Source organism: Amblyomma maculatum, unplaced genomic scaffold, assembly GCF_055883805.1.
Source record: "Amblyomma maculatum isolate TAMU_Amacu unplaced genomic scaffold, ASM5588380v1 scaffold_28, whole genome shotgun sequence".
Classification (NCBI taxonomy): domain Eukaryota; kingdom Metazoa; phylum Arthropoda; class Arachnida; order Ixodida; family Ixodidae; genus Amblyomma; species Amblyomma maculatum.
In genome coordinates, this window is record NW_028146753.1 from 1,112,448 (window position 1) to 1,321,295 (window position 208,848).

General features: G+C 47.0%; 1 protein-coding gene and 1 non-coding gene across 2 annotated transcripts; one reads left to right on the plus strand and one right to left on the minus strand.

The window, feature by feature from the left end:
* Positions 1-15,704: 15,704 nt before the first annotated feature.
* On the minus strand, positions 15,705-202,446 carry LOC146170903 (uncharacterized). Its single transcript, XM_084586715.1, has 8 exons — positions 202,315-202,446; positions 149,672-149,817; positions 148,666-148,683; positions 121,100-121,123; positions 80,803-80,879; positions 50,671-50,763; positions 41,856-41,942; positions 15,705-15,914 (listed from the first exon to the last, which is right to left on the minus strand). Exons 1-8 carry the CDS (start codon positions 202,435-202,437, stop codon positions 15,745-15,747), a joined length of 738 nt encoding a protein of 245 aa, XP_084442841.1. The 5' UTR covers positions 202,438-202,446; the 3' UTR covers positions 15,705-15,744.
* TRNAM-CAU (transfer RNA methionine (anticodon CAU)) lies at positions 186,840-186,912 on the plus strand. Its single transcript has one exon. It is a non-coding gene; the product is annotated as a tRNA-Met (tRNA).
* Positions 202,447-208,848: the final 6,402 nt, after the last annotated feature.

Genomic DNA, 208,848 nt, shown 5'->3' on the forward strand with positions numbered 1-208,848 from the left:
GCATATATGGCATCGTCATGACCTTATATAGACAGACCAGGGCTATATGCCTGGCGTCAACAGGACTTCATATAACCTCATCGGGGCCATAATTATTTATGCGCCATAGTTATTGTATATTAGCAAAATATGGCCTTTGTCTACCTTCTGCAAATATCCAATATTGGCATCATGTGGTCGAGCTTCAATTTTTCTACACTCAGCATGGCCTGCATGCTTAGTGTTAATTGTATTCAATTTAGAAAATAGCTACGACTCCTAATATTTAAATATACTGCAGATTTCGCTGCACTATAATTATTACACCATGTGTTCCCTAATTCAGGAGGGCGCTGGGTTAAAGCTACATGCTCCTCTTTCCGCCTACTAACTCGCATTTTAATTTAAAATGCGGCCGCCGTCCGGTGCACAAAAGCATGGTCGGTTAAGTTGAGCGATTCAAAATATCAAGAAAATGATGGCAGTTCAGTATACGGCCCCCTCCGCTCTGTCAGACGGTGACTCACCCTCAGCGACAGCTGGCGGTTGCTTCGTCGAGGGCCGCAGTGGCTAGACAGTGACTCCTTCTCTCCTGCGTTCCCCTCTTCCCTCTCAGACAGCGGCGACCCCTGCGTCGCTGGCTCGCATTTCATCTCTCCCGCTCGCTGCCACGCTCTATACCGCGTAGGCCGCGAGCTCTCCATTTTGTGTGTGCTTGATTCTTTCCCCTCCCTCTTTCAACTCAGTGCGCCTAAGCACTTGGTATCTCGTTCCTTTTCGATGGCAGACATCGGAGTTCGGTGCGGCTGGCGGGCGTGCTGCATGTTGTGTATTCTGGTGTGTGTGTGTGTGTGTGTGTGTGTGCCAGCGCCTGTTCGCTATTAGCTGTGTGCATGTAACAAAAATGCGACAGCAAACCTACCAGAGCTTCAGTCTGACCTTCGGCACAGAGGAAATTACTGTGTCCTACTGCGGGTGGAAGCTAACTCCCCAGCCTTGGCAGCGAACCTGATGGTTGTTTGAACTTTTCGGGTCTTCTGCCCTGGGTGGCCCGGCCAAATCTTCACCATTGTGTCGGATCGCACCCTCATCGTGCCGCCTCATGTTCACGCCCGATCCCCAAAATCGTGAGCGTCAGACTTCATGTCGGAAACTAGCACTTGCCAGCCTCAGGATATTGTTCACTTTATTATTTTGATGGAAAATTAATTTTCCAATCAGTAAATTGGATGATAATTGCCAGTATGTGATATTTTTTCGTACATTTCGTTTCTAATTTGTCTTTCGCTCCAGCAATTTTGACAAACTTCAGTGGGTGGATAGGGTCCTTTATTGTTTATTATTATTATTATTTGCACTACCTAAGTAGCTTCATGCTTGATTTGGTTTAAGAGCAGAGCTGTCGCTGTCATGATAAATGCCATCGGACATGCTTTTTTTTGTTTTCTCTCCTAATTTGAAAAGCAACCACGAGTTAGGCGCGTTCGCTCATTTTGCACTGCAGTCTTTGCTTAAGGTAACACCAGTACTCCTGATAGCCTATATGTGCTTTGCTAAGGTTTAGATATTATCAGCAGTCCCAGCAGTGTGTGCTTTATCGCCCTACGGTTTAGCGGTACCTTTTTCGGGTGTCGACAAACCTCTAAATTTCATTTTAATTGTCTAGTTCGATTAATAGCCGTTTATTTTATTTAGCTTCGCAAGTAAACCAGCTCAAACTAAAAGCATTTACTGGTTAAAGCTCTGTGTGTAAAAGAGGAGAATAAAAATGTAATATCTATATAATTTAATAGGTTAATGTATTACTTTAGCTTCTCGTGTAGACATTATTCTGTTCAGATATCTCATTAGTTTGTTATAGTATCGCGCGTAAATGAGTAGAATCTCAATATTTACTAACGGATGAGCATGTCTTTGACCCTCGGTATACACACGTAATTCAGGACCGTCTTTGAGCGATTCCATATAGGCAGGGAAAAAAGAAAACCTGTGGTTTCAAAGCTATTTTCCTGTAAGGTTTGAAATAAAAGGAGAAATTCAGGTTTCCCTTGGCGAACTTGATTGAGCGTGCAGGACGTTTAGCTGGAATACTAAAATTGTCTTGTGTGTGTTGTAATAAAGTGTTATGTTGATATGCGGATATATAGATCTATAGTTCAAAACCTACATGCGATGCGGACTAGATCTTTAAATCAGGAATTGGGTAGATAAGGCATATCTGACCAGACAGATATACCTTATCTGGTACTCGAAATCAGGAATTGGGCAGATGAGGCATATACAACCAGATATGCCTTACCTGGTACTCTAAATCAGGAATTGAGCAGATATGCGTTATCTGGCCCATATCTGTCCTATTATACCATATCTGCGCAATTCCTGATCTGCCTGATCTGGATTTTTCTTTATATATATAAGATATGGCATTTCCGTAAGGGTACGTTAGAGAGATTTATTTTAGCGGGCTTTGCGACGTTTGCGTGATTAGCGAAATATCGGGTCGGAAATGCGCATGCGCTGAAAGCTAACAGCAAAATAGCGCTTGCGCTTGCACGCAGTTTTGAGAAGTTAGCGCGCGTCTTTTTCGCATTTTGCTTGAAAACATGGCGGCATCCTTGGATCGGGCAGCCGCCCGCTTTAGACGAACAAGGAGTTGTTGCAGTCCCGGTTGGAACTTTTATGGGCAACTACTGGTACTGTCGTTTTCCGCTTTCACTAACCTTGCTTTGACGCCGATGTGCATGGTGTAAGGAAGCTTTATTGTTAAAATTCGGTCCGGAATCTGTGGCTTCTAGGCCTAACAAGGTCGCCTACGACGATGCAACCGCTCTGAACGAGGCGAAATGTTTAAAGTCTAGTTTTGGTGGTTATTATATCTTACTACTAATTTTTACTGATATATATATATTTAAAACTTACGAGGTGGCTGTGAAGCTTGCAATGCGCCTGTTAAATGTTCAGTCTCACTTCTAAAAGGCATACAAGGGGTGTTCTTGTAGCATACATCCATCAATCCTTAGAGTAGAAGAGAGCAGACGACAAGCGCCATAATCAAAATATTCAACGCCAGAGTAGGAGCACAGTGTAGCGGAAAATGCATGTGCCTTTCACTGCTCAATGCAACGTCGCACTTCTGCGAGAAGTGCGGAACCTGTTTCTGCTTCGAGCATCCGAATACCTGCTGCTTAACAATCGTGGCCGGCGCATAGCTACTTTTCACGTGGTATTAGCTTTGATTCGAAGCGTAAGCGACAATAAAAAAAATAATGAATTGTGTGAGTACTCACTGTTCCGAATTTCTCCGTCAGCATACTGTGATTGTTGCTTGCGTCAGTAGCTGTGATTGTTGACATCGCTAAACACGTGCAGAAACTACCAACAATGTAGCTTGTAGTTTGAACCATGACGTTGGGCATCATTGATGAATGAAGACTGAAGATAAGCTCGAAATCGCACCGGCGGTTGGAATACGAAAGCCGTCTTAGTGCAATAGAAAGCGCCTGTCGGCCAGGCACATTAGCGCCTTGGGCGCTGGTGAAAGTGTCTGGCACAGAAAGCCAGTTGTACAGTTGCTCAAAATCTTCATTTCGAGTGGGAACGGCAATCTGAACAGCCCAGAGTGCACAGCAGATACACCCGCTGACCATTCTTCAAGCGGTAGCGGCATATAGTCGGCTCACTTCTGCTTTGCAGCCAGATTTCCAACCTGTCGGCTTCGAGCGAACTCACGAGCTCGCGCTGACTTACGCGCTTTATAGATACAGTTCTTCGCTCTCCACCCATGTCAACACCGACAGATATTGTGAATCATCCAAGACGCTCGACGGTATAGTTTAAAACGCCTGAAAAATGTGCAGTTCAGTAGCTCAACGCTGGAAGGGCATGTTGTCTATGCTTTGGAAGCAGACGGTGTGAAACGTTTAGAAGCAGAAGAACGTCTGTATGCAGCACCTGTAGAAGCAGACGTTGGTTTGCCTCCAAACGTTTCGCACGTCTGCTTCCAAAGCAGAAGGCGCGCCCTTTCAGGTTCGTCTGCTTCTAAACGTTTCGCTTTGCTCGCGGCTTCAAAGTCGATTGTCTCGGCTCCCTGCTGCTCAACCTACGCCTTGTTTTATTTCAGTGAACATTTTTCTTACCAGGTGGCGCTGGCAAGTACCCCGCATATATCCTCAGTCGCTGATACCTCACGTTTGTGTACAGTTTGCTAAACACTATACTGAAACTAGATCTGAGGGTGTCTTCTGCGGCACTCTAACTTTATTTCCGTTAGAAACGTTACTTAGGCTAAATTAAAGCTCTCTGTTATCGTGGGTAGACTGTGATAAATTAGTTTTGAATGTATAATGAACGTTTGAGTCCGCCAGCACCTGTTATAAGATGGGCTGATACGAAGAAGTGGAGGTTTCCGAACGCCTGAAGCTAGCGCTCTTCCACATTTCTGGATTTTTTGTTATTGTGAGCTATTAGTGATCTCGTCATCCTTCGGGATGGCGTGCGCACGACCCCTGCGCCCACCCGCCACCGTCGAACAGGCTGCGGCGTACTCGACGGGTCACCTCAACACTGCGGACGTGGAGCTTCCGGACTCGGCAGATGACTCCACAGTGACTGAGATGGATTCTGAAAGCAGCTACACGCCTGTACAGTCGCGCCGCCTGAAGAGGCAGCTGCGCCGAACATCAACAACGAGTGAGTCACAAAAGAAGATTGCTGACAAGCAAGGCATCTTTTCCATGGCCTTCGCACCAACAACGGCAACGGCAAATCTGAATGTTATAAACAGACAGCACTTCATCCAGGTTTTCGACCAGCTGGTTCCCGGTGAAGTTTGCGATTTCAGAATTAATCCCTGAAAGAATGTCCTCACCTTGGATGTCAAGTCCCAGGCTACAGTGGACAAGCTGAAAGGAATTGGTGCGCTTGGCAACATGCCGGTACGTTCCTTTCTTGCACATGGTTAAACGACTACTGCAGGTGTAATCACTGACGTTAACCCCGAGATAAGAGAAAGCGATCCCTGCGCGCTGATCGAATCTACGGCTCGCATTGTGGATGTTCATCGTTTCGGCCGCTCAAAGTGCGTTAAAATAGTCTTTGAAACTGAATCCCTCCCATCCCACATTAAAGTTGGCTATGTGAGACATCCAGTTCGAATGTATGTTCCAAGACCTGTTCAATGCCACAAATGCAACAAGATCGGACATGTGAGTGTCGTATGTCAAAACGAGGTATCCTGCCGTCGATGCAGCGGTACGCACCCACATGACACATGCCAGACGGAGACAGTCAAGTGTGCGAACTGCTAAGGTTCCCATGAAGCGACGGGTAAGGACTGTTCTAAAATTCGGAACAAAAGACGTATACTTAAGAAGATGGTGCGATACAATTCGACTCATCAAGAAACGGCTGCGTCTATTCGTCGTCGCAAGCACCCTTCCCGACGCCGACACAAGGAATCGGAAGGCGAACCTAGCCTGAATAAGACAACTTTAGAGTTAACGTCAGCTCAGGTGCCACAACAGACTGGGCGCAATCCCGTCAAGAATACTCTGGCTGCAATGTCACTGACAATGTCACAGGCCAAAGATCAGGCAGAATCTGTTGTATTACCTGCCGCCTCTGATGCTTAGTGGCCTGCTCTACCATTAAAGGCTATCGCCAGGCCTCATCCCAGTTTGGTTGCCACACGTGCTGAAAATTCCAACAGCGCCGGCAGCCAACAGGTGAAAGAAATGCTGTAACAGCTTGTTCGTTCAATGTGGGTGCTGCTCTCTAGCATCAACAAGCAAGCAGCAAAGTTTGCTGTTCAGTTTCTGGACGCATTTTAGCCGCTCTTGGCGGCATTGCAATAATTCACAATGGCTCAACAAACTAACGCCAGCTTTGTGACGATGCACTTGCGCCGCATTGTAGTGATGTAATGGAATGCCTGAGGCCTGCGTGGTCGGCTGAGTGACTTCAGACAGCGGGTACAGAAGTACCGCTTTCCTGTGATAGTGATCTGTGAGCCCAACATGCCGGCTAATTTCCGCTTGCTGGATACGTTCTGCTATGGTCTCGAGAAGCTGACGAAACAAGCAAAGTGCTGGTGTCTATACGCCAAGACATTGCGCACGTTCGCCACGCTCTATAACCCCACAACACGAATTACTACATTTGTTTGACATTAACCCTGAAAGGGCGATTATTTCCTGTTATTGGAGCTTATATTCCACCGAGGGATGGCTTGGACAAGTCATACCTATTTTAATCATCCAGTGTTGTGCAGCTCCTCGTATTATTGTGGGGGACTTTAATGCTCACCACCCTCAGTGGGGTAGTGCTATAATGAGCAATCGAGGAAGAGACCTGGCAGACTTTATGCATACGCAAGATCTCGTCAATATAAACGACGGCTAACCGACGTTTCTACGCGGAACAACCTACAGCAGCTGCTTAGATGTTGCGTTTGTTTCCAGAAGCCTCCTTCCCTATGTTTCGTGGTGTGATGATGTGGAATCACATGGGAGGGATCACATACCAACGTACGTATTCATCAAGTGGTTCGCACCTGCCACTACGCCTGGTGTGCAATACACAGACTGGCCCGCCTTAAGGGCATCGGTGGATACTTCCAGCATGGACCTCCTGTCGCCATCACAAATAGAAAACCTCATTACTTCCTCTTTTAATGAGAACACTCGTTCTGTTTGTGTGCCCGCGTCAGTGTTCAGCATCGACGTGCAATTCTAGCGGCTTCGCGCGATCCGTCGGCGGGCTGGAATGAAGTACAGAGGAACGAAATCTGCGCAAGATGTCGCACTTTTTTGCCGAGCTAAACGAAAGGGTTTGCGCCACCTGGAGAGGTTAGGACTACAACGTTGGAGACAGTTCTGCTCATCACTAGATCCCCGTAAGCCCCTGTCTCGTATCTGGCATGTTGCGAGAAGCTTGCGCACACCTCCTCAAGAAAGGCACCCTTTTCGTGCCCTAGCCCTTTATCAGCGCCGCAATGCAGTGGACGTAGCTGAAGATTTTTGTAAAATGGTTGTGGGCACAAACCAGGCACAGTTATCAATTTCAGAGGTTTATGCGCCACCTTCGCCGAATGATCAATAATACCATGTGCCCGTTACAATAGCTGGATTAGACGCCGCTCGTGCTTCTTGTCGGCATTCATCTGCACCTGGTGCTGACGGGATTACTTATTCAACCTTAGCAAACCTAGGCAAGGATGGAAGAACTACACTGCTGAATTATTTCAATAATATATGGGCTTCTACTACTGTTACTGAACACTGGAAGATTAGCCGCCTGGTTGCACTTTTGAAGCCTGGAAAGCCCCCTCTCGAACTTACCTCATACTGGCCAGGTGCCCTAGCAAGCTGTGTTGGAAAAGTTATGGAGCGAATGGTGCTGGCAAGACCTGAATGGTTTCTAGAGAGCAATGATCTTTATCCGAATATGATGACTGGATTTTACCGGGGACGCTCTTCCATTGACAGCGTCATCGACCTTGTGGCGACCGTAGAACCCGAAAAGCGTCACCGTCGACTAGTAGCTGCTGTCTTTTAGATATAAAGGGAGCTTACGACAACGTCCTCCATGATGCTATTTTTGATGGACTTGACGATGTGGTAGTTGGTGGCCGGCTGTACTTGTGGATTATGAGCTATCTCAATGGCCGCCCTGTTTACATGACTACGCCTGAAGGAGATACTACCCGCATTCTGGTCGGTCGTGGAGTTCCACAGGGAGGAGTCCTCAGCTCAACTTTATTTAACGTGGCGCTACTTGGAATGGTGAGTGAACTGCCAACTAACATCCACATAAGTGCATATGCTGACGACATCTGCATCTGGGCCTCTGGTTCGACGCACCCACAACTACGTGCGAGATTACAACGAGCTGTGTCCTCGACATCGATGTACCTACGGCGTCAAGGTTTATTTTTAGCGGCAGAAAAGTGTGCAGTGATCACATTTACGGGAAAATGTGTCAGCCGCCACCAGATTACTCTTCATGGAGTCGCAACACCATGCGTCTCCAGGCACAGATTCTTGGGAGTAATTAATGACCACCGACTATTTTGGTCGAAACATATTACTGTGGTGAAGAAAAAGCTAATTAATTTTTGCCATGTACTTCACTTCATAGCTAGCATCAAATGGGTTCCAAGTGAGCACTCCTTAATACGACTTTACGAGACTGTTTGTTGGCTACATCCGATACAGTCTCCCAGTACTCTCTAGTATGAGCATTTCCTGCTTGGGGACTTTAGAGACCGTGCAAGCGCAGGCACTGAAAATATGCATTGGACTGCCCAGATGCACCTCTAACAAAGGCACAATTGAAGAGGCACATGCTCGCCCAATATCCATATACTTGTCGCACGAACCACTTCGTGTATATTTGCGAGCACTTACAAGACACCGTTTTCACCCACTGAGCAAAATTCTGAATGAGCGGCCGGACTGCAGTTTTGCAAGGGCGCACTCCGCTGCCAGCAGTCACAAGAGCCGACAGGATATACCCTCCCATATCGTCCCGCCTAACTAGCATGGACGATGGATAAACCTTCGCTGTACCTTCGTGTTCCCGGAATACTAAAGAAATCAATGGTGCCAATTATTGGACTCACACAACTCACTCTGGCGCACATCTGGTCAGAATATCCTATTTATATTCACGTATACACCGATGGAGCTGTGTCAGCAAGGACATCCGCTGCAGCTGTGGTCATACCAACTCAGAAAACGACTCTACATTTTCTTTTGGGACATACCTCTACATCAACCGCTGCTGAACTTGTAGCCATTCGGGAATCTATTCGCTACATATGTGGGGAACCACCTCAAAAATGGTGTATATACACGGACGCAAAGGCAGCATTGCAAATTTTGGAAACATTCTTACGCCCCACTGCCTACCAGTCCCTGGCACTAAACATTATGGAGCTCCTAACATCTGCCCAACTGCAAGGCCACATGATAATGCTTCAATAGATCCCTTCCCACTGCGGGCTCCATGGGAATGAACAAGCCGATGATGAAGCGAAAACCGCACTCATCAATGGCCTCCAAACAGACGTGCCTTTTTCAAGAGCGGATACAACTTGCCTTCTTACGAATTGTATGAAGAATGCTACAGCAGCTTACTGGGCCCAGCCAGACGCCAGACAGATTCGTCTAAAAAGGCTACATCGAACATTGAAATTTTATGTTCCGCGTGATACTCCGCGCCATCAGGCATGTTTGCTGATAGACTTCGTTTAAATGTGGCTTTCACGCGCAAGTACTTACATTTAATTGGACACGTGGACTCGCCGGAATGCTCAACTTGTGGCATCCCAGAGACTGTGGACCATATATTATTGGTGTGCCCAGCATATGCGTGCGAAAGAAGTGTGCTAGCCGCTTCCTTGAATCGTTTGGACAAGAGGCCTCTGTCGGAAGAACTGCTGTTGGGCGCTTGGCAGGACAAGGGGAAGGGTGTCCAGGCAGTGCGCACTCTTTGCCGTTTTTTATGCGCCAGCAAACTTGAATCGCGCTGGTAAAGCAAACCACTGTGCCTGTAAATATGTATTTCATATGCCTTCTCCCACATCGTCACCCATCACGATCTTCTTTCTTCTCTCCTTCCCCTTCACCAGTACAGAGTAGCAGGCCAGATTTGAATTATTCCTGCCAACCTCTCTGCCTTTTCCTTTCAATAAATCCATCTAGCTATATTTGTTATAAGATGCTCAGTTAAATTATTCTGTGAAACAAATCTCTTGAGCGACATATATCTACAGAAAGAAATGCGTCACTCGACACACATCCCGTGACAGAGATGCGTTGCGCCACATACATCCCGCGACAGAAATTTGTCTCGATGCATCCCTCGCAGAAATCTGTCGCAAGACAGAACCCGTGACAGATATTTTTGCCGTGCGACACGACCCACGAAAGGCATTTTTGTCACATGACCAAGAACAAGGAGAATCTTTGTCGCACGACACAACTCACTACAGACACCATTTTCACCCGACAAAAGACAAGAGAGAAACCTTTCATGCGACAGAATCCACTACAGGTATTTTATCGCGCGACGAAGCCCGAGACAAAGGTCTGTGTCACTCGACGCAATGCACGACTGAGATGCTTGTCGCGCGACACAAATATGCGTCGCGGGACATATTCACGAAAGAAAATTATTTCGCGTATTGTGATCGGGAACAATTCTATTGTTTTCTGCAGTGCGTAATTCAACGAGGACAGAACGCGCAGGTACAAGTAGCACAGAGCGCTTGTGTATTCTTCTCTTCCTGCCCGGACTTTCGGAAATGCGGTTTTGTGCCTAAAATCAGAGGTACAGTCGACATTGAAATAAATCATAGATCCGTTGGACGATTACCACTAGGTGCCCACGGCAAAATCACAAATGAGGCGGTAGAGGGAGATATGGGCTGGGTATCGTACGAAGTACGGGAAGCTCAGAGTAAAATATTATATGAGGAACTTGTGAGGAAACTGGACAGTAACAGATGGGCAGCTAAAGTATTTAAATACCTGTACGGAAAAACGTTGACTCACAATGGAGGAAAATAACTAGGAAACTAACTAGTTAGTATGCTAGTCACAAGGACGGAGAAATAAAGAGCATTAAGCAACAGGTGAAAAACACAGAAGGTAAAAATTGCATAAATTCGATGGAAAAGAAACAGAGTCTGGAATTATAACTAAAGTGGAAAATGCCGATCAGGAAGGAAGATTTATTTGATAACTCAAGAGGCAGTGGCCTACTTTTTGAAGCTAGATCAGGGTGCCTTAGAACACGTAGATACAAAAAGAAGTTTAACAATGGAAATGACGCATGTGCTGCATGTAGTACCTCCAGTGAAACAATTGAAAATTATACTCGAATGTAATGGTATCCATCCGGAAGTTGATGCAGGCGCAGTCACTCTTCCTGAAGCTGTGGGGTTTAGAGATACCAGTGGCCGGGTAAATAAACGGGCGGTGAAAAATAGCAAAAAACGACTGGATGATTTGTGGCTTAGAAGTCGAGATGTGACATAATGTTAGTAATGTAGAAACAAAAATTTAATAAATAGAATGATGGTTTAGTTAACCAATCTAAATCAATAGTTAAGATATAGGTAGAAAAGGAGCATGATAGCTTCTGCTACCACCCCGTTTCAAAGGGGACCCTCCTACATTCCATCCATCCATCCCTTCCTCCAGGCTAAGTCCTCGTCCAGTTACGCGCTGCAAGGAAGGAAGGAAAAGCAACTATCTCGACAGCTTGTAATATTCATTTCATGGATGCCCGTAAACTATCATTCCTGAGATAGCACATATTACAGGCAAAAATGCCATTCTTATTGCCTCGGCGCACTGGTGCAGGGGTTAGGGCGCTCGAGGATGCGGGATGGCATCCCAGCTGAAGCTGCCGCTTTTCAAAGGAGGCGATAAGCAAGACACTTGTGTGCTGCACGATATCATTGCACGTTGAGGAACCGAGGTGGTCGCGGAATCAGAAACCCTCTTCCACGACATCTCTCATACACAGACTCACTTTTGGACATTTAGACCGACAAATGAAACCAACCAATTTTGATTTATTTATTCATTGTGCAATGGGGGGTAGGGGTGGTATCCCATACCTCATTGGCAAATCATTGTTGTGACAAAACTGGAGCCGATAAATTGTGGTTTTCCTGATACGAAGTCGTTGAACTTGCTCATTAGTTTTCAATTAGACCGGTTTCGGACTATGGTTATTAAACAATACTACGTGCCACGACTCACAAGGTTGATTATCGTGTCCTGAACATTGGTAAAACATGGCGAGATGAAATTGTGTCTTTTCAGAGAAGCATGAATATGTGAGTTTGTACATTCACGCATTAAGGTAAGTGCATTAAGTTGTCATATATGTCAACGGCGGGAAATAAACATATTTCTAAACTATGCAACTGAACAGCCCGAAGAGCAGGTTTTCCTTTCGTACGGGCAAGTGTTGGACTCTAGTGAGGCAGTGACAAGCGCATGTCCTCCGACACGCTGTGAATGAAATGAACTGTAAAGCTGTTTATGTGCACATGTGTTTAATACATTTTTGTCAGTCATATTCCAGTGAGTGTTACTGAGAGACCTTCGTTATGCATAAATCAGGCCCGAGGCTATTGATACAGGTCCTCTAGTGCGTAGTCCGAACACGCGTGGATGCGCTCATGAACGCATCCTCAATTCTTCTTCAGAAGCTCATACTGACGTTACGTAAGGCAACGACTTTATTTAAAGTTTTAATACCTGTATATAAATAGAATGTGATATATATGAGAGCGTGTGAATGCTGTTGATTTTGTACGTATCAGCTTCATCCCCCTTTTTAACACTCGGCAACGACGGTGATATACGGTGACTCACTTGTCCGGGAGGTGCTCGTCTTCTATCGAAGTTTCGACTCGCGGCTCGGCGGGAGGAAAAGGGAAAGCTTCAACGAGCAAAGCTAAGTGTATATTAGCGCCAGTCTTGGCGCACTCTATTTATTGAGGTCGCGTCGCTGGTGCTATTGGTTGTTTAGGTTTGCGGGGTTTAACGTCCCAAAGCGACTCAGGCTATGAGAGACGCCCTAGCGGAGGACTCCAGAAATTTCGACCAGCTGGGGTTCTGTATTGTCTTGCTTTTCGCCCCTATCGAAAAGTGGCCGCCGAGGCCGGGATTCGATCCCGCGTCCTTGAGAACAGTAGTCGTGCGCGGTAACCACTGCGCTACGCCGGCGGGGTATCGTTTGTAGGAGCCAGCCAGTGTTTGAGCTAGTATCGCAGCGAGTTCACAAGTGCTACTGCTTGGTTCGCGGAATTTACCCGCTGCTGGAAAGCCCACAGATCTGCGATGGAGAGGCGCTCGTTATACATGGCAGCCACATCGTCGCTTTCTAGGTGTCAGTCCGCGCCAGTGTCCGGTGAATAATTTGGTGTTTGACTCCTCATGCATTTTACAGAGTTGTAAACTGTCTATGTTTTTGAATGCCTCTTTAGTTACATACTTAGCATCGCCTTTCTTTGTACCTCTCGTCTGTGCATTTTAAGTGTTTGTATGATTTTCCCTGTATCGTCTCTTGCTGAGTATAAAGTTGGTTTTGTTTGTTACTTTTGACTCCGACCCTTACCCTGGCTTGGACCTACGCAAGCTGCTCACCAAACGACCCCGCCTTTTTGTCACTACAAGACAGTTCACTTCCGGCTGAGCTTGCCACGCAAGTCGAGGAAAATTTCAGAAGCGGTTCCTGTAGAGGTATTTCCCAAAAGGAAATGTAGAGTCGTTTTCTGAGCGGGTATGACGACAGCTGAAGCTAATGCATGTAGTTAAACATAACCGTCGGTGTATACATGTATATAATTCGGATTTTCTGATCAGACTAGAAAATGTCTTATGCCACACCTCCTACTTTTCTCTGACACTAAGCATTATGAAGCTCCTAGCAGCTGCCTGACTGCAAGGCCACAGGATAATCTTTGGATAGATCACTGCCCACTGCGGGCTCCATGGAAATTAATTGGCCGATGTTGAATCAAATGGTGCCCTTAGTAATGGCCTCCAACAAGCTGTGCATTTTTCAAGAGCGCATATGACGTCTCTTCGTACGACCTCTGTGAAGATGCTACGGTAGCTTACTGGGCCCAACCAGACGCGAAATAGATTCGTTTAAAAAGGTTAGATCCAACATAGACAGTTTGTGTCCCCCTAAAATACCACGACATCATGCATGCTTGCATGCTTGCAAAATAAACTTCGTTTTAACGTCGTTTTCACGCGGGTACTTACATTTAATTAGAGAGCTGGACTCTCCGGAAGATTCAACTTGTGCCATCCCCAAGACTGTGGCATAAAGATTATTGATGTACCCACTGTATGCGCGTGAAAATAATGTGCTAGCTGATTCCTTTAAGCGTTTGGTCACGAGGACGCTGTCGGAAGAACTGCTGCTGGGCGTTTAGCAGGAAAAGAGGAAGGCTGCACATGCAGTGCAGCTCTTCTTTTGTGCGCCACCGGACTTTATTCGCACATGTAAAGCAAGACGTCGTGGCTGTATATATTTTCATATGCCTTCTCCAACATTGTCGCAAATCATGATTCTCTTCTTGTTTCCTTCCCCAGTGCATAGCATCAGGTTAGATTTTATTTATTCCGGCCATACCTAAATGCGTTTCTTTCAATAGTCTGTCTATCCGTTCCTCATTACGGCCTGTTCAAAGCAATCAGGATGTCACTCGTTAATATTATAGGTTATTAACGATGCGCTACTAATGATGTGTACACTCTCGCAGGCGTTCACATTAGCGCACGAGATATTTACTACAACGCATTTGCTGTAATTCTCATCGATTGATCGTAGGAGCCACGTACCTGAGCAGAGGAGCTGTAGTACAACGAACGTGTAGCCTCAGCCATAGCGCCGAAGTTGACGCCGTTCAGGACATAGGCCCCACTATAACAACCTATGAAAGCACGCTAGTATGTTGTCCTCGACCAAACACACTCTCATCGCAAGTTTATTATTTCTTTTACCGTCATGCATGCAAGGACATGCTACGAGAGCAGATACAAAACCGATGGAATGCGATGTCGCCTCCCAGCGACTGCGTGAATGCGTGAAGTGAGCACGAACACAAAGCAGCTGCCCCCCCCAGAGAGCACATGACAGCAAAGGTCGAGGAGAGTTTTCAGTTCACATAATGGGGGGGGGGGGGGGGGGCATGTAACATCCAACCGCGATGTTAGTCCGCGGACCCCACAGCGAAGTTTTAGTGCATGTTTCAGCGTCTAGCCGCTATCTCCCGCAGACAGATGGCGCTCTTTTAACATGAGGCTACGCTTACTGTGATAAAAAAGCAATTTCGCATTCTTAATATTTCAATATAAAATGCGCAATAAAGCACGTTTTTCAAGAAAATAGCCGATTACACACGCTCCTGTCCTATTGTACATATCAACGACTGAAGTTGCAGAACGAAAATTTATCGCTTTGTGGGGACCCAATGTTTTGATCTAGAAAATAGTTTTCCTTCGAAAAAAAAAGCATAATCCTTGCTTTCCTGATACGACACTCAACCGCTTTTGCTCATCGGCAGTATTACTCATTTCTTACTTAAATGCATATCGCATAGACCTTAGCAAAAAATACCTCAATAAAGAGTCTCTCAATTCGGATGCTTCGCTTTGAAATGTTGAGCGCTACAACGTCAGCAACAGACAGAAGAACGCCAGTCCTTCCATGCATGCATCATTCGACTTACTGCGAGTAGTATTAGTAGCTCGTGATCGAGGCGTACTACTCGGGGTACTTCAGAGTATATGTCTTTCATCATGTAAATAAAATAGTGTAAATATATAAGCAGCGGGCTTAAACCACCCAGAAAGTTACGGAATTAAGCGTGTCTTTGATAACATTCAGGTATGCTTTCTTCCGGGTTTTTTGTGCCTTTATGCTTAAAGGTAAAAGAGAGGTTTGAAATTCGTACGCCATTCTCACTCAACCCTTTTCACGAGTAGGGTTTCCAGCTTCCGTCAGTACATATTAGAATATTACAAGAGTGGTTTGCAACAAATTTCTTTGCCAGCAAAACTGATTATTCATCTCGACACTACACACGTTTTGCCAAAAAGAATATAATGAACAAAGCATAATTATTTTCCAAACATTGAACTTCACAGACAAATATTTTACTAGTTACACGAACCAGTGTGGTCTCGTTTTTATTTTGTCATACAAACATTCATAACACTAGTATTCCTACCCATTTTTAGATTTCCTACTAGAGTCCAAACGTGTGCAAATCCCTAAACTTGCTTCCCACTGGTAATAGTCATAGACTATAGGATCACAGAGGGCTAAGATGGCAAACTCGCAGCAAAGTGGTATATTTCCGCTTGGCTCTGTCATCCAGAGGGTGCACTCTTTTTCTGGAATTCAGAGATATGCGTATTGAATGTAAAGCGATCCAGATGAAATTATTCTTAGCGCATGGCTATACGCGCAGAAATTATATGGTTTGAAGTAACCCCGACTGCTTTGCAGCCTTTCCTTAAAGCAAGATGTGGGCAGAGTATTCGTAAAAGACCAAATATTAATTTTATTGCTCTCTTAAACAATTAGAAATATTAGGCTTTGAAATGGGGCAAACATTTTCTAGCTCGCATTATTTGCTAATAAATTTTCACTAATAAAACAAAGGCGTATAATAATAACTTATGCATTAACGTTCCCACCAAACAGGCCTTTGAGAAGCAATATATTTTAATAAGGTCAAGATAGACGGCCAAAAGGAAATTTTTACATATTACTTCATTTCGTTTATACATAAGGCAAATAGTGTGAAATTGAAAAACCACACAGCTTTAGGCAGCATGACATGTTGTCAAAGCTTGTTTATGCAACAAATGCCGCCAAGAAGATTGAAACGAAGGTTTCATTCAAAACAGACTGTGTTAAATTCCAAACCGATTCAGCTCGGATTGTACAAATTACCGATTGAACCAGGCAAGAAAATGATGCAATAATGTTGCAATACTTTCTCCAGCTCTGCAGATATGCATTCATTCCTTTCTGAACCATGTATTCAGGCCAGATACATTTAGAACGTATACAATATTATTGACGAACAAATAATAGAACGCACATACGTAATACACAACTTGTGAAAAGAAAAAATGCCAATGGAGTTCCGCAGTTACAATATTTGTGCTTTCAAATAAGGTTCATATCTTCAGTAGGTTAATGGAAAGAAGTCACCGTATTCACTGCTCAGATGCAGATTATCCATAGCCCTTACACTTGTGTTTAACCGACAAAATGCATGCTGCTTCGGGGTATTCATGCAAAAAGAAATTATTTCTTCATCCTGTCAGGCTTCGCGGCAACATGACAGAGGCAAAAACAAGCCGGGCGTTTGGATACTTGTTTTGTGCCCTCGAAATGAATGCAGCTCTCCGTAACCTGTTTATTTGTATCTCTTCTATGACTTCCGAATAATTAATTAAACTTCAACTTCAATACGATCACAATGGACAACGTTACGCAAGCGAGGCTTGTATACGAGAAAGTTTCGTTTAGGTGCACTGGCTCCATCGTTGTGGTTACTCGGTTAAGTGATGTGAACTATGTGATCGCCACAGTCACAGCACACAATTGCCGCTGCCGTACTACGCTAGTAGCCCATGTGGTTCGTCTTAAGCGCTGAGCGCGTCGTACAACGTGACTTGCTCGAGAACGAGCTGCTTCTGTAGCGGGGAAAATTGTTACGCGCTACGTTCTGACTGAACGAAAAGAAGTGAAAGTTAAGTTGTCAAGATGAGGCAAACTAAGTGCGTGGGACGTTGGCCGGCTGCCTGTTCTGCCTTGAGTCTAACGCCCATCATCAGCGTTCATTTGTGAATAAACGCATCTAATCCGTAACAATATAATCTTTGCACTGCTTCTCTCTGCCTGTGGGGACCATTAAGAATTACAACTTATTCAGACTTCTCCGGCAATACGGATATGTCTACTGTGGTTAAGAAATATCCGATGGTATCTAGGCCTTGTTGGAAACTGTTCTAGTTCACCCAGACAGCCTGCGTTGCACAGATGGAGAGGCCAGAAGACAGTAAGTAATGCGCTACAAAAGACCTGACCAATCGAGTAACGAATAAAAGCTGCTCTGCATTCCGCATAGCTGCGCGGGGAACCGAGACTCTTACGAACGTACTGTTTTGATTGTGGCAGATCAAATAAAATAGGTACTGACCAATGAGATATGCAAGAATGCCCAAAAATATAACAGATGATAAGCTATCATTAATAGGGAAGTTTGTTGAGATATTCAAAGATTATACGGGAAATTCGTCCCTAAAGAAGACGATATTGAAGTTCAAAGCCGCCTTGCACGTAGCAATCATGACACTCGAGCACTAGACGCGGAGAACTTAAGTAGCGCTTCGAAATCGTCTGTGTGTTTCTTTTGCAATAAACGAAATAATAAACTATGCACGGTTCTGCCACACATTTGTGTGATATGAAAACACTCTGAATAGAAACATGTTGCCAGGACTCAAGATCACTATCGCCACTTTCTACTCGCCTTCAATCGATTGGCTAATTTTTATCTATTATTTAAATATTCCTCTTTTTTCCTTCTCTCCCTGTACACTTTGAGGCTTTAAACAACGTGATTAAAAACATATAACGCAAGTGAAAGCTATGACGGTGGAGCAATGGGATCAGCTCCACAGAGAAATAAAGCTAATGCACAATCTTGCACAGACCCAGCATAGAAGCAACGAAGGACTGTCGTTTGGAAGAGCATTCACTGGCGCCGCTGGGGGCATCCCAAACTAAAAAATGCAATGTGATAAGCGCTTAGCAATAGATAGCAATAGGATAGTCTTATACTTGCCCACAAAAAACAATATATATATAATATATATATATATATATATATATCTTTTTTTTTTTGGTTCCGTAGCCAAGGAGCTCTATACAGATATCTACAGTAGCCAAAGTAGTCAGGACCGTAATTGGCGGTAGGGAAAAACAGTCAGACGCTGCACCAGTGACGAAGGATGAGGTCAAGAAATCATTAAAAACTGTGAAAAGGGGGAAATCAGCTAGAGAGGTTCAGATAACTACAGATTTGTTGAAGGACGGGTTGGGGGGAGATTTTGTGCTAGAAAAACTGGCCACCCTGTATACGCAATGCCTGGTGTCATCGATGGTACAAGAACCATGGCAGTATGCAACTATCCTCAATCATAAGAAAGGGGATGTTAAGGACCTTAAAAATTACAGACCAATCAGCTTACTCTCTGTTACGTATAAGGTATTTACTAAGGTAATCGCTAATAAAATCAGGACAAAATTAGACTGAAATCAAGCAAATGATCAAGCAGGTTTTCGGAAACGGTACTCTACTATCGTTCATATCCATACCATCAACCAGGTGATAGAAAAATGCTCGGAATATAACCAACCCTTATAGATAGCATTTATTGATTACGAAAAAGCATTACGAAAAAAGTAGAAACCTCGGCGGTGATGCAGGCATTGCGAAATCAGGGTGCAGACGAGCCAGACGTGAAAGTGCTGGAAGATATATATAGTGGCTGCATAGAAAACATAGTCCTGCATAAAGAAAGTAACAACATTCCCATAAAGAAAGGTGCTAGGCAAGGAAACACGATCTCCCCAGTACTATTCAGAGCTTTCTTACAGGATGTATTCAGAGATTTGAAATAGCAGCAGTTAGGGATAAGGGTAAATGGAGAATACCTCAGTAATCTGCGATTTGCTGATGACATTGCCTTGCTAAGTAACTCGGGCGATCAACTGCAAAATAATGATTGATGACCTAGACAGGGAAAGTAGAAAGGTAGGCTTGAAAATCAATATGCAGAAGACTAAGGTAATGTTCAACAGCCTCGAGAAGGAACGGCAGTTTACGTTAGGTAGCGAAGCACTGGAAGTAGTAGGCGAATATGTCTACTTCGGAGAGGTAGTAACCGCAGATCCGGACCATGAAAAGGAAATAACAAGAAGAATAAGATTGGGATGGAGCGCATTGGGCAAGCACTCGCAGATTATGACTAGCAGCAACCCGTATCGCTCAAGAGGAAAGTATACAACTGTTGCATCTTACCTGTACTCACCTATGGGGCTGAAACAAGGAGGCTAACCAAGAGGGTTCTGCTTACGTTGAGGAAAACGCAAAGGGCTATGGAACGAAAAATGGTAGGGGTAACATTAAGAGATAGAAAGCGCAGATTGGGTCAGAGAACAAGCTCAACTTACTGGCATTCTAGTGGAAATCAAGACGAAGAAATGGGCATGGGCAGGAAATGTAGTGCCAAGAGAGGATAACCGATGGTCGCTTAGGGTGACAAACTGGATTCCAAAGGAAGTAAAGCATAGCAGGGGGCAGCAGAATGTGAGGCGGGCGGATGAGATTAAGACGTTCGCAGGGGTCAAGTGGATGCAGCTAGCACAGAACCGAGTCAATTGCAGAAATATGGGAGAGGCCTTCGCCCTGCAGTGGATATAGTCAGGCTGATGATGATGATGGTATTACTACGGACTTGTCCTTATCAGAGCACGGAGTAGGGATGAAGGAGGAGGAAGAAGTGTGCGCTCCCGTTCGACCTTTGTCTGGCACCTGTGCTGTGCCCCGCTGGCAGTGTGTACCTGGCATACTGAACCGCTAGAACGTCTCGGTCGGGACGCTAAGGGCGCGACATTGTCTTGGAGAAGCCGGGTAACGATCCCGGGCGCCACACACACCACCGATACCAACGTGAGCCTCGTCTGGGTCGTCGCCTTGCGGGCCTCGAACCGCAAACCAGCGCCATGCCATCGCCCAATTACCCGCAAGCAGCCCGTGGTGACGCAGTGATCTAGGCTGAAGACCGACCTGCGGGCGCAGCGAACAGTTCCACGCATCACTATTGGGAGCCCCGGATTTCCGCGGGAGCGGCAGGAGAGGACGTCGACGAATGCTTGACCCAGTACTACCGAATGAGCCGCTACAGTCGTTGGGACGCCGCCGCTCAGCTTGCAAACGTGGTTTTCTTCCTAACACATACCGCTCTTGTTTGGTTCGAAAACCACGAAGGCTCTCTTACCACCTGGGACCGTTTTGTTACCGAATTGCGCCAGTGCTTTGGCGACTTTCTTGCACGAAGGAAGCGGGCTGAACACACGCTTGCGCACAGAGCTCAGCTACCTGCAGAAACATGCACAACTTACATAGAGGAGGTCCTGAAGCTATGTAAAACAGCAAGCCCTGATATCACCCAGGAAGATAAAGTAGGACATCTTCTGAAGGGCAACGCAGATGATGTTTATACTTTTCTAATTGCCAAATGTGACCAGAAAGCCGTCTGTGATGTAATTCGGCACGTTCGCACATTCGAGACATTGAAGACTCGTCGCATAACGCCAAAATTTGCGTGGCTTGCCAACGATCCAGTTGGGGCGAGCTTTGCAGACAGCTTCATGGATTTGTCGCCGACGATCCGGCAAATAATTCGCGAGGAACTGCAGCTTTCCGAGCCCCCTGCACGGTGTCCATCATCCTTTCCCGCTGACGTTGTAGGCTTTCGAGGGCCTCCCTCCTTGCTCCCCTCAATGCCCGTTCTAGATGAGGTTAAGAAGTTCGCAGGGGTCAAGTGGATGTAGCTAGCACAGAACCGCTCTAAATGAAGAAATATGGGAGAGGCCTTCGCCCTGCACTGGGTATAGTCAAGCGGCGGCGGCGGCGGCGGCGGCGGCGGCTCCTGCTGCTGCTGCTGCTGCTGCTGCTGCTGCTGCTGCTGCTGCTGCTGCTGCCGCCACCGCCGCCGCCGCCGCCGCCGCCGCCGCTGCTGCCGCTGCCGCTGCTGCCGCCGCCGCCGCCGCCGCCGCCGCCGCCGCCGCCGCCGCCGCCGCCGCCGCCGCCGCCGCCGCCGCCGCCGCTGCTGCTGCTGCTGCTGCTGCTGCTGCTGCTGCTGCTGCTGCTGCTGCTGCTGCTGCCGCCGCCGCCGCCGCCGCCGCCGCCGCCGCCGCCGCCGCCGCCGCCGCCGCCGCCGCCGCCGCCGCCGCCGCCGCCGCCGCCGCCGCCGCCGCCGCCGCCGCCGCCGCCGCCGCCGCCGCCGCCGCCGCCGCCGCCGCTGCTGCTGCTGCTGCTGCTGCTGCTGCTGCTGCTGCTGCTGCTGCTGCTGCTGCTGCTGCTGCTGCTGCTGCTGCTGCTGCTGCTGCTGCTGCTGCTGCTGCTGCTGCTGCTGCTGCTGCTGCTGCTGCTGCTGCTGCTGCTGCTGCTGCTGCTGCTGCTGCTGCTGCTGCTGCTGCTGCTGCTGCTGCTGCTGCTGCTGCTGCTGCTGCTGCTGCTGCTGCTGCTGCTGCTGCTGCTGCTGCTGCTGCTGCTGCTGCTGCTGCTGCTGCTGCTGCTGCTGCTGCTGCTGCTGCTGCTGCTGCTGCTGCTGCTGCTGCTGCTGCTGCTGCTGCTGCTGCTGCTGCTGCTGCTGCTGCTGCTGCTGCTGCTGCTGCTGCTGCTGCTGCTGCTGCTGCTGCTGCTGCTGCTGCTGCTGCTGCTGCTGCTGCTGCTGCTGCTGCTGCTGCTGCTGCTGCTGCTGCTGCTGCTGCTGCTGCTGCTGCTGCTGCTGCTGCTGCTGCTGCTGCTGCTGCTGCTGCTGCTGCTGCTGCTGCTGCTGCTGCTGCTGCTGCTGCTGCTGCTGCTGCTGCTGCTGCTGCTGCTGCTGCTGCTGCTGCTGCTGCTGCTGCTGCTGCTGCTGCTGCTGCTGCTGCTGCTGCTGCTGCTGCTGCTGCTGCTGCTGCTGCTGCTGCTGCTGCTGCTGCTGCTGCTGCTGCTGCTGCTGCTGCTGCTGCTGCTGCTGCTGCTGCTGCTGCTGCTGCTGCTGCTGCTGCTGCTGCTGCTGCTGCTGCTGCTGCTGCTGCTGCTGCTGCTGCTGCTGCTGCTGCTGCTGCTGCTGCTGCTGCTGCTGCTGCTGCTGCTGCTGCTGCTGCTGCTGCTGCTGCTGCTGCTGCTGCTGCTGCTGCTGCTGCTGCTGCTGCTGCTGCTGCTGCTGCTGCTGCTGCTGCTGCTGCTGCTGCTGCTGCTGCTGCTGCTGCTGCTGCTGCTGCTGCTGCTGCTGCTGCTGCTGCTGCTGCAAATGATGAGCAACATGTTATGGCACCTACAACACATTGCACCGCCTTCTCACAGCCCCTGCCGTTCTGCTCCATTTTAATCCTAAGGCGCCCATCTAAGTGCATGTAGACGCTAGTGGTATCGGCCTCGGCGCTGTGCTTGCTCAGCGCCCCCTCTGGCTTTGGTAAATACGTTGTCGCTTACGCCAGCCGTTCTCTCACAAAACCCGAAGCGAACTACTCTAAGAGAAAACGAGTGCTTGGCCATCATCTGGGCGCGCACAAAGTTTCGCTCTTACCTTTAAGGCCATTCGTTTGATGTAGTCACGGACCATCATAGCCTCTGCTGGTTTTCATAGCTCAACGACCCATCTGGCCGCTTGGCACGGTAGGCGCTTTGCCTACAAGAATATGACATCCGTTTTATTTACTGATCTGGTCGCAAGCATAAATCCGTCGACTCTTGGTCTCGCTCACTGCTGCGAGCCGACCTTGCAAGGTTATCCGTCTTGGACTCCGTTGCGTCTTCGCTCGACATCCGTGACATGCCCGCCCCTAACAAAGAAAGGATCCATGGATCGTATCTTTTATTGACTACCTCTCCAACCATTCGGCGATTAGTCCTTCTCGCGCCTTTCGCTGTCAAGCTTCCCTGTATGAGATTCGGGAAAACCGCCTATACGGGCTCATATACATCTCAAGTGGACGGAAATGGCCCCTCGTGATTGCCCGTCATCTACGGATTCAAATATGTACAACTGTTCAAGCCAATCCGCAGTGTGGTCACGCTTGAATAGTCCGCAGTGTGGTCAGTATTCAAGATGTAAACTCGAATCTTTTTTGCCACTATTGGCGTGATATGTCCAACTCAGTTCTTATGTACGTTTGATCGTGCCTGCCTTGCCAACGTCCCAACCTGCCTGTCACCATTCGGCTGGTGAGTGACATACAGTCTCTCATATGTCCGCCTAGACCATTCGGCCGTATTGGTATTGACCTCTATGGCCCTCTACCGTACATAGCTGATGGCAATCACTGGGTTATAGTCACCGTCGATCATCTGACACATGCCGAAACCGTCGTCCTCCCAGCTGCAACACCCTGAGATATGGCCGGCTTCTTAACGAGGAACTTCATTCTCCGTCATGGTGCTGATCGTGAATTGATAAATAACAGAGGCCGTGCTTTCGTATCTGATGTCGTTCAAGCACTACTTGTTCAGTGCACAATCATCGCCGAACTTGCGCCGCCTACCAACCACGTCCAAAGGCTTTACTGAACCATTTAATTCCACCCTCGGTGACATGCTCGCGAAGTACGTCGGTTCCAACCACACGAACTGGGAGATTGTCCTTCTTTATATCACCTACGCGCACAACACTGCCACGCAATCCAACACGGGTTTCTGTCCGTTCTTTTTGCTTTACGATCAGTGTCCATCTGCTCCTCTTGATACTGTCGTCCCCTACAACCCTAAGGGATGAGAATGTACTACAGTGACCGAAGCTGCACAGCAAGCCAAAGAATGCCGCAAGATTGCAGCGACATTCACGATCAACTCTCTGCCGCCAAAACATTGCCATGACTTGATTTAAAAGAATGCAGCACACTTCAAGCTCAACTCACTCGTGTGGCTATGGGTTCCATTCGGCAGCCTCGGCATTTCAACAAAACTTATCTCTAAGTATCATGGGCCCTACCTGGTCATCGAGTGCACTTCACTGGTGAACTACGTTGTTGAGCCGCTTACGTCATGTTCTGATTTGTGACGCCGTGGCCAGTTCATGTGGAACATTTTAAGCCGTTCTACTACCCCATCGTTTCTTAGTCCCTTCTGTCACCAGGATGGCTCCTTTTTTCCCGGGGAGCAATGTTGAGCAGAAGATGGACTACTCCGATGGATGCTGAAAAGAAGCAGTTTTGGAAGTGCCATCGCACAGATCGCGTTGGTCTTGATCGGCCGCTTTCTCGCCGAACTCGACACCATCCTAGACGTCCTTCTTCTGCATAGGATTTTTCAACTGCACTGTGTGTAATCTAAGCAGCGAACTTCACATGGCTTTGTTTGTATATATTGTCAGGCGTGCGAACAGAAGAGAACAAAGTGCAAAAAGAGGCTCTCCAGGATAGAAGTGGAAGAAGAGGAAGCTCACCATCTGTTGGTCAGCACATCAGGCTAAGGTGCAGAACCATTCTGTAAATAAACCTTAACAGTGTGGTGGAAGGTGCTGAAAGATCACCACGGATACCTCTCTACCTCGTTCGAGCCGACGACTCGCTGGGCTCCCCCCTTTGACACCCACAATGATTCAAGACGGCGATGCACGGCAGCCAGGTCCAGCGGCACCCGCATGGCAGCATTACCCAGTCGGAAAAAACTACAGAAAATTTTCTGATGTTACAACAGAATTTCTGTGCGGTTTTTGACGGAAAACCTGTTGTGACAACAGAACTTTCTGTAGTAACATCAAACATTTCTGTAGTTACAACAGAAAAGTGCTACAGAACTACAGACAACAGAAATATACTGCAGAAAAACTACAGAACTACAGAAAAGTACTACAGAACTAGAGAAAAATCTGATGGTTACAACAGAACTACAGGATATTTTGTCGTATTTTTGACAAAGTTCTGTAGTTTTTTTTCGACTGGGTACCGTGAGCCGCGGACCTTTTCTGGCAAGGCTGGCGAAGACGTGGACGCCTGGCTCACCAATTACCAGCTGGTGAGCAAGTACAATCGCTGGGATGCCACTGTAATGCTGGAAAATGTCGTTTTTTTCTTGGACTCCACAGCCCTGACATGGTTTGAGAACCATGAAGCGTCCTTAACGAGCCGGGAGCGTTTTGAAGAGGAGATTCGAAATTGTATCGGGGATACCACGGCAAAACGGAAATGCGCTGAGCAGACTTTATTCCAGCGAGCCCAAGGGCCTGGTGAAACATGCAGAATGTACATAGAAGAGGTCCTGAAACTCTGCAAAGCGGTGGATCCGAGCATGTCCGAAGAAGACAGAGTCGGCCACCTCTTAAAGGGCATCGCGGTGGACGTATACAACTTTTTAATTACAAAAGAAAACTTGGATTCTCCCACGGGCGTGATCAAGCACTGTCGTACGTTCGAAACTTTAAAGCTGCGTCGCATAACCCCGAAATTCGGCCGTCTGCCTAACGTGACCACTGTTGCAAGCGTGGACTCTTACGAGCATTCACATGAGCCCCCGTATTTGGCCGACATGATTCGCCAAATTGTCCGTGATGAGCTCTCCCGCCATCAAGATGTGAACCGCAGTGCAATCCCCTGTGATAGTTGCTCCCTGCAGGCAGCTCCCATCCAGCGCTCTTCTTGGTGTTCTACCGCTCCTCCTCCGGTCCGTGACCACCGAAACGACTCATATGGCCCTGCTCCCCTAGCTCGTTCCCACTACAGGGCGCCACCTCCTCCGCAACAACCCCAGCGGCTGGACTTTGTTGATCGCTTCGATCCTGTTACCGAGGACTATTATTTGCACCGTGCTCGTGAACCACCCGTCTGTTACCGCTGTGGTATGCTTGGCCACATATCCAGATTCTGCCGCCGCCGGAACGCGGCACCACGCTACCAGCGCCAATGATGGAATCGCCGTTCTACCGTGAGTCCAGAAGTCCGTGACCCGACCTATCCCACTCCTACGGGCTCCTACCGTGACGTACCACCACGCAACGACTCACCAGTTTCTGATCGCAGCCTGACTCCTCCTGCCCGCCGCTCCCGACAATCGCCTTCTCCCCGCCGTTCTTCTCCGCCACCGGGAAACTAGCGTGTGCGGCCGATGGAGGTGCGGTCGCCAGGTCATCGATATTGCCAATTCCTCTACCGGTCGTTATGCTGAAGAACCACTTGGAAGTGTTAGTGAATGATGTTTGTGTTATGGCCTTAGTGGATACGGATGCTGCAGTTTCCGTGATGAGCTTAGATTTTAAGAATCGTCTCGGCCACAAAATTATGTTTGGTTGGGATAGAACTGTCAATTTTTCGAGGTGTAGGCGGAGAATCGTTGGTTCCACTTGGTATTTGTTATGTAAATGTAGCGATGGCTGGACACGAGTTTAGAACTGAATTTACGGTGCTTCCTCGCTCTACGCACGACGTTATTCTAGGAGTTGACTTTTTACAGCAGTGTGGCGCAACTCTCGACTTCAACAGTGGCGAGATATCACTAAGCCCCAGCCTTCAATCGGCCCTCATAGACGACTCGCCGCGGGATTTCCAAGTGTTTTCTGTCTTCGAGGAAACCGTCGTTCCGGCGATGTCCGCCATCTTCGTCCCAGTTGTGTCTTCGGCGCGGTTCCCAATGCCTTCGACGCTCTGGTGGAAACCGCTTCCCTTTCCGGTGCTAAAAAGAGTGTGTTGGTGCCCCGCAGCGTTGTTCGAGTGAACGAGGGCCGTGCCACGCTTTGGACTGTCAACCATACCAATGAACCTGCCGTATTGGCGCGTGGTTTGAAACTCGCCGACTTCGAAGAACGCGTTTCTATGCATATCGCCGCGTTCAGTGACGGCGTTACTCGTTCAACTAGACGTCCAGATCATGCTGATTCCCAGTTTCAGGCCATGATAAATCAATCGCTACCCACCAACGATCGCCGAATATTGATGGAGGTTCTTATGAAACATGCGGACGTGTTCGACTTTGCTCGAGATCAGCCATCACCGATTCCGCCTTCCCGCACCCATCACATGATCGACACTGGATGTGCATACCCGATTAGACAGACACCATACCGTGTTTCACCTTCAGAACGTAAGATAATTGACGAACAGGTCCGTGATATGATGCAAAGAGGAATCATTCAGGAATCATCTAGCCCATGGGCCGCCCCTGTGATTCTCGTGAAAAAGAAAGATGGCACCTGGCGATTTTGTGTCGACTATCGCCGCCTCAATACTGTCACCAAGAAGGATGTTTACCCGCTCCCGCGTGTTGATGATGCCATTGACTGCCTCCATTCAGCTTCCTACTTTTCATCTGTTGATTTACGGTCCGGATATTGGCAGATACCGATGCATCCGAAAGACAAGAAGACGGCATTCGTGACTCCCGATGGGTTGTATGAATTTAACGTGATGCCCTTCGGCCTATGCGACGCTCCGGCTACGTTTGAAAGATTTATGGACACTCTTTTGCGTGGACTGAAGTGGCAAATTTGCATGTGTTACCTAGATGACGTAGTGATCTTCGGGAGGACCTTCGCCGAGCATAACAGCCGTTTAGCTGTGGTCCTTAAGTGCATGGAGGAGGCGGGTCTTGTGCTGAACTCTAAGAAGTTCCGCTTCGGTGAACGACAGATCGTTGTGCTTGGGCATTTGGTTGACAAAGACGGTGTTAGGCCTGACCCACAGAAGATTGAAGCTGTCAGTTGCGTCAAAGAGCCCAAGTCTGTGAAAGAACTCAGGAGCATCCTGGGACTTCGCTCTTATTTTCGACGCTTCATGCCTAAGTTTGCTGACGTAGCCTACCCCCTCACATGCCTCTTGCAGAAAGATATTCCTTTCAAATGGACTCTTGAATGTGATTCTGCGTTTCGCCCGCTCAAGTTTCTTATTACCTCGCGGCCCATACTGCGTCATTTCAGCCCGACAGCTCCCACTGAACTCCACACTGACGCAAGTGGCATCGGCGTGGGTGCTGTGCTCATACAACGGCATGACGGAAACCAACACATTGTCGCTTACGCAAGTCGCACCCTTAGCACGTCTGAACACAACTATACCGTGACGGAGCGAGAGTGCCTTGCCGTCGTTTTTGGCGTACAGCGGTTTCGCTCGCACCTTTATGGACGTTCCTTTACAGTCATCACCGATCATCATTCGCTTTGCTGGCTGGTGGATCTACGCGACCCCTGCAGTCTGTTGGCCCGCTGGGCATTACGCCTTCAGGAGTTCAACATTACAGTGTCGTACAAAAGTGGCCGCCAACACGCTGACGCTGACTGCCTCTCGCGGCTGCCTCTCGCAACTACCCTCTGCGATGACACCTTTGACGACTATCTTGTAGCCGTTTCCGTACAATTTCCAGATCTTGCCACTTTCCAGAGAGAACAACGAAAAGATCCAGACTTGGTATCACTTTTTGAAAAAGCTCGTGATCCGGCATCTTCGAACCCTTTCTGCATTCGCGATGGTTTGCTGTATCGAAAAAATTACTCGTCTGGCGATGCACGCTTTCTGCTAGTCGTTCCGGCAAGCCTCTACTCCTCTGTTCTACACTCTATGCACGATGACGTTACAGGTGGGCACTTGGGGTTTGCCAGGACTTACGCGCATTAGGGAACGTTTCTACCGGCCAAATATGCATCGAACGACTCAGCGTTACGTGAACTCCTGCGTGCAGTGCCAGCGGTTAAAGCTCCCCACCACTTCTCCGCCGGGCCACTTACATCCGGTGACACCACCGACCACACCATATGAGCAAGTGGGTGTTGACCTCATAGGCCCGTTTCCCCGCTCGTCCAAAGGCAATCGCTGGGTCATCGTGTGCGTTGATCATCTCACGCGTTACTGTGAAACTGCCGCCATCCCTACCGCCACCGCCGCTGACGTCTCGTTCTTTCTTCTTCACGCTGTCGTCCACCGTCATGGACCTCCTCGTGTAATTATCAGTGACCGAGGCCGCCAGTTTACGGCAGATGTTGTGGAACAGCTTCTGCGCTATTGTACCTGCCAGTTGCGTCACTCTACGCCGTACCATCCCCAGAGAAATGGCCTCGTCGAACGTACAAACCGGACACTGACAAACATGCTTGCGATGTATGTTGAGTCGCGGCACAAGAACTGGGATGACGTGCTTCCTTTCATTACTTACGCCTATAACACCTCAAAGCATGAGACAACTTCTTATAGTCCATTTTTCCTCCTCTACGCCCGTCCGCCTCGACATACTCTTGACACCATTTTGCCGTTCTCTCTCGACACCGAACCGTCTGTTTCGAGCACCCTCTGCCGCGCTGAAGAGGCTCGTCGGGTCGCCCGATTACGCACTCTGGCCTCGCAGGACCGCACTAAGCAGCGCTACGATCGTGGGCATCAGAATGTCTCCTACCTTCCCGGCGACTTAGTATGGCTTTGGACACCTCTTCGCAAGCGTGGTTTGTCCCAGAAGCTGTTGTCGCACTACACAGGCCCATTTATTGTGCTCAAACGCATAAATGAGTTGAACTGCGTCGTGTCTCGCCAATGTTCTCAAGGTCGCCCCTCTCGGAAAACACAGGTGGTTCATGTTGCAAGAATGAAGCGCTGCCACTCTCGCTCGGGACTTTGACTGACAGCCCAGGGGCTTCGTCTGCGAAGGGGCCCAGTCGAAAAAAACTAGAGAAAATTTTCTGATGTTACGACAGAATTTCTGTGCGGTTTGTGACGGGAAACCTGTTGTGACAACAGAACGTTCTGTAGTAACGTCAGAAATTTCTGTAGTTACAACAGAAAAGTGCCACAGAACTACAGACAACAGAAATATACTACAGAAAAACTACAGAACTACAGGAAAGTACTACAGAACTACAGAAAAGTTTGATGGTTACGACAGAACTTCAGGATATTTTGTCGTGTTTTTGACAAAGTTCTGTAGTTTTTTCGACTGGGGGGAAATGTCAGGCATGCGAACAGAAGAGAACAAAGTGCAAAAAGAGTCTCTCCGGGATAGAAGTGGAAGAAGAGGAAGCTCACCATCTCTTGGTCAGCACTTCAGGCTAAGGTGGAGAACCATTCTGTAAATAAACCTTAACAATATTCATGTTTATTACCAGTACTTGTTGAAGAAATATGAAGTATGACAAAATTTTGTTACTAATTATTTGTGTAAAAATAGTGGCACGATAACATTTCAGTGACTAAGCGAGTAACAATGTGAAGAATGTGATAGACGCTTCCTTCGGGCAGCCGTGAAGCGGAAGCGAGTTTAGAGGTTTTGTCGTACTAATAAAGCTGAAACCTATGTGGCCACATCATCTTCTGATCCTTGATGTTCACGGTATGTCTGAGAATTGTGCGTATGGCCGTTGTTTCGAGGCTGAAAAACTCACGAGGAAGTAGCTCTCGCTTCAAGTACATGCTGGCTGAATTTGATACCTCTGTTTTTGCATTAAACGTGATATTATTTATTTGAATTAGCCTCAAAATTTGCTCAAGTAACGGCCTTCTATACTGAGGTGATTTGAAGTTTGAAGTGTATTTCATACATACATACAAAACATGGATACAGCAAGCGTTGTACAGACGGAGGTCTCGTAGTACAAGAATGTCGGGGGGACTTCCCAGAACAAAGCAAGTGAGGTAGAAATGTAAACAAAATGGGAAGCAGTGTAACAAGTAATTAGTATAGAAGTGCAACCTATAAAACAACGTTTAGAATGTACACCAATAAGAATGAAGAAGATAAATATACAGATCACAAACTTCAGTGCATAGAACAACACAAAATAGCACATTCAAAAGTGAACTATAATGGTTGAAAAAAATTAACTATGTAACATGTTTACAAAATATTGTTTGATGCGAAAATGGAATGAGTGAACAGTATGCGATGCTTTAATTTCTGGAGGCAAAGAATTCTAGTAGGATATGCCGGCAAACAAGGTAGGACATTTTCCATAATTATTCCTGACTTTTGACAAAATAACATTATTGCGCTGTTTAAACCTGGTAGGATTAGTATTTACAAGCTGGTTGGTAATGCCATCAATATGAGCATGATGATTTATTAGTTTAAACATAATCATGGACACTTTTAGGCTGAATAAGTGTTGAAGTGGAAGTATGTTCAAATTGTGGTACAGTGGCAGGGAGTGTGATTGGAATGAACTGAATGACAGAAGCCTGATGGCTTGATTCTGCAGGCGTCGAAATCTTGTAATATGCGTGTAATATGTATTTTCCTAGCATGACAAACAGTAGTTAAGGTGACTATGGGTTTAGGCATAAAATAGGGAACGTATTATGTGAGGTTCAAAATATTCACGGGTTTTTATTATGATGTGAATGCCGAATGAAACTTTATGCGTGAGCGATTGAACATGATGATGGAACTTTAAGTGCTTGTCGAAAATTACGCCTGGAATCTTGGAAGTGTGAGATGGGCAGCGCATGGTTATCAATTGTTATTCTAGGAAGGAGATTTATGAAATCAAACGAGTGAAATAGCACGAAAGTTGTTTTTTGAGGATTTATTTGTAACTTACTATTCACGTGGTAATGTTATTGTATGGTAGTCACCGAAATTTCGTTTTTAAGGGCATAACGGCACAGCTTTGATCGCTAATCATTCTCAGCTTTCCGCCCGCGTACCGTCATTTCACTGCAGGCTTATTCAGGTATTTTATTGTCCGTCTAATAATCAAACATAATCCTGAGTACACAGTCTTAGAACGCCGCATCATATGAAAGAGAATGCCTTATTCATGCCTTATTCAAACCGTCTGAACGTGTCTGTATAGATTGTTAATCACAGCATAAAGTAAATTCTGCTTTGCAGGACTGGCGTACAACAGATATTCGCAGCTCATGAAACTATTACATCGCAGAGCGGCCTGTTAACTTCCCGCAAGTCGAAATCCATTTTTAACCGGACCATTTTACCTGCCGAGTACCATCTGTCAGACCTGTCCGTGATTTTCTTTCCTGCAAACATGCGACACCGACAACACTGATGCTGGATAATCTGGAAAACAGGGCCTTTAACGCTATTGCCTGAAGACTGCGGCCCGTTTGGTGTCTGCTGTAATGGGCGTTATACATTATGTATTATAATAATGGCTCCCGATTCTCGGCTATATTATGGATCCTACTTTGGATACGTGGCAGCTGCTTAACGGCTAATAATTAAACATTTATTTTGCTAATTCATTTTACTGCTCATACGCCTTAGCGCACGCTCATAAGCTACCATCGGATGAAGTCATCCCGAACCCAACACAGATGTAAAGGCCTGCCTTAATCAAGCGACACTAACGCGCCTACTTGGCAAGTGGAACAATGACTCAAAGAGCCTTGAGGGCAGGATGCTCACCTCGAATGTTTTAAGCCAGTTTTCTGCGACTGCCAGGTAGGCACCGAAATTTGTTGCTGTAAAGTCACCAAACCTGATGACCAGACAGCGTACATTCTTCTGACCAAAAAGCACCTACAATCTGCAAAAGGGTTCACTATACATTGTAACTAGCGCTAAAGATAATGATAGAAGAGATATGGACACCACGAACAGTAGACAGCAACTTGGTTTGGGTCCAGACACTGAATTCCATATATAGGCAATCATGGGAAAAAAGCGCACCCTAAGCTTATATGCAACGGCACCTTCCGGTTCAACAATTCTATTTCTGTGTATGACAAACATAAGGATCGCTTGCTTACTCACGACCGTCGATCGTTCCATGTCAATGAGAATTTGGTGGTATATCAGAGCTCAAACGATTAAAGATGTGAAGCAGCCAAAGAAAGCTGAGCTACAAGATCATGAGCGCGCTAGCTGCGTGGCACTGCGATATGTCACCAGCTGACACACCCCCTAGAGAAGGTGACGCACAAAGGAAATGTCCGAGATATGCTTACTGCACGAAATAAATTAGGCACACTGTGCAAGGCAGTTTATGGTGTCTCAAAAATCAAATGTTGCCCAATAAAATATCAAATGCCCTATCTGGCTTGCAAGACCAATGTGTACAATAGAAATTCCTGGTTATGCGGGAATTGCTATATTGGCCAAACTGGCCGATTTATCAATATTCAGCCGAAAAAGCACAGGCTGGCTCTCGAGGCACGATCAGGCTCGGGATACTTGGCGGCACATTGTAAACGTAAGGATGATTGTGCTCCGACATGCAATCAGACACGGGTCGTTTTTTCATGTTGAGTGCAAAGGAACGTGAAATACTGGAAGAATTTCTAATTGAAATTAAACGATGGTCGTGCGTAAGAAGCCATTACTATCTTCGTCATCCAATGAAATACAATTCTTCAGCAGGAAGGTACCGTTGCACATGAACATTAGGTTGTGATTGTTTTTACATGGTTTGCCTATATTTATTTATTTATTTATTTATTTATTCAGGGTACCCCTAAAGGCCCTCCAAAGGAGGGTATTACATAGGGGGGGGGGGATACAATTGTAAAAAAACACGATGCAATTGGCAACAATTACAATAAGAACCGTTATATAACAACAAAAGAGGAAAGAAAAACAACAACAAATATTCTACACATTTCCGTCACAGCGAAGTAACTCTTGGAATTTTTTTATGTTAGTTTCTGTAGCGATGTGCGATGGCAAGTTATTCCATTCAATGATAGTGCGAGGTATGAATGAATTAGTATAAGATGATAAATGACACTTTGCGCGTTTAACTTTGAAGGCATGATCAAATCGTGGAAAAATGACATCAGGTGACTGAAACAAATCGCTGCGCAGTATTGGATGGTGATAAAGCTTATGGAAAAGTGTTAACCGAGCGTGTTTACGACGACATGATAAGTCTTCCAGTTCAGCACGTTGTTTTAATGTTGTGACGCTAGTGAAAGTTGAGTAGTCTGAAAAAATAAAACGCACAGCACGGTTCTGCAAGGATTCGATGTTGGTGATAACATAGGCTTGGTCAGGGTCCCAAATAGCCGCAGCATATTCAATTTTAAGGCGTATTAGCGTGATATAAGCAAGTTTTTTAACATGAATAGGATCGTGTTTGAGAGTACGTTTAAGACAGCATGGTGTCTGGAATAAATCCAAGTTGATATCTACAATTTGTGGTATCCTTCTCTCACCTGTCCTTGTATTTAGCACTAGTTACCATGTACATTGAGATCACCAACTAGTCCAGTTGTCAGCTTTAACTGCAACAGGAATATCCGTCACTTTTATACCTCATTACCCGCGCGAACTCCGACACCGTGTTAAAAAGTACCTTGAACACCAAGATGTGAAAATAAATTGTCACCATTGTTTCAAACACTTGACTAGTTGTCTATATGGAGGCGAACCGAAGAGGCGACGGTGCGCTGTGCGATGTCAGCTCACGTTAAAGATCCCCAGGCACCTAGGCTCCCCTTTCTCTCTTTCTACTTTCCGTCCTTCCTTTACAGCGCAGTCTATGTGTCCGCGGAAACAGATGTGACAGATTTTGCGCCTTTCCTTTCCTTCAACATTCATCTTTCGAGGCTCGGGCCCACATCTAAGTACCCCCATCCCGAAGAACATGCACTCCGATTACTACCGCAGACGTCGGCAAGCGTGGGCCAAGGTCCTCGTCGAGCAACACATCCAAGACCCGTACGCCCAGTACTTGGACGCAGCGGAATACAAGCAAGAAAGAATCGCGGCAGCGACCGTTGCTGCGGCTACTGCATAAAGACAATTGCAGCGAGCGTGCTGTTTCCGGACGCCACAGACGCCGAGGTGGTTTCTATCACTATGGCGATCCCCGAGGCCGAGTGTCGCGCTGTTGTAAGGTCGTAAACTGTGCATATAGCTCGGGTTTTCTTTTTTGTGTGTGTTTGTATGTGTCCTCCCGTTTCAATGAGCCGTCCCGCGAAGCGCGCGGGCGGAGTGGTGACCGTACCCGGGGGGGGGGGGGGGGGGACCTTTTTCTTGTTTTTAGTTACGGTGTGAAGTGTGCCTGCGTACGCGCGTTGTCTGTTTTGGTACTTTTCTTGGAAGGGTGGTGGTCTTGCGCATTGAAGCGCATTCAGCCGCTCTGTATTTGGCCGGTTAGTTAGTGCGCGAGACTCAGCGCCGTCGGCAGGCCCCTTCAGTTGCCAGGAGGGTGCTTGTACGTATTTTTTTTGTGGGTTTGTCGTAAATCTCGTGCATATCCTCGACAGCTGCATGCATGTAGCGGAACGGCTGGGGTGGTATGCTTCGGTGAACTCGATCGCGGCTACAGATTCCGCGGAACTGAATGAACGGGGGAGTAGGGCACGAATGCTTTCTCGGAGGAGAGACTGCGCGACAACCAAGAATTACGCAGGGTAGCCCGGAAGTTGCGGCCCGAGCGAGGAAAAAGACGGACGTTCTCCCGTACGCTCGCTTGGGACGACGGACTGTCCTAAGCCGGAGGGCGACCGAACTCAGTGTCTCTTCTGTTTCTCTTATGACTGTGCTGCACATGTTCATCTAATCACCCTACTATTTTAATTAAACCAGCTTGTTAATTTATTTCGGCTCATTGCGATTCTTTCGGCGAAGCAAGGAGACGGGAACACCAACAAAAAAAAAAACAACGAAGAGAATTCAAGGACCAAAGAAGAGAAGTTTACTACCGTGTTCAGCGATTCGAGGAATGTTGTACAAAACTTTGCAAGGGGCGAGAGTTCGCGCCGGCGGCCGCCAAAATAGGTGACATCTAGCTCCAAGACAGCGGCAGCATCATACGCTTAAAGTGGGTACCGGCGCATGCGGGCGAGCGTGCATCACCACCGATTTATGAGACGGCCGATTCGATGGCGCGAGCGCTTATTTTCCGCTTCCCCGCGAGTGACCCAAGAATCGAGTGTCCAGTTACGAGGACGCTATTGTGTTACCGCCTAGGTCGATAGACTATGCCGACCCCTCACCTAGCACTCATTCGGGAGGAGGCCGCCATCCTAAGGCACATACAGACCGGGTCACTCCTCGCCCCGACAGTACTACGCGTCTTTTCTCCAGATATCTACGTGAGTCATGTGTGCAGTGTATATGAATCGAGTCCGGCGGGTCAACGGCACACTATGTGGGACTGTGCCAGATTACCGGCCGAAGTTGCTTCCAGGTCATACATGCCCGAACTTGAAAGTGCTGTGCAAAGTACCGACAATGACAGTCAACGATGGGCCGTCCACCTGCCTGCCTGCCTGCCTGCCTGCCTGCCCTGCCCTGCCCGGCCCTGCCCAGCCCTGCCCGTCCCTGCCCTGCCCTGCCCTGCCCTGCCCTGCCTGCCTGCCTGCCTGCGTGCCTGCCTGCCTGCCTGCCTGCCTGCCTGCCTGCCTGCCCACCCATCCACCCACCCAAATCTCATTTTTGAAGCAAAGTTATGGGCACATTATTAAATTTTAATCAGGAAAACCGTCCAAAACAATAATCAAAAACTCTGCGCAATACAAATATCGATGTGAAAATCAAGCTGATATGTACCATCGCGAGAATAGTCTTGAGAGTTGAGCACAAATAAGGCATTAGGTGCAGGAATTTAAACTGTTTACTTTAGCAGGACACGGAGTTACAATTTCGGGCGCAATCACACAGAATTCTTTTCTGACATTTTAAAACTTCCAGAGGTACACGTTCGTCAGGAAAATAACGAAAGATTGGTCGCAACAAAATCTTAGCACCTTTCTATCAAGATTTTTCGGACTTTATGGATAAGCGATGCATTCGTAATGATTCACCAACACTACGCCTCATTATACTTCAGAGGTCCTTGCTTCGTGTTGTGCCCACGCGGTCGATTTGGAAAACATGCTGATTTCCATACCTCTTTATTTCTTGCGTTGTTCTGTTGGTTCTTGCAAGAAATAGAAGGCTGTAACTCATTTTCTTAACCCTAGCAGTGTGGCTTTGTAGAATTGTATTACACGCATTAAATTCTGAGTTCACTAAAGTGTTGTAGACGCAGACTTAATATAATTTGTGCAACGGAAGTACATTTGTATTAGGTTTTGAAAACACAAGTATAGGCTGCTAGTTTCTCGGCAAAAGATTCAGCGAGATCGAGCTTGCGGCGTAGATAAAGGTAGAATTTATAAATGCCTAGATCCCTTCTCGAAGCGAAGAACCACTACCGGCTGACACGGATTCCATGCAAGCAAGTTTTAGTTTTTGTCAACATAGGAAGTCATCCAGCTTCACACGCGCATTGCTTCGTCAGGAGGGAATGCTCAGTTTAATTATTACCTCAACTTATATATGATATCACGGTTATTATGTTAATCACCATGAGCCCGACACGAACTTTTGGTACGCAAATGTACACGCTTTAAAATGGGGAAACAGGCCAATTTTACGCGATTGAAGTACTCATAGCATGTGCGAATGTGGCGCATGAGAAGATGAAAATATTGTTAAGTTTTGAACTATCCTTGAACCAAGTAAAATCGAGCGTCAGTCTTCGGCGGCCGCCGCATTCACTGCTGCCTCTTCGATCTTGGGTACATTCCGCGCTTGGCATGCTTCTCGGCAACGGGACAATCTAGCTTCCCGCTGTTCAGGACTCTCCGCTACCTGCCTGGCAATGCTGCGGTCCCTGCCTTTAGCGAGACTGCCTTTACGCCACGCCGCCTCTTTGTTACGCCGCTTGGTGGACTCGTCCGAACATGCACTCATAGCCTCGCTCGCAATCGCACAGATGTAATGGTCCAATTGCCTATGTTAAATATGTTAAATGAAGGAGCGCACAAGTGAAACTTACTGAAGGCAGCGATGTTCACTTTCGAACGCAAGAGTGTTTTGCAGTTGTAAATTGATAAAAGCGACGGCGTTTTCTCTACACCGAAAAACTGAGTTGCAGTTTCACACGAAACGTGATCTGCTTTCGGCGCTATACATGGAGTCACTTTTGGTGTTACAAACAGTGCAGCCCTCAATGGTTGTCGTATTATTGATCGAGAAGTGGAACTCAGTAGACTGCGTATTGCTGCTCTCACAAGCCAAGCATAGATGAATGTTTTTGTTAAACGTTTTAGAAAGACTCTGGTTTAATGTCATGTGCTGATGTTAATATTTCAATAGTTGTGGTCTGTGGTTTCATATATGGGGATTGACACCTACTAAATATGTTGGTGCGGAATGGACATATAAGCCACCCAAATACTTTGGTTGGCATCGGTGTCTATTTGAACTATTGTGAGCAAATTCTTTAGCACTATGCCGTAACATTTGTCTCCATCACCTCTCCTGTTTTGGCAGGATCACAGCCCGCAATCAGTTTCCAGTATTAAAACTATTATATTTTCGAAGTAACTCACTCAGTCAAATAGGTCTAACGTTCCCACAGAGTGCCAATGACTTCTGAGTGGTATTCGTCTCTTGCATCAATGAGAAATGATAAATTTATACGGCCTGCAAGCGCAAGTGACCTTACGCTAGTCCACCTTTATGTTTATCAGATAATGTAGCCTTGCAAGTTTTTCCGTATCATTACCTAGCTGATTTTAGGGGAGTTTTGACAAGCAAATGTAGTTATCGCTTACCACATCTCATTGAATGTTTAAATAAAATAAAGGGGTGTACATATTTTACAATTTCATTACAAATTTTTTGTATTTCTCCGGAATTTCTATTTTCAGTTAAAGAAAGCCTTATTTTGTGAACTGAGCATATGTAGGGCATGTGATCCTGACTGCCTCCGCAAGCTCGTGGTATATCAGCATGAATATACTTCATCTATTCTTGCTCATCTTTACTTTATCTATTTTTCATCAGGCCATTATTAAATATAAGTGAATAAAGGTGACAAAGTGCCTTCATCTTTTAGAAAGCTTACAAAATTCAAATTTTGATCAACAAACCTTTCTCCATACTCCAAATATGTTCCAATCGACTTGAGAACATATTGGGCAGAAAATCAGTTTTTAAGCTTAGCTTGGTAACTCGGCATCAGCAGCCTTCCTCAAGTAAACGCCGAATAAATCGGACTCCATATGCAAAAACTATAATGCTGAAAATATTAGCACGTTATTATCAGAGATCCATTTGTGTTCAAAGCTTTATATATTTGATATGAAACATTTATTTTATAAATTTACTTAGAAAATTCGGCGTACGGCGCGCCTCTAGAATCTTATTTTTGGGACTAAAAGAAAGTTGTGGATGCCTTTATATCTAACGTCCTGTATTTTAAATGTAGGTGTCCCTCACGAAAACATATCCGCTTCTGTAACGGATTGATACCTACACAGCATTCTATATGTGTGCTGATGTTAAAGCTTCTTTATTTTTGTCCAAATCTCCGGATGATTTTACTTTCATGCAAGCGGCGGATTTAGATATTGGATCACCGTGTACTCAGAAACAGTTTAATGAGAAAGGCAAAAAAAGCAAAAGTAGAGTTATTTCAAAGACATCAAAGCATAATTGCCGGTCTACCTGATGACATAGTACTTGACACCTTTACAATTGAAGTTGTACCTTCAATAGAATGTAGGGGGTGCACTTTGGACACGGTGTGTTCTCGCTTTCTTATGCGAATTTAATCACCGGTAAACTTTCACTGGCTTTTGTTGTTCGGCATACAACTGTGTACCTGTCTGATTGTGTAAATGTGCTTATTTATAAAGCATTTTACCAGTAACCTAATAATTACTAGGCAACAATAGGCATAAATATTGTTTAAAAAATATTGTTAGGGTGCTGTTTTTTTTTTTCAGACTATAGGTATTCCAGTCACATGAAATAAAAGACACAATTTTCATGTCTTTATTTTTTTTCATTGCTCTTAGATATGAAACGTTACTGCCATAATAAACTGCCGCTTCATGTAAACATACTCCAGAGATGTAAAAATCGGCTTCTATGCTCTCCCGCTACTAAGTAAACGCACAGCGCCTTAGAAAACTCGAGCTCCATGGTATTGGTATATTTCTAACCAATGTTGTGATTGTAGTGAGGCAGTATTGTGCCACCGCTTTTCGAGTTTGCTATGTAGTATCATGCGGCGTAACATAAATATTTCTGTAAAGTTGCCTGGGGCTCATATCTGTCGACGAAAATGCAAATAATTTCTTCTTTTTCTTGTTATTTTTATGAATTTCTTCAATAGTATTTTAAATTGGTTCAATGAATTTGATGTTTTTCTATATGTTTGTTTTATAAGATTTTCTTCCGTCTTTCTGCTTCTATAGCAAACGAAAAGCCCCACCGAGCCTCGGGACTGCGCCGGCTGGGAGAGGAGATAATTACTGCTTGTCGTGGAAAGGGAACCAGAGATGGATGCGTCATCAAGACTTCTACGCATATTCTTGTGAGGCGACGACAGAGAGCTTACGCATCTGATTATATCGTGAACGGTGGTCTCTCGCCGCATCAGCCGATAAATACCGGCGGATAGCGTACCCGGAGTGTGCAGCAAGGATGTTAGTACCATCGTGCACGGCATCTGTCTTCTGGTGGCAAACAGACAAGCGACCTTACGTTCCCGCCGCCTCACGCGGCAGACGTCGTAATATGGCTTTGTTCGAAGAATGCAGCGCGCGCGGGAGATCAGGCCGCCATTCCCACCACGTGCAAATGTTCGCCGTCGAGGTCGCACCCCATTTCACCAGCGAATGAGTCAAAACCCAGTCGAAAAAAACTACAGAGCTGTGTCAAAAATACGACTAAATATCCTGTAGTTCTGTCGTAACCATCAGATTTCTCTGTAGTTCTGCAGTACTTTTCTGTAGTTCTGTAGTTTTTCTGTAGTATATTTCTGTTGTCTGTTGTTTTGTAGCATTTTTTGTTGTAACTACAAAAATTTCTGATGTTACTACAGAATGTTCTGTTGTCACAACAGGTTTCGTGTCTAAAACCGGTTTCGTGTCTAAAACATTAGAAAATTATCTGTAGTTTTTACCGATTGGGAAGCCATTCTTAAATAGCTTCCTCCCTCCAAGAAAAACCTTGTTCCTGTTAATAGCTGGCCCAGCATGCTCTGTATTAGTTTTAATTGCAATAAATAGATTACAAGAGTTCCGGCTCAGTCAATCCGGTCATTGTATCTATGCAGGTCGCTAGCGAAGACGAACATCCGCTATGTGGCGGCGGGGCAAAGACTGCCCCCTCACATTGCTACAATGGCCACCCAATGTGCAGCAAACTATTGGGACAACGAATGGCAGTCAGTTCGCCGTGTGGAGTGCCTGCCGGACTTGAAAAGGTATGCCATTAGCACAAGAACAGCTCACGATCTGTGATTGAGGAGCATTGAGAATTGCATTGTTTTTGAATTTTATGTCTTCGACTTCAGTGCCTTGGGATACACGTAATATAAGTTTTGTTGTTTAGTTGGCACCATTACCTGAGAAACATTGTGGCTAAGTACGTTTAAGAAATTACACTTAAGAACAATTCTACAACTACAAGTGATAAAAAATGTTTTAAACTGATCCAAATCCTAGCATGTCCTGCTTCTTTGTAATTCATTAACAAAGTGTTTAATCCTCGAGATAGGGTACAAAACCGGACCTGCGTGTTAATATCTTTGTGTTAAGAAACAAGATTAAAAGGTCGTGTTCTGAATGATAAGCAATACTGAGAAAGTATAAACTTGACTTACCATTCACTGCTGAATACCCGAGGACAATGCAGTTGTGAGTCGCATATAGAACAGGGATCTTCTGGTTGGGGCCATTGTAGAGGCGACCTAAAATTCATATCACAGGAAACAATTAAATGCAGTGTTTCATATGCTTATATATAAGAATCGATGTTTTATGACAATGTAGAAATACTATAGCTGAAATTTTGACTTTAATGAGGAGGCTCCGTCTTCTAGGAAACGAGTCTGGGAGAAATGGTCTCGCGCGATGATTCACAAATACACAGTTGATTTAAAAACACCGGTTTATTCCTGTAAACAAAAAACACTTTGGAGCGATAAAGCGTTGGAAGACACTGTAGACCGAAGCATACATGCGAGGCTTGAGGCGGCGCTATGCCATGATTGCTAAATGAAGGGAGATTGTGCTTTTACATGGCGCGGCCCGGCAAAACAAACTAGGACCAGAATAGGGGGTGTAGCACGGCAAACGCGCTCCTGGAGCCACCACAGCCATTGATTCGCTTCCGGTAACAATTCACGCAAACAGCCTAACCTTTCTTCGGAGGCACAGTTGCCGTCTTTATCCTGGTAGGGCTCTATGCCACCCTCCTTCTTCACCCAGGATGCATCGTGCCGCTTGCTGATAGCATGACAGTGCTCTCGCCACGCTGCCTCGGAATCCTTGTTCTTGGCTTTCAGCCGTCCTTATCAAGGCACACTCTCAAGCCGAGCACATGTTATGCCCAGCGATAAAGTATGCACAAACGTGCTTGCGCTACCGCGGCGCGCACAGCGACAGTGTGGAACGAGCGCGCATAGTACAAATGACCAAGAGGGGCGCAGGAGCCCCACAAAATGAACGTAAGCCTATAGTTTCAATTCCAAGTAATAAAAGAAAAGCTGGTAACAGTCCCATTTGTTTTCCAGCAACCCATCCAGGCTAGCAAATTGGAAACTTGTACTACTTCTTATCGGATAAAGAGAGGCATTCAACTATATGATGGTGGTTATTGGGGAAAGTCAAATAATTTGTTTGAGTGGCTCCCCAATATTTTATATTTTTCAAAGAGAACGGCGGAACAGACACCAAAAAAGGAACAGATAAATAAACGGTATTATGTTCGGGTTCCTCTGCTGCTAGGTCCTCTTTAGTCTTGATTTCAGTGATTTTCATGAAGACAATAATATTTTAGAGTGATTCATATTAGAACATTGGCTCTATTTAATTTCGCATCACCATCTGAAGCTATTTTTGGAATTTCCGCGAACCATTGTAAACTGCTGGTGTGTCGCTAGCGGCGCAAAAAATGCGGCGTTATCTCTCTGACTCCACTGTTCAGAACAATTTTTGTTAGTTTTGATGTTCAGAACAAGTTTTTTGTTCGCACTGTGTCTCCGAGTTGGGGCCTTTTCAGTTTCTTTGTAGCGCAATATGCGTAAAGATTTCTCAATAACTTTTGCATCCAATCACGTTTGCTTCTGCAGGGTTCTCAGCGGCTGTAGTTTTATTAGGCCTGTTATATACCTAGTTTTTTTTAATGTATTTAGCTATGGTAACTGAAACAGTGACATACATAATACTTCATGAAGTCGCCGATGTTCACTGCACAGGAGGACAGCGGTTTGCAGTTGAAACTTGATGACAACGGCAATTTTACTGCAGAGCTGGAGACGAAACAACATGCGGCGCACAGGTACGTGGTAACAACTGTGGCGGAATGATGTGAAATTCGGAAATTAACAGAGTACAGCTAACGCTTAAAAATTAGCACTGCTTCTGCTTGACAAAACCTTGCTATGCAGAGTAGGAGCTCTGTTCAGCAGTCTTATACGTGTTTGTTTTACTTGCTTTAAACTCTATTGCAAATCTATGGTTCCGCGAGGTGAGCGAGCACCACCTGCTCTGCTCACCGCAGCCACAGCGTGAGACGCGGTGCGGCGAGTTACGTGGTAAGACCCGACACCATGGACACACCTCCACTTCGCTGCTCGAAGGCCAAATGTGCGACCCCAGATGACCTACATGTTTGGTTTAAAAGCGTATAGGTATTGAAGCGTAGAGGCTATGCCTTTAATAAATACCTAAGAATGCAGCAATTGTTTTAGAATTCGCCTGACACACTTCTGCGCGAAACAATGCCTGCCAAGATGTGTGTATATACCTCACGACATTGATTCATTGAAACCAAAGCAACCTCTTTTTAACAATAAAGTGCCCTTCATACCCTGAAGGACGTTTTGGCTCTCCAGTCTGTGGTCTAACCATGCGCTGCGAAAAAGAGAGAGAGGGAGAGAAAATAGAATAGAAAGGCAGTGCGTGTAACCGGACAATGCTCAGTGGTATACTGTAAACATGGGGGAACCAAAAAGGAAAATGAAAGAAAGAGCGCCAATGAAAGGAGTCCGGCACATATCAGAGATCTAAAGTGAAAGGAGCGCTTTCACTGATTTCCTTTGCGATGAAAGAGACCTCCAAGGGCCCACAATCTTAGGTGCGCAAAAATAAAACATAAGCTACTGGAATGCACTGCAAAGTGAAATCGCACCTCACTCGAATCCAAGTGCAAGGCTCCTGCCCTCCGTTGTAGCTGCGCCTTTGACCAGCCCCCACAACAAAAAGGACTAAAATATTTCTGAAAATGCCGCTTCAAGCGATAGGAGATGGTTGCAGTCCCCTCAGTAATTTCTCAATCTTTTAGCTTCGCAGGTTGCCGTAAAAGAAAGTGCAATAATGCGAAAACAAGTTTTGGATCAGGCTTCGCCTTTGAAAGCAGAATTTTGCCTACTACTATTATCTTCCATTGAAGAACTTTGAGCTTGATGTTTACGTGTCAACTTGGGTACTGAGAAGGTCGTTGCTATTTCTCTGTATATATGTTTCTATTACATAACCAAAGCGTAGGGAAAGTTTCAATGCCGTGTGAGTGGGTGATGAAATGCTTTTAAAATTTAACAAAATGCGTCTAGTGCTTTCTGTCCCCCTGAGACGTCCAATTCCCAGATCTCCAGCGCCTTCGGCGAGCCAGAGCAGCAAGGGTAACGGTTTTCTGGAAAGGGCGCTCATTCCTACACTGGGATTTGCACCAATGGAACACATCTTCTTCTTTCGGAGAGTCCGCTGTGAATCTTCAATAGTCTCTAAGGTAAAAGAGGCGATGGCGATTGAAGAATAAATAAACTCACTAAATTTTGGAATAGAACGTATTCGTTTAGCCATTTTCGCCTTCGCAATATCACACAGGAAATTAGCGTGTCTGGAGAGAGCATCTGGTACAGCACATACCGCAGACACGAAGGACCATGTTTGTCTAATGTGTTCAGAATTATGTAGCTAAAGTAATCAGACCGGCAGATTCCAGACTACGTCAGCTCAGTGGAACATTCCACGATAACATGACTGGTATGGGGACTTTTTTGATAGCGTGCGCTCTTTACCCGATAAGGAAATTTACGAGATGCTATAACAGCTGGAGAGTGACAACGAACGTCTGCGGCACAACAGTTTCTAATTTAATATTTTTTAATTGGTTCACAGGAAGGAAAAGGCGCAGTATCTGTCCCACTTGCTCTGTGGACACCTGAACCGCGCCGTAAGGGAGGGAAGAAGGTGGGAGTGAAAGTGGAAAGAGAGAAAAGGGAGTTTTCACAAACCGATATTTCCAAGCGCCACTACCGAAAAGAGGAAACGGGAACCATTGTTCATATTACACCACCAAAGTCACTAGTCAAAACTAGTTAAGCAAAAGGGCTATGAGTCGAAATCACGAGAGGCTATGACAGACCCGTCACAAAGTAAACGGTTTGAAACAAACATGAGTGATGCGTGAAACTAAGATGCAAATTTATTTGTCAGGCTGCCCACAGCTTCCGATTTAACGCTATATACATTGATCAGAACTTTTGATTCATGTGGTTTGATTTACGGGGCAAAACCGGCCCCTGGAGAAAAGTATCGAGAAACTTTGAGGCACTTTTACCCGTCGACTGCGAGTTTTTCATGGGTCCTCATGACAGTGAGTGTTTGCTTGACTAAGAGGCAGAACTCAAGTGCTTGAAAGCCAGTGTAAGCTCAAGCCCTTCGTTAAATAATATTTGCGCCAGACTGCAAGCACTGATTCCGTTTTCGCCGGGAATAGATGGGCTGCACAAAACACATAGCCATCTTTATTTTTGTGCCAATAGCAGGAGCCTACTAATTAGTGGACTACTAAAGAATTACACAAGGAAAACAATGTTTCCGAAAAAAAAAATGAACAACCGCGTTCATAATTTCATGCTTGGTTTTACAGTCATTTTCTCCTCTTGTTACGATTCTTATTAGTTGAAGCTAGCATTGGACGGTTCACGATATAGGGGCAAGAACTCAGTACATGGATACAGCCCTAAAGAAGAGTTGCGCGCGCACACTGTCTAGGCGCGTAGCTTATATTGGGAACTTTCAAGCAACTTCAGATAGCTCGGAGCAGATTGAGACTTAAAATAAATCATGGTAAGGATCTCCATAACAAAGGAAAAATGACCCCGCTTTACGGCAAGCCGTGATGTGCGAAAGTTGTACTTAGACCTATACAGCGTGCCAACTTTTGAAACTACGAACGTAGATGACTCGAAAACGTTCAATTCATGACAGCTCAAAACGAAAAGAAGCAGAAATTGGAGACAGAAAATACTAAAAAAGGAAAACAAACTCCGTTGTTTTAAGTATTTGTTAAGCATACAGAGAAGGCATACATAAAGGAATCGGCGATGAAACATGTAAACTAGTTCCCGAGTTTGCTGTAGGGAAAAAGCAATGGCAAAAACAAAAAACACGTGAACACAATTCTATACCCGTACGTAACTGAACATGGAAGAGCAAAATAATTCATTCGATAGAAAACAGCACAATGTCATTATCACACATTGTACCGCTGACTACGAAGAGCTCTTCTCATTAGAACCGCCTGTGCACGAACTCGCGCCTGTAGTTCCACTTCCACAGTCGCTTTCAATTAATAGCAATTTTTTGTTAGGTTCGCCGATTTGGCCCCACCTGGTGCCTTTTTCCTCGCACCCGCGAGCCCATCTCAGGAACTTGAGCTGTCAAACCAATCTGGACGTACGATCCATCGCGATCTCACAATAACGTCGCTGAGTGCGTAGTTGCGGTTGAGGATCGACTCAACGCTTGTGAACGCGCAGTCATAGCTAGCCATCTGACATGCAGTGTTCTTACCGTTATTGCGATCCGCCTTCCCATTGGCATATCCCTAATCTCACTCAATCGTTTTGCCTAGTCATCGAGATCTACCGGAATCTTCTATTCATACGCAGACAAAGGAAATGCCATACCAGTGCAAATTTCCGGTTGTTATGCGATCTCGCATATGTATAATCATCATCATCATCATTACCAGCCTGACTATACCCACTGCAGGGCGAAGGCCTCTCTCATATGTCTCCACTTAACCCAGTTCTGTGCGAGCTGTTAGAACGGATGCTTGGGCGAGTTGGTATGCCATTTTCTGAAGAACAGCGCGACTTGGACAAGGACGGAAGGAAGACAACACGGACAGGCGCTGACTTGCAACTGAAGTTTATTGGAGCCTTATATATATTACCACGTTCCGAGGAATAAACTTCAGTTGCAAGTCGGCGCCTGTCAGTGTTGTCTTCCTTCCGCCTTGTCCAAGTCGCGCTGTTCTTCAGAAAATGTGCTAGCTGCATCCACTTGACCCCTGCGAACTTCTTAACCTCATCCGCCCACCTAATTTTCTCCCGCCCCCTGCTACGCTTTCCTTCCCTTGGAATCTAGTTTGTTACCCTAAGCGACCATCGGTTATCCTCTCTTCGCAATACATGTCCGGCCCATGCCCATTTCTTCTAAATTTCCAATAGAATGTCGGCAACTTGAGTTATTTCTCTTACCCACTCTCCACGCTTCCTATCTCTTAATGTTACCCCTACCATTTTTCGTTCCATAGCCCTCTGGGTTGTCCTCAACTTAAGTAGAACTCTCTTGGTTAGCCTCCACGTTTCAGCCCCATAGGTGAGTACAGGTAAGATGCAATTGTGGCATACTTTCCTCTTGAGCGATACCGGTAAGCTGCTATTCATAATCCGGAAGCCAAATGCGCTCCATCCCAATCTTATTCTTCTTGTTATTTCCTTTTCGTGGTCCGGATCTGCGGTTACTATCTGTCCTAAGTAGACATATTCGCTTACTACTTCCAGTATTCGCTACCTAATGTAAACTGCTGCTCCTTCCCGAGGCTGTTAAACACAACCTTAGTCTTCTGCATATTGACTTTCAAACCTACCTTTCTACTTTTCTTGTCTAGGTCATCAATCATTATTTGCAGTTCATCCCCCCAGTTGCTTAGAAGGCAATGTCATCAGCAAATCGCAGAATACTGAGGTATTCTCCATCTAGGCTTATCCCAAACTGCTCCCATTCCAAGTCTCTGAATACTTCCTCTAAGCAAGCTGTGAATAGTTCTGGGAAGATTGTGTATAATGGAGCGGCTTTATTCCTGATCTCACTGCTGGCTTCCTTGCCTAGAATACTGGTTTTACATCCCTCATCAGAGGCCTCACTTGCATAATATATTGTCGAAACGTTTATCATAAACCAGCAGGAAGTCTACAACTCACTAGCAGCAATGCCAGCTATACTAGAGGTACTAACGCCAACCACACTACAAGTGGCTTCACAGAGCTATTTGGCATGATTTGTCGGCGGGCCTCTGTCTCTTAAATATGACTTGTGACCATCTAGACACAAAATAAGCCTTCTTACAAACCATTTGTCACAAAATCGGCACACATTTTTATTAAGCCGGCGCTGCGCGAGGCCCGCGCTGCGTCGTATGGAAGGTTCGAGAAAAACCCCCTTAATGTTACCCCAACCATTTTTCGCTCCATAGCCCTCTGCGTTGTCCTCAACTTCAGTAGAACCCTGCTGGGTAGCCTCCACGTTCAGCCCCATAGGTGAGTACAGATAAGATGCAGCTGTCGTATACTTTCCTCTTGAGCGATACCGGTTGCAGCTAATCATAATCTTCGAGTGCTAGCCAAACGCGCTCCATCACAATCTTATTTTTCTTGTTATTTCCTTTTCATGGTCCTGATCTGCTGTTACTACCTATCCGAAGTAGACATATCCGCCTACTACTTCCAGCAATTCGCTACCTAACGTAAACTGTTGTTCCTTCCTGAGGCTGTTCAACAATACTTTAGGCTTCTGCATATTGATTTTCAAGCCACCCTTTCTACCTTTCCGGTCTAGGTCATCAATCATTACTTACAGTTGTTCCCCCGAGTTACTTAACAAGGCAATTTCATCAGCAAATCGCAGAGAACTGAGGTATTCTCCATCTACATTTATCCCTAACTGCTCCCATTCCAAGTCTCTGAACACTTTCTATAATCAAGCTGTGAATAGTACTGGGGAGATCGTGTCTCCTTGCCTTTCTTTATGGGAATTTTGTTACTTTCTTTTTGCAGAACTATTGTTGCAGTGCAGCCACTATATATATCTTCCAGCCCTTTCACGCACGGTTCGTCTACCGCCTGATTTCGCAATGCCTGCATGGCCGCTAAGGATTCTACTGTGTCAAATGCTTTTTCGTAATCAATGACTGCTATGTATAAGGGCTGGTTATATTCCGAGCATTTTTTTATCACCTGGTTGGTGGTATGGATACGATCGAGAGTAGAGTACCGTTTCCGAAAACCTGCTTGATCATTTGCTTGATTGCAGTCTAAGGTTGTCCTGATTCTATTAGCGATTACATTAGTAAATACCTTATACGTAACAGAGCTGATCGGTCTGTAAATTGTAAGGTCCTTAGCGTCCCCTTTCTTATGAATGAGGATAATGCTTGCTTTCTTCCTTGGTTCCGGTACCGTCGATGACACCAGGCACTGCGTATACAGGGTGGCCAGTTTTTCTAGCACAATATCCTCCCCTTCCTTCAACAAATCTGCGGTTATCTTATCCTCTCCAACTGACCTCCCCCTCTTCACAGTTTCTAATGCTTTCTTGACCTCGTCCTTCATCACTAGTGGAACGTCTGAGTGTTTTTCCTTACCACCAATCTCAATGCGGTCCTGACTGCCTTGGCTATTGTAGAGATCTGTATAGAAATCCTCGGCTACTTTGACTATCTTGTCCATATTCGTGATGACGTTGCCCGCCTTGGCTCTTAGAGCATACATCTGGTTTTTGCCTATGCCAAATTTCTTCTTTAAGGCTTTAAGGCTTCCCCCGTTCTTTACAGCGTGCTCAATTTTCTCCATGTTATACTTCCTTATATCAGCCACCTTGAGCTTATTGATTAGCTTTGATATATGGGCCAATTCTATCTGGTCTGTTGGATTGGAAGCTTTCATGCTCTGGCGTTTCTTAATCAAATCGTTCGTCTCCTTAGACAGCTTACCGGTATCGTCTCTAACTATCCTACCGTCTAGTTCTACAGCGCACTCAGTGATAATACCTCTGAAGTTATTGTTCATCGCTTCTAATTCATTGGTCTATCTCTAAGCACGTCGATACCATCAAGCGGCATCTTCACGTGATTGCTCATCAATGACGCTTGTACATCTAATTTCATTTTCTGAATGGTTTATGGAATGTTTGATTACAGTGTGAAATGCTTTTCAAATACACAATCATAAACAACTGCAATTAAGAGTTTTGTACGAATTCAGCCAATAATCATATTGTTTGCTCAAGTCTACTATCGCATGATATTCAGCAGGCCTCCATGGTCACTAAGGGAAAGCATGTATGAACGTTCCTAAAGATAAACACATCAGAATGAAGACAAGTAACAACTCATGTACGTACCAGCCCAATCAAAGCTTCGGGGCGCAAGTTCTGGTTTGGTAGGATTTTTTGTCTTACCCTTGCCCTTTTTTTTCTTATCCGAAGGGAATGTGTCTGTAATGATACAGAAAACAGCGTAATTTGTTATGCGAAAAATATATTGACACTTGAGAAAAGAATAAGAAAAGGTACAGGTGGGAATTGGTTGCGGCCAGAGTATTTTCGCCTAATCAAACCATTGTTGGCGTCGGAAATCATGAAGGCATCTTGTGCAGCTGAAGATGTATGATACTCTTTTTCGAAACTAGTGGACAAAAATGTTGCGCGAGTACTTTGGACACTCTCAGCATAAACTAGAATGGAAAGATATTGTTAAGGTTTATTTACAAAGTGGTCCTGCCACTTAGCCTGATCTGCTAACCAAGATATAGTGAGCTTCCTCTTCTTTCACTTCTATTCCAGAGAGCCTCTTTTTGCACTTCCTTGTTCTCTTCTGTTCGCATACTTGACATTTCTTTCTTCGCAGACGAAGACCCTGGGCTGTCAGTCAGAGTCCCGAGCGAGAGTGGCAGCGCTTCAATCTTGCGACAATAACTACCTGTGTTTTCCGAGAGGGGCGACCTTGTGAACATTGGCGAGACACGACGTAGTTCAACTCATTAATGCGTGTGAGCACAATAAATGGGCCTGTGTAGTGCGACAGGAGCTTCTGGGACAAACCACGCTTGCGGAGAGGTGTCCAGAGCCACACTAAGTCGCCGGGAAGGTAGGAGACATCCTGATGCCGACGATCGTAGCGCTGCGTAGAGCGGTCCTGAGCGGCCAGAGTGCGTAATCGGGCGACCCGACGAGCCTCTTCAGCGCGGCAGAGGGTGCTCGAAACAGACGATTCGGTGTCGAGAGAGAACGGCAAAATGGTGTCAAGAGTATGTCGAGGCGGACGGGCGTAGAGGAGGAAAAATGGACTATAAGAAGTTGTCTCATGCTTTGAGGTGTTATAGGCGTAAGTAATGAAAGGAAGCACGTCATCCCAGTTCTTGTGCCGCGACTCAACATACATCGGAAGCATGTTCGTCAGTGTCCGGTTTGTACGTTCGATGAGGCCATTTGTCTGGAGATGGTACGGCGTAAAGTGACGCAACTGGCAAGTACAATAGCGCAGAAGCTGCTCCACAACATCTGTCGTAAACTGGCGGCCTCGGTCACTGATAATTACACGAGGAAGCCCATGACGGAGGACGACAGTGTAAAAGGAAAGAACGAGACGTCAGCGGCGGTGGCGGAAGGGATGGCGGCAGTTTCACAGTAACGCGCGAGATGATCAATGCACACGATGACCCAGCGATTGCCTTTGGACGAGCGGGGAAAGGGGGCCCTAAAATCAACACCCACTTACTCATATGGTGTGGTTGGTGGTGTCATCGGATGTAAGTGACCAGGCGGAGGAGTCGTGGGGAGCTTGAACCGCTGGCACTGCACGCAGGCGTTCACGTAACGCTGAGTCGTTCGACGCATGTTTGGCCAGTAGAAACATTTAATGCGCGTAAGAGTCCTGGCAAACCCCAAGTGCCCAGCTGTAACGTCATCGTGCATAGAGCGTAGAACAGAGGAGTAGAGGCTAGCCGGAACGACTAGCAGAAAGCGTGCATCGCCAGACGAGTAATTTTTTCGATACAGCAAACCATCGCGAATGCAGAAAGGGTTCGAAGATGCCGGATCACGAGCTTTTTCAAAAAGTGATACCAAGTCTGGATCTTTTCGTTGTTCTCTCTGGAAAGTGGCAAGATCTGGAAATTGTACGGAAACGGCTACAAGATAGTCGTCAAAGGTGTCATCGCAGAGGGTAGTTGCGAGAGGCAGCCGCGAGAGGCAGTCAGCGTCAGCGTGTTGGCGGCCACTTTTGTACGACACTGTAATGTTGAACTCCTGAAGGCGTAATGCCCAGCGGGCCAACAGACTGCAGGGGTCGCGTAGATCCACCAGCCAGCAAAGCGAATGATGATCGGTGATGACTGTAAAGGAACGTCCATAAAGGTGCGAGCGAAACCGCTGTACGCCAAAAACGACGGCAAGGCACACTCGCTCCGTCACGGTATAGTTGCGTTCAGACTTGCTAAGGGTGCGACTTGCGTAAGCGACAAGGTGTTGGTTTCCGTCATGCCGTTGTATGAGCAGAGCACCCACGTCGATGCCACTTGCGTCAGTGTGGAGTTCAGTGGGAGCTGTCGGGCTGAAATGACGCGGTATGGGCCGCGAGGTAAGAAGAAACTTTAGCTGGCGAAACGCAGAATCACATTCAAGAGTCCATTTGAAAGGAATATCTTTCTGCAAGAGGCATGTGAGGGGGTAGGCTACGTCAGCAAACTTAGGCATGAAGCGTCGAAAATAAGAGCAAAGTCCCAGGAAGCTCCTGAGTTCTTTCACAGACTTGGGCTCTTTGACGCAGCTGACAGCTTCAATCTTCTGTGGGTCAGGCCTAACACCGTCTTTGTCAACCAAATGCCCAAGCACAACGATATGGCGTTCACCGAAGCGGCACTTAGAGTTCAGCACGAGACCCGCTTTCTCCATGCAGATAAGGACCACAGCTAAACGGCTGTTGTGCTCGGCGAAGGTCCTCCCGAAAATAACTACGTCATCTAGGTACCACATGCAAATTTGCCACTTCAATCCACGCCAAAGAGCGTTCATAAATCTTTCAAAGGTAGCCGGAGCGTTGCATAGGCCGAAAGGCATCACGGTAAATTCATATAACCCATCGGGAGTAACGAATGCCGTCTTCTCCTTGTCTTTCGGATGCATCGGTATCTGCCAGTATCCGGACCGTAAATCAACACATGAAAAGTAGGAAGCCGAATAGAGGCAGTCAATGGCATCATCAACACGCGGGAGCGGGTAAACATCCTTCTTGGTGACAGTATTGAGGCGGCGATAGTCGACACAAAATCGCCAGGTGCCATCTTTCTTTTTCACGAGAATCACAGGGGCGGCCCATGGGTTTAATAATTCCTGAATGATTCCTCTTTGCATCATATCACGGACCTGTTCGTCAATTATCTTACGTACTGAAGGTGAAACACGGTATGGTGTCTGTCTAATCGGGTGTGCAGATCCAGTGTCGATCATGTGATGGGTGCGGGAAGACGGAATCGGTGGTGGCTGATCTCGAGCAAAGTCGAACACGTCCGCATGTTTCATAAGAACCTCCATCAATATTCGGCGGTCGTTGGTGGGTAGCGATTCATTTATCTTAGACTGAAACTGGGAATCAGCATGAACGGGACGTCTAGTTGAACGAGCAACGCCGTCACTGAACGCGGCGATGTGCATAGAAAGGCGTTCTTCAAAGTTGGCGAGTTTCAAACCACGCGGCAATACGGCAGGTTATTTGGTATGGTTGGCAGTCGAAAGCGTGGCACTGCCCTCGTTCACTCGAACAACGCTGCGGGGCACCAACACACTCTTTTTGGCACCGGAAAGGGAAGCGGGTTCCACCAGAACGTCGAAGGCATTAGAAACTGCACCCGAAGACACAACTGGGACGAAGATGGCGGACATCGCCGGAACGACGGTATCCTCGAAGACAGAAAACACTTGGACCACCCACGGCGATTCTTCTATGAGGGCCGCTCAAAGGCTGGGGCTTATTGATATCTCGCCACTGTTGAAGTCGAGAGTTGCGCCACACTGCTGTAAAAAGTCAACTCTTAGAATAACGTCGTGCGTAGAGCGAGGGAGCACCGTAAATTCAGTTCTAAACTCGTGTCCAGCCATCGCTACATTTACATAACAAATACGAAGCGGAAGCAATGATTCTCCCCCTACACGTCTAAATATGACAGTTCTATCCCAGCCAAACATAATTTTTTGGCAGAGACGGTTCTTAATATCTAAGCTCATTACGGAAACTAGCACCCGTATCCACTGAGGCCATAACACAAACACCATCCACTATCACTTCCAAGCGCTTCTTCAGCATAACGACCGGTAGAGGAATTGGCAATATCGATGACCTGGCGACCGCACCTCCATCGGCCGCACACTCTAGTTTCCCGGCGGCGGAGAAGAACGCCGGGAAGAAGGCGACGGGAGCGGCGGGCAGGAGGAGTCAGGCTGCGATCAGAAACTGGTGAGTCGTTGCGTGGTGGTACGTAGCGGTAGGAGCCCGAAGGAGGGGGATAGGTCGGGTCGCGGACTTCTGGACTCACGGTAGAACGGCGATTCCACGGGTTCCGGCGGCGACAGAATCTGGATATGTGGGCAAGCATACCACAGCGGTAACAGACGGGTGGTTCACGAGCACTGTCCAAATAATAGTCCTCGGTAACAGGATCGAAGCGATCAGCAAAGTCCAGCCGCTAGGGTTGTTGCGGAGGAGGTGGCGCCCTGTAGTGGGTACGAGCTGGGGGAGCAGGGCCATATGAGTCGTTTCAGTGGTCACGGACGGGAGGAGGAGCGGTAGAACGCCAAGAAGAGCGCTGGATGGGAGCTGCCTGCAGGGAGCAGCTATCACAGGGGATAGCACTGCGGTTCACATCTTGATTGCGGGAGAGCTCATCACGGACAATTTGGCGAATGATGTCGGCCAAATGCATAGGCTCATGTGAATTCTCGTGAGAATCTACGCTTGCAACAGTGGTCACGTTAGGCAGACGGCCGAATTTCGGGGTTATGCGACGTAGCTTTAAAGTTTCGAACGTACGACAGTGCTTGATCACGGCCGTGGGAGAATATAAGTTTCTTTTGTAATTAAAAAGTTATATACGTCGCCGCGATGCCCTTTAAGAGGTGGCCAACTCTTTCTTCATCAGACATGCTCGGATTCACCGCTTTGCAGAGTTTTAGGACCTCTTCTATGTACATTGTGCATGTTTCACCAGGCCCTTGGGCTCGCTAGAATAAAGTCTGCTCAGCGCATTTCCTTTTCGCCGTGGTATATCCCCGAAAAAAATTCGAATCTCCTCTTCAAACCGATTCCCAGCTCGTTAAGGATGCTGCATGGTTCTCAAACCATGTCAGGGCTGTTGAGTCCAAAAAAAAAGCAACATTTGCTAGCATTACAGTGGTATCCCAGCGATTGTACTTGCTCACCCGTTGGTAATTGGTGAGCCAGTCGTCCACATCTTCGCCAGCCTTGCCAGAAAAGGTCCGCGGCTCACGGTAATGTTACCATGCGGGTGCCGCTGGACCTGGCTGCCGTGCATCGCCGTCTTGGATCATTGTGGGTGTCAAAGGGGGGAGCCCAGCGAGTCGTCGGCTCGAACGAGGTAGAAAGGAATCCGTGGTGATCTTTGCAGCACCTTCCACCACACTGTTAAGGTTTATTTACAAAGTGGTTCTGCCCCTTAGCCTGATGTTGTTGTTGTCGTCCAAATAACTTATGCCACATACCCACAGAGGGGGATCGGCCAAGAATTGGGTAGCAAAGAATTTTTTATTATCATTATTATTTTTATCATTTTTTATTTTTTAAGTTTTATGCTAGCCTGATGTGCTACCCAAGACACAGTGAGCTCCCTCTTCTTTCACTTCTATTCTGGAGAGCCTCGTTTTGCACTTCCTTGTTCTCTTCTGTTCGCATGCCTGACAATATCTTTTTCTGCAACAAACAGTTGTTACAGCTCTGCGTATCGGTGCGCTATAGTTATGCTCATAATTAGAGGTAATGCCATATTACCCCGAAAGCTTATCCACAATCCAACCGCGCCGTGTTTTCATAATATTTTTTCGGGGCGGCAAGCTGATGAAGAAAGGAAACAAGACATGACTGGTGGTTGTTGTTGTTGTTATGAACTTTATTTTTCCACCGATGTAGGAGGCCCCCTACTCCCCTCCCCCGGCACGCAGGCCTATGGGACGGAGGCCGGGGCCTCCGCGACTAAAGACAGGCGAAGTGATGATGGTAGATGACGTTTAATGAAAAATGGCGGACCTAGCGCGAGCACGCCTGCCCGCGCCAGTGCTTGCTTCTTCTTCGACGTCCGTAACGCTACTCCGGGGCACCGAGCGATCGTCCTGATCGACTGGGCGAAGAAGTCAAAGTTTATAATATGCATGACATGACGATGATCTTGTGTGGATCGGTGAAGACAGAAGAAAAAGAAGGTAACGGCTTGCCGCTATGATGACAGATTAATCCTGGCCCAGGAAGCTTTCGCTGCAGTGGTAGCAAGGATTTACGGATGGGTCCCAGGCACGCATCAAACGACACAGGCGGGGGCGTTTTCATGTGTAGTGTTATATAGGGTCAGTGGATTCGTATGATCGGCGTATCGGGTCATTAGAATCCTTTGGTCAGGTCTTCCATGTGTTGTGTCTTGTGATGTGTCCTTGCTTGCTCGTGGCGTCTCGGATCGCTGAGGGTCGGAACGTCGGGCTACTTGTCTTTCTTCGTGTATTGTGGTCATGGCGGGGGACTGGGCGGGGGTGGATAGCGGCGATGTCGCGTCTGGATCATCCTGGCCCAAGCTCCAGGCCAGGATGATGAGTGATGATGACAATACCCCGAACTTCCACCAAAATGTTACGGGGCGACAAGCCGATGAAGAAAGGAAACTGGACATGACTGATGGTGATGATAGATGACGTTTAATGAAAGATGGCGGACCTAGCGCGAGCGCGTCTGCCGCGCCAGTGCTGGCTTCTTCTTCCACGCCCATAACAATATATTTCAGATCACCAGATCATTCTACCTGCATGATTTTATTTTAACACATTTTAAATTGATATTCACGATACCAGAAGGCAATCAATGAATATAAAAGTACCGAAAAGCACACCACGAAAGAAATAGTGACAGGTACACAAGTTCTTTAAACACAGGCCGCTGTGATGATCTCGTTCAGCCAGAAGGCGCCACAAACACGCACATTTTGAGTCGTTGTATTCATAAACACTCTCTTTAGTACCTACAATCGGTGCAAGGGTGTTTTGGCAGCACTGATAGCACTTTGCAATGGCATTAATGGTCCTACTGCTCTAGGCGCATGATGTAAAGTGTAGACATATGCGAGACTGGAAGCATATTCTGGAAAGATAGGAATAATCTCGTACTTCACACTTGTGATCAGAGTTGTACTCTATACCGTTATTAATAGCACAACGGAAACTATTCCCAAGCCCAATATGGCTAAATAGCGTCGAGAGCCCACAAGACACAGGTACGAAGGTGGCGTCGAGGTGGCGGCCGTTATAGTGAAAAGCTGAAAGAATTGAGAGGCTTAAATGCGTGAGAATGTGGTTGGGCTGGAGTGGCCCGCAGGTCAATGCATTCCTGGCAATATTGTAAGCAATACTAAGGAAGCAATTGATGCTCGCGACAATGAAAGAAGTAAAATGTGGAGTAGCCACCAGCGGCGTGGCTCGATGGGCAGTATACAACTGTAACCTATGCAAGGACTATTCCTTTACAACGGCGGCGAGACAAAACTTACACATTGAGCATATCTCTGAGTGTGCGGTTGAGGCGCTCGAGGCGGCTTTCCATTTGCATATGGTATGATGTGTCCAAAGAGTTTTTAGTTGCACGGGAGCCAAAGCCATCCAAACCAATTGAAGGAAAGGGAACTCACATACAGAGATCAGTTTGTTTTGAAGCGCAATTATGGAGAACAGAGTCACGAAAAAGCATAAACGTTTACCTCCTGCTAAACCGAATGTGAGTATTTTCTCTGAGATATGACACGAGACTAATTTCAGTGTGCAAGTACAAGTACAAGAAAAATGTATTGACTTGTTTTATGTTGTAACGATTATGAAGCGAACCGTGAGGTATGGAAAATATCCCAGCCGGTAAAATTTAGCCGCCCCTCTTTGTTGTTTGTGGCCGCCCCCCAAATATGGCTCTGCCACTCGGGCCAGTCCTATTCGAGTTGGCACCACCCTAAGAAACTCGTTTGTATGCAGGCTTCCTAGTTCGAATGCGTGGGCTGATGATATGATATGAACATACATGCTGAAGATTCACAGATGGTCGTTAATTATCCTGAGCCCTCGTCTACGGCAGCTCTCCTTCTTCGTTCACTGCCTCCTTCCTCCCTTACGAAGCGGTTCAAGGTTGCACCAGGTGCGTTACGCACTTCCCTTATATTATCCGAAAAACGGCTTTTTTTTGAGGCACCGTAACTACCCCCTCAACTACGCTCCATTGCATTACGAACGCGGAGTGCATAACTGCCCTGGTACATGCTCCTGCTCGCAGCAGCTAGTGCACTATGCATCGTACGTGACTAGCAAAATCTGGATCTCTAAGATGTCGAATTCGATAGCATCACGAATTGGAGTACTATAGGAGAGCTACCACTGTAAACTTCAGAAATGTTGGAAACCTTGGATGTGGGCGCACGACCTATAATCGCGCAGAGTGTAGGATAACACTGACTGCATTCTATCATATCAAGATGCGGACTCAGGAAGATGTCCGAAAGGATCAAATTCAACACGATAAGACTGATCTAATACTGTGCGGATTGGTTAAAAGAGCTTATGTAATGGAGGAGTAGGCCACTTTCGCCGCTGACAGACACTGCAGGCCCAATATAATATTGGCTTAAGTAGCAGTGGAAGACTGGCTATGAGTGGTCAACGGACGCGACTGCACGCAGGCCAAGTGACAATATAATGCGATAAAGGAATATAATTTAATTTCTGGAAGACAATGCACGAATAGTTTGAACTACAATTAGGAGAATAAATACGGCGGGAGGAAATTTTAGACAGTATACAGCCCCATCAACGAGCTAAAGCGGGTCCGTGTGGGCCGCTTTCCTGAGGTTAGGCGATGAGTGATGGTGGAGAGGTCGCCGTCCCGACGCTGTTCTTCGCAAGCAGTGGTAAAAGGAGAGGTCAGTAGCGCATTGGCGCTTAGAAATATAAAAGGTGGAAAAAATGCTAATCAAGTAGACAATCGGCATTATTCTGTGACTACCTATACTTGTAGACCTGCTTTGTCGCTTTCTTGGCGGCGACATGCGTAACGACCAATACAAAAACTGGGTTATTTCAGAAAAGTGAATAAAGACATTGCATGACGGTTAGTGAAAACATCAGTGGCTTGACACGCCGCTATTGCCAAAACATGAAAAATAAAAGACACCACACTAGGGCTAAGCGCACTCATTCTTTGAAGTTGCAATACTCAGAAAGGGAACGGGCGTTTGGCTTGCGAGTGGTTCGGGGTCGGCACTGGGGAAGATCAGCAACTATGCCATCGTCACTGACGTCAGGATGTGGATTAGTAGTGACTGTTACGTCTACATGGGCCAAGGCTTTTGCATGGGTGCGTTTTTTACAAGGTGAGCAAATCTTTTAATGTGGATCCTAGGAAAAAAAATACATTTAAAGAAATTTGTGAGCGTCTGACGAATGTCAGCATATATTTTAAAGCATCGACCAATTTGCGCCGAAACAAAAAAAATCCTCCCTCATATGTTGTCATATGTCGTATTCCGAAATTGGCGTCATTGACAATTGCTTAACTTTTGCGATTTTCCTTTTTAGGGGTCATGCAACATATTACTGGTTTGTCCTCTGACGTTAAAGTTTTCATGTTAAAGTTAAAGTTAAAGTCGTCATGTTGAAATGGTAATACAGGTCACAAACCGACACCATTCGCCACATCATCTGCTTTGCCGGCTGCGATAAGCTGCCAATACACTGCACTGTTTTGATCCTTGCGTACAGAGGAGCATGAATACGAATTGCCAGCATGAATCTCAATTTACTTCTTGCCTACACATACATCTTCTGCGCGACAGCCACCGCCGTCTGATGGCAGCACTGTGCCCGCTGCCGTAAACACTGTGATGGATTTATTGAAAGTAAAACAGAGACGTTGGCCGGAATAATTCAAATCTGGCCTGCTACCCAGCACTGGAGAAGGGGAGAAATAAGAATATGATGGGCGACGATGTGGGAGAAGGCATATGAAATATATATACAGGCACAGTAGCTTGCCTAACAAAGCGCGAATCAAGCCCGCTGGCGCACAAAAAACGGCAAAGAGCACGCACTGCCTGGACACCCTTTCCCTTGTTATGCCAAGCACCAAGCAGCAGTTCCTCCTACAAAGACCTCTTATCCAAACGCTTCAAGGAAGCGGCTAGCACACTTCTTTCGCCCGCATACACTGGGCGCACCAATAATATATGGTCCACAGTCTCCGGAATGCCACAAGTTGAACATTCTGGCGAGTCCACCTGTCCAATTAAATACAAGTACTTGCGCGTGCAAGCCACGTTTAAACGGAATCTATGTAGCAAGCATGCCTGACGACGCAGAATATCACGCGGAACATAAAATTTCAATGTTCGATCGGGCCCTTTTAGACGAACGTGTCGGGCCTCTGGTTGGGCACAGTAAGAAGCTGTGGCATTCTTCGTACAACTCGTAAGAAGGCATGTCGTATCTGCTCTTGAAAAAGGCACAGCTGTTTCGAGACCATTGCTGAGTGCGCTTTTCGCTTCAACATCTTCTTGTTCATTCCATTGAGCCCGCAGTGGGCAGGGATCCATTGAAACGCTATCTTGTGACCTTGGTGGTGAGCAGATGTGAGGAGCTCAGTAATGTTTAGTGTCAGGTACTGGTAGGCAGTGTGGCGTAAGAAGCTTTCAAAAATTTGCAACATTCAGTCTTTCAGTCCGGTAATATACACCAATTTTGAGGTGATTCTTAACATATGTAGCGAATAGATTACCGAATGGCTACAAGTTCAGCAGCGGTTGATGTTGAAGTATGCCCCAAAATGAAATGTAGAGTCGTTTTCTGAGCTTTTATGACCACAGCTGCTGCGGATGCCTGTGCTGACACAGATCCATCGGTGCACACCTGAATATAATTAAGATATTCTGATCAGATGTGCGCCAGAGTAAGTTGTTTGAGTCCACTAAATGGCACCATTGATTTATTTAGTATTCCGGGAACACGAAGGTGCACCAAAGGTTTGTCCATCATCAGTGGTGGTTGGGCGGGATGATATGGGAGGGCATATCCTGACGGTACTTGCGACGGATGGCAGCGGAGTGCACTTGTAAAACAACAATGCGGCCGTACAACCAGAATCTTGCTGAGTGGGTGAAAACGGTGTCTAGTAAGTGCTTGTAAATATACACGAAGTGGTTAGTGTGAGAAGTATATGGATATCGGACGAGCATGTGCCTATTCAATTGTTAGAGATGCAGCTTTGTTAGAGGTGCATCTGGGCAGTCCAAGGCTTATTTTCAGTGCCTGCGCTTGCATGCTCTCTAAAGTCCGCAAGCAGGAGAGTATACCGGGAGAGTGTACTGGATGTAGCCAAAAGTCTCGTAAAGCCGTATTAAGGAGCGCTCAGCTGATTCCCATTTGATGCCAGCTATGAAACGAGGTACATGGCAAAAATTAATTAGCCTTGTCTTCACCATGGCAGTATGTTGCGACCAAGACAGCCGGTGGTCAATGATTACCCCCAAGAATCTGTGCTGGGATACGTACGGTATTACGACTCCATGAAGAGTAATCGGGTAGCTGCTGACACATTTTCCAGTAAATGCAATCGCTGCACACTTTTCTGCCGCTCTACGTAAACCTTGACGCCGTAGGTATATCGATGTCGATGACACAGCTCATTTCAATCGCACACGTAGTTGTGGACGCGTCGAACCAGAAGCCCAGATGCAGATATCGTCAGCATATGCACTGATGTGAATCTTAGTTGGCAATTCACTCACCAGGCCAATTAGCGGAACGTTAAATAAAGTTAAGCTGAGGACTCCTCCCTGTGGAACTCCACGACCGACCTGATACCGGGTAGTATCTCCTTCAGGCATAGTCATGTAAACAGACCGGCCACTGAGATAGCTCAAAATCCACAAGTGCAGCTGGCCACCAACTCCCACGTCGCCAAGTCCATCAAGAATAGCATCATGGCGGACGTTGTCATAAGTCCACTTTATATCTAAAAAGAGAGCAGCTACTAGTTGACGGTGACGCCTTTCGTGTTATACAGTCGCCACAAAGTCGATGACGCTGTCGATGGAAGAGCGTCCCCGGCGAAATCCAGTCATCATATTCGGATAAAGATTATTGCTCTCTATACACCACTCAAGTCTTGCCAGCACCATTCGCTCCATAACCTTTCCAACACAGCTTGCCAGGACAACTGACCGGTATGAGGTAAGTTCGAGAGGAGGCTTTCCAGGCTTCAAAATAGCAACCAGGTGGATAATCTTCCAGTGTTCAGGAACAAAAATAGAAGCCCATATATCATTGAAATAATTAGTAGTGCAGTTCTACCATCCTTGCCTAAGTTTTATAATGTTGAATAATTAATCCCTTCAGGACCAGGTGCAGATGAATTCCGACAAGAAGCACGAGCAGCGTCTAATTAAGCTATTGAAAAATGCAAGTCGTATTGATTATTCGGCGAAGATGGCGATAAAACCTCTGCAATTGGTAACTGTGGCTGATTTGTGCCCGCAACCATTGGGTGCTCATGCTTCTCGGAACATGCCAGATACGGGACAGGGGCTTACGGTGATGCAGTAATGAGCAGAATGGTCTCCAACGTTGTCGTCCTAAGTTCTCCAGGTGGCGCCAAGGTTGTCCTTTAGCTCGGCGAGAAAGTGCGAGATCTTGCGCGGATTTCGTTCTTCTGTACTTTCTTTCAGCCCATCGACGGACCGCGCGAGGCCGCTCCAATTCCACGTCGATGCTAGACATCGACTCTAGCACACAAACATATCGAGTGTTCTCACTAAGAGAGGAAGTAATGAGGCCCTCTATTTGAGATGGTGACTGGAGGTCGACGCTTCTAGTCTCCACCAATGCCCTAATGGCGGGCCAGTCTGTGTATTGCACACGGGTGAAGTGGCAGGTGCGAACCCGTTGATGCATACGTACGTTGATATGTGATCACTCCCATGCATTTCCACATGACTACGCCAAGACACAGAGGGATGGAGACTTCTGGAAACAAACGCCACATCCAAGCAGCTGCTGTAGGTTGTTCCGCGTAGAAACGTCGGTGAGCCGTCGTTTATATTGACGAGATCTGGCGTATGTATAACATCTGCCAGGTCTCTTCATCGATTGCTCATGATGGCACTACCCCACTGAGGGTGGTGAGCATCAAATTCAACCGCAATAATATGAGGAGCTTCACAACACTGGACTGTTGTAAATAGATATGACTTGTCAAAGCCATCCCTTGGTGGAATATAAGCGCCAATTACAGAACATACTCGTCCTTTCAGAGTTAATGCCAAAGAGATGTAGTGACTCGTGTTGTGGGGTTGTAGAGCATGGCGGACGTGTGCAATGTCTTGACGTACACACACCAGCACTTTGCCTGTTTTGTCTGCTTCGCAAAGCCATAGCAGAACATATCCAGAAAGGCTGAAAGCAGCCGGCATGTTGGGCTCCCAGATCACAATAACAGGAAAGCGGTACTTCCGTACCCGCTGTCGGAAGTCACTCAGACGACCACCCTGGCCTCGGGCATTCCATTGCACCACTACACTGCGGCGCAAGTGCATCGTCACAGAGGCGGCGTTAATTTGTTGAGCCATTGTGAATTATTGCAATACCGCCAAGAGCGGCGCAAATACGTCCAAACACTGAACAGCAAACTTTGATGTTTGCGTGTTGATGCTAGAGCAGTACCCGCATTGAACAAACAAGGTGTTTCAGCATTTCTTTCACCTGCTGATTGTCGGGGTTGTCGGAATTTTCAGCATGTGCTGCAACCAAACTGGGATGAGGCCTGGCGGTGGCCTTTGATGGTATAGCAGGCCACTCAACATCTGAGGCGGCAGGTAATACAACAGCTTCTGTCCGAGCCTTTACCTTTTACATTGCCTGTGGCATTACAGGCGGAGTATTTTAGCGGGATTAGGCTCAATCTCTTGTTGCACCTGAGCTTTCGTAAACTGTAAAATTGACTTATCCAGGCTAAGCTCTCCTTCTGGTTCATTGTGTCGGCGTCGGGAACGTTGCTTGCGCTGACGAATAGACGCAGCCGCTTCTTGATAAGTCGGATTATCTCGCACCATCTTGTTTAGTATAAGTCTTTCGTTCCGAATTTTAGGACAGTCCTTAGCCGTCGCCTAATGGGCACTCGAGCAGTTAGCGCACTTGGCAGTCTCCGTCTGGCATGTGTCATTAGGGTGCGTACCGCCGCATCGACGGCAGGATACCTTGTTTCGACACACGGCAATCACATGTCCGATCTTGTATCATTTATGCCACTGAATAGGTCTTGGAACATACATCCGAACTGGATGTCTCAAATAGCCTATTTTAACGTGAGATGGGAGGGATTAAGTTTCAAAGACTAATTTACAGCACTTCGAGCGGCAAAAAAGAGGAACATCCACAATACGTGCCGTAGATTTGATCAGCGCGCAGAGATCGCTTTCACTGATCTCGGGGTTAACGACCGTGATTAAACCTGCTGTAGTCTTTTTACTATGTGCAAGAAAGGAAAGGACCAGCATGTTGCCAAGCGCACCAATTCCTTTCAGGTTGTCCAATGTAGCCTGGGATTGGACATCCACCGTAAGGACTTTCTTCCAGGGATAAATTCGGAGCTCGTCAACTTCACCAGGAACCAGGTGGTCGAAAAACTGAGTCAGGTGCTGTCTGTTTATAACATTCAGATTTGCCGTTGCCGTTGTTGGTACGAAGGCCATGGAAAAGAAGCCTTGCTTGTCAGCAATCTTCTTTTGTGACTCACTCGTTGTTGATGTTCGGCGCATCTGCCTTTTCAGGCGGCGTGACTGTACAGTCGTGTAGATGCAGTCAGAATCCATCTCAGTCAATGTGGAGTCATCCGCCGAGTCTGGAAGCTCCACGTCCGCGACGTTGAGATGATCCGTCGAGTATACCGCAGGCTGTTCAACTGTGGCGGGTGGTCGTAGGGGTCGTGCGCCCACCATCCCGAAGGATGAAGAGAACACAAATAGCTCACAGCGGTAAAAATCCTGAAAATTGGAAGCGCGCTAGCTTCAGACATTCGGAAACCTCCACTTCTTCTTCCTCCCCGGTAATCACTGTGGTGCCTGCCGGCTGTAAAGGCCGTGCTTGTGCAAGAAGTCTGCGCTGGCAATACGAATATTTTGAGCTGTGTAAAATACGCACCGTAAAATTTCTTTTTCCCGTATAATTAGGTGTGCCTCCGAAAACTAAATAAATAGTCAGCTTGCAACTACAGCCGCTACGACATCCGTCTATCTCTACTCCACTCTATAGTGCACTATTATTACGCTAGGGTGCGCTAGTATTCTAGCTGATAAAGTGTAACCGAAAGTATTGTTTTCACTACGAAACAGCTGAGTTGAAAGTAAGAAAAAATATTTATTGATGAAGTCATTTACTGCAACGCGCTACTCATTAATTACAAAGTCCTGTCCAATGTGGCGTCTATGCGTAGCAATGTAGGCCTAGGGAAAATTAGGCAGACGGATGGATCAATAAGGGCGTCCTATTTGAAACGAGGTGGGGATAGTCACCACCATACTGTGCATTTTCGTTAACGCTGCTTCATTAAGACACCTCTTCTACTGCAGCGACTTCGAATTTAGATGAAAGACGCACACAGGAAAATGGCAGGAAAAAAGACGCCTCTTTATTTCAGGGTCTTGGCTAGTTAGTCTTTCTTTATGCAATGCAGCAACTAGCCCAAGAATGTTTTTTGCTAGATTCTATTTAGACCCGAAAAATTTTCAAATACCATTGTTTAATTCTTATTTAGTACCCTTGCATCCTCTCCCTGCTACTTATCCACTACTACCAAACATTTTTTGCAAACCTCTACCACCGGTGCATTCACGTATTCTATGTTTCTTCTAAACTGCTGGGACTAGGCTAGAGCGACTGTGTCCGCACAGACCTCGCCTTGATGCTGCCACGCTCCTGTCGTCACCATCATCATCATCATCAGCAGCAGCAGCAGCCTGACTATACCCACTGCAAGGCGAAGGCCTCTCCCATATTTCTCCACTTAACCCGGTTCTCTGCTAGCTGCATCCACTTGACTACTGCGAACTTCTTAATCTCATCCGCCCACCTAACTTTCTGCCGCCCCCTGCAACGCTTTCCTTCCCTTGGAATCCAGTTTGTTACCCTAAGCGGCCATCGGGTATTCTCTCTGCGCACTGCATGTCCTGCCCATGCACATTTCTTCTTCTTAATTTCCACTAGGATGTCGGTAACCTGAGTTATTTCTCTGACCCGCTCTGCCCGCTTCCTATCTCTTAATGTTACCCCTACCATATTTCGTTCCATAGCCCTCTGGGTTGTCCTCAGCTTAAGTAGAATTCTCTTGGTTAGCCTCCACGTTTCAGCCCCATAGGTGAGTACAGGTAAGATGAAACTGTTATATACTTTCCTCTTTAGCGGTACCGGTAAGCTGCTAGTCATAATCTTCGAGTGCTTGCCAAATGCGCTCCATCCCAATTTTATTCTTCTTGTTATTTCCTTTTCATGGTCCGGATCTGTGGTTACTACCTGTCCTAAGTAGACATATTCGCCTACTACTTCCAGTACTTCGCTACCTAATGTAAACTGCTGTTCCTTTCCGAGGCTGTTGAACATTACCTTAGTCTTCTGCGTATTGATTTTCAAGCCTACCTTTCTACTTTTCTTGTCTAGATCACCAATCATTATTTGCAGTTCATCCCCCGAGTTGCTTAGCAAGGCAATGTCATCAGCAAATCGCCGATTACTGAGGTATTCTCTATCTATCCTTATCCCTAAGTGCTCCCATTCCAAGTCTATGAATACTTCCTCTAAGCAAGCTGTGAATAGTACTGGGAAGATTATATCTCCTTGCCTAACACCTTTTTTTATAGAAATTTTGTTACTTTTTTTATGCAGAACTATAGTTGCTGTGCAGCCACTATATATATCTTCCAGCACTTTCACGTACGGCTCGTCTACCCCCTGATTTCGCAACACCTGCATCACCGCCGTGGTTTCAACCGAGTCAAATGCTTTTTCGTAATCAATGAATGCTATGTATAAGGGCTGGTTATATTCCGAGCATTTTTCTATCACCTGATTGATGGTATGGATATGATCAATAGTAGAATGATGGTATGGATATGATCGACGCTCCTGTACGAAACGCTAAATTTTTTTTCGAAATGCACCACATATAGCGCATGTTTAATCTCTTGAATAAACTTTCTTTCCTATGTTCGCGTTTTAAGGCATCCAGATCTAGCTCCAAAGAGAAGGCCGCTGCCCCTTCAGCTCTTTTCCACTGAATGTTTTTTTATTTCCTAACATCCGTTTCTTTACCTGCCGTTAAATGTTCTTTATCTCCGTCCTGTTTTCCCACATACTTACTAATTAGTTCCCTTCCTAATTAGTTCATTTTCCTAAGGCGGCTTTAATAATGTATTTTTCTTTGAATTTCTCGTATGTCGAGAGACGCCCAGCTTATGCCTCTTTGTAGTTCGTAATTTATTCTAGCCTCGAGCTCCAAGTGCTAATTTTGTCACAGAACTTCGATTTTTTTCTACTACCGGAGTCTACCCTAAAGCGCAAAACCGCGTTCCGGAAGGTAAGTTCTGGTATTATTATTATTTTCTAAATACCATTTAGTAGATTATATCTTGTGTACCCAATGATTATCTGTGCTTCATTATTGCGGCAAGCTTTCGCCACTTTGCCCTGGAGGTCTTTTCATGTTTTTCTATGTACACCTCTCCTTCCTGTAGTGTCCCATAACCGTACGGAGGGAACGAACAGGCGCCGACAGAGAGTGTGAGCGTGTGAGCTCCAGAGAAGAGAGGGAAAAAAGTGCTGATGATGATAGCATTGGTGTATTAAAGCAGAATCGACACATGTGCGGGATACAACACTTCCTATATCCATACCTGGATGCCCCGAAATAGACCCACATCTTTGTTAAGCCAGCTAGCGCCAAAGCACGCGCGCTACGTCACGTAGACGCTTCGACATCATTACAGTAGACTCTCCATTACACGCGTGGAAAATGTGTAACTTTGCGCGTACATAGCAATACTCTCTCCTAATCCCGTAAAGGCAGTGGTGAAACAATTGAGGGGAAACCACTAGCATATTTAAGGCTTTCCTGCAGCATCTGAACAATGACAGCAGTTTTCTCGTTCGCAGGTAGAAGTGATATTTGGGCTGGGAAAGGTATTTGTGTGGGCGCGCCTGTTGGCAAATTGTAACAGCTAGACGCGGCGGGCTCAATGCACTTACTACGTCGCGTCGTTTCCGGAAGCTAGCTGCTGTTGAAGTGAATCATTAACGCTACTTCTTGGCTCTATAGGTCAACCCTCTATTCGGCGAGGCCACGAATCTGCCCGGGAGCGGCGCCAGTCAACGGGACAACCACAGCATGACTCCCAGGACGCCGGTGTGTCACAGCGCCCGGTGAAATATTTGATGTTTATTTGTACTTACTCTGTCGTGTATTATATATTGACGCCAGGCAGCTGTATTGTATCACAGTGTTTTTATAGGAAGCCTTCTTTTTGTGAGCCTCAAGTCTGTGTGTTATAAGTATTAGGGTTATTTTCAGTTTATCGTCTCTTGCTGTCTGAAATCTCTTGAACGCGACATCTTTACGGGCCCGTATCTCAAAGAAATAGGCAGTGTCTTCGTTGTGGTTGTAATACGAAAACCAGAACCAAATAAAGGGACAATAAATGTTTCGCTACAAACTGCGGAGTCGAACACTTTTTCTTCGTAGTATGAAGCGAGCACGCATACACTCCTTCACAGAATCGTACTGCTTCTGTGCAAATAATAGACTGGTTTCTTTATGACTATCAGGTTATAATTAGCCGCGTCAATAGAATGAAACTAATGACCCAATTAAAGGATAAGCGAGTAGCAAAAACACTTTCCGCCTACCTGCGATGCTGTACTAACTGGAAAATTCCTTGGATCGTATGGCTCTGCCGCAACAGATGACCCAAATTCAATGCATTATATATTTTTTCATAATCCTAATGCATTGAAGTTTAAGGATAGCAAAAAGGGACCGATAACGCTATATCATTGAACTCTTAACGACAGAGATGAAGCTTTCCGCAAGCTCGCTTTGTTAATTCTGACTCCGACCCTCTTTGCTTTGAACAGGCGAAAATTGTGCACGAACGGTCACTCCCTTTGGTCACTACATGGAGGTAGTTTTTGGCTGAACGTGTAAAAAAATGGAGAGCATTTCCCCTGAGACCGGAAAAGCCACCGTTACACAATATAAAGCTGTCCGGAGTGTGCGCACCGGCACACCCAGTGCCATCCTTTAGGGTGGGTGACCAGTGCGGCCGCGCAGGTTCCAGTATAACGGCGGTGCAGATCTGCACTGAGAGTTCACCCTCTCCATCTCCTCCCCACCCAGCCCCCTCTTTTTCTTTTGCCCTTCACAAGAGCCATTAGCCGTGTGCTCTAATGAGTGATGGAAGGAACATGTTTGCCCAGAACGCTCAAAAAGGTGGCCGTGAATAGGAAATGGGCGTTCTAGAAACCGCGTGGGGTGGCCACGGGACGTTGCATGCTTTCCGCCTTCGTTTGTGGCACAATGCAGCGTCTGCGTGGACGCCGTCGTCATTGAGCCGCTAAAGTGCCCTGTAGCTCTACGAGCTAGGAGGGAAAGGCGCACCGCCGACCAAAACAACCACCGACTTCGGAACTCATTCTGGATTTTGTCTACAATGTCTTGTGGGGCCAGGCTATTGGCTGATAAAACGAATTTTATGCAAGCTGCCTTTGGCTAGAAATATCTAGCTGCATTAAACACAGATATGGCGCCGGCCACTGGCTCAACATTTATCTATTTGTGGCCCTGGTGCGCTGCTGTTTCAACCGTATCTTGTTGCATAATCTTAAAGGCCTAGCAGGAAAGATCGGTTTTTTGAAAATGACGCCGCTGATATCGCCAACTGCATCTTCCGATCACATGACGGCTTTCCGCAAAAACAAACAGAAAACTTGTAGTAAAGTATAGAACAAAATTTATTGTTGATTTTTAAACTTTTAAAAACAGCTACACAGATAAAGCTGGAAAGCAGATGAGCAAGGAGGTTTTGTTTTCCTCTACTTGGAAACCATAAAGGAATGCTGGCCCAGAGCTATCAGTATTGCATGTAAAAACGGCCTTTGTCATTTATAAGGTTTCATTGCTCTTTCTTGACACTCCGCTTAGATCTCTGTTCATATGGCACAAAAGCAGCGCAAATGATGGGACAGAAAGCAAAACAACAGACCAGCCGTAATCGGCCCTTTGCACCATTTCACCTATATATTCCCATGTAATGTTCTGCCTCTGTGCGGACAGGCAAGCATATGTAGAATGTGCACATGGAGTCTCGGAAACAATTCCTCAAACTGTTAACAAACGAGCAGCCGAACGATGATTTTCAACTCTGGTCTGACGTACACAACACATCACCTGTACTGAGATTTTCCCCGACTTAAGTCCGTTTCACATGATGCAATTCTTGCCGCAGTAGAGTGCGGTTTCAGCCGCACAGCGACAGTAATGTTCGCCGCTCTCGTCGCAGAGCCACTGCGAAGGGCTTCCAACGAGTCTGTCGCATTGCCGCACGGCCGGTGCTACCGCTGCGACGGGGCCAGCAGTCAGCCAATAGGATTCCGAGGCATACGTCACAGGAAACGATGGAGAGGAAGCCGTCGAAGTCGATGAAATAGTTCAAAAATAGTCTTTTGCCCACATGTAGGTTACATATAAATAAAAAGATATCGTACAATAAAATAGATCAAGTTTGATATTTACTTTTTGAAAATAATTTCTTCGCAGTCATCGACCGCTCGCGCTGCACCAACATAAATCGCAGGGCGCTGTCAAGCATGTGAAACGGGCTGCTGCGATTGCGTCGCAACGACATAAGGTAAGATGGAGTCCAAAGTCAGACTCCGCCCGCACCACTAATGTATCGCGGGAGTGCGACCGGGCCGAATTTTTTCGTGCGCGTCGCACCATGTGAAACGGGCTCTGCGTGAGGGGGTTGTCGCACTTAACTTATTCGCCCCCAGTGTTCCCACTTACAGCAGCCGAAATTGGAAGAGGAGTTCTGGCTGGATGCCATCGGTTCATTGCCATGGGAAGCAAAGCCGAGTGCACTCTTTTCTGATTTGTGTTTTGTTTAGCTTAATTTTTTCACTCAAAGGATATGATCATGTGATGAGTCAAACTCCTGAAACTCGGAAGCGTTCAGCATTGAGGATGGAAACTCCCACGAGGAGGAAACGCGCTCCCAGTCGAGAACAAGTAGTAGATTTCCTTGCCTTCATTCCAGTTTCTTTAACACATACATGGTGTATGTGTGTGCGGCGTAAGACACAAAAGCAGACCTATGCCAGCTTCTTCCGCAGCCTCAGACGAGAAGCGAACATTCTACTTGTTCCTATATAATGGCGCCTGCATATCAGTTCACCAGGTTCATGATTACCTCTCAGATATTTGTAACAGTTTTCGAATGCTAAATACAAAGTAGAAAGATTTTCAAAGATCTGTTACCTGCTCACCCATTTTATGATACGTGAATAGTTCTTCCTGAATGGAAGGCTTCAGCCATAAAAACACAGGTCACGTTAATGAACTGACAAAATAAATGTGTTTTACAATTAGGCGTCTCCAAGATAAAAAAATGAATTGCGAAAGGGTAAATATAAAGAAACGATCAGTTTGACGGCCGAGGGCGGTGGAAGGGGGGGGGGGGGGGCGTTTTTCAGGAGTTCACACAGGGCGCTGAATGAGGTAATGGGACTTGCGGTCAACGGTAATAAAACACATCTATTAATGGTTCACAACCAAGACATTATTACTCCACCAGCGTCGGTATCTCACTTCCTGGCTTTTTGTAACTGGAATCGTTGAATACCATCAGACTCTACCTACTTGCGCTGAAAGAAAAACCGACTACATTTACCTTGTATCCGCATACATTAACAAATGCCTGTAACAATTTGTGGCTATCGACTATAGAACAACATCGTCCGCATATGTTATTCCTGCATCCCTTTATTCTTCGTCCGTTCCATCTGGCTTGTAGACAAACACGTCTCTTACGGACAAAGAAGACGCTCGCGATGCCGCAAAAGATTGGAATGAAAAGTAGGCTCAGCGCAATCGGAATACTAGGTAACAAATGTTTCAAAGTAATTTTTTAATAACACGCCGTAACTATGTATCCCTTTCTTGGCGTATGGCAATTATGATCATCGTAGAAGATTGTGAAATATCAAATTCTATTTCACAAGCGAAATATATTTAAACCGCTCGAAACGTATGGCGTGGTAGTTGTGAGTGCGATCCGTAGAACCACATGCAACACAATTTACCGCAATATTTTCCTCGTTTCGCAGGGCACCAGACGAGGCGGCCGGTCATTAAACGTTAGCGATGAGTTTTAGACAAATGTGAGACAAGGTAGGGTACGTCGATCCATAGGCGACCTTTTTTAAAACGCTATTTAAAATGTGCGTTGTGACACCATAAATGCCGCCGACAGGCTTGTTAAGTGCTGGGTGATTCTGCGAATTCGCAAGCTTCTGTTGTTACCTGATATGCAGCCATATGAATGAATTTACTTGCTACTAGCGGTCGTTAAAGGTGTGCAGTCTAGGGAAACTGTACTCAAAATGCACATCTTAAACGTCACGAGATGGGAATGAAAAGCACGGCCTACCGTCACAGACAGCGACGCAGACGACTCCCTGTTCGAGCGTGGACGATGCTGGCGGCCGAGAACGCAACTTCTGTGAGCAGACGGGAATATGTTTCTGCTACTGCACGCGGCTCACTTATCGTGCTTTGTGAGATCTCCCTTCAGCTTAATTGTCTGTATCAATTCAGCGGCACTATTTACTAAGGAATGTAGACTATGCTTACGCTTGTCGGGAAATATGAGAAGCTGTCCCGACTGCAAGGAGCACCGAGTGGATAAAATTCTTTTTCAGGGGTATATCGCTGTTTACAGTGAAAATTTATCAAGGCAAGGAATAATTGATTTACTTAAATATTGCATACTAAAGTTTGCCACATCTTCTTCTCAACACATCATTTATTTGATAATCATCAGCCGTGGTCTCTGGTCTTGTCCGCAATCGAAAATGAATTTAGGTAACTGATTCCTTATATGTATTCCTATGAGCCGTGCTCTTGTCTTGTACCCAAACATGTTTCCTGTTCTTTTTAATATTTCTCCTTTTTACTGGTCTTTCATAGATTCAGAATGCTTTCTGCGATGTTCATAGTTATCCTGGACAAAATTAAAATATCAGACGCGCTCTGTAAAATCAGAAACTGCTTTGAAATCATTTGCTTCAATGCATTCCTTTGTGCAGTAAGCCTTCTTTTCACCTACAGTCGGCCCCGCCTGGCAAAGCAGCGACACCGCATCATGCTTACGTCGTAGATCAGTGCTAGTCTGAGCGAGCAATTAAAACCTATATTGATGTTTTGCAGACCCTACTGTATCTTTATATCAATATTGAAAAACTGCGGATATGGCACACATCCTTGTTTGAGTCCTTCGCATACCTCGAGGGTAGATATACATTTTACCCCGTCCCATGCAATCTCAATTTATCACCTGAACATATTTCGGTTATTAAATTTATTCTCTTAGAATTGGTAGCAGTTCTCTATTATGTTGTGGTAGGCACCGCTTATGTCCATGAAACCCAAAACAGCTGTTCTGACCCCGCCTATATGCAGAATGTAGAGGTAATCGTTAAAGTGCGATGCAGGGACCACAGGTTGGTAAGGTCTTGAATAAGTCTAAATTGGAAGAGGGAAGAAAGCTGATTATTACGAATGAAGTCGACCAACGAATTCGCGATGAGAGGGAGGACAGAAGGGTTTAGTATCTTGCTACAGTACAGATCTTCCGCTCTATCCAAGGATGACGACCTTAGCCTACAAGCAATGTACAAGCAATGTACAAAGAAATTACAAGCCACAATGACCATCTCATTCTTTCCGAATCCCTCAACAGGGTATCCGAGTGGTGCTCCCTCTGGAAAATGTCTATTAATGTTAAAAAATTAGTAGCCATGACAATTACAAGAAAAAAGCAATCCTCTCTCTTCTCCTACAGCGTTAATGGTACACCACTTTTAAAGGTTGATGAATATAAATACTTGGGAATAACACTGACATCAAATATTAATTGGGAGGCACACATAAATAATATTACGACTACAGCCCTACAAAAATTATTGTATTTGATGAGACGCCTAAAGACCACACCAATGAATATTAAGCTTCTGGCCTATAAAACATTTGTCAGACCAATTTTAGAATACGCTAACACAATTTGGTTTCCTTATACATCAACTTACATACCTAAACTCGAACGCGTGCAAAGAAAAGCAGCAAGGTTTATTCCCAGCAAATACAGGCGTACAGACTCACCCTCCCTTCTCTTAGCTCGTTCAGATTTAAACACATTATCGACTAAAGCAAAACAAGCCCGAATAAAATTTCTTTATCAACTACTACACGGCCAGTACAAAATTGATACAACTACGTACATATCGCATTCACTGTCTAGAATAACACGGCACCACCACGAGCATGCGCTAACGAAATACTCTTTTTCTAACGACGCATTCAGGTACTCTTTCTTTCCTCGCGCGATAAGAGAATGGAATCAGCTTAGCTCATCTCTACAAAACACCAATTCATTGCCCCTGGTTCGTAACCCAACTAGAGTTAATCACAAGAGACCATTATTGCTTCTTACTTTTATTACCGGTTGCCTTTACACGTTACTAACAATTCGTAGGATTAATATGGGGTACACCGACTATTGGTATCTTTTTATTTTGTTTGTTTGTTTTTTTATGAAATGCTGCCATACTGTTGCGAGTATTGTTCGGTTGTTTTTCCCAAAAATTCTATACCTTGTTGTCCGCATTTATTCGAACTGTTTAGAATTCTTTCATTTCTTTTATATTGTATGCTTGTAACATAACGTGTTTTGCCCGTCTGCTAGGCTCTCGATTGAGAGCGGCAGAATTGTTAAATAAATAAATAAATATTATTTCAGAGATATCATTCTCTGAGTTCGCTGCGGAAGTAGGCGGTAAGATAGTTAGAGAGGATACCGTTAAGCTGTCTGAGGAGACAAAATATTTTAATAAGAAATGCTAAAGTATGAAACCTTCCTATCCAACAGACCAAACAGAACTGGAAAAGATACCAAATCTAATAAATTAGCGCAAATTGGCCGATATAAGGAAATATAGCATAGAAAAAATTGAGCATGCTGTACAGAACGGGGAAAGCCTTAAAGCGATGGAGAAGAATTTGGGCAAAGGAAAAAATTAGATGTATGCGCTTACGAACAACGCGGCCAATGTCATCACGAATATGAACAGGACAGTCAAAGTTGTAGAGGAGTTCTATACTGATCTCTACAGTAGTCAAAGTAGTCAAGACACAATAGACAGACGGTAGTGAAAAGCAGTTAGATGTTCCACCTGTGATGAAGGACGAGGCTTAGAAAGCATTACAAACTATGAAAAGGGGGAAAGCAGCTGGACAGAATCAGGTAACTACAGATTTGTTGAAGGACGGGGGATATTGTGCTAGAAAACCTGGTTACCCTTTATACGCACTGCCTTGTGTCAATGACGGTCCCAGAACCATGGAAGAGTGCATACTTTGTCCTTTGGCAACCAAGCAAAAGATCAAGCAGGTTTTCGGAAAGGGATACTCTACTATCGATCATGTGGATACCATCAACCAGGCAATAGAAAAATGCTTGATATATAACTAGCCCTTATACACAGCATTCATGTAATACAAAAAGCATTTGACTGTAGAAACCACGGTAGTCATGCCGGCATTGCAATAGCAGTGTGTAAACAAGAGGTACTGAAATTCACGCTGAAATTGCTGAAATATATATATCATGTCTTCACAGCAACCATAGTTCTGCATAAGGAATGTAACCGAATTCCTATTTCCAGTGCTTTGACAGCTTGCTTAGAGGAATTGTGTTCAGAGACTAGGAATGGTTGCGGTTAGGTATATAGATAGATGAAGCATACCTCAGTAATCTGCGATTTGCAGATGAGATTCCCTTCATAAGTAACGGAAGAAATGAACTACAAAGAATGATAGCCTAGACAGGAAAAGCAGAAACTTAGGCTTGAAAATCTATATGCAGAAGTCTCAGGTATTGTTCAACAGCCCCGGAATGCAACAGCAATTTAAGTGTCAAAGCACTGAAAGTAGCAGGCAAATATATCTTCTTAGGACAGGTAGTAACCGCAGCTCCGGATAATGGAAGCTAAATAATAAGGAGAATAAGATTAGGATGGAGCGCAATTGGCAAGCACTCGCAAATTATGACTAGCAGCTTACCGTATCGCTCAAGCGGAAACCATACAGCACTTCATCTTACCTCTACTCACCTGTGGTACTGAGACGGGGAGGCTAACGAAGGCGGTTCCACTTAAGCTGAGGACAACGCGATAAGGAATGGAACGAAAAATGGGGGTAACATTAGGAAAATGGGTCACAGAAATAACTCAAGTTACTGACATTCTAGTGGAAATCAAGAAGTGGGCATGGCCACGACATATAGGGCAGCAAACATGTAGGGTAACAATTCAACATCGGCAAGCAGCCGTGACCGGTAGTAAATCTCATGCATTCGCTGCATTGTGCACGGAAACACAATATGCCCTGCTGTCGGCTCATCGTTGCACACCTGCAGAATTTCCTGCCGAAGGTTTTTAAATATAAGATGCTGTGCGGTCATGCTGGGTGCAAAGGTCTGCACCAGTAAGTCATTGCTTAATCTGACCGACAACAAATGACGCGTGAACAAAGCAAGGGTGGAAACGATCTTGCCTTCGCGGTAGTCGATTAGTTAACTCAATTCTGGGTCCATGCACTGCTGTTGCGCAAAGCTGGAGGCGCTTACCGCTCTCAAAAAGGAGTCTTCGTCATCGCCTTTTGGAGGAGCGTCGAATGCAGCGTGGCATAACCAGTGTGCGTCGGAATGCTTTAGACCCGTCTTATAGACTACAGTCACCTCATATTCTTGAAGACGTAGGCTGAATCGGGCGAGCCAGCATAGTGCATGGTGATCGCTTACTACCTTGAAGTCGTCAAGTACAGGTGCGGACGGAAGTTGGATGCATCCCCAATTTATTTAAGGCACCATGAATCCGTATTCGAGTGAATTGCTTCGGCTTTCGAAAGAGACCTGCTAGTTTAAGTCACAACCTTTTGTACACCGGCACGGTTCTAAACAAGGATTGCACCTGGAGCCACGCTGCTTGCGTCGATGTTAATGTCATTTTGGGTGTTTTCGTCAAAGTGTCCGAGGACAGAAGAAGACTTTAGGTGGCGTTTAAGTTGAACAAGGCGTCCATTTCTGACGCTTTTTATTCAAACGGAACGTATGCTTTTCTAAGGTGGTTAAAGATTCGGCGATGCGCGAAACGTTTTTGCAAATCGTCGGTAATACGCGTACAACCCAAGGAATCGACGAACTGCTTTGCTATAACCGGCCGTCGAAACTGTGCCATCGCAGCGGTCTTCTGTGGGTCTAGGCGAATTCCGTACTTGTTTACGATATGACCTAGAAACAAGAGCTCCTCGTAGTCGAAGTGATACTTGGACCCTGACGATGTAAAACTGACACTGTCTGCAGCCTTTTCAGGTGAGCTATAAAGACCAAAGTGAAGACAACGACGTGATCTAAGTAGACAAGGCTAATCAGCCACTTCAGGCCATACACTAAAGCATCTATTACTCGCTGGAAGGCGACTGGGTCGGAACAAACGCCATCGAGCATTACCTTGAACTCGAAGAGGGCGTCATATGTGATGAAATCTGTCTTCTCGTGGCCTCTTTTGTCGACCTAAATTTTTCAGTACCCGCTATTCAAATTCATAGAAGAGAATTACTTAGTGTTAGAGAGACGGCTTATACTGTTATCGATGCCAGGGAGCAGGTAGACATCCGTTTTTGTTAAGTTGTTCAAGCGATGGCAATCGACAAAGAAGCCAAGTGTGCTGTCTTTCTTCTTCAGGAAAGCTACCGGTGCCACCCAGGGGCTCTTCGGTGGCTGCATCACAGGAGTCACCGCAGTTCTTTTCAGACGATATCGCGGATTAAGGTTTATCAGATTATCTCCGCATGTAGGTCAGACGTCAGAGTGACCTGAAGGAAGACTTGAAGCAACTGTTGATTCGGCGAGATCGCGCGGCCGACGGCTTGTCCATGCTCGAAGCCTCTTGAGCGAATTCCGCCATGATTTTTGGTGGCTGTCATTGGAGACCGTCAAAACATTGGTCAGTCATTTTGAATCGGCTCAATGGACGAGATGTTTACACTCTTCAATATAAAACTGCCGAATCATTCGAGTTGAATTCGGGATGGGCGTCGAGCCTGAGCTCTGTTTTTTTGTGCGACATTTGCCAAATCCGTCAAAAACTCCCTCTTAGATGTATCCCAATCCTTCAAAACATTCTCTCGATTGTCGAACCAAATTCGGGCAGAATCTTGATGAGCAACTAGACTTTTCGTAGTCTTGTTTCCTCATTTTAGGCATTCTACGTTGACATGTGTTCAAACATGTCGAGCCAGTCTGCTGCATCGTCATTCCGTCTTCTTTGGAAGCAGGGGTCACAGGGCTAGACGAAGATGTCGATGCTGTAGCTGAGCGATGGTCAATATTTGGGTCTTCTACCGAGATCGAACGAGGTGCGGCAGGACACCGTCTTTAGGATGGAGCTGTTGACGTCGGCGGCTGGCTCGGCGACTGGCAGGCTGGTCCCCCAAGGCGGCAGGAACGACGCTAAGGCCTTCGTTCGAAGGGGTAGGCTGTTAGTGCCTCCACTAGATGTCACGTAGTGTGTGAGAAGTCCAGTAGCCACAAGTGAAGACACTGGCGTTGCACTTAAAAGAAATTATTGGGCTGACTTGCGCCCGGAAAAAACTAAGGCATCGGCGGTTACGATAGCAAACAATCGTGCTCGGCGGTCGGCGAATAAAGAATGTCTGATGCGCATGTCAACGCTCAATTTCAAGATGTCTAAGAAACATCTAGATAAAACTACAAAAAAGGGGACTAACATAACCTGCAACACAGTATAAACACAGGTGAATGGCTGGAATCTTTGCGATACATCTCGACGCATCTTGTGCGACAGAGAAAATGACAAATATTTGTCTTACGGTAACGAGCATTAACAAACGAAAAATACACAAGTGCTCCGCGCGCTAGAATCGCAGTGATATGGCCGCATATCGGCAACTGCCGAAAATATTGAATCAGGAATTGAATAGTTCGTGCATTAGGCCCGATGGCCTAACTGGGCTGTCTGTGCAAATGCAGCACAAGAAATGTAATCTAAAGTACCTAACGACCTCCCAATATACATATGGCAAAGGCGATTTTACCTTTGCCCAAGCAAGCAGTTGTATTGACAGAAGTTACAGCTTCCAGAAGAGCTCAGACAAAATTATATTCTAATGGCGGGAAAGAGAACGTGACTAATTATGCTGGCTACATTCGGCATAAAACATTATCGTTCATTTCTCCGATAAAAAATACGAATGCGAAGGAATCCTAGAGAAATACGTTTTCATATCCGTCAGTGATGAAGAGAAGGGAAAAATTTTAAGAAATTGCAACGAGAAGTACATAAAACATTGCAGAATGGATATGTGAGGTGGGGGCGCGATTTATTCCACCGAGATGCCACTGGTTTGAAGTGTCATGCGTGAGGACAAACACTCATGAGATATGAAATTGTGAGAATTGGCATTGTCATGCCATAAAAGGAGCAGTTTATCTAAAAATTGTTCTGGGGATTGAAAGCAGCAATAAGAGTATTTGTAGGTAATTGTGGCATCTCAAAAATGACTTATATTGAATGAATTGCCTGGCTCTGCCAAATGACAAAACAAAATATAGATCTCCAGATGGTTTATGTATTTCCACAATAACACACGCCTAAGTTCGTTTTATAAGCACATTAGGCAGATAATTGTTTGAGTTAGCACAAAAATAATTAAAACGAGAGAATGAAGATATTTAAACTCGTTCAGTCACAATGAATGCACTATGTTAGCGCAAAATAAATATTGATTATGTAACTGGCATATGCAGGTATTACTTGAGAAATATTTCAAACAGTTCATACCTCCTTTGCTGTATTCCACTGCATAAATATATGTCTTCTCTCCTTCCTGTTTAACAGTCATGGAGACGTTCAGCGTCCTACAATAAAACGTTTAGCGTAACTTATAACACTATGTAACAGGATTTTATTTCTTTTTGAATGTGTTGATTACAGAACGGTACTGCAGCTAGTAAACTCACGAAGCTAGTGTTGATTTTTTCAATTGTGGTATGGCACTATATACACGAAGCAGTTTTTTTGCGCACTCCGGGATTCAGAGTTTTTTTTTATTCATTTATAGAGTGGGAGAGTGATGCCGTGATTTTTCCTTCTTGTTCTCACGAAGTTCTTTCTGGCCGCTTTATAGTACTCTAGGCTGTAATACAGAACACAGAAAAGGCTGGTTTCTTTTAAGTGAAAGTATAAAACATTGCACTGTAGATTTTAAGGAGCCTACATCGTTTTATGTGCAAAATATATCAGGAATGGCTGCACTTATTTATAGACTATTTGAAGTTCCCGTCCCTACAAGTGAAACATGCAGAACAACCTTTTTAACTGCCGAAAAGTTGAAACTCAGTACCTAATCAGCGCTTCTAGATATAGTTCAAATATTTATTGCCTTCTGAAAAGACTTGGTTGTCAGCATACCGCGATCATGATGCACAATCTTCATATATCTACAGTACAATTTTGCAATAATATATTTTTAAGACAATTATTTTTTAAATTCTTCCAAGAACTGCCCTCTTTTGAGTTTGGAAGTACCTATATGACGTAAAAACATGGTAATAAGAAACTGGAAACAGTCACACTAGATCTGAAGGCGATACGAAGTATTTACAGCCAGTTGTTGCTCTGACGAGGGGCAATCGTTTTAGCATATTTGCTTACATTCACATTATAGTGATGGCATTGGCAAACAGTTATCAGCATTTTTTTAATTAAGCTGGATAATACAAGCAAAGACGAGGAGTGAGAAATACAATCAGGCAGTAAAATAACCTTTTTTATATTCTACTCAACATGACTTTCCGGAATGAACTCCTTTAATATTGAAATACTCGTGCATTAATCCTGAAAACCCGCCTGACTGCAGTGATTGGTATATGTGATGGAGCACATTTTCTAGTCGGTAGTGGGACCTTAACAGGTAGCTGCTGAATAATATTTTAAGATGAACAGTTCTACTCGAATATACAGTCTTGTATATCATGAACTGCAACTCGTATCTTGCCAGTGCACTGCGACGAATCATGAAAACTCTTTTAATGGCTTGAACAATTTAAAGTACATAAAATGTACAGAAAGATAAATATATCTCTCTGGCTGCTAGGATCTCATAAGCATATTTAGTAAAAACCTTTTATTCATAACAATAAGATCTCGCTTTCGTATTTGTTCCTCTCAATGAGTTTCCTTTGTGTAACAACCTTTCACCTTGAGAACCGTTTTGCTGTAAGTGGTATATATAGGACAAATTCGTAGATGTGACTACTACAGACAATCTTCATTCCGGGCTTGAAATAACAGCGTGGTATAAGGATGCATAAAGGTCAAAAAGGTGCAACTCCCTCAGCGACAGGGAAGTAATATCCGGTTGACATGAGACTGGACAAGCCTTCTTTTTCTGAAATCTGCAATTGATGTTTTTTGTATCTGTGATTGCAAAGCTACGCACACATCGAGAATTTATATGAGCCTCTACAGTCAGAGTTTATGGCACAACCAAACGTTTTTAGGAACCTCAAGCTTCACTTTCAGAGCAGAGGCAATACCGCTTTCGGCATCTATTCTAACAATTTTCGCCATTTAATTGCACGTAGTGCGTTGGCGAAGTGTTAAAGTCACATGGTAAGCCCATTCTCTACAATGTGTCTTGGGGCTTAATGTCGTTCATATTTTTCAGCAGCGGATATAGATAGGGACGAAATATTTACATCCTTTTGTTCATAATTTATCCTACAGCTAGTGTAGAAAAATAAAAATATTAGGCATTTTGTTACTGTACAGTAACTTCAAACAGATTTTACGCGGCTACATTATAAAATAAACCACCTTCTGTGAATCTAGAATAGCGGCTTGGGCATGTTGTTTTTCCATCCTGAGGTAACAGCAGAAAACGTGGACGGCAGCATAAGACGAGAACATGACACAACGCGCTCTGCGCTCATTGTGTCGTCTTCTGCTCCCGCCCACATCTTCCGCTGTTCCTCATGCTCTACTCATGTCCATTATTTGATACAGTAAATAGCTGCAAATTGCAAAGGGCCGCTATAATGAAGACGTGCTATGCCCTATGAATAAAGATAATGGGAGTGTGCAGCGTCTGCAGCGCTACGACGAAAAACAACCCACCCGTCTCTGATATCCTGTTTTATCATGAATGTCATATTAACAACACGGTGGAGGTATGGGGTGTCACTTCATCAGTGAGCGATCTACCACTCGGACCTCGCCACTGTCTTGACCTTGCGTGTTTGCCACATTTCGTCCATAAGACTTTCCTGGGCATAGACGCCGCGCCTCCCAGGACCACACTAGATTCTTCTAGCCCCATTACTGTAACCCACGATCATTCGCGGGCGCCGCCAGTAAGTACGTGGGGTGCACTCTAGCAATGCATAGCCGATATAAAATGTTTGACGCCACCAATCAACTTACCAACGTAGTGCTCGTGCCCGCAGGCACGACTCTTACGTTGTACGAAAACTGAAAATGCTGATTCACGCTTTAGACACGCTTTGTATAAGACCTAAACTTCGGTTACTCGGCTGCAAAGAAGCATGGCGACCAGCCATTGGCTGACCGGGCACAGCATTCTGGAGATACCTGTACCAAGTACATCGATGCGGTTCTGAGGCTTTGCAATGTCGCTTCTCCCGGCATGCCCAATAAAGATAAGGTGAGCCATATGTTTCATGGCTTCGCAAAATATGTTTACACTTGCCTAAAGCAAAGAGAATGTGACATCTGTCTCGAAGTTGATCGAGCGTGCCGCAGATTGAGAGCCTGAGATGCAGAGAATTACTTCGAAGTTTGCGCTCGAATACTGTTCCTATGGTGGCAGCCCCTGAATTCGCTACCATCCGTGATATTTCCACGCTATTCGCTGTAGTGTACTCGACGAACTTTTGCAAGACTTATGCTTTTTCAAAACCTAACGCACTGCCCCAGTGAGCAACCCTCTGCGTGTCCGCTGCTTCAGCCGTAACAGCTCTCTGTCAATGCAGCTCACTATGAGGATACAGGTTCCCCAGCAGTCTCCACACTTCTGAGCCTACTGTACCTAACGATTTCCCCACGGAACGTATATGCACGCTAATGAGCCGTCGAAAGTAAACTTCGAGGACGGCACAAGTAACGGCTTCAGTACTAGTCCTTAAAGCGGCGATGTCCTCCCGAGGCGCACTCCTGCCTGTCCGCCCTTGCTGTGCTTGCGAAGTGGTAATCCAGGCCATAGTCGCGGTCTTGCCATCGTCACCGCTTGCATTGCTACAGCGCAACAATCCACACAATAGAGGCAGGCTTTTAGCAGCAGCAGTACTGTCCCCACTGGCCACCTTTCCACTCACCTTTGTACGTACCATCCTCAGGGAAGCATGAGGACCTATAGTCATTCATCGTATCGCAGCGTGACTTCTGCTTTACACGCACACTTGACCCCATAGCCACGCTGGCGTTCAGACGGCTAGTCAGCGCGATAGTGGTGAGGTCGCTCGAAGCCTGCTGTGGATTTATAGACCTGCGCCTGTTTTTAGACTAAAATGTTAACGTGTCAGCGGGTGGTGTAGCCACAACAGCTTTTGCGGATACTGATGCACCTGTTTGTGTAATGATTTAATGATTTCAATGATTGTTAGGGCATAAATTGATACCTAAGTTTGCAACTACATCAGCGTTCTGTGAAGTGAGTGGTGAATCGTTAAGCTATTAGGAGTGGGTAGTGTAGGGCAAAGCGGGGTTTACGGAGCTTCCCTCAAGCGCAATCCCCTACGAAACCCGGGTGCCAGGCCGGGAGACGCTTGTACCGGTTTTTACCTAAGGTGTCCGGCGGTGGGTTTCGAACTAACCACCTCTCGCAGCTCAGACAGGCGCCCTAATCCCTAGGTTAACCGATTACCGATAAGGATAACCAATGGTCGCTTAGGGCAAGAAACCGAATTCCAAGGGAAGGAAAATCTAGCAGGGGGTGGGAGAAAGTTAGGTGTGCGGATGAGATGAAGACGTTCGCCTGGGTCAAGGGCTAGCAGTCAAGGCAGCTAGCACAAGACCGGATTAAGTGGAGGAATATGGGAGAGGCCTTCGCCCTTCAGTGGTTATAGTCAGGCTGAGGAAGATGATGATGAGTGTAGGGTTTGGGTGTTTGTAGTCGCACCATCTGCAACTGCTGTGTGTGTTCTTATTCACCCATTTCCTCTCACCGCTGAAACCTTTGAAGCTCTAGTGCAGCCTATTAGTCGTTTTTGAAGAAGTTGGTACCTGTTCTCTGTGCTAAGCAGGAATCCAGGCACTGGTAGCGGGCACTGGTGGCGAGCAAGACCGGAACGGTGGAGGCGTAACTTTTAGACAGCTGTCCGCCAATGCACTTTCTCTTTCTCAGCGATCTGTGGACATAATCGGAACTTCGTCTTTACAATCTGGCCCCCGCGGAAACAAGGAGCCATCTTGGCGACTAATGGAGACGATAGGATAGCGGGATCGTAATAAGGCTTCCAACGGTCGACGTGAACCATCTCACGCCCACGGCGGCGAAGGTGGGTAGAAGCGGCTAGTGGTTCAACTTTGTAATTGACGGGAGGAGTCTGTTGGAGTACTAGATAGGGTCCGTGGTACTGTGCTGGAACTTGCTGGTCAGATCTGGTGGTGTCGATGGGACCCACAGTAATACGTGAGCAACAGGAGAGAATTGATGGACAGAGCGGCTGGTGTCGCTGTGCGCTTACTTCTGGGCTTGATCGCCCGAAGTAAGGGAGCGAGCCAGCTTGCGACATTCTTCAGCGTGCCTGGCAGCCGCTGAAACCGATGTGCACTCTGAGGTATCAGGACGGTAGGGGAGGATGGTGTCGAATGGAGACGAAGGTTCACGTCCATACAGCAGAAAAAATGGCGAGAATCCGGTAGTTGCCTGAACACCGGCACTGTAGGCGTAGGTTATAAATGCGAGAATCGTGTCCCAATCTGTGTTGGAGGCGACTTACTTGGACATAATGTCAACCAGTGTACGATTGAAGCGATCTGTGAGGCTGTTGGTTTGAGGATGGTAGGCTCTGATTATTCTGTGGATGGCCTGACATTCTCGTCGGAGCGCTTCGACAACCTCGGATAAGAAAGATTTGCCTCGACTGCTTATAAGTTCACGGGGGCCTCACGCCGCAGAATAAAGTGATGAAGAAAGGACGCGATATTGGGTTCGGTGGCATCCTGAAGAGCTGGTGTCTCCGCGTAGCGAGTAAGGTGATCGACGGCTACAATGATACAGCGATTCCCTGCAGGTGTGTACGGGAGAGGTCCATACAGATCTATGCCAACACGATCGAATGGTCACTATGAGCACGGAAGATGCTGTAATGGAGCCCGCTGATGGTGAGGAGGAGGCTTGCGAAGCTGGCAATCGATGCACGACTGCACATACTTACTGACGATGGTATACATACTGCGCCAGTAAAAGCGCTCTCGCAACCGTTCATAAGTCTTAAATACTCCCACATGGCCACACTGGGGATCGTTATGGTAAGATGCGCGGATATCGCTACGGCGGTGGCGAGGTACGACGAGTAGCCACTTACGGCCATCTGGCATATAGTTACGTCGATAAGGGATGCGGTCACGAAGGGCGAAATGCTGCGCTTGACGACGAAGGGCGCGAGTAGGCGGCGAAAGTGACGAGTTCGTAAGAAGATCGATTAGAGATGTTATCCACGGATCCTTGCGCTGTTCCGATGATATGTCGTCGATGAACAGAGAAGACAAGGCAGAGCAGGAGGCCGGGGACAATGGAGCATGAGACGACACCGGCGAGCGAGATAGATCGTCTGCGTCGGAGTGCTTGCGCCCTGTACGATGAATGACTCAGATATCAAACTCTTGTAGTCTAAGCAACCAGCGGGAGAGACAGCCGGTGGGGTCTTTTAGTGAAGACAACCAACACAAAGCGTTGTAGTCCGTAACAACATCGAATGGGCGCGCATAAAAGTATGGCCGAAATTTCTGAAGCGCCTAAAGAATGGCCAAGCATTCCTTTTCTGTCACCGAGTAGTTGGTCTCGGCCTTGGTCAAATTTCGACTTGCGTACACCACAACGTATTCATCAACACCAGGTTTTCGTTGAGCAAGAACTGCGCTGAGACTTGCGTAACTGGCATCGGTGTTCACTTCAGTTGGAACAGCCGGGTCAAATCTTGCAATACGGGGGGTGGGATAAGTATTGTGAGCAGTTTTGTAAAAGCAGTATCGTATGCCGGCGACCAGGCAGCAAGGTCTTTGTGAGTGCCGAGAATTCACGTCAGAGGGGCAATGATGGTCGCAAAGGTACGAACAAAACGCCTAAAATAGGAGCACAAGCCTATCAAGCTCCGTAGTTGGTATATGATGTTGGTTTTGGAAACTCGGTGGCGGCGCGGAGTTTAGATGGATCAGGAAGGATGCCATCCTTGGACACTGAGTGCCCTAAAATAATGAGTTGACGAACGGCGATATGGCCCTTTTTTAGATTGAGCTGCAGACCGGCGTCGCTAAGACATTTGCAAGACAGTTCCAACGCTAGTTGGGTGGGTCGCGAAATCGGATAAAAATACGACATCATCTAAGTAGCAGACATGTGTGCCAATTCAAACCGTCCATCATTTGTTCCAAGGTGGCGGGCGCGTTACACAGACCAAACGGCATGACGTTGAACTCGTAGACGCTGTCGAGAGTGACAAAAGCTGTCTTGGGACGATCGTCATCAGCCATTGGAATTTGCCAATAGCCAGAGCGAAAATCTATTGAAGCGAAAAATTCCGCTTCATGAAAAGTGTCCAGCGCGTCATCTATGTGTGGTAGCGGATAGACGTCCTTTCGTGTGACTGCATTAAGGCGGCCGTAGTCCACACAAAAGTGAGAGAGACCAGTCTTTCTTCTTGACTAAAACGACCGGGGACGCTCAACGGCTACTGAAAGGTTGAAGCCCACCTCTACTGAGCATCTCGTCGACTTACTCATCAATAATGCGGCGCTCTGACGCTTAGGCACGATAAGGACGTTAGCGTAATGGGGCGTGCGTACCAGTATAGATGAGGTGGGCAACAGATGATGTACGACCGCAGGATGGCTGCTGGATGTAAAAGGAATCTCGGAATCTGTTCAACAAGTGGCGAGTTTGGCGCACTGATCTGGAGCGAGAGAACTCTCGATGCCTTTGTCGAAGGCAGCCAGAGGCGATAAAAGTGACGAGAAACGAGGTAGGCTAAGGGCACTGACGCTGTCGGAGATTGTGTCGGCACAGATGGAAAGAAGCGGCGGGACGGGAACAAAATGTTCAGATCGAACAGGCTCGGTATACCAAACGCAATCCCCAGGTTGCAACGTGAGTGGATAGAACGAGCCGTTACTAATGGCTAGTTCGGTGCGACCGCTTCGTACACTAAGGATGGCGCAGGGCAGGGGAAGACAGCGTCGCGAGACAAAAAGGGAAGATGGGGTGAAGAGCACTGTACAGTCATGAAGATAGGCACAGTTTATAGGCACAATCGCAGCAGATGAAGGCGGGATTCAGTAGCATCCGCAACGTGGCAATTGGCTTCCCCAAGACGATAGTGGTGGTCTGGGCGGTGCACAGCGGCGTCTACTTCGGCACGAGCGCCATGAATTATGGCACAATTGCGTCACAAGAAGTCCCACCATAAAATAATGTGATGAGAGCAGCCAAGGAAGCATGATCACCCGAAACCTTCACCAAGTCCTAAGCGGGGATCCAGGCACTGGAAGCGGGCACTGGTGGCGAGCAAGACCGGAGCGGTGGTGGCTTAACCTGTAGAAAGATAGTCCGCCAATGCACTTCCTGTGGGAATAATTGGAAATTCTTTACACTTGTTTGATTTCTGGAGTGCAAGGGCGTGCGGTGTTGTGGACAACCAATTTCTCCCGTGAGCGCAGTGTACTACCAGCTGAAAGGACGCTTGCCGCTTGTGGACATAGTATACATTCCTGTGCGGCATTTACCGGAGTCGCTTCGACCGAATCTCTTCCGCCTTTGCAGCAGAATCGACAATTGCTAGCATGATGAACACTCGTCTCATTGGTACTCAACGCCAAGCCCTCGCGGAGATCATGCTGCAATTCTCGTCTGATTTTGAATTCGCCTTGCCATCTGCGCTATCTGTTACAAATTCTGGCTTCTGGACTCTGGCTGATTCTGGGGACTCCGGTTCTTGCCACTCAGTTTGCCAGAAGCCCTACAGAGTATCAGCATATGAGGGCAAGGTTATCAACGGGCAAGCTCAAGAAATGTTTCTGCAAGGGGTCATTCAAGAGTGTGGCAATACCTGGAGGTTCCCGAGATCTTGGTGAGCAAGGAGAGTGCGTTGCGGTTCTGCGTAGGCGCTAAACGTCTGAAAACCATCAGCATGAAATACGTATGTGCGGTATCTCGCACAGATGACGAAATTGGCTGCATTTCAATTGCCTCTCGCTTTCCTTAGGTTAATTTGAGAGGAGGTTACTGCTAAATTGTGTGCGCCCCAATGATCAGGAAAAACGGCCTTTTTGCACCGGAGTGAATAGTTGAAACTCATTGTTGCCCCTTTCGGACATTCATTGCTCTCTAAGGCGCAAAGCGCTATGAAGAAACACGATGTGAGGGTTGAACGCGCGAAGAGCTCCGACGATTGACTTCACTCAAGTCGTTTCTGACATCTTGTTTGATGTAACATCCTTTACAGTATAGGCGAAATAAAGCAGCTTGCCATTAATCGTCACTCAGTTAATAACATAACAAAATATCTTATTATGAGAAAACTGATTTTATAGTACAGAGAACCTTCAATCGCTAGGCTTGACTGTCACAAACTTCAGTTCAGTTCAGTTGAGTCGTTCAGTTGTGTCCGACTCTTCGTGACCCTATAGACCATGTCACGCCACATTTTCCGGTCTCTCACTATCTTCCTAACATCACATAACTTCATCGAGGATGCCATCTAACCATCGCGTTCGCTGCCTACCCCTTATCCGGTGACCCTCAATCTTTCCCAACATCAAATTTTACTCCAGCGACTCCTGTCTTCTCATCAGATGACCAAAGTATCTGAGCCTTAACTTTAGAATTTGACCCTCCAATGAGCAGTCAGGGTTTATGGTGGACAATATCGACTGATTTGATCTTCTGGCAGTTCAAGGAACTCTCAAGAGTCTCCGCCAGCACCACAAATCAAACGCGTCAATTCTTCGGCAGTCAGTCTTCTTCACAGACCAACTCTTGCATCCATACATCACAACTAGAAATACCATAGCAAAAGTTATACGGATCTTGGTTGACAGACTAATATCTCTGCTCTTTACTAGGCGGTCAAGCCTCACCATGGCTCTCTTTCCCAGAAGCAGGCGTCTCCTAATTTCATGGCTGCATTCTCCTTCCGGGGTAATCTTGAAGCCCAAGAAGAGATAATCTGTCACAGCTTCCACTTCTTGTCCCTTGATGCTCCAGGACTTGATAGAGCAAGACGCCATGATCCTTGTCTTTTTAATGTACAGTTTAAGCCCCAACTTCTCACTCTCTTCTTGTACGCAATTCAGAAGTCTCTTGAGTTTCACTTCACTTTCTGTCATTAAAGTAGTATCATCCGCATATCTAAGGTCGTTGATACGTTTTCCAGCAATATTCACTCCAGCTGAAGACTCGTCCAGACCGGCCTTCCTCATGATGCACTCTGCATATAGGTTAAATGGGCAGGGCGACAGTATGCAGCCTTGCCTCACTCCTTTCTCAATCGGACACCAATCAGTAACACCATGCCCAGTTCTGTCTGTGGCCTCTTGCCCTTCATACAGGTTCCTTAGGAGACAGATAAGGTGAATTGGAAGTCCCATCTCTTGGAGAGCTTGCCACAATCTGCTGTGATCTACGCAGTCAAATGCTTTCGCATAATCAATAAAGCAGAAGTAGATGGGTTTCTGGAACTCTCTTGTTTTTTCCGTGATCCAGCGAAGGTTGGCAATTTGGTCTCTAGTTCTCCTGCCCTTGCGAAACCCAGCTTGCACGTCCGGAAGCTCCCGATCCACGTACTGCTGCACCCTACCTTGGAGGATTTTCAACATCACCTTGCTAGCATGCGAAATAAGCGTGATCGTGCGGTAGTTGAAACAATCTTTGGCACTGCCTTTCTTTGGAATGGGGATGTAAACTGATCTCCTCCAATCTGTGGCCACTGCAGGGTTGTCCAAATCTTCTGACATAATCTATGCAGAATGTTAACAGCGTCGTGGTTGAGGTTTTGGAGCAACTCAGCTGGAATACCATCAATTCCGCTAGCTTTGTTCTTAGCAAGGCTGGCTAAGGCCCGTTCAACTTCACTCTTCAGGATGCCCGGCTCGAGATCAGCAATCACAACCGTCTTTTGTTGAGTTTGCACATCCGAGTCCTTCTTGTACAGTTCTTCTGTGTATTCCTGCCACCTGTATTTTTATCTCTGAGGCTTCAGTGGGGTCCTTGCCTCGTTTGTCCTTTATCACGCCCAGCTTAGCACAGAAGCTTCCTTTGATATCTTTGATTGTCTTATACAGAGCTCTTGTGTTCCTTAATTGGCTGTTGTCCTCGACTGCTTGGCACTGTATGTTCAAGAAGGCATTCTTTTCTCTCCTTGCTATTTTCTGAAAATCCGCATTGAGAACCCTGTATCTTTCTCTTTCCCCATAACTTTTGCCATCCTCCTTTCTTCAGCTATTTGCAAAGCCTCTTCAGATAACCAATTTGCTTTCTTGCATTCCTTTTGTTTTGGAACTACCTTAGTAGCAACTTCTTGTATTATATCACGAACATCAGTCCACATCTCTTCAGGCTCTCTGTCTTCTAGATCTAATTCTTGAAATCGATTCCTCACTTCCACCATATTCTGAAGGAATTTGATCCGGATCATACCTGAATGGCCTTCTAGTTTTCTGCGTTTTCCTCAATCGAAGCTTAATTTTGGCAACAAGAAGCTGATGACCGGTGCCGCAATCGGCCCCAGGCCTTGTTTTTACTGCTTGTATAGCGCTTCTCCATCTCTGCCGGCAAAGAATATAATCGATCTGATTCCTGTACAGACCGTCCGGTGAAGTCCATGTATACAGGCGCCTCTTGGGCTGTTGAAAATGAATATTCGCTATGGTCAGGGTGTTTTCTTGACAGAACTCTACTAGCCTCTGTCCAGCTTCATTTGGCTCACCAAGACCAAACTTGCCTGTAATTCCGGATATTTCTTCACTCCCGACCATAGCATTCCAGTCTCCTATGTGAAAAACGACGTGTGATGATGGAGTGCGGTCTAAAAGGCATCAGGTCAGCATAAAATATCTCAACTTCAGCTTCTTCCGCAGTAGTGGTTGGTGCATAGACTTGGATAGCTGTTATATTGAAAGGGTGACCTTGGATCTGAAGTGAAATCATTCGGTCGTTTTTGGGGTTGTACCCTAGCACTGCTTTGCCAATTCTTCGGTTTATTATGAGAGCGACCCCATTCCTTCTAGCAAACTTCAATAATAAGATTAAATTAAAACAAGATTTGAATATGCAATGATTGCAATATGATTTATTTTCTTTTAACAAAACTACGGACCATATCGTGTTTGCTCCAAATTTTACAGAACAGGCTTAGATAAAGCAACATTCGTATGGGGCTGTGTTACTTTCAGCTCTTACTTCAAATTACTTATTACTTATTTATATCTACAGAAAAGCATAAAATTGATGCTTTTGGGTATAGTTGTTTACCCTGTACCCTGAAGCGTCTTTAAATGTTTATTGGTTTATAGGACAAAAAGGGCGCAGCATCTCGACACGTACATCACGCCGTAATAGAAGGAATAAAGGTGAAATGAAAAGCAGAAAGAAACAGGTGCCTTATGGGAGGAGGCCGAATTCATTTCGATCACCTCGACTTTTTCGTGCAACATACTGACCCATTATCGTTTTCCATCCATCGATTTTCGACTGCCGTATACCGAATTTCAAACGCGTGAAGGTTTTTGCAGTGGTTGCGGTCGTGCGTCTGAACCACTGAGGCACCGCGATAATTTAAACGCTTTCATTTGCTTTGGGCTAGAACAATACAGCCAGAAATATCTTACTTCTCTGCGCGACAGCACATACGTGAATTACATACGATCAGTGATCATATGCTGTTACTTTGAATTCCGTCAACCAACTGTCAACTCACTTTTCAATTATTTTTTTTTTACTTTTTTTTTCAATTAGATGAATGTTAAATCGGAAGCGAAATTATATTGACAACAACCAATTAGGATAAGCAAAATACGTTACCATCGCAATTTTATTATGAAATGTTCCCAGTTTTTCTAACTACATGTCTAAATTCTGGTAATGGCGATGGTGACCTAGCCGCCTTTTCCGCCTAAAGTGTTCTATACGCCAGCTATCCCGTTTATATCTCGAAAGTACACAAGCAGACCCCAATGGGCAGTTAATATTGTCACTTTGGCTAACGAGAGCTTAAATTCCTCGGCCATGTCGTAAGCGCTGCCGGCGTGAAGCCCGACCCTGACAAGCTTACTGCTGTTGCGGAATTTCCGGCTCCACGTGACAAGAAAGCTGTTGGCAGATTTCTCGGCTTGTGCAATTATTACCGGCGTTTTATCGATAACTTCGCTGATCTTGCTGAACCGCTGACTCGGCTCACCTGGAAAGACACCCCTCTTGTTTGGAGTCACGAGAAAGAAGCTGCTTTTGCCGAGCGGCGTCTCCGTCCCCAATCGCCGCCTGTTCTAGCCCATATCGACGAGCACGTCTGTAACTACATGACGATTTCTGCTAACTGCTTCCACATTATTGTTTCGTCGTGATGGAAATGATATTTTACTGTAAAATGATCATTTAGGAATGTCTGTAGTTTTATCGGTTTAAAACTTGAAACAGAAGAAACGAAAATACGTTAGTGAACAAAGACCGCACAGAGTCTTCTGAAAAACCTTTCTTTAAAGTGCACATGTTGAATTGTGTATTTTTAGTATGAGTGCCTTATGCAAAATGCTTATTTAATAATCGCATATGCTTGCTGTTACGTTTCACCACCGACAAGTGGGACAGCTGACGCAGCCATCGCATAGCAACATGGCAGAACCGCGAGCGGATCGGCCATTTCGGCGCCGTTCATCGGCCGCCCAACGCTTCCTCCCGCGGGCAAGTCTCGATGTGATCCCGCCACGCGCCTAATGTGTGTGCGTGCGTATGTGTGCAAACGCCGGCCAAGCTTGGAGCTCGAGGGAGAGTGCGTCGCCCTCGCCCGTCTGCAGGAAGTGGAGGAGATGCGGTCGGGCCACCTGCGATTGAGTCATCCCGTCTTGTCCAAACGTGTTGGGCTCTCTGTTCCCTGCGAGGGATCCCCCTTTCCCTGTGAACTTTCAAACCTATAAAGTGCAGCGGCCGACTCCACTGAGACTGAGACTACTTTGACGCGCCGTTGACACGACGCTAGACACCAGCTGTGTGAGAGTGTCTGTATTCTCTCCGGGTCAGCTTCTCTGCCCGTTTCTTCATGATGTTGTAGTAAAGGTTGTTTCGTTAGAAGACGCCTCGTCTTTGCTGGGACCGTTGATGCCGTCCGCCGAGCCACGAAGCCGCCAGGCCAACTCTACCGGGGGGCCGCGCGCCGCATGTAATAACTGGCGTTAGCGGTGGGCAAGCACACGAAGCCCAAACGTAATAACTGCTGGCTGCGGTACGATACTGAGGCGCACACGAGACTCAAACCTAACGACTGCTAGGCAGCGGTGGGACGACCATGCCATAACCGTGGTCTGAGGGACGAGCCAGGCGATACCGTCATCCAACAACTGGTGAACAGCGGAGGAGCGAGGACGAACAAGCCGTGACCGTGGTCGGTGAAACGAGCCAGGCCTGACCGAGGTGCAACATCTGGTGGGAAGAGCGGAGATGTCCCAGGCGTGACCCGTGCAACAAGCAGCTCAGCGGAAAGCCGGGAGCAGTGCAACGAGCCCTGTGTGATGACTGGTTGCCTGCAGCGGAACGACTGCGTTGGATTCTTGGCTGCGAGGTTTGGTGAGTGCGGGACTTTCTTCTACTGAGTTTTGCCAGGCTTTTCTTAAGTAGAGAACAGAGCTGGTAATTGTGTTGTCGTTGTTGCTGGGTTAATTGCAGCAAGGCAATAGTGGGCAGTAGAGAAGGCAACACTCGGAACAGCCATGGATTTGGAGTCGTTGCGCAAACCGAAATTGCTGGAGCTTGCGAAGGAGTTGGGTCTGAATTTGTCATGCAAACTCAGAAAACCAGAAGTGTTAAAGGCTATTCTTGCGTTGAAAGCTGAAGATGACGAGCTTTCGGAATGCATAGAGATCATTGAAGAACGTCACAAGAAAGAGGAACGTGAGCGCCATGAAAGGCTAGAGAAAGAGGAGCGAGACCGTCAATTCGCTATGGAAATGAAACGTCTCGAAATAAACGCGGGACGCGCTGGTAGTGCAAGTTGGGCTCACGGTGCAGGAGAACCGGAATAGTTCAAAATGAGTGACCTGATGCGGCCGTTTAAGCTTGGCGAGGACATTGGTTTGTTCCTGGTTAACTTCGAGGAAACGTGCGAGAAGCAAGGGTTTTCTCGGGAAACGTGGCCACAGCGCTTGCTCACTTTGTTACCTGGTGAGGCGGCAGAGGTAATCGCTCGCTTGAGAAAAGAGGAAGCAGAGCATTACTACAAAGTGAAATCGAGTCTGCTAAAAAGTACAGGCTGTCAGCAGAAGCATTCTGTCAGAATTTTCGAGAGTATGAGAAAAGAAAAAGTGAGTCGTATACAGTGTTTGCCTACAAGCTTATGTCAAACATGTATGAGTGGCTCAAAGAAGAAAACGCGTATAGTAAACACGATAATGTTCTGCAGTGTTTCGGGCTGGAACAGTTTTACAGTCTGTTACCCGAGAACGTGCAATACTGGGTCATGGATAGGCCATATGTTAGTACAGTGGATAGAGCCGCCGATCTAGCTGAAGAGTTTGTGGCGCGACGGGCTCGTGAAGCTAAGGACGGTCAACAGGGGGAATTCGACTCTAAGTTTGAGAGGCCGAAGTTCAAGCCCTTTAAAGCTAAGGAGTATAAACATGGTGCGGATGCGAGTGAAAGCAGTCCTGTCAGCGATAAAGCGACAGTGGTGACCGAAGCCGAACGGAAAAAGAGGTTCGAGGCAAGGCAATCGCGCGTCTGTTATACGTGCCAGAAGCATGGTCATTTTTCGGCAGTGTCCAGAGACAAAACCAAGTTAAATAAGTTAAATTGGTTCACAGGAAGGGAAAGGCGCAGTAACTGTCACACTTGCTCTGTGGACACCCGAACCGCGCCGTAAGGGAAGGGAGGGAGGTGGGAATGAAAGTGGAAAGAGAGAAAGGGGAGCCGTAGTGGAGGGCTACGGAGTAATTTCGACCACCTGGGGATCTTTAACGTGCGCTGACATCGCACAGCACACGGACGCCACTTCGTTTCGCCTCCATCGAAACGCAGCCGCCGAGGTCGGGTTCGAACCCGGGAACTCCGGCACAGTAGTCGGGCGTCTTACCACTGCACCACCCCGGCGGGGGAGACAAAACCAAAGATCGTGTTTTTGTCATTATGCCGAAGTGGCGAGAACATGAAGCTTCTCGAACCGTACACTCGAGACCTCCTCGTGAACGGGCAACAGTGTCGAGTGCTTCGCGATTCTGCGGCTACCCTCTTACGAACAACGAGAGATGTTCACGGGTGAGTGCGCGTGGATCAAACAGGCCGTGGAAGCTCGCAGCGTGCTTTTGCCAACAGCCAAAGTGCTTATTGAGGGACCTTTCCGGGCACTTGAGGCAGAAGCGGCGGTGTCATCTGTGCTTCCTCCTCAGTACCCGTACCTATTGTTAAACAAGTCCGATCACCTCTTGCGCGAAAATGGGCTTGTGTTTGGAGAGGGTAGTGTACAGACCTTGACTAGATCTAGTGCTCGGGAGCTTTCTGCAAAGGCGGTAGTACCGGTGTCACCCGTTAATAATTAGGCGGTATTATTAACGATGCGCCCTTAACGGTACGCACACTCCCAGACACCCTTAGAGCGAGTGGGGGTAGCTGTTCCGGTCGCAAAGGAGATGCCCTCGACCTGCGTGGCAATCTCAGGCGGAAGTCAACTACCTTGTAGTGACAGAAGGGGGTGGTCGTTTGGTGCCCAGCGGTCGCCGGTTCAAGCCAGAGTAAGGGTCGGAACCAGAAGTAACAAACAAAACAGACTCTATACACAGCAAGAAACGATACAGAGAAACACTAAAACACTAAAATTGCACAGACGAGAGGTTCACAGAATAACAAACGCTAAGCATGCAACTACAGAGGTATAAAAAAACATAGAGGCTTTACAACACAGATGAAACACGAGAGAGTTACATAAACAAACACCAAATTGTTCACCGGGCACTGTTGCAGTCCGACGCCTCAGGAGTCACGATGTGGCCACCATACGAGACGAGCGCCACTCCCTTGCTCGTCCGTGGGCTTGCCAGCAGCGGGTGATCCCCGGGAGTCCAGCCGATGCACAAGCGAGCACGTCGCAAAACAGTGACTGACTGACTGACTCAACAAGCGGCGCGGTCTCTTTAAATAGGGCGCGCCGCGTCTGTCTGTTAGCACGTGTTTAAGCCAGCACGCACACAAACTTAGTTTCGCTGGTTATAGCGCTCTCTCCTCCTCCCGTCGAGCCGCACGTCGTCATTGGCCAGGCCCCATAGATGATTCTCGATTTGTCTGGCGTATTCCAGACTGATGAGTCCGCGTCATTGCCGGGTGATGAAAAAGAGGGCGACGGCGACGCGTACAAGGCTACGCGCTCTCTCGCGTGGGGAAGGAGGTTTTTCTCGAGCTTTCCACGCGATGCCGCGCGGGCCACACGCCCTGCCGGCTTGATGAAAATGTGCGACGATTTCGTGACACTGCCCCTCCCTTAAAGAATATTGTCCCACAACATTCACAACAACCACGAACATCGCGCGCACATGCATGCGCTCACAAATTATATGGGGGAAAAATCCACACAGTGCACAAATTTCACAAACTGCAATAACATATTACAAAATTCACACATCAGAAGTCGCACAAGTCTCTCAGGCTCTGATGACAAAAGTTTCACACATCAATTCCATGATGTTCACAAACATAACAAAGGTCTGTTGTCGGATTCATTTAGGAATCGATAACACAACCACACAGTTATTCAAGTGCGAAGCGCACAAACCTAAGGCCTGCTTTCGCCTATATATCAAAAAACGGCTTGTGGCTCTTCCTTGGAACAGGTGAGCTCTTCTCAAACTACCTAGCGCGCCAGTTGTCTTTCTTACGAAGCACTGGCGCTCCTTTCTCACTCGTGTCCTGGCTCTTTTTCTGGTTCTAATGATACTTCTCACCCGTGGTTTTATCTCGCTTCTCCCTTTACTCTTGAGTTCTGCTTCCCGATCGGAAGCTTGGCCAGAACTAACTCTACCTTGCCTAGCGGCGCTTCAAGCAGGCCGTCTCATTCTTTCTCGGTCGGGGCGGCTCTCCATGCGCTTGCGCGTCCAGTCGTTAACTTCTTCCTTGTATGTATTCGTGAGCTTTCTTACTCGACTTCACGTGCCTTGGCAGGTTTGGATTCTTTTCTCTTCATTTTCGCCTTCTTTTTTCGCACTGCTGGCCCAGGCAGGTTTGCTCCGTATTCACGTGAATATTCAGCACATTGTGGCCTTGACGGAGCATCTCGTTGAGAATCATTTTGTTCTCCCTTAATTTTTTACATTTTCTTTCTTTTCTGTACGACCTTCAGTTGTACCTTCTTGAAGCAGAGCTCATTTGCAACTGGAGACTCATTCTCCTCACTTTTGGTTGCATCCTGCTCTTGAATTCCTGGAAGAATGCTGTGTTCAGTTTCAGCTCTATCTGAGCTTTAGGGCTCGCTGTTATTTGAGAGCTCTTCCTCTAGGTCACTCAGGCACTCAGGCATGGTGTAATCTGACATGGAGCCAGAATCCTACCCTTTCTCTTCAGGCGAAGAGTACATGAATGAGCATTCTGGCTCAAAAATTTCCATTGCCGCTTCTGTGAAACCTGTCGTCTCGGAGGGCACAATCTCATTTTCCTGAGAAATTTTAGTTCCAGTAAAGTCTTCTTCTGAAATATCTGTTGCAAGAGCACGTTGTTCCACAACCTCATTCTGGCTGCTGGAGCTAGTTTACAGCACCAGTGTCTGTCAACAAATTGGTCGTTTCACTGTACCTCCTCATATAAGGAAAGCTAACCTCCGGAGGCGCGGTAATACCTTTCAAACTCCAAACCTCAGCCAGCTTCTTCAGAAGAATATCTCTCTCTTTTAGGAATTCTTTTTCTTTTTCTGCCTGTTTCCTGAGCCACTCATTCTCTCTTTCTTCTTCTTGTTTCTTTGCCTCTGCTTGCTTTCTATGCCATTCTCGTTCTTTTTCGGCTTGCTTCCTGAACCATTCTTTATCTCGTTCTTCTCTTTGCCTCTCTTTCTTTCTCAGCCTCTTCTCTTTCCTTCTTAGCCTGTTCTAGCACCTCCCTTTCTTTTCGGTCCACCCATTCTCGCAGTTCAGCTCCATTAAGTCTTTCTCTAGGCCCAACGCAATAATCTCCTTGAGATTCATCTTCAATCTGAACTGCCTAATGCTAACCCATAGCCCTCTCAATGGACCTTACACAACCGCTTCAACGCGGTACCTCTCGCTATTGCTCTGCTGTTACACTGTTTACGACCTCTTCGTAAACTCTTTCAACTCTTTCTCCGTCCTCTGAGCTTGAGTGCACCAAACGCCCTGTCGCGGACGCCAGAATAATGGTCACCCGTTAATAATTAGGTGGTATTATTAACAATGCACCCTTAACGGTGCGCACACTCCCAGACACCCTTAGAGTGAGTGGCGGTAGATGTTCCGGTCGCAAAGGAGATGCCCTCGACCTGCGTGGCAAGCTCAGCCGGAATTCAACTACCTTGTAGTGAAAGAAGGGGGTGGTCGTTTTGTGCCCAGCGGTCGCCGGTTCCAGCCAGAGTAAGGGTCGGAGCCAGAAGTAACAAACAAAACAGACTTTATACACAGCAAGACAATACAGAGGAACACACAAACACTAAAATTGCACAGACAAGAGGTTCACAGAATAACAAGCGCTAAGCATGCAACTACAAAGGTATAAAGTAACATAGAGGCTTTACAACACAGGTGAAACACGAGAGAGTTACATAAACAAACACCAAATTGTTCACCGGGCACTGTTGCAGTCCGACGCCTCAAGTCACGATGTGGCCGCCATACGAGACGAGCGCCGCTCCCTTGCAGGTCCGTGGGCTTGCCAGAGCGGGTGATCCCCGGGAGTCAAGCCGAAGCACAAGCGAACACGTCGCAAAACGCTGACTGACTGATTGACTCAACAAGCGGCGCGGTCTCTTTAAATAGGGCGCGCCGCGTCTGTCTGTTAGCACGTGTCAAAGCCACCGCGCACACACACCTAACTTCGCTGGGTATAGCGCTCTCTCCTCCTGCCGTCGATCGGCGCGTCGTCATTGGCCAGGTCCCATAGAAGATTCTCGATTTTTCTGGCGTATTCCAGGCTGATGAGTCCGCGTCATCGCCGGGTGATGAGAAAGAAGGCGACGGCGACGCGTACAATGCTTCGCGCTCTCTCGCGCAGGGAAGGAGGGTTTTCTCGAGCTTTACACGCGACGCCGCGCGGGCTTCGCCCCGTGCCGGCTTGATGAAAATGTGCGCCGATTTCGTGACAACCGGAGAGATGGTCAAGCAATGAGAAAGGGTCGGAGGCACAGCACGCTGAGATTAAGACCACGTACGCCGTAGACAAAAGTGAGCCTGAAAAGTCAAAGGTACCAGAGTGTGAGACACAGCTTGGGGAAGCGGCCGAGCAACGTGACCAGTGACCGCAGTATCGAGCCGACCGAGCCTTAACAGAAGAGTATCGTGTTACCTTGGTCGAGCCACTAGCTGAGACGGTTAGCACAGGCTTAATCGGCGAGAAGTTTGAAGTGACGCTGTTAAGCGAGGTGAACTGCATGCCGACCCAAGTAGCTGTAGGACATACAGTTCCATCAAATGAGTGTTGGGAACTGGTAGTAACTGAACCGCCTCTCGAGTTAATTGCGGAAGCTTGTGTAGAGCGTGGCGGAGATGGAAACGAGCTAGAAGATGACATTTCGTTTTCCGAAATCAGCTTCGTCGTAGAGCAGGGCACGCAGGAAAGCGAAGTGCCGATCAGGGAAACTGCGCAGCCCGCCAGTTGTGATAAGCCAAGGCAGACCGACGAGGAGTGCGCGTACGCTGTGGAGAGCGAGACTTGCGAAGGCGTCAGCGAGCGACCAGAGCTGAGTCAGAATCGTTCGTTCCCCAATACCACGCTAGGTTGTATTCGCGAAAGAAATCCAGTGTGAACGCGGACGTGGCACACGTGGCCCTCACACAATCCGAAGCGCCCCAGCTGTCGAAGGAGCCTTATCGTGCGCCGGTTTGCGCTGAGCGAGACGACACACTGAGTGGCGAGCCGCCAGATCAAATTCCTAGCAAGGGACTGACAGGAGCGGTTGTTCGAAATTGACTGAAAGTGAGTCCTGCGCTGCTGGCCGCGATGCAGACGCGGCGCCACACTTTGACTCCTTCGACCACTTTGACAACACCGGTGTCCTACTAGCACCGGTTACCGCTAGAACGTTGACCGCTAGCTTGCCACAGCTCGCGCCGAAAGAAAGTAGGACTAGAGTATTCAATTGCTGCCACCGAAAAACGCGGAAAGGCAGGCGCGAGAAAGATTGCTGCCGTCGTAAGGAGAGCAAACTGAAACGATTGCAAAAAGAAAGCGGAAAGCCGGTGTTCCAGTGCTGCCGCTGACAAAAGTGGAAAGGCAGGCGCGAGAAAGAATGGACCAAGTTTAAGCTGTCGCGAAAGGAAAACAAGGGACTATCCCAGCGGCACAAATGCGCCCGTGCCGAGAAAATTCGTGGCTGGTGCGCAACCCGTAAAGGGCCTGTCACACTAGCACGACACGACGCCGACGCAGACTCGACAACGACACCGACGGTCGGCCAACTTGTCTGCCGACTGTGTCTGCGGCAGACCAAGCTTTCACACTAGACCGACGACGACACCAACACGACCGAAAACCAAATGTTTTCCAGTGTGACAGGTTTTGAGACCGGGGACACCGACAAACCCAGTCTGCCGACTGTCGGTGACCGAGTCTTCCCGAGATCGGCCGCCGAGCCAAAACGTTCTCGAAACGCAAAGCCGACTCCGTACAGCACGTCGACGGCGAATACCTTTCAGCACTAATATACGTAAAAAAGTAGAATCAACGCCTAATCCCTGACCAAAACGCGAGCTTGAGCCGCCAAAGTATACTCGGAGCCGCCGAATGCGCGTGGAATATAAACGGCAGCGTTTTCTTTTGGAGGCGAGTGAATTCGGGCCGCATAGATTTGCAGCACGCGTCGGGACCGTGAGCAATCTTTTCGCGTTTTCGAACTGCACAGAATAGTGCAAAATGAACATAGTACGTGACAATTAATTATGATGAAAAGAAGCGATTATTTTCCTGAAGCCAGCAGAGATGCCATCCTGCGATCTTCCTGTGCACTTCGATCATTGTGTTTAGTCATAACGTCTAGCCGCTGCGTCGCTACTTCGCAAGCCAATTTCAACGCTACGTTACGCATCACGCAATAAATGTTTGCTCCATAGTTCAATGCGTTTAAAAAATTGTGTGCGCAAAAAATCGTAGAACTTGCTTTTAAACTTTACAGCAGAACCAAAAGCAGCTGTAGTCCCGCGGCCGGCCCTGTGAAATACGCCTAAGGTTTTACGAAATCTGCCGAAGGTTTTACGCACTACACGGCATTATTGAAACTATCTGCAGTTTACTCTCAGCCAGCTGGGCAGTCATTTAAGCAGTAAACGCTACTACTGCCTTCGCGATTTTCACATAGCAAGAGAGTATATCAGCTAAAACCATATCTCAACTTCTGAAAGCACTGGTTAGGCCTAACTTTTGTGGTGCAGTGGTAAGCGCAGCTAGCTATCGTACAGGAGGTCGTAAGTTCTATCCCGCAGGTAGAGATTTTTTTTCTTTTTTTTCTGCTTTTAATATGCTGTCTCTTATTCGCCGTGGACAGCTTTTATTTTTCGAACACTGCCTTTCTGATCCGGCAACCACAACCGTAAAACACTGGGCAGTATTCAGCCTCCGCCCATAATCATGACTGGCGAGGCGCTTGTTTTGGTGAGGTCGAATTTATGAAATAGAATAAAAAAAGCGTCCCTTAATTTTATGAGAATAAACCAAGTAAAATAAAAACGAGAGTAGGTGTAGAAAGGAGAATATCGCATGGCAGAAAAAAATAAAGGATTAAGAAAACGAATTGTACAGTGACACGAGAAGAGACTGAGAATGGAAGGGCCTAGTCGGTGGGGAGGTTTCGCATGTTGTCTCGCTAGTGTGACATACGAGTTGGGCGACTATCGACCTACAACGTCTTGCGAGCGACGCGGCGCCGACACCGACTGTCGGCCGACTGTTTCCGTCGGCGCAGTGTGACATAGACGCGAGACATCAGGAAGACGCTCTGTTGGCAGACCAAATCGACGCCGTGTCGCGCCAGTGTGACAGGCCCTTAAGGAGAGGGATAGATTGTTCAGAAAAGGGAGTGATTTATGCTCATGTGTTTTTTTGCACAGAAACAGTAAGCTACCGTTGTTCCGTGAAACGGACAGCCGGAGCTTTAGTGAAAAGGGTAGTCTCAATGGTAACGCCGATGGCTTAAGTCGGAGTCCCTAATGCGAGAAGAAGCCTGATTTCACTTCTTGGTGTTTTTCTTCGAGACATAGAATTTTGAACATTTGTATTGTATTATCTTTGTTTTAGAGTGGTGGTTTTGAAAGCGCAATGTTCAAATTTGTGGACGCGTTCCAAGTGCTGCTGAGCTGCCCTTTAATATAGATGGGGGCAAAAGAGGGAAATAGTCTGGCATGACTTAATGAAGATTGTGCCGTGCTTGCTGGCTGAACGGTTGAGTTTTTAGCGTGGTTGTGACGTTGTGGGTTGTCAGAAATCTCTCCTGAAGACAAGCTGCTGAGTGTCTTGGTACCCCGGACTTGCCAAAACCTTCTTCAGGGTGACTGACTCAAGAGAAACAGAGACGGAGGACCCCGGTTAGCCGCAACATCCCGATCCCTCCGGACAGCGGATGCAGTCCCCTGCCCTTGGGGATCTCCCTTCCCCGGCGGGGCAGTCTGTTACGTTTCACCACCCACAAGAGGGACAGCTGACGCGCCACCGCATAGCAACATGGCAGAACCGCGAGTGGATCGGTCATTTCGGCGCCATTCATCGGCCGCCCAACGCTTCCTCCCGCGGGCAAGTCTCGACGTGATCCCGCCATGCGCCAAATGTGTGTGCGTGCGTGTATGTGCAAATGCCGGCCAAGCCCGGAGCTCAAGGGAGAGTGCATCGCTCTGTCCCGTTTGCAGGAGGTGGAGGAGATGCGGTCGCGCCACCTGCGATTGAGTCATCCCGTCTTGGCCAAACGTGTTGGGCTCTCTCTTCCCTGTAAGGGCTCCCCCTTTCTCTGTGAACTGCCAAAACTATAAAAAGCAGCGGCCGACTCCGCTGAGACTGAGACTACTTTGAAGCGCCATTGACACGACGCTAGACACCAGCTGTGTGAGAGCGTCTGTATTCTCTCCGAGTCAGCTTCTCTGCCCGTTTCTTCATGATGTTTTAGTAAAGGTTGTTTCGTTAGAAGACGCCTCGTCTTTGCTGGGACCGTTGATGCCGTCCGCCGAGCCACGGAGCCGCCAGGCCAACGCTACCGAGGGGCCGCGCGCCGCATGTAATAACTGGCGTTAGCGGTGGGCAAGCACGCGAAGCCCAAACGTAATAACTGCTGGCTGCGGTGCGATACTCAGGCGCACGCGAGACCCAAACCTAATACTGCATATTCACAAAACATTATTGTATGGATCCCAACTAGCTTTTAGCTAGAGATCCAGATGCTGTGACATACATGTGCTGTACTATTTGCCTAAAATAAGATCACTCAATCAAATATACTTATCTTATAATCGACGTGCTTTTGCTTAAGAAATAATACCAAACATTTCTTGAAGGTACTATCTCAACCTATACCAAGATCACAATATCTATCACGGTTACACCTCAGCACTTGTTGAAGCCGTTATTGCGCCCCTAAAATTTAAGAACCATTTTTAATATTTTTCAAAAGTACGACTAATAAAGTTTCGCACAATAACTGCACAGAGCTTGCCGTTCGTGGTACGAATTCCCATTATTGAAAACGCTAGTCGAGTATAGCCTGCAACCGGAAATCCCGCAGGTTTTTATTTATAACACAAGCTAAAAATTTAAAAGGGTAATTTGTGTTGGTCACAGCGTCGTTTTTTTAATTTTTCATTTTTTTGTGTTGGTCAGTAATCACTCGCTTAGGGTCTCAAAATTTCAATCACCGTATTTAAATCTGATTGGAGAAATTAAGCTAGTTTTAAAGGCCTATTTCACTCAAGTGCAATCATTTGAAGTTAAAACAACATAAACGTTATCGGTGTTTTATGAATGAAAAGCTGGTTACGTGTTCAGAAATTAAGTATTGAGACACAAAGTGATGCAAGGTACTTGTAATAAAACTTTGTGTTGTAGAATTACGTATTATCACCATGCCAAGTGTTTATAATAGTTAGCGTATTTGTTAATTGTTAACAATTGTTATTGTCTGCGTTCTTTAAGGCAGCATACTTGGTGCATAATATTTCGGGCAGAACAGCCATCCGGATAACACTAATCCCTGTGCTCATTTAAATCGGCTATTTGTTGCAATACATATCTGTAGCTCAATTACACCGACCATAATTTTGCCAAAAATTAATAACGAGAGCACACGGTTACAAACTGGTATGTTTATTGCTCAAGACTACAATATTAGGGACTGATTTAGTTTTTCTATGCTCGGATGTACATGCGGAAGCACGCATGCAGAGGTTGCGACGCTTAGCTTTGCCTTGAGAGCGCCTGTAGTGTTAAGATAAGAAACTATTCACTGTTTTGAATTATATTAGTGATGGGTTTATATTCTTCAAAGCAAACTGTTCAATTGAGAAAAGTCTGAGCGTGAAAATTTCTCAAGAGCATCGTGAAAGACATGCTGCTCAGCATGTCAAGTAACCTACCAAAAATATGATGAACGCTCTTAAAACTATGAAGTGAAACAATGAACCACCGTCGCGACGTTTCTATCTGAAGCTGTGATCATGGAGAAACGGCTACAGCAGCGGTGCAGTCAGTATGCTCGGCCACTGAATTCCATCTCCTCACTACCGCCGACTGACCGCACTCACTACAATCCCAGGGCAGATCTGAGCTCCCTTCGCAACCTCATTCGCACCGTGGTTCGCGAGCAGCGCTCCAGCAACTTCACGGGACATTTGCCCCAGGTCCGGCTTCTCTGGCCAGCGTCATCCGTGAGGAGGTCCAGAACGCACTTACGCCACCGATAAGTACAGTCGTTCAACTGCCGCACCCGGGCCTCACGCAGCCGATGCGTTATGCTAATGTCACAAGTCGCCCAGCCCTGCTTCCTACTCCTTCGGTTTACAATCCATCCGAGGTCGCGGTACACGCTGCGGAACTGCTGCCCCCCTGGGCAGATCATCGCCGGGCGCCCCGAAAGGCTGATATCTGGCACTCCCCAGAAAACCGCCAGCTATGCTACCATTGTGGCGAGACTGGTCACCTCTACCGGCAGTGCCCTTATTGCCAGATGGGCCTGAGAGGATTTGCTCCCAACAGCCCTCCTCCACGACCTGGTCAACGGGCTCAGGACATCGCCGAGTACGTCACCCGCCAGCGTAGTCCGCCACACTCTCCTCGTCATTAGTCGCGATCACCTTCGCCACGCCGCTCTTTGCCCTCTGGGTTATGTTATACCGCTGCACACCGTGGTTCCTCGAGCCCTCGTCGGGAGAACTAGCTCCGGCGACATATGGGGGCGAGGCCGCCGCACACCGATTCGCCGCAAAGCTTCCACCGCCGCACCATTTGATTCGCCTCAAAGTCGAAATCCGAATTCCCGTCCAGGTTTCGCCGCAAAGACCAGATCGCCCCGACGTCGTCTGTATCGCCGACCAGTTATCACCGCCGTGTCGACTGAATCGCCCCGACGCAGACAATACAACTGCCGGCCACCTTCAGCCGCCGCACTGCTCGCTTCACTCCAACCCGCCGTCAGCATTGAACCGCTCCGAGGCCGACCACCGAACTGCCGCCCAGCTTCCGCCGCCGCACCGCTCGCGTGACTCCGAACCGACGTCGACAGGCCCTGGTTAGGGCAGGGTCTCGCTGGACATTCCTGTTATCGTTGACACGAGGGAGGTCAGTGCTTTAGTCGGTACGGGAGCCGATTATTCTATCCTTAGCGGGCGGCTTACAAGGACGCTGAGAAAAGTGATAACGCCATGGAAGAGACCAGACACGTACGGCAGGCGGACATGTGGTTGCACTGCTTGTTATGTGTAGAGCTCGGGTTACAGTGTGAGGCTACACATTTGTCGCAACGTTTCTTGTTCTACGCGAATGATCTCGCGATGTTATTCTTGGCATCGACTTCCTTCGTGAGCACGGTGCCACTATAATCTCCCGAATCACATGGTGACGTTTTCCTCTAAATTAGCCACCGAAAAGTGTGAGTACCTTGGGTCCCACTCCACCCTGCGAAACGCCGAAGATAGCCTCACAGTGCCACCATGCGCCAGAATCCTCGCCAGAGTTACTTGCGACGACCCACATCATGGCCGTCGGGTTGTTGAGCCTGTGTCTGTCGCTCTCCCTCGCCGTGGGAGTTTCTGTGGCAAGCGGTCCTTGTCTCGTTGGTGGCAGAGAGGCGGAGGTGCTCGTCACAAATTTCTCCAATGAACATCGACATCTGTTCCGTGGCACTGCGATCACTTACGTTGACCGTATGCAAGAAGTCTTCAAATGTTTTGCTTCCGAGGAAGGTACGCCTAGCACCGAACCAGATGATGTCGTACACGCCTTCGACATCAATCGTAGCCTTTCCTCCGCTGAAAAGAGGCAACTCCAGGATATATTGCGAGAGTTTCGTGTGTGCTTTACGTCTTCCTCTAAAGTCCAGCAAACGTCGGTCATTAAACAATGGATTATCACGCATGAGCGCACTCGACCTATCCATCAACAGCCCTATCGCGTGTCGCCTCGGAAAAGAGAAGCTATCCAACAGCAAGTCAAAGAGATGCTTGCTGATGGCGTTATTCAACCGTCAAGCAGCCCATGGTCGTCCCCAGTCGTCCTCGTGAAAAAGAAAGGCGGAACAATGCGTTTCTGCGTTGATTAACGGGAGCTTAACAGTATGACAAAGAAGTATGTCTATCCGCTGCCACGGATCGACAGCTCTCTCGACCGACTTCACCGTTTCAAGTACTTCTCTTCGATTGACCTCAGGAGTGGGTATTGGCAAATTGAAGTTGATGAGACTGATCGTGAAAAAATGCCTTAGTGACACCAGATGGGCTATATGAATTCGGCGTCCTCCCATTCGGGCTCTGCTGCGCTCCTGCCACCTTCCAGCGGATGATGGACACTGCTCACAGGTCTGAAGTGGCAGACGTGCCTTGTTTATCTCGACGACGTGATAATCTTATCGCCGTCATTCACAGAACACCTACGCCGCCTGAGAACTGTTCTCGAAGCTGTTGGGTCTGCCAACCTTTCTCTCAAGCCTCAAAAGTGTCACTTCGGGTTCACCGAATTGAACTTCCTTGAGACAGCGCTGACAGCATCCGCCTCACCCCGAGAAACTTGCTTCCGTTGCTGCCTTTCCCGTCCCCGCCCACCAAAAAGCAGTCCGACGGTTTTTGTGGCTGTGCTCCTATTATCGTCGCTTTATCAAAAACTTTGCACAGATGGCCAGTCCTCTGACACTACTGAATCGCGATGACGCATCGTTTTGCTGGGGTGCCGAGCAGCAGATGGCTTTCGACGAGTTACGACGCCGGCTCCAGTCACCCCCGATCCTGGCAAATTTCGACGACGACGCCGGCACGGGGCTACACAGGGATGCGAGAAACGTCGGCCTTGGTGCCGTTCTAGTTCAGTACAGAGACGGGGTTGTCAAAGTAATTGCCTACGCCAGCCGTGCACTTTAATTTGCCGATTCCAACTATTCTACCACCGAAAAAGAATGTTTGGTGGTAGTATGGGCCGCTGCCAAGTTCCGCCCGTACCTTTATGTCCCACCGTTTCGAGTGATCACTGACCGTCGCTCGATGTGTTGGCTGAAATCCTTAAAGGACCCTGGCGGCCGTTCAGCATGTTGGGCATTGCGCTTGCAAGAGTTCGATTCCGAGGTTATTTATAAGTCCGGCCGAAAGCACACCAATGCTGATAGCCTGTCCCACGCTCCCGTCGACCATCCTCCTTCAAATGCAACCGACGGCGATAGCTTCCTCGGAGCAGTCAGTACGTCCGACCTCGTTTCCAGACAGCGTGCCGATGCCGAGCTGCGACTGATTATTGACCATCTCGAAGGTGGGCACCCTACAACGCCCCGGTACCTTTCTCGTGGGCTGTCATCGTTCTGCCTCCGCAACGGGGTGCTTTATAAGAATTACACATCGAGTGCAAAAACATACTTACTAGTGATATCGGCTGATCTAAGGCACGAAATCCTCCTGGCCTGCCACGACGAACCAACTTCCGGTCAGCTTGGCTTTACATGCATCCTAAACTGAGTCCGGCAGAACTTTTAATGGTCACATCATACTCCGAGCGTTAAACGTTTCGTCCAGACTTGTCAACAATTCCAGCGGAGAAAAAAACCCGCGCTCAAGCCATCCGGCATGCTGCAATCTATTGAACTACCCGTCACTCCATTCGAGCAAGTGATCATGGATGTTTTAGCCCCATTTCCTTTATCCTCGAACGGAAATATGTGGATCGTAGTCGCCACAGACTACCTGACACGCTACGGTGAAACAAAGACCCTTACCCGAGGTACTGCTGGGGAAGTTGCTCACTTATTTATGAATGAAATTGTGCTTAGACATGGTGCACCGTCGACAATTATTACTGACCAAGGCAAGACATTTACAGCTCGGCGACTGGGGGACACCTTAACTCTCAGCCATACCGATCATCGCGAGACAACAGCCTATCACTCACAAACAAATGGCCTAACGGAACGATTCAAAAAAGAGTTGGCGGACATGATTTCAATGTACGTTAACGTTGAACATAAAATGTGGGCGAGGTGCTGCCGTATGTAACCTTAGCCTACAATACGGCGCTGCAAGAAACCACGCAGAGTACGCCATTCCGTCTTGAATATGGCAGGAAGGCCCGCACAATGTTCGACGCGATGCTCCCGTGCGGGGATGAAACGGTCGAACCCGATGCCGTCCATTTCGCGGAACAGGCCGAGCAAGCCCGCCAGCTGGCCCGCTTGCACATAAAGTAGCAGCATGCCACCGACGCTAGATACTATAACGCTCGACACAGGGAAGTCCACTTCGGACCAGGGGACCAAGTGTGGGTGTGGACCACCGTGCGCCACAAAGGCATGTGTGAAAAACTGCTACACCGGTATTTCGGACCCTATAAAGTCCCGCGCAGCTTAAACAGTGTTAATTACGACGTTGTTCCAGATGGAAGTGTGACCGTCAGTGTTCGGCGTCAGCTACCTGAAATTGTTCACGTGGTGTGCTTAAGTCCGTACTTTTCACGTGACTGAGCGCTATGTCAACATCGCATTTCGTAACCTTGACGCTGCAAGTGAGACCTTGACTTATTGTACAGTTCACCTCACCCCTATTTTTTTTTTTCTCTTCTCATCTTTACATCGGGACGATGTTTGCCTTTCGCGAAGGGGGGGGGGGGGGGGATAATGCCACGTGCCTAACGCCGCCCAGCCGCTTTGCTTGGTGCCGACAACGACGACGAGATTGTTGGCTCGAGAGGCGCGCTGGTGCTGGACACTGTCATCGTAGCTAGCAGCAAGCCTGACTCTCGCGTCTTACCTTCACGTACTGTGTACCTTCACGGCTCCCCGTGGTTTATGTAGTGACAATATGTATTCAGTTCCGTAGAGCATGCATTCAATTGACACGTCCTGTCTAAGGTTAGGTAATAATTTTTAAAACTTCTTGCAAGTATTGCTATTGTCACGCCTTGCAGTGACTCCTACTCAAGCTTACGCCGGAAAGGAGAAGATAGGAATTTGATTATATTGTTATGAGGTGAACTATGGGGCTGAAACGTGGAGGCTAACCAAGAGAGTTCTACTTAAGTTGAGGACAACCCAGAGGGCTATGGCACGAAAAATGGTAGGGGTAACATTAAGAGATAGAAAGCGTGCAGAGTGGGTCAGAGAAATAACTCAAGTTACCGACATTCTAGTAGAAATTAAGAAGAAGAAATGGACATGGGCAGGACATGTAGTGCGAAGAGAGGATATCCAATGGTCGCTGAGGGTAACAAACTGGATTCCAAGGGAAGGAAAGCGTAGCAGGGGGCGGCAGAAAATTAGGTGGGCGGATGAGATTAAGAAGTTCGCAGGGGTCAAATGGATGCAGCTAGCACAGAACCGGGTGAAGTGGAGAAATATGGTAGAGGCCTTCGCCCTGCAGTGGGTATAATCAGGCTGATGATGATGATGATGATGAACTAAGCTTTCACACAGGACAGGGTCACTCCAGGCGTTAGAAGGCAGACTTTGGTCCAGTTCAGCAAAGCACATCAGATTCTTTCCCCATGTACACCTCTGTCCTTCCATTCCTTCATTTTCTTTCCTCTGTGACAATTCCCCCCCCCCCCCGGCGCCACCTAAGCCCGCTGGGCGAGTTATGCTGTCTCCCGAGAGTGGCATGGCTTTAGGCGAGCGATGTGCGAGAGTTCAGCTTTTGCGGAACAGCGGCTAGTTGAGGTAGCACTTGCAGTTTCATAGGTGACGTAACTAATTCTGGCTATCATCAAATAAGGGTCGTCAAAGTGGGCGAGTAGCTTTGATGCCAAGCGCCGCGCCGGACTGGACGCCAAAGCGAAACCATATCGCCCGGATAGTAGGTAACATGCCGGCGGCGATCATCGTAGCGGTCATTTAAACGCTCTTGTGCTGCAATTGATCGCAAGCAGGCAATCCGACGAGCTTCTTCAGCCAAGCACAGTACCTTGGCGACATCCAGATTTTCCCTACTAGAAAACGGCAGGAATATGTTCAAGGTGTAGCATGGCGGACGAGCATAAAAGAGGTAGAATGGACTGTATCCTGTAGTTTCATGAGTTGCAATACTCAAAGCTTGTGATGTAGGGTAGTATGGTATAACAGTTCTTATGCTTCGCGTCCGCATACATGACAAGCTTGTTGGTCTGTGTCCTGTTGATGCGTTCAGTAAAACCGTTTGTCTGTGGAGGAGCGCCTGTACGTGACTGTGCATTGACGTAGCAGCTCCTCAACAATATCGGCAGTGAATTGGCGGCCTCGCTCACTGATCACTACTCGTGGAAGTCCATGTCACAGAAGGACCGAGTTCAAAACGAACTGTGACGTGATGCAAGGTAGCCGACGGTAGAGCAGCTGTTTCGCAATAGCGAGTAACAGGTTGGCACATTTCACGATCCAGCGATTGCCGTTAGAGGTTTCAGAAACAGTCCCAGAAGTCCAACTCCAACCTGCTTAAACGGAATCTTAGGAAGCGCCACCGGGTGAAGTAGGCCAGGTGCAGTCGGTGTAGGGCGTTTAAAATACTGGCCATGCGTGCAGCAACCACATATTGTTCTATCACGGAACGCATTCTCCGCCAGTAAAACCCTTTTTAACTCGACGGAGCGTGCGATCCGATCCCAGACGTCCGGACGTGGGATCGTCATGCATTACACGCACAATATAGGTGTGCGGAGCCTATGGAGCAACAACCAGGTATTATGGGCCCACATGAGAGTAGCTCGTTTACCAGAAGAGACCATCGCCGATAAACAAAACGGCCTTTAACTCCCTGGTAGCCTGCGTTGCCAAACAAAGGCTCTTCCCATTTTTCACTTCTAAATAATTCAACATAAGGAAAGTCTGGGATGATGGCGGAAATTTGGTGAACGAAATTGTCACTGTCATCCTCTTTTGATGGCAGCGGCATTGGCGAGAGACAATCTGCACCGGCTTGTCGACGCCCACTCTTGTAGACAACACTCAAATTCTTACTCCTGGAGACTGAGGGCCCAGCGCTCGAGGCGACCGCATGGATCTCGAGAATTGACGAACCAGCACAGGGAGTGATATGGCTGAATACAATTGTGAATGGGCACATATACAAGTACGACCGGAACCTCTGCACAGCGAAGATCACAGCAAGACATTGTTGTTCTGTTACGGTATAGTTGCGCTCTAGCTTGCCGAGAGAGCGGCTTGCATATGCAATAACATGCTCCTGATCATCTCTGCGCTCAACCAAAACAGCGCCGGTGCCAACACCAGCATCAGTATGAACTTCAGTTGATTCGGAAGGATCAAAATGCCGGAGAACTGGATGTGAGGTCAGCAGCAACTTCAGCTGGCGGAATGGGTCATCGCACTGACAGTTCATTCAAATGATCCTCCTTTGTGAAGAAGGAATGCCAGCGGGTAGAGGATAGCTGCAAACAGGTGAATAAACAGCCAGAAATAGGAACCCTAAAAACTTGCCGCCTCTTTGACTGTCCGTGGGGCTTGAAACGACTCCACAGCTGCTGTTTTCTGAAGGTCTGGTCTCACGCACTCCTCATGAACGAGATGGCCGAACACCACCGCTAGAAACTCGCCAAAGCGGCACTTCGTAGAAGGGAGGACTACTCCGGTGTTATGCAAACACTCTAATACGTGCGCTAATCGCTTGTTATGCTAATTGAACGTTTTAAAAAAATTACGACGTCATCAAGATAGCACAGACATACGTATAATCCATTTCATGTCACGCAGTACCGTGTCCATAAATCTCTCAAACGTTGCAGATGCATTGCAAAGCGCAAGAAGCATCACAATGAATTCAAAAAGTCCATCCGGCGCTACAAAAGACGCTTTTTTTGTCCGACTGATGCACTAGGACTTGCCACTAACCGGATCACAAATCGACACAGGAAAAATAAGAAGCGCCAGAGAGGAAGTCTAAAGCGCCGTCACTACGAGGAAAGGGTACACATCCTTTTTGGTTATGACATTTAACCGGCGGTAGTCCACGCAAAATCGCCACTTGCCGTCTTTCGTACGGACAAGAATCACGGGAGCAGCCCAAGGACTAGATGATTCCTGAATGGCGTTCTTCTCAAGCATCCCTGTGACTTGCTCGTTGATTACTTTGCGCGCCGAAGGCAACACGCGATAAGGCTTCTGACGTATCGGGTGTGACGAACAGGTATCATATTGTGGTGGGTACGAGACTTGGTAACAGAGGGTGGTCCAAGGAGCTAGGAGAAATCAAAAACAGCTGAATACTGTGGCAGACTGTCCACAAGTGAGCGGCGTTGAGTGGTGCCCAGCGTTTTGATGATCATGTTCAGGATTGCGCGTTCATCGCTGGGCACTCGAACGGGTTCAGCCAGGGCAGCCACGACCAACGCCACAGCTGGAGGCGTACCGGGTTCACATAAAGCAAGTTTTAAACCACTAGGAAAAAGTAACGGTTGAGATGAAGAATTAACTGTCCACAACCACGCGCTTCCGTTGACCACTTATACCAGACAGTGCGGTACTACAAAATTGCACTTTAAACAGGTCGCATGCACTGGTCAAACTAGCGCTTCAAACATTTCACCTTTACCAAGGGCAGCAAACACCGCAACACACTGCCGATCGCAATGGCACGATGTTATCTTGAGATACATAAAGTACTGTTCTGACGTCACGCGTACTTTCAGTGATGCTAGAACCATTCATACGTTTAAAGTGAACTTCACCACTTCCAAAAGAGACCGTCGTTCCACAAAGCTTCAAAACGTCTATATCTATGATGCTGTCATGAATATCATTAGGGATAACAACGAATTGCGCTAGATGAATGGCTGCACCCAATTGAACTTCAAGAATACACACTCTAAGAGGAAGGAGCGCCTTACCACTCACGCTCAAAACCTTGACGCTTCATCAAGCTTGAACATCACTTTACTTCCCAGCAGGAATTTAAATCTCATAATAGCCATAGAAACAGTTGCACCCGTATCGACGAGAGCTAATGCAGACACCTCATTTATGACCACATAAAGTTTGCTTTTTAGCATTGACACTGGAGGAGGGGAGGCAGTTGGAAGCGAAGTTCCAGCGGCCTCATCTCCATCGCTCGTGCTGGTTAGTTTTTTGGACGAGGAGACGACGACAGGCGACGAGGGGACGGAGATCGCCGCGTACGAAACACGCGAGGACGAGTGATGCTCCGACCTGACTCCGGGACGAATTCCCAAGGGAAGTGTGGCCAAGTTCGGTTCAAGGAGATGAGTACGCAGTTAAGGTATATGCGCTCTGGTAACACTTTGCACTAGTAGCACTGCTCGCCCGTATCGATAAGATCGACGCCAGTGGAAGAACCTTGCTTTATGGCCTGTATTCTCGCAGCAGAAGTCCATAGGGTGGCGATCACTGCTCCTTGCCTGGCATTCTGATCGGAACGATCAAAGGTTCATATCTGGAAGCATTGATTGGTGCCGGAATCTATTGAAAACTCATCACGCCATGCGTTCTGGTAGTGAACGGGCGGTGGCCGCTCTTAGTAGCGTTAGTCCTGGTGCGACCTCGGAGCATTGCATGGTCGAGTATAGTTCAGCGTGCGGTGCGCACCAATGCACGCTGCGTTGATGAAAAAAAGGCTCTCCCGAATGCTGCATAGATGTCGACGTGTAATCACAAGGAAGTGCCTAGGAGGGCGACAATTCTTTTTCATTTTTCGCAGAAAGTAGAGCCGAGATTAGTGGCTTCAAAAGTTGTTTCAATGGCAGCGACTGTTTTCAATCTCGTCAAGGGACCGAACTTTGGTGTTATTCGGCGTATCTTCAAGTTTTCTAATGTTCGCCAATGACGTATGACATCGTCGATAGTAATCAGGCTTTCCTAACTGATGAGAAACGTTAAATGTCCTCAGCGAAGCCCTTGATAAAATACCCCACTTTGTCTTCGTCGGACATACGAGCCGAGGCAACCTTGCAGAGCTGCAATACTGCCTCAATATACTGTCTCACCGGGAGTTTGAGCCCGATGAGCCAATGTCTGCTCAGCCCTCGTCTTTTTCTCCGAGGGATCACCAAAGCACTTTACTAGTTCTTCCACAAAAGTAGGCCATGAGGTCGAGGTCTCCTCGTGATTCTTAAGCCTTGTGAGAGCCGTATTCATGAGAGAGAAAACAGCATTCCCCAGTTGGTCATTGTCGTCCAACTTGTTATAGCTGCACACTCGTTGGTAGTGGGATAGCCATTCGTCGACATCATCACAAAATACTCTCGCGAAAGAGCGGGGCCCTCGATAATGTGGCCGGGAACCGCTCGGTGTGGCCTAAGTGGGGCCTTTCCGTCCAGGGACATCTCGTGCACTTCAGGCGAAAGCCTGAAAGGACGTCGATTCCGACTTAGCTCGGGTTGATCCGCTGATAATTACAAAATACCCAGCAACCTCCACCAAGATGTTACAAGGAAAATTAAGCCACCAGAAAGGGCGGGGTCGCGCTGACGTTGGAAGACAGATCCTGGTCCCGTTAAGCACACTACTTGCAGTTCTTTCACAATGCACACCTCTGTTCATCCACTCCTTCGTCTTCACTCTTCCGTGAAAATATAAAAATTTCGAATAAGAAACAGATTTTCAGTTTTGCGAAATCCGAAGAAGCTACAGGAGCACAATGTGTGCGCCGATAATGCATAAACATGTGTATTACCACAAGAGAGTAAAGAAAGCAAATATGAAAGTTGGATAAGAGAACTCTAGGTTACAATAACAGCGAAGCTCTATGTGTATTCCTATGAAGGTACCAATATAATAAAAAACATCATGCCTAGGTAATTTTGGCTCTGCCAGTATGCCTATGTCACTGCCCAATAAGGCAATAAGAAATATTTAGGTAGGAACATATTCATTTAAACGCCGCCACAATACCTCATTGGTTACGACGCAGCTGTTGAACATAAGTATACCCTTTAGCCATCAAGCTGGAGCCACATTTCAATGGGCTCGAAAGCATGCCCCCCTTATCGTCTGTGATGTCAAACAATGGAATGCAGCTGCTTCTGTTAAGATTGAAACAGAAATAAATGTAACCATAGTCATTCTCCTGTCCGATATCTCTTTAAAAATTGAACGCGGATATATATACATATATATATATATATATATATATATATATATATATATATATATATATATATATATATATATATATATATATATATACATACATACATATAACAATATACCTAAAGACAAAGACACGAACGCGCACACACGCACACACACACACACACACATATATATATATATATATATATATATATATATATATATATTCGTGTGTTTGTGATATATATATATATATATATATATATATATATATATATATATATATATTGTAAACAAGACAAAGAACAGAAAACGCTGCGGCATCGCCATCACCATCGCTGGTCTCCGGCGCCCATCTCGCTCTGGAACTTCGCAGCAGAACATTGACTACCCCAATGACCGGAGACCAGCGATGGTGATGGCGATGCCGCAGCGTGTTCTGTTCTTTGTTTTCTTTACAATCTATATATATATATATATATATATATATATATATATATATATATATATAGTATTTTGTATTTTTATCGCAAAGACTTCCAAATATATTGTATATATAATATATCATCATCATCAGCCTGAATATGACCACTGCAGGGTGAAGGCCTCCCCCATATTTCTCCAATTACCCAGTTCTGTGCTAGCTGCATCCCGTTGACCCCTGAGGATTTCTTAACCTCATCCGCCCACATAACTTTCTGCCGCTCCATGCTACAATTTCCTTCCGTTGGAATCCAGTTTATTATCCTAAGCGACCATCGGTTATCCTCTCTTCGAACTACGTGTCCTGCCAATGCCAATTTCTTTTTCTTGATTTCCGCTAGTGTGTCAGTATCTTGAGCTATTTCTCTGACCCACTCTCTGCACTTCCTATCTCTTAATGCTACCCCTACCATTTTTCGTTCCATAGCCCTCTGCGTTGTCCTCAACTTAAGTAGAACCCTCTTGGTTAGCCTCTACGTTTCAGCCCCACATGTGAGTACAGGTAAGATTTAACTGCTGTATACTTTCCTCTTGAGCGATACCGGTAAGCTGCTAGACATAATCTGCGAGTGCTTGCCAAATGCGCTCCATCCCAATCTTATTCTTCTTGTTCTTTCTTTTTCATGATCCGGATCTGCGGTTACCACCTGTCCGAAGTAGACATATTCGCCTACTTCTTCCAGTGCTTCGCTATCTAATGTGAAGTACTGTTCTTTCCCGAAGCTCTTGAACATTGCCTTAGTCTTCTGAATATTGATTTTCAAGCCTACCTTTCTACTTTTGCTGTCTAGGTCACCGATCATTCTTTGCAGTTCATCTTCTCAGTTACTTAGCAAGGCAATGTCATCAGCAAATCGCAGATTACTGAGGTATTCCACATTTACCCTTATCCTTAACTGCTTCCATTCTAAGTCTCTGAATACTTCCTCTAAGCAAGCTGTGAATAGTAGTGAGGAGATCGTGTCTCCTTGCCTAACATCTTTCTTTATGGAAATTTTGTTCCTTTCTTTATGCATAACAGTGGTTGCTGTGCTGCCACTATATATATCTTCCAGCACATTCACGTGCGGCTGGTCTACGCCCTGATTTCGCAATGCCTGCATCACAGCTGAGCTTTCTACTGAGTCAAATGCTTTTTCGTTATCAATGAACTGTATGTATAAGGCCTGGTCATATTCCGAACATTTTTTTATCATCTAATTGATGGTATGAATATGATCGATAGAGTATCGTTTCCGAAAACCTGCTTGATCCTTCGCTTGATTGCAGTCTAAGGTTGTCCTGATTCTATTATCGATTACTATAATAATGCTTCATACATAACAGACAGCAACCTGATTGGTCTGTAATTTTTAAGGCCCTTAGCGTCCCCTTTCATATGAATGAGGATAAAATTTGCGTTTTTCCATGGCTACGGTACAGTTGAGGACACCAGGCGTTGCGTATATAGTGTCGCCAGTTTTTCTAGCACGATATCCCCCCCGTCCTTGAACAAATCTATAGTCATCTGATCCTCTCCAGCTGCTTTCCCCCTTTTTATAGTTTCTATTGCTTTCTTAACCTTGTCCTCGGTCACTGGTGGAATGTTTGTTTTCCATACCGCAAATTTCGTTACGGTCCTGGCTACTTTGGCTACTGTATAGATCAGTGTAGGAATTCTCGTCTAGTTTGACTATCTCGTCCATATTCGTGATGAAGTTGCCCGCTTTGTCCTTCAGCGCATACATTAGATTGTTGCCTCTGCCTAATTTATTCCTCACCGCTTTAAGGCTTCCCCTGTTCTTTACAGCATGCTCAATTGTCTCCATGTTATACTTTCTTATATCGGCCACGTCGCGCTTATTGATTAGCTTTGAAATCTCTGCTCATTCTCTATGCTCTGTTGGATTGGAAGCTTTCATGCTGTGGCGCTTCTTAGATCTCTCGTCTCCTTTCACAGCTTACCGGTATTTTCTTTATCCTATCGCCAACTTCAACAGCGCACTCAGTAATGATGTCTCTAAAATTATTGTTTATTGCTTCCAGGATAATGTCGCCATCCTCGGTCAGAGCTGAATATCTTTTCTGTAGCAAGATCCTGAACTCTTCTGCCCTCCCCCTCACCACTAATTCGTTGATTGACTTCTTTCTCACTAACTTGTTGCGTTCCTTTTTCAGATTTACTCTAATTCGAGACCTCACCATCCCGTGGTCACTGCATCACCCTTTCCCGACTACCTCTTCATATTACACAATGGCGGGAGTTGAACACAGTATGAAGCAAATTTCATTCTTAGCCTCCCCGTTAGGACATTTCCGTGTCTATTTCCGGTTATTTCATTTGCTGAAGAAGGTATTCATGAGTCTTGAGTTATTGCGCTCTGCAAACGCAACTATTGCCTACCCCCTGCTATACCTAGAGCCAATGCCGTAGTCACCTACTGCCTGGTCTCCTGCCTGCTTTTTCTCTACCTTGGCATTGAAGTCGCTCATTAGTAACGCATACTACGTCTTTACTTTTCTCATTGCCGATTCTACATCTTCGTAAAAGCTTTGAACTGCCCGGTCATCATAACTACATGTAGGTGCTTATGCCTGTACAACCTTCAGTTTATACCGCATATTAAGCTTAATTACGATGCCAGCCACCCCCTCATTACTACTATATAATTCATCTATATTGCCCGCTATATACTTATTGACAAGGAATCCTACTCCTAGTTCTCGCCCCTCCGGTAAACCTCGACAACACAGTACATGCCCATCCTTCAGTGCAGTATACGCCTCAAGCGGCCTTCTAACCTCACTAAGCCCTATGACATCCCATTTCATGCCCTCCAGTTCCTCTAAAAGCACCACTAAACTAATTTTACTAGCTAGGGTTCGTGCGGTAAATGTCGCCAGGGTCAGGTTCCAATGGCGGCCTGTCCAGCGGAGCCAGGATTTTAGTACACCCTCCTGCGCCAGAGCTCTTACCGCCGCTGTGGTCAGTTGTTCCGCAACCGCTGGTGACTGAGGGCCAAGATATTGTAGGACTAATCATGGGAAGGTGCGGCAAATTACTGCACCACGGTTGCCAACAACTTTTATGGTGAGGGAGTGCGTTGACAGAGGTGTTCAACCGTCAGCAGGTGGCACAACAGACCTGTTTATGCAATTCCATCGACAGATGATTTATCCGGTGGAGAATTGTGCAGCACCGGGATTCAAACCCGGTCCTCTTGCTTGTGAGGCGGATGTTCTACAGCTACGCCACCACTGCATTTAGGTTTTATTTATTTCGACGATAAAATCATACTCACGCAAATTGAAATTGAAATCCATTCCTGAAAGAGATAAAAAAGGGTATATGGTTTTAAATAGTTTTGATTTATTATGTACATTTGCATACCTAATTCACATGATTGAGGTTGGACCTGGGCGATATATGTCACCTATCTATACAGATATTTGCACTTCACTCTTGACAAAAGTTATCTGTTTCTAAATCTAGTAATTTCAACAATGATGTTACACACACACATATATATATTGCCACCTGGCGGTTTGAGGTAGCGCTTGAAAGACGAAGAAGTTGAAGACTCTTGCGCACTTCAGCTTGCAACGACTGCGGACTCTTGAGCCTGTGTCTCTGTGGTATTGTTTCCCGTGGACCCCTGCCTGCCTTGACAAGTGTGTTTCTGCCCCTGCTGCGTTTCCCATAAATCCCTATCTTCGTGACAGCTTTGGTGGAGCCAACTGGCTAATTGTCCTCTCAATGCCGCACCCCCCCCCCCCCCCCCCCGCGAACCAACGACACTGAGCTTCTGCCTGTGGACACGCCAGTTCATCGCGTCAGCCGGAGGAACCTGGGCCTTCCTTCCGAACACGGGCCCTTAGAGTCCACTTCAACAACAAGCCGCCGGCCAGCCACGCAAAGCACTACTTCGATCATATATGGTACTCCTGCGTACCTTCAAAACTCCCGAGTGCCGAAATCATTTTATGCCACTGCACATGAAGTTGAGGACTGGCTAACTCAGTTCGAACGAGTCGCATTGTGTAATCAGTGGGACGATGACCTAAAGCTACGGAACGCAATTTTCTGTCTGAAAGACCATGCTTTAACATGGTATGAGAATCGAGAAGGCACATTAACATCGTGGCATCAGTTCCGCCGTCTTATAGAGGCTTATGTCAGCTTGGTTAGGCGCGAACGAGCAGACCGTGCTCTACAATCTCGGATACAGATGCCAAACGAGTCCGTCATGATGTATGTTCAGGACATGACGAAACTATTTCGACGTGCGGATCCCAACATGTCTGACGACAGAAAGCTGCGCCACTTGATGCGTGGGGTTAAAGAACAACTTGTAGGTGGTCTTGTGGGTAGCGCACCAACTACAGTTACCTCACTTTTAACAAAGGCGGTCACGATGGAAACGACCCTGCACCAGCGCTCGGCTGTCTACGACAGCCCAATCCTCGCTACGACTGCTGCCGAGCCTCTTACAGCTGCTGTAAGGAATACTGACCACCTCCGAAATCTTATTCGTACAATTGTACGCGAGGAACTGTTGAAGGTTTGTGGCACGTTCCAACCCAGGGGTGATTCTCTCGCATATATAATCCGCGAAGAAATTCAGCAAGTCATGCAGCAAGTCATGCAGCAATCTCTGCATATTTCTGCAGCGCAAAGTACCCTTGTTCCTGACTATCCTCGTCCAACTTACACTGACATTCTCTGACGCCAAGTTCCAGTCCAAGCTGCGTTGTCTACATTACCACCAATCCAGTGCATGCCCGTCCAGCAGCCAACGCAATACATTTCTGTGCAGCAACCAACGCGGTAAGTGCGGCCACCGCGGTCACACATACGACGAACGGACGTCTGGCGAGCCAATGGAAGCCGCCGCCTTTGCTACCACTGTGGGGAACCTGGTCATATTTTCCGGTGGTGCCCTTATCGGGAACCCGGACAGGAGGGCTTTTATGCCAACGCACCTAGACGCATGTTCGGTCGACCACCTCGTGACACTGAAGACAACCTCGCAGAAGAGAACCACCTCCGGATGGCACGCCGACAACCCAGGTCTCCATCCACACGTCGGCCATCCCCTTCAACAACTGGGGACTTCCCGCGAGCACCGCCTGGTCGCTCGCCAAGCCCCCGCCGAAAAAACTGAGTAGAGCGACCTCCGGGGGCGGGGCCGCTAAATGTCAGCACAAAGAAGTCCTCCAATGAGAACAGATATGGATTTTAGAGCAGAAACTACAGCATTTGGTTCACGAGACCGGCTATCGCTGGACGTCCCTGTGTGCATTGATGGTCATTACGTCAGCGCTTTAGTGGATACCGGAGCAGACGTTTCGATTTTGAGTGGGAAACAGGCAGCGCATCTTAGGAAGGTCATGACACCATTGTGTAGCAAGCAGATACGCAAGGCTGGGGGCATGTAATTACTCCTAACGGACAGTGCACGGCTAGAATCCAGATTCGTACATCAACTTTTGTTGTCAGCTGCGTTGTTCTCAGGGAATGTTGATTTGATTCTCGGAGTGGATTTTCTGCGAGAATATGGCGCCAACATCGATCTCAGACAGCGAACGACATCGTTCTCAGGTAGAAAGCGGCTGCCAGCCCCACCCACGGCCAACGTATGTGCGCCATACGAGTTTCAGCCGAGTGTATTTCAGTGGCTTCCCGCTCCAACGTGTTTGTGAGTGTTGTGTGCGACGGGCCGTGTGACGGGCCGATAATTGCTGATGGCAACCCCTCGCTTTTGTTTTTTCATGGCATCTGTGCAGCTGACCTTTCCGCCTGCCAACAACGAGACCTGCTTGCCGTACTGCTGGAGTACGCCCCATGCTTTGCCTCATCATCGAAAGTCCGGCAAACTATCTCCAAGCAGCGCATCTTAACGTTTGACGATGCCCGACCTATTCGACAGCACCCGTACCGTATATCGGCCAAAGAACGTGAGGCAATAAGGACAGAAGTCCAGGAATTGCTTAATGATGATGTTATTCAGCCGTCTAAAATTCTGTGGTCGGCGTCAGTCGTGTTGGTTAAGAAAAAGGATTGCACGCTGCGTTTTTCGTTGATGACAGGAAATTGAATGACATCACAAAAAAGATGTATATCCATTGCGCCGTATCGACGATTCGCTCGACCGACTTCGCAATGCCAAGTTTTTTTCCTCCATCGGTTTAAAAACTGGTTATTGGGAGATAGAAGTTCATGAGCGCGATCGGGAAAAGACTACCTTTGTGACACCCGATGGCTTATATAAATTTAAAGTATTGCTTTTCGGTACGTGTTCAGCGCCAGCGGCGTTCCAGAGAATGATGGACACCGTACTTGCTGGCCCTAAATGGCAAACCTATTTTGGTTTATTTGGACGACGTCATCGTGTTTTCAGAAACGTTCGACCAACACCTTAAACGGCTGCGAACGGTATTGGACGTTCTTCGCTCGGCCGATTTGACACTCAAACCGGAAAAATGTCACTTAATATCAGCAGCTGACATTTCTCGGGCATATGGTTAGCGCTGACGGTGTCCGGGCTGATCCTGACAAAACAGCAGCTGTAGCCAATTTCCCCATTCCTACCACGAAAAAAGCAGTCCGACGTTTCTTGGGCCTGTGCGTGTCCTATCGCCGTTTCATTGCTGATTTGGCCGAGATTGCAAAACCTTTGACGCACCTGACACGTGATGACGTACCGTATGTCTGGTATTCCGAGCAGCAGGAGGCATTCGCGGAGCCGCGCCAACGGCTGCACAACCCCCCCCGTTCGTGCGCACTTCGATGAGGACGCCGCCACCAAAATTCAAACCGACGCCAGCAACGTCGGTCTGGGTGCTGTTCTGGTCCAGCAAGAGCAAGGCGAGGCCAAAGTGATCGCTTATGCCAGCCGCACCCTTTCTCGGGCAGAATCAAACTATTCAACTTCTGAAAAGGAGTGTCTCGCCGTCGTTTGGGCCACAATGAAATATCGACCTTACCTCTACGGCCGTAAATTTAAAGTTGTGGCAGACCATCATGCTTGGTGTTGGGTGGCTAGTCTCCGAGTCCCATCAGGACGTCTTGCAAGCTGGAGTCTTCGTATGCAGGAATTTGATAATTCTATCGTTTATAAATCTGGACGTAAAAACATGAAGATGCTGATACACTGTCTCGATCACCCGTGAAGTTGGCCCATGACAGCACGGACGAAGACGCCCATTTTCTTGGCATTATCAGTTCCTCTGATTTAAAGGCTCGGCAATGGGGTGATCCAGAGCTCAAAACTGTGATCGATCATCTGGAGGGTTTCGATTCTACAGTATCTCGACTATTTGCTAAGAACTTCTCATCCTTCTGCACGCGCGAGAGAATCCTCTACAAGAAAAGCGCCAGCAACAGTGACCGAGCCTATCTTCTGGTCATTTCTGCTGATCTCCGCGATGAAATCCTTCATGCTTGCCATGATGAATCCACCGCTGGACACTTGGGCTTTGTACGCACTCTTACCAGAGTGCGCAAGGCGTACTACTGGCCCAACTTACCTCCAACGTTCATCAATATGTTAGAGGTTGCCGCGAGTGCCAGCGACGCAAGCCACCGCCATTGAAGCCAGCGGGTTTCCGGCAGCCTATTCCCCCTCGCTAGTACCATTCGACCAAATTGGTATGGACTTTCTAGGCCCTTTTCCTCTAGTGTCAACTGGCAATAAGTGCATTATCGTGGCTACAGATTATCTGACATGTTACGCGGAAACTATGGCGGTGCCACGTGCAACATCCTCCGAAGTGGCACAATTTTTTTGACACAGATTGTCCTCCGCCATGGCGCCCCAGTATATGTCATCACTAATCCTAGCTATGCATTTACAGCGCGTCTCCTTGAAGAACTTTTACAACTAAGCCAGACACATCACCGAAAGACTACTGCCTACCATCCTCAGTCTAATGGCCTTACGGAGCGACTAAACAAAACAATAGCGGACATGCTCGCCCTGTACGTAGATGTGCGGCATAAAACATGAGACGAGATATTGCCTTATGTCACATTTGCATAAAACACGGCCGTCCAAGAAACCACTCGATTCACACCGTTTCGCCTAGTATATGGACGTGATGTGCAGCCCATGCTCGACGCTATGCTGCCATATGCGGCTGACGACCAGTTGCTTACCGCTGACGCAGAAAAATTCACCAACTACGCTGAGAAAGCTCGCCAACTCGCCCGTAATCGCATTGCAAAACATCAAGCAACAGATGCACGCCGATAGAGCGACCAACCTAGCTACGTCATGTTCCAGCCTGGTGACAAAGTCTGGGTATGAACACCTGTACGGCGCCCAGGCCTGTTAGAAAAGCTTCTCAGTCGTTACTTTGGACCCTACAGAGTGTTTCTCCGCCTCTCAGAAGTTACGTACGAAGTTATTCCAGACGAAACTGTACGGTGGTCTAGTCGTCAGTGCTCGTCTGAACTAATGGATGTGCTTAGCATGAAGCCGTATTTCACCCGCTGAAAGCTGTATTTATCATCCGGATCAATTTTTTTAAACTTGCGTTTTTTTAGGGGGGAATAATGTCACCTGACGGTTTGAGGTAGCCCTTGAAAGACGAAAAAGTTGGAGACTCTCGCGCGCTTCAGCTGGCTAGGACTGCGGACTCTTGAGCCTATGTCTCTGTCTTACTGTTTCCCGTGAACCCCTGCCTTGACTGTGTGTCTCTTCCCCTGCGGCGTTTCCCATAAATCCCAGTCTTTGTGACAATATATATATATATATATATATATATATATATATATATATATATATATATATATATATATATATATATATATATATATATATATATATATATATATGTGTGAAGGTCAGAAGCCAACAGTCGGCGAAGTCAATGAAAGCATTGGGGATTATGTTTTATGTTTTTTTTTTATTTTTTACTTGGATAATCACAGAAATGAGCAATGCAATCTACTTAGGGGAAAGATACTTAAACACAAAGTAGACGAAAAAACAACGTGCCGATGGGGGGGACCGAACCCAAGACCTCCGAATATCTCGTCCGGTGCTCTTCCAACTGAGCTACATCGGCCGCTGTCCCCCCTGCTACTTTCTCGGGTATTAATGTTGTCTGTATACGAACCTTGGGAGTGTTCACCAGCGCCACCCTCAACCATAGCGGCGGACGTAGAACGTCCTGTGTTACCGCCAGCGTCACTAGAACGTGATCAAAAGCGAAGGCGAAAGCTGTGCTAGAACCCTCTTACGCTACCTATGGCTTCAATACTGCCAGAACCAAGACCCCCGTAAGCTACAAGCATATAAATGAAAGGGAAATGAGGGTGCTCGTTATAATACATGAAGGAAAGAAGTAAACAGTCGGCGAGGCCAAGGAAAGCATTGGGAATTATGTTTTATGTCTCTTTTTTAAATTTTTATTTGGATAATCACAGAATTGAGGAAGATAATGAAACACAAAGTAGAAGAAAAAACAACGTGCCGATGGTGGTGACCGAACCCACGACCACCGAATATCGCGTCCGGGGCTCTTCCAACTGAGCTACATCAGCCGCAGTCCCCCCTGCTACTTTCTCGTGTATCAATGTTGTCTGTATACGACCTTGAGAGTGTTCACCAGCGCCACCGTCAACCATAGCGGCGGACGTGGAACGTCCTGTGTTACCGCCAGCGCCACGTATAACGTGATCAAGAGCCAGGGCGAAAGCTGAGCTAGAACCCTCTTACGCTACCTATGGCTTCAAGACTGCCAGAACCGAGACCCCTCGCTCTTGATCACGTTCTACGTGACGCTGGCGGTAACGCAGGACGTTCCAAGTCCGCCGCTATGGTTGAGGTTGGCGCTGGTGAACACTCTCAAGGTTCGCATACAGACAACATTAATACCTGAGAAAGTAGCAGTGGTATAGCGGCCGATGTAGCTCAGTTGGAAGAGCACCGGACGCGATATTCGGAGGTCGTGGGTTCGGTCCCCACCATCGGCACGTTGTTTTTTCTTCTACTTTGTGTTTAATTATCTTCCCCTAAGCAGAATACATTACTCATTTCTGTGATTATCCAAATAAAAATAAAAAAAAGACATAAAACATAATCCCCAATGCTTTCCTTGGCCTCGCCGACTGTTCGCTTCTTTCCTTCATGTATTATAACGTGCACACTCATTTCTCCTTCATTTATCTGCTTGTTGCTTACGGGGGTCTCGATTCTGGCAGTCTTGAAGCCATAGGTAGCGTAAGAGGGTTCTAGCAGAGCTTTCGTCCTCGCTCTTGATCACGTTCTACGTGACGCTAGCGGTAACACAGGACGTTCCATGTCCGCCGCTATGGCTCAGGGTGGCGCTGGTGAACACTCTCAAGATTCGTATACAGACAACATTAATACCCGAGAAAGTAGCAGGGGGGACAGCGGCCGATGTAGCTCAGTTGGAAGAGCACCGGACGCAATATTCGAGAGGTCGTGGGCTCGCTCCCCACCATCGGCACATTGTTTTTCCTTCTCCTTTGTGTTTAATTATCTTCCCCTCAGCAGAATACATTACTCATTTCTGTGATTATACACATAAAAATTAAAAAAAAGACAGAAAACATTCCCCAATGCCTTCCTTGGCCTTGACGAGTGTTCGCTTTTTCCCTTCATGTATTATAACTAGCACTCTCATTTCCCCCCTATATTGCCACGTAGTGGTGACAAGGCCGTTGACATCAAAAGAAGACACAGGCTTCATGGTACTGACTGTAACACTTTATTGGGCTGACTTGCGCCCGCAAAAGAACTAAGCAACTCGGCGGCGGCGATAGCAACAATCGTCAAAAAACGATCGTCGAAAAAAGAATGCCTGTCACACTCGTCAACGCTCAAATTAAAGGCTGCACAGAACAATCTAGATAACGTCGCAAACAGCTACCAGCACGGGCTGGAACATTGTGTAAAGACACCCGAGTGGCCGGAACCTTCGAGACAGATCTCGGTGCATCTTACGTTACAATGAAACTGATAAAGGTGTGACTCGCGATATCGAGCATTAGCAAACAAATATTGCAGAACTGATACGCGGGCCAGAATCAGAGTGGTAAGCCTGTATGCCGGCGGCTGTTAAAAAACAACAAATACAGTTTTGAAGGTTTCGCGGCATTATATATATATATATATATATATATATATATATATTTAACCCTACAAAATTGAAAAAAAGTAATTCACTACGTGTCCTTCACCCCACCGATAGCCCCTGCTTCATACGGATGGTGTGTTAAAAATAAAGCTGCTACACTTACACGCACAGTGGAGCAAGCGCAAGAAAACCTGCCCGAGCGTCATGATCCGCCACCTAACAACGGCGTGGGTTTTACGAATACGATAGATCTATCTCAAAGTCAGCCACCACAACATGAAGAAATATCTGATGACGCATACGTGGCTGCAGCCAAAAAGAAGCGTGGAAAAGGCTGTTCATCAAAATAGCAGCAGCACTCCGCACAAGGCACTACAATCTACCCTTCTAGTTCTCATCCTAAGGCAGAGAAACGTAACAAGGAGATCAGCGAAAATCAGCAAAGCGGAAGCACTGAACTAGAAATCACATGTCTACTGATGCTGATGCTGCTTGCCGCCATCAAAGCACTTGTCCGCGCTAAAGGTGTGACTCGCGATATCGAGCATTAGCAAACAAATATTGCAGAACTGATACGCGGGCCAGAATCAGAGTGGTAAGCCTGTATGCCGGCGGCTGTTAAAAAACAATAAATACAGTTTTGAAGGTTTCGCGGCATTATATATATATATATATATATATATATATATATATATATATATATATATATATATATATATTTAACCCTACAAAATTGAAAAAAAGTAATTCACTACGTGTCCTTCACCCCACCGATAGCCCCTGCTTCATACGGATGGTGTGTTAAAAATAAAGCTGCTACACTTACACGCACAGTGGAGCAAGCGCAAGAAAACCCGCCCGAGCGTCATGATCCGCCACCTAACAACGACGTGGGTTTTACGAATACGATAGATCTATCTCAAAGCCAGCCACCACAACATGAAGAAATATCTGATGACGCATACGTGGCTGCAGCCAAAAAGAAGCGTGGAAAAGGCTGTTCATCAAAATAGCAGCAGCACTCCGCACAAGGCACTACAATCTACCCTTCTAGTTCTCATCCTAAGGCAGAGAAACGTAACAAGGAGATCAGCGAAAATCAGCAAAGCGGAAGCACTGAACTAGAAATCACATGTCTACTGATGCTGATGCTGCTTGCCGCCATCAAAGCACTTGTCCGCGCTAACCTTCTTCTCGAGGACTACCAGAAGTAGAAGCAGTCCTAGCAATGGAACGTATGCTCTCGGACTCAAACGCTTCGCAGGGGCGTAATATCAAGCACCTGTAATCATAGCCTCGATAGGAAGAGGTTCATCACAGTTGACTATCCAAATCATTTTTCACACTGGCACCATTTTTCAGTGAAACGCCAATGGTTTACGCTCGAAACTCGCTGATTTTCGGCACATTGTGCGAACGTACCACTTCCCTTTCATAGTCATCTCTGAATCGCGCGTGGGGGAAACTTTCAGACTAAATGGATACTATATTTATTATTCACAACGACCAGATAACGTCAGCAGATTGTTGATAGGCTTTTGCAAAGGTATTCCTGCCTCCTTGCTTGAAGTCACGCCTCACAATGATAACGAACATTTGTGCACCATACCAGCAATTGGGAGACTAGAGTATACTCACATTGAAGTATACCTTGAGTCAGGCAGGCCTTTTAATTCTTCAAGGCTTGAAAACTTGATTATAAGGACACCCAGTCCGCATATGATTTGCGGCGACTTCAATGCTCACAACGAACTTTGGGAAAGGTCAGGCGCATGTGCCTGAGGTGCCAAGCTTGCAGAACGTCTGGCAAAACATTCAATCGAACCGCTATATTACGGCAGCTTAACCTATCTCCGAGGCCGGACGACTGCCAGTAACAATGGCGTGACCTTTATAACAAGTTCAGCTGCCCACAACTTTGGCTGTGCACCGATCTGGAAACACGTGGAAGTAATCATTACCAGTCCTCACATCAGCTGTCTGTGCGCTGAGGGCACCAAAAATTTTCTCATCAAATCTACAGACTGGGATGCATACAAAGAGGCTGCAAGCAGAGGAATTACTGTTGCAACTCGAAATGAGGACTAATATTGACAACGGCTCATTGCTTTAGAGAAAGCACACGAATCACATCTAAACATGATAGCTTACCCACTAATGACGAGGCATTTCAAAGGCTCTGCGCTATTCACAGACGAGCTGAAAGGAAAGTTTTGTGAACAAAAAACCTTGAAGAACTTCGCGCCTGTTGCCGGCAACAAGATCACAGTCGACGATACCTGCATTAGCCTAGTCGGCAGAGATGGCGTGACTTTAGTTCTACGCTCAATGTGCGCCCATCAGTAGCCAAAGGTTTTCGGATAGTTCGCGCTATGCGCTCGCCCCTCCAGTTGCTTCATCTTTTCACAGCCCTATCTCTGCATGAACGAAAATCCATTAAAGAGGCCTCAGAAGATTACTGCAGGCTAATATTAACGGGATCAGGGCCTTCCGCATAATCCACGGATGATCGGTCAGACATCCCCCAGGCGGCAGTGCCAGCGATCGACCTACCTTTCACACTGGAAGAACTGTCCTCAGCCATCGCGGAATTAAACTGACGGATGTCTCCGGGCAATGCTGAAATTACCTATGACGCAATCGCAAGGTTACCTGGCAATTACCTCCTTTGACTTCTGGAATATTACAATTCTTCCTGGATGTCTGTTGAGGTCCCCACGGAATGGAAATGGGCGAAAATTTTGCCTGTTTTGAAATCTAAGCAACCAACAAGTTACGCATCCTTCCGACCCATCGCCCTGCTGAGCTGCGCAGTTAAGCTTGTGGAGCGAATTATCTGCAAACGCGTCAGGTGGTTCCTCGAGAGCCGAAAAGAGTATCCTCAAGAAATGAACAGGCTTCGTCAAAATAGATCTGCGACTGATAACGTCATCCAACGTGCCTCATCACTTGAAGACTACCTTCACGCTGGGTACATCCCGACAGCCGTGTTTCTTGATATCAAGGCTGCTTTTGACTCTATGTTTCATCATGCTATTCACGCAGCCTTGGCCAGCCTTGGACAGCCTTGACCATGGTGGAAAGCTGTACAACTGGATCGCGCACTATTTACAATAGCGGCAAACGTTTATGAGCACTCCACATGGTCACTTTCTTCCACGCAGTGAAGAGGTTTGTACCTGAGGGAGCTAGGCACAGCCCTCTCCTGTTAGTATTGCCCTTATACATATAACGAGAAACCTTCCTCGAGGAGCACGCATAACAATTTTTGCAGATGATATTTGCATCTGGAGTGCATCACGTTCGCGTTATACTACGCAACAATGAATTCAGAGAGCATTACTGCACATCTCAATGTACCTGGCTCCCTGTGGACTTCGTCTCTCATCAGAAAAGACTGTGGCTATGGCTTTTACAAGAAATATAATGGCTCGATGTCCGCTCCTTTTGGGTGGACGGTCACTATCGTATGTACGATGCCACCGATTTCTAGGTGCCATGATATACAGTTACCTCTTTTGGGCACCACAGAATAAAATATTACTCGAAAGAATTACTGCAGCGACACAGGTATTCACATTCATGGCGGGAACACAATGGGGCAGCAACGTCCGGTCGATGGTACTGCTTGAAAAGACTTATATTGAAGGAGCATTGATCTAAATGCTTCAAACATTACATCCAACAAGCTAGAAAATTCTTGAAGCCGCGCGGAACAACTGGTTGCGAATGTTCCTTGGCCTCCCAAAGGGATCCTCTACATCAGAAACAGTTACAGAAGCAGGATGTCTCCAGCTAGATTTGATTGCCGCCGAAGAAATTATGCGCACCCGTCTCCGACATGTTCTTCAACGGAAGAACTTTTTAAACCATGTCCACATAACTGAATGTAACTCTGTCTTTGGTCAAGCTGTACAGCTTCTGCCCCTCCCTACTATAACTCAGCCACGAAGTCTACTACCCCTCACCTTTCCCCCATGGACGTCAGCGTCTCTAAAGATGAATATGTATGTTACTGGTGTTGATGCGAAGAGCCGCACGCCGCAGGCAGTACTTCTGCAAGCCGCTCTCGCCTACTTGGCCAAAGAATATACACAGTACACCCGCATATTCACCGATGGTTGAACTATTCAAGGCACTTCTTCCTGTGGCCTTTATGTGCCCTCAACAAACCATGTTCTGTCTTATAGGCTGCAGCGGATGACGTCATCTATGACAGCTGAGCTCCATGTCATCAAAGAAGCTGTTTCCTGTATTTTGTGCCAGACCCCCCGCCGATGGGTTACTTTCACGGATTCCAGAGCACCTCTGCAAATCATGTATAACATGCTGATGAAAACCAATCATCAGGCTGTTTCTCTTGACAGCGGGTTTCTGCATCATTTGGCTACTGCTGCAGGTCCCTGCATAAAATATCAGTGGATACCAGCCCATTGTGGCATTAAAGCAAATAAAAAAGCCGATGAAGCGGCTTGTAAAGGCCGCCAACATCGAAGATACATTCGGACCTAATTCACGAGACCTGATGCATCCCAACTGCCTAAACAATTTGGTACCGATGCCAAGTATCGACTTTGGAGCTTGCCTAGAATTCACTATCAATTTGTTTGCTCGATTGACCCACATCTAAGGTCAAGACTTCGTCCGAAATTTCCTCGCAGCTAGAAACTTTTTACCACCGACACCGCCTGAGTTGTGCATATGCAAATAGCTTGCGATACCGTTTTGGTCAAATGAACAGTCTGCTTTGTGACAAATGTGGTTCGGTTGAAACTGTGCAACATATCCTAATTCAGTGTCCTGCGTGCGCTGACGAGCGTGCGTACTACGAACATAGCATGGAAAAGCTCTCCCCAGTGCCTTTACAAATGAACCTTGTTGTAGGTCCTTAGCCTGCCGTAGGCAACAGAGACTCGCAATGAAGTTTTTATTCATGTATTTTGAAAAACATTGGAGATTTAGACAAACGTTAAGTTCACCTTGAATGCTGTTACCCTTTGGCTATTTTCACGCTCTGAACTCTGTCAGCACATTTATCGAACTATACATTTCCTCATTTCATTTTCTAACTTTACTCCAAGATGCACCTTAGAACACACTTAACGGCCTCATTTCATCTCCTTCATTTATTTTATTCTCCACACGATTATTTTTTTCTTATTTACCTCCCGAATTCCCCTTCCTACACAGAGTAGCATGTCAGCGAAATTTCAACGCCGGCTAAAATCTGTTCTTCATTAAAGGGTCTCTCTGTCTCTCTCTCCTTTATGTCTCACAACGAGCCCTCATTTCCCCCTTAATTTTCTTGTTAATAGCTGGCGAAGGTCTCGGTTCTGGCAGTCATGAAGCCATAAGTATTGCTCAAGAATATTCTCGCAAAGCTTCCATCCTTCCCTCTTCTTCGCGTTCACACGACGCTCGCGGTTCAGAGGTTGTTCTTTGTCCGCCGCTATGAATGAGTGGCGCTGGTGAATACTCACAAAGTTCAGTTACAATCGAAATTAGTACCCAAACGAATAGACTGTTGGGCAGTCGTCAATATAGCTCTCTTGGTAAGAGCACTATACGCGATATTACGAGGTGGTGAGTCCGGTTCCCGCCATCACGAATTGTTTCCTTCTCCTTTGATTTCCTTTTTCTTCGTAAATACGTCACTCATCATCATCATGCGGAGTAAACCCACGGAAAGGCGAAGGCCTCCCACATTACAAAGCAACAAAAACACCCCTACTACTACATACAACACTGACCAGACAACAGCAAGTCATATGGAGACAGCTACATATCAATACATATCAAATTCATACATAAGGAATGAATCCCTTTACCGTATTTGTGGGGAGAAAGACAACTTTCAGCTTAGGATTTGGACGTGCAAAGCACATAAGCCTTCCTAAGCATTCTTGTTTGATCCCTGTAAAGGAGCTTTCCACAAGCTAAGGTCCAGCGATAACCCTGACATTCAGTTCAAAACTGTCGAATGGGCGTCGTCGTCGCCAAAGGTTTCCATGATAAAAAAAGGCCTGGGTAGTTTGTGTTTTTTTTAGCCGTGCAGCAGTGATGTGTGGAATTCGGAAATGCTTTAAACACTCCCCCTAAACAAAACTCCAGGGTTCTAGAAGTCGCAGGTGATAAGTGAATTACAGTTTTTTTATAAGTGAGAAACAATTTCAAAATGAGTAGCAGAATATTTGTTTGGGGAGTATGTGTAAACGAAAGGGTCCCATGATTCTCGTTAAGACCCTCATGAATAGTATTAAATTTGTGAATAAAGTAAGATTCACACTGTTCATGACCTCGATTGTTTTCGAAGCGCCCTTGAAGAATAGTTACATTTAGTGACTCGAACGAGTGACGTTCTAAGTTTATATTGCCGCAATGTTATCTTACTGGCGCCGCCCTGTTGCGAGCTCAGGAGGCTGGCACACACTCGTCTTCTCCGCTCGCGGTGCTCGCCCGCCAGTCGGTTCCGTGCCTGATCTTGCCAGTACTTTTACTTAGTTGTAAGTAAACCTGCTGAACCAGTTTCACTGGCTTCTGTGACATTTTTGGTGGAGGTGCTAGGCAGATCCCATGTACGAAGAGCCTCTGGCTGCCCCCTACGCCCATCTACACACCGTGGACACGACACCTGTGCACAAGGCGAGCCGTCGCTTGAGAGGCTTAGCACCCGAGTGTGGTCCTCTTGTTTCCCCACCGTGAACCACGATGACTACAGCGGCCATTCAGACCACTCAGCTTCCTGTGAGTGCCCAGCAGCTGATCTGCCATACTCCACGTATGCCCACACCGTTTCATGGCGACAAGTTCGAAGACGTTGAGGACTGGCTGACCAGCTACGACCGGGTCGCTGTATTTAATTCGTGGGACGAGGAGCGAAAACTGCAGAATGTTTATTTCGCACTAGAAGACTCCGCCAAGATGTGGTTCGAAAACCATGAGGCTACCATTTCCACCTGGCAGGATTTCCGGCTTCAGCTGCTCGCAACATTCGGCAACGATGCAAGAAAAGAGATGGCCGAACTCGCTCTACAGTCCCGAGCACAGCGGCCTAATGAAAGCGTCGCCATGTTTGTGGAAGAAATGATTCGCCTTTTCAACCGGGCGGATCCCTCCATGTCGGAGGTAAAGAAGGTGCGCTACTTTATGCAAGGCGTCAAGGAGCAGCTGTTCGTTGGCCTTGTACGTGACCCTCCACGTACTGTTGCTGATTTTACGAAAGAAGCAACAAGCATCGAGCGTGCCTTGAATCAGCGATTTGTACATTTGGAATCCTCAGCAAACATTGCTGCCATAGAGTTCCGCTTGCCAATAGCCGGAAACGACAGGGAAGCCCTTCTCGAACTTATCCGAAGCATCGTGCGCGAAGGGCTGCCAAAGCTGCCCTCTCTCGAACAACATCCACGTGTTGGGGGCATCTCGGATATGGTGCGCGAAGAGCTCCGCCAAGCAGTGCCATCAGTACCGTCACCCTAGCCGCCTGCACCACAGATCATGACGTACAGCGACGTGTTGCATACCCCTGCGCCTGAACAATTGGCACCCTGCAACCCTGCTCCTCCCGCATGTCCTCCACCGTAATATCCAGTTTCGACAGGTGTGCCTGAACCTCGCCCACCCGTTCGCAACGCACACGCGTGGCGCACGCCAAACAATCTGCCTATGTGCTTCCACTGCGGCGAAGCCGGTCACGTTCTGCGCCACTGCCCGTACCGTCGGATGGGCTTGCGCGGATTTTCCCCGGATGCCCCTCGGCCGCGCTATGGCGAACGACCTCGGGATATCGACCAATACCTCAGCGACCACGTCCTACCTGCGTCCCTCCAGCGACGCCAGTCCAAGTCACCACCGCCGAGACAGTTTTCAGCTAGCCGCCGTTCTTTCCTCAGGCAGTCCCCAATTCCGCACCGGGAAAACTGAAGACGGCGACCCTCAGGGGTAGGGCCGTCGTCGATGGACATTACGACCAACATCCTCCGCTCCCCGATTCGATCACACATACCGACCTCCGACCCTTCGCTCCGATCAACAATTCGACCACTTTTCGACGATCGCCGAACCTTTCCTCCGACGCCCCCAATCGACGCAACGCACGACCAACGAGTCTGACGACCTCCCGACGATCACAGAAGCTTACCTTGACGCCGTAATTCGACGCAACGAACGACCCGTCAGCCCGGCGATCCCTGACAAGCCGCGCTTTGTCGACGGTGAGCTACATTCCGCCGAAATACTGATCGTCGTTGATAACCACAACACGACTGCCCTTGTAGATACCGGCGCTGATTTTTGCGTCATGAGTCATGGCCTTGCTACCATTCTGCGAAAAGTCCTGACTCCTTGGCACGCAACCCCAGCGGCACGTCGACTGATATTGCGAACTTTTTCATCTTTAATCTAGTCCTTCGTCACGGTGCCCCTGCGATCGTTTTAACTGACAGAGGCACGGCATTTACTTCAGCTCTAACCCAGGAAGGGATGCGGCTCAGTGGCACTTGTCATCGCAGAACAACAGCTTACCACCCTCAGACGAATGGCCTTACTGAGCGACTCAATAAGACCATCGCCAATATGTTTTCTATGTACGTCGACGAAGATCATAAGAACTGGGACCAGATACTACCATATGCAACATTTGCTTATAACACCGCAGTCCAGGAAACGACCCGCTTTACACCGTTTCGTTTGGTGTACAGTCGCGAAGCTGTCACCATGCTGGACGCAATGCTACTGCCACATGTTGCCCACCCATCGATTGCCGGTGCCGACCAATTCGTCCAGCATGCCGAGGCCGCTCGCCAGCTGGCTGGACTGAGAGTCCGGACACAGCAAGTTAAAGATGCTCGACGGTATAACCTTCGTCACAGGGAGGTAATTTACAACCCTGGCGATCAGGTTTGGGTGTGGACACCTGTTCGCCAGCGGGGTCGCTCCGAGAAGCTTCTGCGCCGCTACTTCGGCCCGTACGAACTACAGCGCAAACTCAGCGACGTCAGCTACGAAGTGACCCCGCAAGGAACTGTTCGCTCATCCCGACGGCAAGCACAATCGGAAGTCGTACATGTCGCCAGCATGAAGCCCTTCTACTCCCGTTAGGTCAAGCTACATGTGTTTTTTTTTTCTTCCTTTAACTACTTGATGTAAACGCGCATCCTCGCCGACCAGGGTTATTCTCGACCTCGCCACTCGGCATCGGGACGATGCCTTTCCCACCGGAAGGGGCAATGCCGCAATGTTATCTTACTAGCGCCGCCATGTGGCGAGCTCGGGAGATTGGCACGCGCTCGTCTTCTTCGCTCTCGGTGCTCGCCCGCCAGTCGGTTCCGTGCCTGATCTTGCCGGTACTTTTACTTAGTTGTAAGTAAACCTGCTGAACAAGTTTCACTGGCTTCTGTGACAATATGTTTCGATAATGGAAGATTTGGAAGGGACTTGGTATGGGCACGGTGGTTGTTGAACCGAATGCGGGATGGCGTCTGTTTGTCCTATGTATTGCTGTTAGCATATGCTGCAATCAAGGAGGTAATGTTAGATGAGTCACAATCGAAGTTGCCATTGATTGAATGTTGGAAATCGGATTTAGTATGTTTTGCAAAACTCGTGTACTCATGTTTTTGCACACCTTGCATCGGCCTCTACCACAGGGGCGACAACCATGTGTAGCGGTGCTTTGATCTTTGAAGTGAATCAGGTAGTTACGGAGGTTTTTGATACATCTGTAAATAACGCGGGAAGCGGACTTCAGTATACTAGACAGACGTTGACTTTTTTGGATGATGTTAAATGCTTACGAAGGATTTATGTATATTCGGTGGGTTACTGGTGAATTTTAGGATTAGATTTATTGAGCAAGTGTTTTGGCTGTCTTCCAGATGTCCCTGGAGTAGTTCGTTTCGGTTAAAGCTTGAAGCGCTTCTAATGGCGTCATCAATTAGAGATGGTGGGTAGCCCTTTATTACAAGGACGTTGCGCATCTGTTTACAGTCAACATGAAAGTCTTGGTCATAAGAACATATTCTTCTAAAACGATAAGCCTGAGAGTAGGGAATTCTTGTTTTGCAGTGACGGGGATGGCAACTTTGGAAATGTAGATATTTTTGGAGGTCGGTTGGTTTTCTGTAAACCATTGCGCGAATTGAAAACTATTTTCGACAACAACGTCAACATTAAGAAAGTTGATTTCGGTAGCTGAATAGGAGTGAGTAAACCTGATGTTGGGATGTGCAGAATTGAAGCTATCGACCAAGTAAAGGAGCAGTTCTGTGATTGTCCATATCATGAAAATGTCATCCAAATAACGTTTGTAAACAAACGATTGGACTGGAGAAGAGAAGAGGAATTTTGATTCTAAGTGATGCATGAAGATGTTGGCATAGTTTGGGGCCATCCTTGTAGCCATAGCTGTGCTACGTACTTTCAGATAATACTGAAGGTCGAATTCAAAGCTGTTGTAATTTAAGCCAATTTTGACCACCGTATCAAACGTTATTGGGCTAGGGGAGCGACTGAGTCTACGTTCGTTATAGGATTTAAAAAAAAACATTGTGTTTTGACCATCAAATTAAAATTGTCCGTCCCAGCTTTGTGTTGGCTGCAGAGGGCGTGCGCCCAAACTTCGGTGGAGTATAATTTAAGTCTTGGAACATCTATGGACTCTTCCGCAAAGTTTGTCACCACATTTTGAGTGAGTGGAAAGATCATGCACCATAACAAGGTATCACAGAGAGCCCAGGGAGAGCCACTTTTGCACGCATCATCAGCCAGGGCATGACCTCTGACGAAGAGGAGGAAGCCAGCCGTCCTGACACTGCCACCCAGTCGTCATCTAACCCCCGGACATCGAACAGTCAGGAGCAGTCGACAACAACACAGCCCCGTCTGACAACATATACGTCAACCTTAGCCCCTGACACATCAACCCGGTCATGGAAGCGGAGCAAGCCACCCCTCCGTGCATCAAACCCAACCCAAAGGAAGCAACCAAACCAAAACTCTATCGTGGATAGCACTATTGAACTATATTCCCGCCTGGAAAGTGCCCCCGACTGCAGTGAACATACCCCAAGCACCCATCTGTCGCGCTATGACATTCAAAAATTGGTGTGGTTCTGCCAAACTGTGCGCCAATAATGATATACAGGCCCCGTGAGTACACCGACCTCTCTATTCCCGCATCACCGAAAGCCTTTTGTAGATTCAAATTTTCTCAAATTACGAAAGAATATTGATAAAAGGTTGAGATGTGAACTTCATGTCAAAAGCTTAAAAACATACCTTCAGGCCACGATCGTGCCAAAAGGTCTGCACGTTAGGCTTACAGCATCAATTAACAACCTGTCCAAAAACGATGAAATTTAATGGAGCAGCCCACCACATTCAGCCTCTCTAGAATTACTCAAAATAAAAATTGGGCACTCCGAGAAGGCATCGGTATTGCTGAAAATAGATGAGCGTCGTGTTCGAGATACGTTTTTGATTTCTGCGCTAGAGGCCGACGAACTAGACGTTCTTCAAAAGGAAAAAACATCAGAAATAATGAAATTTTAAGATTACAAAATTTATACGAGACAAAATCTCCCACGCTGAATGGGTAAATTAGATTCAAAATTAGATGAGGCTCACCTTTTCCCCCGCCACTAATATCCCAAATCAAGAACAAGTAACCAGAGAATGTAGTCATTAAATACAGGACAACATTTCTAACTTATCTACAATGCTACTTTCGAAAGACGAAAGATAAATCTTATCTTTTGGTCTAAAATTTTGCCCCTGCACTGGAAAACATAACGAATTTCTAATCTTAAAAGACATTGATGACTTTACAAGAAAACTTGGCCTCAGAGAATATTTCTTCGACAAACCCCACAATCCTGTCCAAAGCACTGACTTTCGCATAACTAACGAAAATTGGACTCCCAACAATGGATGTGATAAACACAGATATTTAAGACGTTCCAAAATGACATCACTGAATCTTTTAAAAACCATCAGTTAGGGCCAGACAATCTTTCTAAAGGAGAACGCATTGGTCTACACAAACTAAGAAGCCACAATTATATCGTCATAAAGCCGGGTGATAAAGGCGGAGGGATTGTTGCCCTTCCCTACTAAAAAATCCTGTATAAAATTCGTACAGGAAATCGTATACAGGTTTACTCTGCAGGATCTGGGATACAGGATTGGGGGCTATTTCAACAAATTCCTGTACTGCCTTGGAAAGTCCGGAATGAAACCGAGCGGAGCACTGATACCGGAATGGCCTGTATGGTTGATGGCCCTCGTTTCCGGAAAGAAAAGCGTCGCTAGGGTGGAAAAAGCATGCAACAATATAAAATAAAACGACTACATTTAAAATAATAAATAAAATAAAAAGAATTTTACTACCGAATGTGGAATCGAACTGGTCCTTACGGTCTTCAGACAGGCACCTTAACCACTACTCTACGGCGGATTATAGCTACAGCGATTGTTATTCAGTATATGTAGCTACTTTTGCTCTTTCGTACTTTTATATTTTCCTTGGCAGTAAAATTTGTGGCCGTAATTCACCGATCGCCCTTTAAACACGCTGAATATATTTGCAGGCTATCACGAGGGTTCACAAATATGCCGTATCTTTATAATGCATCGCTTTATTGAAGGCAAACCTCAAGATATCATAATTTACTAGTGCTGATGTGTTTTTCATCATCTACGGACGCTTCTAAGTTTTCCTACATACAGAGATATCCGGTGTACTAATACTTGTAACACTGGGCGTTTTCGCTTCACGTGCTACTAGCGGAGCATCGATGTCAATGAATACACTTCCGACTGAGCGGTTTCATTATGTAAACATTCGAGAACGCGTCGCCCGGTGTGCGGCTATCTGCGCATCTTTCGATGGTCAGCGATGTTTGTTTATCTTTTCTCGAACAGTTTTTTGTCCTCGCTAGCGAAACGATACGTTCGTGCTTCTACTTTCGTGTTGTAGGCGGCAGACCTTCAGTCGCACATATGAAGACGCGCCGCAAGATCGTACGAGCTGCAGCGACTGTTGTACGCGCAAAAGCGACGCGACGCGCGTATATGCTTGCTAGCGCACACTTCGACAGCTTCGCATTTTCGAGGTATTTGGGAAACGAAGCGTGCCCTTTATATACAGAACAGTTGTATAATGTGTTTGGTATCATGCTTATTTAGTGCGCTGGCGTGTCCGGCATGGTCATTCTGGTTGAGCTTCGTCGATCGGCCTGGCTTCTGTTCAGAAGCGGAATACTTTGCCCGGTATCAGTTCCAGAAATGACGCGTTCGTCCGGTTTCTGGTTAATTGATACTGGCTGAACACTACATAACACCACTACATTTGAAAAAGGAAAGAAAAAAGAAATAGAAACAAAAAGAAAATAGAAAAGGAAAAAACTTAAATGTGATTCGAACTTTAACCACTACACCACGGCAGTTTTTTTTTAAACGGTGATGCTGGTTACATATCTGCTTATGTAGTCGAGATTGCTCTTTTGTAGTTTGTGCATTTTTGTAGGGTGTACAATTTGTGGTCGTAATTGAACGATCGCCCTTTAAACACGCTGCATCTTTTTCCTGGATATCACGAAGGGTTATCCGTGTCCCGCATCTTTACAATGTATCGCTTTCTTGCAGACAAACCTCCGAAAGTCACAATTTACTAGCGCTGATGTGTTTTGTCATCGTCTTCGAACACATGCAATTTTTGCTACATATAGATATATGCGGTGCACCAACACTTGTAATACTGCTTGTTTTAGCTTCACCTGCGGCCAGCGGAGCCGCGACGTCAATGAATTTACTTCTGACCAAGTGTTTTGCATGTGTAAACACTGGAGGAAGCGACTCCCGATGTCCGGCTGACCTGTGCATATTTCGATGGTCAGCGATGTTTCATTTATTCTCGACCGTATTTTATCCGCGCTAATGAAACGCTACGTTCTTGCTTGCACTTTCGCGTTGAAGGTGGCAAATCTTCAGTCGCAGATTATGAAAATGCACCGCAAGATCGTACAGGCTGCAGCGACTGTTGCACACGCAAAAACAAAACGCGATGCATGTGCGTACTTGCTAGCGCACACATCCACGGCTTCATATCTTCCAGGTATGTACGAAACAACGCGTACTCCACATATACAGAAAAGTTTTAACGTATATTATGTATGGTTGCATGCTTATTTAGCGTGAAGGCATGTTCCGACGTGGTCATCCTGGCTGAGCTTTACGATCCGCCCGAATTGTACTGAGAAGCGGAAATACTCTGTCCCGTATCAGTTTCATTCATATCGGATTTGCCCGGTTTCAGTTAAACCGGACATGACCAGTCCTGTATATGAGCTCAATACAACTTGTCCGCTCTATTTCATATCCATATCGGACTGGTATGTCATGTATAAGATGCATATTGCAAATGGTCTGCCCTGTATTAACTCGATACCTGACTGGATCGTCCGGATTGAGATTCATATCGGACATGACCTGTCCGATGTAAACCCGTTTAGGCACCATACAGGACTGGTCCGCCCTTTTACATATCCATACCGGACTGGGATGTCATGTATAAGATGCATACTGGAAATGGTCTGCCCTGCATTAACTCTATACCGGACTGGACCGTCCGGATTGAGCTTCATACCGGACATGACCTGTCCGATATAAATCCATTTAAGCTTCATACAGTACTGGTCACACCGGTATCAAATTACGGGATAATACAGGACCGGTTCAAACCCGTTTGTTGCGATACGGGATTTTTCACTAAGGTTTGCAGAGGTAATTATAAAGCAGAAGGCATTCGGGAAATTTCCGACAACAAATTTTATGATCAGCTTCAACCAGGCCCCGCACAAGAACATTCATTATTTCCTAAACCCTCCTTCAGCTTACTGATCAAAATGAAATCTCCCCAAGGTATGTAAAGAGTTTACAACCACGCATACTTCTCCGCTGCGCTTTTACATGCTACCTAAAATACATAAACCTGGTATCCCAGGATATGCAATTATTTCAGGAATAGGCACCATTACTGAAGCAATTTTAAAGTACATAGATTCACTAATTAGTTACATTCCGGCCACCCATCCATCCCACAATAAAGATACCAACCATTTTCTCCATGAAATAGGGAATATCACACTACCTGCCGGAGTATTTCTTGTAACCATGGCCGTCACATACTGTATCATATATTCCCCACGCCAACGGTGTTGCAGCGCTTGTTGAATCGTATAACGAGCATAAACTCAATCGCTCCTCTAGCCCAATAGCGTTTGAAACATTGGTCAAAATTGTCTTAGATACAACAGCTTCGAATTCTACCTTCAGTATTATCTGCAAGTAAGTGGCACAGCTATGGCTACAAGGATGGCCTCTAACTACGCGAACATCTTCATGCATCACAGAGTCAAAATTCCTCGCCTCCTGTCCAGTCCAACTGCTTTTTACAAACGTTATTTGGATGACATTTTCATAATATCGACAAGCACGGAACGATAGCTTCTCCACTTTGCAATAGCTTCAATTCTGCACATCCCAACATCAAGCTTACTCACTCCTACTCAGCTACCGAAATCAACTTTCTTGATGTTCACATTCTTGTCGAAAATAGTTCAATTCGCGCAACTGTTTATAGAAAACTAGCGGACTGCCATAAAAATATTCGGGTGTGCAGACCCAGTATCGACCATGGCATGGGTGCGGGAAGATGGAATCGGTTGTCGCTGATCTCGAGCAAAGTAACACGACCACATGTTTCCAAAGAACTTCCATCAATATCTGGCGGTGGCTCGTGGGCAGCGATTCGTTGATCATGGACTGGAACTAGGAATCGGTAAGATCAGGTTTTCTAGTTGAACGAGCAACGTCATCACTGAACGCGGCGATGTGCATAGAAAGGCATTCTTCTTCGAGGTCTGCGAGCTTCAAACCACGTGGCAATACGGCAGGTTCGTTGGAATTGTTGACAGTCCAAACCGTGGTACGGCCCCGGTTCACTCGAAGTACGCTGCGGGGCAACAACACGTTCTTTTTTGCGCCAGCAAGCGAAGTAGGTTCCACCAGAGCGTCGAAGGCATTGGAAATCGCTCCAAAGGATACAACTGGGACGAAGATGGGGAACATCGCCGGAGCGACGGTATCTTCCAAGACAGAAAATGCTTGGGGAGTCGGCGGCGATTCTTCTATGAGGGCTGATCTAAGGCTAGGGCTTACTGATATCCCAGCGCTGCTAAAATCGAGAGTTGCGCCACACTGTTGTAAAACGTCAACGCCTAGAATAACTTCACGTGTAGAGCGAGGAAGCACCGTAAATTCTGTTCTAAACATGTTACCAGCAATCACTACATTTACATAAAAAATACCAAGTGGAATCAACGATTCTCCTCTTGCGCCACGAAATATGACAATTCTGTCCCAACCAAATATAATTTTACGACCGAGGCGACTCTTAAAATCTAAGCTCATCACGGAAACTGTAGCACCCGTACCCACTAAGGCCATAACACGAACACCATCCACTAACACTTCCAGGCGGTTGTTTCGCATAACGACAGGTAGAGGAATTGGCAGCATCGATGTCCTGACGACCGCACCTCCATCGGCCGCACACACTAGTTTCCCGGTGGCGGCGAGAGGCGGCGGGGAGATGGCGAACGTCGGGAGCGGCGAGCAGGAGAAGTCAGGCTGCGGTCTGAAGCTGTAGAGTAATTTCGTGGTGGTGCATACCTGTAGGAGCCCGAAGAGGGCAGATAGGTCTGCTCACAGACTTCAGGACTCACATTATATTGACGGTTCGAACATTGGCGCTGATAACGTGGAGATTCTGCCGTCGGCGGCAGAATCTGGATACGTGACCCAGCATACCACATCGATAACATACTGGTGGTTCGCGAGCACGGTCCAAATAATTATCCTCGGAGGCAGGATTGAAACAATCAGCAAAGTCCGGCCGCTGGTGTAGTTGCGGAGGCAGTGACGCGCTGTTGTTGGAAGAAGGGAGTAGAGCAGGGCCGCATGAGTCGTTCCGGGGTCCACGGACAGAATGAGTGTGAGCGGTAGTAGCCCAAAAAGTGGAGCGCTGGACTGGAGTTGCCTGCAAGGAACAGCTGTCACAGGATAATGCATTGCGGCTCACAATATCTTGATGGCGAGAGAGTTCCTCACGGACGATGTGGCGAATCATGTCGGCTAAATTTAGAGGCTCCTGAGAATGCTCGTTAGAATGCACGCTTGCAAACAGTGGTCACATTAGGCAAGCGGCCGAAATTCGGGGTTATACGACGCAGCTTTAAAGTGTCGAATGTGCGACAGTGCTTGATGAAGACCGTGGGAGAGTCCAAGTTATATTTTGTGATCAAATAATATATGCGTCAACAGCGACGCCCTTTAAGAGGCGGCCAACTCTGCCTTCTTCAGATATGCGGGGATCTACCACTCTGCAATGCTTTAGGAGCTCTTCAATGTATGTCGTGCATGTTTCCCCAGGTACTTGCGCGCGCTGGAGTAATGACTGCTCAGCGCATTTTCGTTTTGCCGTGGTATTCCCAAAACAACTGCGAATCTCCTCTTCGAAGCGGTTCCAGCTAGTTAAAGATGCTTTGTGGTTCTCAAACCATGTCAGTGCTGTGGAGTCCAAGAGGAAACCAACATTAACCAGCTTGACTATGGCATCCCAACGATTGTACTTGCTCACCCGCTGGTAATTGGTGAGCCACTCATCCACATCTTCACCAGTCCTGCCAGAAAAGGTCCGCGGCTCACGGTATAGCTGCCATGTGGGTGCCGCTGAGCCTGGCTGCCATACTTCGCCGTCTTGGATCATTGTCACGCTCAAAGAGGGGAGTCCAGGGATTCGTCGGCTCGAACGAGGTAGAGGCGAATCCGTGGTGATTGTTGCAGCACCTCCACCACACTGTCAAGGTTTATTTAGAGAGCACAGCCTGGTGCGCTAACCAACCGATGGTGAGCTTCCTCTTTTTTCACCTCTATTCTGGAGAGCCAATTTTCACTTCCTTGTCTTCCTCTGTGATGCCTGACAATGTCTACATTTCCAATGTTGCCATCCCCGTCACTACAAAACAAGCATTCCCTACTCCCAGGCCCATCGTTTTAAAAGAATGTCTTCTAATGACCCAGACTTTCATGTTAACTCTAATTAGATGCGCAACGTCCTCGTACCTCAGGGCTACCCACTATCTCTAATTGATGACGCCATTGGGAGAGCTTCAAGCCTTAACCGTAACGAACTACTCCAGGGACACCAGGAAGACAACCAGACCAATTACTCAACGGATCTAATCCTTACATTCACCAGTAACCCACGGAATATACATAGAAGTCTTCGTAAACAATTCAACATCGTTCAACAAAGTCAGCGTCTGTCTATTATATTTGAGTCCGCTCCTAGGGTTATTTACAGATGTTCCAAAAACCTCTATAACTACCTAATTCACTCTAGAGATCGAAACACCGCTACACGTGGTTGTCGCCCCTGCGGTAAAGGCCGATGCAAGGTTTGCACACACATGAATACCGCGAGTTTCACAAAAAGTACTAAATCCGATTTCCAAAATTCAATCAATGGCAACTTCGATTGTGACTGAGCTAACATTATTTACCTCCTTGAATGCAGCATATGCTAACAGCAATACATAGGACAAACAGAAACTCCATTCCGCATTCGTTTCAACAACCACCGTGCCCTTACCAAGTCCCTCCAAAATCTTCCATTATCAAAAACATACAAATCAAGAACATCACTCGTTCGACTCACTAAATGTAACTATTCTGCAAGGGGGCTTCAAAAACACTCGAGAACGGGAACAACGTGAATATTATTTTATTCACAAATTTATTACCATTCAAGAGGGTATTAACGAGAAACCTGGGACCCTTTCGTTTATACATACTCCCCAAACCAAATAATCTGCTGATCATTTTGAAATGGCTTGTCTCTTATACCAAATTATTATTCCCTTATCACCTAGGACTTCTAGCCTCCTAGATGTTTGGTTAAAGGTTAATTGAGGAGAGATTTAGAGGTCCTACAGCTGGCTCATGCTACAGTCTCTCAACACCTCTTTTTTTCAGCAGTGAAAGGCGAGCCCAGTGGGAGAGTGCTTAGAGCGTTTCCAAATTCCTCACGTCGCTGCTGCCCAACAACAAAAAAAATCAAAATACCACGCCTTTTTTTTCTCACAATCCAGCTCACCGCTCATTCTATGCAGAAGGCACAAAAGAAAACCAAGGACACCGGCGCTAATCGCACGCATCAATGCGTCTTTTTCAAGCTATGCGCTAACTCTGAGTGCGAAGAGGTCTTACATTCTAAAGCCTTCTCTCTTAAATACCCGCGTCCGCACACGCCACATTCCCTATAACACCTGTTTGACTTTACAGTGACCGGGTAACCCCCCCCCCCCCCCCCCCCCGCTCTGCGTTTCTCCGTTCTCTCTTCTCTATTCTAGTCTCTAGCGTCCCCCAGTCCTCAACACCACCCTCCTAACATCTTTTCTCCCTCCCACCTTTTCTTCTATTTTCTATCTCTTAAGAATCCTCCTTACTACTGTCAACTTTAGTGCTTTGTTTGTTTTGTAGCGGTGAATGCTTAAAAAGGTAGTCCCAAACGATGTAACACAGCTTTAAAAAGGTCGGGCTCCGACCGAAACATAGACAACAAATAAATGTGTCTCTAAGAAATGCCTACTCTCTTTTTATATATATGCATGCTATTTTCAGGAAAAAAAAACATACTCACGCAGATTGACGTTCATTCCTGAAAGAGATAGAAGGTGACATATGGTTTTAAATAGTTTAGATTTGTCATGCAGATTTGAGCGGCAAATACTCTTCACTGAGATTGGCTCCCGGCCATATATGCCACTTATCGACGCAGATGTTTACGGGGCGGCCATGTAAGAACTGATGTGTTTTCCAAATACAAAACTTATGTTGTAATAAGCGAGTAATTAATCACTGACATCCACCCAAACGCAGTCATTCGGCTACAAATGAAAGCTGCACAGCTTGAATCAGACCGACCAGGACTATTCTAGATAAGGACAAATTTTTGTTTAAATCTGAAGTTTCTGAGAAAGCTGTAGAGCTTCTCTTTGTTGCCGTAATGCTGCACTTTGGTAGTTGTCAATAAGTAATTACTCCCTTATTGCATATCTACTACACCTTGTTGGTTTGCCCTTAAATAATCGATTGAAAGTCATGTTATTTCTAATAGTCTAGATACATTTACCATAATGTACCTCAGGCTCTAATTCGTTTTCACATTTAGTACAATATTAATGGCCCATTCTCACCGCTCTAGTAATAAAGAGCACTAGGCTTAGCGATCTGTGTTCCAATTCATCTTTTAGGGATAGGTAGCGGCGTAATCTGCCATACATAGTTTTTTCAGAACATATGGTAAAGTGTTTATTTCTCAACGTGTAATGGGTTAAAAAAATTTAGTTGAGCTCAACTGAACCACATACTGGCATTTGCAACTTAACCAATCAAATCGATATAATGTTTAAAAGAAAAAAATATAAAAAATCGTTCTTTAAAGAGTAATCAACCTCTTGTTCGGTGTGCCTTCAGCTGCGTTTCAAACACAACTAAAAACCTTAACATCGACGCTTGGGCACGAAGAGCGAAGAGATTGTGAAAAATTACGGTTTTCTGAGGATCGGAAGGAAGAGGAGATTTACATTCGCTTGAGAGTAAAGAACCAGGCGCATTTACTTTTCACAATTGTGAATATAACTTACGTGTCTATGTAGTAAAATTCAATGGTTCTGTTATAAATTTCTCCAGGTCCCTTGCCCAAAAAATTTGACTTCATGCATTTGGCGTTGTCTCTGCCCCAATTCTTTGGTGCTTGGCGCAGGAATACTGTGCTCTCATATCCTAGTATCTGAAATACAAAAGGAAAGCATTTGTTAAAATGCTTTTTCAGCAGTTACTTCTCGAATAAATGGTACATGCGTTGTGGATAACTTGCGCGAATAATTTAGACGAGTTTTATGAGTAGCTTAGGCACTGACTGGAATAACGTAGGTCAAAATAAAAAAAAGATTTTGCACAACAAAGCATTTTTTGAGACTTTTGAGAGCAAACATTTTCGGTTTCGAGATTCATTGCTCGCAGGCCGATATGATGTTTTTGTGAAGGAAAATATTTTTTGTGAAGCCACACTTTAAAAGGCAAAACTTCGTCATGAAGATTAAAGAAAAACGTTTTACTAGAAGGAAAGATCGTCATTTTGCGCATCTTTTTCAACACATTATGCCCCATACAATTAGAATAGAGTGAAAAATATAAGTGAGGTGGGAATAGCACAGATATAAATTCTTGGTATAACTTTTTCCGTCATGATCGCATTCAACAGGTTGGGAGTTCATGTTTCGAAGAATACAGGCCCTTGCTGCCTCTCTAACAATTACAATTTCTTGACCATCGGAGCTTGCTGCCTGCTCTCACGACTTGCAATTAACGTTCTGGATGCCTATGCGCACTATTTTGTGCACTAGCATAATATTTTAACATAAAGAGTTGGGCATCGCTGGCAAATTTACCAGCGCCGGCTCTTCGGCGGCGCTTTGCTACCGCGGGTGTAATTTTCGCATGAACACGGAGCTAAATAAAAAACCTTCAAGGAAAAAAGTGCGACCAAGCTTCAATACCGGCAAGAGCAGCAGCAACAACACTATTTTGCTGGTAACTAAATCTAATTTGTATGTAAACATTTCGGGAAGCGATGCGATGACCGACGGCTCAGCTAATTTATACGCAGAACAAGAAGGAGCTCGAAAGCTTGAGAAGCACACAAAATACTTGCACTACAAGCGCTGTATGTTTTTTTTTCTCTCATGGGTCCACCGCTCGGTAAACTACTCTCCTTCTTGCTTTATTTTTTTTTCTGCTGTTTACACTGGGTCGCGGTGCAGGCTACATTCGCTAATGCGTAGGCCCTGTCTGGCGCCTGCGATTGAGCCCGCATTCGAAATTTGGCAGTAATCATAGTGTTAGAGTGCCCTCAAGATCAGTTGTGAAGTTTGACATGCATGGTAGCCCATATTATTCAGTTGTACGAAATCGTTAGTGTGCCATGAGATATCAGAGGCCCGGAGGTCGTGGTCTCTTTCGAGACGCTCGAAATTACCTATCGAAACATGGAAACTCCAAAAAAAATGAACTGTCTTTGTTTGTTTGTTACAAGTGCGCAACGACTTGGCAGCAAAACGCATTTATTTGAACCTTATTTTTTATATGCGCCCCGATGCGCACTAACCGGAACCAGTGCGGCCCCAGCGGACATTCAGCGCTTCTCATCGCGGATGCCAGCGACACACCCAGAATCAAAAAGCTAATCCCAGCGCTTTTATTCTATCATACGAGTGCAACAAGTGTCTTCCTCTCACTGCTCCAGTGAATATCACAGACCTCTAGCGTCCCCAGCAGATCCAGTGCGAAACCAGCGCGAAACCCTTACTGGTTTCAGACTGGAAGACGCTGTTTCTTGCAATAGGGCAGTGACATGTGTATGAGGAAAAGCCACACTGAGTGTATGGGGCACATCAAAGTTGGGGTAACGATATAGCATCCACCGAAGGCGGGATGAACATTAACTCGACCATCATTGTCTTCGCTGACGATGGCAAAATGTCGCAAAATAGGTTCTCTTGACGACCGCATCACTTTTCAGGAATATTGTATCGTATCAGTAATTGGTTCTCTCCATTGCGAATGTTCATAAACCGTGACAAATTTAAATTAATTATATTTAATCGCAAGTTATCTAAATTGTTAGTTTAAATGAACGCTACGTGCCATGGATTCCTGAAATATAACCGCATAGCCTCATCCTTGCTTCCCAGGGAATAACAAGTGATGTTTCTGAAATATATGTCGACAACAGGCTATTCTATGAACCTTTTGTTCAGCCTTGCCAGCGACAATTATAGGTAATTTATTCTTTCTTGCATTGTTTCACCAGTATGTGTAATATTTTCCTATAAATTACCGTTTAGAGTTCGAGGTGGTAAATTTTCAAATCACGCATTAGAAGGTTGCACTTCTCAGTGAGCTGCCCAAACATTCTCTCGAGTAGGTAATGAAAAACACTGCATGTGCAAATAGGATGCGATTTTTAATAACGTTATTCAACCTCCGGAACCAATTTACCGCAATGTTCCTTGGACAATATTACCATTGCTTCACCATCTTTCCCGAGCTCTGGTGCCGGCCCAATATTTAAAATATTAATATTTGGTCGAGACCAATAGAAAGGCGCAGTATCTGTCACAATTGTTTCTGTGGACACCAAAACCGCACCATAAGGAAAGGGAGGAGGGTGGGAGTGAAAGGGGATAGAGAGAACGAGGAGCCGTATTGGAGGGCTACGGAATAATTTCGACCACCTGGGGACCTTTAGACCCGGCCCTACGGGGCTGGGACTGGTACTCCACTGATGGGGCTGTGACAGGTGAGTCACCGCCGCTTGCGGCGGGGGCTAGCCTGCCATAGAATTTTTGTCTGTTGTAGGCCGTCATTGCACCCACCAAAATTTCGGTGGTGGACGACGGCTGTTGTTGCGGCGCGCGTCTCTCTCTCCCTCTTCCTTTTCTTTCTTCTCTATTTTCTCTTCTGTCTGCATGAGTCTAATCACGCGGAAGAATTTTACCTGCTAGTCTTAGCGACTAACGTTATGTGCTGCCGCTGCTCTGCGTTTAGATGGAGGCAAAACGAAGAGGCGTCCGTGTGCTGTGCGATGTCAGCGCACGTTGAAGATCACCAGGTGGTCTAAATTACTCCGAAGCCCTCCACTACGGCTCCTCTTTCTCTCTTTTCACTTTCAGTCCCATTTTCCTCCCTTCCCTTACGGCGCGGTTGCGGTGTCCACAAAAAACAAATGAGACAGTTACCGCGTCTTTCCCTTCCTATAGATAAATAAATCAGGCAGCGGAGGTGGCTCAGCCAACGCTCAGCTACAGAGCCCAAGGAATGTACTCCCCTGATAGCGCTGGAACAGGTGGGCCACCGCCGCTTGCGGCGGGGGCTGGCCTGCCACCGAATTTTTATCTGTTGTAGGCCGTCATTGCACCCGCCACCGCTTCGGTGGTGGATGACGGCTGTTGTTGCTGCGCGCGTCGTTCTCTCCCTCTTCCATTTTCTTTCTTCTCCCTTTTCTCTTCTGCTTGCACGAGGCAGCGGAGGTGGCTCAGCTACGGAGCCAGTAGCAAGCACGTGCATTTTCTTCTCCTTCTTCCAACAGCCACAACAACAACAATAACAAGCGCTGACATCGCACAGCACACGGACGGCTCTTCGTTTCGCCTCCATCAAAACGCAGCCGCCGGGGTGCGTATTTGGGTTTGCTCGGTACGGTGGCTCCGCAAGGGACAAAACGACAGAAGAGACGAAGAAAGCGGGCTGTTCCGACTAGCATCTACCGCCCCCAGGAGCCGAGCAGCCTAGCGATTAGCGGCGCATGCTTTTTCAATGGGCGTCATGTTGGATGCGGCACTAGCTTGAGAAAGCCTATACTACTACTACTTTTACTACTACTACTACTACTGCTACTACTACTACTACTACTACTACTACTACTACTACTACTATTATGATTATCATTATTATTATTATTATTATTAGTAGTAGTAGTAGTAGTATAGAGGAAGACTTCGTTTCACTAAGTTGGCACTGAATTGTCTGTAGGTAACGGCCGAATTAACTGGCTAAATATTATCTTCCCAGTTTAAATTATTAATGATAATAATATTAATTGGTTCACAGGAAGGGAAAGGCGCAGTATCTGTCACACGTGTCTGCGGACACCTGAACTACTCCGTAGCCCTCCGCTACGGCTCCTCTTTCTCTCTTCCTCCCTTGTGTCTGTGGACACCTTCATCCCTTGGTGTCCACAGACACAAGGGAGGAAGAGAGAAAGAGGAGCCGTAGCGGAGGGCTACGGAGTAGTTCAGGTGTCCGCAGACACGTGTGACGGATACTGCACCTTTCCCTTCCTGTGAACCAATCATTATTATTATTATTATTAAAACTGTGTAGATAACATTTAGCCAGTTAATTCGGCCGTTAACTAGACAATTCAGTGCCAACTTCGTGAAACGAGTCTTCCTCTATACTACTACTACTACTACTACTACTACTACTACTACTAATAATAATAATAATAATAATAATAATAATATAATATTAATTAGCAGAGGGGGTCGGCAGCCGGCTCAAACCACAACTTCAAATTTCCTTGCGACTTGGCAGTCAATGCTTACCGTTATTTCAAAATTACAAAAACTAGTCTTACTTTGGCTTTTGAAAACGATTTAAATTTTTCAGTTATTAGTTGATGTTTAGAAAATGTGAGTTAAGTATATGCGTGTGTTTGCATTATGTATGTTTCCAGTGCCGTCTCTCTGCTTGCAGTCGACATGTGACGCGCGGCTGTGTTGTCGGTGTGGCGGCGGGCCAATTCTTTGCTGCTGCCGTATTTTACTCGCACTTGCGTTTGTTGTCGCTATCAACTTCTTTCCTGATCAAAGAGCAGGTCGTTTATTCACAGTGCTGGTACGTGTCGTAATTATCGCCGCAAATGTTTCTGGGTCGTCGCGGAACGCATTCGTAGTCAGCTGGGAGAATGACGACCGCTAAGCCTTTTTCAACTCATATACTCATGGTATATGTTTAAGCAGTGCTTTTTTACACGGTCTCACAGCTGTGACTCTTTATATACAGGGTGTGACACCACAGTTAGAAGTTCATCATTCGGGGCGCTCAATCGACAGGCACTTCGGCGTGACCACGTACTTCGTCAATTTTCTTTGACTGGTGGGGGCAAATTTGGGTATGGCTTATTAGTATTTTTAGTTTATTTTCATGAAATTTATGACATAATCCTAATAATTTATGATTCCATCTGGCTCAATATGTACTCTTTCGGCATTAATTTTCAAGTAGTATTGACAGCATATTAACCCGTAAAAACAAGAGGGCATAAAACAGTTACTAAATATGCCCTTTCAACTGCTATCGCTCTTCATTCTGCTAAATGTTCATTACGAAACTGAATATCCGCATCATAACACAAGTTCAAGCAATTCATAAAGCTGGTTGGAGAGTTTATAGTTCACAGACTAAATTAAAGATTATACAAATATACAACTTCATCATCATCATCAGCCTGATTATACCCACTGCAGGGCGAAGGCCTCTCCCATATTTCTCCACTTAACCCGGTTCTGTGCTAGCTGCATCCACTTGACCACTGCGAACTTCTTAATCTCATCCGCCCACCTAACTTTCTGCCGCCCCCTGCTACGCTTTCCTTCCCTTGGAATCCAGTTTGCTACCCTCAGCGACCATCGGTTATCCTCTCTTCGCACTACATGTCCTGCCCATGTCTATTTCTTCTTCTTAATTTCCACTAGAATGTCGGTAACTTGAGTTATTTCTCTGACCCAATCTGCACGCTTCCTATCTCTTAATGTTACCCCTACCATTTCTCGTTCCATAGCTCTCTGGGTTGTCCTCAACTTAAGTAGAACTCTCTTGGTTAGCCTCCACGTTTCAGCCCCATAGGTGAGTACAGGCAAGACGCAACTGTTGTATACTTTCCTCTTGAGCGATACCGGTAAGCTGCTAGTCATAATCGGCGGGTGCTTGCCAAATGCGCTCCATCCCAATCTTATTCTTCTTGTTATTTCCTTTTCATGGTCTGGATCTGCGGTTACTACCTGTCCTAAGTAGTCATATTCGCCAGCTACTTCCAGTATTTCGCTACCTAATGTAAACTTCTGTTCCTTCCCAAGGCGTTTGAACATTACCTTAGTCATCTGCATATTGATTTTCAAACCTACCTTTCTACTTTTTCTATCTAGGTCATCAATCATTATTTGCAGTTCATCCCCCGAGTTGCTTAGCAAAGCAATGTCATCAGCAAATCGCAGATTACTGAGGTATTCGCCATCTACCCTTATCCCTAACTGCTCCCATTCCAAGTCTCTGAATACTTCCTCTAAACAAGCTGTGAATAGTACTGGGAAATTGTGTCTCCTTGCCTAACACCTTTCTTTATGGGAATTTTGTTACTTTCTTTATGCAGAACTATGGTTGCTGTGCAGCCACTATATATATCTTCCAGCACTGTCACGTACGGCTCGTCTACCCCCTGATTTCGCAATGCCTGCATCACCGTCGAGGTTTCAACTGAGTCAAATGCTTTTTCGTAATCAATTAATGCTATGTATAAGGGCTGGTTATATTCCGAGCATTTTTCTACCACCTGATTGATGGTATGGATATGATCGATAGTAGAGTAGCGTTTCCGAAACCCTGCTTGATCCTTTGCTTCATTGTAGTCTAAGGTTGTACTGATTCTATTAGCGATTACCTTAGTAAATACCTTATACGTAACAGACAGTAAGCTGATTGGTCTGTAATTTTTAAGGTCCTTAGAGTCCCCTTTCTTGTGAATGAGGATAATGTTTGCATTCTTCCATGGTTCCGATACCGTCGATGACACCAGGCACTGCGTATACAGGGTGGCCAGTTTTTCTAGCACTATATCCCCCCCCGTCCTTCAGCAAATCTGTAGTTATCTGATCCTCTCCAGCTGATTTCCCTCTTTTCATAGTTTCTAGTGCTTTCTTGACCTCGTCCTTCGTCACTGGTGGAACATCTGACTGTTTTTCCCTATCGCCAATCTCATTAAGGTCCTGACTACTTTGGCTACTGTAGAGATCTGTATAGAACTCCTCGGCTACTTTGACTATCTTGTCCATATTAGTGATGACGTTGCCCGCCTTGTCCCTTATCGCATACATTTGATTTTTATCTATGCCCAATTTCTTCTTTACCGCTTTAAGGCTTCCCCCGTTCTTTACAGCATGCTCAATTTTCTCCATGTTATACTTCCTTATATCGGCCACTTTGCGCTTATTGATTAGCTTTGATATCTCGGCCAATTCGATCTGGTCTGTTGGATTGGAAGCTTTCATACTCTGGCATTTCTTAATCAAATCTTTCGTCTCCTTAGACAGCTTACCGGTATCCTCTCTAACTATCCTACCGCCTACTTCTGCAGCGCACTCAGCAATGATATCTCTGAAATTATTGTTCCTTGCCTGTAGGGTAATATCGCTATCCTAAGCTAGAGCTGAATACCTATTCTGTAGCGAGATCCGGAACTCTTCTGCCCTCCCCCTCACCGCTAATTCGTTGATGGGTTTCTTTCTTACTAATCTGTTGCGTTCCTTCTTCAGATTTAGGCTAATTCGGGACCTCACGATCCTGTGGTCACTGCGTCGCACTTTCCCGATTACCTCTACATCCTGCACAATGGCGGTGGTTGAACAGATCATGAAGTCGATTTTATTTTTAGTCTCTCCGTTAGGAATTTTCCATGTCCATTTCCGGTTCTTCCGTTTGCTGAAGAAGGTGTTCATGATTCGTAAGTTATTGCGCTCTGCAAACTCAACTAGTAACTCCCCCCTGCTATCTCAGAGCCAATGCCATAGTCACCTACTGCTTTGTCTCCTGCCTGTTTTTTCCCTACCTTGGCATTGAAGTCGCCCATTAGTACAGTATACTGCGTCTTTACTTTTCGCATTGCCGATTCTACATCTTCATAGAAGCTTTCAACTGCCTGGTCATCATAACTACATGTAGGTGCATAGGCCTGTACAACCTTCAGTTTATACCGCTTATTAAGCCTAATTACGATGCCAGAAACCCTCTCATTAATACTTTAGAATTCATCTATATTACCCGCTATATACTTATTGACAAGGAAACCTACTCCTAGAGTAAACCTCAATAACACAGTACATGCCCATCCTTCAGTACAGTGTATGCCTCATTCGGCCTCCTAAACTCACTAAGCCCTATGACATCCCATTTCATGCCCTCTAGTTCCTCTAACAGCACTGCTAAACTAGCTTCACTATCTAGGGTTCTAGCATTAAACGTTGCCAGGGTAAGTTTCAATGGCGGCCTGTCCAGCGGAGCCAGGCTTTTTTAGCACCCCCTGCTGCGTCACAGCTCTGACCGCCGCCGTGGTCAGTTGTTCCGCAGCCGCTGGTGACTGAGGGCCGGGGTTTTATGGAGCTTATCATAGGAGGTTGTGGCCAATTACTGCACCAGGGTGGCCAACTCCTGTTGTGGTGAGGGAGTGCGTTGCCGGAGGTGTTCATCGGCATCAGGTCGCACCCCAAACCTGTTTATGCAATTCCATCGACAAGCGGATTTTTTTTTGTTCCGGTGGAGAATTGCGCGGCACCGGGATTTGAACCCCCGTCCTCTTGCATGCGAGGCGGATGTTCTGCCGCTACGCCACCGCTGCACCGCTTCAGGATACAACTTCAGGGAGGCAATAAAAGTTTTTTTAGGATCCCAACAATTTGCCTCTAGGTTCTTTCCTAGATGAAAGCATTATGTTGGCTAAAGGTGTCCCTCTTGCAAGCTACCAACTTTCACACCCACTGAAGCTGCCATGACAAACGGTATGCTGGCATTGTTTGGAACAACTCGTTACCGGAATTGTTGAGCAAGTCAGAGGTCGATATGAATGTTGTGTTCTAGAACGTCGTTCGAGAAGACAGTTTTGTATGTCTTTAAGATAATTCACAATTTTGTCGTCGCTGTTGCGATTCCCAGATATGCGGCTTCCTGGCTTGCTGAATTACGGAAGCCAGGATTCACTGTAAACTGCCGCTAAGAGTGGCATGTTGTGCGAAAGGTATCCAGACTGGGGATGGCGATTCATGGTAAAAGAGCCAAAACTCAGACCATGTGCAGCGGTTCGCAACAGTGTAAAGGTCGTACAGCACTGACGAAGCGGGGGGACATTTTTACGTCCCAACTGGTGTGGCGGCTAGTGAAGCGTCTGCGTTGATGATTCGTAAAATAGCTGTTCTGCCTTTTTTTAGAATGACGCCGTGGGAGGAAGGGGGGGGGGGGACGAGTTGGTTCATGACTTGAAAACACTATGACGCAAAGACAACGCAAGTAAGAATACGACAACACATGCGTACCACTTGCACGTAAGGTGTCGGTTTCTATCTTATGTTGTCTTTCTGCCGTAATGTTTTCAAATTACCCTGATTCTTTATCGCGATAGAGGCTTTCTCTATGTGTCCATGGTAGTAGCGAATAAAGTTGCACGTGAAGTCCCGAAATCGGCACGTCTACAGATTTCGTTCGTCACAGCCCGCGCCTACAGCGGTGAAGTGTTTTAATTTTTTTAAACTTGAATTCTTGTGGCGGCGTTGGTTGTGCGAACAAGTTGTCTGGTACACTCTCCCGATGGATCACCACATGAGGTCTAGAACATGTTGTCCCTTTAATTGAACCGTCCCTCTTGTTAGGCTTTATCACGAAGAATGACATCCAAGGGGAGCATATACTCAGGTTAACAAACGATAGCAATGACGCTGTTTCAGCCGACAGTTCGGTGGCTGCTGTTTACTTCGCCAGTGTTCCAAAACTGCAGTAGGCAGCCAGTTTACACGTCGACCAAAAACTGGTCTCGTCGATGGAAGCGAGCCCAGCTTTGGACTTCGGAATGCCGCTGGTTGAAATATTTCTTCTGTGCAGCTGTGGGTTCTTTAGCAGCTGGCTTGCTTGGCCGGACCATTACGCAGACGGAAATGTTAATCTGCTTCATGTACAGCGTAATCAAGTGGGTTATTTTTGTTCGCTCTCCGCGACACACTTGCCAGAAATGCTATTAAAATGCGGCATCCGTGAGGGAAGCGCCAGTTTAGGTAAACATTGCTCCCACATGGCCTAATGCTGGACTCGAATATGCTCTCTCGGCAGGAATGTTATGTCTGCTGTGCACTTTAAAGCTAGCGTTTTTGTACAAAATAAAGCTATTTATTTGCACTCAACTCGACGACACATATTTGGTATTCCTTGTCGGCCTGGTCCAAAAGCATTTCATCTTTATACCGATGTCAGTAGCGGTTTCATGGACCAGAGGTGAATTATGAGCTCCTCGAGGTACGGAAAGGAGGAAATCTCATTCCGAATGCCGGTTCTGGTCGTAATTACGTTCTGCCCGAAGGCGCGCATTTGGTCTGCTATCTACTCGCATACAAACACAACACACATCCACCCTTCCTGTGCCCCTGCTTTCTCCGTCTGCGCCCTAGTCCTTTCAAGGCCAGCTGGCGTGACCGGCGACGACATGAAAGAAGGTAGGGCAAGCGATTATGTGACAAAAAATTTGAAACGCAGTCGTAGAAGAGCTACACATTTAAGTATGCACCCAGGGCGGCTTTACCTAAGGCTCATCAGTTGTGAGTATAAAATCAAGACGCTCAAACGCAATCCAGCTGTTTAAGGCAGACTTGTGTCATAGCTTCAATCAAGTCCACGAAAGAAACTATTTGGTCGCCTGAAGTGGGCAGTTCACCGCTGAAGCAACAGCGCAAATATGCAAGACCATTACAGAACAACGAACAATTCCACAAAAGTGGCAGCTCCATGAGGGGAGAAGGATTATAATCGGGGCCTAGCGAGACCGGCACACGCTGCATATAGATTGTGCTAGGCGGGAAAAGGGGCGTACGTTTCTTGTCGTTGTCGGCGCTTGGGCTGAGTAGCTTGTCATGAAATATGTGGGCAAGGCGACAATCATTAGCCCATGTCATTTATACAATGAGAGCACTGTTTGTCGCGTTAGAGCTACCACGAAAGATCCTTTCCTATTATCGAAACTCCTTTGTGTGAGCAGAGAGCTGACAGTTCCTAAAGAGGTTATGACAGCTAGCATTTGATAGTAAACGTATTATTGCATTTCAGACCATGCACGTTACATAAGAATGCCTCAATATTTGAGCTGCTCATTCTATGCATTACATGTCTTTAGAGTGATTTTTTTTTATTAATTCGAAAGCAGCTTTTTGGTCTGGCAACCACAGGCGCTGATGTAACAACGACAAATCATACCCTGGTCGTATGATATTCGCGATGTTGGCTGTACTCTTGCATGCACGCCGTGGACGGCGGTCGCTGAGAGGTTTTTTTTTTTAAACAAAAATTTATTAGCAAATTTTCTTTATTCTTTCAGAACCTTCACATACTATGCGACCATAGTTATCCTTGGAATTGTTTGGGCTCCCGTCTAGAGATTGTCGAGGAGGCCGAAATCGATTGGCTCATGCTGCATTGTTTAAGCATGCAATTAGGAGCATATTGTTCGTAGGTTATTAGAGATATCTTCTTTTAGCAACAAGCGCTCCCGCATACAAAAAGTACATGTTAAACGTTTCCTTCCGCCGTGTGTGGTGCGAAAGGATGGAGGTGTTAGCGTTGTGTTGCTGATTGCTTAGCTTTATATAGCCCCTCATTCTTTCGGTCCAGATACAAAAGGGAAAGCCTAAACAAGAAACATTGACGTGACAGCATATTATTCGACATTAGAGAAGCCGAAAAAACACTTAAACGAAGCGTTACCTCTTGCCTCAGTGTAATATGTTCGTGTTAGTCAAATTATTTCGGCCGCTAAAATATTTCAAAACATGTTTCAGTCTGGCCACGGCCAGCGCATGAACGTATGCGCCGCCGTCACTGCTTAAGTCCCGTCATCGCAAAACCCAACGAGATTCGAGTGCCCTTCACAGCCCGCACCGAACAAGAGCCTTCTAGCAGCAGCCGTCTCCGTCTCTCCTCCCCTGCAGCCAAGCATATGCAATTCCGAGATTAACCTTGAGTTTTCCTGGTTATGTCCAGCAAATGTCTCGTGAGTGTTTTAACCTAAATATACACAGTTTAGTGCGTTGATAAGCTATGAAACCTAACCGCCCAGCGTTATCACTGTTACCGTGTCTTATGCCGAAGAAAACATACCATACTCTATATCGCTTCGTGCACCAAAATCTTCATTAGGAACTTGTGCATGAGGGACGATCATCGTGTCAACCGTCCATAAAAAAAATATGTGTGCTTTGATACTGATGCCTGTATTTCAGACAGTACTCCTTCGCTTATGTTCCTTGTGACGTAACACGAGCGTTTCAAAATCGCATTAGCTCGCGGTAGGAGGAGTTTGCAGACCCCGATGTCTGTCGTGGTTTTTGTAATATCCAATGCACTTTAGGGCCTAGAGCGTTATTAGTGCAATCCCATACATATATATTGCCACGAAACCTTCAAACCAGTATTTGTTGTTTTTTAACAGCCGCCGGCATACAGGCTTATCACTCTGATTCTGGACCGCGTATCAGTTCCGTAATCTTTGTTTGTTAATGCTCGATGTCGCGAGTCACACCTTTATCAGTTTTGTTGTAGCGCAAAGATCTGTCTTGAAGGATCCGGCCACTCGGGTGTCTTTCCACAATGTTCCAGTCCGTGCTGGTAGCTGTTTGCGACGTTATCTAGATTGTTCTGTGCAGCCTTTAAATTGAGCGTTGACGAGTGTGACAGGCATTCTTTGTTCGACGATCGACGAGCACTTTTGTTTCTATCGCCGCCGCCGAGTTGCTTAGTTCTTTTGCGGGCGCAAGTCAGCCCAAATAAAGAGTTTATTTAGTGCAATCATCGACCCTTCATTTGTCACCACTACGTCACCACCTCGTCACCACTACCTCGTCACCACTACGTGACAATATTATCCGGAGATGAATAGAAAGGAAATATATTGTATGCCCCTTATCGTCTCTTTAACAAAATACATCATACCATCAGTCAAACCGGCCCCCAACTATAATGCAATGAACGGCCAGGCGGAGAGGTACGTGGCGGTGCTAAAGCGTACGCACTGGAAAGAATGAGCCGGCTCATTACAGCAATGCGTCACCCAAACACTGCACTAGACACAGCACAAGACAAACTCCTGCGCAGCTCATGCTCTCACGCGAGTTGTTCTTGAGCTACTGCCTTAAACAAGCCAGCAAACAGACTTCCTGCTCTGCCGCCAAACACAAAAGGGGCAATATCCCGGCTGTCGACAAAGGAGCATATAGTTGAGATCACAGGAAGCTCGCTCTTCGAAAGCGCCGTTAGCAAACCCCTACTTTTCTTCGCTGCGCTCTCGCACAGCAGCTTGGCAGACTGTACACTGTCGCCGAAGACTCCCAATATGCAAGCTGCAGCCCAAGTACAGAAGCGGGGAATACGCTTTCCTCTTTTTCCTCCATCTCGCGGAGAGTTGTGCTTTTTTCCCTCCCACCCCCTTCGTACAGCAACCTCGACTGGATTCGAGTATTGTGTTGTGCTGGTGTCCCAGATTACAGCGTTGAAAACAGAATGAAGGTTTTCAGAAGACTTGCATCGCAAACTACTGAGTTTCTGTGGCAGCGCACTTTGTATCTTTTGCCGAAAAAGCATCAAAAATCATCTGTGCAACACTGCAGTGTCGTGAACCCTGACAACGCCAGTATACCTGAGAATATCGCCGATACCCTGAAGAAGGGACCAAAGTACAGCGTTCCACCCAGGATACCTGCGCATGAAATGCTTGCCTTGAACAGGAAGCTTGCATACAAGGCGAGGGAAAATGGTGAGAGGTGCCTTTTGTACGGAGTAGACAGCATCCTCAGGACCGTGCAGAAGAAGGACTTTTCCCCAAAGGACTGTATGCAGCGAGTAGTAAGCTACTTCGAAAAGAACAACCTGCGGCTACTACAGGCTGATAAAGAAGGCGGATTCGTGGTGATGACAGCTTCAACCTACGACAATAAGGCCTCCTTAGCGGTATCAAAGAACTTTGTTCAGGTGAGCAGACAAGCCAGCAGAGTGAAGACAAAAGCGGTAGACATGTGCAAGGACTTGCAGCTCACCAGGTTGGCGAATGGCATTAGCAAATGTAAAAAGGGTCACCTGGAGATATTTTTTTCCGTTAAAACGCACAAACCTGAAATGCCTTTCAGATGTATTGTCAGCGAGCGCGGCTCATGGCAACAGCAAATTAGCCGATTTCTTCTTGTAAACTTAAACAAACTTATTACTAATGACCAGCCTCTTTCTTTCTGTGTCGATTTTTCCTGTGTGCGTCTTCTTGGCCGGTTAGTCTTACTTCATGCAATGCACCAACTAGCCCAACAACGTGTTTTACTCCGCCCCACTTTCCACACCCTCCTCCCCAAAAGTGGCGGGCTTGGTTAGCCTCTGACCAGCTGCAAGATCAGTTGGCCTTGGTGACCCTGGCCGAGGACATTCTTAACGCTTAATGTAATGCGTTAAATAAAGATGTTTCCTCCTCCTCCTCCTTCCTTGAGCAGCGTAATGTGCCGACGCTCTGAGGTGATTCCATCGTGTAAGAATATGGTTAACTTCGGTCCCCTGCGGTCTATTAGTGTGCACAAAAGCCTGAAGACCTTTTCTGCATTTCATCTCTATCAGGAAAACTTTCTACGTGGCCAGAAGTAGAACCTGTGCCGTTGTGCTGCGTGCAGTATAATATACGAACGAGTGCTGGGAAGAAATGAAACCAAGCTCGCATTTGCGACGTATTAGAGGCGAGTGCGTTACACTAATAGTTACTCGACGCGAGAAACACTGCTTAAATTTGATTTCCAAAGTGGAAATTTGGGCAAGTCGTAATAATTCATAAGATAAGAAAGCGCAAAAGCATGACTGCGGTCAATAGGGAGAACACAAAAAACAACATAAATACATGGCGAAAACCTAGCTTTGCATTGCAAAGTCTGCAAGTACTTGCTTTTCCTGGATGAATGCTCAGTCATCGTCCAGGGTACACATAATTTGTGAAATTGTGGAAGCTGCAAAGATTGCTACATTCCAAACTAACTGTGCCAGTACTCCTTCCGTTTCCTCGTCTAAGATAGAGCGGTCCTTCTTGGCTTCAAAAACCCCTGGTCCCCTATTTTTATTGCTTTTTCTTTTCTTCCTTTTCCTCCTTTCTTAGTTTCTGTTAGGTTTGGCGCATGCACTACTTCTGCTCTGGATTCGTTTGCCATGGTTCATTTTGAGTTTCTTCTTCAGTCGGAAATTACCGCGTGTGCTTTGTATTCGCCCCGTTGTTAGCCGCCCTGTTTTTGCGGTTTCTTACGTTATGCTTAAATTTCCCGGTGCTTCGCATGCCATACTAAACGTTTACAAGAACACCAATGGCGTGTCATCTGAATTAGGGAAATACCTGCGCGCAGACGCTAGGGTAAATAGAACTACTCTGAAGAGAAATTAAAGGATTTCAATTTAAAATATTTTCAATTGCCGGCTAAACCACTTGTTGACCTCTTTATTTTTGAGCCACGGAATTCTATATTCAGACTCTTCGAGACCGGCTGATTATGCAGCTGCATAATGTTACAAAGAATAGCGGTATGTCTTCTCTCTTTGATACCACCATGCTTTAGTCAATGAAATGCATGAATGTGCAAACTAGCTGGTAGATGGCCGACCGATATTGACTAATTCACTGCCATGGCATGTCGCACTTGGTGTGTCTAGAGGATGCTTCTTTGAAACGTCGTCTCATCCGTAGAGAAACGGAGGACCCCGAGCGCCATTAGCAGATTCATTTATTTCATCGTGACCTCAACACTTTGAAGCTCGAGTATAAATTAGAGATAAGGGAGTTTGACTGCTATCCAGAGAGCATGGGTTTAGTACCCGCTGCGGTTTCCGTGAAAGGATGCAAATGGTATCCGTGTGCAGGGAAGAGTCCAGTGTGCCCTTGCCACCTTCATTGTATCGTTCATAAATGTCCATGTGCTGCTTTGGCAATTCAAGCAGCAAAATGGCTATTTTTTTCCAACTTCAGCCAATATAGCTGTTTAGTGAACAAGCATATTGATTACCAATAGCATTTTCATTATAATAGCTATATATGTACTCTACTTTTACATAGTGTATTATATTTACATTTAAGATACAGTAGCCTTATGTATTATGAATATTGTCTATAGGGCAGTATTACAGTGCCGGGTACAAAACACTTGCTTGGCTGCTTGCCGCACGGGTCTGCAGACTCGCGTTCAAGTGTTTCTTGAACTTGTCAGTTTAGACAGATGTTTCGTACACACGGGAAAGATACTGATCAGAGCATTTGCCAGCCGCAGCGAATGCTTTGGGTAGATTTGGGCAGATTTAAATGCACATTGGCATTGAACTCGGCGTGTAATGATTTCGATATAAGCTCTTCGAAGTCCTTCGCAAAGATGTGGTCGCTGTCTTATCTTCTCTCGGGGTATGCCGGCGCCACATGTCAAGACGAGCAGTTTGCGACGGAACTTTAAAAGTAGCATTTCATGCGCACAACTACAGGTAGCCTAATTTTACAATTAGGTAAGAAAGACCACAAACCCATAATAGTGTGCGGTCGACTTCTGGACATGGCTGGACCTCTACACTGTGCGGCAGCGACAAACAACGCTAACAAGCACAAAGTACATGGAGAGTGACGACGGTCAGCGGCATTGGCCCACGCCACTACGTGAGCTCGCACAACGATCTCTGTGACTAGTCTCAAACAGCGACACAAAGAGCTAGTTTTAGGAGACTATTCGTGCATGGTGCCTGCAGCAACGTAAAAGCTAAGAGCCTAACGTACGCACCTTGTAATGCAATGTAATGCACAGCGGAAAACACCGACAAAACTGCTTAAAACAGCAAGCCGGTCACGCCGCTTAGTCGCGCGCACAATCTACAAGCAAATTGACACTAGACTCACAGTATAGGCCTTGCCAAAGTTCCACGTTCCTTTTCTTTCACCGCCAATCAACCGTGTAGCACCGTTAAGCCTACCCGACAGGCAACCCGGTTGCATTGCATCATCCGTTAAGGGTACGGCTTGTCGCGCTGGGTGCGAGCTGTCGCGACGGTGACTTATTTCGATTAAGACAACGAAAGTACTTGCTCCTTTACTGATTTCCAGTTTGGCTGATCGACTCCTGCAACGACAACGTATGGCTTCGCTGCACAGCTTGGTTGCTTATGCGAAACCTTCGCGCAACTCTGGCAAAGCCTATATAAGTAACTCGTATTGACACTATGACGCAGCGCCCCCTAACCGCTGTGTTCGGCGCTTGTAGTAGGGCGCTAGCACAAACTGGGCGCTCTCTCCGCCTGCGGCGGGCGATCAGTGTCATCACCTAAATATTTCTACACTGGTCTCGGCAGACGCTCCTCCTTTATAGTTTGCTTTGGAAGGCTCTCGCTAAATTAAAGACATTTTGAAATTCTAACGTCGAAATATCATCTTACTTGAACCTCTAACATATGATGGCCTATCTCTGTGCCTCATTATTCATTCCTCAACCTTTTATGCTTTCGACAAAGAAAAAAGCTCCAAGAATGTTATTCGTCAAATTGATGCATGGACTACTTTATACATAGCATTCCCTGCCCATCTAGATTGGGAAAGGGGCCTGCGACTTCTATACAGGAGAGAAGGTGGACGTACGATAACAGGCCGCCTTCAGATATAGCAAAGTTATTAGTTTGCGGTTTACACTTGTTTGTGTCCATGCACCTACAGCTATTTAAACCAATTGCTTGAGTAGCTTCAAAGTGTCCACCAGCCCGTTCATTAGGTCCACTGTCCCACTTCTCTCCAGGTGCCTCTAGACATCTGAGCACATATAAGAAGACATCTTGGCTCCTCACAGTAGCCAGCTGATTTATATCATTTTGATGCCACTGACGCCAGCGTTTTACGCATTGATATTGTCACGTGGTGGTGACCAGGGTCGATAACACAAATGAAGACACAAGCTTGAAATTAACTCTTTATTGGGCTGACTTACACCCGCAAAAGAACTAAGCAACTCGGCAGCGGCGATAGAAAGAGAAGTTTATTTGGTACCTTGAACGTACATTTGAAACCACAGACGATCATGGGTGCGATGTTTATACAGTCGTCAATAATACAGGCTATTCACTGTGCTCAAACAAAGGGTAATAATAACCGTAGCCAAAGCTGTCCGTACGGCCTCTCTTCCCTTAAAGGAAATAAAACTCAGACGCACATCAAGGTGTGGAAACTATCCCCCAAAAGAAAAAGCCGTTTGACAGGGCGACCGATTACATCCCATAAAGGCGCAATATAAGCTTGAATACTGCGCTTACTCAAGACCTCGGGTACAAGCTTAAGAAAGGGGGGAAGGGGATACGAGGCTCGCAGGCTAGTACAGCAAGGCCGGCATCTTCAGCCTGTTGTCACCTACAACAAAGAAGCGCGTATGCCAACGCCGCAGAAACCGCGCCTCACCATCTCTTTCTAGCTGATCAGACAAGTACTTCCAGATGACGAGGCGCAGATTACGCAGCGCCGGGTACATTGCGCGAGCAGGAGTCCGACGTGCCTCAGCGAGGCAGCGACGCCGCCACAGTACATACATGGTGGCGGCGACAACTAAACGGGGAAAAAGGCCACGCTGGCGTCTTGTACCAGGGCCTACGCGAACTCTAAACATGCGCTGCACGAGGCGCCACATAGTGTGTGCAACAACACATTCAAAGAAAACATGCTGCAACGTTTCTACGCCACCGCAATTGGCGCATCTATCGTTGGGTACCACGCCCCACCTGGCGAGGCGCTGGCGCGTGGGAAGAACCATCCAGCGCCTGTTCCACTCAAAATCTACAACTTCATTGGGCATTCGGCCTGTCGCCAATGCCCGCCATTTGGAGATGGTTGTCATCCGGATTTCATCCGGTGTAAGGCGTGCACACGCGATTTGTTCGCTAATCTGAATGGGTGGCGTGTCTGTAAGGCTCGCATCAGGTAAGGCGGCGTCTAACGCCTCTTTCATTCCCGCGACAGCGCGATAGAAAGAGGACGGCCTCTCTGCTTGGGGGCCTACATGCCTTCCAGGGTTGAAAGCCCGACGTTCCGTGCTTAACCAGTAGAAGAGTAGTGAGCGTCCTGGGTAAGACTCCCTTGTGAGAAGGGAACCCACTAACCTCACTGCCAGCACCCGCGACACAGTAGGGATGCACGGCAATCCAAGGCCTCCCCTGTTTGTCGGCAGTGTTAACAAGTGACGGGCAACCAACGCAGTCCGGCCGTCCCGCACAAAGGCGCCTACAAGAGACGCGAGGCGGCCCGCTGTACGGCGCGGAATTATTGCGACGCGTGCCACATAAAAAGCGAAAGCGCACACACGAGTTTTCACAACCGTGGCTTTTGCCCTTAGTGAGAGGCTGAAAAGTGCTGCTTCCGAAAGAGCGCGTGTTGCTCGCAACACAACCTCTTCCCAAGCACGGGAAGAAACTCCACTTGTTTCGAACAATATCCCCAACACACGGACTGCGGCCACAAAGTTCACCGCCACAGACAGTGGATCTCTGAAAGACCCAAAGCGCAGCGCCTGGCTTTTACTAGGGTTGAGCTGTGCACCTGACAGAAGAGCGTATTGGTCAAAGGTGGATAGGAAGACTCGGAAGCTCTCGCTGCCCCCAACAAAAACACAGATATCATCCGCATACGCGGAAACCACTAGCTTTTCCTGTCCTACCATTGGGAAGCCCCAAATTCGTTGGCGGCGACTACTTTACGCTGAAAAGGATCCAGAACAAGCACGAAAAGGGCCGGTGAGAGCGGGCACCCTTGTCTTACCCCTCGTGTTACCGCAAAACTGCCTGCGATGGTGCCATTGAGGACGAGTTGGCTGGTTAAACCATTATATAGTGATCTTATGAGTCGTACAAATTCAGTCGGTAAGCCAAAGCAACTAAGCACATTAAAGAGATAGCTGTGATCTACGTTATCAAAAGCCTTCGCCTGGTCTAAAGCAACGAATATACCACTGACATTTTTGGCATTTGCGTAAGCGGATACATCTCTCGTTAACGTAAGGGAGGCAAACACCGACCTACCAGGTACCGCGCAGGACTGGTAAGGGCTTACCAGGTCCTCTAAGTAGGCTCGCAGCCTTCTGACAAGTAGAGTGGCAATCAGTTTATAATCAGTGTTCAGGAGGGTAACTGGTCGCCAAGACGCTGGGCTTGATGGTGTCAAGCCGTCCTTTAGGAGCAAGATGATGCGCCCAGCGTTAAACGAGGGTGGTTTCGTGCCATTTGAAAGAAAACCGTTTACAAGCTTAAGAAGCAAACCTCCGATGATGTCGAAAAAGGTGGTGTAAAAACCTGCCACTATCCCATCTGGACCAGGCGCAGTTGACTGATTCATGGCCCCTAAAGCGTCGCGCACCTCCTCCATAATAGCTGGAGATGTAAGTGCCACGCGTGCCTCTTCAGGAACCTGAGGGAGGGGCCCGCAGAAGGAGCTGACAGCTTCTTCATAGCCTTCGCGTTGGTTGACGCCCTGGGAAGAAAACAGGGCAGCAAAATGGCCGCAAAAGATGCGCTGGATATCGGCTTCATCTGAAGAGGGAGTACCATCTTCCAAGATTACTTCATCCACTTGCGGTGGCCGAACTTTAGACTGACCTTGCGAGCGCACGTAACCAATCTCCGCTGTGTCAACAAGGGGAATGCGTGAACCTGCTGCCATACGTGGTGAGCGGGAGCTGTTCTCAAGGATGCGATGATACCGAGTGCGCAGTGTGCCAAGATACTCTCTCATTGCTAAAGTTAACTCGCCGCCATCGCGTACAATCCGCATACGTCTGAGGACGTCATTAAGCGCCGTAGTAACACGGACGCGCCGCGCTTTCCCCGTGAGCACGAGAATGTCTCGCCATCGTGACTTGAGGGTATCCCAGCCTGTGGGAGTCCAGCCAGTCACATCCGCTACCAATGCCCGCAGTTCCGCGCGAATCGTAGTAATGCACTCATCATCATGCAGTATGGATGCGTCCATTCGCCACATTAGTGGGCTGTTGGAGCGTCCAGGCGCCCCCTGTAGAGTGACCATTACTGGGAGATGGTCGCTAATATTTCCGACCGCTGCAGGAAAGGGCAGCACCTCACACTCAAGCAAATTGGCCAGCAGGGTAGAGGGGACGTAAACTCGGTCTAGCCGGCTAGCACTCCGACCCCTAGTTCGCGTTGCCACAAAATTGTCCCCATGTAGTGCGACCCATGTGTCCTGAAGGCACAGGGAGCGGACAAGTTTCCCCAGTTCTTTTGCATGACAATGTGACGCGCCCTGTCCGGGCCCCCTGATGTCGCGCCATGAGTCTAAAACACAGTTAAAGTCTCCAAGCAGGACGTGTGGAACATCATCCAAAAAATGTGGCGCAATGGATTTGAAGAACTCGTTCGTCAAACTACGCGTGACCGGCGCGTAAACGTTGACGAAACGAGTTCTCCGGCCGTCCAAAAAAACGTCCACCGCAATCAAGCGACCGTCGAGACCGAATGTGCAGTGAGCACTCGATCTGAATGCAGGGTTAAGAAAAACGACACCCACGCCGCAAAACCGCGAGTCCGTCAGAGAAAAAAAGGCATCAACATTAAAATAAGAATGAAAGGAAATGACATCTGCAGGTGTACGAAAATTGCATTCCTGCTAGAACAAAGCATCAACTTGATACAAACGTGCAAGGTGTAGCACTTGCCGCTGCTTATCGGGATTACGGAACCCTTGCACATTAAAAGTAAGAAAGCGAAACCTAGCCATCATAACAAATGAGTGAATGAAACCAAAACAGCAAAGAAACGCAGCTGGAGAACAAACAAAACGGCGAAGGACTCACGATATAGTTCTGCAGACCAAGTTTGCGAGTGCACCCTGCGTCGGCGCCATGGAAAGGTATGACGGTGTCCCACAGGTCCCCGCTGAGGTTCCGGCTGTTAGCTCAACGACGACGCGGCAGCGGCGATGCACGGACCATGCGCGGCGAAAACGTCTCGTCAGAGCGAGTGGCTATGGAAAAAAGCACACAGTCACACTCGAACCCACACACACTGCACCGCACGCAGCGTCCATCGTTCACCACCGGCGCCGGCGAAGCCGTAGTCCCGATAAGATAGCAGTGGCTGGGGTGGAGCGCCAAGGTAGCGGCGCTTCGGCCACCGCAAAGCGGGAAAGGATGAGGTTGGCCGTCACGGCCTGTCACCTTGAAGAGTGGCGCCATAGCACTCACGTCTCGGAAAACGAGACATCCATCGGTGCGTCGTTCTCAGCGGTCTTCGGCTTCTTTTTTGGAGCCGAGGGCGTCGTCACGCTTGCTCCACCATCCGATGCCGAGTGCTGGCGCTTTGTTTCGTCAGCGCCATCCAAAAGTAATGTTTTCCGCACACTTGTGCGTTGGGTCTTGGGAGCACTTGCGCCCAACTCGCGCAACGACCCGGGCAGGAGACTAGGTGTTCTGGAAAGCTGAGATTCATGGCTGTAGTCTTCCGACTGGGCATGCACGGTAGCTCCAGGGGAGGGGAAAGCCGCCGACTCCGAACAGGCCTCGGGCAGAGCGCTCTCCTTCGTAATGGGTGCGTTCAGAGCCGCACCCTCGTATGTCGGTGTGGCGGGAAGGTACGACGCGTCTGAGTCAGTCACTGACGAGAAGGACGCACGCGACGACTCGTCGTCGGACGTAACTTCCGAGCTCCTGACGTCGGATTCCGGCGACGGGGCGGCGGTGGACGCCCTGTCCAGTTCGCCCTCAGAATGTGTAGTGGGGGTTTTACTTGACACTACCGAGGGCTCATTGAGGACTGTCACGGCGGCGTTTCCACGTTGGTGCGACATGGTATCAGGCATAGCAGCGGCCGCATACGAGCGAGGCATCACGCAGTCCTTGGTCACGTGGTTACCGCCGCACCGTTTACACGCTGCTTGGCACGCCTCTGTCTCGTGGCCGTACGTGGAGCAGCGGCCACAACATGCTGCGGTGCAGGAAGCACCAAAATGGCCCTCTGCGCCGCACTTGGAGCACACTCGCTTCATCCCACGATACTCCAGCATCGCACGGTGCCCAGCGACAGTGATGAAGTTGGGTGGTGCCCGGAGCATGTCTAGCTTTACCAGCCTCGCTCCGGTACGCACATGACTCTTTCCCTTGAAAACCGGCTCAGTCACAGCGCGTACCTTGCCGTACGGACTTAGAGCGGCGGCGAGGGAGTCGTCGCTCACTGACGGGGGTAGACGGAACACCGTCACGTAAACCACTGGAGCAGCCATTTGCGCCAGTGGTACTTGCTTTCCAGCGACGAGGATTGTGCCCGCCGCTGCCATCTTAGTTGCTTGAGCTATCGAGGAGACGGCAGCAAGGAACTTTGTTCCGCCGAGGTGCTGCAGGTACTGCAGACCCCCGACACCGACGACCGCCTCGAGTGCATCAATTAGGTCGTCCGCCGGAGCAGGCTCCGGTAGGGTGAACTGAAAGCATTGCGCTTTCGTAGGTCGCTGGACTGGAGGCGGCAGGTCCATGGCTGCCCTAGCCCCGGACACCACAGCTGGAAGCGTGGCTCCTGGGCCCTGTACCTGGCAGCGGGGACTCCGAGGACGAGTTGGATCCGGGGGCCGCCGGAGTAGGCGTCACTGAAGGCAGTTCGACGACGGCGATAGCAACGTGCTCGTCGATCGTCGAACAAAGAATGCCCGTCACACTCGTCAACGCTCAATTTAAAGGCTGCAAAGAACAATCTAGATAACGTCGCAAACAGCTAGCAGCACGGGCTGGAACATTGTGGAAAGACACAAGAGTGGCCGGAATCCTCGAGATAGATCTCGCTGCATCTTGCGCTACAACGAAACTGATAAAAGTGTGACTCGCGACATCGAGCATTAACAAACAAAGATTACGGAACTGATACGCGATCCAGAATCAGAGTGATAAGCATGTATGCCGGCGGCAGTTCATAAAAACAACAAATACAGTTTTGAAGGTTTCGCGGCATTACTCCCCCCTTAAAAAAAAACATCGCCTCGATGTTCCAAAAGAAAGCAACTTAAACATAAACAACGCGACCACAAATTCTTTAACGCGCGTAATATGGCTTCAGTCGTACAACATGTACAGTTTCTGGGCGTGCTCGTTGCCGTTGTGATGCTGACGTTCTGTCAGAAATGACTTCATATTCTAGGGGTCCCACGCGGCGAATGATTTTGTACGGCCCAAAGTATCGACGCAAAAACTTTTCACTTAATCCGCGACGGCCCATTGGTGTCCAAACCCACACTTGGTCACCTGGATTGTACTCTGCATGGCGTCGTCGTAAGTTGTATCGTCGGCTGTCGGTGCGCTGTTGGTCTTTAATACGTAGCCGTGCGAGTCGTCGGGCTTCCTCTGCCCGCTGCAGGTAGGCGGTGACGTCAAAGTTGTCCTCGTTGGTTGCGTGCGGCAGCATTGCGTCGAGCGTCGTCGTGGGCTCCCTGCCGTACACAAGCTTAAACGGGGTCGCTCTGGTTGTCTCCTGGACTGCCGTGTTATACGCGAAGATCACGTACGGCAAGATGTCGTCCCAGGTCTTGTGTTCAGCGTCGACGTACATGGCGATCATGTCCGGGATCGTTTTATTCAGGCGCTCCGTAAGGCCATTGGCTTGGGGATGGTACGCAGTTGACCGTCGATGGCTTGTATGACTGTATTCCAGGATGGCTTGCGTCAATTCTGCCGTAAACGCTGTTCCCCTGTCCGTGATGAGCATGTCTGTGGCGCCATGTCGCAGGAGAATTTGTTCGACAAAAAATGGCGACTTCTGCCGCGGTACCATTTGGCAGTGCTTTTGCTTCGCAGTAACGGGTAAGGTAGTCAGTGGCCACGATGATCCACTTGTTACCCATAGACGAAGCTGGAAAGGGGCCGAGGAGATCCATTCCAATTTGTTGAAAGTGCAGGTCTGGGGGCAGAATCGGGTTTAGTGGTCCTGCTGGTCTGATAGGCGGCGTCTTGCGTCGTTGGCACTCACGTGTCTTCACGTAGTGGGCAACTCCGGCAGGCAGTCGCTGCCAGTAATACTTCTCCTGGATTCGACGCAACGTGCGCGCAAATCCGAGATGGCCTTCTGTGGGCTCATCGTGCAACGCCTGCGGAATTTCCTGCCGGAGGTTTTTTAGGCACTACAAGAAGCTGCGCGGTCTTGTTGGTTGCGAAGTTCTTCTTCACAAGGAGGCCATTTCTCAACGCGAACGATGATAAATGTCGCCTGAACACACCAGGAGGGGAAGTGTTCTTTCCTTCTAAGTAATCGGCTAGCGCGTTCAGCTCATGGTCTGATCCCTGTTGTTCTGCGAGACTGCTGGCGCTTACCGTTCCTAAAAAGTTGTCGTCGTCATCGTCCTTCGGGGGAGCGTCGACCGGAGTGCGTGATAAGCAGTCTGCGTCGGAATGCTTCCGGCCGACTTATAGACTACAGTCAAGTCAAATTCTTGAAGTCGTAGGCTCCATCTGGCAAGGCGGCCGGAGGGATCTTTCAAATTACCCAGCCAGCAGAGCGCATGATGGTCGCTTGCCACCTTGAATGGTCGGCCGTATAGGTATGGATGAAACTTGGAAGTGGCCCAGATGATTGCAAGGCACTCCTTCTCGGTCGTCGAGTAATTGACATCGGCTTTTGTGAGGGACCTGCTAGCGTAAGCGATTATTCTCTCTTGTCCGGCACTCTTCTGGACGAGAACGGCTCCTAGGCCCACACTGCTCGCGTCGGTGTGAATTTCGGTCTCGGCGTTTTCATCAAAGTGGTCAAGTACAGGAGGGCATTGCAGGCGGCGCTTAAGTTCGTCGAAGGCTTCTCCTTGCTGCGCTTCCCATTTAAAAGGCACGTCAGCCTTTGTAAGCTGCGTCAACGGTTCCGCGATCCGCGAAACGTTTCTGACAAATCGTCGATAATAAGCGCACAGCCCAAGGAATCGGCGCACAGCTTTCTTGTCGGCAGGCGGTGGGAATTGTGCGATTGCAGCTGTTTTCTCCGGGTCTGGGCGAATACCGTCCTTGCTAGCGTTGTGACCTAGGAACCGGAGATCTTCGTAGGCGAAGTGACACTTCTCTGCTTTTAGCGCTGGTCCCGATGACTTTATGCCTTCCAGCCCTGTCTGTAGTCGTTTTAGGTGGTCTTCAAAGTTTGACGAGAAGACAACAACGTCGTCCAAATATACCAAACAAATTTGCCACTTCAAGCCTGCCAGGACTTTGTCCATTACTCGTTGAAACGTGGCTGGTGCGGAGCAGAGGCCAAATGGCATCACCTTGAACTTATAAAGGCCGTCCGGCGTGATGAATGCGGTCTTCTCGCGATCTCTTTCGTCGACCTCAATTTGCCGATATTCGCTCTTCCGGTGCATCGTTGAGAAGTACCTTGCATTGCAGAGCCGGTCGAGAGTGTCGACGATGCGGGGAAGCGGGTAGACATCCTTATTCGTTATGCTATTCAAGTGGCGGTAATCAACGCAGAAGCGAAGTGTGCTGTCTTTCTTCTTGACCAAAACGACTGGTGCCGCCCAGGGGCTGTTCGATGGCTGGATTACGTCATCACGCAGCTTTTACTGAACTTAATTGGGAATGGCCTGCCGTTTTCGCTGCGATACACGATAAGGACTTTGGCGCAGGCGCGGTCGTGTCCGTCCGTTATAATGCGGTGCTTGGCCAGTGGTGTTTGTCGTACCTTCGATGATGACGAGAAGCACTCCCTGTAGTTTCGAGCAAGACTGCGAATCTGGTGTTTCCTGCTGTGGGTCAATACTGGGTTGATGTCAAATGTGGGCTGACGGAATTGGTCCGGTGCGTCTTCCAGTGGTTGGTCGTGCAGGGCGAATACGTCTTTGAGGTCCGCTAATTCGTCGAGAAAAGCGAACGTCGTGCCCTTGTTGAGATGCCGGTATTCTTCGGTGAAGTTTGTTACCTGCACCCGAGGTTGACCGTTCCGGAATTCTGCGATGCCTCTTGCGATGCCGACACCTCGTTTTAAGAGCAATTGAATATTTCCTTCCACGATACTTTCAGCGCTTTCGATATTTGCGCTACCTACGAAGACTCATACGCTTGATAGGGGTGGCATCGTCAATTCTTCATTGAGGACGTTTGGAGCAATATGTCGCGTCGACGTCGCCATAACAGGAATGCGTTTGTCTGCAGAGAGCTTGATGAGCTTTGATCGGAGGTCGATGATAGCCCTATGTCCATTTAGGAAGTCCATGCCTAAAGTCACGTCGCGGGAGTACTGCTGCAAGACCACAAGGCTGTGGGGTAGGTACGCCCATTCACGGTTATTCTTGCAGTGCATCGTCCCGATGGAGTAATCAGGTTGCCACCTGCGGTGCGAATCAGCGGGCCATCCCAAGCGGTGGTAACCTTTCTGAGCTTAGAGGCGAACAGTCCACTAATGACTGAATAGTCAGCTCCGGTGTCTACTAGGGCAGTGACTCTGCGACCGTCGATGTCAACTTCAAGGTCACTTGTTCGCGTCCTCGCATTGCACGTCGGCCTTAGTGTCCGATCTCTGCTCCGTTGTTTCTTCAAGTCATGGCCGGGGCATACCGTTGTTACTTCGGTGGGCGACGGTGTCGGCTTGTACTCTGGTCGTGTTGTCGTCGATGTCGTCGTGTGGAGCGGCAATGAAATAGCTGCGTCGTGGTTAGTGGTCGTCGGCGGCGGAGGATCTTCGTCTTTTCGCCGTTGAGCAACATCACCTCCAAAGGTTGCTGCCTTTAGTTTCCCCTGCGCGGGCTTGGGGACCTTCCGCGCATACTCTCATCATAGTTACGGCCTGGCGACGCAAAGCGGACCCTGTACGGCGATGGAGACCTGAACCGACGGCTTGGCGGCGCAGTCTCACCGCTACGCAGATAGCTGTCGATCTCTTGCGGTCGTTCACCTGGGCGTGGTCGTGGAGCGTCGACTGCAAATACACAGAGACCAATTCGTTGGTACGGGCAGTGGCGCAGATTGTTGTTGGCCTCACCGCAGTGGAAGCATAATGGCCGGTTGTTTGCTGTCCTCCAGACGTCGCACTTCCTGGGGTTTGGGGGCCGTTGGTTGGCTTGGCGGGCGGAGTCCAAGGGGCGGTTTTCAGGAACAGGACGGTAGCGGCGAGGGCTCGGAAAGTCATCACGTCGGGGCGAAGGGCGACGTAATGCACCAGCGTAATTCATCGCTGTTGCCTCTTGTGCTGGAACAGTCGCAGCCGTCGCTTGAGGAGCACCCAGCGCCTGATGGACATCTTCACGGATGACGTCCGCGAGCGTCGCCACCTGGGGTTGTTGCGATGATGGCATCAATCGGCGGAGCTCCTCTCGCACGATCTCCCGGATGAGATCCCGAAGGTTCTCTCCGCTTGTAGATACGCTGGGGTAGTGGCTTGAGTATTCCGGTTGAAGTGGTCGCTCGTAATGGCGCATCCGGTTGTCTAACGTCTTCTCGATGGTAGATGCTTCTGTTTCAAATTCCGCCACAGTTCTTGGCGGATTTCGCGCAAGACCCGCAAGAGCGACTCTTTAACGTTTCGCTATAAAAGTTTGACTCGCTCACCTTCGGACATATTAGTGTCGGCGCAGCGAAAGAGGCGCTTCATCTCCGCAACGTACGCCAGGACAGGCTCGTTAGGGAGTTGAAGTCTTGACTGAAGGAGGGCCTGGGCTCTTTCCTTTCGGACGACGCTTGAAAAGGCATTCAGAAGCGCTTCCTTGAAGGTCTCCCAATCCTTCATAGTTGCCTTATGATTTTCGAGCCAAACTCGGGCATGTCCTTGAAGAACAAAGTAGGCTTGCCTAAGTTTCGCGGCGTCGTTCCAGCTGTTGAATTCTGCTACACGATCGAAAAGGTCCATCCAGTCTCGCCCATCTTCATCCGGTCGTCCATGGAAGCAGGGGGGCTCACGGGTCTGGACGAAAACAACCGGAGCTGTAGGCTGGGCCATTGTCAGTGTCGATGCCTTCCGAGATCGAATGGGGTCAGCTAGCAGACCGTGCTCGGGCTGTAGGTCTTGAAGTCGGCGGCTGGCTCGGCGACATGTAGCCTGGTCTTCCAGGGCGATAGGAACACGGCTTGGGTCTTCGCTTGAAGGATCAAAGGCAACGCCTCCACCAGATGTCACGTGGTGGTGACCAGGGTCGATAACACAAATGAAGACACAAGCTTGATGGTACTGAAACTAAATCTTTACTGGGCTGACTTGCGCCCGCAAAAGAACAAATCAACTCGGCGGCGGCGATAGCAACAAACATGCTGGTCAATCGTCGAACAAAGAATGCCCGTCACTCTCGTCAACGCTCAATTTAAAGGCTGCACAGAACAATCTAGATAAAGTCGCAAACAGCTACCAGCACGGGCTGGAACATTGTGGAAAGACACACGAGTGGCCGGAATCTTCGAGATAGATCTCGGTGCATCTTGCGCTACAACGAAACTGATAAAGGTGTGAAACGCGACATCGAGCATTAACAAACATAGATTACGGAACGGATACGCGATCCAGAATCAGTGATAAGCATGTACGCGGTGGCAGTTGGAAAACACCAAATACAGTTTTGAAGGTTTCGCGGCAATATGGAAGCTGTAATGCTCAAGTTTTTTGACGGAATGCTGGAGTCTTGTCATTAGTTTTCGGATGTTTAGTACCCAACGCTGTACACAGTGCAGCGTTTACACTGTATTCAGCTCGTTGTGAACGACTGGTGATCATCAACACATGAAAGTGTGCCTCACAGGTGACATACTGAGTTCAAGCGGAAGCAGTGTTTTCAACGTTTATTACTTCATATTAAAGTATTTTAAACAAGCACATTTTGAACAAGCAGTCGTGATGCAGACTGCTGTCCTACAGGTTGGGGTTCCGAGATTTACAAGAAATTCTTCAATGAATGGGAAATCCTCGTTTTTACTGTCTTGTGCGGCTTTGGCGCTTTAAAAGATCATCGAATAGCAAAACAAACCATTGCCACGAGATCTTTGCCGAATTCTTTGTAGATCCCAGGGCTCACGCCATGGGTATTCAAAGGAGACAAAACTAAGCGCAAAGGTGTTATGCTGCATGGGATGTCACCAGATGAATTCTGGACTGGTCAGGAATCGTCAGCATTTCTAGTTCCAACATCCCATGGATTCTCATACGACGTCATTGTTGCCACTGTGTTAGTGCCCTGTGTCATCATATAGGTACCTGTCATATAATTTCATATAGTAATCTTTACTCCTGAAGATAAAAGTATGTTCGGCTTCTTAAAACCTAACGCTAGTTGTGCGCCTTCTTCCACCCAGCAACTCGCAAATTTATAATCTGCTCGCTCTCAATTTCAATGGTAATCTTCGAAGTGGTCAATTCCTCAAGAGTACGTAATAGTTCTCTAGAGCGCTCACATAATCGATCTGCTCGTTCAGTTGCTCAGGATCACAGCCAGAAATCCAGCATAAATAGTATTAAGACATCGCCGTTCACCATCCTTGCGATCCCGCAAAACAATTACTCTCATATGCCTCTTCCACAATATTGTTCACAGCCTTCATCATTTCCCCTTCCTTCCTACGCAACCATGTCCCACATGACATAGACTGCACAATGACCACAGCAAAGCTAGTTTTCAACTTCTGTGGACTGACATGTGGAATCCCTCATTGGAATGGTATTCCAGATATTACTGTTCATGTCTCTGACGCTGTAGCCTGAAAAGATAAATATACGGGTTTTGTAGACTGTTATTCTCGTACATTCTTTTGCAGTTTATTTTGTGCTGTACGTATAACGATGTTCACATACCTATGTAGTTTTGCTTCTTTTCAAGAGAGTTTCATTGCACTCCACTCATATATTACACTAGTTGAAGACTGAGGAAACAAAGACGCAGTAAAACGACGTAGCTAGCGGACAAACCCAACGCTTTAAAGGCGGTGTGCTATAGCAGAGGGCGATCCCAAATGAGAATGAAGGTAATATGGAGCAGCACATGTGGCGCAGTTCATAGTGGCTATGGTCGGAGTTGAACTCAAACCCAACAAAACAATCGTGAGGACTGTGCTTCAGAACAGTAAAGCACCAAAAATTGTCACACGGGCAGTGTGCAGGCCGATAGTCGGAGATATGCTATCGGTAACATGCTGAGGAGGTGTAGCGGCAATTGTGAGCACCTTTCGCACGTGACAGCGTATTTCAGAGCTCTTGAATTAGACTGCCTCTTCGCTATCATTGAGATAACGATCGAAAACTCTATTTCTCAATTTTCGAATACACTGTCAGTACAACCATGGAAAAATAGTTGAATGCGTGGCACGACTGATAAAAGTACCTATTCAAAGAAGGGAGACAAAACGTTATTGTCATATTTTTGCTTTTGATAGGCAACAACACATAAATGCGCATTTTTACTGGCACAACAGGACATGACCTAGGGATTCTGGAGGTTTTTATGGCGCCTTCATCAGCAGTGTGAAGCCCGAAGGGGAATCGTTTTTCTTTCCTTTGAACACTACCGGTGGGTTAGTGACCCACAGATCTTCAGTGTCTCTGATTAAGCTGATTTGCTTAATGATTTCTGTCTGTTTACTGTCTAAATGGTGTGCAACAGAATGAAGTGGTGTCTCAGTGCTCGACTTATCTCAAAAGAGAAACTACGGGGAAAACGAGCAAGTAGGAATTCAACATGAAAATACACCTGATGGACTGTGTCCCATAAACAAGGCAGACCAGGGAGCAACGAAGACAGAGTGAATATGGCCAAAGATGATTCCTAATTTCCTTGCCAGCACTTGTGGGGATAACTATGCTCCGATGTTATGGTTATATTGCGATTGCATATGCTACAAACCCATACTACTGCACATCGTTTCACTTTTTTTCATTTTTTCATCCAGACTGCGAAAGACTGAAATGATCTTCCCATTGAAACCGTGCTCCGCTCCAGATCGCACGATTTAAAAACGTTCATATAGAAAATAACTTATTTGTGATAACTAATATGGAATTTTGATGTTATAAGGCTCATGTAATACTTCATACCTGGAGCTTTGAGGTGTATTCTAAACAAATAAATTGATAAAGCCCAGTTTTACCCTATCCGTCAAGAGGTGCCTCCATGTTCCATGGGTACTTGCAGGCTGATTCTCTATCTCTCTTCTAAGGAGTGGCTCGAGTTGGCAGCTGCAGTGAAATATAATGTCATGCAAACCGAAAGTCCAGTTAATGCTCGGCCATGTCAGCTGGCAGCTACAATCTTCTCGCGCCAAGGCAGTGATTTCTAGCCCCAACACCAGCGCCATAGGCTGCCCTCTTTGCGACAGCATTAAAATAGAGGTACTGTGACCTTCTCGCGTTAAATGTTTGGTGCTACGAGGTAGCAACCGTAAGAAACAATATGAAACACGAAGCTGTCTAACGGACTAATTGTGAATTAGACAAATGACGCCAATGTTAGCATGTCGAAAAAGATTCCCTTGCCTCATAGGTTCAAAGCATTAACCAACACACACAAAGAGCGAAGCGTTTTCATGGAGGCGAAACGAAGTGGTGGTGGCAATGGTAGAAAGATTTACTGCCACCCAGGTAGCACAAAATGGGGAGCCCCAGCAGGTCCGATGTAGGCAAGTGGGGCTGGGGCAACCATCATAAAACCTGCATCGGTCCCCGATGGGGCAAAAGTGGGCAAGCCCCATTTAGGCTTGCCCCTGCTCCTCCTGCATGGGTCCCATAGCGGCGTTTCGTGGGCTAATGTAGAGCACATTCCCGCATCCAGACCACAAGGGTCCTTTGCCGGATATTTGAGGGCAATCCAACCTAAATGGGGGCTTTTTATGGGAAAGCCCTCATAGATCCGAAATGAGGCCGCCCCCATTAAATCTTTGTGGGACCAACATCGGCCGTAGTGGGGCAAGAAAACGGACATACCCGCATGCTGCCCCAATCGGCACCTTGTAGGTTACTTGAGGGAAGGTAAAATACGAATAAGGGCTCAATTTGGGCTCAATTTGGGCAAGCCCTCGTGAAGCCCAAATGAGGCAGCCTTAGCTAAACCGCTTTAGGTCGCACATAGGCTGTAATGGGGCTGGAAGGCGGGCGTGCCCGCATGGTACAAAAATCGGTCCTTTGTGGGGACTTTGAAGGCCCGTGCAACAGCAGGTGGGCTCTAGGTTCAAAACTAACGTCCATCCCAATTGGGGCTGCCCACATAAACCTGCTTTATATCCCACATGGGCCGTAATGAGGCTGGAAGGCGGGACGGCCCTCATGATACCAAAATTAGTCCCTTGTGGGGAATTTGAAGGCACGTGCAACAGCAAGTGGGCTATAGGTTCAAAACCAACACCCAGCCCAATTGGGGCTGCCCACACAAAACCGCTGTAGGTCCCAGATCGGCCGTAATGGGGCTATAAGGCGTGCATGCAATTGCGTAATTATTGTTTCCAACCTTTATTTGCATTAGATGTTGCCTTCAATTACTATTATAGATGATTTGTATAATAGTTGTTGCCATGTTTAGTCGATTAGAATTTTACATGGCTTTAGTTCTCGCGCTCATGCAAACTGCGCTACAAATACTAAAATAAACTGATTGCTAACTGTTGCCTCTTATGTGGTTGCTTTGGACAGCCTGCAACTCCCAGCACAATGATGGGGCTGGTACAGGTGGGTCACCGCCGCTTGCGGCGGGGGCTAGCCTGGCACCGAATTTTTATCTGTTCTACGCCGTCATTGCTCACGCCACCGCTGGTGGTGGACGACGGCTGTTGTTGCGGCGCGCGTTTTTATTCTTCCTTTTCTTTCTTATCTATATTCTCTTCTATCTGCACGAGGCAGCGGAGGTGGCTCAGCTACAGAGCCAGTAGCAGGCCCGTGAATTTTCTTTTCCTTCTTCCTACAGCCACAACAACAACAATATTGCTGTTCAGAACACACATCTCCATAGCCTGAACAAGATGTACATGAAGTCATTTCGGCTAGATGAATGCTATGAATTATTGTAAAATTTAATATTGTGGCTGTTTAGAAAGTGCAGACATGTATAAAATAATTACTTAATTATGTGCATAAATATTGATTCGGAAAACTTGACTAGGGCTTTCCATCAATTTCCTGCGTCGGACTCCTATGAGAATAATGTGGGCAAGCCCAAGTGCGGCTAGCGCTATAGAACCCTTGGTCCTATGTCATTTTCTGAGGGGCTAACTGAAATTTAAAAAATGTTCCTCCAAAGCGGCTGCCCAAATCGGTCCAAAGAAGGACCATCGCGGGGAGTTGGCGGGATGTGCCCTTTTAACAATGCCGGAAAAATGTGGGCAGCCCCGCAAGGGCTGCCTGCATCGGCCCCTTGGGGCTTTGTCGACAGCCCGCTTTGGGCCTAGGTCGGCCCCTCTTGCAGCACCCACATTGAGCCCACCAGGGCTGTCCTGCATTGCCTACATCGGACCCACCGGAGCCCACCCTTTATAGCCCACTTTGTGCTACCTGGACAATATTACAAAGGGTGGGGGCGCTGCCCCCTTCATGTATGGAGGGCCCTCTTACAAAACAAAAGAAAGCCCTTGGAGGGCTATCCGAGCGATAGCGCATGTAATGATCTTGAGGTGGCCCTTATAGGAGGTACTGGTGAGTAGCTTCTCCCAGTAATCTAGGGCCACCTCTGGTGAAGGGGGATCAGGGAATGAGAGGCAGGGGAGTAATGTGTAGAGAGCCGCCAGGTTCGCCACAGAGCTTGCAGGAAGAATAAACCTGGTCAGGAAAGCGGGCGTGGAGAAGGATGGGGTATGGGGGTGTGCGCGTTTGTAGCTTGCGAAAATGAGCAACTTGTGTTATTCTAAGGTTCGGGGCAGGGGGTGCGTAAGTCCTCCGATTTTCGCGGTGATAGGTAGGGATGTCATAAAAGGACAGCAGGTACTCCCCGGCATCTGAGGAAGACTGTTCCTCCCCATTCTGGAAAGTGAGACCTCGGGCCAGGGAGTGAGCCCCCTCATTACTGGATGGCCCGCATGCGCGGGTGTCCAAATAAGGGTGACAGATTGTCGGGGTTGCCAAAAATGCAAAAGGTGGTGGGTGTTGGATGACACTAAACCATTGGAAAGGTTCAGGATAGCTGTTTTAGAATCCGAAATTATTTTCGCAGCGGGTGCGGATATCATGGCGAGCGCAATGTCTGCCTCCTCAGCCTCACTTGTAGAATCGGTCAGAATTGAGCAAGCAGAGAGAAGTTTTGCATGACTGGTAGTAACTGCTAGTACCTTACGATGTGTGTTTGCACAGATGGCTGCATCTACATATGCAACACTGGGGTCTTCTCCCTACTGTTAGTGCAAGGTTTGCGCCCTGGCTGTTCTACGTTTCCCATCCCGTTACGGGCTCATGTTTTTGGGAAGGGGGTTCCAAAATTTTGGACCGAATCGCAGTAGGTAATGGGGTGCCTTTAGATGGGAGTCTTATTGGGGATATGTGTAGAGAAGAGAGCAGTGCGCGACCTGCTGATGTACGCGAAAGGCGGGCCTTCTGGGCTGTCAGTGTGGCTTCACGGAGTTCTTCATACGCATTATGGGCCCCAAGTTTTAGTAAGCGGAGCGTTGAGGTGCTGGGATTAAAGCGCAGGGCTGTTTTTGTACAACTGCGTAGTAAAGCGTTCACTCGATCACGTTCCTTGCTAGTGAGGGATACGTATGGAAGAGCGTATGCGACTCTGCTGGTAACATATGCTTCTGTGAGGCGAAATGTATTTCTTTCATGAAGGCCTGTTTTCCGAGGTGCTACACGACGGATGAGTCGAGTAGTTTGATGGGCATGAGTCTGGACTGCTTTGATTACATCTCTATGTGCTCCATGGGAGTATAGAGTCATTCCTAGTACTCTGATTTGAGTTACTAAGGGAATCGATTGTGTTCCGAGTGTCAGAGTCATAGGTGGACTATCGATATCTGTGGGTATGGGTCGGTAAAGGAAGTGTTGAGATTTAGAACGTTGCTTAGTCGTGTATGAATGACATGCTGCATTAACTTTCCGACACAAGAAGTGAGGGAAATAGGTCAAAGATTGGTGGGGTGAAGCGGTTTGCCTGATTTTGGTATAAATACCACTTTTGCCTCCTTCCACTCGGCCGGCAAAGGTCCTTGTTGCCAGCCTTCATTAAAGTAATTGGTTAAGACGGTTATGGAGCAGGTGTCTAGGTTGCACAGAGTTTTATCGGTTATACCATCTAACCCAAGAGCTGAGGAGGTATTCAGGTTTTGAAGTTCTGCCAGTACTTCTGCTTCAGTGATAGGCAGACATAAAAGGTGATTAGGGCGCCCTTTACATTGCGGATGGAACATTGGTTGATAAGGTTTGAAGTACGTATCCTTCAGGTCCTCAAGTAGCTGTGATGGGCTGTGGGGAAGTGTGAATCAGTTTTGTGAGGTTATGTCTTATTGGTGTCATAGATTGAGAGGGGTCTATGAAATGTCGGAAGAGGTTCCATGTTTGAGGCAGGCTCATGTTACCATCAAGACGATTGCATACGGATTCACAGTTGTGCCTCGAAAGCGTAGCTGTGTGTGTTTCTATGTCTTTTTTAAGTCGGCCCAGCCTGCGGCGGAGGGTCCTGTTCCATCTTTAAATTGCCACCGTCTTTCAAGACTGGCTGTAGCTTCCCAGAGATGTAGGAGTTGTTCGTGTGCTGTGCGATGTCAGCGCTCGTTAAGATCCCCAAGTGGTCGAAAAGACTCCGTAGCCCTCCACTATGGCTTCCCCTTTCTCTCTTTCCACTTTCACCTGCACCTTCATCCCTTCACTTACGGCGCGGTGCAGGTGTCCATAGAGCAAGTGTGACAGATACTGCGTCTTTCCCTTCATGTGAACCAATTATATATATATATATATATATATATATATTATTAAAGACAAAGTACCATCCCCAACGCTTTCCTTGGCATCGCCGACTGTTGGCTTCGTTCCTTCATGTATTATAACGAGCTCCCTCATTTCCCCTTAATTGATCTGCTTGTAGCTTACGGGGGTCTCGGTTCTGGCAGTCTTGAAGCTATAGGTAGCGTAAGAGGGTTCTAGCACAGCTTTCGCCCTCGCTCTTGATCACGTTCTACGTGACGCTGGCGGTAACAAAAGGACATTCCACGTCCGCCGCCTTGGCTGAGGGTGGCGCTGATGAACACTCTAAAGGTTCGTATACAGACAACATAAATACCCAAGAAAGTAACAGAGGGGACAGCGGCCGATGTAGCTTAGTTGGAAGAGCACCGGACGCATTATTCGGAGGTCGTGGGTTCGGTTCCCACCATTGGCACGTTGTTTTTTCTTCTACTTTGTGTTTAATTATCTTTCCCCTCAACAGATTACATTACTAATCTCTGTGATTATCAAAGTAAACATTAAAAAAAGACAAAGGACCATCCCCAACGCTTTCCTTGGCATCGCCGACTGTTGGCTTCTTTCCTTCATATATATATATATAACCCTATATCAAGCCCTGTGTTGTTGTTTATATGGGCGAAAGTAAAACCGTTTAGTGCTTATAGATTGCAGGCAGCCGTTTTACAAAACAGAACGCACATTGAGGACAAGCGTCTGAGAGTAGAAACGTAAGAGGGTAGCGCTGTAGAATTGGCAAACTTACTAAAGCATGGCTAGGTGTCCATGCTGAAGCAACATATTCAGCTGGAGTAGATTGGCACATCCCGAATAGAAGAGGGCAACACACAAAGCTATTAACCTGTCATAGAGACAAACCTCTCCGTCATAACAGTATTGTTACATTAGGCGGTGCGTGCACTGATATGCGCATAAGGAATGAAGACTCTCGTGAGTTTTAGAGATGACGTTCGAGCAGAGTCGGCTGGTGCCTGCAGAAAACGTCTGTTGTTTGAAAGCCTTGTCTTCCGTGTACGCCCTCTGCTCCAAGCTGAACGACCCGGTAACACCTTGGTGAAGGTACTTTCGATCCCCCTTGCCACATTCCTTCGCATTTCGGCACCAGAAACCTGGATTTGCGCAGTGGACGTCATCTCCCTGAGCTCACCCCACCGACTGCCACAGTAAGCATGGCATCCCAGGACGTATCACCTGCTACGGAAACTCCAGCTGCCCTCATAGTTTTAACCAAAATCCGCCCTCCGGCTATTTTTAACGACGAAGACATAAAGGATGTTGAAGATTGGCTCAACGAATACGGAAGGTTCAGCAAGAATAACCGGTGGGATGCTAGCATTAATGCTTGCAAACATAATCTCTATCTAGCTGGAACGGCGAAGACCTGGTTTACCAACCACGAACAGGAGATGCCTACGTGCGATATCTGCAAACAAAACCTGCAGGTCTTATTCGGCAAACCAATTGGGCGAGCTTGGCAGCCAAAATAGACCTGGCTACTCATGCTGAATCGTCAACCGAGTCATACCTCGTCTGTATACAGGACATTCTCGCCCTGTGTCGAAAGATTCTTTGTTTGCAACGCTGAAAACGACACGTTAATCTGTTCAAACTTATACTTTATATTCGTGGCCGTTTATACGAAAGACATTGACTGCCCTATTCTTTTGAAACCTCGAGAAATGTGGCTGAAACTATATATTGTTAGGGTTTATTTACAGAGCGATTCTGCGCCTTAGCCTGATGTGCTAAGTAACAGATGGTGAGCTTCTGCTTCTTCTTTCTCTATTCCGGAGAGCCTCTTTTTGCACTTCCTTCTCCTCTTCTATGCGCATGCCTGACATTTTCCCCTTGACAGACGAAGCCCCTGGGCTGTCAAATTCCCGAGCGAGAGTGGCAGCGCTTAATTCTTGCGACATGAACTACCTGTGTTTTCCGAGAGGGGCGACCGTGGGAACATTGGCGAGACACGACGTAATTCAACTCGTTGATGCGTTTGAGTACAATAAATGGGCCTGTGTAGTGCGACAACAGCTTCTGGGACAAACCACGCTTGCGAAGAGGTGTCCAAAGCCATACTAAGTCGCCGGGAAGGTAGGAGACATTCTGATGCCCACGATCGTAGCGCTGCTTAGTGCGGTCCTGCGAGGCCAGAGTGCGTAATCGGGCGACCCGACGAGCCTCTTCAGCGCGGCAGAGGGTGCTCGAAACAGACGGTTCGGTGTCGAGAGAGAACGGCAAAATGGTGTCAAGAGTATGTCGAGGCGGACGGGCGTAGAGGAGGAAAAATGGACTATAAGAAGTTGTCTCATGCTTTGAGGTGTTATAGGCGTAAGTAATGAAAGGAAGCACGTCATCCCAGTTCTTGTGCCGCGACTCAACATACATCGCAAGCATGTTTGTCAGTGTCCGGTTTGTACGTTCGACGAGGCCATTTGTCTGGGGATGGTACGGCGTAGAGTGACGCAACTGGCAGGTACAATAGCGCAGAAGCTGTTCCACAACATCTGCCGTAAACTGGCGGCCTCGGTCACTGATAATTACACGAGGAGGTCCATGACGGTGGACGACAGCGTGAAGAAGAAAGAACGAGACGTCAGCGGCGGTGGCGGTAGGGATGGCGGCAGTTTCACAGTAACGCGTGAGATGATCAACGCACACGATGACCCAGCGATTGCCTTTGGACGAGCGGGGAAACGGGCCTATGAGGTCAACACCCACTTGCTCATATGGTGTGGTTGGTGGTGTCACCGGATGTAAGTGGCCCGGCAGAGAAGTCGTGGGGAGCTTGAACCGCTGGCACTGCACGTAGGAGTTCACGTAACGCTGAGTCGTTGGACGCATATTTGGCCAGTAGAAACGTTCCTTAATGCGCGTAAGAGTCCTGGCAAACCCCAAGTGCCCAGCTGTAACGTCATCGTGCATAGAGTGTAGAACAGAGGAATAGAGGCTAGCCGGAACGACTAGCAGAAAGCGTGCACCGCCAGACGAGTAATTTTTTCGATACAGCAAACCATCGCGAATGCAGAAAGGGTTCACAGATGCCGGATCACGAGCTTTTTTAAAAAGTGCTACCAATTCTTGATCTTTTCGTTGTTCTCGCTGGAAAGTGGCAAGATCCGGAAGGCCGCGAGAGGGAGTCAGCGTCAGCGTGTTGGCGGCCACTTTTGTACGACACTGTAAAGTTGAACTCCTGAAGGCGTAATGCCCAGCGGGCCAACCGACCGCAGGGGTTGCGTAGATTCAACAGCCAGCAAAGCGAATGACGATCGGTGATGACTGTAAAGGAACGTCCATAAAGGTACGAGCGAAACCGCTGTACGCCAAAAACGACGGCAAGGCACTCTTGCTCCGTCACGGTATAGTTGCGTTCAGACTTGCTAAGGATGCGACTTGCGTAAGCGACAACGTGTTGCTTTCCCTCATGCCGTTGTATGAGCACAGCACCCACGCCGATACCACTTGCGTCAGTGTGGAGTTCAGTGGGAGCTGTCGGGCTGAAATGACGCAGTATGGGCCGCAAGGTAAGAAGAAATTTCAGCTGTCGAAACGCAGAATCACATTCAGGAGTCCACTTGAAAGGAATATCTTTCTGCAAGAGACATGTCAGGGGGTAGGCTACGTCAGCAAACTGAGGGATGAAGCGTCGAAAGTAAGAGCTAAGTCCCAGGAAGCTCCTGAGTTCTTTCACAGACTTGGGCTCCTTGACGCAGCTGACAGCTTCAGTCTTCTGTGGGTCAGACCTAACACCGTCTTTGTCAACCAAATGCCCAAGCACAACGATCTGGCGTTCACCGAAGCGGCACTTCTTAGAGTTCAGCACGAGACCCGCTTTCTCCATGCAGTTAGGACCACAGCTAAACGGCTGTTATGCTCGGCGAAGGTCCTCCCAAAAATCACTACGTCATCTAGGTAACACATGCAAATTTGCCACTTTAGACCACGCAAAAGAGTGTCCATAAATCTTTAAAAGGTGGCCGGAGCGTTGCATAGGCCGAAAGGCATCACGTTAAATTCATATAACCCATCGAGAGTCACGAATGCCGTCTTCTCCTTGTCTTTCGGATGCATCGGTATCTGCCAGTATCCGGACCGTAAATCAACAGATGAAAAGAAGGAAGCTGAATGGAGACAGTCAATGGCATCATCAACACGTGGGAGCGGGTAAACATCCTTTTTGGTGACAGTATTGAGGCGGCGATAGTCGACACAAAATCGCCAGGTGCCAGCTTTCTTTTTCACGAGAATCACAGGGGCGGCCCACGGGCTACATGATTCCTGAATGATTCCTCTTTGCATCATATCACGGACCTGTTCGTCAATTATCTTACGTTCTGAAGGTGAAACACGGTATGGTGTCTGTCTAATAGGGTGTGCAGATCCAGTGTCGATCATGTGATGGGTGCGGAAAGGCGGAATCGGTGGTGGCTGATCTCGAGCACAGTAGAACACGTCCGCATGTTTCATAAGAACCTCCATCAATATTCTGTGGTCGTTGGTGGGTAGCGATTCATTTATCATAGACTTAAACTGGGAATCAGCATGATCGGGACGTCTAGTTGAACGAGCAACGCCGTCATTGAACGCGGCGATGTGCATAGAAAGGCGTTCTTCAAAGTCGGCGAGTTTCAAACCACGCGGCAATACGGCAGGTTCATTGGTGTGGTTGACAGTCCAAAGCGTGGTACGGCCCTCGTTCACTCGAACAACGCTGCGGGGCACCAACACACTCTTTTTGGCACCGGAAAGGGAAGTGGGTTCCACCAGAGCGTCGAAGGCATTGGGAACCGCACCCAAAGACACAACTGGGACGAAGATGGCGGACATCGCCGGAACGACGGTATCTTCGAAGACAGAAAACACTTGGACCGCCCGCGGCGATTCTTCTATGAGAGCCGATCGAAGGCTGGAGTTTATTGATATCTCGTCATCATTGAAGCCGAGAGTTGCGCCACACTGCTGTAAAAAGTCAACTCATAGAATAACGTCGTGCGTAGAGCGAGGGAGCACCGTAAATTCAGTTCTAAACTCGTGTCCAGCCATCGCTACATTTACATAACAAATACCAAGCGGAACCAACGATTCTCCGCCTACACCTCGAAAAATGACAGTTCTATCCCAACCAAACATAATTTTGTGGCCGAGACGGTTCTTAAAATCTAAGCTCATCACGGAAGCTGTAGCACCAGTATCCACTAAGGCGATAAAACAAACACCATCCACTAACACTTCCAAGCGGTTCTTCAGCTTAACGACCGGTAGAGGAATTGGCAATATCGATGACCTGGCGACCACACCTCCATCGGCCGCACACGCTAGTTTCCCGGTGGCGGAGAAGAACGGCGGGGAGAAGGCAATTGTCGGGAGCGGCGGGCAGGAGGAGTCAGGCTGCGATCAGAAACTGGCGAGTCGTTGCGTGGTGGTACGTACCGGTAGGAGCCCGAAGGAGGGGGATAGGTCGGGGCATGGACTTCTGGGCTCACAGTAGAACGGCGATTTGTCCATTGGCGCTGGTAGCGTGATGACGGATTCCGGCGGCGGCAGAATCTGGATATGTGGCCAAGCATACTACAGCGGTAACAGACGGGTGGTTCACGAGCACAGTCCAAATAATAGTCCTCGGTAACAGGATCGCAGCGATCAGCAAAGTCTCGCCGCTGGGGTTGTTGCGGAGGTGATGGCGCCCTGTAGTGGGAACGAGCTAGGGGAGCAGGGCCATATGAGTCGTTTCGGTGGTCACGGACCGGAGGAGGAGCGGTAGAACACCAAGAAGAGCGCTGGATGGGAGCTGCCTGCAGGGAGCAACTATCACAGGGGATTGCACTGCGGTTCACATCTTGATGGCGGGAGAGCTCATCACGGACAATTTGGCGAATCATCTCTGCCGAATTCGGAGGCTCATGTGAATGCTCGTGAGAATCCACGCTTGCAACAGTGGTCACGTTAGGCAGACGGCCGAATTTCGGGGTTATGCGATGGCGGCAGCGGCGGCAGAGCAAGGACGCCCACCTAATTCGCACCTACTTCGTTTTCCAGGCAGGAGCCAAGCATTTTCAACAATACCGGCATCAGGCTTACGTGGACTGGATTGGCAGCTGACGTCACATTACCGACGCGCTGGTCGTGCTTTGCTCCTGGTGGCTGTTATCGCAAACGAGGCATTTTGGCGGCAGCGGCGGCAGAGCAAGGACGCCCACCTAATTCGCACCTACTTCGTTTTCCAGGTCGGCCCACTAACCCTGTTGCTGGCTTACCTGTGTTCCGTACGACCAAGCGAGGCGTGTTCCACTCATCATTGTTGCGGTATTTCGCCTTCCCAGGCAGGAACCAAGCATTTTCAACAATACCGGCATCAGGCTTACGTGGACTGGATTGGCAGCTGACGTCACATTACCGACGCGCTGGTCGTGCTTTGCTCCTGGTGGCTGTTATCGCAAACGAGGCATTTTGGTGGCAGCGGCGGCAGAGCAAGGACGCCCACCTAATTCGCACCTACTTCGTTTTCCAGGTTGGTGCTATACGGAGTTTCTTATTGGCTTAATTTAATCTCTGTACCGCCGCCGCTGCTGCCACAGTGCTTTGTTTTCTATCCTTATTCGTGCACTGTGTCTCAACATGTCTGAGATATGCCCATCTTGTGAAGAAGCTGTACCGCCTGGTGACCGAGTCCTGCTGTGTGCAGAATGTAAGTGCAGCTATCATCTTGGTAATTGCTCAGGGTGGTCGGAGGCAGCCTTCAAATCTAAAGGTGAAGCCGATCGCAAAGCGTGGCGATGCGTGTCTTGCCGCAGTTCGAAGGAAAATACCGGGCGAAAAATGTCTGTTGATGTGGAAATCGCTGCAAGTCTTGAAGATATCGTTCAAAAGCTGGACGCGCTTTCGGGTTTGCCGTCCCAAGTCGACGAGGTAAAGGCATCTATCGAAATGATGTCAGCTAAATACGATGCCATCCTTGCAAAGCAGGAACAGCAGGACAAAGAGATAGGCAGCCTTAAACAACGTGTCCAGAAGCTGGAGCAGACAAGCTGTGACAAAAATACCATTGATTAACTGAAAATGTCATTAAATGAGCTAGAGCTATACAGTAGGAAGCACAACATTGAAGTTCACGGTGTTCCCGTTTCCCCAAATGAAGACTTGCTAACCGAACTCAATAGCATCGCTAAAGCAATCAAATTGCCAGATCTGCAACTGAGCGATATCGACAATATCCACAGGCTTCCTGCTAAGGTGGGAAAAATTCCCACAATTCTGGTGCGGTTCTCTAAACAAGCGCTTCGTGACAAATGGCTCGAGGGACGAAAAGCTTTGAGAGCTGCGGAGGCATCTGTTTCCATATCCGAAAACCTGACTAGGTACAACAGAAACCTTTTGCAGCTAAGTCGAGACTGGGCAGCAGCAAATGGTTATCGTTTCACGTGGCGTGCTGGCGGTCGTGTATTTGTCAGAAAAGCGGAAGGGGAGAGCGCAGTTGTCATCCGTAGCCCAGATGATATCTTCAAACTGGAAAATGCATGATGCAATCGTCGTTTTGACATTTGTCTAGTTATTGTCTGTTTTTCTTTTCAATGTCTGTTTTTCTGTCAAGCCCAGTCTGCACATCGGACCTCGCTTCTTTCTGCGGAAATTCCCAGCAATCTTTAAACATTGTTCATTTTAATCTTCGCTCAGGAAGAGGCAAGCAAGATGACATTGAATTTTTTCTTGCTGAAGTGAAGTTGTCAATTCATGTTCTTATGTTTTCGGAAACTTGGTTTTGTAACGAAGACGATGCCTTCAGCATACCAGCATTTAAGAGCTACTGCTTGAATCGCCAGGTTACACGAGGTGGTGGCGTATCCATGTTGGTTAAAAATGACATAGAATGTGAACTTCTTGACGAATTTGGTGTAGTTAGCGCCCATTACGAGATACTTACGCTCAGAGTCTGCTCATACCTGTTTGCTGTGTGTTACCGCCCTCCTTCCGGCAATACGAGTGTTTTCTTATCTTTTTTAGATTCTGTTCTTGAATTTGCGAATCAGCACAAGTTGTATATTGTCCTTGGAGGCGACCTGAATATAAATCTCTTGTCAGAGAGTACTGCGACGCGGGAATTAGATACACTGTTAAATGTTCACTGCTGTATGAATACAATAAATGCCCCAACCAGAGTAACGGAAGAAACAGAATCATTGTTAGATGTTTTCATTACAAATAACCAAAATCACTTAACATCCGCAGTAATCAGTATGCCGATTAGCGATCACCTCCCTATATTTCTGTGTGTCAACCACGTACCTAATCTCAAAAGGAGCTTGAAACAATACGCTTATAGGGACATCAATTCGTTTACGCTTTATAACTTTCGTGAGCAGATAGTCGGTGCGGACTGGAGCGACGTTTTCAACGAAACCAATCCTGAAGCAGCGTACGACAAGTTTATCACATTATTCAACCACATATATTCTACTTGTTTTCCCCGCAAAATACATAGTCGTCCACGGCGAGCTCGTAAGCCTTGGATCAGCAGTACGCTACTTAACCGAATAAAAGAACGTGACAAATTGTACAGCTAATTTCTAAAAACGAAATGTCCTGATGCGTTGAAAGCTTTCAAATATTTCAGAAACGTAGTGACAAAAGAGCTTCGAGCTGCAAAAAAACTGTATTATGAGAATTTGTTTGTTTTTTCGAGGAATAACCCGGAGGTGACTTGGAAGAAATTGAACTCTATTATAGGGCATATAACAGAACCAATTACCAAACTTATTCTTGATGGCATAGAGGTTGAGCGACATGAACTCGCTAACACTTTAATGATTTTTTCACTTCTGTTGCCCAAACTTAGTCATTTTGCGAAGAGGTACCGCTCAACTATTCTAGCAATAACTCAACAATATTTTTTGAATCCAGTTTCAGAGGGAGAGGTGGTGGCGGCTTTCAACAGTCTTAACAATAGCAAATCTGAGGATAGCGCGGGTGTTCAGATAATGCCAGTAAAATATGTTATTCTTGATATATCAAACTGCCTGACACATATTTTCAACTTATGTTTATCAAAAGGCGGGTTCCCACGTAACATGCAGTCGGCGAGGGTCAAAGTATTATACAAAAAAGGCAATAAAAACGACCTTTCCAACTATCGCCCAATATCTATCCTGCCTACCTTCTCAAAAGGATTTGAAAAGGTAATTCTTGCTCGTCTTACGTCCTTTATTAATCATCATGATATTTTAAACTCCGCTCAATTCGAGTTTCGGAAAAACAGATCTACTGAGCTTGCTCTTCTCGCTCAAAAAGAGTATATATTAACTAATTTTGAAGAAAAGAAACTCGTCTTGGGCATATTTTTAGATTTCTCGAAAGCTTTCGACAGCATCAACCACAAAACTTTACTCAATAAACTAGACAGGTATGGCATACGTGGCACAGCCTACTCTTTAATATCTTCCTACATAGCCAATAGGACACAATATGTTGAAATAAACGGTTTCTCCTCTACAATTAAGCCAGTCATCTCGGGAGTTCCACAAGGCAGTCTTTTAGGCCCCCCTCTTTTTATTCTCTACATCAATGATCTTGTTTCCATAGATTCATCTGCAAAACACATTATATACGCTGATGATACAAGTCTGTTTTTCTCTGTCCACTCAGGCATAGACCTATCCAGTCGGGCTAACATAACCTTGGAAAAAATTGAAAACTGGGCGTGTCAAAACAGTTTGAAACTCAATGTCAGTAAAACAAAAGCCGTTCTCTTCCATCCCAGAAATAAAGCATTTGAGCTGCCTTCTCTTGTACTCAGTGGCACGAAAATAGAAATTGCTCACTCTGTGAAAACGTTGGTCGTGTACTTCTCAGAACACATGACATATGACGTTCACATAGAATATGTAGTCAACAAATTATCACGCATGATAGGTTCTCTACGCCGACATTTTCGTGTGTTTCCACTTACTATTAACATTATGCTTTATAATTCACTGTTTTCGTCTATTCTGAACTGCGCCTTGCTAGTATGGGCAACAACAACAGCAGAAAACATTACAAAGTCACTACTCCTTCAAAAACGTGCAATAAGAAATATTACTAAAGCTTCTTACCTCGAACATACAGGACCAATATTTAAGCAGCTAAAAATAGTTAAAATAACACCTTTGTATAACTACAGGCTTTTGCGATTATATAAACAAGGCATCAGTAAAAAGGACAACACACTAACACTCATAGCAGCGCTTCAAGACAACATAAACACATACGACACCCGTAACCCGGAGCATTGGCACGTTACAGCGTGCCGGACGAACAATGGCAGGCAGATGCTTCGCTTCAGGCTTCCTACCATATTAAATCAATATTTTGCTAATAGTGGTCAAGATTTCTCTCTTCCTCCCATTAAATTAATCCGCAAAATGTTTCTATAAATACATATATTCAAGTTAGGTTTCTGTCTTGCGGCATTTCTGTTTTATCTTCATGTATTTTTCCTTATTTACCTAGCGCTTTTTTGTGGTCTAATTATTTCTCCATTGACTGTTTATTCACTGTGTGGGCGTGACTTTCTCCGCTGTGAAATGCCGTCATATGTAGGGGCAGCCGCCCCGTCAAGCTTCTCTTCGAAGCGGCTTTTTAGCGGCTACTCCTTTCCTTTCCTTGTAGTAAAGGAAAAATAAAGTATTATTATTATTATTATTATTATAACTTTAAAGTTTCGAACGTACGACAGTGCTTGATCACGGCCGCGGGTGAATCTAAGTTTTCTTTTGTAATTAAAAAGTTATATACATCCACCGCGATGCCCTTTAAGAGGAGGCCAACTCTGTCTTCGTCAGACATGCTCGGATTCACCGCTTTGCAGAGATTTAGGACCTCTTCTATGTACATTGTGCATGTTTCACCAGGCCCTTGGGCTCGCTGGAATAAAGTCTGCTCAGCGCATTTCCGTTTTGCCGTGGTATCCCTGAAACAATTTCGAATCTCCTTTCAAAACGATCCCAGCTCGTTAGAGACGCTTCATGGTTCTCAAACCATGTCAGGGCTGTGGAGTCTAAGAAAAAAAAAACATTTGCCAGCATTACAGTGACATCCCAGCGATTGTACTTGCTGACCCGCTGGTAATTGGTGAGCCACTCATCCACATCTTCGCCAGCCTTGCCAGAAAAGTCAGCGGCTCACGGTAATGCTGCCATACGGGTGCCGCTGGACCTGGCGGCCGTGCGTCGCCGTCCTGGATCATTGTGGTGGTCAAAGGGGGAAGCCCAGCGATTCGTCGGCTCGAACGCGGTAGAGAGGAATCCGTGGTGATCTTTGCAACACCTTCCACCACACTGTTAGGGTTTATTTACAGAGCGATTCTGCACCTTAGCCTGATGTGCTAAGTAACAGTTGGTGAGCTTCTTCTTCGTCTTTCTCTATTCCGGAGAGCCTCTTTTTGCACTTCCTTCTCCTCTTCTGTGCGCATGCCTGACAATATAGAGAACAAGAATGGCGGCCGTGGACAACCTTGTTCCGCAGATGGCTGGATAGGGACTCGTGATGACAGATAAACTGCTGCAATCCAGCATGAATAACAAACCTTGTAACGCAGGCGTATTCCCATAGAAACAAAGGGACCAAAATTCACATCAATTAGGAGAGAAACACTTAACAAATGGTAGCAACTATTTGGCCGATGACCCGTTTCACAAGCATTTCATCCGCAGAAGAGCCGAGCACCAGGCCGGCAGAAATCTTGTACCCATTGAAAAACCGATACGCGTCAGCTGCCCCAGAAATCGAACCTGCCACATTCCGAAGTATTGCTGATGCTCTGTCACAAAACTACAAGGTAGATTTGCAGCATTGCGAACTGCTCGACGCAATCAAAATTTTATACAAATTCAGAACAATGTAGGTATTGAAGCCGAAACCGGTCTGTTTAATACACTTTAAACATTGTATCTACTTTGGTGCTGTGTACTCATTACTCTCCTAGTATATGCTGTGATGTTCAAACTTTTGTATTGTTTATACAAGTAAAATCCACGATCACAAATTTGGCCAATGTTTGCCTTGCGCCTATTGCTGAAACCATAGCCTAACATAACACCGAAAGTAATTTCAGAATGGATATGGCAGGGAACAAACTTGTGCGTCTGAAAATTTACAGGGGCGGCTACAATATTCCTATATGGAGCGTTTTTCGACAACTGTTTTTATCCATTTGTTCAACTCAAGCGCGTAGAAATTACAGATAGGCTGAACATCTCCCCGCTGCAGAATATTTTGGAAAATATATTGCGCTGGACATTACTTCTTACCTATCCTATAAAAAATGCAGCTGTGCCACCTCTGCAATGTATGCCTGAAGCCAGCTGGAGATACCTTTGTAAGATGTCCGACCTATTTTTCTAGTGGTGCTTGAATGGGTACCGGAGCAATCCCTGCAGTCCAAGTTTAAGGGAACTATCACAGTTTAATTGGATTAAGAAACAAAGCTTTGTATTTTTTTTATGAGGGAATGGTAACATGTCTTAGAAGTTGAAGAATTAATAGAAGTGATATTCGTAGATCCCAAGCGAACATTACCACCCATAATTTAACAGGTCAGGGTGCTATTTTGCAATGGGTATTACAACTGTTGTGGTCACGCAATTGTATCACGAATAAACTGAAACAAATTGCAGTCTAGTGTGAAGAAGTCCTTCCCGCGAAAGATTAGTTTTTATTCCTAGTAACCATTTGCTTAATTAAATGTGTATTCAGAAGTCAACACAGTCGTGAGCTGGGCTGATTGCTACATATAGAGAATAAAACAAGCGGAATGGTAGACACACACAAACGGAGACAGAGCGAGACCGGACGACTCTGTTGCTGTGTCATGGCACTATATCAAGCCTTATCATATAAAGTATGTGCGCCTGCATCCACTGGTTATACTAATCAAAGTACTCGACTGACTCAGGGAAACATCTTTCACGTTTCGTTCCTGAACTGTAATAAATGTGTAATGTTTGTCTTTGTCTTCTTGTGTATGCGCTGCGCGTTTGCGCTCAAGACAGTCAAGATCGCCTTAGAGATATGATTCAGACCAAGCGGCCACACCTTCTAAACGTCTTGGCAAGCAAAATCACTTGTCATCATTATTTCTCCTGAAATAAATTTAACACGTCACCATGCTAATAATGCTAGTAGAGATATTACGAGCAGTGTGCAGGCAATCGTCATATAAAATTTAGAAAATGATCTTGGATTGCTTTGTACGACGACTTTCATGTTTGTTTCCGTTGTCAATGATTTGCGTCCGTATGTATCGCGGAATGCGACGATAGTAAGAAAATCCTCAATGCATGCTACGCCTCGTGCTGAGAACGCGATCATTCAGGCTGCAAATCAGATTAATATCTTATTCAGATATGTGGCGCAAATAAACACAAACACAGGAGAAGATACACAGCACACGCGCACACTACCAACTGTAAGAAGAACCGGAATACGATGATGCACCAACTTGCCCCTCAAGCCGTTATTTTGAGATTAATATCTTATATTCTAACTTTTGTAGGCAATACCATATTTTTATCGTAGCGTTTGCATTAAGAAATCAGATTTATTTTATATTTTAAACATGTTTTCTATTTATCCCTATCTATTTATTCCCTGTACTATCGCCATTCTAGTGAAATTATATGTTCGGACTGACACGCAGATCTCCAGAGTAATGATTTTTTGTGTGTCAATCTACTCGTTGTATTCTGAGCCATGTCATCATCATCATCATCATCATCATCATCATCATCAGCAGCAGCAGCAGCAGCAGCAGCAGCAGCAGCAGCAGCAGCAGCAGCAGCAGCAGCAGCAGCAGCAGCAGCAGCAGCAGCAGCAGCAGCAGCAGCAGCAGCAGCAGCAGCAGCAGCAGCAGCAGCAGCAGCAGCAGCAGCAGCAGCAGCAGCAGCAGCAGCAGCAGCAGCAGCAGCAGCAGCAGCAGCAGCAGCAGCAGCAGCAGCAGCAGCAGCAGCAGCAGCAGCAGCAGCAGCAGCAGCAGCAGCAGCAGCAGCAGCAGCAGCAGCAGCAGCAGCAGCAGCAGCAGCAGCAGCAGCAGCAGCAGCAGCAGCAGCAGCAGCAGCAGCAGCAGCAGCAGCAGCAGCAGCAGCAGCAGCAGCAGCAGCAGCAGCAGCAGCAGCAGCAGCAGCAGCAGCAGCAGCAGCAGCAGCAGCAGCAGCAGCAGCAGCAGCAGCAGCAGCAGCAGCAGCAGCAGCAGCAGCAGCAGCAGCAGCAGCAGCAGCAGCAGCAGCAGCAGCAGCAGCAGCAGCAGCAGCAGCAGCAGCAGCAGCAGCAGCAGCAGCAGCAGCAGCAGCAGCAGCAGCAGCAGCAGCAGCAGCAGCAGCAGCAGCAGCAGCAGCAGCAGCAGCAGCAGCAGCAGCAGCAGCAGCAGCAGCAGCAGCAGCAGCAGCAGCAGCAGCAGCAGCAGCAGCAGCAGCAGCAGCAGCAGCAGCAGCAGCAGCAGCAGCAGCAGCAGCAGCAGCAGCAGCAGCAGCAGCAGCAGCAGCAGCAGCAGCAGCAGCAGCAGCAGCAGCAGCAGCAGCAGCAGCAGCAGCAGCAGCAGCAGCAGCAGCAGCAGCAGCAGCAGCAGCAGCAGCAGCAGCAGCAGCAGCAGCAGCAGCAGCAGCAGCAGCAGCAGCAGCAGCAGCAGCAGCAGCAGCAGCAGCAGCAGCAGCAGCAGCAGCAGCAGCAGCAGCAGCAGCAGCAGCAGCAGCAGCAGCAGCAGCAGCAGCAGCAGCAGCAGCAGCAGCAGCAGCAGCAGCAGCAGCAGCAGCAGCAGCAGCAGCAGCAGCAGCAGCAGCAGCAGCAGCAGCAGCAGCAGCAGCAGCAGCAGCAGCAGCAGCAGCAGCAGCAGCAGCAGCAGCAGCAGCAGCAGCAGCAGCAGCAGCAGCAGCAGCAGCAGCAGCAGCAGCAGCAGCAGCAGCAGCAGCAGCAGCAGCAGCAGCAGCAGCAGCAGCAGCAGCAGCAGCAGCAGCAGCAGCAGCAGCAGCAGCAGCAGCAGCAGCAGCAGCAGCAGCAGCAGCAGCAGCAGCAGCAGCAGCAGCAGCAGCAGCAGCAGCAGCAGCAGCAGCAGCAGCAGCAGCAGCAGCAGCAGCAGCAGCAGCAGCAGCAGCAGCAGCAGCAGCAGCAGCAGCAGCAGCAGCAGCAGCAGCAGCAGCAGCAGCAGCAGCAGCAGCAGCAGCAGCAGCAGCAGCAGCAGCAGCAGCAGCAGCAGCAGCAGCAGCAGCAGCAGCAGCAGCAGCAGCAGCCTGACTATACCCACTGCAGGGCGAAATCCTCTCTCATTTTCTCCACTTAACCCGGTTCGGTGCTAGCTGAATCCACTGAGCCATGTGGTGATTTCTTATTTGTAAATAATGTACGGTCCTTGATCTCGTGTTCAAACCACATTTCGAATAATCCTGACCTACTGGGTCAGTGTTACACTCTAAAGTATCAGCGCGACCACTGAAATCCTGCTCAGCGGTAGCAATAAAATGAAGGTTAAATCGCAACACGTATCTTTACTATGTCACTTCTAAGTAACGATTCCCAGATTGTTGGTAATATTCTGCGAATCTTCGTTATCGGGTACAACCACTGCATCGCTAATCATCATCGGGAATAGCCATATAGTATGCGACTTCCGAAAAATACTGCATTAGCTGAATTTTTTAGAACTGTGAAAATGAATTAGTGTTTTAATCGAAACGAAGTACGCACTTTGCAATACTAAATTATTTTGTGCATACGTTATACTTCCAGGTAACTACGCTCACACCACGTTTATTCTGGCATAAAATACTTGCTTTGCTTGAAATATCAAATGTGTACATACAGGTTTTGGATTTTGGAACTTATGAAGTCTACCCGGAGGCGACAGGTGAGGCGTTTCCTCATTGGCATTAACCACAATCTCTCCAAGCAAGAATATTATACTTGTGACTGCCAGGAGACTCATAGCTGAATTAAGCGTAAAAGGTGCTCTCCGTGTCTCTTTATAAAGAAAGTTCGGTCAACTTTCACATTTTCAGCTATAATGAACTGATAATAGCGGCTTCAACAACAAAATAAAAGACCTTTATTTTTGCATGAGAAGCATTTAGACGACGCTACACATGATTAAATATGTGTACATTTTCTTTTTTTGTTAGAGCTTTAGGCAGCATGAAACAGGGTAAAGTATTGTGCCTATGCAAACGTAGGTAGAAGATTTTACATGATAAATTTCAGTCTGACGTCAATGCATGTTTCACGTCAATTGGGGAGTAGCTCTATGCTCTAATAAAGTAAAAATATAATTAATATTTTCAGCTATCTTACGGTGATGATAAAATCTTAGCAATTATTGCTCACGCCTCAATATCATGATGTTTTTATGGTAATATATTCATTCGATCGCCCAGAAACGTGACAAAGATTTGCCGTCGGGCTTCAGTGGAATAGTTTGGCAAAACGAAATAAATCATAGATTATTAAATGAACATATCTTCTGCAAAGCAGTGTCTAATCTATGCAAATAAATCTGGGCATTTTGGGGGAAGAAGAAGACGATTCGCTGATCGGCTGTTTGAGACCGGTCTCTACTTTTCGGTGTTTTTTTGACGTTTAGAGTATTCAGTGTTCCTGTGATTTTTGTCCTCAACAGGTGACGATCTGGGGGTCCCTGGTCACCGGCAGAAGTACGTCAAGCGACCTTCTAGGCGTTCTGCGCCGTATGCACCCCGACACGAAACACCATTTCTAGCCGCACTCCATGCTGCACTAATGGCAGCAGAACCATCGCCTAGTCAAGCGGCCCCTGCAGTGGCGGCAACAGATCAGGGCCTTGCGAACAAGAGACCACGCGAAGAAAAAGCCAGCGATGCGGCTTTGGGTGACCACGCAGAGGACATGGACCAAGCATCCTTCACGGTTGTCTCCTACAAGAAACAGAGAGCTGCTGGTGTTTCGGTTGTCTGCAGGCCCACTGAGCTAGGAGGCAATCTATGGAAAGCCAACCATAACATCGTGGCTTCGGCAGTTGTAGCGTCGGCACAAGACAAAGATCTCAGCCATCGTCTTAATAAGGATGGGGGCTTAATGGTTACAGTATCAACATTGCCTGCTGCAAACCGTTTGCTCACAGTAACTAAGCTGGCTGGAGTGGCTGTAGAGGCCTGGGTACCGTATTCTTACACAGCCAGCTACGGGGAAATTCAAGACGTACCTGTCACCTACTCAAATGAAGATCTGCAGGAGTATCTACGTGACCAAGATGTCCTCTCTGCTAGGAGGCAAACAACATACATTCCTGAGGACGGCGGGAAGTTCAGAGACGTACGCCGTAGTTCTGTTATATTAGAATTCTCAAAAGATGCATCACTGCCTAAAAGTGTCACGCTTGGGTTCTGTAGTTACCCTGTAACTGAGTACGTCGGAGCAGCGACACAATGCTACAAATGCCAAAGGCATGGCCACATATCGAGACGTTGTACCGGCTTCGTGCGCTGCAAAGTATGTGCTGGCCCCCTTTTCCACAAAGAGTGCACCTCGAGAGCGCAACCTAAATGCAAACTGCGATGGCTCACACCCTGCTTCATATGAAGGTTGTGAAAGCTGCTACACTTGCACGTTCAGTGGAACAAGCACAAGGGAAACCGCCCAAGCGTCATGATCCACCACCTAACCCTGACGTGGTTTTTACAAAAACGCTAGATATATCCCAAAATCAGTCACCACAACATGGAAAATCACATGATGGAAAAACGTGTGATGACACGTACGCGGCTGTAGCCAAAGAGAAGCATGGAAAGTCCGTTGGTTTTTCTCCTCCAACAAAGCAGTAGCGACACTCCCCTTCGTCACAAGGGCTGCAAAAAGCAGAAGCTGTTCTAGCAATGGGGCCGCTGCTGTCGGTCTCTTACGCTCCGCAGGGGCGTAATATCACGGGCGTAATATTACACATCTGTAATCATGGCTTCGACAGGAAGAGCTTCACCACAGCTGACCATCCACAACATCTATCACACATGCACAATTTTCCAGTGGAACGCTCTTGGTACGCTCGACATTCTTTGATTTTCGGCCACTTGTACGAGCGTACCACTACCATTTCATAGTCATCTCTGAGTCGTGCGTGGAAGAAACTTTCAGACTATGTGGATCCTATTTTCATCATTCACAACAACTGAATGAAATTAGCAGATTGCTGATAGGCTTTCGGAAGGATATCCTTGCCTACTTGGTTGAAGTTCCGCCTCACAATGATAATGAATATGTGTGCGCCATAATAGTAATTGGGAGACAAGAGTAAACTATTATTGCACTATATCTTGAGCCAGGTAGGCCATTCGATGCTTCGAGGCTTGAAAATTTGATAACAAGGACGCCCACTCCACATATTATTTGCGGAGACCTCAACGTTCACAATGAAATTTGGGGAAGCTCACACACAGGTGCCCGAGATGCTAAGCTTGCAGAGCTTCTGGCAAAATACTTGATTGAACCGCTAAATGACGGCAGCATAACCTATCTCTGAGACCTGACGACTTTCAGCAGCATTGACATGACCTTTATGACAAGTGCAGCTGCCCAAAACTTTGTTTGGCGCACCGATCTAGAAGCACGTGGAAGTGACCATTACCCAATTCTCATATCGGCTGTCAGTGCGCAGATGGCGTCATGGAAATTTCTTATAAAATCTACAGACTGGGATATGTACAAAGATGCTGCAAGCAGAGGAATTACTGCCGCAACCCGGCATGAGGAACCAATATCGACAATTGGTTATTGCCTGAGAGAAAGCACGCGAATTATAGCTAAAAGCGGTAGCTTACCCAAAAGTGATGAGTCATTTCAAAGCCTGTGCGCTATTCGCAGACGAGCTGAAAGGAAAGCTAAGCGCTTAAAAAACATTGAAACCGTTGTGCCTGTCGACGCACAGAACGTCACATTCGACGTTACCTGGATAAGTTTAGTCGGCAAAGATGGCGTGATTTTTGTTCTTCACTGGCCGTGCGCCAATCAGTAGCCAAAATTTGGTGGTAGTTCGCGGTATGCGCACGCCCCTCCAACAGCTTTACCCTTTAACAGCACTATTTCTGCATGAACGAAAATCCATTAAATAAGTCTCAGAAGAATACTGCAAACGACTGTCCGCAGGGCGAGTGACTTCCACACACTCCACAGAAGGTCTTTCAAACATCCCCCCGGCGGCATTGTCAACGATGTACCTACCTTTCACTATTGAAGAGTTAACGCAGCTATCGCAGAATTAAACGGGCGGACGTCTCCGGGCCATGATGAGGTGACCTATGACGCAATCGCAAAGCTACCTCACAATGCCCGCCTTCGACTCCTGGAATACTATAATTCTTCCTGGATGTCTGGTGAAGTCCAAGAGGAATGGAAGTTGGCGAAAATTGTGCCCGTTTTGAAACCTTCTAAACAGCCAACAAGTTATACATCGTTCCGACCCATCACCCTACTGAGCTGCGTCGGTAAGCTTATGGAGCGAATGATCTCCAAACACTTCACCTGGTTCCTCGAAAGCAGGGATGAATATCCTCAAGAAATGAACGGGTTTCGACAAAATAGGTCTGCGACTGATAACTTTATTACCTTTGTCTCATCATTTGAAGATTACCTTCACGCTGGATACATCCCGACAGCCGGTTTCCTTGACATCAAGGCTGCTTTTGACTCTGTATTTCATCATGCAATTCTGGCAGCCTTGGCCAGCCTTGGCCTCGGAGGAAAGCTTTACAACTGGATTGGACACTAAATGGTCAAACTCCCTTTCATGAAGTGAAGAGGGGCGTACCTCAGGGAGCTGTGCCCAGCCCTCTCGTGTTCAATATTGTCCTTATACATATAACAAAAAACCTTCCCCGTGGAGTACGCATTGCAATTTTTGCAGATGATATTTGCATCTGGAGTTCATCACGTTCAAGTTATACAACAAGCAACGAATTCAGAGAGCGTTAATGCACATCTCCATGTGCCTGGCTCCCCGGGGTCTTCGGCTCTCATCAGACAAGAGTGTTGCTATGGCTTTTACAAGGAAAAGAATAACTCGATACCCGCTCCTTTTGGGTAGACGCTCAATGTCCTATGTACGATCACACCAGTTCCTAGGCGTTATAATTGAGAGTAACCTCTCTTTGGTCCTCAGATTAAAACCTCCATGAGATAATTACTGCAGCATCACAGGTTTTCAGATTCACGGCGGGAACACGATGGGGCAGCAACTGCCGATCGATGGTTCTGCTTGAAAATGGCTACGTTGAAGGAGCGTTACGCTAATATTTACCGGTACTTCAAAGATTATCTCCAACAAGCAAGAAGTTTCTTGAAGCTGCACGGAACAACTGCTTGCGAATATGCCTTGAACTCCCAAAGGGATCCTCTGCATCAGGAAGACATGGAGAAGCAGGATGCCGCCCACTAGATGAGATTGCCGCCCAAGACACTATGCGCACCCATCTCCGACATGTCCTTCAAGGGAAGAAGCATTTCTTGCATCGTGTCCTTCAAACTCACAGAAACTCTGGCTTTCGTCAAGCAGTACAGTTTCTGCCCCTCCCTACTATTATTCAGCCACGTAGGTTACTACCAATCACCGTTCCTTCATGGACCCTATCGTCGTTAAAGGAGAATATGTCTGTTCCTGGCGTGGATGCGAAGAGCCGCATGCCACAGGCAGCACTTCTGCAAGCCGCTCTCGCCTACATAGCAAGTAATATACACAGCACACCCACATATTCACTGACGGTTCAACTGCTCAAGACGCTTCATCCTGTGGCCTTTATGTACCCTCAACAAACCATGTCCTGTCTTACCGGCTGCAGCGGAAGACATCATCTATGACAGCTGAGCTCCATGGCATTAAAGAAGCTCTCTCCTATATCCTGCACCAAACTCCCGGAAGATGGGTTATCTTCACTGATTCCAAAGCATCTCTGTAAATCCTGAATAACCTGTTGAAGAAAAACAATCATCATCCTGTTTCTCTTGACATCGGGTATCTTCATCATTTGGCTATTGCCGCAGGCCACTGCATAACATTTCGGTGGATACCAGATCACGCTAGCATTAAAGCCAATGAAAAAGCAGATGAAGCGGCTCGGAATGGCCACTAACATCAAATATACATTAGGACCTTCACGAAATCTGATGCATCCCAACTGGCTAAAACATTTCCTTCCGAAACAAAGTATCTACTTTGGAGCTTGCCGATGCATCACTACGAATTTCTTTATTCAATTGACCCACATCTACAATCAAGTCTTCCTCCGAAATATCTTCGCCAAATAGAAACTCTTTACCACCGACTTCGTCTAAACTGTGCATACACAAATGGATTACGCTACCGTTACGGTGAAATGAACAGCCCGTATTGTGACAACTGTGGCTCGATTGAAACTGATTGAATACACAGTGTTTTAGGTCCCTGAGCCTGCCCTTGGCAACAGAGACTCGCGATGAACTTTTTATTTACATTTTTGAAAGACATTGGACTCTTTGCCAAACTATAAATACACCTCGCATGCTTCCCTCAAGCATTTTGCAAGCTGTGAACTCTATAAGCACAATTGTCGGATCATGCATTTCCTTATTTGACTTTATATCATTACTCCACGAAGCACCTTAAGACGTATTTAATGGGCGTGTTTTATCTCTCCCTTCAATTCTATTATTTCCCTCACCAATCATTTTTCAACCTTTCCCTCCCGAATTCCCCTACCCACACAGAGTACCCTGCCAGCGAATTTGAAACGACGGCAAAATTCTCTGTTTTTCAATTAAAGTCTTTGTCTCTCTGGGTATTTACTTTTTTTTATAATTACTGATTCATTAACATTATTTTGTATTGTGATAGCAAGAAATTGAAATTATCGTTCTTTTTCTACCACGAAATTTAGAAAGTTTGAAAAATTTACGTATTCAATAAAAAAAATTGCCTGTTTAGGAATTTGCTATAACGTTTGGATATACTTTATAAAATTTGTTCGAAGAGGCTGACGCAAAAGGAAAGCGTATTTTTGGTTATGTGAGCGAATAATATTGCTGTGAACTGCTTCATATTTATTTGTTCCTGTTTGACAGCCGCTGGCATGCGGCCTTATCATTGTGATTCTGGCGCGCTTATCAATTCTGTATCCCGTGTTTGTTCATGCTCGTTGTCGCAATAGGACGCGTTATCATTTTCTTTGTCGCGAACAATGCGCCGACATCTGTCTCAAAAACTCTGATCAGTTGCGTATGTATGTATAATGTTCTAGGTTGCGCTGGTAGCAGTTTGGGGCATTATCTAGATTGCTCTGAGCAGCTTTAAATTGAGCGTTGACGAGTGTAACGGGCATTCTTTGTTTGACAATCTACGAGCACG

Bases quoted from the DNA above. Each gene is read 5' to 3' on its own strand.
- LOC146170903 (XM_084586715.1), bottom strand. From the start codon at position 202,437: ATGAGTCTCCTGGCAGTCACAAGTATAATATTCTTGCTTGGAGAGATT. The intron at 50,764-80,802 runs GTATGAACTGTT...GTATCATTACAG, and splicing joins AGTGGAATACAGCAAAGGAG to ACACATTCCCTTCGGATAAG. The intron at 41,943-50,670 runs GTACGTACATGA...TATGAATTTTAG, and splicing joins CCGAAGCTTTGATTGGGCTG to GTCGCCTCTACAATGGCCCC.